This window comes from Pholcus phalangioides, unplaced genomic scaffold, assembly GCF_987345545.1.
Source record: "Pholcus phalangioides strain wild (caught in Gottingen) unplaced genomic scaffold, Ppha-v1.0 ptg000018l_1, whole genome shotgun sequence".
Classification (NCBI taxonomy): Eukaryota; Metazoa; Arthropoda; class Arachnida; order Araneae; family Pholcidae; genus Pholcus; species Pholcus phalangioides.
The window spans coordinates 14659537-14947894 of NW_028301611.1; the positions used below are offsets into that span (position 1 = coordinate 14659537).

The following is a 288358-nucleotide window of genomic DNA, read 5'->3' on the forward strand; positions in this document are numbered from 1 at the left end:
ATGCTTCGTCTATTTAACACAGCCATGTAGAGTAAATAATTTTTCAGCATAAAAATATAAGTTCATTTGTCTGTATATTGTCCCTATTGATAAATTACGTAAAATTGCGCAATGAAATTTTGAATGGGATAAAAAACCAAATACACACATTTGAGTGAGCTGTCATGAGAGGGAATAAAACAAAAAAGGAGGAAGAAACACTGACACCATCCAGTTGAGTTGCGAAAGCGCAGTGCACCTTGCTATGGTTCACACAGTTTCTAGTGATGACGCTAGTTAACCACCGGGTTTTCAGCAGAAGTGTCAACGCTTTATTTCCAAACCATCCATACTTCATAATCTTTCTCCTCGAAACATCAAAGGCCAAGGTCACACACATTTAACGACGTGTTTGTCCCTTTCTGTGTAAAGGGAAAAATAAATAAACCAGGGTCCGAGATTAGTTCGGTGATTGTGATGGATTAAATTATATTCACAGGTCGCTATATTGGATGAAGATAACATGGCGGAATTAGGTAAATATTTGAGACCGGTCGTACCGTTATTATAATGAAACAGTAATTTTAACGAGAGACAACTCTATTATGTTTGAAGTATTGCTGCTCCCTGGAGACCAAAAATTTAATCAATGCACAGATGTAGAAGTTGATTGTTTCAGGACCGTATGTTCGTAAGAGTTAACTTATTTAACCCTTTCAGACCCCAACATTCATTTTTTCGGAATCTTCAAAATGTTTTTGCATTTTTGATACGCAAATTTCATCAAAAACGTAAATGTTAGTAAATCTTTATTTTTAATTTTTTTTTTCAGATTTTCAATTTTTATTTTTTATGAAGAACTAATTCACTTCATTCAGTTTTTTTTTCCAGCTAAGATGATGCGTGGCATACTCATCTTCCCGTCCATTTTTTTCTAGAATTTTATTACAAATTTTTTGTGCAATAAATCACATTTTCCCCTGAAGCACTTTCCCTCAGGAGCCATTTAAAAAACCTGAAAATTCAACTTCAAGTGCTGCCTTCTGATGGATCACTGAAATTTTATATTCACCACATTCTGACTGAAAACTTACAAAATTCTTTTAGTTAGGGCTTAACTCCTTGATGTCAAAATAAAACATTCCACAGTGAGAAAAACAACCCACGCATTTGTGGTACCAGGGTCTGAAAGGGCTATAAATAGTTGAAATAAAGTTCAAAATACTCTAAATATGGTAAATAGAGCAAGCAAGTAGAGTACTAAAGAAAAAATTGAGCAAAAATTGTTAAAACTGCATTGAATAGGACATAAATATACAGAAAACAAGATTTTTCACGGAAAATTGAAGGGGGAAACAACATATATATATTTTTTTTTTCAGTAATCCGACTCTGGTTTCATGAGGTCAATACTTGACTTGACATAGACCCACGTTCTTTCTCACATACACGCATTCGATAATACATAACACAACACCAAGAAATAGGATGTAAAGAGATAGAAGAGAAAAAATCTTTCGAATACGAGTGTGTAGGACTCTCCGATAAAATTCATTCTAAGACTCTCTTCTTTCCTCTACGAAGCAAACTCGATCTGAAATTAAACTGAAAGATCCCTATAGGGAAAACAAGAGTCTATAGGGAAATAACCTCGAAAAAGAAAAACATGCTGCGCATACCAAATGGAATCCCAAAGTCCCTGCTGGTCCGTGACTTTTCGTTTTCTGAGGATACCTCCGAGTACACGATCTGACTCGGAAAATATCCTCATCCATCCTGAGGTGGCAAAATTACCCACGGTTAGTGGTTCTTTTTTTTTTGTATCTCTTCTATGTCTCTGTTTTTCCCCATCGCTATTTTTTATAGCTCTTCCTTCCAATATACAGGGTACCAAGGTGAGATATACCCGGCTGGGTAAAATATAGGTATAAATGACCGAGCAATCTGAAAACTTGGCATCTGATAGATGCTCCAAGGCAGCTGATGAAGGGAAGATTTGCTGAAGTAATGTTTACGGGGTGTGTGATTATTGCTTTTGCTGAGTGATTGAGTCATTAATGAACGTATACAATGGAGGATCATTTATTGTCATGAGAGTTGTAAGTAGTATTTATAATTCTTGAGGCGCACAATATCAACTAGTATACATTTCATCTGTCTTCAATTATGCATGTATAAAGCGTTCGTGTGAAGTGGGGTTTCCAAATTCCCGACATTATGGAACCTGGGGAAATTATATTTCCCGAGAATTCCGGAAATCACTTATTTACAGTGGGAAATCCGTTTATATGACTATAATTTATGATACTCTCTCATTTATACGACGTTTGTTTATCCTCAATTATTTTCTATACTTTTTTAATATTGAAATATTTCATTCATGCACCATATAACTTCAATTCGACTCGAATCCCAAATTTTGGCAGAAGAGTTATTTCACTCAATTGATGTACGTGGGAATTTTTTGAAATGTCACTTCACATATCGTGTGCATAAAACGGTACAATCAGATAAATACATTTAATACACCTTAGATTTTGGTTTATAACCCTTTACAATAAGTGACAAATTTATAATTATAACTAGCTCACCCGTCCCGCATTGCTGCGATCTCAGAAGAAAGGAAATACAAGGAAATGAAGGAAAGGAAAAAATTAAAAAAAACACTGTGCCAGAAACCTTTTTCGCGGGAGTGAACTCAACGACTTCCCAAAGTTTCGTGGCGATCGGATGAATGGTGTAGTAATGCATAAAGCAGCGTTTCTCAATCTTTCAGTATTTGCGACCCAATTTTCAATCATAATTTTCATCGCGCTTCCCCCCCCCCCCATGAAATTTTTGGAACTTTCATATGGAATATTACATTCAAATAATTTGCTGAAAATTACTTTTATCAACTTATTCTAAACGAAAATAAAACAATCTTTCCTCTGAGAAAGTCACGAAAATACTGAACAATATGGGATGTATTCTAATTATTAAATACATTGTGCAGTACTGATAAAGTCCTATTTGAAGTGTATTATATCAGTGTAAATGCGAATTTTATTTTTTATTATCTTATAATGCATTTTGTTTTGCTTTCCTTTCAGAGTAAAATAATCATTTTTTTAAATAATACATATTTCTTTCGATATGCAAGCGTCCCCCTTTCAGTACTATCGAGCCCCCCAGGGGGGCGCGCCCCACACGTTGAGAATCGCTGGCATAAAGGACAAACAGACATACTTTCGTATTTATATATATGGATAATAGCATAATTTTGCTATGATACAATTAATAGGTTTTTAGAAATCATGTTTGAAAGTCAAGTAAAATGTAAAAAATAACATTCGTCATAAACGCCTTTAAAATTTTCATTCACAGATTATATGATGTAAAAACGCAATTTTAAAGTGGACGTAACTTCGGTTTTAAGCGTCATATAAACAAAATATTGCCTAATGCCACTAAAAATAATAATAATGCCAAATAATGCCACAAAAAATCGAGGTTTTCATAAAAAGTGAAAAAGACAACGATACTTTTTTCCAAAATGATGTGTTAATCTTAGTCGGATACATAAATTGATATAAATAATTTTTATTAATTCCAAATGTTTTCCTAAGTTTGGTAGTTTAAAATTTCTTGGGAGAGAATTTTCTATAATTTTCCTACAGTTATCATATGTCATTCAAATGACATATTGAAACAACGCTATTAATTTGCAGTGCTTTCGTCACACTACACATAAGTTATACGGATACTAAATCCTTTTCAAAATAAATAACAGAGATATATTAAAACAAACGAACTCCATAGAGAGAGACATACTGTACTAAAAAAAAAAGTTTGCACCTAGGAGGAGTTTGAAACTCTCCGAACAGGAGAGTTAAATGACTCTCATGTAAAATATCCTTTTCGTGATATGGTGCCTTTACCTATTGCACACAAAAATTCACACTCAGCAAAGATAAAAAAAACGATAGATATCATGTCTTTTCTATAGATTCAATTCTATATATACTTGCCACTATACTCATATCTAGGCTGATAAAATGTTTACACACCCATTTGATAAAAATAATTATTGATATGTATTTTGCAGAAAATAACTAGAGAATTTTTCCAGATTTCTTTTTTTGAATATTAATTTCTAAATTTTTGTCTTGCATCATATTCACCCCTGAAATATTAGGTTCCTATTCAAAGGTGGTGACTTTTGTTTTGTCCACGCAATCATAGTTATGATAAAAAAAAGAAATTGACATTGTTGATTTTTGACCATTAAAGACCATTGGCTAACCTCCTTACAAAGTGGAACTTCCTCCAAAATACCCCCTCGAAGAAAACTGCACCCTCCTGTCTTTGCAAGCTTTGGGAGTTGTGGTGTTATTGCGTACAAATTATTAGCCCTTTTTTATAATAGAGTTTTCGGTATTTTGGAAGTAAAGGGTCATCCCACTTTAAAAAAATGTAAATGTCAACGATACCCGAATCCCTCTTTTTTTTCCTGAAGTGGGGTTGTTGTTTCGGATCCTTGTGATACTGTGCATTCTCATTCCTTTCTTTCTTTCAAACCGAGTACAACTCAGGTCTATCACCATCTATGGATGATTTACTACCTAGTGAGTTGTGAACAGTTACCGGAAGTGTAACTGAGTGTGTGTAACTAACAGTCTGAGTGGGTAGTGTTGTTTGATTTTCAGTGTCGCCATCTATATTTCAGAGGTGAAGTGAGTGATGTGTTATGAATGAATTACATTTATATTGTTTGTAGGTCTGTTGCGAGACTTTTTAAAGGGGAGATCGGCTCGTATTCGCGCCTTGAAGTTGGGAACTACAGAAAACCAACTTCAACCGACCACCATCGTGGGGTTCGAACCCGAGACCTCACGACACGAGTCCGTCACTATGACGACTCGACCACAACAGCGGCGCATTTTCATTGCGTAGGTCCACTGATCTTTGTCTTGATCAGTCTGGATTACCACTGTATAATTGGTTCTTAAATATCATTCATGCAGAATAATATACGTTAATGTCGAAACAAAATCAACAAAAAAAGGCATATACAGGGTGATTTCGTAATTCCTCTTGCCTCATTTTAATCGTGGACCGTTCATCCAAAAGGCATGCTACCAATTGGAAGAAGTATCCAAATAACCTGAAGACCTTAGATACGCCATTCACATTACAAGTTGTTGCAGCATATTTCATAACAACGGACAGCATATTAAATAAAAAAAATTAAGTTTTTATACGGGCACTTGTCCTCAAAAACTCAATTAGGATATTTTTAATTAAATCCTGTATCTTCTGAGAGGCCAACAAAAAAATCACCCCATGTTTCCGAGTGCAATAGTCGCTGAGAAATTGATTTGAATTCAAAAACCATAAAAAAGTTAGGAAAGAACAGCTTCAAAGAGAGATAGAAAAAAATTGAGTACGTTAGAGTTCATGCTGTTCTTTCCCAACGTTTTTCTCTGATTTTTGCATTAAAACAACTGAACAAATGTTGCACTTGTAAACGTGATTATAATTTTTTCTCGGCCTCAGAAGAGACGGAAAAACAACTTTCTATTTCAGTTTTTGAGGGCAGAGTGTCAGTATGAGAAGTTACTTTTTATACTTTAATAACTATACAACCCCTTACAACGTTAATATTATCTGAATTCTGCACTTTATTAGAATTTTTTTTTTTTTTTCTATTCGAGAGTATGCCTCTAAGATCAGCGGTTCTCCGGAAAACTGCGGCAAGAGGGATGACGGAATCACACTGTATAATTTTCTCAATTGTTCGATTGTTTATTTCAATGACCTAAATTGCTTCTATCAGACACATAATTCTATGTTAACTACGTATGACAAAATAACTTTCCCAACGAAATAGCCACGATAAAATCAGTTGCCATCATTAAATTTCCATTTTTACACCCTTCCTCCCAAGATAATTTTCGGCTCCTTATTATCACCACCTAGACACGCTGAACAGCATTTGTTTCATCTCAAGGACCATCAATAATTTATATATTATATAACACGGCCTAGTCGAATCTTCTTCGTAAAACTTCCCATAACATCAAGGGCCAAGAACTATATCTAGTCAGTAAAGAGAAAGTATTTTCGCCCAAAAACATTCTACGGAGTCCTATACTCCTCTCTCATCCCACTTTTCCTCTTTTTTATCATTCTTTATTTTATTTATTTTTATTTTTTCGAATCAGGAAAGGCTGCTATATTTTCTCCCCAGCGATAGGCAATCCAATTCCCTGTTGTATCAACGGACATGAATAATTAAGTACAGGGTAGTCCTTTCTCGTGAACTGAGAAGCAGTGGTGATTTTTATATGAACTTCTCTCACCGACGGTAAGTAGAAGTTGTCTTTTATTGTTGTTTAAGGGACACAAAGCCTTGTTTATGGTCCTTCCCGGATTCCCCCGTCTATTGTACAATGACGTCGGGAAAAGGAATGGCTTTAAAGTTGGGAACATTTCGAAATTTTTGCGGTACCGAAGTGAAGTTGGGTGAGGGCAAAAAAAAAAAAATTGCTATAAGAGAAGATGCTCTACTAAAACCTGCTTCGCGTTCAATAACCGAAGTGTTGAGGCAGCATATTAAATAGCTTGTATGGACGGGTTAAGAGATTATTTTTCCTGGTTTCCGGAAAAATTGCTTCCATGTTTAAATTTTCCGTAGCTAGAACCAACATTCAATATTTATGCTTCCTGCGCACGAGAGTAAAAACCAGAAAATTTCTTCTTTATTTTATCAGCGAAGTCTCTTTAATTTTTCATGATGCTAAGCTTAATGCCTATTTGAACATTATTTTTTTCCCCCTGGTTTTATAATATGGAAATATTTATTCACTTTCTTCGCTCTCAATATTTTTAGTAGTGACTTTATGCCTGTCACAAATAAAACTTACCTTGATTTTCTCCCACATACAGGGTGATTCTAAATCTATGGGGGAGAAACTATAAGAGGTGATGTAAGACTCCTGAACAAGCATTTTCCGTCATATAATGTTTGGTCGAATCGCTATAGCACAGGCGGTAGAGGGTCTATTAGAGAGTGCACAACAGCATTTCACCAAATGTGAATATAATATTTTTCTAACGGATTTGCTATAATGAGTACAATCAACCATTCGAACAGGGTACTGTAATGTGGTAAGCCTTCTCATGGTGCAACCTGGATAACGAAAATTCTATCATAAGTCATTGTACCGTTTGATCATTGTCTGCGATAGATTGCCGTTGGAGCAAAGGAGATACGCAGTGAGAGCTATAATGCTAATATCGAAACGATTCATAAAAGATTTGATAATGTAAATCGAAAGTTTTTTGACACAAATGTGCCATATTAACTCAGTTGTGGGTCTACAGAATGTCTCGGGTAAATTACCTCCATGTGATGTATACAATTTTATAAAATCAACACATGTTCGTTAGAAGAAAAATATGAAATAAAAGAATAAATCTATTCTTGAGCGTGTTCATATGGATCTTATGGGTCCTGCACTAATGAAGTCAAATGGGAGCAATTGATATTTTCTGTCCATTAATGATGGATTTTATTGCAAAGCTAATATTTAACAATAAGTGAAAAATCTAGTTTTTAACTGTTTTCAACATTATTTAACAACATCAAAAAGAAAGGCAGGTGCAAAATTGAAATGTGTACGTACCGATAATTGAATTTCGTAGCAGAGAATTCGAAAAAAATCTTAAGAGACAAAAGTATCACAAAATGAAAAGATTTAGCGTATACAGACGGGTATATGCGAAAACTTTAATACAACTTGTATGGATGGGATCCTTATTGCTTTCACTGCGTGTCTACGTTGCTCAAATGTCAATCCATCAGTTTGGCGCAGCATAACCTTGATGGCCATTGCACCGATAAAAAACAAACTTCAATCTGAAGGTTCATATGCACCCTCGAATGGTCGAACTTGAAAGCACATCCGTCTGAAAAATATAATATTTGTTTATGGTAAAGTGTTGTTGAATACTCTCTCTCACCTTTGTAACTGCGTTCCAACCGTACATTTTATGATGAAAAATGCTTGTTTCGGCGTTTTATATCACCTCTTAGTGTTTGTCACGTGAATTTAGCATTACCCTGTATTTGAGCGGATGTACTATATAATTTTGAAAAAGAGAAATGAACCTTTTTTAACTGCTCCAGTAACAAATTATTATTATTGAATTCAACCCCGGGCCTTTCAGAATAATATTCAGATTATATTGGTGTGGTTGTTCATCGCGATAAAAAGTAGTGATAATAATCATAAGTATCCTGCAAACTAGATGCTTCCAATTACGGGCGCATATTATAATAGAAAGCAATAATGATGGGTCGACAGTTTACGATGATGACAGGAATGTTATCCATCGATTTCTGGAATGTTCGAATTGGGATAGTTCATGCATTCTTGCAAAAGAATGCATACAACTTTGATCACTGTCGCCTGACTCGCAGTTGGCATTCCAGTTCATCCTATAGCTACGACGACACTGACAGTCCAGTTCCTGAACATCCATTTCACGGAACCAAACTTGTTTAGTACGGCATGATAAAGATCAAATCTTCCAGAAAATTCAAGAAAGGCACAATGATGAATGTGTAAGCGTTCTCCATCTTGGGTAAAAATAATCGAGTCTACGTTGTCTTCGATAAAATTCGGGAATTTATGAATTTTCCAAATATATCTTGATAATTGGCATAGGTGTACATTATTAATAAAGCCACAAAATCTGTAGTAGTTTCTCGTAAGAAAAAAATATATCGTGTTTTAGAGTGCTCATTCCGCTTGGCCGTTAGTACCTTGCTGGCCGTCCCAAAAGAACACCAAGTTCACTCAGGGAGACGAAATGTTTGGAGTCCAAACAGTTTTTCGTCTTCAAACTTTGGAGTAGCTACCAAAGGAGCGATGAAAAAGAGCACCTAAAAATAATATCATAACTACACCAAACACCTGAAGGATACGCTGAGGAACCTGTCACGAGTATGGACGACGAAGAGATTGTCGGATGGAAATAGATGAAAAGTTGGTGGAAAGCTCCACGCCGTGGACAAGAACGAGATGGACTTGAGGAAACTCGCTGGCCAAATCTACTGAAGAATTGGACCACCTCCATGGTCACGATCCGCGGCATCTCAGATTGATAAAATGGACTCTTCTGTTTCTCACCTTCGGTGCAGAACCAACAACGCTCATAGAACAAGGCCTCCGCACGAAGCTTGTGACGTCAATGAAGAAGGTAATTTCTCCTATAGTCATTGGATATACTGCTAAAAAAGTTAAAGATATCGCATGCGTCCTCTTTCATTATCCAATGACAGTAGGTGAAATGACGTGCTTGAGTGACGTGACGAGCTACTTGCGGAGGCCTTACTCTATATCTGGTGTCGGCAGAGCCCGGCCGTTCTATTCGATGAGTCATCTCACAACAAGAAATGAGTATCCCCTACACACACACAGAAGGATCCTTTCTGGAAAGAACACATCTCCACATCCAAGACTGGTATGTTTAACTTGAATCTAAAGAACCTTCTTAAACTAATTCAGTCGTGGTAATTGGCGTCATGTAACCGAAATTGTTAGTTGAAGAATATGACAGAATATAATGTTTCAAAAATTGTTTTCGTCCACCCACTCCTCTTCCTGAATGTTTTCTTTTTTTTTGAGAGTTTATTGTGTTTTTAAGTGTATTGCCTTTTCAGCTGTCCTAACCTATACGACCACGAGCCCCCTGATCCCTCAAGTGGAGGACTGAATCCTCCACAACAATTTTGTTATGAAATATTCAATCAACACCAAGGTCAACGGTGCGAGAATAAAATTTTAAAATTTAAATATACCAGAGTTCAGTATAATTAATGTAGATGTGTATTCGACTCTTATTGGAACCCATTTCAGAGATTGTTTGGTACTAACAAAATTCATTTTTTTTTATTTTCTTCGCGGAATTCATTTTCCTGCATGCATTCAAGGTCTAGATATAAAATGCATTTTTCTCTTCAATAAAATTAGCTACAGATGCCTTAGAAATGTGAAGGAAGGTTGTATTATGGGTATCTTGCACTTAATTTCGATATTGCTATTTACTGTCAGATTTATAGCTTTCGAAACCCTAATGTGGTTAATTATAATCTAATCGTTCTCTACCGTCTGTTTCCATTCTACATGGTACGAAATTTCAAGAAATGCCAACTTTTGATTGCAACTGGAGTTGGTTAAGTCTAAGAAACTAGATTTCTACTTCACCTGTTGATCCTACAAGGTCTCACCTAGCCCAAGAAAGTATCCTTACGACATCCTCGTGAGTAACATAGAAACACGGTCATTCTGCAGTGGAAACTTTCCTAACCGACACTCCCGTTAGCAGACACCACCACTGACGAATTAAATCGGCAAGACTCAAGTATTTTTCTACACATTAACGCACGCTCCTCGTCAGCAGATAAAAACTTTTGCGGATGAAAAAAAAAATTCATTTTAAAAATATTTTTGCGGAATTATTATTATTTTTTTTAATTTGGTATCTTTTTTTTTGGATGAATGCAATTTTTTTATTTGATTTTGCAAATGAATGCAAAACTTTTTTTTTTTTTGGAAATCAATGCAAAATTTTTTATCAAAATTTATTTTTGCCAATAAATGTGAAAATTGAAATTGAAGTTTTTGTTTTTTGTGAAATTTGGATATTTTTTTTTGTGCAAAATTTATTTATCTCTAGTCGTGACCCATGAACAGAGTTCATATTTTTCTAGAAATTGTCTATCGTGAAGCATTGGCCGTAACAGCTTATTTAATCGTTATTTTTTTTCAATGCAAGCACTTACAGATAACATTGATCGGAGACATATCAATGTGCGTGCATGCGTGCGTGCATGTGTGTGTGCGTGTGTGGTGGCTGTGTGTGTGTGTGTGTGGTGTGTGTGAGTTTGTGTAGGGTGAGTGAGTGTGTGTGTGTGCGGTGTGTGTGTGTGTGGTGCGTGTGAGTGCGTGTATGGTGGGTGAGCGGATGTGTGTGTGTAGTGGGTGGGTGAGCGTGTGTGTGTGTGTACCTCCACCACCTAGTCTCCACCGGAAATCGAACCCAATTTGCAATCCGGGTGATCGGGCTGTCCAGATACACCACAGAAGACATGACCATACGCTCTGTAGCCCGACGCACTGAAGTCGAGCCCGCTTTACTCCAACAAATGACCTTCAGGTGACGGCAGTAGCAAGATCCATATTATATTCTCTCAGCCCAATGTATAAAGAAAACACTTTTTTGTGGATATTAAGTCGAGGTGAGAAAACTCGAAATTAAAGTCTACAGTGAGAAAAAGATGTAGACTTTCCCTTCCGAGTTTTCATCTTGGCATAATATGCAGAAAAAAGGTCTTTCTTTCATACTTGTACTGAGAAAAAAAATCGGAAATATTCTAAATCTCACCAGATAAAGTTATATTCATATGTTTTGAATTTTCCCTGTGTAAAATTTAAGTAAAATTATTGCAGTCTTGTTTTTGTGAATGCATAGTTTCACACACGTTGTTGCAATGCGTCAGACGAGTTGGAAATAACTGAAATTACTCGCGAAAGGCTTCGGACAGTTATATACTCGTACACACTAACAGTGTGCGGGAATCGGCTTCGCGCGATCAGTCTCCAGCTGATTTTGAGCAAGAGGTCGTTTACTCAGTTTGGTCAGACATTTCGCAAAGCACTCAATCTACGGCCATCTAGATGAGCGAATGAGAGAGAGAAAGAGGGAGAGCGAGAGAATGAGAGTTTCAACTCTCCCTTCTCCTAATTCGTATCGTATTAGTCAAACTACTAAGCACCCAAAATGTTTAATTAGTTTATCTCTAAGAGGCAGCTAATGACGCGCGGATTAAATTGTTCCTAATTCTATCATAGTGCTACTAAAGGGGGGCTTTTGCCTCGCTCTCTCTCTCTCTCTCTCTCTTTCACGACCGACGTACTATTTGTGGCGATTATAGATTTCTGGATACCATTTACGTTTTCGGACTTAAGCGTATGAATACGAAAGCGACCGAATATGTGACACGTGTGAGATGTTTGTTATAGATGGATTACTGTATTTCGCCTGGTGCCGACCGGTTAGGTCCAACGATCATTATACGTATATTGATTCCGCTTATAATTTTGCTGTTACCATACTGAGCAAAAACGAAAATAAGAATATATGTCTATTAGTAAATTAATCTTATATAATGTAACAGTTTTTTTTGTTTGGAAACATCGGGGATTTCTTTTTCAGTTCTTTTGGCAAACTAACATCTTCAAATGTGTAATAAAATAGGGGTGGATAATCCGCTGCACTCGTGTCACAAGTGTTATGTCATGGTATAAAGATTGCCATGCGAGCCCTATTTAAAAAAAAATTAAAGAAATTCTATTCCATTTTTCAAAGAAATTCTATTCCATTTTTCAAAGAAATTCTATTCCATTTTTCAAAGAAATTCACTCCAATTTTCAAGCAAACCTTTTCTTATGAATGACGGCCTTGTAGGCTGCCAATCCTGTATAATAATAGGCATTCTTAAAATAATAGCTATATTATGACTTTCTATTGCGTTACTGATCGGTGTTTTCATCTTTGGACATAGTTTCTGTACGTCCCATATACAAATACAACGCCACAACAGACAAATTGCCCAACGAGGTGGCTGACTTAAGAACATCATGGATCCCCGAGCCGTTTTTTGGAGGCCCTACCTACTACTGCTACACCACCCCCCCCCCCCCGCGGAACCCCCAACGAATCGGTACATGCGGGGATGTGCGTGTGCGTGTAGTGAAACCTGACGTGAAGTTGTTTCTCTGTAATGCTTGTTATGTGTAGTGCTGCCATCTGCCACCAGTTTTTCTAAGTATGAGTGAAGTGTTATCATTGTATGATTTATCGTTGTAGGACTGTTGCTCTCTGTGGCGAGACTTTTTAACGGGGAGATCGGCTCGCATTTGCGCCTTGAAGTTGGGAACCACAGAAAACCAACTTCAGCCGACCACCACTGTGGGGTTATGAATACAAATATACAAATACAAATACAACGCCACAACAGGCAAAATGCCCAGCGAGGTGGCTGATAAAAAGATGCCCATAAAAATATGGTTGTCCTATGTTTCAAAAATACAGCAACCCAATTAAAAATGCAATTAACACAAATTACAAACAATATATACACATGATAAAATATTATACAATGCCCATAAAGAATACTTATGGTTGTCTTATTCTAAGAATGGATAGCTTCTCGATTTACCCCAACATGTTTATCGTATTTCTTTTTAAACGTGTCAATTGTGTTACAATTTACTACCTCCGGGGGTAAGCTATTCCATTTATTAACAACCCTATTGGAGAAAAATTCCCTGCGACACCATAACCTTGCATTGTCCCTCACCAATCGATACTGGTGTCCCCTTGTAAAAGCAGTCGATTGGCGGTGTACTAAAAGTTCATGGTCCATCCTATCCATCCCATTGAAAATTTTGAACACTTCGATCATATCTCCTCGACACCTGCGTTCATCCAATGTAAACATATTCAAAAAGTGAAGTCTTTCTTCATAACTCAAGCCCTGTGTGCCAATAAGGACACGCGTAGCTCTTCTCTGCACCCCTTCAACCAAGTCTATGTCCCTCTGTAGGTATGGTCTCCAAAACCTTACAGCATACTCCAGTCCAGGACGAACTAAGCCTCGAAAAAGCGGAAGAATGACTTTAGGAGAACGCGAAGAGACCTTTTTGAAAATGAGACCAAGCATTCTATTCGATTTTTTGACAACCGCTGAACAATGTTCAGAAAACTTAAGTCGCTCGTCAATGAGAATTCCCAAATCGGTGACTCTAGTTGCATCCGGGATAGTGACACCATTCAACTCGTAAGAGAACCGTGGGTTGTTCGAACCAAAATGAGCGACCATGCACTTATCTACGCTAAACGTCATGCTCCATTCATTTGCCCATGCTGCAATCTTGTTTAAGTTGGTCTGGAGCAACTCCCTATCGCTTTCATTCCCGATTACCCCCATTAGCTTCACATCATCTGCGAATTTGCTAGTAATTCCATCGATACCCTGATCGAGTTTATCGATAAAAAGTGAAAAAAGTATGGGGCCAAGGACACTTCCCTGAGGAACTCCACTTGTGACGTCTGTCCAACCAGAGAATTCCCCGTTCACCATAACTCGTTGCGACCTATCTCTTAACCACGATTCTATCCAATTCAGCAAGTTGCCCCCTATTCCAATCTCGTGTAAACGCTTCAAGAGTTTGCCATGTTGGACCCGATCGAATGCCTTCTGGAAATCAAGGTAAACAACGTCGACATTTTTGCTCTTACCCAAAGCCTTAGTCACGTAATCATAGAAGCAAAGGAGGTTAGTTACACATGACTTCCCCTTCCTGAACCCATGCTGATTATCAGACAATACATTATTCTCGTCTATCCACTTCACAAACTGCCTTTTGATGATAATTTCCAAAATTTTCGAGAGGGAGCTCGTCAAACTCACTGGACGATAATTAGACACCACTTCTCTACTACCCTTCTTAAATATCGGAACAACGTTAGCCAGTTTCCAATCTCTCGGGACGATACCCTCAGCAACACTACTCCTGTATATCTGTGCGACTGGCCCCAACAATTCATTAGCACCTTCCCTGAGAACCCTGGGATAGATATCATCTGGTCCTGGTGCTTTGCTTGCACATACATTTCTTAGAAGATTTAGGATCTCCACGTCTTCCACTTGAATATCGTTGAGCGTTTTATTACCCCATGCAACACCCGTATATCGAATATCATTATCTCCATTAAAAACCGACGCGAAAAAGTCATTGAAAGCACTACACATGCCTACATTGCTCTCTACTTTTGAGCCTCCTATCGAGAGGGGGCCAACTGTCCCCTTACATCCATTATTGACGTATCGAAAAAATGATTTCGGGTCAGAGCCAATGTTATCTGCCAACCTAGATTCAACTTGCTTTTTACTATCCCTTATCGCTTTCTTCAACAGTCTTCTTTTATCAGTAAACAATGATAGGTCACCTCGTCCACTTTTATACTCTCTGAATGCTCTTTTCTTTTCAAGATAAAGGTTCCGCACGCTATCCGTGAACCATAGAGGGTGTGATGTACAAACACGCTTTTTTCGAACAAAGGGTATGACGTCGTGCAAAACAGAGGACAGCTTCGTACTAAATTCTTCCCATTGACTTACCACCCCTACTGATTCCAACCGGTCTTTGAAAACTTCCGCTAACCTTCTTCGCAAAACATCAAAGTTAGTTCTCCGAAAACAAGGAACCAGTCTTTTGTTATCAACCTTACCCGAGGAAAAGTTACAGAGAAATCTGACGATACGATGATCACTGGAAGAAAACTCTTCCCCCACCGAAACATGTTCAACTAGATCCTCAGAACTAGTAAGAACTAAATCCAAAATAGCAGTACCCCTAGTGGCTTCTGATACATGCTGATACAAAAAATTTTCGAGCACCAACTTAAGAAAGTCTCTTTCATACTGATTTCCAGATGAAAGGTTCTCCCAATCAATACCCGGGTAATTGAAATCCCCTAGTATGAGAACCCTCTTTCGCTTACACATGTAGGAAATTTCATCGTGCATTTTGGCGATATAGTTTTGATCCCTATTCGGTGGATTGTAACAAACCCCAACAATAAGCTTATGACGTCTTTTGTTCTCAAGTTCAACCCATATGGTTTCAATATCACTTCTCTGCACGTTACACTCTCTAGCCTTCAAACAGGATTTCACGTATATCAACACTCCACCCCCTTTCCTATCAGATCTATTTCTCAAAAAAGTATCGTATCCGGAGCTGTGTAAGAAAGATTCATCCCCATCGCTTGCCCAAGATTCTGTAATGGCTATAAGATCCAAGTCCTCCACAACTATCATAGTTTCTAAAAAATCTTTCTTGTTACCCAAGCTCCTGGCATTTATTAACACACATTTTAATTTGCCCGGTGGTTTGTTGTCAATCGAGAAGCCATCCAAGTCAGAGGTGGGTAATTCCCCGTCAGTACTGTTGTGATTATCATTAACTAACCCGCATTCCCGACTACGTGGTCTGGGAGTAAAAAACCTGACCTAAGACTATCGTAAACCTCCCAGACCCCTCTCTTATTTAGATGGATCCCATCCGAACGAAGCCACCTATCGGTAAATGCGGGAAGCTCCAAGAACGTGACCCCAAGTGAGGAGCAAATGTCCTTCAGGCCTATATTGAATTGGTGGATCCTACTCCTATATCCCCTACTACCCCTTGGCAGCACTGGAATCACTGCCACATCTGAACCCCCCTCCCTAGCGGATAATAGTAAATCCCGGTATTCTGACAGAGACTCACTAATATTCGCTCCTACCTGATTTGTTCCCACCCACAGAATCACCCGCAAGGGCAACTTTCGGCGATGAAAAACGTCTCGAACGTTGCCAATCTTCCCCCCAGGAAGACAACAGCGCTCGAAACCCCGAAAATCCCTACACACTCGGTTCCCAAGTTCCCTAACCATAGAATCGCCGATGATTAAACCCCTATCACTATCCCCCTCTACCTCATCCACGACCACCCATTCGCCCTCTAAAATGTCGTTGTTCGTGGAGATTGCTTCTTCATCAACAGGTGGCTCGACGACCAGAGGGTCCGTTATAACCGGACTCTCTAGCACCCTAACTTTTTCCCGTAAAGCTTCGACCTCGTGTTCCAGCCTTTTTCTATCCAAGCACCCTTTACAATTGAAACTATCAGCTACTATACCCCTAGACCAGGGAAACCTCCCGTCGCAAGCTCTACACAACACTAGTCGAGGTCGAGGCATACTAACACTATTGCTAAAGCTAGATAATAATAATAATACTTAACAATACGAAAATGAGAAACGTTAACTGGAAATTAAAATAATGTAAAATACATTACTATGCAAAATATACGTAAGAGATTATACGAAAAAATTACGTAAAGTAGAATGCTCAGCACTAAATCACGAAGAATAAAATAAATATGTATATAAAGAATACAACCCCTCTAAAAAAAGTATTAAGCTACGAAGTACAATTTATACTTATTAGAATTAGCTAACTATCTCAAAACACTAACACTACAACAATAGGCCCAAATGGAAGGAAAACAACGTTATTGAGAGTACCCGGGAAAAAGTATACACTGTTTGCTAACACTAACGTCCAAAACCTACGAACTTATATCAAAGAAGCGAGCGAACCTGGCGAAAAAACAACGAAAATGAAATGCGAACGAGAAAAATAAATATAAGTCGATCGAAAATACACAACGAAAATTTTAAAAAAAATGAGAGCAATATAAAAAAAAAAAAACCACTTATCTCACAATCCAACGTGCGCTAAAAAAAAAGAAAATCACCGCAGAATATGACCCAACAATAAACAACACGCTAAGTAAAACTCACGAGAACGAAGAAAAACACAAAGAAAGACACAAAATGGCGCACTGGCGTGTCGGTGAGCGGAGCGCGATAATAGCACGTCCGTTCCCAACGACGGCGAAGACGATTATCGATGAACGAGATTCCGGATTGTCCATGTTCACATGCTAAACACGCATTGCACACTATAATAAAATTTCGTTGTATGTCAATGAATTCGTTTGTAAGAGAGTGGCTAAGCCCTCTTACAAAGTTTATTGGGGAAGGAGGGGCACTAGGAAGCCTGAGTCCTCAGGTTCCGGTGCCTATGCCCAACATAGTGTATATATGATGAACTTTTCTACCATATACATACATACCAATCTGCATAGACATAAACTATTTTATTACTCAAAAATAAAACCAATTTAGAACACAATATTTTAACAATGTCACTCTGGTGATGGTTCTAAAGCTCTTCCACGGAACCTTATATGGTTATATAATTATGATGACACGTATTTTAGGACATTCCCAAACTTTTTCCGTCAGTAAATTTTTTAACGAAATATCCCACCTATTTAACAATATTTTCACAATTTGCAATCTTTGTTAAAATCGCGGATGAAGAAAATTTCCCTCGTAGATGATAACTATGTATATAAGTATATGTATGTGTTATAATTTTTTTTTTCCAAACCGAGCACAACTCAGGTCTATCGCCATAGGCAATTTACTACCTAGTGAGTTGTGCCGGAAGTGCAAGTATGTGTACCTAACAGTCTGAGTGCATATCTAGTGGTGTGTATGAATTTTTCAGTGCTGCCGTCTATATCTCCGAAGTGAAGTGAGTGAAGTGTAATGACTGAATATTTGTACTGTTTGTAGGACTGTTGCTCTCTGTGGCGAGACTTTTTAACGGGGATATAAAACGGTGTTATAATTTTTTTTTTTTTTTTGGAGCCGAACACAACTCAGTTCTATCGCCATGGGTAATTTACTACCTAGTGAGTTGTGCCGGAAGTATAAGTATGAGTACCTAACAGTCTGAGTGCGTATTTAGCGTGTCGTGCATGATTTTTTAGTGCTGCCATCTATATCTCAGAAGTGAAGTGAGGGAAGTGTAATGACTGAATATTTGTACTGTTTGTAGGACTGTTGCTCTCTGTGGCGAGACTTTCTCACGGGGAGATCGGCTCGCATTTGCGCCTTGAAGTTGGGAACCACAGAGGTGTTATAAATTGCAATATGATAACTATGATCAAAAATTAAATATTCATCCTATCGTTCGACACTTTTTTGTGCGTAAATGTATTTCAACTCATGTGGCTTGCACTGGCCCATAACATTTCCCCATGGACAATATTTCAACAATTTCAAATGTGAATCGACTACACTTTCCTCTCAGTTGGCAGATATCAATTTGAGTTTTCCCAGGTTTTTTCTCGATGATGTATGGTGAACCCAGTTATTTTGCTGCCCCGTTAAGTTTACATCTTCGATTAACAGACTCAAAATGAAAAATCTTAAACTTCTTTTGATTTACAGATAAAGTGAAATGTAACATAAAGTTTTGTTTTTCGTTGGAAGATCTCCTGGTTGCGGGACTTTTCATTCCACGGAGAACACTGAAAAAGTCTCACGGAATCTGGTCAAATTCTGGCCCACGAGATGATTTTGTGCAACCCTCGAAAACAAAAAAATATTGTGTATTAAATTAAATTTGTTATCAGATTACTTGAGCTGCGGATTCCAACCACAGACTTCTTCATTGAAAAACATTCATTGCTTCTAGTTACGGAAACGATTTACTATTTATTCCGAGTAATGCCTGTAATACAAGTCCTTGAAATGAACGAAACGAAATGCAGGACGTCACAAAATATCTATTTAGAATAGCTATTTACACGAATTCACAAGCAGAGATTTGATTATGCAAGCTAAAACAGAGAGCCCCTTAAAACTGGATTCCAACTAACCACGAGTTTTCTCTCTCAACCCAACTACTAAACTTTTCAGTTTCGCCTTGGCGGCGCTTTTATGCAGCACAAGAAGAGTTCGAAAAATTTTTCCCTGCTATTCCCGCGAGATGTCATTCTTTCCTTTCTTTTCTACAAATTTGTCTTTGCGCTATGATGTCAAATCATCATCGGAGCCGTCACCAAACTTGCAACTTTCTCAACAATTTGGCGAGATTTACAAAGCTATGCGTTAGTTTTCGTTTTCACAAATATAATACAAGTCCACACAAGCAAAATGCCCGACGAGGTGGCTGCGAAAAGATTCTCGTACGAATCTGGATGTCATATATTTCGAAACTTCGGCAGCCCAATTAAAAATAATATTATAAAACTAAAGACTATATATACATGATAAAATACTATATGCAATGCCCATAAAAAGTAATGGTTGTCTTATTCTAAGTATGGATACCTTCTCGATTTACCCCAACAATTTTTCTTTTTAAGAAATACGATAAACGTCGTTTTAGGATTTACTACCACCAGCGGTAAGCTATACCATTTATTAACAACCCTATTGGAGAAATATTCTCTGGGACACCACAACCGAGAATTCTCCCTTATCAATCGATACTGGTGTCCCCGTGTCGAAACTGTCGATTGACGGCTAGCAATAAGTTGTGGTATATCCTATTCATCCCCTTGAACAATCTAAATACACTTCGATCATATCCCCTCCACCTTGACAGCTGAATTTTCCAATATAAACATATTCAAAAAAATTTAAGTCTTTCTTCGTAACTCAAGCCTCCTGTGCGAATAACGGCACGCGTAGCTCTTCTCTGTACCCCTACAGCCATGTTTTCTTTTCCCCTCTGAAGGTATGGTCTCCAAAACCTAACAACAACTCCACTGCAAGATGAGGAAAACCACGTAAAAGCGGAAGAATGGCTTTAGGAAAACGCGAAGCGACCTTTTTTAAATTGAAACTGAGCGTTCTACTTCATTTTTTCGCTGACGCTGAACAATGTTCAGAAATTCTAAGTTGCTTGTCAATGACGATTCCCTAATCGGTGACCCTAGTTGCATTCGAAATAGCACTCACTATTCAACCCATAAGAGAAACGTGGGTTGTTCGAACCAAAATGCGCAATCGTGCACCTGTCAACGCTGAACGTTATGCTCTATTCATTTTCCCATACTGCGATCCTGTTTAAGTTGGTCTGGAGCAACTTCCCTTCACTTTGGTTCGCATATACTCTCAGCCCAGACAATTCCAATCAGACAATTCCCTGTTCACCCAACCCGTTGTGATTTATCTTTTAACCACGATTCTATCCAATTCAGCAAGTTGCACCACAGTCCCAATTGCGTGCAAACGATGCAAGAGTTTACCATGTTGGATCCGATCGAATGCCTTCCAGAAATCAAGATAAACCACATAAACCACATCTACATTTTTGCCCTTAACCAAAACCTTAGTCACGTGATCATGGAAGTAAAGAAAGTTGGTTACAAGTGACTTCTCTTCCTGGACAATCATTATCCATAATGATTGTCCAACAATAAATTATTCTCGTCCATCCACTTCATCAATTGCCTTTTGATGATATTTTTCCAAAATTTTCTAGAAGGAGCACGTCAATCTCACTGCATGATAATAGACACAGCTTCTCTACTACCCCGTTTTTTAAGTATCGGAACCACATTAGCAAGTTTCCAATCCCTTGGGTCGGTACTCTTAGCAACACTACTCCAGTAAATCTGTGCGACTGGCCCAACAATTCATTAGCACATTCTCTGAGGACCCTGGGATAGGGATCATCTGGCACTGGTTCTCTGCTTGCACTTGCATTTTTTAGAATATTTAGAACCTCACATCTTTCTCCTGAATATCGTTGAGGATGTTATTACCCCATGCAATACCAGTATAAATTGAATATTTTTTTTTTCTCTTAAAAACTGGGACGAAAAAGTAAATGAAAGCACTACGCATTGCTTTCTACCCTAGGCCATCCTATGGAGAGGAGGCCGACTGTCTCCTTGCATCCATTATTAACGTACCTGAAAAAAGATTTTGGGTCAGAGCCAATATAGCCTGTCAACATTGATTCAACTTCCTTTTTGTAATTCGTTATTCGTTTCTTCACCGACCTTCTTTTATAAGTAAACAACGACAGGTCAACTCGTCCCCGTTTATAGTCTCGAAATGCTCTTTTACTTTCGAGATAAAGATTACACTAGCTACTCGTGAACCAGTGGGTGGAGGTTGAGATGTACAAATTCGCTTTTTACGAACAATGAGTATAGTGCCATGTAAAACAGAAGATAGTTTCTTACCAAATTCTCCCCATTGACTTACCACCCCGATTGACCCTAACCGGTCGTTGAAAATCCTCGCTATCCTTCCTCTCAAAACATCAAAGTTGGTTCTGCGAAAACAAGAACCATTCATTTCTTAGCAAATTTGTCCGAAGAAAAGTTACAGCAGAAACTAATGACTCGATGATCACTCAGAAATCTCGTCTCACAAAGAAACATGTTCAACAACATCGCCGGAAGTAGTGAGAACTAAATCCAAAATATAGCAGTACACCTAGTGGTTTCTGATACCTTCTGATAAATTATCTAAATTATTGATGACAAACTTGAGAAAGCCATTTTTATATTGCTCTCTATTCAATAGGTTCTCCCAAATTATAATTTTAATACCTGAATATTGCTACCCTTCGTTTACAGGTGCACGGGATTTCATCATGGATTTTGGTGAAGTACTTTATATACGTTGCTAATCCGAGGACAAACTCCTAGAAATAAGCTTATGGCGCTTTTTGTTTTAATTTAAGTTAAGTTTCAATTCACTCAGATGCGCGTTACACTCTCCATCCTTCAAACATGATTCCATGTATATCAACACCCCACCCCATTTCCTATTTCTAATTATTTCACCTATTTCTTAATAAAGGATCGTATCCTGAGATGTGTAAGAAAGATTCATCCCCATCGTTTGCCAAGAATTCTGTAATGACTACAAGATCTAGGCCCTCCACAGCTATCATGGTTTCAAAAAAGAATCTAAATACTTAAGCTCCTGTAATTGCATAAGATAGTGTCTATTTGAAGGCGAAAAATGACATAATAAATGATAAATAAAGACTATTTACATTTTTTTCTTTCCCACCATATACTGCATTTTCACACATAAATTGCTTGTGAAGTTTTTGTTACAGGCACCATTTTTTCAATCATCTTTTCTCTCTCTCAGCAAGTTTTCATCAATACGTACATTTAATTATTTAATTTTAGTTCTGTTGATCCAATGCCGTTAACTTTCCTAATCGAAACAAAAAATCAAAAGTATTGTGATCATTGTAATTAAATATAACTTTCATTTCAGTTTTGATACCTGATTTATTCAAGAAATTTTATTAATGGTGATCCTTCATAAGTTTTCAATACATAAACTAAACTGACGTTATGAAATGGCAATTGTTTCCTGCCTAATCGGATACCTCGCTTAATCAGTTAGTGCAGGCTGGAATCCTTCTTGTCCGTCTAAGTGGGGCAACTGTAGTCAGATTTCCCCCCCCCCACATCTTTTACTTGAAAGATTTATTTTTTCACGAATCCCTTCTTTACCCCTCGTCATGGTTCCCCATTCATATAATTTTCACCCGTTGCCCACCCCCCAAAATGTCCCCAAGACCACATGGGTGGGTCATATGACCCTAGTTTGAGAACCACTGCTCTAGCCTGCACACATGCGCACAGAAAGGAACAAAGAACAGAATACCATTGTTAAGAAAATGTTGCCATCATCAGACAAAATATTCTTAAAACGACGCTTTTCGTTAAAGGAGATTCGTAAGGGTACTTTAAAAGATGAGTACAAGGTCAATGATTTATGAAAGACATCTAATTCTATTTCCATTGATCAAGACTAAGATGTTCTTGCTATTTATTGTATGTCTTTTCTTTTTTGCTCCACATCATTATTTTATATTTATTTATTTTTTCGTTCCAGAACCACTTTCCAGTCACTTACCAATTAGAAGAGCAAAGAGCGGGAGGTATTGGCGAACCCACTTTCGACTGAGTGGCTTTTCTAGGAGGAGCATCCCTTTCCTTAAGACTTATAAAGCGTCGAAGATATATCTATTACACTGCTGCGTGGAGTACCGCCCACTTTTGACGTAAGATGAAAACAAATGGTCCCAAGAAGTGACAGTAGCTGTTATACAGTACATACAAATCTAATTACGGTACATACGTTCAACGTGAAAAGACATATGTTTCTACCATCATCTCTTCAGCCAAGTTTTGAGCGTGAGCACACGTTTTGGGAATGTTGCTTCTGTATCTTTCACTGCGTTTACGGTCCAAAAAAAGCGGTTACCTTTGCTGTAGAATTACTTCTCCTGCAAATAAACAATAAAAAATTGCCGATAATTTTGAAAGACGTGACAAGCAACGGTAGGATTCGCGTATTTCATGATAAGAAATAAAGGAAAAAAATGGTGTTCGCGTAAGCATCATATTGATTTAAGATGCATGTATGTGTTACCAGATAATAAGCTCGCGAGTTAAAATGATTCGAATCAGACTACAATGTCTAATGCCCGAATGACGTGGTGGTAAGATGTTCGTCTACCACCGTGAATGCTGCCGTCAGGTCCCAGATTTGGTCCCGGGATAAGAATATAGATAACAAGATTGAGACGACCGCCTTTAGATGGTACCTTCGTATCCAACTCACCTCGTTAACAGCAGTTATACTCCGGCCATATTGCGATATGGTCGGAGTTAGATAGACTATTCTATCATTTTCTTTTCATTTCTTCATACTATAAATTCACTTTGGTGGGGGAGAGGAGTCCACCAAAGATCTCAGCCTAGGGGCCCCTACTGGATGATGTGAGGAGCCATTGTTTTCCCACATATAATTTCGGCTGCGGAAAAAAAAAATAATTAAACCGCTGGTAAGCAGTGAAGTTGGTTGCAGTCTTACGTATGTATTTTATATTTCTCAGAATTTGGTGGCTACTGGTATTCGTAGTTTTATTCATTCCCCAACTGCAATATTTTCACAAATTTAAAAAGTGTTATACTTCAAACCTCATCAGTGAACTGACAAGTGTAAATGAACGCCTGAATAAGCGATCTCAAAAAATCGTATATAGTCAAACTACTTTTAAAATAACAAAACCCGGAATTAATCTTTGTCATAACAAGTTTTAGTGCAAGAACAATGAGTCGTTGCAAAATCAAGTCGGACAGGCTGAATATGTATTGTTTTATGAGGTTTCGGTAAAGAAAAGAAAATGTTAATTTTTTTCCTATAGTTGTCAAAATGACCACTATCTGTTATTCCAGGTAGTTCAAAATTCCCGTCGTTCTAGTGTTAAACAATTACTGGCCTTGTCTGGATGTGCCTTGATAAATTTCTCTAAGAAGAAGAAGAAAAGATGGTCGCAATAGAGAAGAGTACACCACTTTCGAACCGGATAAATAATTGCGTATAGGCAATTAACATTGCTCACAATGTTTCAATTTCAGACATTTGAGAGTCACTTAGTAGCTGTCCGATTAAGCTAAAATTTTGCACAGATCGTCTTTTTTAATCTGTATATCTTGATTAATAAGTGGGGAACGCAAGTTTTAAAATGTTGAAAAATAAGTTAATCTCTTACGGACATAGATTTTGTATTTAAATCCTATATAAGAATAAATCTTGTATAACAAATTTCGTCGTGCCAATGCGCGATCCGGTCTTAACTATAAATCTCTACAAATGCCATAACGTATGAAAAAAATTTAAATTTGTTCTCATTAATTTAGAAGGAACGCTTATTAGTAAGAAGATGCTATAGTATTACAATCCATACTCAGTACCCGAAACAATCTATAAATTCTCAACAACAAAACAAAAAACAGATATGAAAAGACGCAAAATAAATTGCATATCTTGCGAAAAATCATTCGGCAAACCCCATCACCAAACAAACAAAAAAATCTTTAAAAAACAATTCACTTGATGATTCATCGAGTACTTCGTGCATGTCAGTATCAAATATATTTCTTTCCGAGGGAAAATAATACTCATCGAGTGTTTGTCTATACTCTCAAAAACAATTTCGACGTACTATCTCATTAAAAAACAAGAGCGACTCTGATGTTGTGAAACTCGCAAAGCCCTTCGCGGTATAACGTAAGAATTACACGAGAGTATGGATACATACCGCGAAAGAGACGAACCAAACCGAAAATTTAATGAATTAGGTTCCTCCGAACTTTCCATGCTATCCACTCTCGTCCATCTCTCTCCTCACCGGCGTTGAAAGAATAAAAACCTAATCTTATATAAAAGACAAGATCACACAAAAAAGTTTGAATTCTAATTATGAACGAAGAGAGTTTAGAATTCATTTTTTTTGAATATATTTTTTTTAAATAATAAGCCAATGTTCTTGAAGCATCAAGGATGTAGGAAGTGAAAGTTTATTCTTTGTCTCACCGACGACGAGAGGAAAAAAAAATATCCTGTAAAAGAAAATATTTGAAAAAAAAAACACATTTTTTTTTTCTTTTTCAGAGCCGTTATATGTCAGATATTCTATCCCTTTTTATTTAACGGAAGAAATGGAAGTGGTTTGGTCACAGATATGTCAACAAGCCGTGTGTTATATTTGATGTCAGGATGGTTTTTGACAATCTAATCCAAGACTTTTCAATGCTCTACCTCCTATCATTTTGTATATACGTATTCATTCTTTTTTGCTGTATGTGTAGGTTCTGAATTTATTTTACACTTTTTGTGTTATGAAACTTTTTTTTGAGTTCGTTCCATTCTTATTTTTTAGCTTATTCTCGCTGTACGCATGAGATATTTGTCCGTTGTTTTGAGAAATGTTCTCTCATTGCGTGTTTGTATTTAAATATATTTGGGTATATCTTCTAGTTCTTTTCCGTGCTTCTCTCATGGGGTTATCTCTTCCGCCCACATTATAAGTTTAATTCAAGCCGTTTTAACCTTTAACAGGAGTTGTGGCAATTCTCCGCGTAACTGCCGTCGTGGTTCGATTAAATATCCAGCAAGTATTGGCGAATCCCAAAATTCAACAAAAATAGTTTTCTTGATAATGAAGGGCTGGACACACCCCGCGTTCCATCTCAAGGAGAACCCGAAGCGTAGTTTTCATGACTGCAGGGTTTTTTTGCATGACTTCATTCCTCGATTAGTTTAGTGACGAAACAATTTTTAAGTTTGGGCCGTCTCGGAGAAAACTTCATTTGATCATTTTTGTCGCAATACAGTGATTTTCTGCACACGACGAGGGCCAATTAGACCGGGACCTACAATTTATTACCGATTCCGAATGGCATCCTTTATTTATTATACTAACCGAGAGGTTGGTGCGTGAACACCTCGATGTGGGTCTCCCAGCGGTGGCAATCGTTTTTTGGGGCCCATGTCTACGTTTCTGTTGTACCACTGTGTCAGGAAAGTTTCTGACAAGGACGAATCGGGTATCGAACTCGCGTTTTTCTAAACATCCGTTGGTACTTCAGGCGATTACATTATCGACCCGGGTTACCCCAATCAAAGAAACTTCAATAAATAATTATATATATACAGTATGTTACGGTAAATATGATAAATATATTATCATGCATACTTATACCAATCATCTGTTAGTTTAATAAATACCCAAATAATTATCACTTTTCTGGTGATTGTGCATAATGCTGAAATGGTGAATGCAATAAACATGAAAAAATTCCAAATGAAGTCCAGTATGTGTGGTGTGAGATTATATATAACACACACGTGATTCCTTGTGAAAAACTAATAGTGCTTTCCGTTTTAGGATCAGACGAATATTTAATGAGCTACAGCGCTTTTAATTTTTGTGACATGTCATTTTTGTAGCAGTCAATTACACGGCAAACAAACAACGAAAGTAAAATTCTTCCTAAGCAGAGGGTTGAAGGCTTTTTGAAATTGAACTGAAATATTCAACCCCGTTAGAAGCCAAGATAAGTTTTTTTTTTTTTTTTTTTTTTTTTTTTTTCACGCCTGGCTCTTTTCCTGTTTCTGTAGGGTGATGTTCATCTTGCATTACGTGTTGCATTACGAGTTACATTCGCGCCACCGTATTGGCAAATTTAGCACCAGATTTGCAAAATCATAGACAAACGGGAGATCCATTGGGAAATATTTTTTTTCCCCAAAATCAACACTTTTTTGTCAAAAATGTTGTAATTTGTTCTCTTTCACTATCAAGTCAATATTTTTGAGGGAAGGTGCAGAAAGTGCATACAATTACTACATGATCGTCTTTTTATGATTTCGTTTTGATCAGATCACATGTTGGACAATAAAACAGGGCAATACTTTTCAAGTTATTTCAAAATTTCATAGAAACGATTGCGTGTGAAAATCTTCAATGAAAACCTAAAAATGTTAACTTGACGAAGGTGAGTGGTGGAAGCAGTAAAATAATGCCAACGATTAAATCAGAAACTTTTAATCAAATAAATTATTTTATGAATCTACATATTCAAAATAAATAATGATTTCTGTTTTTCTTTATTGGTTGTTCGTCGAGTCACATCTTCACACCCATGCACATGTTTCCAAAGGGGATTTTTAATTTTCAAGTGACTACAGTTGATTTTTATCACGTTGAAATGTTAATAAATTTGCGCATTACTTTTTTTCACAAAATAATGATTTTGACGACTCCAAAATTTATTGCTGCCTACATGATTCGCGCAGAACTTGGTTATTTTCTCAGATGAAGTTTTGATTCATTTATGCATTTGTAAGGGGGCTGTGTTGAGGGCCCCCTCTTAGCAGAGACGGACTTTTATATCCTTATTACGTTTTAATAATTTTGAGATGCTCTTATATTCCGTTTCTTAATTTTTTTTTTCGAAAAGCCATGTCCTCCCCACCTTAGCTTTCAATTTTCAAAATGAGGGTCATTTCTTAATTGTCTGTCCTTTAAAATGGTTTTGAGTATCGTTTCATAACATAAATAAGAGGTCGGTAAACTTTTTAACTGTAACATCTAAGGCAGGACCCCTAGATTGAGATCTTAGGACCCACAAGAAAGACTGCTCCGGGCTCTTCTACAGTAAATTAATTTCATGAAAAAAATTATAATTGTACCTGGCCTTATTAGCCCCATCCATGAGGAGAATCAGAGATGCAGGGCCCTCTTAAGAGCCATGGATCTCTTGGCTTTTCTAATTTTTCTAAGGACCTATATATATCTTGTGTTTTTTTACATAGCAGTTAAATTTACATGTATTTTTCTCGATAATTTCTATTATATCTCATTTTTCTGAGGCCCGTCTTTACTTGGGCCCCAGGGTTCAAAATTGATAGCGATATTTTATTCGTTTTAACGAGACAAAACAAATGATCACAGGAGTAGTGTAACTTTTATCAAAGAAAAAAACACTTCAATTTTTGAAAAAAAGGAGAAAACAGGCACATACACACACACGCGCGCACGCAGGAACAAACTGGTTTGCTTTTTCTCAATTTGGGTTTTGCGTTGTAATCCAGTTTAAAAGCTTAGCTGTACGTTTGGTGTACGTTCGGTGAATTTGACAGGGTTTGGAAGTGACATCATCAATTTTAAAGCATTATAACTCAATAATTACGGGTCAAATCATGAAATTGAAAAACACTACTCCACATTAATTTTTCACAAGGAATCGTGTGTGCTATTATTGAAGGGAATAAAAAGCGAAAATGGAACTTATGCAAGTGTGAAACAAAACATATGTAGTGGGTTGTCATATGGGCGAACTCCATGCATGGTTGGAAAAAGTAGGCATTTCTGCCTAATTGCGCTAAAAATGCCCTTATTTCCCCCGACTCCTACTTTCTCGAAAAAAAAGAACATATTGTTGAAAGAAATGGAATGAAAAACGTGAGGAAAAAATATATTTAAAAAGTGCAACATTTGAAAAAAAATATATAGAGTTCAGGTTCAAAGTAAAATGAAGCTTGAAAAATAAATTATAAGAAAATCAAAAATCTATGAAAAGCACAAAACAAAATTACAGAAAATTAAATAAAAAATTAAAAATTAATTAAAAAAGTACAAAGAATAGCCAAAATAGTCACCGGACATACTTTGAGAAAGGGGAAAATCCAAACAACAGTTGTGTTGTTTTGGATTTTTGTGGGGATTTCGTTGAAGAAGGCACCGGGTATGCTTTCGCCAGATGCAGCTTGGGAAAGATTGAGAAGTGCTGTGGTTAATCCGTGCTTATTATCACCTATGCGGAAGAATCTACATATTTCTGAAATGAAGAGTGCTTTTGAATATTTTAATGTTGATATATGAGTGTCAGTCGTAAGTGTCAGTAAGCAGTTAACAGAAAAGATGAAGTATTTGCTTTTGTCGTATACGCCGTTTATTGATAGTTTTATACATTTTTATATCCAAAGAGAAAGTTTATTTGGTCTTCTTTTGTGGTTTTCTTAACGGCAGATTTTGTGAAATACGCTGTTAAAATTGCTGTAGCTGAAAATGTTTCAATCATCAATGTAGCGGATGCCAATGAATTTGTATTGTTAAGAATTTTGTTCGAAGAAGTGAAGAAAAATGTTGGCAAGGGCAACTTAAGTATTAGGTCCCCATTGGTATTATTTTTTATCTGTTGGATGATGTGTATGCTATTGAAAAGAAAGTTTTTAAAAATGCAGAAGGCTTTTTCAGTGTGTGAACCTAAATTCAAGGGTTCCTTCTTATTTTTGGAAGAGACGAAAACATATGTCAATGAGCTTATTGTGGAGTATACTGGTGAAGAGATTTTCGAAGTCGTATGTGCAATATGGGATATGCTGTTGTCCTTGATGAAATGAAGGGCCTTTTGGTTGTTGTTAATTATAATGATGTCTTCTTCGATGAGTGAGTTTATATTGTTCAGTGCTTTGAAAAAGATTTTCCCTGCAGTATTATTGTAGCTCTCAGTCCCACATAATACAAATCTGAATTTTATTGGTTGTTTATGGAATTTGACTCCGTTAAAGAGATGCGGAAATGCAAGAGAGTTATGTTTTCTTAAGTGTTTTAAAAAAATAATTATTTTTTTTATTATTATCATGTTAGAGCTATTAACATTGATGATTGATACATTTCCAAGAACAGAAATTTTAACAGCGCCTTTCCCAACCTCTACCATTAAGAAAACCACAAAAGAAGATCAAATCAACTTCCTTCGGATATAAAAATAGGCAAAACTAACAATAAACGGGAAACAGGCACATACGACAAAATAAAATACTTCAACTTTTTTGGTAACTGTTTAAGCCACTGGCGCTCAAATATTAACATTAAGATATTCGGAAGCACTCTCATTTCACAAATATGTAGATTCTTCCACATAGGTGATAATAAGATGAATTATAACTACAGCACTTCTCGATCTTTCCAAAGCTGCATCTGGCAAAAACATACCCGGTGTCTTCTTCAACAAAATCCCCACAAAAATTCAAAACAACACAACTGTATTCCCTTTCTCCAGGTATGCCTGGTGATTATTTTGACTATTATTTGTACTTTTTTAATTTTATTTTTGATTTTCGTTAATTTTGTTTATATTTTTCACAGATTTTAGATTTTCTTATTACTTTTTTTTCAAGCTCCGTTTTACATTTAACCTGAAGCTCTGTATACAATTTTTTTCAAATGTTGCATTTGTTTAATATATTTTTTCCTCACTTTTTCCGTTCCACTTTTCTCGTCCAAAATGCTTTTTTTCAGAAAGTAGGAGTCGGGGGTAACAAGGGTTGGCAGTTTTCTTGCAATTAGGCATAGACACCCTTCAGAAACGCTTACTTTTTCGAACCATGCATGCGCCCTCCCCTCGTTGACCACCCACTGCATATTTTCTATTTGTCTTACATTTTTATCATTTTTCTACGGTAGTAGTTAATACAGGCTGAATAAATGAACTCCCAGAACTTTGCCACTGGACTTATCCAGTTGACGAGATCTCTTCCAGACCAGCTTCAGTTAATACAGGCTGTCGCACAAAGGACTGTCTGCTTTTAAAATGGCATTATTCGGAAACGCTGATAAATGAGAATAAAACAAGTGGTATGATTGTTTTGAAAGCCGTAAAAATCTGATAGAGAAGTTTCAAAATTGGTTACACATGTTTCCGAGCGACGGCACTGTACGCTGCAGCCGCACCACGGTGACCGGGAAATAGACTGTAAAATGTCCTTTGCAAGTAGTCGTTGCAATCATATCACGATCAATTCAAAATGTGCAGCACAGAGAGGCCGCAAACAAAGAATAAAATTTCCAGTCACTCTCTGTAGTGTCACAGTGGAAATGGACGCACATGCCTCGCAGATCAAATTTTTAAGCTCGCCCAGTGTTGGAAGATTGTTCCGGAATACAGTGTTATTTGATTTGCACCAGAGAAGACAGTCGCAGGAGGGGGGGTTGTAGTATCCATTGGACATGGAATAAAATCCATGCCTATTCCAATAAATGTGGGATAATTCAGTGCAATGACTCCATTGCCTCGAAGGGTTAGCCTCCATTGCTCTTCAAGAAAGGCATGAACAAGTGTTGTGTGGTGTGGTTGGGTCTCATCATGCATGAATCATGAAGTGTCTCGTCGATCCTACAACCAGGCGACAAATTGTTCCAAAACTGCAACGTACCGTTCAGTAGTAATCGTTTGTGCCATTTCTGTGAAACGAAAGTTCTACATTTTGAAACGATTGTGATGTGATTGCAGTGACTGTTGCAAAGGACAGTCTTTATGCTATACAAAGGTATAGCATAGTTTCTCAACCTTTTTTGTTCCATCACCCCGCCCCCTTCTTCAGAAATTTTTTTCTCCTATCGTCCTCCAAGTTAATCTAACCCATAGGATCCTATATTATACTCGTAGCTTCTACCGCCCCCCCCCTGAAACATTCCATCGCCCCACAAGGGGCGTTAACTCCCACGTTGGGAATCACTGGTTGATTGTCGCTGTACGCTGCAAGGGCCAGCTGTCGGCCGTGCGCCCGCATGCTCGTCTACCACCGTGAAGGCTGCTATCACGGTCCCGGGTTCGAATCCGAGGGAGGATATAGATGAGATATTTTCCCTAACGAACTTGATACGACCACCGATAGACAGCGCCTTCATTTCTAATCCATCTCATTAATGACACTAAATTGCAATATAGCGATATGGCCAGAGTCGGTGTTTGGTGAAGTAGCTGTCGGTCGCATTCGTAACTAATTTGGAAACTTCTGTATCCGATTTTTACTACTCCCACATCACAGACACACACCACTCGTGTGATTCTTCTATCGATCAATGTTTCCAAGTGATTTCATTTTAAAATCAATAAATATGTTGTAGGGTGCCCTGTGTATACAGTATATTATATTGCTCCCATCATTTAAAAATGAATTCGAAAAACCATGTATATATTTATTTTCAATTTTCATAAAAATAAATTCCAATCCTTTTTTAAACTCGGTTTTTCCAGCTAAATTGGTAAAATTGCTTTGTTGTAGTTTTTAATCAGTCATAAATATTGAATTTCTTCAATTTTTATATTACTAATTTTAATGTGATAGTTTTTGCGTGTAAAAACCATTGAAATCTAATGGGTTGAAATTTTCTGCGTATTGCATATGAGAGGATTTCAGCGGAATTCTCTTACTATACCTCGTTGGGCATTTTGCCTGTTGTGGCGTTGTATTTGTATTTGTAAATAATGACATAATTTTGAAGTAATTTTAATTTATTGATATATGATGTTAGGTGGATCACGATCCAATTAGGTTGAGTGATATATATTTCAAATTATTATCAGCAAATTATGATAAATACGAATTATCAGGAATATTTTTAAAATTTTTCTTACGTATATATGATATACATAAAGCTTAAGTAACTTTTTTCTTCATCTGTTCATCTCTTGTTTTTTATTCTCTAGTGCTATAAAAAGCTAAGTCTAGTTTGGAATTAAGCATGTCAGTACATATTTTCCGCTCCACGAACCTCCACTTCTGCTTTATTTGCTGAGCCGACGGAAATTTATTTAAAACCAAATTTAAAAAAAACCGCAAAAAAAACACACACACAAAGTTGCAAACGGGAAAAAATAAATAAATAAAACATACTACTAAACCAAGCAAATATATATAACAATAAAAAAATAAATACATACATATCCATTTTTTTAGGGAAAGGTTCACCTTAACAACCACTTACTTTGAATTATAAGAAGTGCATCGTAATCATAAAAGAGATAAGAAAATCATAACTTTGAGGATTTTATTTATGTATTTATATACATTTTTTTCGCCCAAATGATATAGATATTTCGTGATTTTTTAATTTGTAAATGCGGTCTCTAGTCTGTTTTTTTTCAAGCGATAGATTTGAAAAAAGTAGCATTTGTTTGTTCATTTGTTAGGATTTTTCTTTCGATTCTGAATAATCTACAAAATGATAAAATATAATAACCAGAACAATATTGTGAGAAAAAGGGAATTTTAAAACATTTCTCAGTTTTTATAGAAGTTATGGAAATTTTACTCTTTAATATAACTCGTGTATATTTCAGTGATTTTCATACCTGTTTAAATAAAAATTCAATATCTGCTATTTATCCGGAATAATGTATTACTTTTAACCTTCAGATGATTGCTGTTCGTGTTTGTTTAACGGTCAAAATATTAGAACTAGCCATGAAATTGTTGCAGGTCTTATCAAATGAGGGGATATGTTTTAGAATTAAATCGCTTATTTGAAAAAAAAAAAGCGCATGTCACGATCATGATGTCGATTTTTCATTTATGACTATCATTAATGCTCATTAAGGCATTGACGAACTTTGAACCATTCGGATTAGTAATTTTCCGTAGTCGTACCTCACAAAAATGACTTCAAAATATTTAATCAAATCGCAAATCAAATGCAAAAAGAATTCGTCAGTCGGTTGATTTGTTCATTTGAATACAAAAGAAAGAAAGTTATGAGTTATAGTGTTAATACTTTTATACAGAAAAACACTTCTCGTGATTTTCTCAGATTTCAGTCTTTGAGCTCATCCGTAAAGATCGAAAAGAAAAGAAAAAAAAAACTACTGCACCAAAGTTCTAAAACTTTGCAGAAATATTCGTTCGACAATTCTCAGTTTAATGAACCCCCCCCCCTCCCCGCTACAAATGTGGATATACAAATACGAATACAAATACAACGCCACAACAGGCAAAATGCCCAACGAGGTGGCTGAGAAAAATATTTCAAAAATAAAATACAGCAACCCAATTAAAAATGCAATTAACAAAAAATTGTAAACAATATATACACATGATAAAATATTATACAATGTCCATAAAGAATACTTATGGTTGTCTTATTCTAAGTATGGATAGCTTCTGTGATCATTCGTTAGAACATGCCAGATTTTAGCTTTAGGGGGGAAAAAAATCCCGCCTTAAAATGTAAAAAAATGGAACGATTAAATTTAGCAACCAATAATTTGTCCCGTTTCAACAAACCGTTCACCATACGTCCCGTTCGGTAAAAAGGCAACTCACCGTACTTGCAAATTAAATTTTTTTCGGAAAAAAGAGTTATTATCACTATCAGAAAACACGATTACAGATGCGACCTCATCAAGCGGCGGGGACTGTATTAGCCCTTTATCAATGTTGCTTCTAAGCAACGCATGTGATTCTTATATTTTCCAAATAAAGGAATCTCGTATTTAGAGCTCGTTTCTGCGTTGATGCTTCGGAGCAACTCCTAAACATAACATTCGATTTATTCATGAATTTACTCTAATTACCAGCAAAATTGCTTAAAGACACACGCGGTCTATTATTTCTTGACAAGCCAAGCAAAGACGATACTTAACCCTTGCATTCTGAAGGGAAATATCATGTGTTGAGGAAACATATTGCTGTGCATTATTCAATAATGATAGAAAAGTAAGTTGCAAGCAATAAATTACATTTTTGAACTGCTCAAATCTGTGTAAATTATAAAGATACAGTGTATTCCCCCAGTACCCCTCCTTTTTTTAATGTTAAAAATATTTTTTCTGTCATGTAATAGCATTCAGGGTACCTCATCTGCTCAATATAGCCCCTAAAACTTTTTCTCCTCTGGATATTTCAATGCTTGGAATTTAAAGGGTTAAAATAGTACTTCCAATATTATTCTTTTATACCAATTAAAAGGAAATGTATGAAAACTTGGAGCAAAAAAAAAAAAAAAGTACGGGCAGCAGAAAAAAAAAAGCAAATAAAAGGAGGAGCTTTTTGAAGACAAGAGTTCCTCTCAATCGCCAAAAGAGTTGCCACGTGGTTAAGTTGAGTTTCGGCGCATGCGAGCTGAGCTCAAGGGGCGCGCCGAGCATGAATTGCCGTCAAAGCCCGTCTCCTTTATAATCTCATCCTACCTTTTCAGCGCCGGTCGTGCATTCCGAAACCCACGCGTTTTCGAATTAAGACATCCCAGACATGTTCCTAGAAATATTTAGTCTTCATTACCGCCTATATCTAATGATATAAACCGAAAGTAAACAAAGTTGCATTTCCAATAAGAGAGAAGACCGTGCACAGAAATTCGAGTCTACTGTCACGTTTTTATATTTTCATTTGTATTGAAAAAAAAGACGATTTTAATGATAATGAACAGTAGATTCAAACACATGTTATTCGAACTTTTTCCGTCGATGGACACTGAAAGCATGGACAGCTGAATCAGTCGCTGGAGGAGTTGCAGAAATTGCTCAGACCATGGAAGACTGGTATATTCAAAAAACTTTCGCCCTAGTGACTGGATATCTGGTCTTGTCAACTCTCACTGGAGGTAATAATTTTTAGAGATTGATACTTCAGTATGTTATACATATAGAATTTTTATGAGACTATCAATATCGAAAAGTGACGAAAATATCGAAAAAAATAATGCAATTTGAACGTCGACCTTGTTCAATAGGAGTCGAGGGAGCAGTACAAATGATGAAACTGTAAAAAGAATTATATTGAGCTGCCGGGTTTTTAACAGAGAGAGAAATATATTATTTTTGCAACTATAAATTCTTCCAAAAAAGTTATTTAAATGTTTTATTTATTGAAAATATTTCGTGCAAATTTTCTTTTTCCGTCTATTAGTTTATGTTTCTCTCAGTCTATTTTAGTTTCAGTTTAGTTATTTTATATATTTTTCAGTCTACAAATTCAATTCCAGTGATTTTAATTTTGTACAGTAGTCACGTAAACACTAGAAGAGTCGGATTATAAGTTGTACCTAAAAGGACCGCTGGCAGTCATTTCGACTGCTGCTGCTTTTTTGTAGTGCAATATATTCAATCACACTAAATTTTTACAGTAAAACATAACAAGCATTATCATACATGGTTAATTTGTTAATTTTGAACTAATTTGTATTTTCTGAAGCATAAAATTTCTTTCCAACTATAAATATGAAAAATTAGAAGAGAACTGTGGATATATCTACCAAGAAAAAGAGCTAGATAAACATTGCATTTACATCACATCGTACATTTCTCCATTTTCATAATGTACGCATTTTTATATGTATATCACTGTCTTTTTATATTCACACTACTTACACGATATGGAGAACATATACTATTATGCAAATGTAAATTTGCACTATCGAGGAAAAACCAGGGCACTATTAAAATTTCATACTACAAATGAACTCATGGAGAATATACAATTAAAACATGCATATTTGTCTTTCTTTTTCGTCAGTATTATCTAGTCAGACCGGTCATTCCAGAATCACTACTTTCACTTTCAGGTAGATATAGCAGAAAATCATGATTTTCCTGGTCTGAGTTTGCATCCTAAGTCTCCTTAGACTCAGATTTACTGTCTGAAATAGCATTCAGTACTGATAGAATATCATTATTAATCTAATACACGCCTTCTAATAGCTATTTCTATGCAGTGTAAGGAACCCCTGTTTCCTTGAAAGATTTTAAAGTAGATGGTGGCATCACGAGTTATGAAATGTAAAAAAAAACTGAGCTGAGAAAAAACAGAAGTTCCCCCAGCTTGGATAACAGAGGCTATAGTTTTATAAAATATAGGGTTTCGATTGTGGATACATGGACTTCTGCTGTCTCTGGGGTATATACTTTTTTAGATTGCCCAATAACATGATGCTACAAATGTCATTATTTTCTTCATTTTTTTATTATCGGAATGTCACTCGTGAATATATGTTGTATTGTGTGTGCTATCGCGGAATGATAGGGAATAAACTTAAAAGCAAAAGAATACATCAAATGCACAACTCAAGGATGAAAAACATATACAATTCACACATAGCAGTGATAATGACTGTTCTTGTTGATAGGTATAAACGTCGATATCTCCCGAACACAACTTTCAATTTCTTCACATTTTCCTACGCAGAGATAAGTACAGAAAAAATAACAAGTCACCAAAAACGGAGTGTATTCGTCAAATACTAAGGAGATTATAGTTCTCAAAATCAAAAAACGGCAAAATGACTCTTCCAGTCGTTCTAGTATTAATCGTTTATAAATGATCAAGGGATTTAAAATTTCCTTAAATACAATTTAATACCATAATTTAATTACCACGGGTACAATACTATTTGAATCTGAATAAATTTTCATAAATCTACTATTGGAATGGATGATTTTCCATAAATCTACTACAGTTGAACGTCCCCCATAACGGTCACCTACGAACAACGGTAACCTTTGAACAGCGGACAGATTGGGAACAAGAACGCATCCCAATGAACAACCTACGAACAACGAGTATCGAATAACGGCAACTTATGGATATTAAAATGAAAGAAAAATTATGTTTTTTTTTACATAAAGTGACGTATACGATTTGTTTTAAAGGGGTTTTTCTTCCCTTGAGCCCTTCAAACACTATGGGTTCTTTCCTACGTCAGTGGCTTCCAAAATGTGATCCGCGGGCCCCGGAGGCTTCTCAAGTAGATGCTAACGGGTGTACTAGACGCAATTCAGAAACAACAAAGCAGAAATTATTGTTAGAATTTAGCTGGTAGCTATGCCATTCACCAGCGCGTCCTTGTTTTCCATGCTACTTTCATCAAGGTTGCCCGGGTAAGCAGTAATTGAAAATGCCACCCCTACTTAACGAAAAAAAATTATCTGATTGTATCGGAAGATTAATCTGATCTGATAAAATATACATGTCCCTGGATACAAGGATTACGGTGCAGTTCTACACATTTTTCTTCACGAAACTTTTGAATGAAATTACCAATAGAAAAAAATCATACCGTTCTTCAGGAAAAATTCACGCATCGCATTGCAAAATAAATGACATGAGCTACAAAAACAGCTTCTTCTAATTACTTACAGCATGACGCTGTTATGATTATACAAAAATTAAAAAAATATATGTTTTTTTTAGAAATACTGAACCCGTTAACAACGGTAACCTCCCAATAATGACTGCTTTTGCCCTCTCCAGTTAGTGGCCGTTGTTGGTAGGTTTCATTATATTTAAAGCAATGACTTTCATAAATCTACCATTTAAATCTCAATGAAATTACCACAAATCTTGAATATACAGGGAATAATATACACATTTTCAAATTTTTTTTTGTAAAAATTTGATAATTTTTTCACAAAAAATAAATCTGACACTTAATAAGTTATAAAACTCTATCAAGTCTAGAATCCGTGCACACTTAAAGCATAATTTATGATTTAATTGCATCTCGTAATCTGCCAATTTCCAAAGTCCTTCTCTCTCGGCAATCTCATTTCAATTTCACTGTCAAACGATAAGTTAAAGGAAATTCAATTCTCTCATAAAAAGCCTAAAAAAACATTATTGTCTATTGATACTTGAAGAAAAAAAAATAAAAATTGCATAGAACACATATAGAATTGCATCTGATAACCGTTTAGATATTTATCCCGATATGCGAATCTATTTCCACACATTCTTATATGTTTACAATAATTTATTTTTTGACGATCAATAAGTTGTTTTTTAGGATGTTAATAACGGAATAAAATAAAATGAAGAATTGTTCTTTGAAAACGAATGCATGGAAATTATACTTTTTTAATATAACTCTTGTGTATTTCAATGATAGCTGTTCAAATAAAAAGTCAATATAAAAAGGAGAACATTGTGAAATTACTTTCTGAAGCAATTAGAATTTTAATAACATAGAGCAGGGGTGGCCAACTTCTTTCTGTTCGCGCAACATGATAATTAGCTACAGCGTCGCGGGCCGCATCAGTGGTGCAACTTCGGTGTATGAGCCACGTCATTATTAATTTAATTAATTATTCAGTTATTGAATTTATTTCGTCACTAGAAATAAGAAGTTCATAAGCAGTTTGTTAATCAAGAAATCTGCTGTTGGAACCGATAGTTCAAATAATGATCACAAATTTAATTTTTTCACGATGCTTTGAACTTGTCGCGGGCCGAATAAAATTACTTCGCGGCCAGTGGGTTAGCTGTTGGCCACGCCTGACATACAGGGACGGATATAAAATTTAGAATAACTAAAATAATAAATTTGAAACCTTATAGCTGTAATATTATAAATATTGTATGCGTTGAGGATTTCTTAAAAGTACTGAAATATATTATTTTTTTAGAAAATAATATAAATTTTCAGTTATATATTGTGAAAGTGCATCAATTTAGGCAGACTGTGAGACATTATTGCGAGCCAAATCAAAAACTCCTATAGAAGCCCACGGCAATCATGTCATACTACGGTATCCAATTGTAAGATGTAGTATATACAGTCAATTCACGGTAAGTCGAACTCAGATAACTCGAATACCTGTTTAAAAAGCAATTCGATAGACATGTTGGGGTAAATCGAGAAGCTATCCATACTTAGAATAGAACAACCATAAATATATTTTATGGGCTTTGTATAATATTTTATCATTGTATATATAGTTTGTAGTCTTTATAATTGTATTTCGATTAAGTTACTGTGTTTTAGAAATATATGGCATCCCTATTTGTTCTGAGCATCTTTCTTTTCAGTCACCTCGTTGGATATTTTGCCTGTTGTGGCCTTGTTTTTGTATTTAAGTCGAAGTTTTCACTCATCTTCCGAAGTTTTCCGTACTTTAGTATACAATTTTTCCCCTTTAGTTCGAAGTTTTCGGGAATGAGAGAAATTTTAAAAATTGCATTTAGTAACACAATTTGGTATTTAGTAATATAACTTAGCATCAGCAATATAGCTTAGCATTAGCAATATAACTCAGCATTAGCAATATAGCTTAGCATTAGCAACATAACTCAGCATTAGCAATATAACTTAGCATTAGCAAGATAACTTGGCATTTAGAATATTGCACTACTAGCATTGTTTTTATACAAATACAAAGGCTCCCAAAAGATTTCCAAACAGACAAAATGCCCAACGAGGTGGCTGAAAAAATATTCCCATAAAAAATATTCTAATGAAAATATATGTCGATATTTATCTAAATTATATCAAAAGTACAGCAACCCAATAAGAGCAGTAAAAAAACCCAAATTCTGTGCAATTAAGTGCACATTGGCACTATACGTGAAACATTTAGTGACATAATTTAACTGATTCATTTGTCTGGTCGCAAAAAGTGAGCAACTTTCTTAAATGTCAACGATTGTCATGTATGCGTCCGTTTTCATAATATATTAATTTAATAGTAATAGTAATAGCTTTTCCAAAATACATACAAACGTCTAGTTTATTTCTACATATTCACTTATTCAATATTTAGATATATTATTAAATTAGAATAACTTATCTTTTCGAATTTCTTCATCTCCAGTAGTTTGAAATGTTTAATTAATGCAATATCCGTAAATATCACTATTTCCATAAATCTTCCTCCCCCCCCCCACACACACACACACACACACACTTAAATCGGAATTTCCCGATGAGTCGAACTAATGGTAACTCGAAGTTTTTTTGTCGGCCGTTGCATGTTCGACTTATTGAGATTTGACCGTATACAGATTTGTAAGAATTTAATGTGATAAGCAGTAGCGTGTTGGCGGATGGGTAACGTGTAAACGGACCCCAAATAAGTGTAGAATTTACTCCGAGAAATTTATTCTGATATATTCTTTTTTTTTATTCTGAACGCATTTCTTCCATTAAATATGAATTTTCAATAATTCTGAAATTATTTCTCTCACCAATTCTGGATACGTCTTTACGTCTTTCTTCTGTTACGTAAGTCTAAAACCACTAATGAAATTTTATGAAAATTCACAATTATGGAATGTTGTGAAAATTCACAATTATGGAATGTTGTGAAAATTCACAATTATGGAATGTTGTCAAAAAATTTGTAATTATGGAATTTTTCCTCCCACAAGAGGAGCCTGAAATTAATTATAAAAGTAATTATGAAATCAGTTGTGAAATTAATTATGAAATCATTTCTAAAATTACTTATGAAATTATTTCTAACAAGTAATTATAAAATTATTTTTGAAGGTAATCATGAATTTCATGCAAATAATTATGAAATTATTTCTCCCGTTAAGTCTGAATCTATTTCTAAAAGCAATTCAGAATTTATTTATTTCAATATAGCACACACTCTCTCTCTCTCTCTCTAAGATTTTTCTTTCAAATAAATCATGAAATCATTTCGTTCAATGGTTTTGGAATTATTTCTTTTCGCAATTATATCTGATATATTGTTGAAATAATTTTAGGATAGTTTCCACGAGAAAGTTATCAAATATTTACTGTATTTCTGAAATCATTTTTCCAATCAAGGTTTTTATTCTCAGTAATTCTGCTGTACCTTTTGGATGATGAATTTCCCTCCCGAAAGAGCACATGAAATTTGGAGTCCTCGAAAGTGATTAGGCCCCCGAGTCTTCCGAATTTGTTAGGACGGCTTTTTTTAATGTATAAAAAGCATATTAGAGTTATAAATACCGCAGCAGAGCTCTCAATGACCAACGAGCTTTAACGGAATTCAGTTTAATTCCACTTCCAATGTGAAATAATCCTTTTTTTTTTCAAAATGGTTGGTGGGCCAGGAGAAAAAGATGTTCCGGGGGCCACATTTGACCCTCGGAACTGGCAACAAGGATTTCCTGTGCTTTTTATGTTGTAAGCCTACTGGAAAACAATCGGCAGTATTGAATGTTTTATGATGTTTTGGAAACGTTATACGATATGTAATGAATTGAAATTTGGAAATAGGAGAAGAATTTCTGAAATATTTGATTAAAAGCATTTCTCTTTCTATGAATTGTGGAACATTGCACATCTACTGTCCCCAAATATTCATAATGATATTTTGCAATTTGAAGTTCATCGCGGAATTATTCCGGGAGTATGGAATTGAGTAGCAGATATTTCTCTCTCTGTTGCCAAGTAAGAGAGCCTTAGAGAAATTGCTTTGCCCATGGGCCTATGATGCCGTTGAGATGGCACTGGCCATGTGTTCAATCTTTGTTTTCAATGCGAAATACGATTATTTTTAATGCAATTTGAATCACTACAGGCTTGTTGTAGCACTGCATTCCTCACCAAAGTTTATTTATAAGGAATTGACGATTTGTCTGACTATTGGCAATACTTTAGCGAGAACCGGCAATGGCCAATATTTATGATTTCAATTTGCTGATGAAATATGATCACTCTTAGAAAAACTTCTCGCACATTATTTGATTCCATCTTAAAATATTTTTCACAGTTAAAAGGTCTGAAAACGTCGACTTTGGTTGTAATGACGCTTCGGTTATAACGACGAAATTTCGCGGAATCATTGACGTCGCTAAAATCGAGTATGCATTTCAAGTATTTATTATAATCGACTGTATTTATATCAAATACACTGATGTATGATTTATTTTATTTTCCTCGAGTGGCCGCGAAGCACTCGATAAATGCACACGGAGCCCCAAGGTCATCGCGGAAAACCGATTGAGAACCTCTGGATTATATTATGAGCTACTATTTCAAACTGAAACATTATTTTTTTGATTTAAACCAAGCACAACTCAGGTCTATCGCCTTGTACAATTTAATACCTAAGTGAGTTGTGAATTTAACACCTAAGAAGTATAAGCGTGGTACCTAATAGTCTGAGGGCACAGTCGTGTCTGATTTTTCAGTGTTGCCATCTATATTTCAGAAGTGAAGAGGGTCAACTTGAATATTGCACATTGAAAATAAATTATAACTTAAATGCAGCTGGTGCACTCCTGTACCCCCACGTGAGCATTTATGCGTCTACTCAGATCGCTCGTCCTTCTGGGTTAATCACAGAGATTTCAAATTTACATAACTGTAGAGCCCATTCGTAAAATTCTTGAAATTGACTAATATTGTCACCATTTATGTAAAATTGTTCGTATCCACAAAATATGGAAATAGTTGCGAAAACTTCAAACACTCATTTAAATTGACTCAACTAATTTCCGGAAAATCGTTGTCAAATCTCTAACTATAATATAGAGTTTGGTAAAAACATTAAAAAGTTACTATTATAATCTCAAACACTTCGTATACTTTCTAAATAACTGGTTTTAGCAGCATGAGTATTAAACGCTTCGTGTTCTCAAACTTAGTTTCGATAAATGACTACATTTCAATTAATTTCTTCGTTTTCCGTTATTTTGGAATGCGTTCAATATATATATACACACACGATAATATTGAACCAATGTTCTCATCAGACTAGATAACGTAGAAAAGTCTATAGTCATAGACGATCAAGACTCCGGTTTAACTATGATGAGCCAAATATTTATTGGTGCTCCGTGAAGACAGCGAGAAAACAAATCATTTTTCCAAGTATTTCTGAAATTTGCATTTATTCCAGGTTATGCTCAGAGTTATATTATTTTTCAATCAATGAAAGCAAATGTAATATTTGATACGATATGTAAGGGTATATATCTATATATACGATATACGGTATTTGTGAGCCAATCAGGAAGATTCTAGCCAAAATAAGGAGAAACGAAATAGGATGCCGTGTTTCAAAATGTGGCAAACTTGCTAGGTAGTCTGAATTATGTTTATGGCAAACAGTGCAAAGGCCGTCTATCTCTAGGCCCGTACGTTAAGATGCCCGTGCACTATATGTCATCTTTGAATGGCGAATGACTTGCAAAATTTCAAACGGACAATATATTTCTATGTTCGTTCCGCCATATTTTCAGCACCCCGAGTATAGTTGAATATTAGACTTACTTCACCAACTCCGGCCATACAGCATTTTACTGCCATTAATGAGTTGGTGCGATCTATAGATGTCGCCTCAAGCTCGTTAAGGATAACTTGTTGCCTATATTTTTTCCCGGGTTTGAACTTGGGACCATGACGACAATCTTCACGGTGGTAGACGAGAATCTCACCACTGTGCTACTATACAGACGTGAGATATCATTGTACTGGGGATTTCTGCTGCCTGCTGTCGGACAAAACCAGGCTCCGTTACAATTATTCAAATGAAATTGGTTGTAAGCTTTTAATTGGCTTGCAGCATAAAAATGAACTAAATGCGGTGCATTTATATTCTTTGTTTTTATGCCGTACGGAAATGTAGATTTCGTGATTCAAAATATCGGTTACTAGGTTTGTAAGTTTGTGACAAAATAATTTACGGTAAGCACTGCTGCAGCAAACAAAATTTTTCAACCGGTATTTCGGCGTATGATATTTACATCGGGAAGCAGCATGGAAATAACAGGCAAAATGGAACTTGGTTAATTCGAACATTAGAGAGCTCCCCTTGACTTTTCTAATTTATAGTGAAAATTTCTTATTTAATTTGAATTTTTTTCAAATGTCTTGGATAACTCGAAGTCGGAGGACACAAAAAATTTGATTTTTATGATGAGCAAAATTTAGTTTGGCAAAATTCTGTAATTTTTCAGACTTTGTTTCTCTCGACAAAGTTGTTATACAACAGATCTTCGAGATTAAAAATAAATAATTTTTGAAAATTCTGACGTAATTTCAGCCCACTATGGATGTCGTTTTCTCTCCCTCAGGGCAGTCACTCTCTCTCAGGAGGGGGGGGGGGCAAAGCACATGCACTCCATTTATGTATATATATTTATACCATTTTTAGTGTATTTTCAAAAGCCGGGGGGGGGGACGCGCCTGCCCTGACGGGCCTGGCCATTTTTACGATCTTGACTTCTGGTATGAACAGCCATGCTGAAATTTTGCCTGCTGGGCAACGTGGAAAGAAATGTTCAGCCAGTCTTGAAGATACACCCAGACTTTATGATAGACTTTTGATGAACAGAAAAACAAAAACACGGTACTTTGCGAACTCCAACCTTTGAATGCTAAAAGTACGCCAGAATTTAATTTCCTTTTTCATGTTAGATGTATTTTTTAGCAGTTCGACAGAAAAACAGCCGTTGTTGGTCAAAAACCGGCAAAAATCCGTGATCTAATTTCACAAAAAACCAATCCGCGCTGAATGATTTTATGATTTTAACAAAAATGCTTTAATATGACGAGCCAGATATTTCAAATAAGGAAAGTATCGGAAAGTACAAATTACAGTTACAGTTATCAATTAATAAAGTCAGAGGAACGGTTTCGTAACTGATGATCAAATTTCAATAATTTATAATCACTATCCTATGTGAATATTGATTCGTAAGTTGGAATTTGTAATTCATGGATGCAGGATATATTAATTAGGTAACTCGAATTTTGAATAATTCGAAACTTTTTCATTGACTTTGGGCATCGAATTAACCAAGTTCGTCTGTATATCGTATCATTCCATATTGCTCATTTTCATGCTGCATACCGGTGTAAAAAACTGTTAATTTTATTAGAAAAATTTATAACTAATAATTTGGTTCTGTTCGATTGGTGCCAGTGGGGGTTACATCGAAAGAACTTCCCTGATTCAAGCAATTTGTGTACATCAATATTGGAATTCATCCGATTTATTGCAATCTTGTGTCAGTGCATATATTTACTTGTCATTTTTCAAACCACTTCTTCAACTGAAAGATTGGCTTTTTAGAAAATGTCAAAATAATCGTATTAAACAGTATTGAGGCATCTGGAACTCTTACTTGCAGATATCACACTTGCAGAAATCATTGAATGTCCTATATATTTCGCTGAAAACTGAGATTGAGTTCTGAGGTCATTGTAGGACCAGACATCGCTATAATTGTAAAAAGAAACTTTAGATTTATTATTATTATTTTTTAATTAGTGTATGGTATGCATGAATCAAAATTCCAACGTGTCCGACGATATTCGTAATTCCCTCTGCGGGATTTCTTCGGAATAAACTGGCCATTAACTTTTTAGATAGTTTATACTTTTTATATATTTGACTGAAACAGCGGCATAAATGAATATATTTAATTTGCCAATGTCTCGATTAATTACTTTAGAAGAAATTCATCCCCCCCTCCCCCCCTCTGATTGTTTAATTATTTGAAATCGAGTTGGAAGTAAATTTGTATTTGTACAAAAAAATAGCATAAACTTTCACCTGACCTCTTGTTGATTAGGGACCGTATAAAGTATTTGATAAACTGCCAATTTTCATTTAACGGAGAGTGTAATTATCAAAACTTGATTTCATATCGTAACTTTTTATGTGTACGTTCAGCTGTTTTACCGTGGAATTTCTATTAACATCAACCACCCTTTGTCAGAAACACCCAGTAGACATTCCCTCCCCCTTGCAGATGCGCATACATTTGTGAGTAGCGTTGTAAGATAATTTTCTCTAATATGTGCCTAAATAAAACCTACATTAATAAATAAAATACTTTATTCCGTGGTTTTTAGGTCGTAAAAGTGCTAGATGAACAATAGCTCCCCACCATGAACTTCGCATCTAAAATATGCTCCCGACTAGGAAAGGTTGGTAACCACTGATGTACATAATCTATAGTTGTACATACAGGGTGGCAATAATTAAACTGACACTGTGCTCACATAATTTTGTAGCCTATTCGAGTGAACGTATTTCTTTGAAACATAGTATGCCGGTCGTATGGATCACAACAATAGTTCAATTTTTCACCACCAGATGGTTCGTGGTTCATCAATGTATCTACCAAGTTTCAACGATATTCGCCTACTAGAATGGGTGCTACATGGATCTGAGTTGCATTAGTTCAATAACACTACTCAGACCTATATGGAGTCTAAAAAAATTCAGAATTTCCACGAAGCGAGTATATGGCTCGGTGGAACTAGTAGTGTGGTATAAATCAATGGTGAACTAAGTCTCTGTGTTGGCAGACCGGGGGTTGTGAAGTATTTCAAACAATAGGAAGTTGTAGTATGTGTATATTACTCGGTTGCAGTTACATCGAAGTACGCAATTTACTTTTTAACATCATTATTATATTAAACGTACGACGAAACAAAAAACAAACAAAGGAAGTTAAATTAATTTCGATCACTCATAAATATCGGAAACCACGTCTGCGAACCAGAGGCTGTTAGGTTTGCACCAACCAAACCGCAGAACTTAGAACCATAAACAACTTATTGTTTTCAACATTAATTATATAAATAATCATTTACTTGGATCAAACACTAAAGAAAAGATGTAAAAACTATTTATTGATAAAAATAAAAACAGTACAGGGAAAATTATTTATTACATAGAAAAAATGAAACAAAATAAATAAAAGATTAATTTAGCTTCATCCTTCGATATAAAAAGTATATACACATATACACATATATATACACATATATATGTGTATATATATGTGTATATATATGAGTATATATATTGTATGTATATATTTATATTTATTTATTTATTTATTTATTTATCGGTGTCTTCATTATTATCCAAAAACAAAATTTCACTGCGTTTCTGTTTTTCGATTTATTCTGAATTTAATAATACCTATTGCTAGCGAATCACTCTTTTATTTGCATGCACGTAATCCAGAAAAGAAAAATATCCATTTCGGTGAAGCTCATAATCCTCTCATACGAGCGAACCGTGGTTAAAATTAGAAAACGTGAGGAAATTCCGACTGCTACGAATACATTTGAAGAGTAATTTTTCCCAAGAATGTTAAAACCAAATTGCTCAAATCAATATTTTTATTAGTTTCTATTTCAATGATTCTTTTTGAAAAATAACAAATTTATTCATCATTATGTTACATTTGAGTTTTTTTTTATTACTTCCCCATCAAAAACCAATATTAACTGAATCTGGGGTGCGAGGCCTGAATCAAGGATAGTATATGAACGAGGGATAGCGTAACTTAATTTTTTTTTTTATTGAATTTTCTCCTCTGTGAGCAATGCATTTCTTTTAAGTATATGTATACGGATTTTCAATTTTTTATCGGTTGTGAGTTATGCTTAAATCGTAATATTTAACCCTAAATAATCTCTGAAGCTATTTAAAGCTATTCCAATTGCTAGTATGAACATTGCTGACAATTATCTTTTTTAAGATAAAGTAAATTTATGCTAATAATTTTTCCTTCTTAAAAAATTAACAAAATTTTATGATTATTTTAAAATTTCCCCTTTAGATTGTTTTCTACAAATTTGCTAAGTTATTTCTTGTAACCATACAGTTTAATGTCTTAATAAAGAGTTTTTTTCCAGAATCTACCAGGATTTTATTTTTAAGCCTGGCCACGTAATGAATTTAATTGTTGGGTGGAAAAAACAAGACAATTCCATACTTTTTTTTAATTTAAAAAAAACATGTACAATTTTGAAAAAGTAAAATCCGATAGGGGAAGATATTATTGATGTTTTCCCAAATTTGATAAAATTTAAAAAATGGGAATTTTTTTAAGTATGTTTCGTCCATGCCCAAAATTCTGGAAAAATTGAGCTGTCTGGCTCCCTGCACCCACGTCTTTAGTTTCATTCGTCATCAAAATATTTCCTATGGAAATTGATGCATCATCGATTCAGCTTCTTGTACATTCTCAAAGTCTTGATGCCGTATGAAACTTCTATTTCCATACAAGTTTCAACTTCTGGAATCAAAAGGTAGGGAACTTAATGTACACCTCCCTCCATCCAAAAGTCTTCTCATTCATTGATCTGTATTTTTTGGTAGCAGCAGCTGAAGACTTTGTTTGAAGGTGGAGAAAGCTGATTATATGAAGAATCCGGAAATGTCCATCAAGCGTCATCGACACTTCGGTGATATCGTGATATCTGGTAATTGTGTCGGATCAGCACCTCCTAGAGATAGAAGGCCTCTGCACTGTTTGCCATAAACGTCATTCAGACTTCCTAGCAAGGTTGCCACATTTTGAAACACAACATCCTATTCTGTTTTGGCTTAGAATCTTCCTGATTGGCTCAGAAGTACCAGTATAGTGATTGCATGTGGGACATAGAAATCGCCAATTCTGAGCCCGATCATTTCTTTTCTTGACAACGATGATACTGGCAGAAGCAGCGATTTTTTCCCCCTTTATTATTCTGAGGGAAAATGGACTACTTACTGACGTCACAAGCAGACTACGGAGGCCTTCTATCTCTATGAGGTGCTAGTTGGATGCTTATCCCACCAAGAGATATAACAAAAACACCGATCAAATTGCAAACTAGCTGCAATCGGCTCTAAAATAGTAACGATGAGATCCATGGTTGAGGTCCAATCCAGATCTCTAAGACAAAAACTGATGGAAGGCTAAAATAAGCAGGTTAAACATTCGATAATAATCAAAGAATTTTTCGGAAAATATGACGCCAACATTAGTTTGATTAAGCCGTGTTGACATAACCCAGTCGAGTGCAAAGTTTTGCCTCATGAATTTGTGATTTGGGTCAGCTCATTTCAATCTGATACATGGAGATAGAAAAGATACACACACACACACACACACACACACACACACACACACACACACACACACACACACACACACACACACAGTTTATACTAGGAGCCTTGCAGTGAATTAACGCTGCCGCTATGGTGATCGAGTGGTCATAATGACGGACTCTCATCCAGGTTTGAACCCCACTGTCGCCATAGTGGTGTTAGGTTGAAGTTGGTGACTGCTTAGCCGATCTCCCCATTAATAAGTCTCGCTGCAGAGAGCAACAGGCCTACACAACGATACAGTTATTCAATCATTACACTTCACTCATAGTTAGAAAAATTGATGGCAGATGGAAGCACTACACGCAACACACAAACATTCCAACATGTACCAATTCGTTAGAAGTTCCGCAGAGGAATGTAAACGAGGTACATGTGTGATTCACTAGTAGTAGTGAAGTCGCGCGTGCTCTGAAAATATGTATTTTCTATTAGCTCGATGTTTCAAGAACATTTTGTTCTACCGCCTTCTTCATAAACCTTTTTATTCTCATCACCCCATCCCGAATCAAGTCCCCGTATGATCCAATATTTTATACATTATTTCTACAGCTCCCCTGGACCACTTAATCAACCCTTATCGCCATACGGTAATATTATCCACATTTTGAAACACTGTTATTGGCTGAATCTTTCATTTTACATGAAACAGTTCAAAAAATTTCAGAAAAAAAAAGTGGCGGAGGTACACCTGGAAAAAGATTACGAGTTGGGCATGGATTAGCTCAAGTGACAAAAATCCTGATAATAATTAGCGCTAAACTTCATCAGTGAATAGTCATGATGTGACTACTTTATGTTAGCGCGTGCATCGATATCAACAGAAATAATCGTAAGCCGAGGCCGAAAAATCACGAAAAAATTTTTTTCGTTACCCGAAAAATTCTTAAGCCAAGGTATCTATATACTGAAATTCAGGGTTTATGTTACAACACGAACATTTTCAGCAAAACGGGTTGACAAAAGAATCATATTTGCATGTTGCGAACATACGACTACAAACTATACGCACTTGACAAGGCACTCACATAAACCTAACTATATATTCCAAACCGAAAATGAAAGCATTAACAATTTACGCACCTTGTTTCACGAAAAAGAAACCCAGGTGGCGAGACATTTATTTTCGGGAAACACACCCAGAGTCAGAAGATATAGATCTCGGAGAAAATTGCTTGCTCTAAGCCCAGAGGATGATCATTTACCCGTTCGATACAATACAATACGCGAGATAATCGGAAGATAATTTTCCTATCACTTTTTTTTTTATTTCTTACTGTGAAAGTAAAATCAATCGATCATTTTTTCTTATACAAATGTTATATTTGTCATACAATTCTATATTTTACATCAAATAAATATTGTAGACTCCCCACGTACTCCAATGTATATGTGATATTTATATAAGAAAAATACTAATAAATATAGCAAATAAATTCAGAATTACAAGAATTAGGTAATCTTCAATTATTTTCGAGAATTATTTTTAAACTATGAGTATAATTTCAAAATAATTTTTTTTTTTAATTTATATGTGCGATTTTAACAAATAATAATATTTTGTTTTGATCTGTTGGCGCATGAAAGTAGTTGTTCCACACATTCAGCAATGATCACTAGGGGATAACTTTTAATTAAATATTCAAACCATGATTTTTTAAAAAAATCCTATGTTTTGAGTCTGTATTTAATTTTTGAAGGATTCTTATTAACTTAAAAACGAATTATAAAAACAGCAGACACCCTCGGGAATCGAATTCTATTTTTGAATCAAAATTGTATATTATATTTATAAACTTAGTAAATACATCTGGAATTTTTAAAATATTGCATAGTTCTGGATATCAATTACAGCATGATTATAAACCATCGAATCATACTGATTCGTATATGTATTAAACGGTAAATATACTAAATCCGGTTATCATACGCATAACAACCGGTTATTATGTATAATCCCAGAACGTTTGGGTAGTTTTGGTAAATTTCTGTATCGAAGTAAGCAGGGTCGTACTGCATGATATATATTATACGCGATAATTCATATATGCGTCGTATCATTATATTGGGGTACGATCGTAAAGTTTGTAATCATTATATCAGGCCCCGACTTTATTCATCACACATGCAAGACTCGTTTGGAATATTTATCACGATTATCAAATTCACAAGTTACACTAGGGTATTATGCATAATCACAAATAAATGCGATATAAATTCAAGTATTCATCAAATTTACCAACGACGCTTGTTTATTATGCATAATTGTCGGAAAAATTTATATTTTTTTTTTACTAATTATAAAATTTACCAACGACGATTGGGTATCATTCATATTCGCCGGTAAAAGTGAAAAATAATATATCAAACGTACCAATAGGATCGGTAAGTATGCATGATAACCGGTTTTTAAGAATAATAACCGATTTATTACCCCTCCATCGTAACATGTATACCTCTAGAAGTCTTCCCGACAGTTTCGAATCACCCTTCATAAAAGAAAATACGTACTCAGAATAAAAGTGTATTAATGCGATAAAACTTCCAGGGAACAATCCTGATATAAATTGAACGCATCGCGAAACACACAAGGAATTTTAAATTACAAACGACGTAGAAAAGCTTTCACCATCATTTAATTTAAATTCAATGAATATTTTAGATTTATATATGCGAATAATCCTTGTACACACATTTATTTATCTACTTTGGATCCTAATACATGGTTATAACACGAGGGAAACGGAACTATCCCTGAATATTTACTCAAGATTATAGATTAAAAATATACGAACCCGATTATAACAAGATAGGATATATATGTATATATTTTTAGAAAAACGGGGGAAAAAGCAATAAAATAAATCATACATGCATATTTTTTTGTTATTTAAAAATTTCATTTTCAGTCCATGAATCAACGGTAATAGAATCAGACGTATAGAAATAACAGTAGCAAGCTGCAGGAGGAGAATTTGCAGGACGATAAGAATAGGGGGAGCAAAAAAAAAAAAAGGCAATATTCTGGAAACATACAGGGATTCTTGAGTATTTTCTTTGTTTTCTTAAGGGGGGGAAAAAAAAAAACAACCAAGAGAGTCGAGCATAGATCATGTTCCTGAACTTTGGAAATAGCGTTGGCGAACCTCTTCACTATAAACAACCTGAAACAAACAATAATTAAAGTGATCTCTCTAGAGAGATGGCTCTCCGAAATTAGACACAGACTTACCTTTCTACGCTAAGTATATATATTATATAGAAAGGAAAGAAAAAAAAAATAATATAAGAAGAAAAGAAATACAATAGAAAAGATGGAGATAAGCTAAAAAGCCTAAAAATGAAATTAAAAGGGGAGGAAAAAGATAAGAAAATACAATAAAAACAAATGACATGCGTTACTTATAATAATTTTTTTTTCGGGGTGGGGGGTCTTTCTATGCTTTTGAGTTGAGTGTTGTTATTTATTTTGTCAGTTATTTTCTCTGTGTTTTCATCTACTCAAAAACAAAAACAAAAAAAAAACAAACTTTTCACTACGATTCCACCTCGTCCAAATTTTATACTGTTATTTTTTTGTATCTTTTCCTTGGGTACTCCTGGAAATATTTCATACAGAATATGCCTGGATACCTCACATTTGTTCTCGTGGATCCGGGTGAATTATTCAGTCCGGCTCTTCTTTTTTTTTTTTTTTTCTTATTTCAATTCTTCTCTCTCCTGGCAACGTTTCCAGATATTAACACGGAGTGTGCGCTGGAAGTGTTTTCCCGTGGATGAAAACAGAATAAATGGATGAAAAAAAAAAACTGTGGGGTTTTTTTTTGTATATTTATATAAAAATAGAAAAATATGAATAAATACTTTGTCCGGTATTAAGAGCTTGTGAATTGTGTTGTTTGATGTATTATGTATACCTGCATATATGTGGGAGTGGAATTTACATCTGGAGGTGAAGAATTATGTATTTGGTGGATATAGTATTTTTTTTTTTGAGTGGTTTATAGTGTTTTTGTTTTAGGAATTTTTATTGATCGTTGAGTACATGTCTTGGGGAGGGGGTCATTTCTTGAGTGGCGTCATTTAAGTTTTAAAAATATTTTATGTATCGCCTTGCGGTTGTATCTGTCTTGGCAGTTGAAGTCAAATATCGAAATGCCTAATGTGCAGTTTCTCTGTTTTTGGTTTCTGAATATATTTTGAAATTATTTATCAAACCATGATACTTGCATCGGAACAAGTTTGAACGTGCATCGTCATTTACTGCGATGAAAAATATTTTATCTATAGAAATTAAAAAAAAATAAAACAGCTCAAGTCGTATACATACAGCCACACACACACTTACGAGCAGGATCATAAGTCGAAACCACGGCAATGTGACACCAAGTTGTTGGGAAGTGGGTGGGTTGGAGTGGAGTGAAGGGTAGCATAGGTAGCCACTGGTTTCTAAGTCACTGGGGCCCTCAAGGATTTTTGTGAAGCATGCTCTGAATGATTCATGGATTTTCAAAGCAATGCACGTACACTACACATTAACAGCAAAAGAAGAACTGACATTAAAAGGATATCATATACGATCAGTTAATTGTTCATTATTAATCAATAACTGTATTGAGCTAGTAACTCCATGATGCTTTATTGATTCATTAAAAACGGGCTCTTATTGTTTGGAATAAATAAATTAATTAGTGTTCAAATAATTCATTATTTTCTTAATTAAATTACATGAATTTAATAGAATGCTAACTAGTTGACGATTGGTTTGGTTGTAATTAAATATATACATTACATTTCACACATTCGCTAGGATATCATATTAAATATTATTGCGAATTATTCGGATTATTGTTCTATGTACCAAGTTCGAATATTTGAATTATAGTGCAGCTATATTAGTAAGTGGAAGTTTTGGCAACGAGGGCTGCATGAAAAATTATTATTTTTTTCTATTTTCTTACGTATACCACCACTCGGAAAATTTAAGGCATTTGGAGAAAAAACATGTAATCGGAAGTGTGCATGTAAACTCAATGGTTGCAGCCATATTCACTTGTGCAAAAAGTTTCCGACACTCAATATATGTGTGTGTAGGCAAAATATCCCCTCCCCACACTTTAATACCGTTCTTTTCTCTTCCATTTTTGGAAGCAGTGGCGTAAACTCCGTGTTCACATGCGCTGAACACAACACTCATTTGCTACCGTAGATTTAATTGTCTTGACATTTACTGTCATTCTCTCATTTTGTCTGTAGAGTTCTGGGAAACCCTGTATACCTTTTGAGCTTACTTGAAATTGCAAATATATCATACAAAATATAATTGTACATGGAAACTTAGAAAAATGTAAATTTCAGTTTCAAATCATCCATTTGATGTTTATTTCTACCCGTTAACCAACAAAAATATCTCGCTCTTTGAGCAATTCGAGTAATATAATTATATTACAACACTATTCATACACAGAAAAAGTTCAGTGCTAAGATTCTACTGTATGTGAAACTGTACATTACAGCAACAGGGGTTTTAAATATTTGATGATCAACTCCCGATTCATCAGCCCAGGATATAAAGATACAGCTTCGATGCATTGATAATTGTATCTCGATCTTGAGAGTTAATGTTTGATCTCTATTTCATCATGTCTGAACGTTTGAAAAGATAATAGATCCGACTCTTCTATTAAAGAAAACCTTGATGTTTATCCATAGAGAAACTCGAACTTCTTCTATGAAAATTTTAACTTGGAAACTTCCAACCGCGTGTGAATAGAAACGTATTACTACGCTGAAAGTATACAAAACCCTACTCGTAATAATGACTCTACCTTTCCAGTATAGATTTTTGAAATCTTGACTCGGTAAAGACGAGATGAAACAATTTCGGCTTTGAATAAAAATAAATAAATACATAAAGAGAGAGCACTTCGTAGCGAATAATAGGGAATTTTCGACGCTATATATTTGCTTTCACACACTTGTTTCACCTTTAAAACTTCCCGCAAAAGCAAATTTTCCAGTGTTAAATTTAATTTCTTTGTTGGCAACAATCAGCGAAAGTGTCGGCGGTAATGAAATTTTCTTGGGAAAAGAAGGAGGAAAAATCGCTTAGACAGTCTCGAGCTTTAAAGCATTTTACAATAATTTCGATTTATTTCGGGATCTAAATTTCTACCTCTTCTCTCTCTATCTCGTCTCCTTCACATTCCACTTTGTAACATTCTCGCTGTATTGAATGGAGAGGGGCATCTCCCCCGCGGTGCGCTTGAAGGGTCCTGTCACAAACACTCACGGAGCAGGAAACGATGTTTATTCTGGTAATCCGATTCATTTTAGCATTTTAGTTAATCTACGTTGCTTTAACGGCGAAAGGAATTCAACTGATCGGAATGAGTTTGAATATATTTCTGGAATATCGATTTTATTTCTGCGGAATCGAATCACTTGTGTCTCGGTCCGTTTTATCGGGATTCGCGTACGCGACAGATACCAGAGTCGACTTAAAACATAAAGCTTTTACGTAATTAAGTTCGTCTGTGAGATTTATACGACCTTAATTGGAAATTGATAGGCTTTTATGGTCGGTTGTGGGGGGGGCTTAATATTGCATGAAATAGGAAGTGTTTACATATTCGTAGTAACTGGCGAGTTATCTGGGATAGAACTTTCACACACACACACACACATACAGTTTTATTTTACAACCTAAATGGGAATTCCTAGTGAATTAATGCTACTGTTTAAATGTAGAGTAAATTTGAAGAAATAAATGAAATGTGGAATAAACTATGATCTAACTATTCCATTTCACACAAGGTGCTTTCTAGTTTACGGTCTAGTTAACGTGCGAAGATTATTATATTTTCTTATTTAATCATTCCGATTTGGTTCAAAACATAATGAACTTAGCTCATGGAAGTACACCAAATACTCTCTCAGAACAAGTAGTTGAGAAAATACCAAAAAAAATACCAATTTTAATTACGAAACAAAATCGCGTTACTGCTTTCGTTTTACAAACGCGAGCCGATCTCTCATTTCAAAAGCATTTTTCCGCAGAAATCAGACCTTCAACACGATATACTTACATACTTACTTACCATAAAAACCCGGACATTTGCCATTTAAACTTTAAAAAATATGGAAGACAGTTGGAAGCTGTCAACCCACGTGCTTATGAGTGTTGTAGAAATGGGTAACAGAAATAACACGAAATAAGAAATCAACCTTCTAGCAACAAAACGATACGATAAACATCATACGATAGGGTCACGCATATATACACACATAATATGAATCTTACGTATTCATGTATTACTGTCACTTACATTACTGTCATTCATTACTTCTTTATTTTATTTTGAAAGAACAATATAGCCGATTGTATGTGACACGTTTTTTTTGTTTTTTTTTGTTGGTGAATGAAATATTTTTGAAAACATTTCTGAGAAACTGACTTGAGGGGGTAATGACACTCCTCAGAGAAATAATTACAATTCAGACCTAAATGAATATTTTCAGAACTACAAATCCAGAAGTTGAGTGTAATTCAGTTTACTAATACAAATACGAAGGTCATGGTAGACAAAATGCCCAACGGGGTGGCAGAAAAAAGATGACCATAAAATATGTGTGTCAAATGTGAACTGTATCGGAAATACAGCAATTAGCAGCATATACAGCAATGTACAGCATATTAGAGAAAAATTTTCTGTGACGTCACAAACTAGAATTGTCCTTTACCAATCCCTTTTGAAGGGTTGAAGAGGGGGGGGGGGTCACACTGCCCTTCCACATATTTTATAACACATTGGCCATATAATACTGCCAACATAGTCAGAATTGATTTTGTAAGGTCAAAATTCTTCAGATAGTCTCTTTGTGCATCTAGTATGGTATAATCCCAATTATATAGTGATACTTTTTTTACCTTCATTTTTATGTGTAGATATCGGTCAGGAGGTGTCTCGGCTTTTATTGTCGAATACTTGTGTTATTTTGTATTAATAAATATAATTTAATAAATAAATAAGTTAAATAAATGTAACAATAATTTGTTATTTTGTATTAATTATACAATGTTATTTTGTCCGATAAATTGTTTCTTCTGCGAAGTAAGTGTTGTAGAAATGACAAAAAGATGCTGATTCACTGAAGAGGAAATTTTTCAGAAGTTGGCAATGACTGTGAGACAAACCCAGAAAGAATGGTTCTGATGATGAGAATTCAGAGGGAAATGGAAACTACCCCAGGCAAGACATTTGGGAAGTATTGGTGATGAATGTATGAATCAGAATGCAATTATACCTCCAACAATGCCTCAGCTGATGCAAAATTATATGCTACAAGAAACAATTAACGAAAACCAAATTGAAGCCACCAAAGACAACCTAGACTACACCAAAACGTTCACTGATTTTCATAAATATCCGAGATTTCAAAAATATCCTGTTTATTGGTGGCGAAGAAACTGCTGCAGATGAAAGTGTGATAAATATCGTGGGACGTTCCTCGTCAATAGGATATCAAGAATTCCAAAATAGTTTACCAATTGCCTATACAGATACTGATTTCACGTCAATGAAATTATGTGAATTTCTGTCAAATATAAATCAAAAACTTGGTTCGAACCCTTCGGACCATCAGGTGTTTCCAACCGCGAAAAAAATATAGCATACACATTCGTTTATAATATTCATACCGAGAAGAGATGTAGCACTGAAATCCTATCAGAAATATAGTAAATGCAGATACCGCAGTCTCGAGTTTCCACCACACTCACGGTCATTAAGAACACACCACACGACAGAATCGTTTAATATTAATAATAATAAAATATACTAACAGGTCAATGGCTTTATGCGCTAATTTTTTCTGGTATGTCTATTCTGCCATAAAAATATTACACCATGCAGTAAAATACTAAAATGCTCAAAAAGAGCTTGATAAAGCAATGGGGTCATACAGACCCCCTTTCCGTCTTTCTAGGTAGTCCCTCAACCTGTCTTTCTAGTGTTAAAAATTGCAAATATTTCTGAATAAAACAAAAATTTATTAAATAATATAATTACATTATTCGCAAAATTTGGCATTATTTCAATAACTTTAGTAAAATATTTCTCTACATAAAAAAACCGTGATTTAACTATTTTTAAGATAATCCGTACGGAATACATTCATTTTTATATTACATTTATTTGATATATAAAATTACAGAGTATGATATCAATTGATACAAAAATAATAGTTTATATATTAATTTATTTTCTCTAATTACCGTTAGACTCCTATGTATCTTTGAAGGTGACTGGCTTATTTCGTAATTCGATAGTCCAATTATTTCGAAATATCCATGAAGGTTTACATAGTTTCTACGACATCAAAAACGTATATTTTACCCAGCCAACTATCAAAGCATGAAGAAACTCTGATGAAATGAAAGAACTAAATTTCTACATTGTTCTTACTAAAGCAGACCTGTATCCTCTCAAGCGTCTCAATAGGTTACCCCCAATGCTTCAAGAAAATCCTGGGAGAAAGAGCGCAAATTTGAGAGGAGAAAAAATTCGAAAGAGAAACATAATCGCCTTTTAAAGAAATAAAATTACAGTAGAATCCAGACTATCTCCGGCATAATGTGGCGGAAGGGTGGTCCGGATAACAGAGAAACCGGATTGGCCAGAGTGTGACAAATGCTTACGTCCTACCACCACCATACCATCAAACCAACAACAACATCATTTTAATACCAAAAACCGCTCCTATTCATATTTTGTGACCTCTTGGTACAGGTCAGTACTTTATAGATAAATGTATACATGGTGTAAATGTTTGTTATGTACTGTAGTGTATACGTTTTAAAAATTTATTACATAAAAAGGTATTCCAAGAATATAAATCTTATTACGAAAATTATGTAATCAGTTCTTATTTGTCATTTATTATGTCATTTTTTGCCTGTAAATAGTCATTATCTTGTGCAAAAATGAAAATCAGTGCATTCCAGTGTGTGTGTGTGTGTGTGTGTGTGTGTGTTATTCAGCTCTTTGGAAGAGTGGCCACCCCCATCGCCCCCCTCTGGATGCTTGCTGTGGCAAAAGGTTTAGCGTTACCAAGGCTGCACCATGAGAAAGCCTACCACATTACATACAATCCACTACACCCTAGAGTGGTTGATATCAGGTACCATATTACACACGTCGGAAATATATATATTTTTTTCTCTTAAGGAAGTGATGTAGTGAACTCATTAAAAAATCCTTTACCGGCTTTGCTATTTGAGATTTTGACCACACATTCTATGCCAAAAATGCTGATTTAGGTGTCTTAAAACATCAGTCAACGTTCTCACATCAATTAAGAATCACCCTGTATAACTATTAAAATAAAAATGTTAGCTACACACGTGTTTGATACAAATACAGCAAACCTTTCAAAAACATAAGATAGTTTTGGTTCTCCATCATGATAATATTCACGAGATTCGTAACGCAAAGTCCATACACACATGAGAAACCCGCTATTCTTAGTTCAATTCATAAAATTTCTTGTGACTTCATTCATATGCATGCCTTCCAATAGTACTGATATGTATATCTCCTATGGCGATATGTTTCTCTTTCTCCTTTTTGCTTCAGCGGATGTGAAAGACATGCATGTGTGGCATGCGAGGAGCTTCTGGAAACTTCTTTGCCCAGAAATCATCTCTCTCGGTGTAAAATATATGTTTCGTTTTCCTCTTTCAGAACGTGTACTCTCTTTTCTCCTTCGCTCAACTCTTTTTCAGAATCCTACGTTGCAACATGCCAATTGATTTGCATTTTAATGATATCGGTGAGGGATTTCGAAATTTGCAATCGAACGGGAAATACGGAAGGGTCTGACTAATGCAATTAAGGACACGTACAACTCCAAAACATACGTTGAGTATGAATCTAATGGGAAACACACACACCCAGAGAGGAGAATTTTACAATTTGTGAATTTATTGCTTTGAAAGGCACTTCTCGTAATCTGTTTGAAGTTCACCGAGGATTTTGTATTTTGTGCTCCATTTTTGCGTTCGATGAACTAGTTCGTGTTCGAAAGGAAATAAAACATTTTCTAATTCGGCATAATTAATGTCGTAATTTCAAAATTGTTTTGTATGCTACAAATGTTAGAGAGTACGAGATATCTCTTATTCATATCTTTATTCATTTTTGGCTGTTTCAAAATCTGTGTGCATTGTATTTATCATACAAATATCTATAATTCATTGTATTTTATGTACAATGCCCGTAATTTATATAGCACATTTGAAAATATATATTATTTATAATACAATTATATACGTCGCATCACTCCCCTGAAACATTTACATTTTGTCTTTTTTTATATTATGTTTATGTTTTGTTTTTAAAGTTATGTTTTTTTAAATATTTTAATTTTAATTTAATTTTTTTGTTTTGAATTATTTAATACATTCTTTTTTAATTTTTCAATTTAATTGTGTGGTTTATTTTTAAAATTTATTTTATTTTGCATAACTTTCTTTTTTTATATTATTTTCTAATTTTTTTTTATATTATTTTCTAATTTTTGTTAATTCATTTGCTTATTTTTAATTTCATGTTTCTTTTTCTTTCACTTATATTTTTGTTTTATTGTGTATATTATACACCGTATTTTTATAAATTTTAATTTTTAAAAATTTATTTTACTTTGTCCTTACTTTTTTTAGTTTCTGCAATTAGAAATAATTAAAATTCATATTCATATAATGCGCATTTTTTTTTAACTCAAGCTTTTAATCCGCGTAGGGCAATTTACTTTTCGTAGTCATTACCTTTGTATTTGTGAACTTTCTGGCTATGACGATTAACTTAAAATAGTTGTAAGTATATTTTTATTGTTTATATACGGAAATTATTTTTAAGTATATATATATAATATCTGTTGCTAAATTATGTTAAATAACTGATTCCTTCAGGCCTGCTGAAGGGTCTTCACAGTCCTCTAAGGTCACAAAAGGTTTGTATCGTTTGTGTGTGTGTATGCGTGTTCATTTGTGTATTATATGTTTCTATTAGAGTACACACATATGTTAGCATTTGTGTATTATATGATTATACTCTATTATAATATAATGAACAAATACAAACATATTATGTTTGTATCTGTTGAATAAAATAAAGCATTGTACTGAAATTCAATAAGAAGGAAGTGTTTGCACGTCACTGCCCTGTCGAATTCACTGAATCTATACCAAACGCATAACGTGGCGTTTTGAAGGGTGAATATTCCATTAACTCTAAGAGAAATCGAGGAGGCAGAATATTGTTTTTTTTCAGTGTGTGTGTGTGAATTATTTTGCGGTTGTTATGCCCTAAATAAAAATGTTTTTCCTTTGATCAAGTTGCACAATGTACATGCATATTTTATTTGTTTCATGCTTCAATTTAGAAGTTTTGGTAAATTTATGTGTTGCATCACGGCTTTTGAATGTAATTCTGCTGTACAAATAACTTGATTAAAACAAAAAAAAAATAAATGAAATCGATGATAGTTACAAATTGTCATGATAAAGTCTAATAAATACTGTTCAAAAACGGCGTCTTATCTATATTGTGATTATGCGTGACGCTTCACAATATGAACCTGCTGATTTTTTTGGGTCTTTCTTCGCCGTCGCTTGTTATGAATTATGAGATGACATTTTAGAACTAGATTTAATTTCAAATACAAAACTTGCGTGCTACGTACATGTGCGATTTGCCACCACGATGTTTAGAATTTAACTAACTGTTGTCATCTTACAAACAGTAACAATGAGAATAATTGATGAAAAGGAAGAAAACAAAAATAAAACGATCCCTGATCGCCATGTGTATGAAACAGTATACAAAACTTTATTTAGAAAAAACATACAGTACAGAGATAGCTTTTCTTTTGAAAAATTTAGGTAAAGAGCTAAGGAGGAGGGGTCACATTAGTTTTGGGAAAAATAAGTAACAAAAATCTTAGCATCTCAAAAGGGCGGCGAAATTAGTTGGGCCTAGGATAGCAAAAGCCTCTAGAAATTCCCTGATAAGAAGGTTTCGGAGCAACCACCCCCACATACAAATACACCCATGAATGCTCATCTGATATACCCTTGTAACTTCATCAGAAAAAAAATTATCAAGTTCTGCGCGATGACGGCTGAACTAAATTTCGAAGTTATCGAAAAAAAGTAAAAAGATAAAGTAATTTTTTTAACATTTCAGCAAGAAAAAAATAAATTTCAATAACAAGAAATTGGAAGATGTTTATTGCAACAAGCAGAATTCGGTATGAACATGTGACTCGTATTATCAATACAAAAAACACGGAAACACTAATTGTTTTTAAAATGTCAATTCATAACATAATTGGTTTGATTAAAAATTTCTGATTGAACCGTTGTTATTGTTTTACTGTTTCCACCAGTCATTTTCTTTTTTCCAGCTACCATTTTTATATTCTTCATTGAAGCTTTTTAAGCGTAACAGTTTCGATGAAATTTTAAAATAACTCAAAAAATATTGCCCTGCTTTACTTAACGCTGAAGGAAAACAAATTACCAATTTTTCGCAAAAAAAAGTGTTGATGTGGTTAACCAATTTTTAAAATAGATCTCATTTGTCTAAAACAATTACACATACGGTAATAAATTTGCCGATATAGTGAGCGAAGCTAACACATAATAACAAGGTCATAATACCGCACTACATAAAGCTAAATAGCGCCAATCATCAAATAAAGTAGGTCGAACTTAATTTCTAACGGGATCTATAATTTAAGTTCGTTTTCGAACAGCTGCAACCCTATGCTGGGGAACAAATCCATTTTCGGATTTGGGCATTTGTCGCGCAACTGACCATTACAAAATTGGTATGTCACAAAAATTCATAACGTTATAACTACTGAAATATTCGTCCGATCCTAAAACGGAGAACACTTCACTGTATTAGTTTTTTAAAAGGAATCACCTGTATAGTTATTGGTCGGTCGACAGTACCCAACCTGTATATTGCAATATTTCATTTTCAACACACTGTACTCAACGTTAGTTCTGCCGTACAACTTTTTAAAATGATATGTGACATGTGGTATGACAAAGAAAAGGATTCGATGTTCAATGAACTACTTCTCGAATGAAATATGTCGCAATATTTTATTTTCGCAGTGGAAGTAAGTATTTCGCAAGTAAATATATATATATATATATATAGTGCGGAATTTTCGAATTGGATATTCCAGACGCATATACTTTGATCTGCATATGTGATTTCGCTTAAAGGAAATGTACCTAAGCTCTCCACCACGCACAAGAAAATTCTCCAAAGAAATGAAAAAATAAATAAAATACTGCGGAAAATCTAGAAGAGCATTCCGGTAAATATGTTTTGTTGACGAAACTGATATTTTTGTGTACTTTATTTATTTGTTTATTTCTCGTGAGTTCAAATATTTTCACTCGGATATTTTTTTTTTTTTTATTAAAGAAAACCTAACAGGTTTTATCAAATTTTTTCACACGTTCCCTTATTCAAAAATATCACGATCACTCATATTTTTCTTTTACGGTCCGAATATGGATTGGAAATTTTACGAACGAAATAAATACGCCACATAATGCTTTCGAATGAGTAATATTTTTCTAATGTATTTTCAAAAGATTTATTACTTAAAAATACTCACAGGAATCTGCAGAGTGACAAAAAAATATCTGTCATTCGAAATAACGAATCCTATTATGTAGTGTTAAGAGCCTAGCTTCGAATGAAAACATGGTTTTCTTTTTGCGTTTCATAGGCCAGTGTTCTTCAGTTTTATAGTTCATTCTATTTTATTTTTACCATTGTGGACTGGTGGAGGAAGTCAAACCGTTTAACGGACCGGCAAGAAACAAATAAATGGGCGATTGAATTAGAGGATCAGCAAAATAAATAATTTGGGTAATATTTTGTGAACCATAAAAAATAAATTTCGCAAGTAGGTAAATAATTTGTTTCTTTTGAATTGATGGCCATGTGGTCAATTTTAAATATAATTATTATTTTTTCACTTGTTCGGGATTTTGAATAGCTCCGAAAGTCCCTTACGTACTTTCATTGATTATTTGATCATTTTTGTCGCACCACCGTCATTTAGTGAACACGAGGGCTAATTAGACGAACGACAGCTTTTTTTAAACTCACAAAGAGGTCCGTGCACTAACCCCTCGATGTGGGACTCCCTGCGGTAGAAATCATTTTCTGGGGTCATTTCGCCGTTTCCTTTGTATCCCTGCTTCAGTTTTCTGACAATGACGAACCGGGTATCGAACTCGTGACACCTATAAACATCCTTTGGTACTTCAGGCCAGTGTATTATCGTCCCGGGATGCCTTTACCAAAGAAACTTCAATAAATAATTATGTATATACAGTATGTTACGGTAAATGTGATAAATATAATATTATGCATAATTACCAATCATGTGTTAGGTCCTTTGGTATTCCAGGTGAGTATCTTATTGATCTGCAATACCGCGCCATATTCTCATTTTATTCTGAAATAATTATCTTCATTGAATTCTGTAATTATTTAATTCATTGAATTCTGTAATTATTTAATTCATTGAATTCTGAAATTATTTCCTTCATTGAATACTGGAATTATTCTCTCCATTAGAGTCAATTCTGAAATTATTTGCTTCATTTTAATGGGAAGTATAATCAGTTCACAGATTTTTCCCATTCCATTCGATCTACCAATCACTTGAGAAAATATTTTATTTATTCAAATCCGAGAGAAATTATTTTCTTATTTATTAATTACAATTTTTTAATAATTTCTATTATGATAAAAATAATTATATTTTAATTTATTTGTTTATTTTGAAAGAAATTTCATTAAGAAATCACATTAATTATAATTATTACATTATTTAATTCTGTAATTATTATTTCTTCATTTTATTCAAAACTATCATCAGTTTTGGATTTTTTTTTTCATATTATTCGAACTGCCAATCAGTTCCTAAATTATTTTACTTATTAAATTTCGAGATATATATAGATAATTTTCCTCATTTTATTCCCAAATTATTTTCTTTAATTGAATAAGAAAGTATCACACCATTTATTTATGGAATTATTCTCTTATCCTTTGAATCAGAAAATATTACTCCATTTAATTCCCAATTTATATTTATTTCAATTTAAAAAACATTTTATTATTTAATTCTGTAATTATATTTTTAAATTTATTCTGTATAATTATTTTTTTTCTTCATCTTCATATAACACTAAAACTATCATCAGTTTTGAAACTATGTTTTCATTAATTCTGTATTTTAAATAATTCTGACATTATTTTTCCTACTAATTGAAATTATTCCTTTATGGAATTCTGGATTTTTTCCCCTCATTCGATTCAGATAGAGATTTCTTCAATTAAATTAATTAATTTAGAACCTTTAATCAGTTCAGAAATCATTAGTTAGGTATGGACTTTAAGTAATCGTGAGATTATTTTTCTGATTAACTAATTATATTTTTTTTCTAGTATTCTCTCGTTTAATTTTGCTATTTTTAGCACTTGAATAGGCTTTGTAAACATACATGCATTTGTGGATACCGAATTCAATCAACATCCTTTCATGTCATTTTGTGTACTCCTCCTACCACACGCACAAAGAATGATTTCTAAATGCCAATTCGGGGGCGGGGGGGGGGGGGGTTTCCCAAAAAGTGTCCGTTCACCGGGCTTTTCCAACTCGCAATCCGTTTCGTATGAACCTGCGAATATATTGCGACGAATCACGTGCCATTCATTTTCAACTCAATGAAAATTTATTTTCATCACCATATTCACTCCCAATCGAAATATTTCCCATCGGAGTTTGGTATTTCAATGAATGACTAAGAAATTTTGAAATCAAAGTCTGCGGAATAATGCACCCCCCCCCCCCTTCCCAAGTTTGACTAAGTTCGTTTTTAACGGCTCGGGACGATTCTTATACTTTTTACGTTGTTTTATCGCAATATTAATTTATCAATAAATCACCACTAGAGTTAATTTTTATAGTGTTTCTGACACTATAAATGAACTCTAGTGGTGTCAGTGAAAAATCTGATCAGAAGCCCACCGAATTTCTTAAAATGCCTATTGAATGCAGCGACCTGCTGCATTTCTATCAGAGTACATTGAATAACGAATCACATTTCAACATGCCATTTATTTTCACTCAATAGAAATTGCTTTTGATCTCATCATATTCACTAACAATCGAAATATTTCCCATCAATTATCCCACCAATTATCCCTATTTCAAGGAATAACTTGCGTGCACACCGGCTAGAAGAGACAGCTTTAGACAAGCTTAGTAATTGATGTTAATGTTTATTTGTATAGCTCAACCACGGCCGACTAGACATTCATAATTGTTTAGTGGGCTATGGTGGCTCAACCCATGCCGGTTACTCGGACAAATCGAAACATTGTGCAGAACACATCAATTGAAACAAAAATGACTAAGTTTGTCTTAAGATGTCTTGTCTTGTGGTGTCTAACCGGTATGCCCCACCCCTTCGAGGGTTATGTTGACAGGGCTCGAACTCGGCTCCCCGGGGACGATTCTAATCTTCTTTTTGCTGTTGTTGTTTCTCACACCATAAATTTGTTGATCTCGAGGTGTGTTCTCCCGAGCCAACATATAAATAATGAGGACAGAGAAATAAATGCCTATAATTCTTTTGCTTCATTTCAAGACTTCCTTAGGACTAACGTAACTAGAGTGTGGATTACTTTTATTTAACTTACACTGTTTTAATGTTGTCATCGCCGAAGACATCGCCTAGATCAAATTTTCTCAACCTTTTTGAAAACAAGTACAACTTAAATATCTGAAACAAATTGACGGATCACTTGTGCCCCGTATTACAGGCCATACCTATAATTTTCGGTTTCCCGATTTTTATGCATTTGTCCCATTTTCTCAACGATACTCTTATTTCACTTTAAGTATCACTAAACTCGTGATACTTAATCAGATAATAATAGGCCTAGCCTTGATCAGGGCCCTGCTGCAGTATGGGACTGGGTTGTAAACAATGTGTAGGAATATGATTTAGGTTGAAGTATCTCACTAAAGATTGAGCTTTATTCGAAAATATGTTACCTTATTTCGTGAAAAAAAAAAAAAAATCTGCACAATTTCATAGCACATTATGATTTAATTTAAAATTCCAAGACGTTATGTAATAATAAAAAAAATAATGAAATTGCTTGCTCACTCCACCAACAGCTTGATAAAAGTTGTAATATGATAATAATAATGACGGAATTTCTTTTGGTGCTTCCAAACGATGCCGAACGGACGGGAAAAATCCGCGTCTGCCAAATTCTTTAACGATTCATCCCGTACACACAGCTATATTGTAATTACTTATTAGGGAAGAGTATAGGTGGACTTTATTGCACCCACACAGGAGCTGCTCCTTATATTTAAACTAAATTGCTCTTCGGTGAAGCCTCGGAAAAGAGATATAATAATATTCGTTTTAGCTGGTGGGAGGATGGGAATTCTACACCCACAGTAAGGGTGTTCGTCACGCAATTATGCAAATGACTCCGGGAGATCGGGCGGAAAAGGTGAGTGGGAAAGGCAATCTTCATTTTATTCAATCATTCCTTCCCGGATATAATAAAATCGATGTAATAGACGCTGGGAGAGGAGGAAAAGCCTTTTATGCCTGCTGCCTGCCTTATGTGAGGATCGCGACGGGAAGATATTACGCGGGATACACATCCTCGCGGTCGAAGGGCTTTAAAACATGCGATCACGTGGAAATGTTCCAGCGTCGAATATACGAAGATAATCACGAAATGTTTTCGTCCACGAATTTTGGGTGAACAGTTGTTTCAATACTGTAATTATTATTTAAATGCGTTTTCATTTAATTCACATGCATTCTTATGAAAGAGGATGAAATTCATGTCAACATTTTTTAATATTTTTGAGTGTATAAATTTGTTTAGCTCTTGTATTATTTTTTTTCCAGAAATATGAAACCAATTTTTCTCTCTTTATATACAGTAAAACCCGTCTTAACAGACATCCCTCAGATGCTGTCACCCCTATTTCATGGATAAATAATAATATTTCCTGGTACGTTAAATGTATACATTTCAAATTTCTGTTTAACGGTCACTTCTCTATTACGAACGAATTTTTTTTGTCCTGTTGGTGTCCGAGAAAGAGAAGTTTTACTCTAGTTTAATTATCCACTCAAATATGATTTAAAAAACTTTAACGATCTTTCTGGCAGACAGATTTCTATCACGGATCTTGTATCATCATCATTATCAATAACCATTTTCAATCCACTGCTGAATAAATGTCTCCTCTAAATTTTTCCATTCTGCTCTGTCTGATGTTTTAGCCATCCAGTTGATTCCCGCCACTGATCTCGTCAATCCATCTTCTGTGGGGACGCCTTCTCGGACGTTTAACACCACTGGGGTAGAAATATAGAATACTCGTGGTCCATCTGTTGTCCTGTCTTCCTTCTTGCAATATGTCCATGATGTCATATACCTTTGTGTTGTTCCTTATCGAAATAATTAGTTTTCTGTCTCTCCTTGTGATGCCTAGCATACATCTTTCCATGGTCCTTTGTGTTGTATGAAGACTCTGTATCGTCTTACTTGTGAGTGTCCATCTTTCAGCTCCATAAGTTGGTGCTGGTAACAAACATTGGTTAAAAATTTTCAGGTATAATGACATGTGGCTCTCCAGAATTACACAGTTTTTTACCAAAAGTGCTCTCCATCCAATCCTCATCCTTCTGTTTATTTCATTAATGATTCCGTTGTCCATGGTAATTTATTGTCCCATTATATATATAAATAATATAATACTATATAATAATATAATAATATAATAATATAATACTAATTACTTCGATAAGGAACCACACAAAGGTATATGACATCATGGACATATTGCAAGAAGGAAGACAGGACAACAGATGGACCACAAGTATTCTATATTTCCATATATATATATATATATATATATATACACACACACACACGGAATGAGAAGAAACAGGTGAAATAGCTTTTTAAATGACAAAAGCGCTAGCGCTGCTCAGTTGTTCCTTCTAAAAATTATATATACACTAAAGCTAATTTTTGAACAAAAAAAAACAAGATGGAATTTAGGTAAGAGTATAATAGAACGTATGCAGTGGGTCGTCATCAGGGGGAACCTCGTGCATGGTTCTAAAAAGTAGGGATTTTGAAGGGTGGACCTGAAGGGGTGCCTAATTGCAATAAAATTGCCAACCGATGTTCCCAGACTCCTGCCTTCTCAAAGACATGTTGGTTCGTCCAACACGTTTTTTTGCAAACCGTATCATTTCTAGAGTACAATCAAGTATATCCATCTTTCAAAGACGTTTATATTTCCGAACCATGCATAGGGGGTCCTCCCAACCCTGAGGACGATCCACTGCATAGATTCTATTTCAATCTTACATGATTCCCATCTTGTGTTTCTTTCTTGAAAAAAAAAATATATTTTGTGTATATACATTTTCTGAATGTATATTTTCGAATGAAAAAATGTGTGCAGTATTGCAGACTTCGGAAAGAAAAGTCACACTCCTGTGAGGGAAATTGAGTCACCAACCTATGACTGTCCAGGCGAGTGCTCTACCATTAAGGTAAAGAGAATAGACATTTTCTAACCGTACAACTATATGTTTCTTGTGCTTAACGGAACTGATTACATATTGCTTTGTCTGTTAGTATAGTGATCATTTGTTATTTATGCTCGTTCAGTCCAGAAACATATTTTTTTACGGTTAGAAAATGTCTGTTCTCTGAAGGCAATCGCCCGGACGTGAGAGATTGGTGGCATAATTCCGTACCGAAGAATGCAACTTTTCTTTCAGAAATCATCTTCACTTTGTATCAAGTCTACACTTCGTACAATTAGCGGAAATGCTAATTGTTCCGTTTAATAAATGCTGGATTTATTAATTTATTGGTGAATATGTTTCGACTAGGGAGCGAATATTAGGCTACCACTCAACTAGAGACATACGCAGGATCAACCTTTGCAGGGGGTACAAAAATTTTTCTTCCTGAGAATTTTTTTTATTTGTTTATTTATTTTTTTAATTAACAGAAATTGGTTAGTATAGCATATATACGGACGTGCTAATAATTCCAACTACTATAACATTGCGATTTCCAAAACGTTCATCGCATATCGGGCATTTCGGGTTCAACAAAAATATATCTTATTTAATAACCTAATACCTTTCCAGATAAAATAGGTTCTGTTCTTATTTACCGAGGGAAAACAAAATAAACATTTGATATAAAAACAAATGAAAGTATATCTTGGTTCAAATTGTATACAGATAAAAGTTACTGAAAAAGAAGATGAAGTATGAAGTAAGAGCTTTCTTTATTGAAATATGATGTACAAGGAAACATTTTCTGACGGAAAAAGAAAACTTTGAAACGCAAAACAAAATATTTACAAAAAAAAAAAGAAAATATTAACAAGAATGTGAACTATAGGATTTGTTATTTGATCCCTGCTTTTCCTTACATTGTGTGTGCTTGTTAACTAATTAGTCGAGTAACGATAGAGAAGGGCGGATTTTTCTTCGTGGACGTTTTACTAACAGCAAGAAAAATTTTCATCTAATGAGGATCAGATATTCCGCGTGTGTAATCAGATCCTGAACAAACATTGACTATTGGTCTTGCAGAGTTTAAAATAAATAATGAAAAAAATCTGCTCATTAATCATCACTTTTGTCTTTAATAAACCTTAAAACTGGAAAGTAAAAAGTCATACTTTAAAGTAAAAGTTGTTGTTTTTATTAATATTTCTTGTGATTCACATTTGTTCTCTTCCAGGTCCTCTAAAATTCTTTGAAGTTTTGTGGAAGATTTAATTCCCATACAGCATTTGCTGGTCTCGTAACTTAATCTTTTCTTATATTGATTTTTTTTTAACTAAGTATGAGGGAATCTAGTTCATTTTTCCCGGATAACGAATGTGTGCAACAGCTTCTTAATAGTTCCAAATATATTTATAAAAGTGAGTACGGAAATTATTTCTTCAGTGGCATTATTGTTACTGTATCTCTGGGAATGAGTCGCATTTCGTTCGCACTTTTTGAACATAATTTCAGAATTGGGATACTCGAAGAATACGAGTTTTTCACTAGACGCTCGTTACATTATAACCACCCTCATCGTTCCATCGAAAAACGACGTTATATCTGGTTGTCGTTATATCGAAAGGAAACATATGTGATAGTTGTCATATTAATGCCCGAGTGGCGCAGTGGTAAAGATGCTCGTCTTCCACTATGAAGGTTACCATCAAGGTCCATGGGTTCGAATCCGGGCATAGAACGTCAGAAGCAAGTTCTCTACCTACCGAACCTAGGGCGACCGCTGATGGATGGAGCCTTCATTTCCCACCCAACTCCACTGGTTGGGAATTTCTGTATGGCGATATATGACCGGAGTTGGTGTGCGGTGAAGTAGTTGTCATATTAAAGTATTTGAGACTTATCATATACCGGTCGTGGTAATAGACTGGTAGCTGTAACGAGGAGTCGTTATATCGAGCTTCGACTGTTGTGGTGAATAAATTCATTCATTTATTTTGAAAATGGGCAGTTGTATTTTATTTAAAAAAATTCACAAAAAAAGTATGGACTGATGGGCTAAATCAAGAAGTGATAGAAATCTAGTCAATAAAATTTCATCACGAAATATAGGTTTGTGTGTAAAGCAAGTGGTTAACCGCTAGACGGCGCTGTCAATGAAAGCATAATGCGCTGTTTTTGCTACATACCAGTAGTTCGTTTCAGGGATCAGGAATAAGCGGTCATGCTTTTCATGAAAGGTGCTGTGAAAACCCCCAAACACTTTACCAGACGTGTTTTCGAAAACACCTATACACTTTCGAGTGATTGCACCGTCTCTTGTGTGAAACGAGCTCTTTTGTCAGTAGCATGCGTTATTGGGATCTGAACATGGGATCCTCATAGTGAAAATCAATTGCACGAACACACATGTGAAGGTTTTTAAAAAAGTGTTGTCAAAAACCTATGATTACTTTGCTCGGTTTAGATGCCACACTTGACCCACTGTATATTTTTATACGCGTTTATACGTATATTTGTATATGTGTGGCACCTCAGTTTATTTGATTTATTTATTTACTAAAAAATGAAATTAATCTGATATACTAGTATGCAAATAAAATCCTACTGAGTAATATTGTAAAGATTTGGTGCAGTTATTTTTGTACGGTATAAAATATTAGAATTTGAAGAAAATAAACTTCTGAATTTGAATTTTCAAATTCATTGTTAGTATCATTGAGAAAATAAATATATTATCCCGTGTGTGTGTGCCACTTTCTTATAAATTTATGTATAGAGACCTCAGAACTTACTTTAAACTGAAATATGTTTGATATCGAGTTACCAGATTATTTAAAAATGTTGCATCCAGATGGCACACTTACCCCCGGTGAACCCTCTGGTTCTACCTCAGCGCGAAATTATTTCCCTCGTGCTACTCGCTCTTATTTTGCGTTGATGAATTTTAGTTGCATTTGGCATCATTATTTTTTATTTCAGCCACCTCGGTGGATTTGTTTGACTATTGTTACCATTGTACATGCATCTGCATTTGTATTTATTGTCGTAAACAGAAATATTTCAAATATAGTGAACAAGATAATTATATTATGCTTTGTGACGGAAATTTCATGTAATGAAAAGAAAAATTAAATCATTTTTATGTACACGGTGCGTAGCTAACTCCTGCCCCTGCAAATTACTAGTGAACCGTTCATCCTAGAGGCATACTTCCAAGTAGCAGGGGAAAAAATACAATTAACGTGTAGACGTTAGAATCATATTGCAAGGAATTATATGGATTATATAGTTATCAAAACAACGAAAAAAATAAATTTTAATACAGACACCCTGTCTCAAAATGACCAGTAAGAAAGTTGTGCCCTGCCTCTCCTGAATGTAGCCGAAAAATTTAATTTTTCCAAGTACAATATCCGCTAAGGTATCTGAATTCAAAAATCGGTGAAAATAAGGGAAGAACAACATAAAAACTAACGGCCAACGCTTCATTACCTTATCCTGTATGCTGTTATTTTTCCAACTTTTTTTCGACTGAAATCTATATATTATTTGGATAATCTTTCTAATCGGAAGTATTCCTCTAGGTCCTAGACTCTGTTCTAATTGGAAGTATTCCTCTAGGTCCAAGACTCCATTCAAATTGGAAGTATTCCTCTATGTCCTAGACTCTACTCTAATTGGAAGTATTCCTCTAGGTCATAGAGTCTAGGACGAAGGTTAGCCAGTAATTTTCGGTGTGAGGAGTTAGGTATGCATCCTGCATAACTCATCATTGCTTCTCTATCGAATCAAAAAAAAAAAAAAGTCTAAAAATACATCATTTCAAAACAAAATTTCATAGGTAATATTTGGCATCGTTCTAGTCGGAAAAAATTGAATTGTTTACATCCCTGTTTTTAAAGTTGTTTCACTACGCGAAAACTTATATTTCAGAAACAGTGCCATAGAATAAGTAAATAACTAAATTTATCCTCACACCACAGTACTAGACAGAGACCGTATACAACGGCGGAAAATAAGTTTTATTTTCGAAATCTATCCGAAACAATGAATGTTGTAAAATATGTCGCGCGGGTAAAGTGCTCAAATGAAATGATCTCAAGCATTATCTTAAATTCAATTGAAACAACTTGTGGACTAGCCACTGATGCAACTAATAGGATAAAAAATCTTTCTTTGACTCAAAAAATATGAAGAGAATGTCTTCAAGTACAATACAAATAGTTTTTGAAACGAAAGTATCGTATTCCTTGGAATTCACTTTTCTGTTATTGATCATTGGATCGCCATCGAATACGAAACTACATCATTAAAAAAAATGCTTAGATATTTTTTTCGCTATGTTTGCACATAAGTCTGTTTAAAGTTTTGATGAAATGAGATGCAGGGGAAGGGGGAAGAATTGTGGGAAAGAGAGGAAATAAAATTATCTGCATTCTACATAAAAGTTGAAAAGAAAAATGAAATTTTGAATCTGTTGCAAGAATTTTTTCAACATGTCAACAGAAATGAAAAATAAATAGGGAAAGAAAAAATGTTCATTCTCTATTAATAAATGGGGGAAGCCTTGGAGGAAAGACGTACTAAGTAGAAAAGTAATTAATGATATGTCACAAACAAAAACTCTCTTAGATCTGGATTTGACTTGTAGAAATTTTAGATATCAACGAAAGATATTATTTTTCCCCCTCTTATTCTGTTCTTCTTTTGGGAAAGATCATTGGAAAAAATAATATTAAGATTTTTACCATTGAAGCTGTATTCCTCTATGAATATGCATGAAAAGTGTTTCTTTTTTTAATTTTATATAATTGGTACACACAAAAATTTCGATTGCACATACCAGAAAAATAATTTTCATTTATGATCGAGAAAATAATAATACGTTTGATAATTGACACGATGTAGATATGTAGAAATGTAATCACTAAAGATAACCTTTCAAGAGAGAGCATTTAATATTCAGAGAAAACGTATTAAAACGTTCCCGCATTTTTACTAAAAACTTTCCTTTGAAAGAATGGTTGGGCCTGTTACCCCTTTATCTGATGATCCATTACATTACCATGGAATTTTTAACCACAGTGACTGTTCTTACATACATCGTTGGGTGTTGTTGTTTTAAAGTATAAGAGGCTGTAAAACTATTTTATGATTATTAGATGACAGCACAAGTTTTGAAGTATTAGCATTTTAAATATGTTAAATAGTATATTTCAGTTTGGTGTTTCACTCCCGTAAAAGTGTTTACCACATTATACTATTAAGTAATGCAATTAAATATTGTTTTTAAAAATGTTCTCTAACAAATGCATAAAACCCATTATTGCTTTCTTTGTGGTAAATAAATACGTATTATTATGTATTATTTAACGTATTTGAATTGTGTTACTTGATATTTTTGTTGTAAGCGTATCATTCTGACTAAAATTTTAAGTACTAGGTTAATTAACTCGCTGTGTATTGAATAATAGTACTTATTTTTCTTTTTTTAGGCCTTACTTAAAACAAAAATGACCCGCCAAGAAATGTACATAATATAATTATTTTATTTTTAATAGTGTGGTAGATAGAGGGTTAAGGGTAAAACGTTTATTTCCTACACTTTCACAGCCAGATTTTTGTTGATAGTAGGTTAATCTCACGTTTTTCCCAACTAATCGCGGACATTGTTTTGCGATTCATTCAGACAGGAAAAAGACATATTTGCTGTCAAACATAAACAGGTTTTCCTGTTTAAAAATATATTAAGATTGATTCTTGGTACACTCAGCGGAATCACTTCGAATGATGGAATACGACTGTACCAAACACAGAATGTTCATTAAATATTGAAGGATCAGACATTGGATTTATTAAATAACAAAAGCGACATGACAACAAGAAGATAAAATTATCAACCGATAATCAGATCAATATTAAGATCAGATTAATATATATTAATTAAATAAATCTTGGTGAGTCTATGGCTTATCATTTCCGTGCACCAACTCTATATGCCTTCTATGAGAAATTTCCTAATATGACATTGACTCAATTGTATTTTCTCAGAGCCAGTCGCAAGTCAGATAAATGCTACAAGAAAACTGTTTCAAATGTTCTAATGGTAAAACAATTAGCACTTTGAATGCGTTTTTATTCATCCACGCCACCGTTTTTCCAGAAAAAACTTTCGAACTCGCAAACGCGTCATGGACCGTTGATGTTTTGAAATGCAAACCAATATCTCTAATTACACTAGTATAATTGAATATTCAGGTCTCGAAAAAAGGAAATATGAGTCTTTCCATCAACGCCAAAACATAACGAATATCATGTTATGGAATTAATGTCAAACCTGAAATAATAAAATAAAAATGGTTTACTCTATTGGAAGTAAACCTATAAGAAATCAGTGCTTGCTATCCCCTACTATCCCCTAGATAAAATAACTGATTATCAGCCAATATATATTCACAAGCACATATTTAAAGTCCCTCACAAAAGTTCTAGTAGATGAATTCAAAAAATGAACACGACAATGAGGAAAATATGTTCTCACTGCTTCTAAAAAGACTTAACTTCTTATTCTGAAGTTATTTTTTTGTTTAGTTTCTTTATCTCTCCATTTATTACATCATAACCAGATTCAGCTTATGCAAATGTGCTGGAAAACAATTTGCATTCATAGCTTCTCATTGTTCCCCGCTCCAAACAAAGCAAACGAATTCGAAGGAAAAAAAAATCAAGTAAAACGTAAATATCATCAAAAAATTCAGAGAAATCCATTTAATTTTATTATAATAATAATAAGACCCACCAAAAGCCTTTAAACACTTCTCCAAGCGTACAGCTTTTAAAAGCCATAAGGTCTTCGTTGGAAATCATTGAGATAGTCCTTGAATCGAAGAACTACTTCGAGGATGTAGTGAATTGTTATTCCACAAAGCTTTTTATATGGTAATTCGAAACTATTTTCGATGTATGGTTTTTTTTTCCCATTCTGGAATTTGTTTGCATATTACACTAAAATTTTCCTACATTTTCTCAACCAAGATATTTTTTTTTTTTCACTCAGACATTCTTGATAAATTAAATACATTAATTATCACAAATTAATGAAAAAAAACAACTTTATAATTGAGTTTTAAAATTAGACAGCTTGTTTGTAGCTGAATAGAGGTTCCTGTTCATACCTTCCCGCAACGTGTTTTATTTCGGATAAATCTCTCATAGTTCTTATAATTCACTTTGAAAAGCTTTTCAATTATAGCGTATGAAATTGGCTTTTTTTCTTCGCTTCATCTCAAATTTATTTATATATTTTTTTTTATTATTTTTTAAACACTCATATTCGAAATTTTTAATTAGTTTACGGCCTTTGAGATTTTGAATACAAATGAAGAAGTTAAAAAAAAATATATATATATATATATATATATTCGCATTCGGGATCGAAATCTAATTCAATATACGAAATATTTTTCTTAGTGTATAATAGACGTGTTTACCATTGGCGTATATCAATGACTTTTTCCTCTCTCTCTCTCTCTCTCCAGATTTCCACGTGTATTGTGATTTTGTAAAAGATATTCAAAGTGTGGAGGAATATAATTAATTTTACAGTAGAGATATCGGTAATTGGGATAAAACATGCTGATGATAATAGCTTGAAGAAGATGGGTAGAAAAACAATATCTTTTGAAACTTGAACCTATTTCCTTCTCGCGTTTTAATTAAATTTTTAGTACATGAGTGAACAAAGCAAACTATGGCTGATTATGATAAATATTCATTACTCCTTGCATTCTCAAGATCAAAAACTTTCATGCATTTCCAGGACGAGGTCATTTTGACAGCATTAGATTTACATCCTTTATAGGTTAAAAAACAGCAAGTAATAAGCTAGTGTAATATTATTCACATTAGCAATATAATTAAATTTCTCTCTCGAATATTTATTATTTATTGAAATTACAAGTAAAACAGGTTTACTTGGTCAATAGGTTACAATAAAGGTTTATTAAGAACACAAATACAGTCGAGCCCAGTTGTAACACAATCGGATATTACGAAGTATCAGCTATGACGGTTTTTTTCTCCATCCCAGAAAACCTGCAATACCAAAAGAGTGTTAGAAATTAGCTACGAAATTTATGAATATCGGATATTACGAAGAATGATATTTATTTTTTTATAAGATCAAGTTCCATAAAATCAGAAGTTGCCTTTTAGAAACACAATCAGATTGTGAAGAATTAGCGTACTGTGATTTGGCTTTGTACAGCATTTTACCCTTGCAAACTAGATGCTGTATATTTTTAAGCACGTGTAGATGACAACCCTACTCAGCGATTGGCATCGAAAGAAGCCATTTCTGGTTTAAAAATGGTTTAGAAATGAACTCTTGAAGTTGATGTATAAGTTGATGTAAAACTTGTATTTTATTATGTCGTGGAAACTTAATTTTCAACATTATATTATCGGCAAATTATATTGCTATTTTCATATATACGCTCAAACTATACATATACCGATGTGCCAATCCGTTAGAATTCTCACAGGAGAACATGTACGATGTGGATGTACAATTAAGTAACCACACTATTATTTAGGAGAAGAGGACCGTGGGACGGGACCTTCAGCGACCACCAGGCAATTGCGTAATTTGCAATTATTTAAGAATCAATAATGCCGATAAGGTTAATGATGTAGGATACAGATGTCCTGAATTCATAGATTGCCCCCTCCTGCCTTTTATCCCTATCTCTATTTGAGAATGTTGGTAAGAAATTGAGATGTCTAGGAAAATATCCAGTTTCATTAAAAACGCTGAAATATGCAAAATCATAGAAATACTAGCTTTCATGAAAATAACCCTAAAGAACAGAAATACGGTGTTTATAGTTTGAGAAATCGAGTAGCTATACATATTTAGATAACGCAACAACATATTGCAACAACATATATCCCGATGAAAACAATCTGTTTTTCATCGGGAGTGTGATGCATATAGTGCGCCTTGAAATTCATGGGATAAGCTTTAATGGGTGATATGTTGTGAACAAGCATTTTTGCCCATAGAATGTGTGGTCGAATCACGATCTAAATTTTGCAGAGTGCACAACACTTCACCAAAAGCAAAAAAAATGTGGACGGATTTGCTACAACAAGTGCAATCAACCATTCGTGGATGCAGGGTATTGCAATGTGGTAGGCCTTCTCATGCTGCAACGTGGGTAATGCAAATTACACCACAACTCTTTGCACCGCTTGACCATAGTTTGACGTTGCATAAACTTCATGGTCCTTGCATCATTCAACACAAACAACAATCCCATTCGAAGGGATTGAATCTGACCTTAGACAGATTAACTCATGGCTAACAAAAAATAAATTACTTCCAAACGTAGAAAAAACAAAATTCATCTGTCTAAAAATTAGAGATATTAAACCAGAAACTCCAATATCACTAAGATTACACGTTTGTAAATACCCCTCCCAAATTTGTTCTTGCAGTCACATAGAAAGAGTAAGAGAATATAGTTATTCAGGTGTAGTTATACAAGACGACCTAAAATGGAATAGCCATTCTAACAATGTTTGTAATACGATAAGAAAACAAATTGCAGCTTTATATAGATTAAGAAACATTGTAAGTCCGGAACTCCTTAAAACAATTTTCTACGCCTGGATCCAATCAAGAGTAACTTACGCTATTACAGTGTGGGGAGGTGCCTATCACGACAATATTAAGAATTTAAATAACATCTATAATCGCATAAAACGTAAGGTAATGTTATTTAATAATCCAGATCTACTGAAATCAGAAATTTTAATACTTGATCTAAGACAAATTTATGTGTATAAAATGATAATTTTTATGACTAAAAACCATAATTTATTTCTTAAAACTAATAACGATAGAACCTCAAATAGATACAACTTCTTGTATATAACTCCAAAAACAAACAAATACCTTGTTCAAAAAAGTATAAATTACTTAGGACCAACTATTTGTAACGAATTCGGAAAAAAATTATCAGACCTTAGAATAAATAAACATCTCAAGAAAGAAATCTTCACATTCTCAAACTCTATAACGAATTTTGAAAGGTTTATTGAAAATATAAATAGGTAACCAAGGAAAAATTTGAAATATCTAGAAAAAAAAAATGAATGAAATGAAATAAATATAAATCAAGCGTGCCGTTTATTATATATAATATTTATTAAGCTCTAGGACGGACCAAACGGGTCCCTAAGAGCTGCATAGTGTATGTTTTGTTTTTTGTTCTGTTGTCTTTATTTTATTTTGTATATCTGTGTTCATGTATTTATGTGTGCTGTTTTAAAAAAAAAAAAAAAAAAGGTACATATGCCCCCTCGAATGCTTGATAGCACATTAGTGAAAAGTGCTGTTGTTCACTCAAAAAAAAAGCCATCATGTACGCCTTTGCTATAGCGATTCTACCGCACATTTTGTGATCATAAATATTTGTTTAGACGATAAACAAATTTTTTCCAGGAATTTAAAATCACCTTGTATTATTGATTGTGAAGTTTTTTGTGTGTGTGGGTGATATATGCTGTTATATTTGGTTGCTGTATTTTGTATTTCAGTTATGATTAGGCATCCATATTTTACAGACGCATTTTTTGAGCCACATCGCTAGATATCAGCACTGCAAAATCAGAGACACAACACTAGATACACATTCAGACTGTTAGTGTGTGGAAGTGTGGGTACACACGCACCCACACTTCCGGCACAACTCACTTTGCAGTAAATTGTCCATGACGATAGACCGGAGTTGTGCTCAGTTTGAAAGAGAGAAAACCACTTCGTTGGATATTTTGCCTGTTGTGGTATTCGTATTTGTACTATCTGAACAATGAAGACCTATTTACCGTAGTGAAACCTAGGTTTTTCATATTCCATCAAGAAAATTACTGGATTATTACTACAAGTCACAATTAATGGAAATTTATTTCACGAGAAAACGGGACATTTCTAAATTAGTAGGAATGACAAAAATGAAAGAAACTACGTGAAATATCAAAAGCTTCTAGATAGCTATCATGTACTTAAATATTGTATTATGCTGTTGAAGAATCCTAAGTTGAATATTTGATAGAAAAATTAGATCTTGAAAAGTCATAGAATAAATAAAATCTGAAAGAGCGAAGAAGAACAGCAGAAAGACTGCATTGAAAAAGAATAGAAAACGACGCAATAGTGAACTTAACATTTCGAAATATCTTGGGAACAAAAATCACTCCTCTTATATTTCATTCGGAATCGAAATCCAATCAAAAATATTATCATAATTACATTTTTTTTCACTTTTTTGCGATTATTTCTAGAATTTCAGTCCCCCCATCTCCATGGTTATTCTTGCTGTCTTTACTTCCGATTCCAATCTCCAAACCTACGCAAAGAAATAGAAGAAAACATAGTTCCTGTCTTCGGAGAGGTTACAAAAATACAGAGAAAAAACACACACAAGATGTACATTTATATATGTATGCAAAATTGATCTATCCATTAAAATGCAACAGTGAATGTCAAGTTTTGCCTTTTATACAGTCGTTGCTGGTATTCGCGGTCGCGGGAAGATTTTCGTTCTTTTTTTCCCTCCAATAGCGTAACATTTGGGAGAATGAAGAAAACAAATAATAATGATAAAAAAAGGAGAAATATTCGGAATTTCGCACAGAACGAATCCCACGTGGATTCTCGTCACGTTCATCTCCTTTGGAGATAACTTTAGCGAAAACATCCACATAAATCGGTTTTTATCTCGCCGTCTTATACGATGTTGTTCGGGGTAAGGGAAGAGAACAACACAATGTGAGAAACAGAAAAAAGAACCTGCAGTTGGCTTTTTCATTCCACATCTCTATCTCTGTTCTCTTTTATTTTTCATCTTTTCAGAAGATAAATAAAGGAAGAAATATGCCGGGACATATAGCAGGTAACAATAGAGATATATATGTGAGTTTTTTTTCCCTTCTATATACACAAATAATGGGCAAACCATCGATTTTTTTACCCCTATTCCTGCGAAATGCCTAATTCAAATAATTTATATGACTGTTGCAAAAATGTGAAATAATATAGTAAAACTTGTAGTTAATTCGAATTTTGGATAATGCGAATTTTACGAATTCTCCATGAGAGTTTCCTTTTAATTCAATGTTAAAACTTTTTTTAACGGTTTTTTTTCTCTAATTCTCCGGACAATTCGAAGTTGGAGGAAAAAAAAATGTATGTGTTTTGTATGAGCAAATTTCATTTCGAAAAATTCTAAACGAAACCAGGAGCATAGTATATTATCTGCTCATGCTTATTCTCCTCCTATCCGAATTTTAAGAATAGGTTCATAAGCATGACAATAAGAATAGGTTCATAAGCATGACAATAAGAATAGGTTCATAAGCATGACAATAAGAATAGGTTCATAAGCATGACAATAAGAATAGGTTCATAAGCATGACAATAAGAATAGGTTCATAAGCATGACAATAAGAATAGGTTCATAAGCATGACAATAAGAATAGGTTCATAAGCATGACAATAAGAATAGGTTCATAAGCATGACAATAAGAATAGGTTCATAAGCATGACAATAAGAATAGGTTCATAAGCATGACAATAAGAATTTCGTTAATTCTAAACGAAACCAGGAGCATAGTATATTATCTGCTCATGCTTATTCTCCTCCTATCCGAATTTTAAGAATAGGTTCATAAGCATGACAATAAGAATAGGTTCATAAGCATGACAATAAGAATAGGTTCATAAGCATGACAATAAGAATAGGTTCATAAGCATGACAATAAGAATAGGTTCATAAGCATGACAATAAGAATAGGTTCATAAGCATGACAATAAGAATAGGTTCATAAGCATGACAATAAGAATAGGTTCATAAGCATGACAATAAGAATAGGTTCATAAGCATGACAATAAGAATAATCCGAAAAAAGCTACCAAGGAATGATTCTTAAGCTCACTCCGTAACGTCACGTGACTCAGAAGAGGGAAAATGAAAATAAATCGCTTTCCATTCACGAAAAAGCAATTTTTCCCTTTACCGCTGACCAATCACAATTATGCTTACGATATATATATATTCCATGTCATCAGCATGTGTATTATTGATGAGGATATTCCAGAGCATTACAGTTAATTTACCGAAGTACTTTGAGCCGGATTTCAGTTCGTGAAAAACTGGCGAAATCACATTGAAATGGAAAAAAAAAAAAACTTATTGTTTTCTCCCATTGACTCTGGGTATTCTGATGGACTTGGTTGATTATTATTTTGCATTATGTATTTATATATACCCAGGGTGTTCTTTTAATGGACCGACAAACTCAGACGGTTGTTAGCAGACATCAAGAGGAACAAAAATTAAGATGGAACTTGGTGTCGCAAACCACGTTGAGAGGGTGAATATCACGAAAAATGCATGCAGGCTCTGAGTCCGAAAGAGACGAAAGGCGGATGTCAGTTGATCGCTGAATGTTCGTGGGTTCGCTCACCATATCTGACGTCACCATAAATCACTCCTTTATGCGACGCCTGTGAACACACCGGAGGATCTCATAGCGCAGATTGTCGTCGCATCGAAAGCATACCTGGTATCTTCGAGCGCGTTCGGGAATCTACGGCGTTGAATGACGTCAGCGGCCGCCACTTCTAACAACTCTTGTAATAAGTAATTTATGTATAAAGTAACTTTGTAAAGTAATTTATGTATAAAGTAACTTTGTAAAGTAATTTATGTATAAAGTAACTTTGTAAAGTAATTTATGTATAAAGTAACTTTGTAAAGTAATTTATGTATAAAGTAACTTTGTAAAGTAATTTATGTATAAAGTAACTTTGTAAAGTAATTTATGTATAAAGTAACTTTGTAAAGTAATTTATGTATAAAGTAACTTTGTAAAGTAATTTATGTATAAAGTAACTTTGTAAAGTAATTTATGTATAAAGTAACTTTGTAAAGTAATTTATGTATAAAGTAACTTTGTAAAGTAATTTATGTATAAAGTAACTTTGTAAAGTAATTTATGTATAAAGTAACTTTGTAAAGTAATTTATGTATAAAAATTAAGTACTTATTTATTAAGTAATTTATTTTTTATAGTTGTTATTTTAGTTTTTGTCGTTCCAGCGCGACGTCGAAATCTGCATGCGTTTTTCGCGATTTTCACACTCTCAACGTGGTTTGCGATATCATGTTCCACTGCTATTTTTTTCCTCTTGATGTCTACTAACAACCCTCTGAGTTCGTCGGATACTTAACAGAACCTGTATATAATATACTTTTAGGATAACAAAATCATATCTCGATATAACGATATTTGCGGACCATGAATAGAGTATCGTTGTAGAGGAATTATCGTTTTATCGAGAAGCAGCAGTTAGAGTATAAGTATTTTCAAACGAAACTTGGAAGAATATAGTTGTAGAGGGATTTATCGTTATATCGAGTACCGTTGTAGCGAAGTTTCAATGTATGTTACACCGGGAAATGAGTAAAATTCGAATTGAATCCAATAATTTTGTCCAAGATGGAAAAAAAATGCAGTTTTCTCTCGAGAAAAACACTAATTTAGTCATTTAATGAATTTTCAAGTCAAAGAAATAAATTTTCTAACTAAACCGAAACCATCTCGAGTAGAAAATGTCATCATCCGATGCTGAAGGACTGAGTCTTCCCCTATCAGTATCTTCCTCCGAATATTCGCAGAAAAAAAGAGGGGGGGGGGCGGAATGCCAATAGTACCAAAATTTCCCTTTTATCCCTATACTATCATAATCTGCGCGGATGCAGATCGGATTCCTGATAAGGATAAGTAGATAGTACTGCCCAGACTGCTTTTCTGGATCAATTTGATGAACAACAAATTTTTATATAAAGACAAAAGAAAAAAGCCCGTGTTCTTCTCTATCTTTTTTTTTTAGTACAGTAATGTCCATTTTTACATTGTTCAGCTGAAGTGATTGTCCAGCTGTGGAATATATGGCACTTAATACCGATTATTTTTCTTTTCAACCCATATATCAAGATGTGTCTTTCAAAGTCTGAATCGTTTTGTCGTCATTAAGAATGTGGGAAACATCGGAAAATTCAGATTGCAACATTTTGATAGAGTTATACTGCCTTGATAACATAAAAATGATTGGCGAAATTCGGGAAATAGTTTCGCAACCGCTGAAATAGAACTGTTTCTGCAAATCAAGCTTTCAACATGGTCAAGAAATTCTACAGTGATGTTGATTTCAGCAGAAGAGTCGAATGATGTAGCAGCTATATGATCCACCATTAGAATTATTAATTATTAAAATTTGGGAAAAATTGTAACTGATGATAAAAATTTTGTAATTGATAAGTATTATGCTATGTTAAGTAAAATTACTACTATGCAGATTGTAATAATTTTACAGATCCAGGATAGTCCTGCAAAAATTGAGGGGGATGGCATTTTCCTTAGTTTATGTGTTTTTTCAAGGATCTTGTCATGGAAAGGATCTTTCGGGGTCGGAGACTACTTTTCTTCTAGTGATCATCGGGTTATTAACTTTTTACGTAGGTTCTTCGCGGACAATCCGAACTATAAAAAACTGGTTCCTTCTTTTCAAAGAACCAATTTTCAAATTCTGCTTAGTATCATCATGTGTGGTATGTCAGTGGGAAGAATGCAGAACAGAAATATATTCTGTTTTGCATGATGTTCTACCCCATGTTCGTAAAAAACGTATTTGTTCATCGTGTCCCCTTTGGTATACGGATAACGTGGGCAATATGTTCAAAAGAAAAGGGTATTCAGTGACCTTTTATTGTTTACTGGAAAAGAAGATAATTGAACAAAGTGATAAGGGATAGCAAGAAGGAAATTTAATCAAATTTGGTAGATAACAATGACTCTGACGTAAAATTATTTTTCAGGGACGTCAATAATGAATGTAAGAGTGCAGTTGGCTCCACTCTCGATAGGAGTGCCCAGTGTAGAGCGCAATGTGTGGTGCTTTCAATGACTTTTTCACGTCAGGCTCTACTACCGAAGGTGATATCGAAAGTACCAGTACGTCACGGATCGACAAAGATCTCAACATAATTCATAAGGCAGATGTGGAAGTCCTAAAACTTGTCTAAAAAATGTATGTCCAATCAAAGCACCAGAATTAGTTAGTACTTCTTTCTAGGGTGCTTAGGGAATGTGCTTATCAATTCTTGGGACCAGTCGCACAGATTTACAAGAGTAGTGTTGCTGAGGGTATCGTCCCAAGAGATTGTAAGCTTGCTAATGTTGTTCCGATATTTCTAAAGGTTAGTAGAGAGGTTGTGTTCAGTTATCGTCCAGTGAGTTCAACAAGCTCCCTCTCGAAAATTTTGTAAATCATTATCAAAAGGGAATTGGTGAAATGGATAGAAGAAAATATTATGATATTGGAAAAGCAAGCATGGGAATTAAGGAATGGAAAGTCATGTGTAACCAACCTCCTTTGCTTCTATGGTCACGTGATTAAAGCTTTGGGGGGGGGGATATGAACATATATGAGCAGCTTAGGGTATCTTAACATTGCTCAGCAGTTGTTGAAAAGACGTACAGAACGCTCGGTTTTATTCTCACAGCAGGCCTCTTCTCGCGATTTCCTAGAGATACTTCCATTTTTACGGGGGTCTGGTTCGTCTTGGATTGGAGTATGCTGTTAGGATTGGTGACCATACTTACATAGCGACATTGGCTTCGTCGAAGGGGTGCTAAGAAGAGCGACGCGTGCTCCGAGGCGCGATTTTACGAACCACCAATTTACTAAGTCGCTCTTATCTTAACGAACTGATCTTCCCTCTCAAACAACATGTCATAGAACTAATGTTAAAATCTACTCTATTTTACGAAATCTCGTTTATATCAAATATCTATTTTACGAACTTCATTTCTGCTATTTTTTTCCAGTTATTTTATTCTTGCAGCCGATTTCGAGCTCATTGTAATCAAGAGTGAACTTCAATACTGACGTTCTATGTGTTTTAAGAGTAAATCAACAACATAAAAGCTGTTTTGTGAGCACTTGCCAGGAAGGAGGGTTTAGTCGTTATCGGAGGTGACCATGAATTGTAGATGCGTTGACAACGTTATTCACTCTTTGTGCATTATGATTGGTCAAACTGGTGGCTCCAGAATATGATACATTGGTTATTAGCAGGCAATTTATAATTGCCTAATTATCTATTTCAGCCAACTATTGTTCTGTTGTACATTTGTCTTCGCAACGCGACAAAAGTTTGTGCTTGGCAGTGGATGAAAAAGGAAAGAGATTGCATAAAATATTACTCCCACATCTTGTATTTACCAAATGTTGCAATGAAGCAAGCAAAAATGAGTGATTTCTATGGAAATCATCAATAAAGGTGAATGACTAAAGTCGTTCTTTATTTCCCCCCTTTTCTTTATCCCACCCATTTACGAACTAATTGTCAAGTCCTTACGGGTTCGTGAAAACGAGTGTGGACTATATAATCACTGATATAAATCATAGAGGAAACAGACAGATTCTATAAACTTAAAAATATTACGAGCTATCAAAATTTCAAAAAAAAAAAAACCAAGCAAATTAAGCTCACAAGAAAATTATCAATACCATGAATTTCCATTTAGGAATGAAAACAAAATTAATGTTTATGCATTAAGAAAAAAGTTCAATTTCAAGAGTTTTACCTAATTTATGAAATTCCTCGGTGAAAAAGAAACAGAGATGGTATTTTCTCACAAATGAGCATGATTCCAGACAGCCATTAGATTAATCCATTATATTTTTTTATTCTGATTCAATACTCTTGTTGGGTAAAATCTATAAAAATGAGCCGATGTTATCCTTCATGAAGTTTTCAATATTCTTTTTGTGTGAATGGAAAGCGGGCTAATGCGATAAAATATATAAATCAACCAGTAATTTTCAAAAAATTTCGTCCGTTTTATGATTTGAATTGAGTGGGAAATCTCATCAGATGTTTATGTGGGGAGGGGGGAAAAGGGAGTAAAGATGAAGAAGATGCAATCCATGAGAGAAGTGATAACCTTCCAAGTTCTGCACATTACCATCCTCTAACTACCACAACCCGAGAAACGAGGAGAACTCAATTTACATAAAAGAAATCCCACTTGTAATTCCCGCTCTGATATCTCCTTCACACGGAAAGTATGAAGTGTAAGAGCATCCTTTGAATAGCATTTCTTTTATTTACTTCTCTGGAAGAAAGAGGCTCAGTCTATTTCATTTCCGGAAGAAAAACACGTTTCGGAGAGAAATAGAGCAAGAAAAACTCGGATAGCCACTGAAACTAAACAATGAGCTTCAATGCATGAGATATCAGTTGTATCAAACTGATATAAACTAACATCCAATCTCATCGAATTGCTATACATCGTCTAGAACAAACCCCCGTCTTCTCCAATTAATAAGTCAAATGTCGATTATATTACGTGCAGATCTAAACTACGCGACATGAGGCTTAGATTCTTGATATATATACAAAACCATGAATAAACTATAGTCCAGTGATCGTTGAAGCTAAGGTCACACTTGATATATAACAGAAATAGCAGAAATACAGTTCCCTAAGAAGTTGGGAATGGCTACCTGATATGTACCGGAGTCTCATGGATTATTCCTACGGAGAAAATAATATCAGACCTAGAGCCATGTTTAAACATTCAAGTGACGAGAGCTGAGGTCCTTATTGGCCTTTGGATGCAGAAAACGAAGGATGAATGGAAGTGAATACGTGCAGGGTCGGTATTTCAAGGATTTCCAGGCATGCCATATTTATGAGGCTTGCTTGCACTCAAATCACTTATGTGGACCTGCATGTTTTCCAATTTTTTGCAATGGAATATTTATGTAATGCTCACTATTTTTTCTTGTTTCTCATAGAGAAAAGGAAACTAATATCTTAGAGTAATAATTTCACTGATTCGAAAAATAAGTGTAGTCGTTTGTCTATTGGAACTGTAGAAAAATATTGGAGTAATAAAATGGCAACCTCATTGAAGTGTACTCTTAACCTTTACAAAGGAAATCCAGAGATATCTTTGATACGTAAATCGCTCAAATATAAAGGCGGGCTATTAAAACGCTCTACTTTTGGTAACCCTGAACCCGTATACCTTTGTAAGGTTTTCTTCTCCTGATGACATGTTTTCTTCTTTCCCCGTCCTGCCAATCAACTGCAAGAGGTCGAAGTCAGCTTTTGCTCAAAGTCTGATCACGGAATGGGATAGAGGCGATATTTTCTCTTTCTACATTCGAGGCAGTATAGTATTATTGCGGACAACATAAATAACATACAACGTGCAGAAATATTTTTTTTCTCTTCCTCGTCTTTCTTATTATGATTATTCTCAGTTTCAGGGGAAATGCATTTATCGACTCGCAATTCTTCTTGAAAATAGGTGGGAATTTCTAGAATGTTCAGTTAGTAATTCCCACTCTGTGTGACAATTATGATGCGGATCAGAAAAAAAAATTATAAAGTACTTAAAGGGTTAAACTACTACTGTCTGATATTGATAAAGTGGAGGGAGTAATGATAGTTAAAGGTGGAACTATAGCGATTACAAAAAATAAGTCAGAATTTCGCGATTTTTATCAGAGATGACGAGTACAATATTAAGTAATATCTTGTAAACTCATTCAAAATTCGCAATACTATTTTTAGTATTTCTTTTTCTCTTATCATTACGATTCAAATTAAAAATAAATAAATAAAACTATAAGGCTCACATTTTCTCGCGTCGCTTACTTAATTCGCACATCCTATTGGCTAGGCATCATTCCTGGAGGCCTCTCGAATAATTCGACGTGGTTGTTTTCTACGAAGCTCGATTTATAAGAATCGGGCAAAAAAAAAATCATCTCTATTAGAAAAATTTAAGATCCTCGTTTCCAAAAGTGCAAATTAATTTCTTGAGAAATTGGATTGAATATTAATATATCTAAGACACACCACTTATCAATTTCCTTGCAGAACAACGAATTTTATTCTGGGTATAAAAGGACAGTTAGGCCATCTTTTTTGGCAGATTGGCAGAAAGGAATAACAATAATTCAAAATGTGAGCATAAAAATGTCTTCTGAGAAAATTGCAAGCATTTCAGAACTCTCTTGGACCTGTAGAGGCGTACAATAGAAGATTAGGGCGCACATACCGTGTTTTCAAAAAAAAAAAACTCCCTAACACCACCTTTTACGAGCACACACAGTGATTGGAGCATTTGATTTTAGGGGAATGGACGGTAAAATGTTGAAATGTTGTCCCTTTTTTATATTAGTACTCATATAAAGATAATATGTCATTCCAAACATTATAATAACAACATTTTCTTTTATATGAGAGATCTAAAGTCTTCAAAATCATATTTCATTAGTTTCAGACATGATCATTCATTGACGAACATTATTTGTCGTTCGATATCATGTAAAAATAAAAAATAAACGAAAAACGATGAACATGCAGATGTTGCTGATAAGAGATTTTATGGAATATTTATTTCTGAAACTTTCATTTTTTTTTTCAGAAAAGAAAGGGACATTGTATTTATTTATGTATTTTCGCGACTGAATGATTCAGTAAAATTCATCAGAATTCCTTCATCATAAAAAAAAGTAAATAAATAAATACAGGATAAGAAAAACCTATATTTACCTAGATGTCCAAAACTCCGGATTCTGGAGCGGTCTCCCGCATGAAAATTTGAACTCGCACTGAAAGCAAAACTATCGAATCTCTCTCTCTCTTATTTTATTTTTCTGGTACATTCTTTATTTTTTCAAAATATTTCCTGTTGTATTTCTCACACATGCACAAATTTATTTATATATATATATATATTTTTTTTTAGAGGATTCTCTTTTTAAAAACTTGGAGAAAAGCTAGGAAAGGGAAAAAAAGTTTCTTATCCAAAGAAAAAAATATCAACATCTCTTTCAAGCGCATGTTGGGAAGAATCTCATTTTCTCACATAATACACACCGAAATTGTTGCCCAGAATTTCTAACGCGCTCGTTGAAATGTGAACAATTCCTTATGATTTAAAAAAAGTATATATATATACATAATAAGAAAACACAGAGAGAGAGAGAGAGAGAGAGAGAGAGAGAGAGAAGGTGAACTCTGACGAATCCAGGCACTACATATCTACTCGAATAAAGTGCGAGTTTTTGGGAAATACAATGCGCTGTTATTTCTATCTCTTTCTCAGATATTCGGAATTTATATAGAATAAGTGATGTGTGAGATTTCAAACTATTCGGATAAGAAAGAAAGGTGAACGTATTTTTTTTTTACTATGCGTGTGTGTGTTATTCATTTTATTACTCTCTCTGATCAGTTTCCATTTCTTCTTTCTTTTATGAATGTAATTTTTTCTTCTTATGGTGTCCTGATCGCATTCCAAATTTTTATCTCGTTATTGCTTATTATATTAAAATTTTTAGAGTGCTTGGTAAAATGCTGATTTATATTGAATGGGTGGTATTCGTTTCGAATTTAGAATGATCATATATCATCATCATTAACAACAACCATTTTCCATTCTGCTCCCTCTGATGCTTCAGCTATCCAGTTGACTCCCGCCACTTTCCTGATCTCGTAAATCCATCTTCTGTGGGGACGCCTTCTCGGACGTTTAACACCACCAATATAGAATACTTGTGGTCCATCTTTTGTCCTGTCTTCTTGCAATATGTGTAGCCCATTTCCATTTATACACCTTTGTGTGGTTCTTTATCCAAGTGAATCGTTTTCTGTCCATCCTTGTGATGCCCAGCATACATCTTTCCACGCCCCTTTGTGTTTTGTGCAGCCTTTGTATCGTCTTGCTTGTCAGTGTCCATGTTTCAACTCCAGAAGTCAGTCCTGGAAACACACACATTGGTTAAAAACTTTTCTTTTCAGGCATAATGGCACATGACTCTTCAGAATTACACAGTTTTTGCCAAAAGTGCTCCATCCAATCCTGATCATTCTGTTTATTTCATTAATGATTCCGTATCATTCCTTTTAGTTTATCTGGATTACTGCTGATAACAACAATGTCGTCTGCAAAACGCAAATGGTTGAGAAATTCTCCATTTATTTTAATACCTTTCTTATCCCAATCCAGTTTTCTGAATATTTCTTCTACAACCGCGGTGAAGAGTTTTGGTGAGATAGTACCACCCTGTCTGACTCTTTTTCCCGAGTTTAATCATTGCTTTTCCTTTATCCAAACGAATCGTTGCAGCTGCTTTGTCATACATTTTCTTGATATTGATGTAAGTCTTCTCTACCCCAATTACATCTAGAGCTTTAACAACAGCATATGTGAAGACAGACAAAATCAAACGCTTTCTTAAAATCAATGAATGTCATACACAATGGTAATTCTTATTCCTTGTGTCTCTCTATGAGTTCTCTGATTGTTTGGGTGTGATCCATTGTACTGAATCCACTTCGAAATCCTGCTTGTTCTTTTGGTTGAGCTTCGTACAATTTGGATTCATGCCCATATGCCAGCACATTATTGAATGTTTTATAAATTACTGATAAGAGACTTATTGGTCGGTAATTCTAGATACCCTCTTTTTCATCTTTTTTTCTGTAATGAAGAACTTTCATTGCTTTATTTCGACGTTCAGCACATCCGATTGTGTGAGCCAATTTGTGAACAAAGCGGCTAGCATACAGGAAAATTCTTCTCCTGCTTCTTTAATAATGTCTATTGAAATTCCATCTTCACCTGGACATTTCCCTTTTTTTCATACATCTTATAGCCTTGTAAACTTCCTCTTCTAACACAGGTGCTACTTGTACAAATTCGGCTCCATTTTCTTTTCTTTCTGCTCCCTTTCCTTTGTTCCGATCCTGTTCTTCACGTTTGTATAGAGTACTATAAAATTCCTCAACAATACTAATGATTTCATTTCTATCTGTCGTGATGGTGACATCTTTCATTTTTTGTGCAAAAATTTCCTTTCTCCCAACACACAGTTTTCGTTTTGCTGATTTTAAGCTCCTATTATCTTCCAATGCTCTCTTTACAACATGACAATTAAACTTCTTGACATTTTCTGTAATACACTTTCGTACTGTCTTACAAAGTTCTGCATGTTCCACTTTTGATTTAGGGTCATTGTTTTTGATCTTTCGAAACTGATATTTGGAAAAAAAAATGATTTGTCTCCTCTGGGAATCGAGGAGACAATCACTTTGCATAGCGCACTTGCCCGGTATGGAAGGGCTCCGGGTCCGATTTCCAGAGGAGGCAATTCACTTCCGTTGCCAAATAGCAGTTTCGGCATAACATCCAGAAAATTCAATTTCTCATTAGTGTTATTAGTATAGTAGTGTGTGTATGGAACAACATAATTGGCTGAACGTGACCAGTTCCATTTCCCCGGAGGTCGTAGACGTGCCAGAGAAATATCTGAGTTACAAGAAGAAAATAAATTATTAGGGTATCCTATTGTAGGAAAGAAAATACCTCTATTTATATGTGCGCATTCAGATACAATTACAAAAAACATGCACGAAGTCAGACATGCACGACTAGAATCAGATGAAACAAGTTGTTTGGGACCCAAATTTTTGGGAAAAGGGTTCTTTCACAATATGCATTCAAATATAACATTAAAAACAACGTATACAAGTATGCACACATAAATAAAAGGGTAAGATACAAACTCAGAGGTGCTCTGGCGTAGGACCTAAAGGCCCTCCAGTTTCATTCAAATATAATTTCAAAAGCATGCACAACGTCAGGAATAAGTACAAAAATAATCAGGTTATGCAAGGAGTTTTGGGATCCTTATTGTAGTGTGGCCAGAGGACCCTTTGACTGTATGCATTCAAATTCGAGATTCAAATCCGCGTGTACAAGTATGCATATATAAACAAAAGTGCGAGACTGGCGAGGAAGGATCCCGAGTCATGTTCATTCAGAGACAACTTCAGAACTATATATACAGAGTTACTTTTATGTGCATCAAAGAAAAACGCGCAGAAATATTGGGTTATTTTGAAATTTTAGCATACTCAATAAATACCAAAATGGTCAAAATAATTTCTGGCAACCATGATCTCTATACTACAATATATAATACCTTCAAAAAGTATGTCCATTCCAATATGCTTATTCCTTTAAAATGAATTGTATTCATTCATATATACAGAGGTAACCCAGCAGAGTCCGATATTCCTGCTAATTTTATCCTAATCTGTATATTTTCAAATTCGAAAAAGTCTACTGCTACGATTTTCTTCCAGATGTAATCCGATGTGTGTATTAGGATTTATGCAATTAATTATGCATTCATTACAATAAGAACATGTTATCATTTTGCTTATTTGTTTCAAAAATTACAATAGCGCTTTTCTAAAATATATTGATACGAAACTTTTTTTCATTTTCTAATTTTAAATTAGGGTGATTAATTTTTAAAACAGAGTGGCTAATTTTAATGGTTAATTGAAACAAATTTTTCAGTAAAAATCTGCTTATGGAAAATGGATGCAATGTTCATATTATTCCATTAACCAGATGGCAGACATGCTATTTTTGAAACACCAGGAAAGGATTTAAAAGAGTAAAAAAAATAATTCCGCAATTTTAGAATTCCTTCACTACGCATTTCCATCATCTTGGTATTTTCTCTGGATGACATTATAATTAATACTCGTAAGTATGACAGTTTTAGCCTGTTTGTATCGTGAACTGATTTACTCAGTATAATTTTAGAGAATGGACAAAAATTTAAATGATTCTAAATATTTTTCAATTTAATATTTTTAATCGAATAGAAAGAGAAAATCAATCAGTGAGGAATGTTTTAGTATAAATAATTTTGAGACCTTGCAATGCATAAAGCACCTCTGAGTGGCTTGAAAGATTGTGTAAGTTTTCAGTTAGAAATATGGTGAATATGAACTTTGAGGGCTTTCACCAGAGGAGAATAATTAACCTTCTAAACGGTGAAGACTCATATATGAGTTCGAAGACAACTACCGTCATTTCGGCCTGAACTCATATATGAGTCCGAAGACAACTACCGTCATTTCGGCTCGAACTCATAAATGCGTTCGCCAGGAACCAGTTCCTTCCCCCATCTCATTGTACGGTTAGTGACAGGTACACAGTGTCGTCAAACTGCCCCTTCCTGCAACAATACAGTCCTCTCCTCCCCAAACTTATCAATGTTTGAAAAGAAGAATAGCTTATTGAGAAAAGAAGGATTACTTGGTTTGAAAAGGGCGCAAATACCCACGTTGTAGTTGAAAAAAAGAAAGAAAGAAAAGGAAAGTTTTTACCAGTAAATTAGAGATTGTTAATTGATCTGACAAAAATATTTATTATTCGTATCTATGATTATATATTCAAACCTATGAAATTTAACCACTGTTCTGAGGTTTATTCCGAATCCAATAATTCATTCATCATCCACGCAGAAAACTACAGTTAGTAGCTTGGTTAGGGCAGCGGTTCTCAACTGGTGCTCCGTATGCATTTTCCAGGGCTCTGCGACCGGTCGAGGAAAATGAAATGAATAAACAAACTATGATAAATCAATTAAAATGCAAGGCCCACGGGCTCGGTGAGTGAAAAAAAATTTAAAAACCGCTGGGTTACGGTGTGTTCGTGTATATTTTTTAACGAATGTTCTATATATCATTTGTTTTATGTACTATGATTCTTGGGCAATTTAATGTTCTACTGAAATTGTCACCAAATTATTGAAGCATCTCATGGAAAAAAAATCTCCAGCGTGGCTTCGTTAACCTCTTGAGCAGGACCGTCATTTGGGGGGGTCTGGGGGGGGGCGTTGCCCCTCCCGGCTTTTGAAAATACACTAAAAATGGTATATATATATATATATATATATACATACCATACATTGTATAATATACATAAATCACCGGTGCTCCCAACATACGGGGTCTTGGTACCTTGGTACATTGCACATGTGCCTTCATGGGGAAGTTAAAAGGTTTAATTTCCAGAGGCCCTTGATGGACCTCATTGTTTTCTTGCTGCTTTAAAACTGAAAAATTTCCGATAGCGGAAGCTGAAGATATTTCCAGTCCGGAATTCGGTCCGGAGTGATTGCGTGGGGCGCTGGATTTTATTCGTTGGTAAAATGAATACAAATGAATATTTTCCATGGCCCTCACAGGGGTATACCCGATAAGCTTCCGAGTCGGGGACCCCGTTTCATTTTGGGGGCCCAGGATGAATCTTATTATCTTCTGGGTCCGACGTATTTTGTTGGGGGCGATGGGTTTTATTCGTTGGTAAAATTAATAGAAATGAAAATTTGTCGTGGCACTCGCAGCTGTGGACGTCGGAAAAGCTTCGAGGTCGGTGACCAGGGCTGTCATTTCAACTTTTTCCAGGGGGGGGCAAAGGACATGTACTGAATATATATATATATATATAACCCCCCAATGACGAGCCTGTCGGGGGCCGATGTGGAAATTGATAGGTTTCATTTTGGGGGCCCTGGATGAATCTCATTGTTGTCTTTTGTTTAACATTGTGGAGCTTGCAACAGCTGAAGCTTGAGATAAATGTATTTTGTAAACGTATTTTGTTGGGAGCGATGGGTTTTATTCGTTGGTAAAATGAGTACAAATGAAAATATTTCATAGCACTCGCAGCGGGGGATGACCGACAAGCTTCCAGGTCGGGGGCCCCATGTGGAAATTGACAGGATTAATTTTGGGGGCCATGGATGAATATAATTATTTTCCGTGGAATTTTGCAACAGCGGAAGCCCGAGATGAATCCAGTCTGGGTCCCTCACTAAAATTCAGCGAATTGGAGTCTGGGGACCCTCGTGGAGAAGTTTTTCGGGGTTACTTGATGAATCACATTTGTTTTTTGTTGCTTTATTATCTTAAAATTCAGTAAGCTGATGCTTTCACGTGTCCCTTTCCATAGCACGCTGATGAAGTGGGACGACATAAACAAGATATGTTGGGAAGGGGGGGGGGAGGATTGGCCGCCAAAGCGGCAGGGGGGGGGCAGAGCCCCCCTAGTATTAAGATATTCTTATACAGGGTGCATGTCATTTTACTTGCGAACCAGTAAATCCAGACTCGTAAATACAGCAAAATAACAGGTGCTTGAGTTTTAAAAAAATCTCATCTCTGTTGTACTTTCAATTGTCTATTGTGTGCCAGTACAACAGCTGTTTTATCGGACTTCTTAAAACTGGCTATTCTTCTAGTACCCACAGTAGGTACAACAGATAAGTGTGCACAAAATGACCATGGTGCGACAAAAATAAATCCAAAATGAAAGAGAGAGAGAGAGAGAACTAGTGAACGCTTTTTCTCAGAAAAGGAACTTGTATCAAATAAATGCCGAGCCAAGTTGGCAAACCCCTTTTTTTTTTGTCAAAATGGTAGATGCAAAGATGAAATGTCCTGTTTTTTCTCCTTTGTGATGTTACTAATAGTTTTCTTTGTAAAGATTCGCGATCCCCAAAAAAAGTTGAGGAATGTAAACTTCCTGGAAAATGTGCAGAAATCTCTCTTGTGATAAGATTATCTGCCTTCGGCGGAGATAAACTTGGAAGTCTGGGGGGCGCGGTCAGTATTGCTGTGGGAGCAAGGTGATGATGATATCTATACACATATACATTAGACTAGTCGACTTAACTTTTGACGTTGCGGGGGGGGGGGGCGCAGTGCACCCCATGCCACCTCCCCGTATCTCCGCCCATGTGATCTGCTATTTTTTAAATTCGAATTCAGTCATTTCCTTGGATTCCATGCCATTTTTCACAAAAATAAAAAATACTAAACTATTACTCGATTCTCGAGTAAAATAACTTCCCCTCATTCAGTTTTTCGCTCGATATAATCAGATAACTCTATTTCTTTTTAAATAAAGTATTTCACCATTGACTATTGTTCATTTTGAGGCATATTTCTGGAAATTTTTAAATACATATTTTTGCACTATAAATGCGTTTTCTTTTTTTAGCATATTTTTCATTTCTGACTTATTTCTGAATTCCGAAATGGACGATTTTTTCTTTTTTTTTCCTGGGTGTATTTTCTCTAAGGGAAATTTCCGCACTTTAAATACATATATAAATAAATAAATAAATATATTTTAATTATACGTATATTTTTCAATACCCCTCCCCCCCCCCACATATTCTGAGCCTTTAGGGCAGGCATATTAACGCATTTTTAAGGCACATATTTTTATATTTTATGCATATTTCGGCATTATAATATGAGTGTTTTTGCTTCTTTTTTTGATTTGTTGGAACATTCCAATTCATTTTTTATCTCTTTCAAATGCATATATAATTTTTTTTTTCAATTTTGCGTGCATTTTTCATTTTTGATGCCATAATTCGGGATTATTCGACGATGGTTTCAATTTTTCGCATATATACATCCTTTCCAAAAAAATTAGAATACCCAGAAATTTACGAGTTTCCTTTTCTATCATGATCATATCATATGAGCTTTCGTATCTTGAGCATATCGGTGGCAAAAATTTTTCATAAAGTAGATTAAATGCGTCGTAAAATACCAAATTAATTTTTTCCTCTTTGTTTCAAAAAATTGGAACATTCCGAAAGCTGTTTGAGAAAATTAGAACATTTGGCTTAAAACCTATTACTGTATTACATGAATATTTTCATGCAAATTTACATCAACTCGATCGAATAAGTGTTTCATATCTTTCCTCATTATGTATGCAAACCTACAATCATTCAATGTTCGCAATACGGGTAGAAAAACGGGAAATTTCTGAAAAACGCATAATTACGCATGTATTTGCTAGGACTGTGTGGGGGGGGGGGGGGACGCGTGCTGATATCGTACGAATACATTGTATTTGTACTGTGGCCATCTTTGGTCTTGGCCATGGATTTTATGCATCAAGACATTCAATTTATGAGTGTCCGGCACAGACCCGAATCGGGCCTCAGCTATAAATCCCATCTTCGCTATCGGCTCTCCGATAGCGGTTTGTAATTGATCAGTTTTTATTAATTAATTTATTTTATCCTGAGTCCGCAATCTCTTGATAAGATTAGTATCAGGTACAATCATCAGATATCACGAAACCATCGAAATATCGATGAGGATTGATACACATTGGCGAATTCTTGATACTATCTGCGTTTTTCATCTTCAAACGAAGTCTTTAGTGGAAACAAAAAATAGAGGCCAATGGATTAGAAGACATCTCTGGATGGAGGTGTGAACGTTAGGCTCTCTACCTTTTGATTCCAGTTGAAGACGTATGGTATGGAGAAAGAAATTGCATTTTCTATCATGATTTTGACTCTTTCTAAGCTATTACTTAATTGCTGCAGCAAGTCACATAGGTGGAAAGATGAAAATGTAAATTACAACCATACCCTTAATTTGAGCTTTCCAACTTGAGCTCTTTATGAACTGCTCTCGTAAATTTCTAGGGTGTTCTAATTTTTTGAAAAAGATCGGGTATTTTTATTTCATGGTGTAATTCGACATTTTTAAAAATGCAGATTCAACTTTATTTTTAGTGCATGTTTCATCCGGGCTCTAGTTACAACTTTCTTTCACGTTTTGAATTCCAGAGACTTTATATACTTCGAGTATTTGTGTATTTAAACTTTTTCTCAGTATGTCACTGTGTGTTTTCATGTATTATTTTTTTTGTAAGATGATTTAATGCACCAAATTTATATATTTCAGAGAAAATTCTTTTATTATATTCCGATGCAAATGACTGTATATCTAATATGCGTATTCAATCTCACTAAACCTACGCTCATTTTTGAAATTAATTCCACGATCATAAGATATCATGGAAAAAAAGAAATGAATATTCAAAAAGAATGTGAGTAAAGCATTGAGAAGCAGTTTTATACCCGAAAGTTTTGATAAATTAATTATTTAATGATGTTCCAAGGTTGGGAAGTAGCTGTAGTTTTGCTCGAATAGATTTGTATCAACTAACAAATATCAGTTGTTACAATGCCTTGCCTCGAATAGTAGTAATTCCAACAACACTGATTTAATCAACGCACATTATTTACGAAAAAGCTTTTCGATTTTCAAAAATAATTCACATTTTAGGTGAACCTCAAAATCGCGAGAACATACTTCAACACTTGCAAATTTAAAAAATACAATTAAAATATTAAGGGGCATATATATAGAATGCTTCTCGAGATTCAGAATATTTATAGTGTTCAACTTGAAAATATTGGGACATTTTCAAATACCAAGTGGATGGATTAGTAATTTCTTTTTAGTACGCTGTGACATTTCGTTACTAAGTTAATTATATCAATATTTCACAAGCGAAAGCAAGTAAATTTTTTTGCCTGTTAAAGCTAATCTATATTGATAGAGTTATTTACCATAGAATGCTGAGCATCTATAAACACGCTACAATAATTTCGTTCAAAATTTTGAGTATATCCCGCCTTTATGTGTTTTTTATTTAGTTCGGAAAATAGAAAAACTTTGGAGAAAGAAAGGAGAAAGTACATTTCTGGGAAGAAAGGGTCAATCACCGGGCGTTACCAGCCTGTCACTTCGGTTCAGCCCCCTCTCGACGGCTTATCATACATGCCAATTACCCATTGTCACATACTGGGGGGAAAGCATTCTAGAATCACGTGACCCTGTGGTCATTTTGAAAAGATTTTGTGAAAATAAGTAGCTTTTTTTGAAGAGGTTTTGTGTTCGACCCTGAGCCGTCGATAGGGTTAAAGTTTAAATTTCAGGGGTTCTTTTAAGATGGCTTTCATGAGAAAGGCCGTCCGGGAGATGCATGATTTATTACATGGAATTTAGCAGTAAAATTCTGGAAAAAAATGTATGTGAAGATGAATATGCCCTACATCATCTTTGCTGAAAAAATGTGAACGTGGTAAATGGGAAAAAAACTTGGAAAAAAAACCAAGATTTTATGGCATTGATGTTTTTGTGTGACTCAGTCTTTCTGGAGATTTCATCTACATCTGCGGTGGACATCGTCTGCGGTAGATGTCAAAAATCCCCTGTAACTTTTGTTTTTTATAATATTCACAGTCTTTCTTTCTTGTCCTTATTTGAGTGTTCTTGTAGTGAGGTATTCTGAGAAGAAATTGAAAACTTTGATGACATTGAATTGTCATTCAGCGTCATTATCAATGTCGAATTTTTTTTTTTTTTTTCATTTGTTTCTGGACACTTGAAATGACCGGAAGGAATGCCAATGAAACGAAAGAAAAATACCAATGAACTACAGACTCTCAGCCCGGAACAATCATCTCAGAATGACACCCTCCTTCACTTCCATCGATCTACAGCATTTCTTAATCCTGGAGAGATCCTACATAAGAAGCTAAATGTTCAGTCAGAGAGATTAGTGTTTCATTCCATTTCTCTGCGTAAAAATACGTATTTCTGCACAACAACGCACGGTTCAAGATCACGGTAATTAAAACACCAGTACGTTAAAGTTAATCAAATCATAAATCTAAGGTGCGAGTGATGCTGAGAGAAAGCGCGAGGAAAATAGGTCCTTAGGTCCTCAACAACATTCTAAAAGAATACAACATGCTGGCTACATTAACATTTAAGGCGCAGTGTGGCTCGTTCCCAAGGGTGTCAGTCTGAGAAAATTACTGCCTGCCTTCGAGAACATTAACAAAGATGTTCTCCTTCACTGGAGGCAGAGAAAGAGAGAGAAATGCAATCTTAACGACCACGAGAAAAATTGTTTCTCTTACAATTCGAGAAAACTAACTGAAAACTACGTACATATATAGTGTCCCGAGAATCAAATGGAAGGCAAAAAGAAAAAAAAATAGACAAAAAGAAACAAAGTTTGTGTTTGTACCGAGATTGTTCTACAAATCCACGATATTAAATTCATATAACCAACTCAACAACATTCCCAACGAGGAGGCGTTGCAAACAAATGGGTATCGGGAATTACAACACTCTAGGGAACCATTTTAGGATAGAGTACGAGTTGTTATCTGCCACGAGTATTATAGGGCTACCTTTTCTTCTTCTTAGGTACCTGCGACGGAACAACAACAACCCCATACACCCCCGCAGTATTTTAAGGCAGACGTCTTACTCTTCTCCTCGCTCTTCTTTATTCTAAAGGTGCGTTATACACTGGTGAATCATCTGAGGCATGAGCTACTTTTCGAGTTTTCTTATTTTATATATAAAAAACCACCTATACCACAGTGTTGAATAATGATGTGAGACTGGCCTGGGCGTTTTTTTCGACTCATGATTTTCTTCATTCCTGCTGTTTCTAGTTATGAAAATACGTGTGGTATGATCTGGTGTAAGGATGGGAAGTTTACAAATATGTATCGTTCAATCCAATATTTTCCGCTTTAAGGGTGTCAGGACCCTTAAGTCAAATGTTCGAAAATTTCTGTAATAAATATTTAATTCTAATGCAGGATTTCGTGTTGATCTGTAAGTTCTTTTTTCCAAAATAAAACAAAGAGTAAATGTATGACAACGTTAGTGAATACAAGACAAAAACATTTTGAACGCATTCATATTGCGGTTTTAGAGCTCGTTCGTACGATCAAAATAAATAAATGAATAAACAACAACTACTGCACAACAAATTCTGAAATTTTGTAGAAATGTTTATTCGACATATGTCAGTAAGATCAATCTCAAAAGTGTATATCTGATTATCCATTAGAATTTTACGAATTTTTAACTCCTCGACAGTGACGCCCGAGTCCATTTCGGGTGACAGAAAACTTATATATTTATGATTTGATGGTTACATTTGCGACAACAAAAGTAGCCTTTTATTTTCCCCTGACGCCCGAATTGAGCTCGTTTATATATATTTTTATCATTATAATGCGTAACAACAAACAAAGGAAAATTATTTACATTTTTTGTTCATTTTTCTGAAATAAATCATCACACAGTGAATGGGGGTTAAAGTTTGGGAAAAAAAGCCAAATATTCCAAAATTCTAAAAACTCAATATTTTTTATTATTATTAATCAATTACTAAACTGGAGCTTCATTTGACTAATACATGTAGAATAAACAATTATGTGAAATTACAGAAATTTTGGTGCGGTTAGCTTTTTTTGTTTCAATCTTACATAGGTTCGAGCTCAGAAACTGCAATCTGTGCGAAATCGTTTTCAAGATGTTTTTTGAAGATTTTTACATTTGATTTAGAATCAAATTAAATATTTGTTAAAGATATATTTGAAAAATCGACGTCAGGGGTGTTGGCATCCTTTGAGCATGCAATGTTAGAAAATAGTTCAAAATGCAACATACCTCAAACGTAACTTGGCCAAGCATTTTTATTGTTCTGAATATAGAATCTATTTACTTATCTCTGCGCCAGTCCCTAAGAAATTATCATCAATCGATGAATTTCGTTAAATCTCTGAAATTCTCTGAAATCGATGAATTTCGTTATATCTCTGAAATTCTCTGAAATCGATGAATTTCGTTAAATCTCTGAAATTCTCTGAAATCGATGAATTTCGTTAAATCTCTGAAATTCTCTGAAATCGATGAATTTCGTTAAATCTCTGAAATTCTCTGAAATCGATGAATTTCGTTAAATCTCTGAAATCGATGAGATTCGTTAAATCTCTGAAATCGATGAGATTCGTTAAATCTCTGAAATCGATGAATTTCGTTAAATCTCTGAAGTCGATGAGTTTCGTTAAATCTCTGAAATCGATGAATTTCGTTAAATCTCTGAAATCGATGAGTTTTGGAATTTCTGTAAAGTGAAAACTGAACGGAACTGAAAATGTTGACATCTCATCTCAATATTGTGAAAAGTCTGTTTGTAGCTGGCTGAAATAGGAGCATGTAGCTGAGCTTTCGACGGCAGAAAGAAATTTTCATATTCTGGTATTTTTGATATTTACTCACAAAATATTGTATTATACAATTCATTAATTTTCTTATTCTCATCCTCCATCTAGATTCTTTACCTGTCCCACATCATCGAATTTTGTAAAATCACGTTTCATTACGCAACAATTCATGTATAAGAGTGCAAGCGTTTGATGCCGTACTCAGTGATATAATGTGTGAACACTCACTCACACACGCACACACAATCGCGGGTTATTACGCTTATAATTGTAAGTGACTCAATGCTGAATAACTGCAAAATTACTCACCATACTAGAAGTCCATGTTTTGATGATGATGGTAAACACCAGAGTAGTTATATAGGAACAGGTAAAATCAAACTGAATGTTCCCCCATCTTAAACCTATTACATCATCTAAGACCAGGGGTTCTCAACATTTTGTGCCACTAACCTGACAACCACGTGCCTATGTGCCTAAAAAATGCAGGCTATATAAGGTCCTCTTAACAGAATAACATTCAGTAAAAAATAATGTGAAAAAAACATCATAATAACGAACAAGAGATAACTGTGTTCCCATCCAAACTCACAGACTTCTTGTGACCTCTTCGATGGTCCCTGGTTAAGAAATCCTAATCTAGATTATGCTATTTTATTGATTATTAAGATTTTATTGTAATCTAGATTACAATAAAAGTTATTAATATTATGGTTTTATGGAACTATAAATATTAAGATAAATGTTAATGAGATGAAGTTTTTCTTTGATGAAAGGTTTTATTTAGTAATAATCTATACCAGGTTGTACTAAAGTGCACACGCGCGCACGCACACATTACACCCACACACATACGCACACCCACACACATACGCACACCCACACACACATACCCACACACGCACAATGATATTCCAGATTACAAATATATTTAAATGTCTCTCATCTTAATGTCTTCTAAGAACTATAAAAACTTGTTTTAATCTTCAATAATACATAATGGAAATGATTCCTGGATAAAAATAGAACAATCATACTGCTATTTTTTATAAAAATTCATTTGTTTCCTTACATATCTATATATACTTTCTTCTAAAAATTGAAAAACCAAATTTATATTATAACATACTTAGATTCGTTTTCCGAGTAAAAAAAAAAAATACTTGTGTCTATATATGAAGAGGAATAAATTTTCATTCATTATGGATACATAATCCATACCATTATGGATTGAATTTTTGAATGTATACGTCCACATTAGAAAAGTGCATGTAGGATGGGGGGGGGGTATAATCGAAATGTTCTCAATTTTCATCCGGATGGATAGGGTTGATCTCACATGGGTTATTACTACACTGTCAATCAACAGCTTTGACAAGAGGACACAAGTACCGTTTAATAAGGGTCAGTTTCAGGTTGTGGTGTGCCACAGGTAATTTTTACACTGACAGGGTTATTCATAAATGGAATAGCCTTCCTCTGGAGGTCGTGAATTCTCACACGACTCGTTTAAAAAGAAATATATTATAAATATGTTGGGATAAATTGAGTAGCTATCCATGCTTTGAATTAAGACAACCGTAATTTTTTTTATGAGCAGTGTATTATATATCATCATGATTATTGTTTTCATTTGATCTGTTTTTAGCATGTTTGATTGTTTTTGGTGTTGATTGTTCTTAATTTGTGTTGCTGTATTTGAGGACTTGGCATCTTTTATCAGCCTTCTCGCTGGGCTTTTCGCCTGTTGTGGCATTTGCATTTGTTTTGGAATAAATTTCAGATATTTTTATTCATACTTCACTTGTTATTTATACCCCGCTTTCCCGTAATGTTGACTGTCCCTCTTTTTTTATGTGTCCCGTTTAGAATGCCCCCTTTTATCATTTCAGTATTTTCAACGTTGCACTTCACTCATAATTAGAAAAATTCATGGTCGAGGTGCATGTGTGTTATAGTAGTAGTAGTAGTAGTATTTTCAACGAGGCTTGCTTGAATTTCTATTATTTACTGAAATTAAGAATTAAGAGCCTTTAAGGGCGCGGTAGCCCGGTCGATAAGATGCTCGCCTAAAGTACCAAAGGATGTTTAGAGGTGTCGCGAGTTCGATACCCAGTTCGTCCTTGTCAGAAAACTTTCCTGACACAGGGGTACAACAAAAAAAGGCGACTTGACCACAGCAAAAATTGCTACCGCAGGGAGCCCCCCATCGAGGTGTTAGCGCACCAACCTCTCGATGAGTATGAAAAACAAGCCTGCCGTTCGGAATCGGCAATAAATTGTAGGTCCCGGTCTAATTAGCCCTCGTGTGCAGAAAATGACCGTGGTGCGACAAAAATGATCAAATGGTCAAGAGCCTTTAATAACGTGCAAAATTTGTAATGATAATTATGACTCCAACTACCATAAGTAAGTTCATCTCAGATATTTGTCAAATGTACACCTTTTTTTTTCTTTCTTGGTGAATTGGATTTCATTTATATAGTGTCTTGCTCCCAATTTCCATTACTGGCGATTTTTTGGTGATTTCAGAGCTAGTCGGCAATTCAACAAACCTTCGATGATTGGTTTGGCAGCAGTAAAAACAGCTTCACTTGCCTTTGACATTTTGTTGGCTATAATTCGGCCACTTCACTTGTGTTTGATAATGTTTCTGGCGATAATTGGAAACTTTACTTACATACGACAAAAGTTTATGGCGACTGTAGGCAATCTCTTCTTACGATTGCGACTATCGGCATTTCAAGAATATGAATCAGTTGAAAATATTATTTTAATACGTAATCCATTTGATATATTGAAGAGGTTTCTTCGCGCGTTCATCACAGAAAATAATTCAAAAAAATATTTCGAATGATCGATGCTAACAAAACAATATTTGTATACATGCATAAATGCGGGAATACGCCGTCCCGAAATGAAGAAACGGTTCCGTGTATGATTTCTGAGCAAACATCAAGAAGCGGTCGAGGAAATTTACAAACTGCAATTATGTGAGGAAATTTACATAACCGAAGGAGAGGGTTCCTCACCCATTTAAGTCGCCCTGGCGCATACCCGAGACGAAAAGTAAAGATTAGAAAGGCTATTAACTTCTAAAGCCAAGTATAAGTAACTTTGACACGTTAAATTAAAATTCATTACTCCGGTATCCTAAATCTCAGTAAACTGCTGCAGGAAGTAACATTTCACGCTCCGAAATATAAAGGTGTCGGGCCGCAGCCACTCTTTTCGGAGAATGAGCCTCGTATTCATGACTGAGGATGATATAAGGTTAGTTCACTCCGAATAAAGAAATTTAATTGTGCGCTGTAAATAACTTTAAAATATTAACGCAAATTACAACTATAACGGCTTGGAATGAAAAAGGCTTCAGTACAAGATCCAGTGGAGTATAAATATAATGCATACATACACACGCACTCCAGAGACATTATTTGCGAATTGCGGCAAAAGGAGAAGAAAAAATGAAACTAAATTAACTTCCAACCTTTAAAAAAAAAGGAAGGATGAAGCGGATTCATATAAATTGCAATTAGCGTTTATTGCGATCAATGTTTTTGCATAATTTATGGTTCATTTGCCCTTTTCATGGTTAGAGCAGACATTAATTATTTTTTTCTTTACTTATATTTTATCTTTTGCTGTTGCTGTTGTTAATTTATCCCCGTAAAACCGAAATAAAATCTGTAGCAGATGCGCGAAATGCAGATTATTATCAATGCATTCGAAACTATTCCATCTTGTATTGTCTGAAGAAAAAAAAAATGCATATAGATTAACCCTTTTGCGGGCGAAAACGGACGAAATATTTCGACCAAACGCCAGTGGAATAAATTCCATCCAGTTCTATTTTCTAATCACCATCGTCAAGCTTTGTTGTATCCCTATGAACTAAAATTATTCTAACCCATCCCGTTTCTTGCATACTCCTGTTATTAACTTTTTTCCTCACTTTCAATTTATATTTCTATTATACGTGTAAGAGCGAAAGACATAGGGTAAGGGTGAACAATAATATTTTATCTAATTATTTCATTATACTGTTTTTCCTTCTATTTTTTTTCTTCTTTTTTCAACATTTTTTTAATAATTATACAATTCCTTGCAACATTAATGATATATATGAGTTGTACAGGTTATTTGGATGCTTTTTGTAACTGGAAGTATGACCCTAGGATCAACGATTCACCAGTAAAATACCATACGCCCTGTTACCTATGCACCTTGCATATAAATATTCAATAATTATAATATATGATACTATATAAGTATATTCCAAATAAATATAACAGCAATAATATAAGATATATGATGTAAATAAATATAATTTATCTATTCTTATATAACCGTGAAAAGTTAAAAGAGGTGAGATATTTGAATTTTCATCAGATAATCTTTGAAATGCTGGATATATGCTGCGATATCAGTTCTACTCAACAATACAAATGTATGATGTGAGTCTTAGGTACGTCATGCGTCAAAATTAAAATTTCTCCATTTTTTTCATCTTTCCGTCTCGAACCTAAGGCAACCAATAATAGATGGTGCCTTCAATCACTCCTCGATCGAAAGTAAATGAGTAGTAAATTATCCATAATATTCAATGGGCAATTTCGTGCTCGGTTTAGATAATATAGAAGAAGAAGTAAATAATTTTTTTTTATATTTTCTTAGCCCAAGTATAATCTATCCACTGCGTACAATCAAACTTCCTCGTCCTAACCACAACATGGCACGCCGCTATGTCTCAACGAAGATATATAAGCACTCAAGCTTAAGAAAATTCATGCTAAAATACAAGCCCACGTTTCTCTTCTGAAATCCGAAGAAATGAAGACACCTCTAACGCCTACCACACTTACATAACATAATGATGCAGATGAACACTTACATTCAAAACAGTCTTCATCATGCACACCTATTTAATTTTTAGAAACTCCTCGTGAGGAATGTTCACGAGGTGTATGCTTAAAACAATTGTACTGTACTCACTTTCAATTATTGGGAATCAAATGCACTATTGTAAGATAAGGAAACCTATAAAAATATCGTACCCCCCCTGGTGTTTTGTCGTCAATGGAGCACGATAACAAGAAGTTATCGTACTCACTAATGGTATTAATTACGGATAAAACGTCTGGATTTCTCAAATTAAGCATGCACTCTTTAATAAACATTGTGTATGGGGGACGCTCACTTGTTAATAAAACGTAGAAATGATGTAAACAGGAAGAAAAACTAGACAGGTGTCGGAATAGGCTCTTCCTTTTTTTCCCGTTTCCTTATTTGCCAGAACTTCCCTGTTGGGTTTCTTACTCTTAACCCGTGATATACGAAGACTGAACGGACGTAAATGAGGTTGCCGTGTTATGTATGGTGACCATATCTGTTCACCCATGCTCATAAATCAGGTTGCCTCACTGAAGTGAAACAATTCGCAGCTTCTTTTTTTCCCTTGTAGTCGGTGCGGCGTGTGATAATAATGCGAACTACAACATACTTCGTCTCTGAATAACATCAAATTGGTGCACTAATGGAAAAAGAAACCATGTCCATAAGCATATTAAAAATCTATTAATATTTGAAATTAAGTAATCTAGAGGTTACATTGAGGTGTGGATTTTGAAATTTAAATTGAAATGTTTTCCATAATAGAAGTACAATCTTACGAATGAAAAATACAATGGACTCTCGAGTATCCGGATCGCGATTATCTAGCATTCTCCGGAGTAGTTAGAAAATAATAAATAATGATAGTTCTCCGTGGTTCTAAGCTGCAAAAAAACCGTTTTGTTAAGGTGGCAACGCAAAATCGGCAATTAAAATCTCCCGCGCTGTGCTGGCCACACATCAAAACCGGACCGGTTTTTGCGCCGGTTAGAGCGTAATTGGAGGGACGCCGAAGAGGATTAAAAGAGAGAATGCCCTCATTCTACATCAAGGATTTAAAAAACTAAAATACTGTGAGTTTTACTCTTTAACTTTAGGCCTCACGTTTTAAAATTTTGACATTTGATTTCATTTTTCATTGAGAATGTACTTTTTTGAGGATTAAACTTGAGTTTTACATTAATTTTTCATTTATTTTAAAAGCATAAAGTACGGGTGCTGCAGTACTGCTTTACAGGTACTGCAAGTGTACCTGTTTTATGTTTGTTCCACTCAAGATAGACATAGAAGAATTTGTCCTAAAACATCTAAAATGTGCAAAATAGTGTTATTCTTGGACCTAAATTCTGTAATAATTTTTTAGAACGTACAGCAAAGTACATAACATTCATTAAGTACCTGCATTTAGAGTTCAGAAAGTATGAAGTACAGTGGTCAGGAAATATGAATAGGAGCGGATTTGGGTATTTTAAAAGGTGCGGGGGGGGTCAATTTTAAATGGTAGGGGGAAGGTAGGAAATGATCATTTATAGAACTCCTGCCAATCCGGCTTTTTAGTTATACGGTTTACCCTTCAGTCACATTGGGCCGGGTAGTCCAGGGTCTACTGTACTTCTTTAGTGTTTAATGCATATACACAGCCTCGCCAAAATAAAAATTCGCACATTTTTCAACATTGTTTGGCCACAAATTAAACATGGATTCGTCATGACATTAACCCTTTCAGACTGGAATTAAATTAACTGAATGTATTTTTGTTTTCATAAACTATAAAACAACTTTATACATAGAGCCTATATTAACACCATGCCAAAAAAAATTATGAACATAAAATTTTTAAAGATCTCTCTCTCTCTCTGAAAACAATGGAACTTTAACAGTAATGCAGTACACGGGGATAAATGGTGCTGAGCAGGGAACAAGATGGCAAAGAGGCAGTACAAAATTCAGAATATGACAGGCATGTTGCGTCAGAATCACACAATGCCAAAAAAACGAGTATGTATTTTTTGTAAAGATCAAACATGATACAAAACAGAGAGGAGATCATCATGCAGTACAAAAATTATTTGCTACACTCAATTACGTATGCGGCAGTACTGAATTATGTATGGAAAAAGAAAAGAGAGCATGTTGCAGGCAAGTACAATATATTCGCGAGTGAAATTTGGTGGTATTATTATTATACAAATGGAGGACGTGAAACTGTACACAAAAATTTGGAACAAAAGCAATAGCATATGCAGTGGCTCGAATACCCAACTTCCGGGAGTGAATGCGAGCCGATCTTTCTTTCAAAAACTCTCACCGCAGAGAGTAACAGGCTTAAAACCGTATGATCTGCACTCATAGTTAGAAAAATTCATGGCAGCTGCGCTACACATAAAAAGCATTGCACAGAAGTACACTTCACGTTAGATTTGCAACACGTACATGCCCATTCCAACATGCATAAATCCGTTAGAAGTTTTTCACAGAGGAATATGGACGAGGTGCATGCGTAGTTTAGAGTAGTAGTAGTAGTAGTTTGAATACAGAAGGAACATGTCACGGCATAGTACAAATATATTCGAGAGTGCAACTGGGTATTGTTATATTACGGGGGCGGCATGATGTGGTGCAGAAAAATATTTGTGGCAGAAATAGACACATGCAATAGTGCTAACACATAAGGGAGAATACATGTCAAGATGTTCCAGACTGTTTGAACATTTTTTTTGTCGCAGAAATATCGGACATCAGTCAATCTTATTGCCTAAGTTGTTTTGATACATCAAATACAGGAAAATAATGCTTTGCGAACACAGATTCTAAAATAACATAGAATTCTTACAGTTCCAAAAAATTTTCATTTATGGACATTTCTGATACAAAGCTAGTATATATTTGGAATACCGTTTTCTCAGCATAGTATTTCTCTTCTATAATTTAGTTGTGTTATTTCATTTGTAAACATGGGCTTTTGATATTTTGGAAATAGTAAAAGAATAAAAATTATCTGTAGAAAGCGTAAATAATTTTACTTTATCTTCTCTTGTAAATCTCTGAATCTTCTACCGGATTCTTGTCTAATCTTTTCTATTTTCGGACAATGTTGATAAATGGTGGAGCTTTGTGTGTGCGTGTGATTCTTTTTGATCATTTAAAAGGGAAGTTATTGAAAATAGTCTCATTTAAATTAGTTTTAATCGTTTATCTAAAACATAATAAAAAAAGAGTAATAACTATCATGTGAAACATTTGGGATAGATAGATAGATAGAACCGCTCACAACCCCGGACTGATGCAAAGCACCTTACTTCCGTTCCCTCAAAAGAGGCAGAGTTGTGTCGGAAAAGTAAGCAAAGATTTATAGTGGTGGCTTCCCTTGCCCCGTGCTCGCAAGTTTCGAATTACTCGCGTCGTTCTCCCCAGGAAGACAGCCATCAACCAATGCAACATACGAGCCATTTGACAAAAATGGGTGACTGAATCCAATGACTAGGGAGAAAAATTGCACGTGCGCCCAGTGGCACATAAGGGCCGGAGACCGCAGCCTGGGATTCCGAAAGAAATGTGGAAAAGACTTGTGGGCAAGAAAGAAGAGGAAGAAGCTGGCAAGTTGAAGTGGGAGAGCTTTGAGAATGATCAAAATACACAATACACAATGTATACAAATTACATATATACCGCGCCTCGACTGTGACGGGAAACGAAGAAACAAAGCCTCCGTCCACAGTGCTGAGCAGTTTTGCCTGACCTATTGCAGAATATGCAATATACACACACACACACAGAATTCACACAGAGCCTGCACTGCAACGGGAATAATCAAACAGAGCCTCCGTTGACAGTGCTGGGCATTCACATTTGAATTACATGCATATATTATTTACTTTACAAAAATTTCCCTTTTTTTTATACCATTGGGAATGCACAAAAACATTACTGTAAGAAGGTAGTATTGGGTACAAATATCACCATAAACTCATACAAATATATATTCAAGGTTACAAATTACTATCATACTAAAAAGTGCGGCGGGAACAATCAAATACAGCCCCTGTTCACAGTGCTGGGTGGCAGCGATCACATTTGAATTACCCACACATATTTACATAATATACGCTAATTACAAAATATAAATTCCCATTTTTATAATAATTGTTGATACACATAAGCATTACTATGTACGTCACATATTCACAACAAATGCCATAATGAGCTCCTACTAATATACAAGGTTACTAAACCACCATCATACTATGAAATTGTATATACAAAAACATTCATAAATTATACAGGGTGTATTACTCAAATGTTATGGTTTAGGAGCCCACCTTCACGGTGCTAGACGTATAGCTTTCCACCACGCCACTCGGGTCAAAGAGTTTTCCGTTTAGCCGGAACAGCAGAATCTACACACTGTTTACTCTTATTTTACCCCGCATGTAGAAACTGTTTACTTCTTTATGAATAACACTGTATATTTGTGTCATTTCTTGTATGAGGAGGTCAAAATAGCCTATCCTAAAAACAAAATCTTCTGAGCCATTCTCTGTATCATTCCATTTTTTCCTACTCCCTTTATGTCCTTCTCATACTTTCTTCTCCCTAAACATCACCTAGCATGGCCCAGTAAGACAACAGAAATAGTATATGTGTGTATATATATACGTATATAAAGAATATATGTGTTCGCTTTTTTGGTGGGTACCCCTACCTGATACCCGCGGACCAGACAAAAAAAAAAGGACTGGGAGCGTGTAGCATGATGGTCCATTGGGGGAAAAGAAACAGGGAATGGAAAAGAAACGCATCGTGAACCTTAGCGTGTGTATATACAGAGCATATATCCTTGCAGGCGGTATATATAGATACCCAGAGCTACAATAATTGCATTTGCCGCAAGTATGCCGTTCTTTGCCAAGGAATGAGCTCTACGGCAACGTATGAGGGGGCCTCGTGCGCGTGTGTTGGGAGCAGGTAAAAGTATTGACGGGTAGAGAGAGAGAGAGAGAGAGTACACAGTGAAAGAGAGGCAAAAATAGTTAATATTTCATACAGGCCCTTCCACTATAGTTTAGAGATGCACCCGAAGATTGTTATTCCCCTTACTCCCACTCCCTCTCTCTCCCTTCCTTACTCTCCTTCATTTTGCTTGATACTCCAGTGAGCGGCGGAGTAAGTGCTTAGATCTTAGTGCATCACTCTGGTGTCTCGTTCTTCTCAGGGTAGGAAAAAAAAAAGTACTACGCCACTGTATACCATCTACGGTCTGTCTTCATTTTTTCCCTCTCCCTGTGCCTTTTTTTCCCCCTTTCCTCTAAAATTCCTTGCAGGCACATTTTTACGATAGATTTTCCGTGATACATCGAATAGAATATTCAGCGAGCTTAAAAGCAACGTTCATAGTTCCCGATGAAAAATTACATGCTTCATTGCCGTAACGTAAAAGTATTTTGGAAATCGGATGCTATCTCATCTAGGCTCGACTTCTTCGCTTCTTTTTCTGCCCCTTACTCTTTTCCTCCCGTGAAGGTCTGAGGCTTGTTATTATTAATATTTTGTTCTTGTTTTTTTCTCCTTCAGTGCAATAAGCAAAGTGCCGACGGTTTAAGTTTTGTTGCATCTCCCCAATACTACACTCTCTTCATATTACTGAGAAATTCATTGCTCGATTTCTAAGAATAAAACCCCGGCTTGGCTTTCCTTTTTATTGCTGATATGAAGTAGACCTACATGTTTTTGTTTCCATTTTCTTTAAACTTACATTCATGCAATTTCAGCCTTTGAGAGCTTAGTTTAGAGTCATTTTTATTACGACGTAACTTACAATGCTCGGTTTAAGAGAACGCAATTTTTTAATAGGTTACATGTCGTCTATTTTGAAAAAACTAAACGGAAGACAAGTGTATCTCTCTCTCACTCTCTCGGCTGTTAGCGATATTCTTGACGTCACACTTTGCACAACTATGGCGAATGCGCCAGTCTGAGGTTTTCAGCAGCTCTATCCTTGGTGGATTGAGAAAAAATCAAATGTCTCCTTCAAGCTATGTTAAGTTCCATTGGCTCTTGCTCGATTAGATTTTTTTGGGATTTTGTAGGATGGCAATGCACTAGTTCGAATGACGACTCGTGTTCCTTTGCTCCAATTTTTCTCATTTTGGCACATACATTTCGACAATGCCATTAATGGACATACAACCATCTTGATACTCAGTGAATATATAACTATAATCATCAATTATGTGAAAAAATAGTCATCATACTTCATTACTTTTCCTAGTCCAGAACTACAGAAAGAATTCCAGATAGCAAATTTATCTTAATGCTTGCATTAAAATCTTAACACATATGCATCCACTCCCCGTAATACGAACAGGTTGGATTTGGACCTCGGATTTGAAAGTTGAAATGGCGATAAAAGCGGAACTAATCGCACACGTTAGTTCTTTAAAATTGCGCAGAGACACCTTGATAATAACTAGCAATCAAAACGACTGTTTCCAACGGGTATGCATTAACTTTAGAGCGACTGTGTTGGCTCAAGTGTAAAGCTTCCCCCCTGAAAGTTGGCGAAAGGGGGGTCCCCAGAAATGTATACAGGTTGTTTGTCAGCCTGGGGGTTTCATATAGCTGCGCATACTTGGTAAAAAAACTGTGAAATCGAGCGCTTACGCTAAAGAATTTATCGTAGATATCTTTGAGAGAGTACCCTTCTTGCATACGTTGCTGTACCTCTAGCAAGCTATTGATTTTTTCTGTGGTACGTAGATAGTACACAGGTGATACGCTAGTCTCTTTAAGCAATTAGAGACGTTGTCTTGCAACGTAGCACGCATCACTTCCATGTGACACCAGGATTCATATTCTTCAGTTGATTTAGCCTTCTTTTTTTCTATTGAAGATAACGTATCCTCGATAATGAAAGATACCAGACTCACCTTGCTCTACCTGGCGCATGAAACTCTCGCAATCAGTGAGCCAGACTACCGGGTGCTCCTGTGCGTAGGGTTGTTCAGAGTGAAGCACCAACGCTTTGATTGTGCGCCCATTTCCAGGCTTACGCGAATTGCGAGGAGTAGTATTACCCGAGCAATGTTCTTGTAGGCGACGTACGTCCCCAGGTGGTCCTAGAGTTTAGCTGAGGGGTGTATTGGACCCCTTAGATGTATGGGCGGAAACAGTCGTGATCGCTGTAAGGGAAAATAAATAGAGTAGCCCGGTTTGAAACGGAATTTTTCGGCAGCTTGTGTTGAAGAAATATGTTGTCGAAAAGTAGTTTTACTCTTGTAAATAATGAAATTTGTTTTGAAAAGCTCTGCTCAATCCAGACTTTACCTTTCGCCTAGTAGAATATTCAGCGAACTTAAAAAAGCAACGTTCATAGTTCCCGATAAAAAATTACTTGCTTCATATCCGTAAAGTAAATACATTTTGGAAATCATATGCTATCTCATCTAGGCTCTATTTCTTCGCTTCTTTCTGCTCTTTTTTTCTTTCGTAAACGTCTTAGGATTGTTATTATTAATATTTAGTTGTTTTTTCTTCTTATTCAGTGCAATAAGCAAAGTGCCGGCGGTTCAAGTTATGTTGCATTCCCCAATGCTACATTCTCTTGATATTGTGCTGAGAAATAAATGTTTTGCTGGATTTCTAAGAATAAAGCCCAACTTGGATTTCCTTTTTATTACTCATATTAAGTGTCTTTCATTTGTTTTGTTTTTTAAACTTACATTCATATAATTCTAGGTTTTTGGGTGTGAGTTTATTATCGACTAGAACAGAGACACAATTCTCAGGTTCCTAGTTGCCACGGCGAATAAAAAATTGTTATTGTCACCTAAAATTTTATTTGCGTGGTTACTAAATTGCAGGCTGAGAGAGGCACAAAATGTTTGGAATTTATAGCCCCACATCTGCCAACATGAAAAAGGGTAACTATTTCCTAAAAAGGTCAAAAGAGGCATTATTTTGGACTTTTTCCTTCAGGTGCAAAATTTTTTGTGCCTAAAGTTTTTTTCTGGTTCCTAGATTTTTATACGATTTGTCCAATCTTTCTTGAGAATCCTTTTCATTACGACGTAACTTACAGCACTCGGTTGAAGAAAATACAATTTTTTTAATGGATTACATGTCGTCCTTTTTCGAAAAAAAATATTTCATGAAATTTGGCCAGTACATATATGGTGTCGGAGGGAATTTTTCTCTCATAGGGTTGTTAATAAATGGAATGACTTACCCCCGGAGGTAGTAAATTGTAACACGATTGGCACGTTCAAAAAGAAATACGATAAACATTTTGGGGTAAATCGAGAAGTTATCCATAATTAGAATAAGACAACCATAATATATTCTTTATGGGCATCGTATCATGTGTATATATTGTTTATAATTTTTGTGATTGTGTTTTTAATTGGGTTGCTGTATTTTTGAATTATATGGATATTATAATATCAGGGATCGAGAGGAATTAAAAATACTCATAGAACACGATATAGCAAACCCCGTTTGGTCGGTGAAAATCGTAAAAATAGACGTCGAAAGGATAGGATAAGTGGCTGTCGGCACACCCGGTATCTTAGAGCGCATTACTCTGTCGCTGTTGGCTGTGCAATGACCTTCGTGGAAGCAATGTCGAACAACTTCCGTAATCGTTTCTCTGCGCCTACTTTCTGACAATCAACTGTGTTGCACAGGCTGTATTTCAATCATACTGTCAAAGAAATGGTCATTTTGCACTTATTTATTTTACTTTTTTGCACTTATTATTGTACTTCGTTTTGAGTGGATAAGATACGCGTCTGAAGTACGAGAACAAGTTTCCTAAGGCTATATGGATCAATCATCACTGTGCCGGTGTTGATGAAGACATAATTATGAAATTTAGTCAGTTTCATAAGGTTGACACAAACTAAGACGGAATTTCTGAAAATTCATCCCTGAAGGTGATCAAGAGGGGGTTCAATTGTGTTATATAGGGGAATCATCACTGAAAAATTTTCAGATACCAAATCCACATGGCTAGTATTCAAATGTAGCTAATATTTCAAATGAGCATACAAACAAATTCTCGTACTTACGTCCTGCGCGATTTACTCTGAATCCCTTTTTATGTCAGATGTGTACTTCACAAAACACTCTGGCCGTATCGCAATTTACTGCTATGAATGAGTTGGATTGGACATGAATGATTCAAGCTCGAAAATATAGAATATATTTTCCCCCCAGGTTTGAACCTCGACCATGACGGCGAGCTTGACAGTGATAGAAAATAATCTTATTACCACGCCACTCGGGTGCTAATGGCATAGTCTACATCACCGCACATCCACTCTGGTCACATATCACCATACGGCAATTTCCAATGGTGAGAGTTGAGTGGGAAATGAAGTGGAGTGGAGTTGGGTGGGAAATGAAGGTACCATCTATATCGCCCCATAGTCGGTAGGTAAAGAACTTATCACCACGGTGTTCTTTGCCCGAATTCGAACCCGTGGGTCTTGATGGTAACCTTCATAGTGAAAGACGAGCATCTTACCACTGCGTCACTCGGGCGTTTGACAGATGTCTGTCTCGTGGATCAAACTGGCATTCCCAAAATTTAAGTCAAGTAATAATACGCATTATAAATTCGGAAAAAAAAAATATTTCACGGGAGTTGGTTGCACCCGGAGCCCCCGAAAACTTCTATATGATAATGTTTGAAAACAGGCAACCCAAGTTCTTATGGGACGAGTTTTAGTGGAAAAAAACGCGTAATTCCAACACGCTACAAGGCGATTTCTTCGAAATTTTTAAAAGAGCTTCGATTGTAGTGCATTTAAAGGAGAGCCATCCTTCAACAAAAATTCCCAAAAACTTTTGAGATTTTCCGAACAAAAATTTATTATTATTATTTTATTTACTTATTATTCATTACCAGTCAGTTATTGAGGAGGATATAACCAGGGGCGTACGTGAAGAAGGGTTGTTCTGGGGGCCCGTGCCCAACCCCAACCCGACAAAAGCAATAAGAAAAAAAGTAATATTTCGGTGAAAAAATTGAAATATCGAAATGAAATACCGTTTAAAAATAGTATATAGACCAATTTCTGTTTCTTTTTTCCTTTAATTCCTTTTAAACGGTGGTAACTAAAATTTTCTCGGGAAGAACATTTTTGTAGCTCCTAAGCCTTTCGTGCTCTCTCCAACGGTTGACCCTGCGCACGCCCCTGGATATAACAGCTCTCAATGGCCTCATCATAATAATTGAACTTTTCTCTCTTTCTTTCTCTTATTTAAACGAGGTTCAAGTAACCTGATTGATGAATTTTTGTGTATTTCATGCTGCTAATAGAAATTTCTGTAACGAGTAGGTCAATTCATATTTGCACCTCAAAGATGAAATAACAAACTAATAAAATAAACATGGACAGAAAGTAAACGTGATCCGTGCATTCCGAAAACATCAGTGAGAGCTGAAGATATTCCAATAACTATAACTTCTTTGCGGGAGCTTCGTCTTTTCAGTATTCTGAACCATCCATGTACATATCACCAGATCCCGTGACTTAAGATAGTAATATCTTTGTACCCGCAAATAAAATAACATTCCATCTCTGAAAATAAGTCACTACGAGTATGCAATCTCAACATAAGAAGAAGAATTACTGCGATAGTATCTTCGAAGCATCCATGCGATCTTCAAATCATCTTCATGAAACTTTAATTTAACCAACAGAAACTTCTTCTTCGTATTCTCCAAACACACATGAATATATATATATAGTATATTATTTTTTTAAGGACTAAGACGTCTTCTAGAAAACAACTTTCTTATATTTGTATGGACCGGCATGCATATTCAGGTAGATTCCGGCTGTAAAATCTGTATTGAATCCCTCAACAAAATAGGAAAAAAAAAGGCTTGTGGAAGAGCAGGGTGAATGTAATAGATTCCCGTGTCTTAAAAGAGACTTAAATTACTTTGAGATGGAATTTTTGCATCAAAAGAAATGCAAAGTCATTATTTTATTAATGCATTTAGATTATCGTAGAAGCGGGACTGAGATGGAATCAACGAGATGAGGATGGGGAAAACATTAAAATTGCATTCTTTCCTTATTTTATGAAGATATCCGGTTATTCACAGGAAAAGAGACAGAGAGAAAAAAGTCTAACATGTTTCCAGTTGCGCAAACTATAGAACGTATACGTAGCCCGTACCTGTAAAAGATCCTTGCGTCTAATACTCGTGAGAAGGGCCGAGCGATGTTTAAGGTATTACAAAGTTTTAATTAGTTATGTGATATGCCATTAATAAATTATTCAGAATTTGCATCAGCCCCCTTCCTATTTCTACTTCCATGAAGGCACGAAATAGGCATTCAAGTAGGTAAGAAGGAGAACGAAGAGAGAGAGAAACAGCGAGGCCGCATTGGATGAGATTATGCTACAAGCCAGGTAAATAAATCCCACGTAATATAAGACCGTAGACAATCCGAAAACTTGACGAAACCTTTGTCAACGTAATATAACAAAGAATTACAGTATACATATATCTATCTGTATGTATAACGAACGTATATTCCCGAACGCTGTATTGTTTTGGGAGATCCGTGGTGAAACCTCAGAGGGGATCAAAGTTGATGAGAAATCTCAGAAGCAATCAAGAATTTTTCCCAGCGTTGCTTATAAACTTCATTCGCAGAGAGCTAACGATATTAATTTTGTGCACGGCACAGCAGACGTATAAATTATTTAAGGTATTCGAGTATAATGGGAATTAGCTGCGAAAAGAACGAGTGAGACAGGATTCGATTAGAGTCGAAATATTATGCGCAATATATTGCTCTTCTCTTTTCACGTGAAAATATTTTTTGCTTAATAATTGTAATCTTCTCTATTGTATGAATACGACGTATATATTTGTACGTGACGGGACTAATATTGTTATTTGTAGAAAACTAATTAGAATAATTTGTTTTTGAATGTAGTTGACGTGTGTGTGTGTTTTCACATGAAATTGAATTAGTTTCAATTCTTTTTATCAGTTTTGATTATATCTACTTGCTACACTGTTTGACAAATGCTAAGGAACAGTGTTATGTTTTGTCATATCTAATGACAGACATCCTTCACGGAAATGAAACTTGACACATCTTTAATGGACAACCTGAAGTATCTTTACAATACAATTTGATACGGATATCACCACATGATGAAAGAAAGATAATCAAATGAAAAAAAACAAAACAAACAAGATGCTCTTTACTGCAATTGTAAAAATTTACGAAAAGTGTTCTGCCAGAAATAAGGATAGACAGGAGTTCTTCAGAGTTATGAAGTGTGGCCCCCTCGGACACTAATGAACATTTGACATCTTTTGTGCATGCTGTCCACTAAATTAAAGTGAAGAGCTTGAGGGGTTTTTATCCCATTCGTCCTTCATGGTGATTTTGAATTACTGTATTGTTCGAGGAGGATTAAGAATTTGTGCAATACGTCGGCGTTCTAGGTGTGCTCTATGGGATTTAGGTAAAGTGAATATACAGGCCATGACATGCACTTAGAAGCTTCTCTTTCTAGTTTGTCATCAGTCCTAATCGAGCGGACATTATCACCCACGAACCGAAGTAACGTTTATGTTAAGTTCCGGTATGTGTCTTAATAATACGAATAAGTATGTGTCTTGTATCCAGAATCCCAATTACTTAAATGAAAAGATTCGAATATACCACGACAGATATCCTCTGAATTTCCTAACACATTAAAATCATTTTAAATTAAATTAGCTACACTATTTCAAATTCATCGTTAGCGGTACTGAAAAAGCAGTAATAAATGCGAAACATGTTTATCCCATGTTATAAGGAATGTGAAAAGATAATATGATGTGCAATGTGAATTAGTAAACATAAAAATGGTAAATGATAGAGCGATGACTATACGAAGTTTTTTAACAGCTGGCTGATGCGTATACATATATATATATATATATATTTGAATTTTACCTTAAATTCAACTCTTCCCTAGATACAATTTAATTTTAAATTAACTCAAGGGGAGGATGTGAAGAGGGGGGTCTATTATTCGTGTATCCCAGGTCAGGTCATTCCAAATAAAAGAAAACACCAAATTAACATTAAAAAAATAGAAATCATGTTCCTCAACAAATAAACATGACACAGTGTGCCAAGTTAGACATCGCATTTCTGTTATCACATAGATTTTTAATACAGAACTAATTATTCCGCAATCCTTAAGGAACCCCGGTAAGAAAGAAAAAGAAAATCAAACAAAATACTCAAGGTAGACGACCTGTGGTTGACGGAATGTCCGAGAGGCGACCGTAGATGACCCCCGTCCTGGGTCAAAGCAACTTTGTGAAGCGGAGACCAAATATAGACGACCCGTGGAGGATGTCAGCGCCACCACGCCATGATTGCGAGCCAACCAGATGATCAACTTTGGCGATCTGAGGTATCAGCGAGTCGAGACCGATCTGGCGTGGCCAGTCCCTGATTCTGGCCCATGGGCATAGGATTTATTTTGTTTTCTAAACGTGTAAAGGATCCATCGGGTTCGTTGGAAGTGAAGGTCTCTTTTGGCTTTGGAGTTGGAGCAATCACGCCGCCCCCAACCGTTCAGCTCACGTAACTACATTCTCGACAAACTAGATTGAACTTATAAAGATTTAACACGAAATAGCCTTAACTCGACCGTATAAATAATAACGGGGGGATTATATAAAATTGAAAAGAAATTTAAGTGCGCCCCCTTCGTCCGGCTCTCAAAGGGAGCTACACCGTCACGCGACTACATCTTACAAAAACCAGAATAACAAGAGCCGAGACCGAGTACAAAGAGGGGACGCTCAAAGTTTTAAAAATTAAGGGAAAAGAAAGAGTCGGTGTGGATTGGTCAGAAAGAAGTACGAATATCTGCATAGAAAAGTACAATGGCCTACGCGTGCAGGTCAAGCAGGACTCAGCGAAAAAAAAGAGACAGAGAGAAAGAGAAAAAAGGACAACCTAAGAGATGACGTTTATTATTATTACTATACGTGCAAGTTAAAACGTTCCAGAAACAGTATTTTGAAAATTAGAAACACTTATATTAATGAGTGGTATAAGTGGTCATAGTGTGGGGCACAGATGTTGACTGGGAAACTATAATGTGACGTGTAAATACTATAATAATAATTAACAAGACATCTCACATTCGTAAAAGTTTCCAACTTTAGCATTGACAAGCCCAGATATTTTTTTTTTTAAATCTATATCTCAATGGGAATATCTTCCTTAAATAAATAAAGTCAGTTGCACTGATCTTCAACAAGAGATTCGGCATCAACATTATTCAGTGGGAAACAAAATTTGGCATATTTCTCAAAGCGGTGTGTGATAGTACGAGAAATAATTTTCTTCAGATGATTTTTTTTTTTCATCATTGGACACTGATAAAGAAAAGATGTTGAATTTCTTTCTTTTTGACGTGAATACGCCTTCTAAAACCTCTGATGATACTGGGAGCATTCGCAAAAAGTTTCGTGACAAAATTCTTTAAACGCTCATATCTCGGAAAGTACGCAATACATGTCAAAAGTAATGGTATCGTCAAATTTACATTTCAAATCTGCATGTGATGATATCACTCCGGCTTTAATTACCCTTCCCGTCCTGAATCGTAACAAATTATCTTCCGCTTTATCTCAAGCAGTTCACCACGAAATTAGATGATACTGGTATCATTTGTTAGCTATTCCAAAGGAAAAAGCCTATGATAACAACGTAATTTCATTATTTCAGTACCTAACACGTGATTCAATCAACAAAAAAAAAACACATTCACGTCAAAACTATGCCACACGGCTCAACCAACAACATTTGTAATAGGCCTCCGCGAGAAGCTCGTGACGACACTGAAGAAGGTTATCTCACCTATAGCCATTCCATATAGCAATCTGACGCATGCACCGTATTCACCCTTTTTTTATAGCATATCCACTAGGGTAGTTGGGATGACCTTCTTCACTGACGTCACGAGCTTCACGCGGAGGCCTTCTCTATGCATGGTGTTGTTCTATTCCAATTTTTTTGTTTATGATCGCTATCATGGAAACCAAATCATGCAATACTAATTCTGTTAATTTAATTGCGTTGCTAAAATATTTTTAGAACGATTTTCCAGAACAAACTAAATGAATAACGCTCACACACACCGGTTTCATTTTGAATATACGATTGTTTCGCCCTGGAGATTTGATAACAGCTGCGAATTAGGAACGCAATGAATTGTGACAATGCTTGTCGTATCTTTTTCAAACGATCTGAAAAAAAATAATTAAATAAGAACAGCTTGCGAGTAATTGTGGGAGAGCAAATTAGGGAGTTATCAGGAGAAATCCCAATCCGCAATCTCCCCCTTTTTTTTTCTTTCTCGCTCTTCAGCCCATTCATTGCTTTTTAAACATTTTTCACCGTCATTATTAGGCAAAACCGGCTAATTGCCCTAATTAGGTCTTCCCTGAAAAAATAGCGAGCTGACTTTAATTCAGACATCACCGCCGGATTTTTGATTAACACAGGATGGTTTCGGATAATAGACTCGTACGTTGTTTACTTGTTTAATAAAATAATAGCAAGATAAATAAACGTGTCTGGATAAATGTTACACAACCTACAAAATGTCCTAAGTACAGCATGTGATTACGTCCAAAGTACATCATTATTCATTATAACTGAAGAAACTAGAATGAAAATGACTCAAAAACATTTCAATTGGGTCGGTTCTTCAAGAGGTATCTTCAAATATAGCATATGCAATGATAGGTTCATTGAACAGAAAACAATTATTCAGAATAAGTAGCAGAAACTCTTAATGTGCATTTAAGCATGTGAATTTTATTCTCTTTATTTTATGGATTCTTCCACTACAATGTCCTCTTGCAGTTACGTATTAAATTTAATTTACGGAAAATTTCAGTGTTTCCTCCTTCAAATATACGCAGGGATGATTTGGGATGGTTTCAATTTTTTTTATTTGTTACTCATTTGTTATGAATAAAAAAAGGAGTGCATAATTTTCCTCGATTTAGTTATTTTTAGGACTGTTCAGATTAATCGATTGTTCGTTGTTGATTTAAAAATTTGATTTCAACTTAACCGACTCTCTCAAACAGATTGAAACTCGATTGACTCGATTAATATTTTTCCTTAAAAGTTTGTGTGTGAATCGACTTCATTTATTTGATAAATCGTAGTATGTTTTAAATTATATTCAAACGTAAATTTCTATTCTTGTGACCATGTTAATATGGAAACGGATCATTTTATAAATACACAGTTGTCGTTAAAATGATATTGGCAAATACTGATTCATTAATTTGTTTTACTCAAAATTAGTATTTTTTTTTCCAGAACGTAATGGAAAGTATTCTCAATGCAACGTGGATCAACTTGTTTTTACCATTAGATAATATTTTATAAAAACAAACTGATGATTTATAAAGCATCCAATGATTTTTTCATAAAGAAAAAAATAAAATGCATGCAACATTCTGTTTATTTTATTCTATATTTTAAGCTCTGGCATGCGCATGGTAGTATATAATTAGAAAGTTTAACCTAAGAAATTGCTTACAGCAGGAGTGTTCTTAATTTTTTTTTCATATATTCTTGCCATTTGACAAGTAGGTGCACGGGATAAATTAAGAAGATTTCACAGCACGAATCAATACCATATACTTACCTGTATCGAGTTTGTTGCAAATGGTCTTCATTAGAAAACAAACGATAAAAATTTAATTAATCGATAAAGGGAAATTTCGATGAATCCGTTGATGAATGAAGAAGTATACTTGAGCGCCGTGTCACACATTTTTGTTTTTGAGAACGTGACTAGAAAAACTTAAACAACTCTACTGCATTAATCATGGTGGAACTACCAACTGCGATGCAGATCCTCTTTATAGTGCTCCTCATTATAGGTATGCCGTGCGGTGCCAGAATGGGATGAACAGACACAATACTAAAGCTCGATTCATCTGCAAGTTCTCTGATCATGATTCTGCTCCACCAGAGCTCTTACGTAGTCAATAACGGTCTTATTTCTGAATGTTGAGGGCCTACCAGAACGTGCTCCACTCTTCATTGAGGTGCGTCATCTTTGAAACTGTTGCACCACTCTTTCTTCTCGGTGTGCGGCGCCCATTATTTCTATAACAAAGATCTGTTGAACTGTTGAATCTTGCGGTTTGTTTCCACTCGTAAATCATCAAGCTTCACGCAAGCTTTAATGTAGGGCATTGTTCAAGTTTTTCTTCCTCATTCATCGATGGTCTGCTGGCGACTGGCAGCTTCTGCAGGCAGATAAACATCCCAGCATGAGCACTAGAACTGCCTACATACGTGCACTAAACCTCGCCCCCCCCCCCCCAGCATCATTGGTTTACGTACGAAAAATTATGGTCGGATAGTTGCGAATAAAACTCGTACTTTTTGCTGACCTAGACCAAGGAATATCGTTAACTGATAAGGGTTGCCTATTCGTAATAGTTACACATGCGGTTGGTCTAAATATGGACTAGTAAAAATTTTTTCTGCATGCCACATATCTTTATATTTTTATTGCACCTAAGAGTACTTTCTAAATCATATTTTATTAAACACAAAAAACCCTTTGACTGTGTGCTATTATTTTATTGTAAGTAAGTATTCCTTGTTATTTATCTATACATACATGGAATTCGTACAAGGCCATTTCAACAACACCGTGGGCTTTAGGAAACATGGGCTTCATAGGACACACCAGGAAAAAGAGTTACCATCAGGGCCTCTAAACTAGCTGAAAGTATGGTTAGAGAGAAAAATATGTGAATACTCTAACGACGTGCTGTTTTTCTGACGGATTTGCTTTTATTAACTCTACAAATGTAATGGGGTGGGCGTAACACATTTTTACAGCACATTTGAAAGACTGCGATTTTTAAAAGTTTTATAATTGATTTTTTTATAAATAAGCATGTAAAAAATCGTTTTTCCTTTATATCTTGTCCCTACATCAGGGTTTCCAACACGTAGTTTATCGCTGAACCCTTCATAAGTTATAACTCTCGAGAGTTCAGCGACAACAAGGGATATAACGATAACAATATCATGGGACAGCCGTATGTCCACGGAATCCTTGATGATGATGCTGTTCTGCGTAAGTCAAAAAATATTTGAATATTTATACTTGCCCTTCAACATTTTTCCCCCAGATCATCTTATTTCATTTCACTTGCACAGGGCTGTTTCCTTCTCTGCTCACAGAATTTTGATACCTCGAAATCTGCGGGAAATGACGAAAATAAAATGCTACCTTATGCAATAAAGGAAATTTTTCTACGCACACACAAATATCTCTGTGTACAGGGAAGCATTCCCAGTCACTTTCAGGCGCTAAACGTCCATACTTTGCAAACTTAAGATTTAACAAAATTAATATTAAACTTACAATAATATATATTTTTAATAATTTTTAGAAATTTTAACTATGGACTGCTACTACCATTGAAATAGTATCAAAAATGATTTGTGCACATAAAAGAAATAAAAATTAGAGTGTATGGTAGCTATCAAGTAAAAATAAAAATACTTCACAAACTGTGACAATGAGATAAAGTATGTCGTGGGTGGACGCGGCGGACAGTCAGTTATATGCAGTGACAAGCCGATGGGCGGAAATTGCAACACGGTGAAGAAAGTTGATAGTTATGCCAGTTTGTGGTGACAATTTATGATGTTGATACTGAGAGTAAAGAGTTGATGAAAATGCCAGTCCCGGATCGTCTCATTAATTCGCCGAGCATGAAGATGAGGCGATGGACATTTTTACAAGCGCCAGCTGTAGCACACACCGGTTAGCTATAGCACACACACACACACACACACACACACATAGAACGTTAGATAGAGGGAGGGATGGGTGGGGACCACCCAGGGATGAGGCGTAGTAATGAGGATCGTGCCACAATTCTAATGATGACTATAGAACCACCGGGAAACCAAGGAAGGCAATTGTATAAACATAGCCCTAAGTAGGATTGCTAGCTCGGCGTCTGATTGACAAAAACAAACTCGCATGGCCTTATGGCTGGGACGAGTAATTTATGAGTATGCACACATAATATGACTAATCACACTAAATGTGTATAATGCACACTCATTTTTCGTGGCTTTAAAGCCACTAAAACTCGATGTTGCAGAATAGATGGCGATGACATATTGAATTAGATTCTAATATCGTATTTTGAACATTAAAAAAACACTGTTTATCATATACACACACACATACAACTATGAAAAAAATTTACGGTTTTTCAAGACCCAAGAACGGGTCTTTAGTTTTCGAGATCACATCTTCAAGTGTGTATTTTTTGTCTATGTCAAGCAAGCCCCGAGCTTTCGTACCTTGGCGGTTTTAGTCGAGTTTACCTTCTCGCCAAGCTTAGTTACGTCATACCTTACGTCATAGCAGAAAGCCTCCGCGCAAAGCTTTGACGTCAATGAAGTCGTCCATTCCACCTGTAGCCATTGGATAAAGCAAGTCGACGTATGCCAAATCGTTACCATTTTTTGCAGTATATCCAATGACTACAGTTGAAATGGACGAATTCAGTGACGTCCCGAGCTTCGCACGGAGGCTTTCTGTAACAGAAGGTATTAGTTACGTGCGACCCGAGATATGCACAAGGTCGTTTCAAACTGGTGAAATCCGGTTAGTATCATTTCTCACAATCTTTTTTGACTTGGTTGGTCTACGGTTTTTCGCCTGCTGCTGGCATGGTTGACAAGTGCCTTGTCTGGTTCGATATTTTTTTCCCAATGTGCTGAATTTTGTAAAATACTGATCCACCTAAGGCTAAAAATAGGTCAGGTCTTTGTTGGCGGAAAAACTACATACACTTGGAAAATGATATATCTGATTATACTTGCGAGTGCGTGAAGTCTGATCCCACTTTGAAGAAGAGGGGGGAGGGAAAGACCAAAAATTGGAAAAAAAAATCATCTCATGGCATGATGCACTCTATATTTAGTTTCAATGTGTGGTTATGTTACCAATAATCGTGTAAGTAACTAAATTAAATTAGATAACCATTGGTGATCAATTTCTATTTCTGTTGACTAGTTTATTTTTCATCTGAGAAGAAAAATAAGTAAATAACGGGAGAGTTGTGATTAATTTACGTTTAATTCCAGTAACAGTCTTTCTTTAAAACTCTTTTTGCTAAAATACCAGCTTTTAGTACTATCGATAAGCAAATCAGATTGTGCATGTCACTTTACATCTAAGGACAGTCTGAAATTTCTTCCATAATAATTAGTTGAGGCTCCCTAGAGATAGACAGAGAGAAATCCCTAGTTGGAATTATAGGATGCTCCGTAAAGTGTCGGAGAGAGAGAAGAGAGAGAGAGAGATGGACGAGTACAAAGACCTCCGATCTTGGAATAGCTAGTGGTATACAAGTGTACTGTTGTCTGGATGGATTCGCCTTTAATTAATCCGATTATAGGTGGCGCAACTTGCGAATGACTGACAATGTTCTCAATCATTAGACTTGACAGCTCCGGCTCAAGGCTGTGGGATATTCTCATTAACTAAGCCTTCAAGTCTAACGTATCGTTTTAACTCTGCTTTATGGCGTGCCAGTTTAACACATTAAAGGACGGGGGAGCTAATTGACCACTAATGTTCCTACTAGAGGCATTTAATGTATCGCTTTTTAACATTGTTTACTGTGTCTTTTGGACATTCTGTGTAGACTCCTTTACAACTCCGAAGTATAACTCAATTATATTCCTTTCTTTCTAATGAGTACAGCGGGAATCGCAGAAATACACCCATTTTATCTTTTTATTCTAAAAACGCCACATATATTTATCATTATCAATACACGACTTGGTTAGAATGATGGATAATCACTTATGAGATGAACTAGAGTTAGAAGCTATGATTTTCAAACACAATTACATATGGATCATATAATATCGATATTTATGAGCATTCATTAGTAAAATCTAACCAAGAAAAACTTTGTTTTTTTTTATTAGACAAGAAAAGACAAAAGAAATCCAGACACGAGACAATAAAATATCTTCAAAGCACACCAGTTAACGACTTTGCGATTAAAGATGTAATATTGCGTCCAAACGTCAGTTGAAATAAATTTGGAAAAATCTCTCCTTGTTTTCTTTCTTGTCTTCTCATCATCGCAAAGGTTTGTTGCAAGCCTATGAAAAAAGGGATGGGCAATATCGCCCCATCGTCGGCGATGGAATGGTCCAAGGCGGTGATAGAGTCTACGGACTTAACATGGGGTCCTGTGGGCTCACTTGAGTTGGGGGAGGGGGGGTTGCGATGAAAGGACTGATGAAGGGGGCGTTGTAAAATGAAGTTTAGTAGGCTATGGTTTAGTAGTTGCTTAAAAGAACCAATGCCGAAAGGAGCACAAAATAAATGCCCTTATTTGAAAATTATAAGAAACACATGCGTTGCTTGAGAGCAACACTGCAAAAAAAGCATTAAAGGTAATACAGTGCCCGTCGCTTGTGGGAATCACAAGCGATTTCTTTAAAGAATCTTCAAAATTGAAATTTTTGAAGAACGTTGAAAAAGTTAGTGTTAGAGTAAAATTGAAACTTTATTCTCGGGACATCACTGAAACGTCAAATAATTTTATAATCTTATAAAAGACATTGTTGAAAATATAGTTCAAAAAAGTTTGTTTTTAAATTTAACTATTTTTCAAAAGTCATCGGAATCGTTAGTAGAGAATATTTTAAAATTATTTCCTGTAGTGTCATTCAAATACTATTTTTGGAGAATAAACCAGTAACTTTTTTTCGGGGAATCATTAAAAAAGTATATCTGGAGAATCATTGAACTTTATTTTTTCGAGAATTCAAGACTTTCCCAAATAAACATTTTGAAGCTGTTGTGACACCATCATTGGGAATATTTTATAATAAAAAGAAACATTTTGGTCAGGGGTGAGAGAATCATGGGAAGTCACACAGAATCATTGAAAAGATGTTTTGACAGTATCATTGAAAATATGTTTTGACATTTTCATTGAAAAGATGTTTTGACATTTTCATTGAAAAGATGTTTTGACAGAATCATTGAAAAGATGTTTTGACAGTATCATTGAAAAGATGTTTTGACAGGATCATTGAAAAGATGTTTTGACAGGATCATTGAAAAGATGTTTTGACAGGATCATTGAAAAGATGTTTTGACAGGATCATTGAAAAGATGTTTTGACAGGATCATTGAAAAGATGTTGTGGATAACCATTGGAAACATGTTTTAACATAATAATTGGGAGCATGTTGTGGATAATCATTGGAAACATGTTTTGACATAATAATTGGGAGCATGTTGTGGATAATCATTGGAAACATGTTTTGACATAATAATTGGGAGCATGTTGTGGATAATCATTGGAAACATGTTTTGACATAATAATTGGGAGCATGTTGTGGATAATCATTGGAAACATGTTTTGACATAATAATTGGGAACATGTTATGACATAATAATTGGGAACATGTTTTGACATAATAATTGTAAACATGTTTTCACACAATCATAGGTTAAATATGTTTTCACACAATCATAGGTTAAATATGTTTTCACACAATCATAGGTTAAACATGTTTTCACACAATCATAGGTTAAACATGTTTTCACACAATCATAGGTTAAACATGTTGTTAGGTAATCATTGGAAACATTAAGTGAGCTACTGAAAACATTCAGTGAGCTGTTGAAAACTTGTGAAAATCACTAGAAAATTATTGTGAGAGAATTACTGTAAGTCAGGCAGAGTTATTTGAAAGTTGATGTAACAGAATCATTGGAAACATGTTGTGAGAGAACCATTGGAAACATGCTGTGAGAGAACCATTGGAAGCATGTTGTGAGAGAACCATTGGAAACATGTTGTTAGAAAACCATTCGAAACATGCTGTGAGAGAACAATTGAAAACATGTGAGAGAAACCATTGGAAACGTGTTGTTAGTGAACCATTCGAAACATGTTGTTAGTAAACCATTCGAAACATGTTGTTAGTGAACCATTCGAAACATGTTGTTAGTAAACCATTCGAAACATGTTGTATTCGAAACATGTTGTTAGTAAACCATTCGAAACATGTTGTTAGTGAACCATTCGAAACATGTTGTGAGAGAACCATTGGAAAGATGTTGTGAGAGAACCATTAGAAACATGTGAGAGAACCATTAGAAACATGTGAGAGAACCATTAGAAACATGTGAGAGAACCATTAGAAACATGTGAGAGAACCATTAGAAACATGTGAGAGAACCATTAGAAACATGTGAGAGAACCATTAGAAACATGTGAAAGAATCATTGAGGACATATTGTGAGTGAATGATTAGAAGTCAGACAGAATAATTGGAAAGTTTTTGCAGAATCATTGATAAAATCAGAATATTTTGGAAGTGTTTTATACAATAACTTTTGAGGTTCATACAACGATGATTTCTACATCGCCAATTTTTTATCATCCCTAACTACGACTTTTTAAACAAGATTCTTATGATTCTTAAAGACCTTCCTAAAGGAATATTCTCTGAAACGGGTTTAGAATCAATTTTTGAAGATGACTTACGATAGAAAATCCTTGAAGACGACTTTTGAAAAGTTTTTTAGGTGTAACTTTTGAGTGTTTGTTTGCTGGCTTATCATTCAATAAACATTAATTGGAAAATATTGAAAAACTACTGAACAATTATAAAAAAAATATTATTCTAGAACTAATTGAATATGATTGAGCATTATAATATATGATGGTGATTCAGTGATGGTATATGATTCAATAATCATTATAACAGAGTATTACTTGAAAAACATTTTCGAAATTTTGTTTTCTCCTTTTTCATTTTCAATAAGTCACTTGCATTTAAATAGAAAATGAATATGCCTATCCACGAATAAAAAAACACTAAGCGCAGTAAAAACTGATGAAAGATGATTAATATAATATTTTGCCTAAAAATTTGTTTATCACTTGTTGTTCGATTTAAAAAAAATCCATGTCGTCTGTAGTAATTCAAACTCCACAAAATGGTATAAAATTATTATAATGAGGGAATTCTTCTAAGCGGATGGTTCGAGATGTACCAAATCAAAATCCATGCACCACGAAAGGAGTGTCCGCCGCGTCGTTATGGATCGTCGTTCGGATGGATGGAGCCGAGGAAATGCACCGTCTTTTCCACCCATTCCCGATCCCGATTCTCCCACCTTCTTCCGGATGCAATTACCTCGCTTTTAATAAACGGCTCGAGGAACGTCATAATTGATTCCATTAGAAGTCTTAAAGTTTGCTCGAATAACCGGTCGTAAAGTGCTTAAAACACCCGCAGAAACGTTTGTGTCATGAGAGGAAATACTTTAATATTCTGTACCGTTGTGGCAACAGTCCCCCGCGGAATAAATTGCTTCGTATGTTACGAATTTCAGACTGCATTATGAACTGGGAAATGCAATTTCGTGTTTTCTATAACGTTCTCTGTATGTGTGCGATATGCGTTCGTAAATTCCTCAGTTCGAATATATGTATTTGCTTTACGTTTTCTGATTGAAACTATTGGTTCGCTCGAAAATTCGGAAGTATAGGTTTCGTTTAGTTTTGCTTATTTTCGCATGAATGAGTTGAAAAAAAAATTTTTTTTTCCTATATAAATATCACAGTGAAAATAGAATATAGTACATATTTTGCTGATTATTTCTCCTTGAATTTCGGTGAATTACATTTACGATATTCCTCTTAATACTTCTTATAGTTGCAATATGATATACAAATACAAATACAAATACAACGCCACAACAGGCAAAATGCCCAACGAGGTGGCTGATAAAAAGATGCCCATAAAAATATGGTTGTCATATGTTTCAAAAATTTGCAACTATAAGAAGTATGATAGGTTGTGGATAGAATTATATTACAATCCAAAATTCTTATATGAGTGAATATTCTCTAAATTTCTGAAAAAAGGTGTATGATGTGGTAATATGACAATGAGGGTAATATATGGCAGATTTTAAGTATTTTTTTTCTTATTTTTATTTCGAACGGAATTCAAAATATGATGATGTGCAGACACAAGATCTATTTTTATTTTTAGCTTGGGCGATGTTTTGTGCCGATTCGGCTGGAAGTGTCATTCGGAAAATCATGCTATTTTTTCTTAAATTCATTTTTATTTATTCCCCTTCCCCTCTTATGTTAAATGTCTCGAAAAATGCAGTTCGTTAATTATAACATGTGCAGCTTTTTTAGTATTTTTACTTCTGTTTCCATTATAATTTTAAACTGCATGTTCAATCATCTCTGTCATGCAGTTTTCTTTAGAATGTTTGACAGGTTGGTTTTATTGCCAGAAATGATATATTCATTGCGGATGTTTTGGTGTAAATTTTTTTTTGTCATAAATTTCATATCACCAGGTATATAAATCCCCCTTCCCTAATTTCTTTTCACTAAGAAGGAAGGAAAAGGATTTGAGTGGATGAACCTTTTCTCCCCATTTCTTTAAAGAAATTCAATTTTTGATTCACTATTTTAATCCAGTTAAAGCTTAAGAAATTTACAATGTATTGTAATGAATTGTAATTAAATGTTTGCTTAGTTGAATAACTTTTTTTAAATGAATAAGTTCTCGAGAAAATATCTGTTAATCCGTAGAGATATGTACGTTCAGAAATTTATTGGTGGTGCCTTCACCTGTTGGGAATATGACCAAGAAACTTATTTGGGAAACAAAAACATTTTTTCCCCATATATTATTTTTTGATGTACCGTGTGAATTGTTATTATTTTTGTAACACCGCTTAAGAAGTATTTATTAACATTATCTGTTTTTTCAGAACCTATCATACAGACCTCAGCTAAAATCTTTGAAGCTTAGCTTGACCACATTGCCCTAGCTTACCTTAGTTTATTTATAATATTGGCGAATTTATGAGATGAGATATTTGGCAATAATTAGCGTAATTGTTTGGCTGATATTGATTATTATTGTCTTAAGAAAAAAATTATCACGGAAAAATCAAAACAATCTAATTATTCCAACCTCAATGTTCAAGTTCGTAAGATATTCTGCTATACTCAAAAATAGTAATACGGTTTATTTTCCAGTCTGATCGGAAAATATTGTAGCACATTTGTAGGACTGCCAGAAAAATTTATTGATGAAGCTGCTTTACCGCACACTTTTTTTAACTTCGATCATGTATCGCCATACGCCAATTTCCGACCAGTGGAGTAGGGTGGAAAATGAGGGCGCCATCTATAGGTGGTCGCGCTAGCCTCGGTAGGTGAAGAACTTGTTTCTGATGTTCTTCGCAAGATTCGATCCCATGGACCTCGACTGCAACCTTCTTAGTGGAAGAAAAGCATCTTAGGCGCCAATTGGGTGCCTATTTCTGTAATATATATTGTAAGTTCAAAATATTAGCGAGAGGGAACACAGACACCAGCAACATGAACATGTCATCAGCCGCAAGCAAATACCATAATCCTACAATAAGTTCGATGACATTTTGTTTTCTGTTTTTTGACTACTATAGTAAACAAAGGTACATGATTTACTTGAATATACTACTTGATTATACGATTATACTTGAGAAATGATTATTTGAAGTTCTTAGAATATTTGCAGATTTATTTCTTTGTAGACAACATCCTTCAATTGAGCGAAAGAAAAGTGAATTCAGGTGATTAAATAAGGAAAGGGAAGGTATGGGTGCTTCCGTAACGGAGGGGAGATAATAATGGGAAATATTGCAGTTGCGATAACCGCTATATTCGACCTATGATAGGCCAGATAGTTTTTGGACGAAAATGGTCATTGAAATAATCGTTCGGGAAATCGAGGCCTATCATTTTCTTGCATTCATCAGAATGTCTTGGTATATTCGATATTCGACATCCGATTTGTCTAACGGACTTATCTTGTTGCCGAAATCACTTCGAGATCAGCTTCGTTGCAGTCTGGAATACTGCAAAGCTTCGGTCGTGGGGACAGCGTGCTGGGCGCTATACTTACGATACTTACTCAACATGATAATCTAGGAATTAGTCATTATTACTTTAAAATATGAAAAAAAGATGTCGGTCCAGTTTTACACGAAACCAGCATGTCTTTTATACCATAAATATATTAGGGTCACGCACTGATACACACACTCACGTTCGTGAATGCCCCATTTGAAATAGAACAAATGAATATCAACGAGGTTTCGTGTACGTTTGAGATGATTTGAACACTCCTGGGTTTAGTTGTAATAATTCTACTCTGCAAGTGTAACTATTTAAAAATAACTGCTTCTCCCACGATGATTATTGTTTTTCTTCAAAACTCATCAACAATACATTTCAACATTATACACGGAAATTGGGGTTCACATATCGAACATAAATTTTGTAAACACACAAATAAATGAAAAAAAAGAGTAAATCACGTAATGTGAATTCTAAAGAAATAATTTCCAGATTCGAGTTACCATCAACTGGGGTGACTTTAAACAGTATTGAAAAAGAAAATATCTGCGTGACAATCTCGCGCAATAAAAGCAAAACTTCTAAATTTGACATGAGTAGATTCACCCCAATTAAATTCAATTTATCCAGGTATTTCTTTACAATCCAGGTAAAGACTGTGAAGAAATTTGAGTTTTGGTTTTGCACCATACCGGAAAATTTTCATTTTGGTCGGCTGTGTCACTCCAGGTTCCATAGGAAATTCGGGTCACTTTTTGCTTACATTCTAATTGACGTTTTGTATCAGAATACCCACTTAAAAGGTATGAATGAATGAAATCTTATAACGTAAATATGAATTGAAACTATTCAACATTTTAAAAAAAGGGTTTATTTGAAAAGATTTATTATGCTTTACTGCAAGCATGGGTAGCTCCAGGTTGGATTTATGATATCTCTATGGGAACCATTCAACCTGTAACTTTTATTATACATAAACTCATACGTTTCTCTCTTTATTCCGGAGTTTCATTCAACTCTTTTAATATGAGACTTTTTCTCGTATTATGATATTTTCTAAACATAATACGTGCTTGAGCTTTCAACAATGTGTAGTTGATTTCTGTGTTATTCTGTGTTCACTTGCAGTGAAACCATATAACTATTGACAACAGCTACTGAAGCAATCAGTAATTTCTTTCTCTTTCATTCTTTCCAAATTAATATTTGGATTATTATTTTTTTCCAAGAAAGCTTACATCCTCTTAATAACGAATAAATATTTAATACATATAATTTAGCCATTTTAACTGTAACGTGTACTTTCTAATTTCTGATTTGACAGGTATAAAAATTGGAGTCCCTCAAGGAAGTGCTCTTTGCTCCTACTTTTGCATTTTTTATCGATGAACTCGATAAGTGTATCTCGATCGGATTGTTAACAAATTCTCAGATGACGTGAAGCTAATGGGGATATTCGGGAATCCAGGTATTAGGGAGATGCTTCAGACGAACTTGGATATGCATGCAGTATGGGCTAATGGATGAAGCATGACCTTTAGTGTTGATAAAAGCATGATCCCTCATTTTGGTTCAAACAACCCACGTTCCATTCACGAGCTGAATGATATCACTCACCCGGATGCAACTAGGAACGCCGATTTGAGAATTCTAATTGACGAGCGACTCAGTTTTGCTGGACATTCTTCAGCAGTGGTGAAAAAATCGAATACAATGCTCGGTTTCATTCTTAAATGATCTCTTTGCGCTTCGAGGTATCTTTCCCTAGGCTTTCTTCTTGGAGGAAAGTTCCCTGAGGAAATTCAGGGAAGAGCAACGTGCGCTCTTGATCACGGGGGCTTAACCTATGAAGACAGAATTGATTTTTTGAAAATGTTTACACTACAAAAGCGTAGATGTCGGGAGGATATGATTAGGTGTTTAAAAGCTTCAATGGGATGAATTGGACGACCATGAGTTACATTAATACACCGTCAATTAACTGCTTCGACAAGGGGACACAGTATCATTTAGTAAGGAACAATTCCATGCAGTGGTTTCGTAGGTAGTTTTTCCCAATGAGATTAATATAAATTGAATAGCTTACCTCCGGGGATCGTGAATTCTAACAAAATTTATACATGCAATAAGAAGTACGATAGGCATGGTGGGATAAATCGAGAAGCTGTCCTACCTAGATAAGACAACCATAATCTCCTTTTATGAGCAGGATATCGTATATCATTAATTTTTTTCATATGTGCTTTTACATCGGTGTTGCTGTATTTTGGTTATATACGACATCCATATCTTTTATGGGCAGCCTTCTATTCTTTCAGCCATTTCGTTGCGCAATTTTTCTACTGCAGCCTTTGCGTCTGCATTCGCATTAATTGTAACCCGCTTTAAGAAAAAGTCATAATTAATTATGTCATGTTGTGCAATAAAATTTCATTTCATTGTTTCCCGGTGTTTTTTTTTTCTTATCATTATTATTTTATTGATGAGTGGGTGACCCATTAAAAGAAAAACTACTAAAATGGTATGCACAAACCATAATGCTAATACAAATATTTTATCTTCTTGTTTTAATCTCCGGGTTGAATAAACATTTTCAATTTCGATTTTAAAACCGCGGAAAATCACTAAAAAATTTTTTTTATAAAAATTTAACAAAAAACAAATAAATAAAAAAAACTCAGATAATATTGGCAAAATGAAGTTAAATCTGATTTTTTATACTTTTCAACCAAAATCATCCCACACTGAGTCTGAATCAATCGAAAAATAGAGCTTTACTCTAATTATCAATGGTAAGGCTTAATTTACAGTGTTTATTGAACTTTTCTTTTGTAAACGTGTCAGTAAGAACTACGAGTATATTACTCGGATCTTATGGGATTGTATGAAATGTGGTATGAAAAACAAATAGACACATGTCATCGCACCATCTCCTTGTTCAAATACCCTATAAATGGACGTGAAATTTTTCGTAGTGCTAAGGGGTAAAAAAACAAAGATATACCTAGGGATATACGAATGTTTTTCTGTAACGTTTTTTTTTATGTTTCAAAAAGAAATGTTTCTGATATTTCTAAAATAGGGAAAAGAATTGTTTGGCCAGCTCTTAAGGAATAGGGTCACTGTCAGATTAAAAGAGAACGGACAATAGGATTATCCGCTTTTCAAAAAAGTGTATTTTGATATCCTTTTCCCTGTTTCTTGGAACTTATGTTTCTTTTGCCTTCAGATAAAACTTTATTGAAGAAAAAGAAAAAGGATTTTATGTGTGTGTGTGTTTTTCTTTGCTGTGTGAAACACAGCTTTTGAAATACAGTCGAGCCCGCTTATAACGAAATCGGATGCTTCGAAGTATCGATGGTAACGAATTTTTTTTGACACAGTGCACCTGCAATATGAGAATAATATTGTTAAAAATGTCACTTGGAACGAATCATATGAATGTCAAATATAACGAAGTTTTCCGGCAAGAATAGTTTTTTTTCTTAATCCTGAAATTGCATGTTTTGTTTGTAATTGTTTTCTGGAATCAGAAATCCTCAGAAACAATTGGGAAGTACTATCATAGTACTAAGATTGATATGGTTTTCCTTTTCTCTCAGCCTAATATCACGGGTATGAAGGAAAGTCTTTTATTTTCTTCTCTTTTCAGAAATTGTTATTTTCTTCATGCATTGAAGGCTGAGAAAAAAATTCAAATCATCTCAAACTCGCTAATTCTGCCAACTGGAGTCTATTCGCTGATAAAAAATGTGGGAGGGGTTTTACTACTACTGCTTCTACTTCTATTACTTTGACGTTGGGGAAGTAAATAATCCGTTTGCACAATTATCTGCGGCCAAAATTCCTTTTCTCCACCGCATTTTGATTTTACGGTGATCAATGTGTAGTTCTAAGCAAAATTCATGTTTTTAGAATCATGTTAAAACATTTAGTGAATTTCTACACATGGCATGACCAGATCCGCCTCACATCACATCTTTTAGAAGTTACCGAAGCGTTGAGTAGTTGTTAGATACCAAATCTGCTGCCTCAAAAAATGAATATACCACGTTGTATGACAAAAATGACCAGGTTTTTTAACACTGCTATAAAGGTAAATACTTAGACATCAGCTACTGAAGATATAAAGAATCTCAAGAGCTTGGATTGGACAGATGAGTCTACTTTATAACGAATGTTGTCTGTCGGTCCTCAGTGCACGTTGTCGAGTAAAATCAGAATGTTTCTTTTCAGCATAAATAAATCATTCTATGTTGATCAATACTTTTCTGCATAAATATTCAGAAGGAAAAAAAATAAGCATAATTTACTCTTTTTTCTATCTGCTTCGTATTTTTTCTAAAAAAAATTAAGCTTTGGTAAAATTCCTCGTCTACGAGGAGGAAAAATAAGAATTACTGCAAAACTAAAAATATTAATTACAATTATCTCGCACGCTTTTTTGGAAGAAAATTATTTATTTTCCATCGGTAAATGTAGTTTTCGAGTAAATATTTGATGAGAGTGGAAAATTCCAGGACGTGTTATGCAATTACATGACGTGCTTCTTTTCAAACTTTTCGTTATTTTTTGGAGGAACTTGTACTACAAGAACATTTATATTTCAAGGGGAGAAAAAAATGTAATATCGGTTTTTTTTTTAGTTTCCTTTGCTTGACATAGACGATCAAAACGCACACATATTCCCTATCAAAGAATAACTAATTTCTACACAGTGAAGTCTCTTCCCAAAAGACACTTGTTGCTTCACCTTAAACAAAATTACTGTGATTTTTTTTCTTTACTAATTCTTTTCCTTGAGCTTTATGCGAAACATAATATCAATATCCCTTGTTGCAACGATCGATGCGTTCAAGTGTGTCCTCTTTTTAGATTAATTCAAAGAAATCTGAGATTTCGAAACAATTTGCTGAACGTTTTCGTTACGAATGCATTCATCACGCTTTTTGAAACATGCACGAATGTATTCGAATATTGTGAATATTTTTAAATCATAACTTTTTCATAGTATAATTTCTATTTTTTTTATGGACCATAAAATTGTTATAAAAACTGTTTTTACCTAGTGCTCATGAGGGGCATTCTGACGATGCTTCAGAAAATACTATACTGCTTTGAGCAAACTGCATAATAATACTGTAAATAAATAAAAAATAACAATTCACACAACGAATGTTTTTAGATACATTTGCAAACTATACTTTTAGAAACAATGTTTCAAAACAATGCTTCCGAAATCACTGTTTTTCATCATATCTGAACAATATTTTCAAATTTTGATTTAGAACCTACAACAATATTCCAGACAGTACTTTAGGAACACTTCTTTCAATCAACTTCGGTTTTAATATCTAAAAATATTGAATGTTATACTTAATATAACTGCAATCCATCAAAATGATGTCGAAATCAACAATGATTTCAAATGATTTTTATCTCTCAATGATAGTAAAATGATTTTTCTCTCTCAATGTTGATCAAATGATCTTTATTTCAACAGTTCAAGATGTTATCAAAACATTCTAAGCGTTTGACACGTGAATTTGCAATTGATTTCAGTGGAATAGTCTGTTTTGCCGGACCGTATTGCATTTACACCGCAAGTTAGATTTCACGAAGCTACGAAAGAGTACTGTAGCAGCAATGCAGCTATAGTAAGAGAGAAAAAGACAGGTGTTCATCTCGAGGAATTTACTCCCAATTAACTAATATTTATATTTATTTTTACGGAAAACTGTACCCCATGTAACGCGAATAGCGTTGTTTTCGTCGGACCCACCTATCAGTTAACTTCGGTTTTTACTGTCCTGTATTATCCGAATATCCTTACAAGATTGAATTACGATTGATAGAGCAGTTAAACGAGATATTTTTATAGCATGTGAACACTGCAAGAATCCACCACAAATCAGAATCGTATAGAATATTCCTCTGAACGAGATCGGTGAATTATTTACTAAAAGACATCAAGGATGACCTATAAATGAGTTTGAAAAATTATTAGATTGATAGTTGAAAGCTTTAGAGATAGATTATTGCAGAAAAAAGCAACATTTCGGGAATTGCATTCTGGAAAACTATGGGGAGAAGATAAAAAAACCACAAGCTAATAACGAATAGAGACTTTGAAGAAGTTATCCGATAAATACGGTATACTTCATAGAAGATTTCTCTTGGCATTTCACCTTCTATATATTGTTACCCATTCCCCCCTTCACCAGCAAACAATCCCATTAAATGCCAAGAAAAAAAAAACAAAATGACAATAAATTTCTTTCTTCCAATGTATCTAGCAATCACTGAATTGTACAGCAGCCCTTTTTGTTTCCCATTCTTCAATCTCCACACATGAAAGCTATGGATCCAAACAAAGAGTGAGTAAAATGGCCAGTTGAAGGGCAGCCGGATCGGGAACTTATCTGGAACCACGATTGTTTTATTTTCGGAAATTTGACAGTTTCCTCGATGATGTGATTGTTCTCTCAGACACGTCTATGTACTTGAATCAGTAACGTGAAACAAAAAGGGATGGTAGGAAGGATATAGAGTATATGTGTTCCTTGCTGTTCCTTTGATATAAGGTATAGCGTCTCCATCATGATCTTCTTCTAAACAAAAAAAAAACGAATGGCGTAGGGGATTTTCTCGCACAAGGAGTTTTAGTTGGTCGTGATGCCCCAAAAAGTGTACGTGACCGACGGGAACAGGAGTAACACATATCCTTCAAAGCAAAAAATAAATAAATAAAGCAATAGATTTTATCGGTGAGGCTTTTTACTTAATCGGGGACGAGATGTAAACTGCATTGGATTTTTTTCCCCTGCAGGTCGAGATTAAGATGTTTGCTTTTCTCCACCTTTATGAGTTTATCCGTATTTCTTCGGGATATATGTTTCTGGATATTATCTCAATATCACGTATAATATTGTTTTGCTTTGAGATAGAAATGTGCAGTTCTTATCGCGAACTATGATTGGTACGACGGTATACCGTTGACCATTGAAGTTTCATCTTAAATTGATAAATTGTTAATTTTATGTATATCCAAAGTATGAATAGGCATCAAAACGGGCAACCTCTCATGGATAATGGGCATCCTGAGAGAGAGAACCCGATAACAAGACACCAGAAGGCACGGATGATCCGGAAATTCCTATTCAGGCATCCGTGCATCAATATTTACTGGGTCAAAGCTCACGAGGGCTTTTGGGGGGGGGGGAGGCAATGAAAAAGCTGATCACTGTGCAAAAGAAGCCACAAGAGATGGAATCGTTACCAATGACATGACCTCCGCATCTGCTGCAAAATCCAGACTCTGGTGGGAGATGCTCCTCGACTGGCAAGCTAAGTGCGGTGTGATCCAGAAACCTCTGGCAGATCCACCCACATCACTCTGATGCACATCCTCGGATCAACAGCAACTGGCCTAGAGAGGTCATCATGCTTGTAACGGAGCATGACTCGTTCTCTCGTTCTAAGTCAACCTGAGAAGGTTTAAATCAATCCCCCAACAACCGCTGCTGCTGCGAAGAGATTTTAACTAAGCTTCATTGCAACACCGCATGCCAGCATATAAACGAATTTCAGTACCCAGCCCCATCAGGAGCTCTAGAGAACGAAACGAGCTCTGCAAAATATACCGAAACGATCGTACTCCATCCATAAACTTCTGAGATTAGTGAAATTTCTAGGAAGATAGCCCCGAGAAATCAAATGAGCGGATCTAGACGAGTGAAGGGAAAAATGACAACCCCTTCTTGCCGAGGGCACCAACTAGCACATGCTTTGCGTAATTGAGCATTGATTACTGTCAAAGGGGCCCTTATGTGCATCCCCTTCTTAGCCCCTCCTCTAAATATTTTCTACCATATTTTGTTTTCAAGTCAATTCGTCTGCACACCTCAAGAACATTCATGTCATTTCGCAAATGTTCTTGATTTTATGTATCATTATCTATGTATTTTATCCCTGTATATTTATGTTTGTAAATTGTGAGAGTAAATGAAATATTTCCCCACACGGCCACGCACCCCGGAGCAATGTGCTTTATTTGTGCAAGTGGCAGTTCCTGGCTGTGTTCGGTAAGTAAATAAGTGTGTGAATCGGCGAGTGTTCTTGACACAGCCGAATCCGCTTCTTACTTCTTGTAACAGTCCTGTAAAAAGGGATGATCCCTTTTTTTGTATATTGAAAATATAATTAGGAGAATTTGTGTAAAGAAATCTCAATTTTCATAAAAACTGTTGCATGTGCAAAAAGTGGAATCCACATGCAATAAATATGCGCAAAATTATTTAAGTGTATTTACTGTTTTTATTTTTTCAAGGTTGTAAAGTTAAAAATCCATTGTCACAATTGTACCACTTCATTTTTAAGAATAAAAATTCAAATCACCGAATTCCCTCCCTTCAGCCGGCATGACGAAAAACAAAAGAAGAGATCAGCACGTCGGGAATACCCGTTTTTTCCGACATGCCGGGAAATTCGAGTCACAGATTCAGGAAAATTCTTAAATAGGGAATTTTTATTTTAACATCCATTGTATTGGCTGCAGGCACATTGTGATCCTTATTAAACCTAGTTTTTTCCACCATACGGGAAACGGAGCAAACCACAACATTCAAAAAGCTGATTTATCCCGAGTTTTTCAGCATGCCGGCTGGCTAATGCTGGGAGACACGGTGTAAGTTGATGTCCGAATATGTCCGCTTCTATAAAGTTTGACCATCACTATTTTAAGGGATGAAACATTTCGTCTCTCTGGTATAATAGTCAGTGCACTCGCTCACCAGGTTTGCAAGAAGTTGTGGGTTCCACTTCTGGTACAGTCAACGAAATCTTGTTCCCAAGTTCAGCTCAGCATAATATCCTGAAATTCTATTTATTTGACGTATCATTGGGCCGAGCAAAAAATTGGACCGAGCATTACTCATCTCTACTGCCGCCTCCTGGAGACCATTGGCAGAAGTTAATTGAGGGAGAGACTGTAGTGCCCCTACTCAGACTATAAGTTACACTACTGTGCGCGTTTTGAGGGATGAAAGATCGTGGCCCTGTGATACAATAGTAACCAGTACAGTTGCCTGGTTTGCAAGAGGTCCTGGGTTCGGTTCCCTGTACTAACAGCGGAACTTTTTTCCAAAGTTCACTTCAGCATAATATAAAGAAAGGCTATTGATTTGATCTTCCATTACTAATTTCCTAAATATTTTTTTTTATTTTTCCATTTAAAATAGAAACGTTATTTGGATTACTTTTCCCCTTGTGTATAAACTCCATGCATGTCTTCTCGGTACATACCATAGTTTTGTCAAAGACATCTGTTGAAATAGATTTCCCACACAACGGAACATTCTTTCGAAGAAGTATACGTCTGACATTCGATACAAGAATAGACCCAAGTTCTTCCTTCCTTCGTATAATGCGAACGAACTTTCTACTTGTGTATGAGAAAGAGAGTGAGACTTTTGTGCTCGCAGAGTTTCTAGAGAGAAAAAAAATAGAGCGAAAAATCCTGGAACCCATTTTCAAGAAAAGAAATGTATCTCGGCCTCGGGATGTATATATCTATATGTCTACTCACAAATACCTCGGTATCCCGTGGAAGTATATTGTTAAAATACGGAAAACTTCACCCACGGGAAATCGCATTATTTTGTTTTGAAAATTGAAAATTCGGGAAAACTTCGCGCACTAGACGCACCGTTGCGATGTCTATATCACCACATGCACTATAGATCATTCCTTATGTGCAATAGTCATGCATATATCGAGAATTCTATAGTTTTATATAGTTATAGATATACTGTTCATACCTGAGAAAATATAATAACTATCACCATCAAACGCATCGAGATAAATTTATATCTTGCACACATGAGAGTAATGATGAAACCATACATTGAGCATCAATTCAGTGAGTATAGGATGGATCATGTGGATATTTTGGATATATTACCATCTGGGAACCAATAACAGTATATTTCTTGCCCTTCAAATTCTCTCAGAAATCGCCATTTGTCTCAGGCCGCCCTAACCACACGCGGAGCCAGCTGCGTCTTGATTATTTTGGGGCACCTAGTGTCAATTTTATATATTCTGTGGTAGAAGGGATATCGATATCCAAAAAGTCGTACTTTATTACCAAATATACAAGAATGCTGAAAAATACCCATGTGAAAAAATAAAATATATATATATATGTATATATATGAATGTAAATCAGCAGAAAAGGGTAATGATACTTGAACAATTCCATAATGTATCCCAGAAATTTCTTTTGCGCACGATTCTATTTTTCTGTGTGCATGGTACTCAAGACATAGATCTTAACTGCTCATCAACTGTAGAACTAAATTTTTTTTCGCTCAGCCGGAAGCATCATACTGTATGCGATAAAATAATGACTTCGCATACAGCAGGGTCCCTTGAATGGAATATATGCTGAAAATTTATAGTGTGAAGAAACAAAAAAAATAATAAGAATCGTCTCGTTCCCTAGACCGGAACCCCATTCATTGGTAAAATCGGGAAAAATGAAGTCCTTTCATCGTGCGACATTTTAGCAGATTGCAATGCAGTAAAAGCGGAAAGATCCATAGGAACACTAAATGGATTTAATACCGTACGACGAGACAAGCTTCTTCAAAAATGTGCCTTTGAATAATACAAAATTGTTTAAAGAAAAAATCAAAGACCTTGATAGAACATTTCTCCTCGCTATTTATAAATTTATCTCTCAATCAGTTTCAGCATGAGAAGACTATCTATTTCAGTATGTTTTGCAATCATATAAATGTGAAATCACTACAGCGATGAAAAAGAAGGCTACCGTCGTTTTCTATAAGGGGAACTTCATTTTAAAACCATACTAAAAAGCCTAGAACATTCATGCATTTAAGGTATCCGACTACGTTAAAAACGTCATTTTTGAAGAAAACATGGATTTTCATTTTTTTATTTTTTATAAAAGCCCTATTTGTTGTGATTCCAAAATGGTCCTTGTTTTGTTTATATGATGCTCAGAATCAAAGTTACGTTCACTTTAGTGTTGTGTTTTTACATACAACTAATACGCGAATAAAGACTTTAAACGTGTTTTACGAAGAATGCTATTTTTGACATTTTACTTGACTTTGTGACATGATTTGTAAAAATTGATGCATTACATCCTTACGAAATTTTAATGTGATAGTTCGCTATATATTGTTGAGGTTATGAACCAAAATCTGACGTCTATCACATATGTTTTTTGATTTGCAGTGTTTTATAGACAAAATGTAGGATGAAATTTCAAAAATTCCACACCTACTTAAACATATTTTGGTGTAACTTATGAACATATCATGCAATCCTTTAAATTTTGGTTCATAACCTGCAACATTACTAGCTAAATGCACTGTGAAAATCACAAAATATTTCATTAATAAAATGTTTTGCAATCGTGTTTCGAATACACATGAATTTTGCCTAAAATTTGACATAAAAACGACTATTTCATAGAAAATAAAATAGATAGACCGAAATTTGTCACTGTTTTGACCATTTCGAGACACTTTCTATCAAAAAATGTATTTAAAGTTCACTCCAGAACCATTTTAAAGAAAAGTGACAAGAAAGGTAGTCGGATATCTTAAGGAACTTAAGGGCCTCAAAACAATGTGAGGCGAATCATAGAATTAAAACAATTTCAGATAAACCGTTTGTTTGTCTAATCGCATGGCAAATTTGCTTTGCAGTCAAAATGACCGATTTCGTCGTTCTAGTGAAAATGTTTCAATCGAAGTTAAGGTAGAGTTTCAAAAGAAAAAATAAGAGTTCCAATTCAGTGACTATTACCCTCTTTCCAAGAACATGGATTAGTTACGGATGTATTTTCTGATTATTATCTAATAAATATGCATTCACATATCGATTTTATGATTGTAATGCATTTCTGTATTTTCTTTCAATAGTGTCCAGCGTTCCACCTGAACCAGAGTTCGCTGCTCCCATCAGCAGCCTCACGATCGTCGCTGGCAGTGATGCTGTACTGAAGTGCATTGTAAACAATCTTGGGAACTATAAGGTAGTGTGATGATAAAGATTTTTACACAAAATATTTATGTATAATAACCACTATACACCTCGTCATGCGGTTTTTTTGGCTAACGTTATAAATTTGACGTCTGAAACCTCCGTGCCGTGCGTGGGTGGGCCTACACATTAAGACGGCACTGGAACCTTCAGTCTGCTACAAGTGATGTTGTGGTTGTGTACAAAGTACTAAATAAAAATATGTTAAATTTCTCATCTTTCTGTGATTTCTCATTTATCAAAATTTAAAAATGTTCATTATTTTTCAGTCAGTTTTTGTGTTTTTGTCATCTTTAAATTTTCCGCTTTACCTGTAACGAATAAAACGATTTTACACAGACACGTATGAGAAACTGTGTTTCGGTAAATGATATAAATGGAATGCGCTGGAGTAGATGAAAAACTTCAATGAGCGGAATATCCTAGCGTCGCGAGATTTGAAAAATACATCTACATGGATTTCGAATTAATTTAAGGGGAAATATACATTGTGTGTCTATTTATACGTCATCCAAAAAAGTCACAGAACCAAAGAAATAAGCCTTTTAGGTCTGATAGTATGAAGGCTGGTTAGTCGCAAGCCGGATAGCCGAGACTCTACTGTAATTCAATTTATTCGGAAATTATAGACAGTAGTACGATGCGGTTTTCACAGAAATTAACAGTGAAGATTTAATAACGAAATGGAAAATGCGCTATTGCCGGAACATTTATGTCCATCCCCAATCGTATCAGTAGAGCGCCCGAGTGGCGGAAGGGTAAGGTGCTCTTCTTCCACTGTGAAGGTCACCGTCAAGGTCGACGAGGTTTGAATCCGGGCAAAGAACATCAGAAACAAGTTATTTACCTACCGAACATGGGGGCGACCCCCGACCGATGGCACCATCGTTTCCCACCGAACTCCCCTGGTTGGAAATTACCATATGGCGATATATGACCGGAGGTGGTGTGCGGTAAAGTAGTCGTATCAGTAGTTGCTAGTAGTAGTTTGAAGTAGTAATAGTTATATATACAATGGTGGATATGTTAGAGTGTGATGCTACACAAATGCAACTTGACTGACGAAGAAATATTATATTTTAGAGAAAAATTTAATTTTTACTGTTTTTTTGTTATCCTGTAATTTTTGTTATTTCTGTAAATCACGATGTGTGTTTTAATCTTAAAACACAGGGAGTGTGTTTAACGCTTACTTTTATAAATTTAAGCTACATTCATTACCACTTCCTGAATGCATTAATGCCACACCCCACTCCGACTTCTCATAATGGAGATTTATAAGCTTATATTATATTTATATAATGAAGGCCTATCAACGTTCTATGAATTTCACGCACATTTTATTGTCATCATCGGCGGAAATTTCTAAACAGAATTATATCTACGTTTTTTGTTTTTTTTTTTGCTTTAGAATTTTCCAAGTAAATCCCGGAATATTTTTGTAAACTGCTAAAATATCCTAATTTGATCAATGAAAATTTGCACAGTTTTGAAACGCATTATAGATCGCATTCCACGTTATTAGATTTTAATCATCAGAAAATTTCAGTTTTCCTGCCCAACTTTGATATGCTATATATACAACTACCGGCATGTACTTTAAATGCATTATACATCGAAGAACAACAGAGAATCGCTTAAAGAACAAATGATCGAAGACTCTTCGAGATATACTGCGGATTATGAATGAATTTCGCACTCTTCTACCTCATAACATGATTGAAGATGAATTAGCGTGAAATGTAGCCAAGGCTTGGCGTCCTCATATTGTGAATTATAAATCATGCAATTAAACAGTCGTTATATAGACAACGAGGAAGACATCACACTTCTAACTGCATCGATTTTATCTGATAAATGCGTATCGGTTCAGTCTCAGAGAAGAAGCTGACAGATCCTATATAATCCTAGTTTGAGACAATGCGCGTCTGCTTAATCATTCGATATATATATCAAAACTGACATTTTTACAGAACAGAAGATATCTGATTGGATATTGTAGCAGATTTCGTAATTTAATGTATTTTCAAATGTTTCTGTTATGCAAAGGTACCCCTAATTGAACTTGGCCTATTGATAGCACGCCGTAGCTCAAACGATTCATCTGATTGACATAAAACTAGTGTCTAGACTACTGGTTTCTCAAAGTGTGCATCGTGGCGAGTGGAAGTTATCGATTTGTACGACTATTTATGCTTTGAAGTGGTGATTTTATAGGTCAAAATATCTTCTAAACTAATCTGGGGAGCCCCAGGTGACAAAAGTTTGGGAACTACTGATCTGAGCAGTGCATCTGAACCTGGGACTATATGTATCTCCATGTTGCTGTCCTATTATATTCGAAGAAGGGCCACGGGTGGAAACCAAGTTTAAAGTGAGCCATGACAGGCTTCTAAGAGGGTCGCAAAGTGCTGTGTAAAAGAAATTCTGATGCAAAGAAATGAAGCTTCAAGTAAAAATATGGTGGAAAAAGCAGTATGACTATTTTTAGAACGAAGGAAACTTTGCGACTTGCATCAGTGGCGGGAGATAAGGATGAAAGCATGGGGCTATCTAGGCTATCTATGTCAGTAGTGTGCAAATTTTTTGAAGCGTGACCCAATTTTGGCCAAAATTTTTTTCGGCGACCCCTACATTAACTGACCATATCACCCGCGATCCCAACATTGGCTGACCGTATGTCCCGGTTTTCTGTGATATCCCAATTTTCTGACAGTAACTGTGCTGGCCCGAAAGCCCGTTTTGGAACGCTTGTTTTGATTTTAACTGGACGATATTGACTTTAGGCGATTAAACGATTTTGATTAGTTACTCTATGGAAAATTACTTCCATAGAGTAACCATTCAAACATCATTTCCCACGTTCTATTTTTTTTTTTTTGCAAGGAATTTCACATTTGGGATTCTGGCATGACGGAGCCGATTCATTATTGTACAAGTAAAATTTGATAAAATTGCATTGCATGATACGTGATAGTTAGCTCAGCTGAATAAAGACATTCTTTAGTTTTGACTGATTTTAAATTGGAAATTTTCATTTTGGGGAATCTGTCTCGACCGCCCCTTTTGTTCTCGACCCACGGTTTGCTCACCACTAATCTAGGTAATGTTGGCTACCTACTATTCTGCATGCGCATGGTCGCGGTTGAATGTGCGGTGATAGCATTGTTTCTGATTCGTTAAATTTCTAATAAGAATATTCCAGCAAGTCTCTTCGATAAAATAGCACAGGTGACACAAATTATTCAAATGCCAGGAAGCTAATTCTGTTGATTATGGTAGGCAGGTATATGCATTCCGGGATTTCTGTTTGCCCAATTAACAGGGATGATACTTGTTGAACGATTATAAAATTAACGATGAGACTCAGAGCAAAACCTCTATTTACGTTGGCAGTTATCCATTAGAGACTTATCTTTATCCGTTAAAGACATCGACGTAGTGCAATTAGTGGAGAGAGATTGTACAGTGTATCTCTTTTATATTATAGTGTATCTATTTTATATGACATAAAATGAATATAAAACTGTAGTATATTATCTGATATCCTCCCTTTTATATTTAATTGTTACAATAAGATCTATTCCACAATACATTATCTGCAGGTCACGTGGAAGAAAGTAGCCACGCAAGACTTACTTTCGATTCATACGCAAGTTATATCCCCTAACGAAAGGATACACGTATCGACACCAGATGAGCGTACTTGGTTCCTTCACCTGAGAGAAGTGGATTTGGACGACGATGGATATTACGCTTGCCAAATCAATACACAGCCGCTCAAAAGTCAAGCTGGATACCTAAGAGTCGTTGGTATAGTATTCAAAATTTATGTATACGTGAAATACATATTTTTAAAGTCTCTTTTTTAGTTATCTGAATTACCGTAAATGTTTACACCTGCGTGGAATCAATACTACGCATTCCGGCAAGATACCTTAATTCCAATGTAGTTGTCCGAAATTTGAATGGTTTGTTCACTACTGGACTTGACAAGACTCCTGATACTTAGATTGGAGATAAGATCTTCGAAATTGGCTTTTGGTCACTTATCCGCCCTCATATGAACGTATAACTGGAGTTACTAAAACTGAGCATCGTCCCCTTCATCAAATATTTTCTTTCTCATCGCCTGACACTTTTACTAACCAATAGAATCAGCCAATATTTTACATAATACAGTATCAACCGCCTCCCTGGATCATTCCATTGCCTCTCAGATAGCGATATTGCCCATTTTCAGAAACACTAGTACAAACTGTCGAAATTAGTTTCATTTAAAAACATTTGTCACTAAAATAAATGAATGCAATAAATAGTAAATAAATACTCAAATGGACAAAAAAAAAAATTTTCAACTAATTTTTTCCTCTCTTTTCACCTATTCTGTCACATTTTAAACTGTGACTCATGAGTATTGATGGATAACCATTTACCAGTAATCATTATAATCTCAGTTCATGATATTTGAATCTGTGATCTGTGGTCGTCGTGAGAGCAGTGTGAGATAACGCGTATGATTTCTCTCATTATTGTCCGAATCCGTGATCAACATCTCGTGCACTTCCCCCAATAAGAATATTTTTGTTTCGTCTCGAGCAAGATCAGCTAGCGAACGTAATCAATCTAAACGCATACAAAATATTCGCACGCCTATGAGACTTCTCCAGGTGAGAAACAATTTTCTAGCTTCACCGTCGAAGTTAGGGGGCAGGAATTTCTTTTTCGAAGAGTTAGTACATGGAAATTGTGGGAAGTTCCGCCGTTTTTGGAGTAGTGAGAGCTGGAAAATGAAAAAAAAAGAAAGAAAATAAAAAGAGAAACAAAGTTTAAGTTTAGCAAAAAAGTTAAACTAGGGCACCTGAGCCTTACTGAAGTCGTCATACATTCGCCTCACGTGTCAGGGGTAAACTAAATTCGCTAGCTTGCAAGAAGGCGGAGAGAGGAACAAATATGCTTGCCTCACTGAAAGTTGACCGTCTTACCACATACCAGTCTCGTGTGGATAACTCGTTCAAGTGCTTTCCCAACAGAGACACCAAATCTTTCTTTTCCTTTCTAACTCCGAAATCTCTTTACGACAAAATTTTTATAAAATGTTATACACAGATGATGCCGGACAAGAAAATAAACTTCCTTTTTTCTCATTCAAGGAGAAAATAAACAATGGAGCAGGATCAAAGACGCTGTTTATTTTTATGTTGTATATAGTTATAATTCTTGATACTGATATATACATTACTTTTAACAGTTTTCTCAAATTGTACGTTTTTTTAATATACTTTTTACATAACTATATGATCACGGGGGAAAAAATCATTGATGAAATGCAAATGTTACTGCATTTTGAGCGAATGAATGAATGAATGAACGCCAGAATTTTGCCACTGGACTTATCCCGTTGCCGAAATCTCTTCCAGTCCAGCTTCGTGGCAGAGTCTGAAACACTTTATTTTGCGAAAAAAAAAAAAACATACAAAATTTTTACAACATATTTTCCCCGGACAATTGGGTTGCATGTTGTTGCCTTTTGAGCGCTGATCTCATGTTTTAACACATTTCGTTCACGTAAACTAAAACTGTGAGAAGAACTACGCGTGCTCTTGTTGGCTCACGAAGCTTGAATTATAAAGAGAGACTTGATTTCTTGAACATGTTTATATTGGAGGAACGCAGGTGTCGAAGGGGTATTATCGAAGTGTCTCAAATTTTCGACGACATAGATGGGATGCATCATGAGTTGTGCTCTGTAGCCCATGTCGATAAGATACTCGCCTAAAGTACCAGGGGATGTTTAAAGGTGTCACGAGTTCGATATCCCGTTCATCTTTATCAGAAAGTTTCATGGCACATGGGTGCAACATAAACGGTGACATCACCACAAAAAATATTGCTACCACAGGGAGTTCCACAACGAGGGGTTAGCGCACCAATGTCTCGGTGAATATACAAAAATGCTGCCGTTCCGAATCGGCAATAAAGTGCGGAAAATGACCGTTGTGTGACAAAAATTATAAAATGCCCATGAGTTATTAATACAACGTCACACTGTCAATCAAGTAAAGGGGACACCAGTATCGTTTTGGAACAGAGTGCTCCAGGTTGTGGTGTCGCAGGGAGTTTTTCTCTCTTATATGGTTGTCAATAAAAGAAATGGCTTACCTATTCTGAAGTCGTGAATTTTTACACAATGGACACGTTGAAATAGGTATACGATAAACATATTAAAATGAATCGAGAAGCTAGTTATCCATACTTGGAATAAGAGGCAATCATAATCTTCTTTATGGGCAGTGCATTATATATTATTCATTATATATTTTTTAATGATATATGCTCTTATATCCGGGGTCGCTGTATTTTAGTTATGTTTGACATAGATATTTCAAATGCCATTTGTTTTCAGCCACATTGTCCTGTATTTTGTCTCACGTGCACTTCGTCTTTTTTTTTTTGCATATAAGTATGCCATCAGTAACAGCAGCCTTGACTTATTACCATGCCACACCTCAACTTAATTTACGTTCTGAGATCTCCTGAATAACAATTATACCTAGAATTAATATCAAGTTTTTTTTCAGCCTGAAACCCCTGAGATTGCACCAATAGGAATACTCACATCTCCGGTTAAGAATTACCGTCTAAAAAAAACCATCTTATTTCAGTGATGGATTGAATTATTCTGTGGGTGAATTGTGAGGTCTTTATTTTATTTGCCTTTACGTTGACAGTAAATTGTTCGCTGAATTCTGTTGAAATGTTGTAGAATCCTTAAAAATTAAACATTCAGATTCTTATGTCTACAGATGTTGATGAAATATACTCGTAGACATCCTCAAGACTACACGAAACTCGAAATCTCAACTCTATAAGCAGAATTTATGGCCCACAAAAGCATCGAATAAATTCTCCATTCAACGTTCCTGAATCCAATGAATGCTCAAGAGGTGTCTTCATTGATCTAAAAGCTGACATTCGTTCAAATATTTGTCTTGATGTTAACCCAAATTATCAAGCATTTAATTGGATTCAACTCGTGAGATAATCGCTGTTTCTTGGACCAATAAACAATAAGAGCATCGTTACTGTTTACGTGTTAGAGTGATCATCAATTCTCAGGATCAGTTCCAATTCTGTTTAATTTAAACTCAGTTTCTACGAAACAGTTTCTACGAAACCCAAACCCGAGATGTAAGCTGCAATTTTGAGAATGAGATGTGGCAAAATTATTTCTTCAACATTTTATTGTTAGAAGATATTTATCTTATAATTAATTATTTAATGAATAGAAAAATATACCTTTAATAAATGAATATATTAGGAATACATTTTTTTGAACGATAATTTATTTTTATGCTCTATTTTCTGATATACAATTCATTGAAAACACGAAAAGCATTCGTTATTGATTATGATATTCAATTATATTTAACGAATCTAATAAACGTGAAATTTATCAGAAAATATTTGATTTTTTTTTTAAAATTGTGAACCAAATCATTTGTTTTTATTTTAATCACAGAATTACAAACACATATTTTTTCACCGAAATGGGTGAACATTGAAAAACTTTGTTTGGAATAATTTTTTATGACTATTTTCTCTACATTCTCAATATATAAAAATGATTAAAAAAACAACAACATATTCTTCAAAATTGGAAACAATAATCTGTCGTTTACAAGTAAAAAAAAATGTTTTTGAACAAATAAAAAATTTACAAATTCTCCATTCCCATGATATTTGAAGCTAACACGTATTATTTTTCGGTGAAATAATTATTAGTTTTTTTACTTTTTATTTTTTTCTGCGTTTCTATATGTTTTATGGCTAATCATTTTCCTCTATATTAGGTTTTATTAATTAAAAAAATCTATTTCGGTGGGGGAAAAACAATTCTTTTTCCCTTTGTTTTTAGAATTCCGATGATTCCAAGAAAAAAGTAACGGTAAATAAAATACGGAAAAAAAGCAGGAACTTTCACATGAAAATAAAACCTATTTTTTCCTATTACTACTTATTCCATACACTTCGAATAAAAAATAAATATTTAAATTTCGAGAATTCCATTAGGATATCGATGTACTAAAGATGATCCGATTCCCCGATATTAATTAATTTTTTTTTTATACCTGTATCAGTTTTTTTCTGGGAATAATCATTCTTATAATATTTAAATTTATTTTGTTGTTTATATATTTTGCAATAATATTATTTTCTTTTTGTTTCTTTGCATTCGTGCTCTGGATTTATTTTCAGACACGCTTCACCGCGACTCTTAGCGTTTACGTTGTTAGGTATTTCATAGAATACGGCACTTTCGGTTATTGCGGGTAGAGAATTTATTATTTTATACTGAACGTGGGATTTCTCCGAAACTATTTTAACTGATACTTAATATTCAAACAGTGAAAAAATCAAATAGAACAAAGACTTTGTGAAAATGAAAATTCAATTATGTACGAATAATAACAGGTAGGATAACGTTATTTGAAAAACAAAGTTCAAACTCAAAAAATACAACAGGATATTGTCGAACGATTAAACAAAGAACAGAAATGTGTCCTTGTCAAATTATTCAAAACGTATTTAGGAACCGATGTCTTATCTACATCGTAATATTATGTTTGAGAAATGATTATATGAAGATGCTTCCAAACCCTAAATGTCCAGGTATATGTGGAATCAATAAGAATTCATTTAGGGAGTTCTGGTATTATGTAAGAACTGCTTATTTGTTAGTGTTACTTAATAATGGAAAAGGTTCAAACTTGGAAAAAAAAACACTCACACGCACGAATATAAGTTATAAATATTTGTGATTTATATACATTTTCAAAAAATAAGTCATTGGATAAAACAGATAAATGAAAGAAAAATTTATTGTAACAAAATTTTAAACAAAAATGCTGGAGGGTAATACGAATCAATTCGAAAAGATAGAATGTTATAGATAATTGGCAGTGGCTCTCGGACAGTGGCATCTGACTCCCTAGGAGAGCCACGGTAATGAACTAGGGTCATCGCGACAAAATTTCCAAACTAAAACGTTCTTAATAAGAAATGTATTTTCAACTTTCGTAAATAATAATATACCAAAATAAAAATATATCGACCCAAAATAATAGCTCATGTCTTGACACCACGCTTTAAAATATATTTAAGCCTATGTAACATATAAAAAAACTTAAAATCCTACGTCTGGTGATCGATACATATTTAGAGTAAATATGTAAAGAACCAGCTCAAGAAATTTATTTCATTAAGAAAAAGCAGTGCAGTCACTGTTTCATTTTGAGTGAAGTTGACTACGGCTGGAGGAAATGCGGGGACAGGGTGTCCCTGATGGAATTCTCATCAGAAAAGAGGCCGCATTTAACACTAGAGCAAAGTACTTTCAAACTACCTAGAACGGCGGATCGCGGTCATTTTTACAGACAGACAGAATTTAATTTTTCTCGTCGCTGCCCAGCCCAAAGGGGCTGCGTGGCGACTTACAGACTGCTCGTGCTATCTATGAAGGGGGTTATAGACAAGTTTGTGTAGATGTGAAGTGCTTGTAAGTTAATAGAAGAAAAAAAAAACATACCGTCCGATAATTGCTACCATCACAATAGTAAAATAAACAAAGATCAGCCAAACTTCATCAAAATGTTACTCTATGCAATAGTGCAATAGAGTTGATCGGTAAAATCAAAAGTAAAAAAATATATATATATATATATACACACACATCATGCAATAAATACAAGTATTATAATGAACACAAAAATGAAATCACTTATGTATAAACCACCAAAATGCTACATAATGCACTAATGAGAAAATAATAATAAAAAATAAATCTAACATACAAAAGAAGTAATAGAAAAACAAATGTGTTAGTCGAAATTATACAAATTGGTGCAGTACAAAATCAGTCATGTACATTTAACCACAATGCCACTCTATACAATAGAGTTGATCGGTAATTTCGATAGCAAATTAAAAGTACAAAAATATTATGATAGATAGACAAAGATTATACAGCTCAGTAGTTCAGACCCTAACGCACCGACCATGGCACGTGCAGCACGTTTTGAGACCTGAGAAATTTTAGTCTTTGTGGTGGGTTGTAATCGACCAGCTCTCTCAGGTGCACGCATTCTGAATTCCTCATCCTTTCAAAGTGATCCTCTGAGATTTGTTGGATGTAGCTGATGATGGTTGGAATCTTCAGGTGTTTTCTAATGTCAGCCCCTCTGATGTACTTTGGGGCGCGCACAAGATTTCTCAGTATTTTATTCTGTTGACTTTGCAGACGCTGCATGTTGGTTTTTGAAACATGAGCCCATACTGGGGCGGCGTAGGTCATGATAGGTCTAATGATTGATTTAAAGAATATGACTTTGTTTTTAAGAGTTAGTCTTGCACTTGGAAATGTAATGCGTGACATCATTCCCACGGTTTGGGTAGCCTTAGTTCTTACGTGATTTATTTGAGGAACGAAGGATAATGATTGGTTTAGAATACATCCCAAATATTTCACTTCCTTCACAGGTCTTATGGCTTCTCTGCCCAGGTAGATTGGTGCTCTAGTGAATTTGGTTCTTCTTGTTATCCAGATGAACTGACACTTGGCATGATTAAGCTCAACAGCATTATCCTCACACCAGTCTTCAACCTCCTCCAGAGTCTCCTGAAGATTTTCTCAGCATTTATCAGATTTTCTGTTATTGGTGATAATAATTGCATCATCCGCAAAGAGTCCCAGTATGCCCTTTTGGGGGGCAGGGAAGTCATTGATGTAGATGTTGAAGAGCTGAGGCCCAAGAGCTGATCCTTGAGGAACCGAGGCTCTTATTGGACGAACAGAAGAACAAGCATTTCCATTTTTTACTAGAAAATGCCTGTCTTTAAGATAGCTGTTGAAGAACAACACGTAGTGGTCAGGAAAACCGTATTCAACAAGCTTGGCCAACCGAGTTATGTGATTCGTGTTGCCAAACGCCTTGCTAATGTCCAAGCTCATTGCGCAGGTGAATTCCTTGTGGTTGAAGGCTTGTATTGTGAATTCTGCGACTCGATACAGCTATGTAACACAGGAGTGGTTTCTTCTGAATCCATGCTGCTCAGGACGAAGAAAATTAGAAGATTCGAGATAGTTATTGAATCGTATGAGAAGAAAACGTTCAAACAGTTTAGATATACTGCTCAGAAGGCTGATCGATCGGAAATTTTTGGCTATGAGAGGGTTAGAGCCAGATTTACGTATAGATTCGAATACTGCCAGTGGATCGCGATAATTTTTATCTCAATGAAAAAAAAAATAATATAAATTATTTTAAGAAGTCATTAACGAATAAGGCAAATACACGAAATATAAAAATAATAATACATTTCATCACTAATGGGTGTCGTCTTCAGAGCAAACAAATATTTAACCACTCATCAAGCTGAATGAGTTTCCCACTTGGGTTAAATACCAAATCTTAACTTGGTTGCTCAGCGGACAGGTACGTCTGTTCACTCCAAACGTCGCGGTTAGAATGAAGCTGAGGGCCTGTGTGTGACAGTAATGCTGTGTTCTGATTGGACGCTTGCGGAATGGTGCTACCCGATTGGTCAATTCGAAAATTCTTCGAATTCCCTCTCGAATTGAATTTAAGCCATGACATATTGCGATCGGTGTTGCAGATATATTATCGTTTACTGGTATATTTTTGAAGGCCCGAGTATATGTGAATTCGTAGAAATCTAAATCAACTGTGGACTTGGCTTTTGAAAAACTCTAGCTTCCTGAAATATAAATCTATGATCCTCTCTTGCCAACAGTGAGCACCGATATATGGCAGATCTTTTTCTCGAACAAAATACATTTCTCCCATTAGAAAAATATGGTCGAGACAGGAAAGAGTATACCTGTTTTGAACAGAATTATCAATTAAGGCTTTTGAGTTTGAGGGTCACCTAGGAGTAGTCCGTTTGAGCTACATTTTAGCATATATATATATATACATTTTTTTTTTGATTGGAACAAGATTATGGGGGTGTGCAGGCAGCAAAATGTGAACGTTCGGAAAATTATCTATAGCTAAAGGCCAACCCACTGATCATTGAGTCAATTTCACTTCTAGGTGGACTCTAGGTAAGCAAAAGGGTAGAGTAATTGCACGCGCTAATTTTTGATATTTTTATTCCAAAATTTGCATTGGGTGAAACTTTTTGTCAGGATAGTAATCACGTCATTTTTAGTGGATCTTTCGGGTGTTTTTCTTTACTTCGAAAGTCCTCAAGGAGCAAAATACGGAGTATATGAATGGTAATAAGACGTTAAATAGCTATAACAACTATTATTCGGAGTAAGGTATTTTTAGGATAACTGCTTTTCGAATTTTGCAAGCAAAAAAAAATTGTCATTGGAAAAAAAAATGTATTTTTTCTATTATTGAAATCTATTTCATTTTCATCTTTACAATAACTAGAAGCGGCGTTGTTGCCGATTAAGTAAAAATTTAATGATATAAATCCGGTGATGAATTCATTGAAAGCATTTTTGGAAGATTTGTGTTTTTGGCTTTTTAACTTCACTAAAAAATCTTGATTTTTCATGCACTTTTAAAAATAACTCGAAGAAAAATCCCCACAGTACTTTTAAGAGCTCTGGCTATGTCACAAACTAAAATCTAAGTGATATGCTTGGAACTTTCTGATATACAAGGTCTTGTATTGAAAATGTCTAGTATTTTTAACACAAAAATGTAATACTCCGACTTGTTGAATAAAAGTGTTGTTTCTAACATCACATTGTTATTACACTGAGTTCAGTCTTTGTCTTGTTCCGATAGATGGCGGCATTGCACGCGACCAGATCACTAAATGTCTAAATTCCTTCTCTCTTTCTTGAGTTTGAAAATTGGATTTGTTTTACGGTTTTACAAAGATTTCCTAATCACCCTAATATTTAGTTTCTTTTGGCTGTGTTTAAATGAAGATGTCTATAATATATAAACCCTCAGTTTGTTCTCTTTAAATGTCATGTCTATTTTTTTTTATGATTACCCGTAATTGAATTATTGAATTATTTGCTATGTTTCAGCGATTATCTAAAATCATCTGGACTAATCTGCGATTATACGAATATTTCAGTCCATTATAGAATTCATCTAGTTTAATATACAAATTATGTGTTTACAAACGTCTGTACTTGAATGTTGAAGAATGTTCTGTGATGTGTCTCTTTTTGCGTAATAATAAACTTTTGAGTTATTCCTATAATTCAGATCATATTTGAGCTAGAGAAATATTTACCCTTATAAATATTATTTTTTTATATACAAAACTAATGTAATTTGATTTTTTTGACTTTTTTTTGAATTGAAACAATACATCAACACAACAATTAAATTAATTGTAGGGGATTTTTCAATTACTTATGATGACCAATTATAGGGACTTTATTCTTTTTTCTGCTCTATTTTACTGGTTAAAATATTTTGTTTTACAAAGCTGAATAGTTTTTATGTTGGAATTGATTTCAAATTCCTTCAATTCGGTGAGATTATATAAATCACTGAACACGTGAAATTTCAGCACCTCTCGATAATCGACCCCGACAGCAAGGATCAACTCTCTCCAAATAAAAGTGCATTATTTTAGTAGTTTTAAAGTGTAGTTATGATTAGTAGTAGTGTAGACAATAATGATGTATTTTCCATTGAAATGCCACAAAAATATGCGTAGTAATTCAACATGTATGTGCAACTCCTTTTTGCTAAAAATTTGGTTATAAAAATAAGGAGATTTCATATGCATAGGTAGTTTTGTGAATATTAATATATTCCAGTAATATACTCACAATTCTTCTTTATTCACGATTAGAGTGATTTTAATGACGATAATGACCAAGCTGATGTAGCTAATTATGATGCATCAAATAAGAATGATAAGGAATTTATTAGTTTCTGTGATGAATAAAAAATATTTAAAAAAAAAAGAAAAAAAAACTTTCCAAAAAGTTTGAAGACATTTTTAAAATTTTAAATCCAAAAAATCCAGGAGGTTCCTTATACAAATAAAGACATCATCATAGAAGGGGCCAATGGGGCCAGGAGTTAAGCAGGGACAAAAAAAATTTAATACTTTCATTTTTTTTATTATTTATTTTAATAATTGCCAATTTTGATGAGTTGTTAAAAGATTTTTCAATAATTCTGAAATTTTCTTTGATTATGTACTGGTTAAGTTAATTGATTCTCAGATCAATATTAAGCTGAAATCACTTCCAATATTTCTTTATTTATGTATTTCTTTTATTCTGAAACTTTATTTCTCCTGTATCTTATGTGTCTTTAAATCGTTTCTTTCAACAATTATGCACTTTTTACGCATCCTTTTATTGATTGTAAAATATAATTTTTCAGAAATTACAAAATATTATTTTTCTAATTGTTATTTTCTAAATTGTTTTAAATAAGTTATTTTTTTCATAAATTCCGAAATTATTTGTTTAAAAATTTCTGGAATTGTTTCTTAATTTCTCCATTCAATTCTGAGTTTTCAGCAATTCATTCAGTAATTATTTCTTTCGGTCATTCTAGACTTATTTCTTTCGGTCATTCTAGACTTATTTCTTTCGGTCATTCTAGACTTATTTCTTTCGGTCATTCTATACTTATTTCTTTCGGTCATTCTAGACTTATTTCTTTCGGTCATTCTAGACTTATTTATTTCATTAATTCTAGAATTTATCGTTTCCCAATGTTTTCGAGCATTTCCAGGAAGTGATCGGTTGTTGTAGAGAGATTACAGCATAACAATAATCTACATTGCATAGAAGGATATGGACTTGGAAGTCTGGGGAGGAGGTCACTGTCATTATTCCTGGAGGGGGCACGATGATGATGTCAATATATATACATATGTACATTAGATGAGTCTACTCCACCTTTGACGCTGCCCACCACCCCCCCCCCCCGTATCTCCGCCCATGCTACATTGTACTCACTTGCCACAGAATTGACGCTATTGTTTGAATTCTTTCTGAATCTCCGTTGTTAGATCAGCCATCAGAAAACACGCTATAAAGTATTTATTCGTTTCGAAAAACTGTAATTTATTAATGATATCCATTCAGATGCATTGCCCCTGTAAGAACGTTTACTGTATTGCACTTTTGTGTCGTACAGAAAAAGTGTAAATACTAACATTTCTGTGGTGAAGTCGGATCCAATCTCCCCGTTAAAAAATTTTCGCCACAGAGAGCGACAGGCATACAAAGCTACAATCTTTCAATCATTACACTTACCTCATAGTTGGGAAAATTGATAGCAGATGGAAGAAGCACTACACACCGCAAGTATTGCACAGAAACAAGCTTCACGTCAGGTCCGCAACACATACACGCACATTTTCCCCCATGACCCCGGTCTTCGTCGACCACCTGCTAAAATCTCTTCATTGCGACGGAGCGGCGAGCCAGGATCTTGTTAGGAGGAGGTGATCAAGTGGTTCAAAACATAGGTGTACTTAGACGCTCTTTGAAGAATGAAAACAAGTTAACGTTGAATTCAAGACGATTTGAGTGAATATTAAAAAAAAAAAAAAATAGAAAACAATAACAACCACAACAACACATTTTAGAAGTTTCAAAATCTCTTTAAAAATATTGCTATTGTTGGATTTATCGTAGTAGAGAATATCGCTATATTGAGAGGTGTTCAACATTAGACTACAAGAAATTGGAAAAAAAGATTTGAAAAAAAAAACCTGTTGTAGAGATATATATAGTTATACCCATTATAGTAGTAGCGAGGTTCTACCGCATACACGGGACCATAGTGGATGAGTGAATAATATTTGTCAAACTTCAATATTTTAAGCATCCATAGTATAAAATCATAAAAGAATTTGTGTGCAGAAAATGTTTAGGATTGCTATTAATGCATTGTAATCGCAATTTATTTTTCTTTCTTGAATCTTAGAACCACCAGAGTTCGTTACCAATATGATAAACAGGAATATAACAGTGAAAGAAAATCAAAATGTTACGCTTTCATGCAAAGCTACGGGAAGTCCCACTCCTGTGATTGAATGGAGGAGAGAAGATGGCCAGCCGTTTCAGATCAATGGCGAGAAAGGTCAGTTTGCTATCAATGATAGATATTTTTCTTTTTCAATTAAAAAAAATATTATAATTGAAAAAAATTAATTAAACTGTTATATATTTATGTAATTAAACTATTATATTCATTTAGTTAATCTAACGCATTGTTTACATGACGTGTTCTTATCCGCCAAAAGATGGCAGCACTAGAATGCAAGGAGGAACTAATCAGAGACCAGTTGTTGGTGCTGCCATCTACTAGCCGCCATCACAATATCTTCACTTCGAAACCGTAATATAGATGGCGACACAACACACTTCCACCAATTGGATCAGATATATATTATACAATCATAATTGTATTTGTATTCTTGTATTTTTTTTTTTTTTTTGACTCATATATGATACAATTTTGATAAATAAATGCTTAAGTTTTTAACGGTCCGAAACACAATATATAGATGGTAAAATAATCGCATTTATGTAAATGTTGTTATTAACAAATTACATCCAGTTCTGATATTAACGATTTAGACATATTGACATTTATTTTTCATTGTTATTATTAGTATCCAGAAAAAAAAAATTATGCATTGGCTACTTACATTATTAATAAGTTTATTGAATTATTCAACTTCTGTATAAGCATTGATATTTAGACCGTACTAAGTTTGTAGAAATCAAATACTCATTTTGATTCTCGAATTAGTTTAATGGAATAATGCATAAGACCATAATATTTTTCATCTGGGCATTATATTATATATTATCATGTCATCATATATCCTTCAGTTTTTGTGATTGCATTTTTAGGGGGGGAGGGTTGCTGCATTTTAGAAGTATATGACATCCATATTGGTAATGTACACTTTTGCACCTAGTTGGACATTTCGCCTGTTGTTGCCTTGAATTTGGTATTTTTTAAAGATATTTTGTGAAACTTAAATGTTAAATTAGTGTAATCTCCTCTCGAAAACCGGGTGGCTTAGTCAATTAAGGAAAATATCCATTCATAAAGAATTATGAGACGAAAGTTCATAGAAATTATTATATACATATTACTGCACCGTCGGCCCTCGGCATTCGCAGAGGTCGCACGTACGTATATTCGTGGTCTTTTTCCCAGTTTCTTTTAGAAAACACTGTTGAGAAACAAAAGAAAAGTTGTACGTGTTAAATAAACGTTTAAAAAAGTCCTTCTTAAAAGTTTATTTCTTCTTCTTCTGAAAGTATTGAAACAAGACTGTTGTTTAAATGTTTCTAAAACTAAAAAAAAAATCGCAATTAAAATTCGAAATATTGACAAAGGTTAGTTTCGTTGCTGTGGTTTCGCATTATTACGGAATCAATGTTAAAGAGTCTACAAGCAAGTATATCAAGAAATAAGAGTTTTATATTCAATCAACCGTTGCTGTAGCTGCACCTGCTACTACTATACCTGGATGCACATGTTTCTCATGTAGAAAGCGCTGCTGTTCTATGGGTGCGATAAAAAAAAAAGTATGCAAGTTATGCATTGCATAACTTGCATACCATAGCCGTCATTATTTATCCGCAAATCTCGAGAATAAGAAGACAAGTTCATTATGAGCAACATAACAAAGGCTTGTTACGTTGGTTGAAAATGGATATGAAAATGGATTGTTTCTGCGAAATGGACACATTTGTGGTGCGTTTCCACATGTAGAACAATTGGTAAAGAAAGCCTTCAAGGAAACATTTATTTTCTAGATATTCTGCTGAGGTGAATTGCCGCAGGGACACTGGGGATTCAATGGGTGTAGATGGTAGCATGCTTGCCCGGTATGCAAGAGGGCCTGGGTTCATGTCTCGGCGGAGACAAGGTGGCTTCTCTTTCCGAATTCACCTTAGCATAATTTCCAAAAAATAAATGTTTCCTTGATATCTTGGGCTGAGAAAAAACCATTCATCTCTCTCTAAAGAAAGCCTTGTTACTAGCTTTTGGGATTAATCATTCGAACACGATCACATATAAACACGAGAATAACCTTCTCCTAGTTTGTGGGTACCTGAACTAACGTTCTCCCTATTGATTACACAACAGAGCCACTCTAGTTATCTCCAAATGTTTGGCGGATCCTTCAGGTGATCTGGAAATGTGTCCGTCCTCCTCAAGTGCTCTAGAAATATGTTGCGGACCATTTATGTGCTCTGGAACTTCAACGCACATCCTTCGAGTGATCCGTAAATAAGCAGTGGATAACTTAAATCATCTTGGAATGTGCCGCAGATAACCTGAGTGATGTAGAACTGCACTGCGAGCCGCGTAAGTGCTCTAAAACTGTTCCGCATATCCTTTAAGAGATCTATGAATGTACCACGGACCGCTTAAAGGTTCTGGAATTGTGCCGCGGATCGCTCAAGTGATTTGTAATTGTGCTGTGGGTTGTTTAAGTGATCTGTGAATGTGGCAGAGACCGTTTAAATGCTCTGGCATTGTGCCACGGATCACTTAAGCGATCTGTAAATGGGCCACTTAGTTCATTTTTACAAAATTAAGGTTGGGGCGGAAGGCCACTTCCCATAACCTGAGGGCCACATTTGGCCCGCTGGATTTAGCATATATGGCTTAGGGTGGGTCACAATGTTTTTTTTTTAAAGAAATTTTGAGTTCTTGGGCTTCAAATAGCATCAAAATTAACTGAAAGTGATTATAATAGCATACAGTATAAATACATTTTTTCAGGAATTTTTAATTTTTGTGAAATATTTCTTACATTAAAAAAACATGTGATCATCTGGAGGGATAGGGGTGCTCATATCCCCCCCCTCCCCACAGCTTCCGCGTTCGTCTTTGATCCCGATATGCGTTAGGGGGTAGGAGACAAAGCAGACGAAATTTCGTTGATGGGGGGGGGGGGTCAAACATAGTTAAACAATCTGCATGGACGGCCTTCGTAACCAATGGGAGAATTAATTTCGTAATTTCTCACAGAAACTATTTCACACTCAATAAAACAATAAATCACAAATAAGCTTTTCAAGTGATTTCAGATAAAAATTAATATCAAAATTAATTAATTTTAGCAGTAATTCTTTAAAACATTTTCAGAATTAATGAAAAAAGAATTATTTCAGATCTGATCAAAACTTATTATTTATAAAAGAAATAAATTCAGAATAAATAAAGGTTATTTCGTTTGTCCTCGTTTATTGCAGGACCCCCATAGGCCCTCCTCTATTAAAATGACACTAAATTGCATAAGTTGGTGGCCTTTCGTTTTCGCAAGAAGATCCATTCTGGCCCGCAGTGTCTGAAACGCTGAACGCTCTTTTCAAGTATAACCCCGCACTGCCTTTACACTTGAATCTGTTCGAATACAGAGAAAGACAAGTTTAAAAAAAATCATGAGACTACAAAAATTTCAATTTCCAAATGCATGAAGAACGTGATTTTCGATTCATTAAAATTCATCGTTGAGGATTGGAATAATTTGTATACTATTCTAATAAATTTGAGATATTCAAGCTCGATAATTAACATATCCCATCACACACACCCCACACACAAGCACATAAAAATAATTAGAAAATTAACCGTCAGAAAACATTCTGGGAACAATATATGAAAGAGGAAATCGTTCAGCAATTGTTGGTGAAAAATTGAAATATTTCGTCCTTGATTTAAATATGTATCAATATACATTTGGTTTCATTTTTTTTTAAAGTAAGGAGAAGGGTTTTATCCGACCATATTCACAGAGGAAAATTCCATTTACGTCAACATATATAAAATAACTATATCCGAGACCTACCGCTACTGTCCCTTGCCCGAAACCCTCACGCGAGTGATAACATGGTAGCAAATCCGAGGGATTTTCGGGAAAGATAGGATTCTCTCTCTCTCTCCCTCTTTCTAACCTCTTGCCTGTATAAGGAGTGAAAAAAAAATATATATATGAGGATGAGAAAAATGAAAAAGAAAAGTTAAAAAAAATGTTATAAGCTACAAAAAAAAAATTGTTAAAGGAAATCCGTTTTTCCTCTGACCAACGCATCCCTTTACTTCGCCATCAGTATTTTGCTTTAGTTACTTGACAGCATGATCCGTCTCGCATTAAGTTTAAAAAACTTTTTTTTTTCTTTCAGATTTTTCTTTTTTTTTTCATTTTCTGCTTCTTATTTAACTTATTTATTTTTACTTCTAAGTTAGTTTTATTTTTTTTTCGTCTATTTTTTTCTTTCTTCTCTTTTATCCTCATCCTTTTCTTGTCCACGCCTTTCATTTCGTCGCTCAGTCATTCTCTTTGAAAATACGCCATTTTTTTTTTTTTTGCTTTCTCTTTCCTCATTCTTACCGAAGGAAAAAAAAGGATACAGAGAGTAAGAAATAGAAAGTGGAAGTCCCCCCCTGAAGAAAAGAAAATGTGTAAAAGTAAGATGTGTCCTTTCGAGATAATGCCTTCAAAACACACTGAAATAGTGACGGAAGAAAAATAAAATATATCAAAGAATAGCGATATTTTTAGTTCGAGGAAGAGAAGAAGAGAAAAAATATCCTCCGCATCCGCCCGAGTAGTTTTTAATGTGACATTAAAAAGAAGAGCAAGAAATGAGAAGGAAAGAAACAAAAGCAGTTTGAATTTCAACAGCCCCTTTTTAGCTCTGCTTTTTCTTGCTGTGTCGAGATTATAGTGTAAACGTTAGAAGTTAATGGCATCGCTCCAGATTCTCATGACTTCAGGATTCATCTTTCATTAGAGTGAAAAACAAACAGAAATCATTGCGATTGGAAGCATTAAACAACAAAATTCAGAATATAGATGCATAGCTATTGTTTTTTCTGCATTTATGATTTCTATTTGATGTGCTGGTAAAGTATATGCGAATATCAACAGTTTATAAAAGTAGATGACGGCTTATCAGATTTCGTGTGTTCTGTGGTAAAATATACAAGCTATTCTGCAAGTCCTATATAATTCCGCCTTCATCCCATCAAACCTTCGTCGTAGAAGTATGGTTTGAATTTCAAGAATGCTGAAAATGTGTTCAGAAATACCCCTGTACCAGTTTTGAGTGTGTCAGAAAAAATTTAAAATTTAATCTAAATTTTTTAAAACATCTAAATTTTCTTTCGGTCCTCAGCCCTACCTTCCAACTTCCAATCAGAAATTTGTTGCTCTGTCTCTTCTGAGACCAACGAAATAAATTTCATTTTTATAATTGCAGTAGTCGCTGAGATAACTGCAGTAGTCGTCAGAGTCATAATATGTAGTTTGACACATTAAAAAATGTATAAGAGAATATGTGCGACTTTAAGACCATACATACACTCAGAATACACGTTCTGGCATGTACTGTTACGTTAGAAATTCCACAGAGGAACACTTGTCGAATGCATGTACAGTAGTGGTATTTTTTTCCTCGTGTGAATTAATTGTTGTATTAATTTATTTGCAGTGCGGTTGTACAAGAACGATGAACTGGCAATCACGAGTGTGACCAGGCAACATATGGCGGCTTATCTGTGCGTTGCTTCGAATGAAGTTCCTCCGGCAATTAGCAGGAGAATTTACTTGGACGTTTCATGTATGTACAACTATTTCATATTCCTGGAAAATTATTATACTATTATACACACTCAGCCGTCAAAAAATTAGGAACACACCACTAATTTCGCGTGGAATCTCCTCTTTCTTTGATGACAGGAGATATTATTCTAGGCATGGACTCTACAAGTTGTTGAAACCGTTGAGGAGGAATGATGGCCCATGCTAATGAAATGGCAGCTCTTCATTCCCGCAGATTAGAAAAAGGTGGTGTTTTGGAGCTTTTAACTAACCTTTCAACCTCGTCCCACAAATGTTCAATTGGGTTGATATCGGGTGACTGAGTAGGGCTATTGAAGAAATTGATCTATGAATGAATGTTCCTCAGGCCAATCTGAGATGATTCCAACTTCGTGGGAGGGTACATTGTCCTACTGCAAATAGTCATTCTCATTAAACATTATGGTCATAAACGGGTGCACGTGGTCTGTCTGTAAGGATGTGGAGGTAGGCACTGGTATTGATGGATATTTCAAATGGAAATAAGGGACCAAGACTACACAACGAAAATGCTCCCCAGACCACGATTTCCTCGTCACTCGGTTGAACAGTTGTCACGTGGCATACCGGATCCATGGCTTTGTGCTGCTTGCGCCACAAACGGATCCTGCCATGAACGTCATGGAGAAAAACCTTGACTCATCAGACCAGACAACCTTCTGTGTGACACATTCATCAAGTGTCAAATTTCTGTGTGTTCTAGCCTACAAAAGACGTTTTCTTCGATTTTGCAACGAAATCAAAGGGACTCTTGCCGGTCGCTAGCCATTAAAACCGACTCATTTTAAGATCCGTCTTTTAGAGCGTACGTATATGCTCTGCGATGATCCTTAGTTGCATTGCACTGCAATTTGTTCCGTTGTAGCAACAAAGTCTGTTGCTTGTACGCGCACATTGTGTGTCAATCGCTTGACACGTCTTCGTTCACAAGTGATTTCCGCCATTGATATTTTTCGCTTTCCGCTGGAAGGTTTATATACAGGATGATTATTAAAAAAAACTATCCCGACATATGGGCCCCTAACTATCATACCATTCACAGAAACTGAATGAAATTTTGGCATAAGGTATTTTGAGGTATGCGCTCAAGAATGATATGGAAAACAACAGTGTCACTCTAACAGTTACGGTTACAGTGAGAAAATTTCGAAAATATCAAATGGCAACACCATGTTTTTTGTATTGGAATGTGATCTCCATCGTGAAAAACCCTAAATAGCGTTCGAACGGCAACTGTAGCATGAAAATCACCGGCGGTAGATAGGCTGAAAGTGAGGACAACCAATAAGGACAGAGAAGCAGCATAAAATAAAGCATTTTATTGTGTTTCACAAATTTTCCACATGACATTGTGGAGGACTAATGAGGCTGGGATCTCAGCCGAAGAAACGGTGCGACGAATGAAACGAACATTAATGCTCTGGTGCACGGCAAAGCCCTTTTTACTTTTTCCTTGCCTAGCTCCGGGGATTTTCGTGCTACAGGTGCCATTCCAACGCTATTTAGGATTTTTCACAATGGAGATCACATTCCAATACAAAAAACTTGGTGTTGCCATTTGATATTTTCGAAATCTTCTCACTGTAACCGTAACTGTTAGAGTGACACTGTTGTTTTCCATATCATTCTTGAGCGCATACATCAAAATACCTTATGCCTTACTCACCTTATACCTTATTCATTCAGTTTCTGTGAATGGTATGATAGTTAGGGGCGCATATATATATATATATATATATATCTTAGGTGCCATTGTTTGAAGGCCCGATAATATTCTGTTGTATGAGAAAGCCAAGAAGGTTAGCGGCTTAAGACATACTGGATTCGTCCCTTCTGGCGTCCACAATCATGCTGCGTTCAAATTCACTCAAATCTGTTTTCCCTCACGAACAGGCAAATTGAAGCGTTAACTGGTGCTTCTGACGAGGAGAAAACTTTCTATCAGCAAATGCGGTTTATTACGTCAGCGCAAGTGCTGCTTGGAGGAGTCTCGAAGTTTGAGTGAGGGTAGTGCTCTGAATTTTTTGATCACTGAGTGTATGTTATACATATATTTGCACGGGTTGTTTCGCGAAAAATACCCAAGAAATATAATGAGAAACATTAATGGATTCTAAAACTAGAGTAAAATATGAAATAAAGATAATATATTTTTCCTTTGTAATACAAGATATTAATATAAATCCTTGATAATATCTTTCAATTTCCATCCTTTTGATGGAAATTAAGCTGCGATAATTTCACTCGCATGAAATGATAAAGGGATTTATAAGAATGAAAATTGTTTAATGGTTTTTCTTTATAAAAGTACCAAAATTTATAATTCTATGGTGGAAAATAATTCCGTGAATCTGAATAGAAGAATAATTGAATCATCGATGATTTAAATTCTTGTTTTCTCACCATTGCTTGGGACCATCCCATATATACCTGTTCGTACATTTTAATTCCACTATGTGAATTTAACAAATACAACGACAACAAAAGAATCAAGAATTTGAAACATAGTTATCTCGACATTTTTTTTACAAAATTTTACGACATAAACGTTTGGTATAATAAAGAGAGAGGCGCAAACTTTAATAGTTAAGAGCTCTATCAATTGGCATTCCCAGATACAGCATGCATAGCTGGCACCAAAATTTACTGGTGAACCGTTGATTAAAGAGGCATTCTTCCAATTAGAAAGAAAACATCCAAATAACGTGTGGACTTCAAATACGTCGTTCATATTGCAAGGGGAAGTATAGTTTTTTAAATAAGAAATATATATATATATGGCACACTATGCTGAAGAACCTAAAAAGAACGTCGTTGTCCTAATTCTTTTGAGATCAACAAAAGAAATTCCACGTTTCTAAGTGCGATATTCGCTGTGGTATTTGAATTCGAAAACAAAGACACAAAAAAAAAAACCAGTATAAATGAGTGAGGGAAGCATTTTTCGTTTGTTTTTCAACAATTTTATCCTCTGTTTGAACGGAAAAATATCTAAGCAAACATTGCACTAAGAAATGCAAGATTTTTTTTGTTGGATTCAGGGAAGACAGGGGAAAAAACTTCATAATTTTGAGCACAGGCGCCCGTATAAAAAAATAATTTATTCTATTTTAATAAATATAGGTAATCTGATAATCAGTATTATACATATTAATTGTAACTAATTAAAGAAATCCACCCAAAAACAGGATTAGTCAACGGACTATTTTCTTGTTATATATTGTTCGTATGCTTCATATATTGTTGTATCCCTCATTTTAGCGGATTCTAACTCATATATTTCAGTTAATATTAATATTACACTTGGGAACGGACTTCAAATTCTCTCAAAATAAAAAGACAAGGCACCCGCGTTTAAAATTGAATTTTTTTATTTCGATACATGTACTGCTCCAGTGAAGAAAATGGTATATTTAAAATGGGCATGTCAGTTGGATATTTGTTTGTGACTGCATGTTCGTTCATGTAAACCAACTGTTTACGTCTCATTTGAGCTTAAATGGACTTAAGTTTCCAACCTGTATAAAAATGTATGCATTGATATTTTATGTTAATCCTCTATGGTTCAGCCCCATAAAACCTAGCATGCATTTTTTTTGAAAGCGGATGTAAATTGATGTTAGCATATTTTTCATTTAAAAAAATAAAAACGAAAATTTAATTCATTAGAGTGGATTTTTTTTTTAATTTTCTGTAATGGCTAACTTAAGGACATTTTTTTCTGTTTTTTGTGCAATCTATAAACAAAGAAAATGTAGATCAACAAAGTTGGATAACTGGATACATTTTTATTACCGACATTGAAACGGATAAACGAATTCAATCGTACAGTACTTAAATTCAAACAAATAATACACCAACACACACACACACATACTACAAACGCTCAAGGGACTGTAAAGCATCCAGTCCAGCATGCCAAAAGGAAATTGTTATTGAATATTTTTAGCGACAACGTAATTATATTTATCAGATATGCTTGACTATTTTGGTTTATATATTTTCGAAAAAAAAAGTTACTTTATTACTATACTCAATAGAATATATAAACTTTCTTTTTTATAATTAATTTACTCTGTGTAAGATTGTTTTTATATCTGCTTACAATAAATTCATAAAATTGGATCTCATTTCCGATTCCCTCAACCAAGAGTGGTTTTACAAATCTCAGAACACTAGAAATTTCAGCAACTCTCAAAAAATTACACAGTAAAGGAGTCAAATCTTTCTAAATAAAAAAAAAATATTGCAACTTTGCTATATATCCGCACTTGTTACTGCAATGATACTGGAAGATGTACTTTATGAAATACCAAAAAAAAAAAAAAAAAAGAGAAAATAAATTGGTATAATGACTTTTTTTTACCATGTAGATTCTAGAATGTACGGGACCCCCCCACAGAGAGTAAAGACAAATGATAATACAAGCTTCATTGACAATTGTATTCAGTTTATTTTTGTAATTAGATATACAATAAAACAACAAATCTGTATAATGCAATTAATTTCGCGAAAGAATACAACTTTCTTTATCGTTGTTTTAAAATATGTATGAAATCAATCAATTTTGTCATCAGATTCTTCACATGAGTTAATACTGTTAGTAGTGGGGCTCGGATTTTTATGATCTAAAAAACTTGAAAATATGGAAACATTCATAACCTAAAAGACGTGAAAACATTACCTTAAAATTTTCTCATTATTTTCTCTGTTCATTTCAGTTATTGATCATTAAGTTTTTACTCATTTATTTATTTATTTTTTTAATACGTGATTCTCACCCATTCCCAAGGGATCGACATGATCCGTCCAGGGAATTTATTAGTATTAACTAAAAAATTAAGAAAAATTAATTAATTACCTTTTTAATTGGAATTCTCTCACCAAATCAAAGTGAAAATCATGGCTACCTTATGCACAAAAACGTTCTTAAATCGCACTGAACTTCATAAGATACGGTTTCAAATATTTAAAAAAAAAGAAGCAATTGCATAGTTTCTGGAAATAATTTTTTGATAACAAACTACTGTGCACTTTTTTTTCAGTCTGGAAAAAATTACCAGTGTATTTAAACAAAGCTTGTCATAAAGCGGATGTCGATTTTCTGCAATCTCGATGATCGTTTCTCAATATGAATTGCCATTTTGCTGCATATTAAAACGATTTTAACTTGAAAGACATGGGCAAATTTAACAAAATGCGATATAGTGTCACCGCAGTCCTTTTCTTAAACCGAGCTTAACTCCGGTTACCACCATTGGGTAATTTATCCCGTTGCGACCACCCCCCCCCCCCCAGAGGAAAGTGAGTTGTGCTGAAAGTGTATGCATGCGTCTATACTTGATTGATGCGAATATCTAATTGTCTGCGCTCGTATCTAGTGTTGTGCATGAAGTTGCCATCTGTATTTTAAATTGTCAGTAAATTGCAATGTTTGAATATTTGTGAAGTTGAAGGGAAGGACAGAACTTGGGGAGGGCAGGTTGATAATTTGATCGCGCCACGATAATTTTCTACACAAGAGGACTACTTAGATCGGGACTTTCATATTTATAATTTGATTCTGAACTGCAGAGTTTTTTATACTCACCGAGAGGTTGGTGCGCTATTCCTTCGATGTAGAAATGCCTGTGGTAGCAATCTTCTTCTGTGGTCATATCGTCGTTTGGAGAGGGTGGGGGCAAAGTCTAGTGTTCCGGGCGCTGGACCAGGAAAGCCGAAACGTTTGCTTATTGTTGATTAAAAATGGGTACTTGCCCCGGATGACAGTGGTTGAAGGATCTGTTGCGAGACTTTTCCGATGGCGTAATAGATTCACATCTGATCCCTGAAGCTGGAGCATCACAGAAAACTAACTTCAGCCACCTACCGGTGGGATTCGGACCCAGGTTCACGTAATTCGAATCCCTCACGATGTCCACATGCAAGGGCTACCATTGGTGTTGAAAATATTCTCCCCAAAGTCATAGAAAAAATTCCGTAACTTTTTACTCTGAACGCTCAATATTAGGGAGCACCAGAATCATAGGAAGAGACAAAGAGTGGGGGGGGGGGAAAACTATCAAAAAATAAGGGAGTTGTATTTTTAGGAATAAAGAAAAAAGGCTTTTACTCCAAACATAATGAAAAACACAAAACATTGCTAACGAGCACTAGAGTTTTACAATCACCGGCAGCGGAGGCAAAACTAAGAAGTCTGCCCTCCCCCATCCGACAAAATTCTACGTGTTTAGGAATAACTAAATTGCATTGAACTAGAATATTATGAGTGTCCGAATGCATAAAATGCTTTTTGCACGTTAAAAGTTCCCCTTCAGAAACATAGACAAGTGGATCCTCAAGAACAAAGAAGTGGCTATTGGGCGTGCAGAAAAAAAGGTTTTTTTTTCCAAAAAGACAAGAAACGAAAGACGAATTCAAACATTGGCAGTGCATACATACCTTTGAAAAATACATACAGATTAAAATTTTCGGTTATAAAATAACAAAAGAATATATTGCTTGAAAATTCCTAAAATATGACCCGATAGCTTGAAAATGCTCAAAATATGACTTGTAAAAAAATATAGCATGTTATAGAAATCCAAACAATAGTTATAAAAATTCACAGTTCTGTGGTTTGGTCAGAACAGGGTATCTCCAAAAAATGGATTTTTGATCTGAAAGTAAGTCTTACTAACTATAACTAATTAGAAGTGATATAAATGCACAAATACTAGCGAACGGCTATAAACAACAAGCTGATGTATGATATTTTCATTTGTATTTGTTTTTTTTTTTTTATTATTATTTTTAAATGACAATGAAAATACTTATATCTCAGAAATGTGATTTTTGAGTTATCATGTTCTGACCAAACACCACAGAATTGTCTTTTAGTTGATCATGCTCTCGTGTCGAACACCTAAATGCAATTATATAAAATCGTATGCCGGTTTTTCCGTAATGGACCATCTGAACACAGAATTGAATTTAAATACATGGAAGATTCTACATCTGTGTTTTTTTAGTTGTCGGTAATTAAATAATTCATGAAAAGAAAATGAATTGATTTCGAATCTCTCATACACTAAGAAAATCTAGAAAAACAAACACGTTTTTCTCCCACTGATTTTAAACGTGTTATTTCTTTTAGGGTCTCGTTCTTAATCTTGGAGTTTTACGTCTGCATAAGATACCTAAAACACTTTTTTTTGTCTCTTTCTTGATACTATTTTCTCATCCAATGTGGGAAGGACTGGCAGAATTAATTCCACCACTTAATTAAATTTTCACAGAATAAACTTTTTCTCTTTTGGTTTTTTTTTATTTCTGGGACCAAACTAGAAAATTGCACTTCGCATACGACTTGCGTAGGATTAGATTCTACGGACTCGAGCCAGTATGTTAATTAAAACAGATCTCACTAAAACAAACAAACATTATAATAAAAACAAATTTTATTCCACTAATGAAAATGCCTCCAAAAAGATCAGCTTTTTATAGCGTAATTCGTTCAGAAGAGTGGAATCACAAATATAAATTACCGAATACTCTCATACTCGAAGTAATCAACATTCTTATTCATGATAATAAAAATAATGTGCTTCTGACTTCATTTATTTCATTTTCCTTTAGAGATAAAACCGAATTTATAGAAAAAATGTATAATTGAACAAAATATATATATTATGAATCTATAAATTAAATGAACGTCAGATCGAATTCAAATATGGGAGAAAACACTCAAATAATAATTGTTTCAACCAATTTAAGCATGTATGTATTTGTATAGAAAGAGACATATATATATCTTTCCCCTTTTTCCTTTTTTTAGCGTAAAAATATCTAAATAAAGTCTATATGCCAATTAAAATAACACAAAAATTTTTATTTATTATATGTACAATGATTGTTTGGAAATATTAGTAGATTTTGATATGAAAATTATCAACATTGCTATTTATTGTTGACATATTTTGTTTTGTGTTATTTATTCTCACAAACGTGTCTTCGCGTTCTCCTAAAGTGATCCTTCCTCGGCTTAGTTCGTCCGGGATTGGAGCATGTCGTCACGTTTTGGAGACCACACTTAAAGAGGGACGTTGACTTGGTCGAGGGGGGGGGGGGGGTGCGGAGAAGAGCCACGCGTGCTCTTGATGACACACGGGCTTAAGCTATAAAGAGAGACTCAATTGTTTCAAAATGCTTACATTGGGAGACCGCAGGTGTCTGGGGAAGGGGATATCATTGAAGTTTTATAAATTTTCAACGGGATGGATATAATGGATCATGAGTTAATTGTACATCGTGAATCAACTGCTTCAATAGGAGGCGCCAGTATCGATTCGTAAAGTACAATTCAAGGTTGTGGTGCAGCATTGAGTTTTTATCTGATAGGGTTGTGAATAAAGGGAATAGCTTACCTCGGGGGATCGTGAACTTTTACACAATTGGCATGTTTAAAAAAACATTACGATAAGCATATCCGGACAAATAGAGACGTTATCCATACTTAGATGAGAAAACCACACACGCACACACACACCATAGTTATTGGTTTTTTTTGCTCTTATTGGGTTGCTGTATTTTTGATATAATCTAGATATATATTCCGCAACCATATTTTCATGGGCATCGTTTTCCAGCCACCTCGTTGGGCACTTTGTCTGTTGTGGCATTTGTGTATTTGTATATCTATTTTTTTTTCTTTTTCCTTGATAATTTGTGCGGACTTCATCTCATCAACATTTTGTGGTAGAGACATGGTTCAAATTGGAAACCAAATGCGCAAAATCTGTTCAGGAATCATTCTGTACCAGTTTTGAGACTAAAAATACAATATGTCATAAAATACAAATATATCTGAATTGTTGTACGTTCCCCCTGGTCATCAACATGAAATAGAAGTTGTTGCACTGTCTCTCCTTAAGCCAGCAAAAAATCTTATTTCTATCATATTTATTATCTATCATATTTCTAAGTGCAATATTTGAATTTAAAAATCGTAGAATATTTGAATAGTTAGGGAAAGGGACATTTCTCGTTATAGTTTATGCAATTCTATCCTAACTTTTCCTAGACATTTACTTTCAAATATCTCAGCTAATATTGCACTTGGGAACAGGAAATTATTTCTGGCCTCAAAAGAGATAGAACAACAACTTTTTAATTGGATGTAAGTTGACAAGAGGAGCATATAGAAATCCAGATTTTTTTTCTACATACAGTATTATTGCTTTCGAAATTGGTTGGCAGAGAGTTAGTTTATTCCTGAACAGATTTTGAGAATTTTTTTAAATTAGAACCATACCTCTACCACTAACACTTGATGAGATAAAGACCTATGTATAACTTACAGGACACCCTGTATATACCGTTTCAGTCAATGCTTCATCTATTAACACTGGTGCATATCTGTGTATAAAAATTAGTTTGGTTTTTTTACACAGTGTAGAGGTGAATAGAACTCACAAGAAAACTAAGAAATATGGATGACTATCAATAACGTTCATTGATTAGACGTTTCTGAACAGTGATGCACTCAACTAACGTAATTCACCAGTCTTACTGTTTTTAATGATTCTGGGGGTGGGGGTATCTGAGCTTATTTGTCCAATAATTTATTACAATGGTCTGCAACTGACTAAGTTTCTCTCATTTCGTACCTAAGCATAATCTGAACAGTATTTAATTGATATACCCTCGCTCTGGATACCATGCATTTTGTTCATCATGTCTTTGATAAAAGAAAAAAGCTAAATTGAATAAATGCAGTACTCACCCTTTTCAATTCGGAAGTTCTACGACTATGTATACAGTCATACATTGACTGAAAACTTAGAAAACGTATATTAAAAAACGTAATATAGTAAATTAGACTACATGTGTTTATTCAAACGAAAAAAAAAGAAGCTATTTTTATATATGAACATATTTTTTATTATACGTTATATGATTTATGGGTACATATTTTACTTAATTTTAATTTAAGCTAAAGTGTAATAATATTTTCTAATTTCATGAGAAATAAACAGCTGAGAAGCAGTCCCGTATTAAGAGCAAGAATACAAAAATTTGGTTCACATAAAAAAAGTGAAGTCAATACACCCAACTTGTATGCGTTAAAATTACATCATCTGCAAAGTAAAAGTAAATATATAATTATTTCTGAGTACAAAAGAATAATGGTTTAAACATTATTAGTTTAATATGTTTAAACTGCACTTTAGGCAAGGATTCATTATCGGGCATCTTGGTGGAAAAATCAATACAGGGAAAGACAATGGAATGTTCCTCGAATAAGACAGCAAACCCAATGGGAATTTTCTTCACTATAGCAATGTAGATAATATCTATAAATATTTGCTTATGGTAATATGAAACTAATGCAGTGCAAAAAAAAAAAGTTTAAAATTCACAGCAATACATAATTTAAAATCACTCAAGTTTTCTTGTCTATTACGGTAAAGCAAGAAAAAATAAATAAAACCGAGTTTCTGTAAGCGAATAAACTAATTATAATACCGATATTAAGTTAAATGCATTGCATTTATGCATTTTTCTAAGCAAAATTAATTTATATTTTAGAGTGGAAATTTTATGAAAGCATCTAAAATATAGGTCTTACATGCAGTTTGTGATTATGTACTTTAACTTGTTTTTCATCAGTACTTAGCTAGGAATTCAAATAAAGATATTCAGTGATATTATTTAATTTGAATACAGTAATTAAATTTCCTTATACATGTATATTCGACTTGGTGAATAGAAAATGTATTTAATTTATATCGTAATGCTAATATTTTTATATTAATATTGTTATCATTTTTATTAGCATTATATATATATATATTTTTAATTTTGGACTTGACTGAATTATCCTCAAAAAATTTATGATTTTGCTTTACTTTTAAGGAGTGTGTAGGTGTCAGAAAAGAAATACATTTTAAACATTAATCGATTCTTTTAAGAAATGTCATTTATAAAATTAATTATATATTATGTGTGTGTGTGTGTTTATTCATTTTTTCTTAATCATTCTATGCGTTAATATATTTCCAAATGATTGATAATCATGAGATCTTGAGTTTTCTTCAATGCTGATGAGTGAGTTTGATCTCGACGACTGCAAAGGTTTGAGACCCATGTTCTTGTGCGACCGAAGACAATAGAACATTCACTTTTCACAAAGAGAATATTGAGGGAAGATAAATAATTTATCAGGTTATAAATCTACAACTAATAATTATTTGTAGATTTATAATCTCACAAATGATTTCACTTCCCTCAATATTCTCTTAGCGGGAAGCAGAAGTATAACTTTTTGAGACAAATTTCATAAGAAACGTTTCACAGAACTCGAAAAATATTATGGCATTAATCTTTTTTAAGAGCGCATCAACGATAAGAATTATTCTGACTTTGAACTGCATTTTTGAGTCATTATGAAAGTAATGAAACGAATACATCAAGTCTATAATATTATTAATCTATTTGTTATTATAATAATTTTTGAATATAAAAATTGATTTCTGTAGACAAGCAATAGCTAAGTGCAGAACATGAATCATGTAATGCAAAATTAGATAACAAAGCTAAATTTGGAAGGCATTCGTGTTTTAATGGAATTATTTCCCAAAGACAAACTATTACCGTTTGATGGGGTGACTAGGGTACGTGATTTTATTTTTTATTATAGATAGATGTATCACTGTGATACAAATAAGTGGGCGATTTTGGTTCCAGCCGTGATAATCAGCTTCTATGATTAAAAATTATGTCTAAATCCCTCATTATTTCCCTATCTTTTCCCCCGTACCTGCATTTATCAAAACATTTGCGCATTTATATATTTTTTATTTGTTCCGAATTATTTCCAGTGGTGAGATGAAAATATACTCTTCGATAAGCGATATATCAAGATTGAGTAGTATACGACTTTCAATTCATTTTTCCCTATTATAATAATTAGGAAAAAACTATCCTTACATAAACAAAAAACTAAAAACTTATCTTTCTCTTTCTCTCTCTAGTGAAGCAACTTTTAGTAAAAAATGTAATTGATAATTGAAGTAATGCAAAAACTGTCAAAATATGTACTCAAGTCATCCCATTTGAAGATACTTTATTATTTTGTATAATTGGAGAAATGTGTGTGTCGGTAAGAGATTTATTTCGATACTTGAATCTAGATAAAGTTTAGTTGTAGCATGGTGGAATCTTAAATGCTTCCGGAACAGAATTTTTGAAGTGTTCTCTTCAAAAATCTTGTTTGTTGTCCAGAGTTTAATCTCATTTCCACACAACGCCTATTTCATGGAAATTTTTTTTCATTTCTGCCATTGATCGTACAGGAAAATTTTGTAAGTATTCTGGGAGGAATCATCACACTGTTGATATTTATTTGTGAATACTGGTTTTAGTTCCATCTGCTGAAAGGAACACCTGTGTGTGCATAATTTTTTGATGCCCAATAAAAATTCATTGGATATGTGGATTTATAAACGGTAATGATCTTTGTCAAGAGAAAGTAGGACATGGTCTTATAAACCAGCCAAAAGTTGAAAGTACGTATCGCAATGTCGTCAAAAATACTGTATGTGAAATGCACGGAACCATGTCATATCGGCGTAGATAATTTTGTTACGAACATGATTAATCCATCAGTATGGGTTCCAACAGACCGCATCCTTTATAAAACGTCGTTCCCTTACGTGAGTTTCTTAACCCTCTCAGTAGCATTGACAAATATCTGGCGTTTTTTTAAAAAAAAATCGTATTTTAGTGATGAGAAGCTCAGATATTTTATAAAGTCCATTTATTTGTCAATGAAACACTTTTGCCTATACGATTTAGTTTGCACCTGCTAGAAACCGGAAGAAAGTTTATTTCATAAAAAAACGATAGACAATTTAAAATGGGTTTATAGAATTCTACACTGTCAAGTAAAGGGTTCTTTCATTAGATATGTCTAACATCGTTATCTTCCTGTTACAGCGAGAGCATGCGTGATTTTGTTCACGAATTCCTTTTGGATAAGAATACAGAATTTATGCCTAGCAATGTACGGCGAGTCACATAACGAACACAATTTTTAACGCATTTCGACTACTTTAACGAACGATAATTCGCATTACGAACAAAAATGTTGCTGTTTGTTTCATTTAGTTTCATGTTATCCCAACTGAAACTGAGATGGATGGTTTGTCACTTATAGAATAGTGGGAATGAAATCATGGAATAGTGATGATATTTTTCCCCACAGTCTTCGGTCAGCGTGCCTCACTTAAAAAAAAAAAAAAAAAAAAAAAAACTCGTGCGAGCATGCCTGTTTACAATACGAAACTAGATGTAGCATTGTAACTTCGCGTATATGCACTAGAAGGTGTTTCTTTTTTTAATTCTGCTTGGATAAAACTGCAGACTGATTACATTATTGAACTTCAAAAGGACAAGCTCGTGAACAGAAGACGCCATTTCTTGGAGAGATTGTGTCATTGTAGAAGATCGTGGGAATGAAGGGAAATGAGAGGGTTGCATTAAACAATTAGTGTAAGAACATGGTCAGTAGTTACCGTAGATAAACTGACGAATCTTCATTGCATGCAACAGCAATAGCTTATAGTAGACAGTATCTCGTCTGGGAAATAGAGAAGTGAGAGATCCCTCCATTCAAATGAGATTACAGAGATGTGTGGAATGTGGGAATCTCTGAAAAATTTTGTGCAAGAAGCATCCAAATAAATATGTAGCTGTATGCGTGCAATGCATCTCGTTTACACGAGATTCGAATTGGGGGCAACTTGCTGAATCGGATAGAATTGTGGTTAAGAGATAGGTCGCAACGAGTTATGGTGAACGGGGAATTCTCTGGTTGGATAGAGGTCACAAGTGGAGTTGCTCAAGGAAGTGTCCTTGGCCCCATACTTTTTTCACTTTTTATCGATAAACTCGATCAGGGTACCGATGGGATTACTAGCAAATTCGCAGATGATGTGAAGCTAATGGGGGTAATCGGGAATGAAAGCGATAGGGAGTTGCTCCAGACCAACTTAAACTGGATTGCAGTATGGGCAAATGAATGGAGCATGACGTTTAGCGTTGATAAGTGCATGGTCGCTCATTTTGGTTCGAAGAACCCACGGTTCTCTTACGAGTTGAATGGTGTCACTATCCCGGATGCAACTAGGGTCACCGATTTGGGAATTCTCATTGACGAGCGACTTAGGTTTTCTGAACATTGTTCAGCGGTGGTCAAAAAATCGAATAGAATGCTTGGTCTCATTTTCAAAAAGGTCTCTTCGCATTCTCCTAAAGTCATTCTTCCGCTTTTTCGAGGATTACTTCGTCCTGGACTGGAGTATGCTGTAAGGTTTTGGAGACCATACCTACAGAGGGACATAGAATTGGTTGAAGGGGTGCAGAGAAGAGCTACGCGTGTCCTTGTTGGCACACGGGGCTTGAGTTATGAAGAGAGACTTCATTTTCTGAATATGTTTACATTGGATGAACGCAGGTGTCGAGAAGATATGATCGAAGTGTTCAAAATTTTCAATGGGATGGATAGGATGGACCATGAACATTTAGTACACCGCCAATCGACCGCTTTTACAAGGGGACACCAGTATCGATTGGTGAGGGACAATGCAAGGTTATGGTGTCGTAGGGAATTTTTCTCTAATAGGGTTGTTAATAAATGGAATAGCTTACCCCCGGAGGTAGTAAATTGTAACACAATTGACACGTTTAAAAAGAAATACGATAAACATGTTGGGGTAAATCGAGAAGCTATCCATTCTTAGAATAAGACAACCATAAGTATTCTTTATGGGCATTGTATAATATTTTATCATGTGTATATATTGTTTATAATATGTGTTAATTGCATTTTTAATTGGGTTGCTGTTTGTTTTAAATATATGACATCCATATTTTTATGGGCATCTTTTTATCAGCCACCTCGTTGGGCATTTTGCCTGTTGTGGCGTTGTATTTGTATTTGTATAATGAATCTGTCAAATGGCAATGCAGTTTCCTATTCCTGAAAAATGCTAAAAAGGAGGCAAAAGCAAGTATCATTTGATAGGTTCTTTTTCAAAAGAACCTATCAAATGATACTTGCTTTTGCAAGTATTTTTCAAAAAAACCTATGAGAAGCATAATGATAGTCAGTCCGTAAATGACAGTCGTCCTCTCTCTCTTGTCGTTCAGAGTAAATTAATTTGTAAAAGAGTTAGCGTCATGTAGGGGCGGGGGCGTTTGAAAGTACACTAAAAATGGTATATATATATATACATACATTGAGTACATATGCTTTGCCCCCCCCCTGAAGTTGAAATGACTGCCCTGTGTTATCGTATTGCATTTTAATTTTGGCGTTATTGTAGTATTTTACTATACTATTATTATTTTGTGTGTGTGCATTATTTATTAATTATTATTGCGTTGTATCATTGATTCAATTTCGCTTTTATCAGTCATTTTTATGTGAATTAATAATTGTGGATCGAATTTTATCGGACTTTCCATTATATCCTATAGGGAAATTTTATTCGATATACGAGCTATTCGGATGACGAGCAATTTAACGGAATGAATTACTCTACTCGTTAAGATCAACTGTATGTATCTCGAAGATTTTTAATAAGAACCATGATCTTCATGGAGACGAAATGTAGTGAAAAAAAGCAACTCTGGCAATTTCTTGCAAAAATATAGATCAAGAAATTCTCGCAGCCGAGAATAATAATTTAGTGACCATGTATCTTCCTGGGCAGAGCAGGAACAAATGAGCTAAGAACAGTATTAAACGAAGAAATTTCTGTCGACAAAAACTATTTTACTGCATTTTAATGAAGTTTAATAATATCCAAATGGAAGTCGGGGTCTGATACATCTCACGCGCATCCTCGCTTTAAATTGATAATCGTTCAAAATGAAAGTTGCATCCATTTTTGACTTCAACTGTCAGTCTCGAATACGTTGACATGCTATTCAGCAAGAAATGACAGAGCAGGAGAATCGAATTTAGACAGCTCTATTTTGTTTCTACCTCTATGTTCTGGGACGTGTAATACTTCAGTATCACTTTGTGATACGGCAGATAAAAATTTATTGGAAATATTCGTCCAGACACAGAGTAAGAAGTGGGGGGAACAGAGCAACAAAAAGACGAATCGATGTATAAATCCATCTGTAAAGATCGAAGAAAAAAAAAGATATCGCAAGAAAGATAACATCTTGATCTTTCGAGATTTCAGTAACACGCTTTGTGAGTGATACTCATCAAAAGGTCGTTTACGGAGGAATTACAGGAGAAACTCAATCAAGAAGCATTACCGTTTGTTTTCCAGATAAAATAAAATACAAAGAGAATTCGAAGAAAATGCCGATTCCTCCTATTGGTGGAGAACGTTCGATATACCGTGTTCCTATATCGGTGTGCAAAGACAGGTGGGAAAACAAATGCGTTTTTCATGTGATGTTGAGATAAGGAATTGGACATTATCTCGCTCAGTATTAGTGATGTAAGACAACAGGTGGCGAATAACATCCATTTCTTTCTTACTTATATAAGAGTACACACACACACACATACAAGACAAAGAAAAATAAGTACGTGTATAGTACTGTATTTCAAAGAATAATATCATATGGAAGGTTAAGAATTTTCCTTTTCCTCTGGATTATCTACAATGCGTGACTGATTTGATCCTGGAAATATGAAACTCACGAATTACAACCGATTGTGCTGCATTTCATTTTATTTCGTCTGAGTCTTGAATTGATTACATGTTTCTGAATATTTTTACGATGATAGAGTTATTATATATATATATATATATATATATATATATCACCATGTTACGAATATTTTTACATTGATTCATTTTCATGCCTGTGATTGACACGGCAATCGTAAGACTCGTGACAAACGTGAGATTAGTAACATTCATTAATGGTTTGTGAAGGAATACTTGCACATAAAGTGAATATAGAACGTACAGAGAGGTTATGCTGTAAATAATGGTAAATAAATAGGACAGACCAATACCAGACTTGCGTTTTAATAAATTGTATTGCACTACTGCATCTTTGCTAAATGTGCAATCACGTAGCTTGTGGCACTAACATAGAAAATCATAGCCTATCCAGCTTTTCTATGTTCAGATAAATGTTCAACAAATCGCATTATATATGAATTGACTATTTTTATTCAATGCAGGTACGTTGACGAAATATGTTCTAATACGTATGCAAACACTAGGCCACAACAAGCAAAATGTCCAATGAGGTGGGTGAAAAAAGATGTCTGTAAAAAATACGGATGTCAAATATAACCAAAATGAAGCAACCCAATATAGAAGCAAATAAGTATCACGAAAGAAAAACTAATAATTAAAACTATTTAATACGCTGCCCATAAAAAGACTATGTTTGTCTTATCTAAGTATTAATAGCCTCTCGAAATATCCAACTGTGTCTATCGTACTTCTTTTTAAACGTGCCAACTGTGTTAGAAGTTTACGACCTCCGGAGGAAAGCTATTCTATTTATTAACACCCTATTAGAGGAAAAATTACCAGCGACACCACAACTTGGAATTGCCCCTTACTAAGCGACACTGGTGCTCCATTGACGAAGCGAAAGATTGGCGGTGGATAAAGAAATCCTGGTCCATCCCATCCATTCTGTGGAAACCTTTGAACACTTCGATCATATCCCCCATCACCTGCGTTCCTCTAATGTAAACATATTCAATAAATCCGGTTTTTTATTTATGGTTCAAGACTTATGTCCCGACTTGAGTACGCGTAGCTCTCCTCTGCACACTTTCAACCAAGTTTTTGTCCTTTTAAAAGTATGGTCTCCAAAATTTTACAGCATACTCCAGTCCAGGACGAACTTAGCCTCAGAAAAGGTGGAGAATGACTTTAAGAGAACTCGAAGAGGCCTTTATAAAAATGAAAAAGAGCATTCTATTCGATTTTTTGACCAAGGCTGAACAATGTTCAGAATATCTAAAATAAGAATTTGAAAATCGGTTATTCAAGATGCATCCGGGAATGTCATACCATTAAACTCGTAAATCAAACGCGGGTTGTTCAAACCAAAATCACGGTCATGCACTTATTAACACTAAAGGTCATGCTCCATTCATTTGCCCATGCTGCAATCATATTTTGTCTGAAGCATCTTCATATCACTCAAATTCCCGTCTACCCGCATTAGCTTCACGTCACCTGTGAATTTGCTAAATATACCTTTATCTAGTTTATTGATTAAAGGACTACACTCTTGGCACATGTCAAATCAGAAAATATCCCTTCACCATAACAAGTTATGACCTATCTCTCAACATCGATTCTACCTAATTCAACAAAATACCCCCAATCCTAATCCAATCGGATGTAAACGCTTCCAGAGATTACCAGGGGTACTTTCTGTATCATTATTCTTTTTTGAATGGCTTAAGCCAGGAATTCTCAAACATGTTTCCACCCGCTGTACCTTTTTCCGTAATCATCGCTTATCCGTGGCTCCTTAGAGCTATGTGGAGAAAGATTTTTTCAAAAAACGTTTGCCAGGGGTACCGAGACACATTGAGAACCCTTGGCTTAAGCATTTCAAAACTTACGTAAATCACAGATGATAACGTTTTTCTAGCGTTCTTCATGACAAAGCGAATATTTCACCTAGAACAATCCAAACACAGAGACATAGACTAGTAATGTAATATAGACAAATGATAAAAAGTAATCTGCTTTGTTTGCTATTAGTTGAAGAAACAAACAAAAAATTGATTCCATGTGTGAAAGGAACGTTTCTATACTTGCTTCTGTCCTGAGTGCGCTGCAGTGTAAAAAAATATATAAGTACTGTATTCCCACGGTACATTAGGTAAAACGAAGTTTTAATATTATTTTGATATTAATAATGAGTTTTGATACTATTAAGTTTATATTGATTAAAACAATTATATTTATTAGCCACATTTTCCTACAACTAAATAGGAATTTCTTGAAGTAATTTTGTTTTTTATAAGAGTGGAAATTTACTAAAAAATTAATTTTCCAACACTTGCTACGTATCAATATAAGTGATATTTTTCTATGTATAAAGCAACTTTACCATTATCCCATCCATTCGAAAAATTGAAATCGCCATAAGGCTTCTATGTCTTGAATCAGCCACATTTTGCACAAGATTCAAAATTTACTTCTGTTCACAAAGAAAAAAATAATAATAACTGTTTCTCAAAAAAACAGAAAGTAGGTAATTTTACCCAATTGCTTTTTTTTTTCCAATTCTGGGAATCCTGTTTGTCTTTTATGACCATTTTTCTGTTTGTTTTGACAAATCCTACACTTTTGTTCGTTGTATTCTCAAGTAAAACTTAGATGAGCCACTATTTTCATTCAACAGAATTTCAATAAACATTCAATTTGATCTCAATAGTATCCACGTCCCTATTTGGACTGATTACACTATGCAGCAAGAAAAAAGAAATGATTTTTTTTTGTACTTGGGTAAAAATTGTTAATTCTGTGTTTGCTTGGACTGTATAATATTGTAATATACATCATTATTATTTTCCTAAGACTGTTTTTTTTTGGTGAGGGGATCGATATTTGTGATTTCCCACATTGGTTGATTTGAAAACTGGTATCTTGCAATTGGCAGAAGAAACAGAATTAGCTTTTCACACTGATAAAGCATTATTAAAACTGCAAATAAGTTTCAGAATGTGAGTGAATTATAGTGCGACATAGATAGTATTAATCTAGACGTTTAACAAAAAATAAGACTTGATTTAAAGTAAAATTTTATATTAAAAAAATAATGGGATTTTTCCTCCATTCATCTCCACGTTATATTGCTACCAAAAGTAATTGCCGATCTGACGGTTCGGGATGCTCTTTGTATTCCACATTCTTTACTGATGACACACATCGCGTCTCGTTCTAGACTCATCTCGAAAAATTCAAACAGAGCATCGGTGTTTACCCGAAGGAGCACTTTCACCAAATAATTCTCGACTTGGAGCATCTATATAAGGGGACAACACATCGAAAATATCATTAGAACTACTTTTGGGAGCTAAAACGTGAAGATGAAGTGTATATGGGAATGGAGATGGAAAGAGTCCCATTATATTTAAATGTAAAATTTTATTTCAACTCAAATTTTAATTTCTGTCAAACGCTTAGATACGCAACTTATATTTAAAAAATTATTTACATTTTTTAAAGTTGTTATCTTATTATCAGGTAAATTTTTTTTGGAATTTGGATATTCTTATAATGAACCTTCCGCTGCCTTCGTTCAGCCAATGCTTTCCAAGTAACTTCGTCCACATCAAGTTATATTGAGAATATTAGCTACAAAAAGACACGCTGAATTTCAAATTAATAATAAAATAGGATTATTAAACATATTCCAGAGGAAAATCACCCTCGAATGAAAAGGGGCAGGCTCTGAAAAAAAATGATTCGATTTCTCCGGCATGTCTCAAAATGCGGTACTTTTCTCTTAGATTTTCTGAAAACAAATCGATGGTCCTTCCTAAAAGAAGCCAGTGGTTAATAATTTAGAGAGAAACTATGATTCTTTGATTGAACCCATAAAACAAATTTTCATGTACACATTTTTTTACCCTTGTAAATTGTTAACTCTTCATTACAAGAGTCAATAAGGAAGTTCACATATTTTCCTATTCCTTGATCTATCCAAGTAATCATATTATATAACATCCATTCATTTTAACCGAACACATCTCCGGTCCATCGCCATAGGCAATTTACTACCGATTGAGTTGCGCCGGAAGTTTGAGTGTGCCACCTATTAATCCTCTGGATTCCTCGGATCTCTTCGAACCCGAAACACCTGGACGTGGACACACAATAACGATTATATGCAAAGTATACATTACACATAGCTCACACATCTGCCTCGCGACATTTTGCCGGTCCTAGCCTAGGCTTCAAAGTTTTGCCGCCTCTCGAACGGGTTCGTAATTGGCGCGGTTTTCACACGAAGTTGCCTATACGGTGCATCTTTTCTCCCAGCCTCCAGTAACGTCCTTGAAGTGTAGGCAGTGCACCCTTCGGTGGTAGGATCCCAAATGAAATCCAGAGCCCATGTTGCCGGCCGGTCCTGAGATCCGCCAATGGGTGTTTGGGAGGGAATTCCCCGGCGCACCAAGCTTTGCGCCGGGGTCAGGTTATCCAAATAACATTCTTATAAAAATGAACTTCATGCTAATAACGTTACGTCATATAACAACTACGACATCACCTATGAAAATTAGACAGCAAACAAAAACAAATAAACCGTCCGAGAGTCTTGTTTCCAAAGAGTATCGATGTCACGTGTTTACGTAACATGCAATATACATAAACAATCTCGAGACAGCATCGTGAAACTTTTATTAACAATCTTCCGTGACATGGATCTACCATCTTTCAAACAGAAGACGAATTAATAATTTAAAGAGAAAAGACCTTCAAAAATGAAGCGGAATTCTCCCATTCATCCTCAAAGGAAATCGACTAGAAATCTGCATATTTCACGAGTCATTTACTCTCTTCTCAGAGAGGATGATGGTAGAAAATAGAAACTCGATCTAATGCTTATAAAATATCAATAGCCCCTGCTGATACACACACGCGCGCACTTTCTTGGGAGAGGAACAAGGAAAAATAGTAACAATCTTAGATTCTGGAGAAATGGTGCTTCGCCGGGAAGAAAGAGGCACCAAAAACACGAGGGAAGGCAGAGAACCTCCAACATGAGAGCCATTGGCTTTCCTCAAGATTGGGCAAAGTGCTCCGAGGGAAATTATAAATCTATTAACGGCATTGAGGGGTAGCAGCTGGCATTTACCAGAACTTCGAGTGGGAACTGAGCTAAGGAACGGGAGAAATGAGTATTTTCCTCTCTTTCCGTCTCTCATTTTTTCTCCTCTTTTTCTCCTTTATTTTCCTCTTTTTCATTTTTCACACGTCTTCAGATTATTATTGTTATTCTTCTTTTTCAACTTTTTCACACCGATGATTGAATACAACAATTTCCACTTAAATTTTTTTTTCCAGAGAAGCTATGAACTTATAAAGTTGATCTTAAATTATACAATGCTATTTATTTTACTGTAATGTTTGTTTTCTAATTTCATCAAATCTCTCTGAATTATATTTGGCTGGATTATTCGAGATTTATTACTGTGGAAATATTTTTAATTTTTTTTTTTAAAATTTATGAATTTATTATTTTGCTGAGTAAAATTATATTGAAAGCAAAAGTTACGGCAAAAGACTCCTAACTGGTTTTTTGCTGCTCATTAGATTATCTCGATCTAGCAGTAAATATCACGTGATATGTGATATAAAAATCCATTGCAATGCATGTTAATAAAAACATAAAACAATTGCTCTCAAATGCTACGTGCAAAATTAATATGGTTAGATTGAGATTCACGGCTTATAATAATAATTATAATTGTATAAGCAAAAGCCAAATAATATCAGTTTGTTTTCTAAAAAACAGAGCTTTCAATATTTTATTGTTTTTGTTTTCAACAATGTGTAATTATCAAAGATTCGTCGGATGCAGGACTTGAGGGAATTTAAAATTTATTTGAAAATATTTCTATCAAGCGACATTGGTTTCTGATATTTTGCAAATAAGGACATTACGTATTTTGAGCTCATTTAGGCATTCATTCTTCTGAGAAATTCCTAAACATTTGATTTTCACTTGTAAGCTGTTCATGCAATTTATATAATTGCCAGCAGAGTGGCACAGAGGTAAAAAATGTCTGCTATTTCTTTACAAGCCAAACAAACAAGGTTTTTGACACTTGCATTTTTGAAAAAAAAAATCGTGTGGAGGTGACATTATTGTGCATTCTTCAAAATTTTCAGAAAAGTAAGTTTCCAAACAATAGCTGAAATTTTTGTAATTTTCAAATTTATGTAAGTCATATAAATGCAGTGTGATCCCTGAAGTGCAACTTCCCATATTTTCTTTAAATATTGACAATATTTTTTTGTCATGTAATAACATTCGCAATCAGGTTACCTCATTTGCTTTATACAGGGTGATTATAAAAAAACTATCCCGACATATGGGCCCCTAACTATCATACCATTCACAGAAACTGAATGAAACTTTGGCATAAGGTATTTTGATGTATTCGCTCAAGAATGATATGGAAAACAACAGTGTCACTCTAACAGTTACAGTGAGAAAATTTCGAAAATATCAAATAGCAACACCAAGTTTTTTCTATTGGGATGTGATCTCCATTGTGAAAAACCCTAAATAGCGTTCGAACGGAAACTGTAGCATGAAAAGCACCGGCGGTAGATAGGCTAAAAGTGAGGACAACCAATAAGGACAGAGAAGCAGCAAAAAATAAAGCATTTTATTGTGTTTCACAAAATTACCACATGACCTTTTGGAGGACCAATCAGGCTGGGATCTCAACCGAAGAAACTGTGTGACGAATTAAACGAACATTAATGCTCTGGTGCACAGCAAAGTCCTTTTTACTTTTTCCTTGAGTAGCTCCGGTGATTTTCGTGCTGCAGGTGCCATTCGAACGCTATTTAGTGTTTTTCAGTATGGAGATCGCATTCCAATACAAAAAACTTGGTGTTGCCATTTGATATTTTCGAAATTTTCTCACTGTAACCGTAACTGTTAGAGTGACACTGTTGTTTTCCATATCATTCTTGAGCGCATACCTCAAAATATACCGCCAAAATTTCATTCAGTTTCTGTGAATGGTATGATAGTTAGGGGCCCATATGTCGGGATAGTTTTTTTTATAATCACCCCGTATATATAACCCTCAAATAGTTTTCTCATCTGGATATTTCAATGCTTGTCAATCAAAAGGGTGAAAGTGCACTTTATTATGGATTTATTTTGCCAAACAGTCGGAAATTTATCAAGTCCACTTTGTAGGAAATACTTGGTTGAGAAATTTTCTTGCTCCAAATTGTTCAATTTACTATCTACAAACACGGTTCTTTCTGGTTCATCCAACATCAGATCGTATCAAAATTGATTCGTTTCCTTGATGCCACGTACAGATGATAAAGTTGTTTAAAATAAGTACATTTGGAAAGATGTCAACATGGTTTTCCTCTTAAATGAATTCCTGATTATAGTTTATCGATTCCATCCTCGTGCGCCAACAGTTATTGTAAATTATATTTCTTCACGCCGTCAACGTCTGTCACAATTTTGTTTTCAGTTTCTGCCTCAAAACTTGACGATTCGTTATTGCAGATAATCTCTCTTTTTTGTATTAATTTATTTTTTGTTTCCGTACACTGCAAGCTAGGGATGGAAAACTGTGTGTATTGTGGTTATGAACAATTGAAAGAAAGATTAACAATTCTAGAAAGTCACAGTAAGGTGAATTTTTTGTCACTTTGGAATAATTTAAAGTGAATTCCACATCCGAATAATCGGTCAGTTCCACAGGAAAAGATATTTTCTTGAATAGCGCAAAATTTTCACAAAGCATAAGGAGTGAATACGTGGGGGGAGGGGGGTGTCTCTATCATAACCTACCGCGTGGTAAGTGGAACTGCGGGCCTTGACCACATTTATTCAGCAGCTGTGTTAATTTTGCTATTTCCCTAAAGTAATTAAATATGCGTTACTTTTCATAATGTCTGAATAGGAAACGCATTGAAATTTGATAAGCCTTACGCACGTTTTAATGTGCTTTTCGGATTTTTCGGAAGTTTGTCTCATAATCACGTACTTATCTATAAGAAGAGAGACCATAATGGATATAAATCATTCGAAGATGAAATAACGAAGTGATTAATACGACGATGAAGAAAGTGAAGAAGGCGACGATGAAGCAAGAGATGAAATCGACGATGAAGTAAGTGATGAAATCGACGGTGAAGTAAGTGATGAAGTAACTTTCGGTATCTGTCACACACACCCGGGCTTTTAAGGTGACCGTTGATAAAAACAGTTCAAAAAAAGAAAATTTTAGATTAGTTCAATTATGTTTATTGTGTGTGAATAAAATCAAAACAATTATTCTTCCCATATAACGATGGCAAAATCGACATATCCGAAGGCCATGTCACTCTCCACTAAAATCTTCAAATGACCAGCATCAAGTGACAACATCTTCGGATAAGTCGCCATTCGGTGGCAGTTGTGTGCCTAAGCTAGACCTGATTGCCCATGTGCAGTCTCGTTCTTTAGAGCTTTTAGAAGAGAGGTGCTTTGCCTTTGTAGCGTAGTGGTCTAGCACGATCATCCGGTAGGGGAAAGCACATGGGTTCGATTACCCTCAAAGGCACTTGAATTGAGCAGTTTCCTGAATTGGATTGAGTGAGCTGTTGAAACCTTCGTTTGAGTGAAATAAACTTTTGGTTCTTATAGACCCCCACGTGAGTCCTAGAGTCCTAATTTCGACTCTCTCGTGCTCTCGAAATGAAATCCGCTGCGTTTTAATTATTTCGATTGTAAAACAACAGGTCTTAGCTTATCAGGACTAGTTGCGCAAGCTTAATGTATTTGGAAACAAGCAGAATTGTCAAAAATATAAAAATTTTCATACATGACGATGCCGTCTCAGTCTTATATCGATTGGAATATGAAAATAAACCAATGAATATTTCAACCCGTCCATATACACATTTTGGGAACCAATAACTAACTCTTCATCAATCGTATTCGAATTGTGTACCGATTTCTACATAGATTTGAGCGATCACACCACGATCAATCAAATTTATATTTGCATATATATTCCACAATAAATGCAATCGTACTTCAGAATCAGTTTGTATATTTCTGCAGTACCAAACCATATGCATATCGAAAGGAACGTGCTCGATTAGGATACGTTAGCATTACCCCTGTGCAGAGTTCCGTCTCTCCGTATAAATCCCATCGCCTTTCCGAATTCCGGCATGTGTTTCCAGATGATGGCATGGTCCGAGGGTACAACCATGCGCTCTTGCTCTAAATCCCCGCGACACTCAAATTAATAGCCCGGCAGGTGCGTAAGACCGCAATTTATCAATTACATTGGAGCTTAAACGATCGCCCATTAATTTTAAATGGGCATTTAGGTCGACGGGGGAGGAGGATGGAAAGTAGGGCTATTCCAAGTCAACACTAATGTTACCTGTTAGTAGTTAAAGGTGGAGTGGTAGGAGAGATGTTAAATGCGGCTTTTCTCGGATGTGGGTTTTCGAGTGTTCACGTGTGTGTGTGTTGTGTACGAGGGGTGAAATCAGGAGTTTACATAGAGAAATGCATTAATGCCGCTTGTGCTTCTCTGCTGAATTATTGAAAGCTTTTCATCAATAACTTTGCGTCAAAGCGGATTATGCTCCGGGCCAGTTATCCGTTTCGCTTTAGATGGAGTGTTAATGAGGGTAGCCGCTTTAAAACAAGGCTTTTAATGGCTGGAAATTGATATCTTTGTTGAATAAGAGCGAGCGTAATTTTCTTCGCATGCCTTGTTCAAATTGATTCGTGTGTTGTTTTCCCCGCTCCTTGTCATCAGTGATTTCGGGTGTGACAAGAGTTTCCCACTCAGAGCTCCGACGAGTTTAAACTATTATGCATATACAGGCAGATTTTTGAACAAAAGCCTCAATCTTTCCGCTGATATTGTTCCATTAAGGAATCGTGCATATTGAAATCCGATATTAGACGATGACTTTTCAAAGACACAGCGTTTCACGTACTACAATTAAATCTAAACTTTCCGAAATCGTAATCTTTAATGTTCAATCTTTATAATGTGAATAATTCATGATTGAAATTTTACTTTGGACCATTGCTTGTGATTCACATACATGATATAATACGTTTGTCCTAATTTGCTTCAATAATTATAATTCAATAATTAATAAAGTTTTGAATGTTTTAGTTAATGGAAAGAAGGAGCTAACCTATATATATATATATATATATATATATATATACATACAATATACAAATACATGACACAACAAGCCCAATGGGGATGGCTGAGAAATAGATGCCCATAATAAATATGGATGTCATATATTTCGAAAACGCTGCAACCCGCAATTAAAAATGCAAAATTTAATCTATAAATTTTTAGTTTACGCTAAAAATTCCAATTAATATAATTTTGTAATGACTTTGTTGTGCATAGATTCACACAGATATTAGGCCGGGCCGAATACCGGAAAACAGCCGAATATCGTCCCATTTCGACTGCGAAACGCCTCTTTATTCTCTCTAAGGAACTATTCTTAAACTAAATTTTCAAAGAAACGTTATCGAGAGGCGTCATAGAGTGTAAGTAAATGACAAAAAAATTAACTAGTCGTCCATAATTAAAAGACCCTATTTTAAAGTACTGCAGACGAAACCACATTCATCAGAAAAGTGTGATATGTTGTGGAGGACTTCATGACGAGATAGGAATTTGTTTCAAGAAGGAAAATAATTAGTTGCACATGTCACCACCAGAGGGCGTCCCACCTTGTATGCCTGTAGTAAACATGTAAATTTATGTGATGCCAGCAGCAGCTGCTATAAAACCTAGAAAAATTCGCGGAGATCTTGTTTCTCAATGTTTTTGCTTTTGTTTCGAATACATTGGAAAGTTAAGCTTTCCAATTAAGGGGGAAGGCAGTGATGGCAATGGAAATATGAAATATAAAATAAATCATTTAACTATAATGATAACCCTAATGCAGGTTCAGATCAGGAAATACTTTTTAATACATATTATTTTAAAAAAGAACAATTTCTAATCAACATAAATTTCATTTCTACATAATTTCGCTTGTACGAGGGTTGGAAAGACAGGGCGCCCATAGTTAGATGGACAACGGAGAGGCAGAAAGGTTGAACGATACATATGTTAGCTTCTACTCACGTACCTAGGACAAGCTTAGACGGACATCTCAAGTCGACGATTCCTTCTTCCTCGTGGCAGCGAGAGTCGATGTTTCTTATGGATATCAAGTTGATTCTTTCAGCATTACCATCACCTGGATACAAAAGTTCCAGGAAACCGTGGCGCGTCACCCCCATCCAGATGCATCGGAAAAGGAGAAGGACTCCTCGTTGGAGTGAACAACCACATTCATAGAACGGAATGATTCCTATTGGACTCTTATATTATTTTTTTAGATAAATCAATCTCTTTGTTTTCTTAGAATAATTTCATGATTCAAACATTATGGTAGAGGGCCAGCGGACACAGGCTCAGACACGACCGCTCTCTACAACGACGAAAACCAGAAGACCGGATACTCGTGGTTTTTTCCTTGTTATTGCTTGTTCCTCGAGAACAGGTTTTCCGCTGGTTTGGCGACGGCACGCGGTTTTGCTGGCGGGAAAGGTGCGTGACTTCACAACACTACAAAAACATACCCTAATCCGTTGCATCAGCCGGCACGCTGGGAAACAGCCAGAGAGACCAGCATGCATTTGAGTCACTAACTGTGGAAAATTCTGAAATATATTAAAACAGTCATTGAATTGGCTAAGTGTATATTTTGTGACCCTTAATAACCTCTTTTTCGCGGCATACCGGAACGGACAAGATACCAACATTGCTCGTCTACTACCGTCTACTGTCGTCACGGTCCCAAGTTCAATCCCGAGGGAGAATATAAATATATTTTTTCCCTAACGAGCTTGAGGCGACCACCAATAGACAGCGCCTTCATTTCCAACCCATCTCATTATGGCAATAAATTGTAATATAGCGATAACGCCAGAGTTGGTGTTTGGTGAAATAGATACGAACATTCGGAAAGCTGGTATCCCTCGAGTTTTATGACATGTCGGCTGATGCGGGGGAATAAGGTATTGTATCTAATTAGCTTCCAGTTATTAGATGTTTTGACAATTTGTCAAAAGTTAATTAAACCGACCGAGTGCATATTAAACTTTGCATCCAAAGATGCTCATTCGATTTACTAGGTTCCAATGTCTATTTTGCTGACATTATCAAAGTACAGGGTATTTTTTTAACTTATTGCGAATTTACCTATTTGAAGTTATTCAGAATTTTCTTTTCGTTTAAATGCATTTTTCCACTCTCTTAGATCCTTCTGTTAAATTATAAATTGGGCGTTAATGTCAGGAATTGCTATAAAATATTTCATTCCTTTGCTGTGCCGTTGCCTTCGAGTATATATTCCGTCTGCTCTCCCTGTTGCAGTCAAAATAGTCTCAAAGGTACCAGAAAATTTATTCTTGATTGCATTTTGAAAAACACGTGAAAACATTCATTTGGTCTCTGGAAAGTGAATCGTTTTCTTTACAAAAAGCGTATTTCTGACTAAAATGGAACGCGTGTTCCAACAGCATTATGGATACCATGATTCGTTTTCAAAGCTATCAAAGGAAGGATGAAGCTGGAGCGCATAGGTTGAATGTCGAATCCAATACATTAGAGATGGGGTTAATTGGACACCCCGTCCACGCTGGCGAGTTATAGAAGGGAACTTCGGTTTGGGGAAAGTAGTGCACAAGTGGTGCTATTATAAATGAAATAGAAACTGTTTCCGCAACTTCTACCTGACGAATGAGATAAAATTTCCAATCATTGCATATACCGGTGCGTATTACACTGGTCTTAACAAGAGAGAGAGAGAGAGATTAACTATTCTAGTCGGAGACAATAACGTGAAAAAAGAATCGTGGTGATGATTTACTCAATAGTATATCCAGTTTTGCTCTCCTTTTAATAATGGCAATCGGCTGAAATGACGTTTAGTGACATTTTAACACATTTGGTTTTCACTTTATGATAAAAAATAATCAATCAATTCTTTACTAAGTATATAATGAAAACCTAATTTTCGGCGAAATAGTTCGTGCTTGATTAGATAGGGAAATTTCAGAAGCCATTGGCATAACGATATTTCATGAAATATTCATCATAGATACTCTGATATTTTCAAAGTTTTATAAATATATGTTTCTTGTTTTTTCGCTTAGTTCCACCTCTTATATGGATACAAAACCAACTGGTAGGAGCACCAGCTGGTACAGATATAACGCTGGAATGCCACACTGAAGCACACCCGCCCTCTGACAATTACTGGACGAGGGCGAACGAGCCAATTCTATCCAAGAGTGAGCGATACAAGATCTATCTCAGCCGGAACTCTTACAAAGTCCATATGAGGTTGACTATCAAAAAACTGCATCCTGAAGACTATGGGTCCTACAAATGCGTGGCAAAAAATCCACTTGGTGAAACGGAAGGTTCTATCACACTATACAGTATGTATACCCATATATATATGTATGCAACAAAAAGCTCACAAATGCAAATACAGTGAAACATTGACATAACGGTACTCTGCGGACCAGAAAAATATCGTTGTAGGGAGGTTAACGTTATATCGAGGGCTAAACTTATCCCAGTCATCACCAAATTTATGCCGCTGTTTGCATCTTTTCTGAAATAGCGTTGTGAGTACTACTATGAAATGCATTTAGTAGTAATAATTAAATACCTTTATAGTGTAATAGGCCGGAGCCCACAGAGCAAAAAAAGCTATTACAAAGGAGGAACGCTTGGTTAGACAAACACAGACGAACACTTAGATGCATAATGTAATATAAATGCAATAAGAAAATTAAAGAAAACATGCAAAACAAAAACCAAAAATTCAGAATATGAATACGAGATGAACCATTGATGTTTCGCATTTCGTGGCAAGTTTTAGCGTGGTTGTATTTCAGTTAAGATTACATTAAAGAAGAACTGAAACAATGACAGTTCTATGTATCTCTTAAAATATTGGATAAATCACACACAACGATAATCACTGACAGCCATAAACTGTGAGACGTTGGCCAACAAAATCACTGCAGTTTGCAATGACGTGTACGAAATCAATTTCCCCACGATAATCACACCATTGACATCGGTTAGAAAAACGATTTAGGCCCCCTAATAAAATTACAATGAGCTTGTAGTAAAAATCTCGAAGTCTTGTGAAAAATTGTTCCGGATAGTTTTTCACAAGACTTCGAGATTGCAAAACAAGAAGCGCTTCGACGGACTGACACAGAATTATTTACAGAACAGCAATTTACACGTATTTACAACCTAACCAGAGAGCTAACAACTTTCTCGCAAAGTTGAATCACAACTGACTTTCATCCAGTCTTTCTCTAGTCGAGACTCTTCTCGCAACAACTGCCTATTATTTGGTTCACGGTACCTTTGCCCCCGATATTTCGCCTCCGACATTTCGTCCCCGACATCTCGCCCCTGGCACGTTTCGTCCCCAGTACATTTGGTCCCCGGAAATTTCGCCCCTGACATCTCACCCCGGTACATTTAGCCCCCGGACATTTCACACCGGGAATTTCGTCCTGACCTTTCGCCTGCCCTGATCATATGAGTGACCCAGTGAGTGACCATATGAGTGACTCAGTGAGTGACCATATGAGTGACTCAGTGAGTGACCATATCAGTGACCCAGTGAGTGACCATATGAGTTACCCCGTGAGTGACCATTTGAGTGGCCATATGAGTGACTCAGTAAGTAATCAAGTAAATCGGAAATTTATCTGATATTTCGCCAGCCCTTATCGTACGCGTGACTGTATGAGTGAACATATGAATGATGGTACAAGTGACCAAGTGAGTGACCACATCAGTGATCAAGTGAGTTGGACATTTACTCGTGACATTTTGCTTCCCCTGATCGCATGAGTGACCAAGTGAATGAATACATGAGTGATCGAGTGAATTGAAAATTTATCCCCGGACATTTCACCTGCTCTGACCATATGAGTGACCCAGTGAGTGATCATATGAATTACTCAGTGAGTAATCAAGTGAATCGGAAATTGACCCCCTTCATTTTGCCTACCTTGACCGTACGCGTGACCGTATGAGTGAATATATGAATGATAGTGTGAGTGACCACACCGGTATGAGTCGTAAATTTGGGAAAAATGTTTTATGCTTAAACTGAAAATTCCAAATTCTTAGAATCCATTAAAGTGTGAGTCACTTGGTCTTTCAGTGCTACGTAACCACCTATAAAAAGGGAGGGGATGAGGAGGATCATCTTTGCAGACACTCCACCCTCGCACTTTGCCAATCACTCAATCGCTCACTCTGTCAATCACTCAATCGCTCACTTTGTCAATCACTCAATCGCTCACTGGGTCAATCATACGGTCATTCACTTTATCAATCTTTCGGTCACTCATGCAGTCACTCACTTGGTCACACATTCACTTATGCGTTCCATCACTCAGTAACTCCCTTGGTCCCTCACACGGTCAGTCCCTTGATCACTCACACGGTCAGTCCCTTGATCACTCACATGAACACTCGTACCGTCACTCACCTGGTCACATATACAGTCACTCACTTGAACACTCGCACCGTCACTCACCTGGTCACATATACAGTCACTCACTTGGTCACTCATGCAGTTAACCACTCGGTCACTCATGCGGTCAGTCACTCGGTCACTCACTCATAAGGTTAATCACTCAGTCTCTCCCTTGATCACTCATATGCTCAATCACTCAGTCACTCGCAAATTTATTCAAGCATTCACTCTATCTTTCATTCCGTCAGCCACTCGGTCACTCATACGCTCAATCATTCACTAGGAAACTTACAAAAGTATTTAATTAGCCACTCACTTGGTCACTCATTCGGTCAGTCACTTATTCACTCAAACGTTCCATCGCTCAATTCCTCCCTTTGTCACTAACACGGTCAATCCCACTATCACTCACTTGATCACTCATACAGTTAATCACTTGGTCGTTCATGCGGTCATTCACTTGGTCACTCATACGTCCATTTGGTCAGTCACTCGGTCACTCATACGGTTAATTACTCAGTCTCTCCTTTGGTCACTCATATGCTCAATCACTCAGTCTCTCCTTTGGTCACTCATATGCTCAATCACTCAGTCACTCACTTGGAAACTTACACAAGATTTAATCGGTCACTCACTCTTGGGCACTCATTCACTCAAACGTTTCATCACTCAGTAACTCCCTTTATCACTGACACGGTCAATCCCTCAATCACTCACTTGATCACTCATACAGTTAATCACTTGGTCGCTCATGCAGTCATTCACTTGGTCACTCATACGTCCATTCGGTCAGTCACTCGGTCAGTCATACGGTTAATTACTCAGTCTCTCCTTTGGTCACTCATATGCTCAATTACTCAGTCACTCACTTGGAAAATTGCATAAGATTAAATCGGTCACTCACTCTTGGTCACTCATTCACTCAAACGTTTCATCGCTCGGTAACTCCCTTGGTCACTCACACAGTCAATCCCTCGATCACTCACTTGATCGCTCATACAGTTAATCACTTGGTCGCTCATGAGGTCATTCATTTGGTCACTCATACGGCCATTCGGTCAGTCACGTGGTCACTCATACGGTCATTCACTCATAAAGTCAATTGCACACTAGTTGATACGGTCACTCACGTGGTGAGTCATTCTGCAACTCGATTAGTCATTTGTACGGTCACTAACGCACTCCTACAGTCCATTTCACACTCACTTGGTCACTCATACGGTCACTCGATCACTCACACGGTCACTCACACAGTCAATCACTCATACGGTCACTCATACGTTCAGGGCAAGTGAAATGTCAGGTGTGAATTTTTCGGGGCCAAACGCGGCAGGGGCGAAATGTCAGGGGCGAAATTTCCGGGGGTCAAATGCAACGGGGACGAAACGTTCCAGGGGCAAGATGTCGGGGACAAACTGTCGGGGGCGAAAGTTCCGGATCCCCTATTATTTAAAGGTCTGTCGAAACTTCGAGAAAAGAAGCATTCTACAAAATTGTACTTTACAGTTTCCAAGTTGGCGGCGCCACCGTACGGGGGTGTTGAACCACTCTCTGGAGGGGCGGGACATTCTGGAATGTCCCCACCAGTTCTCCGCCAATAGCAGGTATTTCCGCCAAACGGAAACCGGTATCAACCGATTTCTATATTTCTTAGAGCCATCGAACAAATCACGCCATCTATCGTCTATAGATCGTAACAATATTTATTGTGAGGTTGTATATGATGTTTTTATGTCGTTCATAGATACAGAAGCACCATATTGATATAAAATGTATTTCCTGCCTATAATTAAAGTTTTTCATGAAAGTGGGAAATGTATATCCCAGTGGTTCGATCGTTGCCGGTACTTAGTTAGCTGGATATCGTCATTCTTTGGAGTTCGCACTGAAATTTTCCTAATAGAAAAACCAATGACTTATTTAAAAGTTATGTAACCTGTTTCATCGTAAATAAATGTATTATTTGGTATTAAAAATTACAATTACAAATTACATTTACGGGTTCCGTTCGATTTCTGCAAATGAATTGATATTTTGCAGCAAAAAACGCCTTGGGTACGTATCGTTACATGGAGTTTGTAAGAAGAGAAAATAATACTGATAGATGACTAGCGATCGAAAATAAATTGTGTCTTTCAGATGTAGGATCACATATACCATTTTTTATTGATAAATACAGGCACTGTGCATTCTGCAGCACAAAGGCCAAAGAAAAAAGGAGCAATATTATATGTAAGAAATGTGTAGCTTTATCTAAAGTTTGTTTTGCTTCTTTTCGAAGTTTTCCAATCTCATTTTCACTAATTATTATTTGTGCATTTTATTTTTCTTCTTTTTTATGCCAAATAATAAGATAATTTCATTTGATTTAAGGTAATGTCTCCTTGATTTTAAGTAAAATTATGTTTCATTGACTTGATTTTTCCTTATAGATACAAAGCCGAAAATTATTACCCCATCGCTCACTCGATGTAGCATGTTGCGCTAAACGGGCGGTGGGATAATAATTTGCCACCCCCATAATTTTCATAATATCAATGATATTCATAAAATTTTGACAGTAGCATGACCTTACATACCTACTGATATAGAACAAAGTAAAAAAAGGATTAAAATTTGTGCCTTGATTTTTTTGCCCTATAAAGGGTTAACAATTTCGAAAAGTAGATTGTGCAAAACATCGATGTCATTAATCATCCTTTGAAAAAAAAAAATTGTTAACAATCCAAAAATATATTCAAAGTGAAAAGATGGAAGTCAAAATTAAAACCGTTGTGGTGGTTTAAAAATCTTCGTTTTCAAAAAATATCGTTATAAAGGGGTTTATCGTAGTAAAATGCATCGTTGTATCGAGAGGTATCGTTTAACATTAGTCTATAGCCAATTCTTGAAAAGATTTGTAAAAAAATATCGTTGTAGAGCAGTGGTTCTCAACATTTTTTGACTGGCGGAACCCTTTTAACTAAAAAATTCTACGGCGGAGCCCCGTAGGACAATTTTTTAATTATTCATCAAAGTTACTGATTTGTTTTTACAATTTAAAAATACTTATAATTATTCTTTTTTTTATTTTACTGTTTTTTTTTTATATTTTCCTCGAGTGGCCGCGGAGCCCATGGAAAGTGGAGGAGCACCAGTTGAGAACAGCTGTTGTAGAAGGATCGTTATATCGACAATCGTTTTATAACGTTTTACTGTAAATGCAACTTGAAATAATGATTTATCCACTGTATGGAACTAATAAGATCAAAACGATCACTAAGATTTGCAAAAAACATTTATTACGTTTTTTTTCCCCTTGTTTAGAAATACCTTCATTTTCAGGTGCGATCTAATCATAATAACAGACATTTGCTTTAAAACTAGCATTCAACCAATTACCTTACATAAGCATCCTGATATGTGCTACTGTACATAACTTTTAAGCTCAACCAAGGTAAAGTAAATCTTCCTCCTAAAAGTTTGACAATTGCAAATGTATGTATGTTGTTTGTTGAAACATAAACATGGATTTATACGAATTGATCAAGTGAAGTAAATTTGATCGCCAAAGCACACATTGGTATGAGGGTTTTCACTGTTCCTCTAATAATGCGATAAAACTTGTATATTTTGCCGGCTTTTCATAGGATATTGATACAGAAGTAATATTCTGACCGCAGCGTAGTTATACAGGTTTGTGTTCCTACACACTCACGATGGAAATTCTATATTTAATTTACTAATGATATCACAAATACTGTCAATATACAGGGTGTTCACTATCGGCCACCCAGTAAACACACACGTGATTCCTTTTGAAAAATATGATATGGAAAAGGGTTTTTTTATTACCCATAATTAATGAGTCATAATGCTTTAAAAATTGATGACGTAACTTCAAAAACCTGCCAAATTCAACAAACGGTATACATTCTTGATGTTTTTGGAACTAATAGCAATGGCGTAATCCGAAGAAAAATTGAGAAAAGCAAACCAGTTTTCTTTTCCTCTTTTGTGTGTTTGTTACTTTTCAAATTAAAAGTAAGGCGGTTATTACGATTTTTCATATTAAAATCGATCTTATATCAGTTCTATATTACATTAAAAAAAAACGACTTCCCCAAAAGTTCTGAAATATTGAGATGAGATTTTTTCTTCCCTGCTTCCAATTCAGAAGTTTTGGAAGATTTACATATTGCATCACAGCTTTCGATTGTAATTCTGCAACACCATTAATGTCATTAACACAATAAATTTCTTGAATGTAGTCGATCATAATTACAAACTATTACGATTAAGTCTAACCATTACAGTTTAAAATATTTACGGCATCTCAGTTATGTCATGTGAGTGTGTATGTGAGTGTGTATGAAACAATATTCAAAATCATATTTAGAAAAACAAGCTGTAAAGAGATGAATTTAATTTTGAAAATTGAGAGCTAAGTGGGTAGAGCATGATTGTTTGGGAATAAAAATTAAGAAACGAAGCATAAGAGCATATTAAAGAAGCAGCAGAATTAGTTTGCTCGTGACGGTGAGAGAGCCTTGAATCCGTCTCTGCTAAGAGTTGCCCGGAGTAACAGCCCTGTCATAAATACGCCACAGAATGAAACTTCATCTGAAAAAATTACCAATGACTGCGCCAATCATTCAGGCTGAAATAAATTTTGAAGTCGTGTCAAAATCTTTCTTATAAAACGATGAAGTAAATTTATTAACATTTCAGCGCAATAAAAGCGATTGCAGTCACAAGAAAATTAAAAATCTTCGTTGCTAAATATATAAATCGATATGAAAATGTTGATTTTGAGAAAAAAAAACTTCAAATAGATATCTCTTTTGGTTAACATTTAAAAATGTGGTGATAAATTTGCAATATGGAGGGTGGGATTATTACGCAATAACAAGGTTATAACATTACTCTTCACGAAGAGGAAAAGCGCCGATCGTTGAAAGAAGACAATTGAACTTGGCATTTGACGGGATTAAATATTTCAGTTCATTTTCAAAGAAACCTGCAAACGTCTGCTGATGGTTCTGAACCTTTTGCACTGAATTTTACTTTCGTTGGTTGTTTGGCGCATACCTGACCGTTACAAAAGTGACCCGACATAAAAATTCAAAACGTTATAACGCATTAAATATTTGTCAGAACCTTACAACGGAAAATACTTTTCTGTATTAGTTTTTCACAAGGAATCACGTGTGTACACTTATTGGCCGGTCGATATTTACTGTCTTGTAGGAATAAGAGGTACGTGTTGGCAAGTTCAACTTCCTAAAATCATGAAAAATGAGGAATTAATTATATATTTAGGTTATGCCACACAGAGGTTAGTCTACCACCTTCGAGAGATTGCTAAGATTTTCCTTTTCATGGAAGAGGAACTAGTATTTTATAATTATTACTAGATTACATTACTGAGAAAACTTAAAAATGAACTAAAAATGAAGAAATATCTTTTATGTATATGTTGGTAAAATGTGATAAATTCGGCTATTATGTATAATCACGGGTTATTATGCAGTGTGTTTCAAAAAGAATCACCCGATTTGAAATGCATATGTTACGAAAATGAATATATATATATATATATATATATATATATAAAAGAAAAAGATATATATATATATATATATATATATATCTTTTTCTTTTTTTTTTAAATATATGACATCCATATTTAATATGGACATCTTATTCTCAGCCACACTCTCTGGACATTTTGTCTGTTGTGGTAAAATATTAAACATAGATACTTAAGATTAACTTTATATTGCAAGGCAAATCATAAAGTTTTCATACAAACCAAATTAAAGGTGCTCAATTTGTCCACTTTGGGATGCACGGTATATGTCTATACGGTAGGCAAATTCATCCCAAACTGTCAATTGCCAACGGCCATACCATGCTGAAAGCACCGGTTCTCGTTCGATCACCGAATTTAAGCAGCATCGGGCGTGGTTAGTACTTGAGAGGGTGACCACCTGGGAGCTGTTGGCATCACTTTTTGTCGTTGCATCGAGTTGGCTGTCGAAACTTGCGGGCAAGGGGAGCCACCACTATAAATGTTTGCTAACTTTTCCGACACAACTCTGCCTCTTTCTAGGAAACGGAAGTAAGATGCTTTGCATCAGTCCGGGGTTGTGAGCGGTTCTATCATCCCAAACTTTTGCGAGCATGTTTGCATGCACTGTTGCTGTTACGCGTATCTTCAATTCGGCTAATGTAGCTGGAAGGGGAGGCACATAAACGTAGTATTTTATAGACACCCAAAAGAAGAAATCACATACTGTGAGGTCGGGTGATCTTAGAGGCCAGTGATGTTTAACTGCATCGTTAGGTCCCATACGGCCGATGCATCGTTTAGAGTTTAGGAATGCGATTGTTCAAAAATTCTCGAACGTACAAGATCCAGTGTGATGCTGCCCTGTCCTGCTAGAAAATTAAGTCATCCGAATCGGTTTCCAACTATGGGAAAAGCCAATCTTGACATAGACCGAAGTGGCGGCCGAAGCAAGAGCGTTAGCGCTACGTGGTCGGCATCTGCGTGAAACTCGAGATTTCCCTCTTCCCATCTATACCTTATTGGATAAAAAATGATTAAAATCTGATAGTTATGATTTTTTTAATCGGATGTTCTTTTTGAAACACCCTGTATATAACCGCCAGTTATTACAGCATCAGGATTTGAACCCCACGTGCACCACATAGGTGGTCTCTCTCGAGACCAACCGTGTCCCCCACTGTATCCCCTTAGGGGATATAAGCTGGTTCGTCTCCTGAGCCAACGACGTCCAAGAGCCAAGACCGGCAAACCACCGACAGACCAGACACGACCCAGGCTCTGTCCTGTTCTTTTACGCCTTTTACCCGTGTGGGTTGAGTTCCGGCAAACCACCCGCACTAATCCAGACCGACGCAAACTAACCAGCAGCAACGGACTCCTCCAAGAATTTTCCCCGCGCACCCACACTTTCCCCTTTAGTTTTACTTCCCCAGTACATAAAATGACGTTAGATACACAGATATGGGGGAACGCGGGCAGGTGCACAGACGCACATCGCCTGCAGACCACTAATGGGGCCCACGAAAAACTAGTTATACAAGCGAAGTTAATATATATATATACGAACATATAGACAGCGTGTCAGAGGACACAGATAGGGTCAGCTGAGCTTGGTTTCTGTGGTTCCCAACGTTCTCTTCGATCTCCTCGTTAAAAAGTCTCGCCACAGTAAGAAACAGGCCTACAACGGCATAAATTATGAGTCGTTGCACTTCACTTATAGTTTGAAATGCAGATAGCAGCATTATAACAAGGATTATACTGAGGCAAACTTCATGTCGGGTTGACAACACGTGCACGCACAGCTTCCATCCTGGCCCAGGTGTTCTTTGACCATCTTGCTTATGTCATCTTCCTTATTAATACAGAGCGGCGGGTCATGATCTGGGTAGGACTAGTAGGTCATCATGCATAATTACCGACCATTTCGGTAAAAACAAATTTTCCAAATCTATCCCATTTATATTTTTTGGTAAAATTTTACGATTTTTTTACCGGTGATTATGATCTTAAAACTTGAACCAGAAGTGGCCAGTAAAGTAATCATTTATTATAGCGGTTTATGATAAGGCAAAATTTACTTTAACACTAGAACGACCGGAGCAGTCATTTTGACGGTTTTCGATTTTGAAAACGCTACAATATCGACAGTATTTCACGTACACACTACATTTTTTTGTGAATTTTTATTATTACTGTGCTTATCTCTGTGTACATGAATTTGAAGACATTGCCAGCAGTTTTATCAGCGCTGAACTATATTTTGCATAATAAATTTGAGGCTGAAGATCTTACGATGCAAGCTTCTAACAACGAAAATCACGATTTTCTGCTTTTATATCTACCCGGAACAGAAATTAGTTATTCCAGAAGTGACTCTGGTCTGAATCAGATAATACTGATGAAAACGAAAGACAAAGAGATGTTCATTTTTTTTAAATTTTTTATTTAATAATTTTTTTTAAATTATTAAATTTTGTATTTTAATTGTATATTCTTCATGAGTTAATTTATAGTGTAAGACATTTTAGTAGCGACCTAGTTTTTCCTCGATTGTCGATTGTATTTAAAAATGTTGATTTGAAAAAAAAAGTAATACGTAAAATAATTTATACGTTTTCATCTTTATAATTTTTATTTTATTTAATTCCCATGGTGTCCAAAATAAGTGAAGTATGTCCGCCGTTAACGGGGAAAACTGATATATAAGTGACATTTCCGCATGATTTCTTCCCCCAACTTCAATCGGGAATTACGCAAGAGTGTTGAATGTGGGAAAGTTGATAAAACTTACCGAGACGAATGGTAGTTACGCGTTGATTATGCTCTCCTAAACTGATCCTTCAACTTTTCGGAAGCCAATTTTGTTCTGGCCTGGAGTATGCCGTAAAGTTTCGGAGACCATACTTACAAATAAACATATACTTCCCCCTTTTGAGGGGGTGCAGAGAAGAGCTACGCACACAAGCTTTGGGCTGTGGAAAAAATACATGATTTCTTGAATATGTTTCCATTGGGATATCATCGAAGTGTTTACAATTTTCAACATTCTGTATAGAAAGGGCCTTGAGTTATTAATACACTGTCAATCAATTGCTTCGACGCGGGGCATCAGTACTGTTTAATAAGGTACAACTCCAAGTGATTTCTGATAACTGATTTATCTCATTTACCGTAAAATATATTATGGGTATTAAAGTGTATTTATTTGATATTTTAGAATTGAAAATTCCTGTGCCTGTAGAAACGGAACGGACTTACACGGATTTCTTTCCGACAAGAGCTCCGAAGAGAACAAGTATGTCCAAATGTGTTTTTATTTTATTTTCACATATATTTCACGATATATACATTCATATCTCAGCAACCATCATTTCCACTTTAAAATAGGAGAGATGGATGGCAGCACCATTAGAACACGAAACACACATAATAGCAACATAATGAACATGATTGGGCCACCACGTACTATGTGTGACCGCGAATATAGAATACTCGGTAAAGATGCTCGCTGAGTGAACAAGGAATGTTCGGATTCATTCTCAAACTTTTTCAACTTCGCCGAAGTTCAGTTTGTTTTGGCGTGGAGTATGCCGTATGGTAACGGAGACCATATCTACAGAGAAAAATAGAGTTGGTTGAAAAGGGGGGGGGGGTGAAGAGAAGAGCTACGTGGACTCTTGTTCGCACACAAGGAAGAAAGACTCGATTTCTTGAATATGTTTGCATTGGAAGATCACACGTGTCGGGAGGATATGATTGAAGTGTTTAAAATTTCAACGGTGTGGATAATATGCCCCAATTACGTCAATCAACTGCTTCTACATGAAGACACCACTATCGTTTAATAAGGGACAGCTCAGAGTTGTGGTGTCGCAGGGAGTTTTACTGTGATAGGCCAATAAATGGAATATTCCTCCGAGATTGGTGAGCTCTAACTCAATTGACACTTTTAAAAATAAGTATGCTAAACAGAGTGGGATAAATCGAGAAGCTATCCATATTTATAAAAGACGACCATAATATTTTTATTGGCAATGCATTATATAGTATTGATTCTGTTTTATCTTTCGTGATAGATGCTTTTATATGAGGTTTTTTTTTTTTTTTTTTTTTCAAACCGAGCACAACTCAGGTCTATCGCCATAGGCAATTTTCTACCTAGCGAGTTGTGCCGGAAGTGTAATTGTGTGCACCTAACAGTCTGAGTGCGTATCTAGTGTTGTGTATGATTTTTCAGTGCTGCCATCTATATCTCATAAGTGAAGTGAGTGATGTGTCGTGACTGAATATTTGTACTGTTTGTAGGTCTGTTGCTCTCTGTGGCGAGACTTTTTGATGGGGAGATCGGCTCGCATTTGCGCCTCGAAGTTGGGAACCACAGAAAACCAACTTCAGCCGACCACCACTGTGGCGACGGTGGGGCTCGAACCCGGGTCCCCGCGATGCGAGTCCGTCACTATGACCACTCGACCACCACAGCGGCTTTTATATGAGGTTGCTGTATTTTAGTTATGTTTGTGGCATTCGTATTTTTTATGGACATCTTCTTTCAGCCACCTCGTTGGTCAGTTTGCCTGTTGTGGCTTTTGTATTTGTACAAATTCATTTGAGAAGTTTTGACGAGGTGCATTACGAGATGCGGTTAAGTAGTAGCAGTTTCACATAGAATTCTTGGGTGGAGTGAATTGGTATTTCCACTCTCGTGTACTTTCGTCTTTCAACATTTCTTATAATGTTCTCCTTAAAGAATCCTGGAATTAAGCTCTCCACACCTAGTCATCAAATCCTTTGATTCTTGGTAAATGGAATTGATTCTGCTTCCATACCAGGTATAAGTACCAACTTTTAGTGTTAAAACTGTTTGGAGTTGAAGGAACTTCTAACCCTGAATAATCTTTATTCGGGGGGGGGGGGAGGTAATTTAAGGGGAAACCTGAGGGGAATAATAAAACCTGTGATTTCAGGAATGATGAAAAATTTGTGTAAATTGAAAATGCTGTAGTCAATCTCGCAAAGTGGGCTATTGTTCACCTCAAGGGTGTTGTGAAAATAAGGGTTTGATATAAAGCACTGGAGAAATAATTCTAGTGATCATTTATAAAAAAGTAACCACAGACAAAAAAGCAACCACAGACAAAAAAGCAGCACCACCTGGAGAAATATGTGAAAGAACCTAGTGCGGAACCTAGAAAGGTGTTTCAAACTAGCTTCTAGGTTCCGCACATCCCGGCACGCGTGATAGGAGGGATAATTAATTTTGTTCGGAAATTCTTTTGAAAATTATAATGATGTAAGTTGGCTTGAAGCACAAGCGCTCTATGAAAAAAATTTCATCAAAAATATATAAGATATCCAAGGAACCACGATCTTCTGGGACCCGGTATAAAGTTGGAACTAACAGTATTTGCATATTTTTATCTCGAAAATTGCAATTACCATACGTAAATATGTTGGGCATCTATACACATGAGGTCTCCGGGCCATTCGCGGATGGGATCCGTGTGTCGAACCTTGTTCTATGAGCAGTTCTGATGGGCTTTGAACGTGGTCAAACCTTTTCCTATCATAATTATATTTCCTATCCTTTACTATCATATCCCTTTCCCAACCACCTGTCATGAGTTCTCCTATCCATTCGATTTCAACCATAGAATAAAGATATAATAGACAGCGCACGCTATTCATAAAACTTATCGAACGTGAAGAAAAGATAAGCAGTACTGTCGGGGAAAAAACAGGCTCTGCGCTATCACATTTGGCTCGTTTTCGCAGAACCTGGTGATTTCGTGTTAATGCTAGGATGTTGCTGTAACGAAATTTGACTCGATCAAGGTGATGAACTTTCCTTCATTTTTTCAATGAATTTCATTCATTCTTTTGTAAAATATTTAGGGAATATCGGATTTGAAAAAAAAAACAAAAACAATTCCATGATATAAACAATTATTGAAAAACATTTTTTTTTATTTTCCACAAGGGATAATTCCTAATAATTTAAGACTTTTGAGATTTTAAATCTTATTATATATCCTATCTCTCTTATATATATATATAAATAATTATATTTGTTGTGGCATAATTAATATTATATTTAATTTATTATGAGTGAGTATATAATTATAATGCATCATATTATGTTATGTAATGTAACACATTCACATTCATACCATATTCAGTCATGAAATATTCAAATAATAAGCAAAAGTTTAATTTCCAACATTCCTGAAAAGCTTTTATAACCTTGGCACACAAAAATTTAAACACTTACATAATATTTCAGGAATAAAATATATTTTTCAAGAAAATAGCAAAACCTCATCGTTAGTACTTTTCTAAATTATAATAAATGAAATTTCGTGTAGAGTATATATGTAATAATTTGGAGTATGTAAATGAGGAATTTATACATGTTACATGTTACATGTGTAACCTCTTCGCTCCAGAAGTATACATATATGAATCTTTATTTTAGGCATTAAGTAGTTTTTAGAATGATTCTTTCTTCAAGTTAACATCTGAGGTACACATAATGGCTTCAGGTCTTAACTCAGATGGTCCTAATAAATATATTGACTGGAAATTAATTAATCAATTAATTAATTGATTTTCTTGTTTGAGGGCAATTTCACATACAACAAACACAAATTAATCAATAAAACATTTATTTTCTGTAATAGTTTTATCTCTGGCGTGAAGAGAGATAAAAATACAATTTTTAGAGGTAGTCATACATTTTCATGCAAAACTGTCATTGTCTAGAGGGTGAGTTTCCATTACATTCTATTTAAATAAAATATTTGCCATAAATTCCTCATTCTGAAAAGCATATTATCTTCAAGTTGAGCGAAACTCGAATAAACTCACTAGCTCGCCAAATCTCGCGGAGACGTATATTTCAGTCAAAAGTTAATAAAACTCATTACTTCGATCATTTATTACCAAAAATTATATTAAAACATTTAATAATGACTCATGACATTTGAATTTTACCAAAACTTGGAACTTTAATTGAATTAAATACAAAATGAAATCGTTAAAAACTGAGACTACGTCAGAAATCCATTGAATCATCAATTTAATATTCCAATTTTTAATTTATAAGAAGGGGAATAAGCAAAAAAATATTCCTTTGTGTGAAAGGGTACTGGTCCCTCTTTCCTAAACCGTTCAGAACATCTGAAAGCTGCGCAAGTGTTGACCATTCTAATCAAAAATAAGACGGCACGTGCAGATCGTCATACGAATAGTCATAAAGAAAGCATTGACAGCGAGATTTCCTGACCAGCCTTTTGACCGGAGTCACGTGACTCAGATCTTTTCTTCACATTGTAACCCCTCGGGCTCTCTCTATATTATTTTAACTCTGTGATTTCAACCCGTACCCCTGCCCCTTCTTCTTCCCTACAACATCTCATAACCACAATGGGCCATCTGAACCAGGTTAAAAGCCGCACCGCTAGTTTATACTGTATAGCAAATAATCATGAGATACATACTATATGTAAATAATGCATATCGACATTGCATTACCAGTATACATGGTGGGCAAAAAAGTCCGTAGAAACTTTAAAAATGTATAAAAACCTAAAAAATAACCGACATGAAAAACGGTTTACACGGTTATCATCGCTAGGTAACGGGGAATTTTTCAAGACAGGAAAAAACCTAAAAACAGCCGATAGGTGGAACTGGTACGAGCGACTTCGGTGGAATGAGGACTTGCGCTCCTAATCCACAATCAGTTCACCGTTGTAAACCGTGTATGTAGATCTGCTGTGCTCTGACGTTGCTGGATTTGTGACTCGCCAGCAATGTGTTATCCCCTGTGGTGGTGGTGGTCATGTTTAACACATAATGCTGTAATAAACGATTTGGAAGCATTCTGTTCGTTATTTGCGTATCTTTTCTTTGACTTGTGTATGCCAGCGTCACCTATCGGTTGTTTTTAGTTATATTTTTCTCTGTCTTAAAAAAAAAACCCGTGTCCCAGCGATGCTAACCCTGAAAACCGGGGTTTTAAGTTATTTTTCACGTTTTTATGGATTTTTAAATTTGCTACGGACTTTTCGCCCACCCTGTGCATTGGAAAATGTGTATTGGGTTCCAGGTGAGGACAGATAATCGATTTTTTTAAAATTATACTACAACCAACAATCATAAAATGACTAATTAATAGGAGAATAAATGGAAGCTGGAATAATTACTTGAGATCTTTGTAAATATGTACACACTATTTCGTATGATTAAAACTGTGAAACCATCTAATACGGTAACGAGACAATTTATTAGGATTATTATTAATTATAAACTAAAATATATTCTGCGGTTTAAAATTAATGTTTTTATCAGTAGCTAAAAATTAATTAATTTACATTTTGTATATTTTTGTTTTATATAAAGGGAGCTTCTATTTTCCCCGTTTTATATGCATATCGGTGTTTTTGCAAATATAATTCAGTTAAAAATTAATTATTAAAAGGATGTGGAAATAGTATATTATAATAAATAACGATTAGGTATGTAAATATTTAATTTGAAAAACGGCAAATTTTTCATGAAATTAATTAATATTATTTTCTATTGATTACCTACTTGTGTTCAATATTTCATAAAGGAATATATTTTATTATTAACTTCTGTACTTTTTTGTTTTATTTTAAGGTATTCGAATACGTTTAAAATGGTAATTTGGAAGAAAATATCGATTTTATGAATTTATTTTTGTATGAAAGTCCCATTTTCTGTGATCCCTAAACCGGCCATGTTTTGTTTGTTTGACGCGAATTGACGTTCACTGTAGCGTTGCGTTTTTACGTAGGCCAACGAGTAAATAAAAACCTCTAATGAGTTTTACAAAAAATTCAATTTGTGACATTTCACTCATGTTCCACACTGTGGAACATGTATCTGAAAATATATCGATTTTTTTAATAAATAAAATTTCAACATGACATTTCGCCTAATATTGAACGGCTTTGTATAAAAATCTTATGCACATGTATATATAATGTATATTTGTCAAATTGCGATGCTTTATATACATGTTAAATGCGATTTCAAAAAAAAAAATATCACACGTACATCAACAAATCTTGTTGATGTGCTACGCCTACAATTCTTCAAATTTTGGGTTGTAAATTGTGTTATTACTAGTTACATTTACTGTGGAAAAAAACCATTGCATTAATATTTTTTTTAATCGTGGTTTCGATTATTTGCTTAGAATTTTACATAAAAATGGGGCGTCTTCATAAAAACTGACAAAGTTAGTTCAAAATTTATATGATTGTGTTCACCGTTTTGAAACATTTTCTATCAAAAAATACTTATTCAAGTCCGGTACCATTTTATATAAAACGAGCAGGAAAGCTAGTCGGATACCTTAAATATATTGGAAATTATAAATTTGAGCATTAAAGATGAGCGTTTCGCTCGTACCATTTTAGTGCTTTTAATATTTCTACTTATGTCACATTACAACAATCACACCACTATCATTTCAAGAACCTATTAGATCATCGGTGTATGCACCAGAAAAGCAGGGAATCTGTTGTCATATGTATGAAGATCTAATGAAGTCATTTCATCCGGCGTTTTACTACTGGGTCAATAATCACACAAAATTTCACATTAACAGTGATAAAATACACAAGGTTTCATTGATAGAAGATAAAACAAAATTTTCACGCAAAGTAAAAAAAATAAAAAAGTCAGTTTCCTCGTTGTTGTAATTAGTGTTTGTACATGATGGTTATAAAAAAAACTGATACTACTCCGACGTATGAGGGTCGATGAGGGCATTTCGACGAAACTTGTTATGTACGATATATGGATCATAGGGAAAAGAAGGAATCAATGAAAAGTTCAATTTTTATCCACCAGGTGAAAACAACAGTATTTATTACATAAGTTATCTTTTTCTCATGGTCTAAATACCAAGTTCCAATGAAATACGTCTATCACAGCAGGCGATACATGGCTCGGAGTAGTGACAGTATAATTAGACTACACTACTCAGTTTAATTAGACTACACCACTGAGTTTAATTAGACTACACTACTCAGTTTAATTAGACTACACTACTCAGTTTAATTAGACTACACTACTCAGTTTAATTAGACTACACTACTCAGTTTAATTAGACTACACTACTCAGTTTAATTAGACTACACTACTCAGTTTAATTAGACTACACTACTCAGTTTAATTATGCTGACACTAATCCGACCTATGTAGCACCTGTGTGGTATAACTTGGTATCTACGTTATTTAGGCCATAGTGAGATAAAAAAGCGGCACTTTTAGACCTGGTGATAAAAAATGTAACTAATTTTTTTTAAAGCAATGGATAAAATTTTGATTTAGAGAATGAAAAGTGCAAGTTTTAAAGTTTTGAATCAATTACCTTAATTTTTCTAACATGTATCTCTCGATATTTGTTTAAAAGATGGACCTCTGTTATTTTCTTAAATTTGTTTTTATTATGGACCTCTGTTATTTTCTTAAATTTGTTTTCATTATGGTCTTCATGTCATCTTAATGAATAGATTCATTATGACATTATTTTATATTTCTTTACCACTGTCCACATTCGTAAGTCCACAAATTTTTTTTTGTATAGGTAAACAAGCTTATGAACCTCGTTTAGACATCATGAAAAATGCTAATACAATGTTTGGAATTCTAAAATAAACGAACAATAATGCTATAGAGATATGAATCTTCCACACATTTTACCAGACAATAAACTAAGATTTCAGCACTCCAGCTTCCGTATGTGGAGGTGTTGTTTATCACATAACCACATGCATTTTCTTATTTCCAGATGAGTGTCCCTTTATTGCATCTACCATTGGCAGGTATTAATTAACTCATCTGAGATCCGGTTGCCAACGAAAAGACATAAGTAACGTGTAACTGGTAACGAAACAATTTATTCTCACTTAGAGCCAAAATTAATTTCAGATTTTGTCGACTGTAGTTTTTGTAACGTTTTAATGTAGGCTACATGTTAGATTCTGGTAAATATCAGGTATATATAACCGCGAAATAAAGAACAAGATGAATATAAACTGTGAATAAGTTAGCCAGGAATTAACGGAGAGATGAAAGAAAAAAAAAACATTTTGCAAATTTCATATCTGAACCAAACTTCGAATTACCCAAATAATTGAGGAGAAGACCGAATTAAACAATTAATTGCAACGTTAACTTGAATTAAAGAAATTCAAGACTAAATTACCAAGTTTCGAATTATCCAGAACTTCGAATCGACCAAGTTAGAATTAGCCAAGTTCTCGTGTATTTCAATTCATATTCCCCTGGTTTTAATGTATTTTGTGTCATTATGGACCATATTATTACTGGACCTACAATTTTAGAGAAAACCGGAACCAATTATGCTTAAATACGTGTGTTCATCACACCGGATTACATAAGTAATTATTATTTCTGTTTCAGACCCAGAAACTCTATCAAAATCTATTGCCCAGTATTATTGTTATTTTTATATGTATTGAAACGTAATACAGTTTTGTGTTACTCTTCAAAAATGCAATTGTCATATATGTATATTTTAAGGTGAGACCACCACGGATATAAGATTCATAACAACGGATATGTCTTGGCGAGAAATATCATACATACCGGGGAAACAACAAAAATACGGAGACGGAAGGAATTTCGATGAATGTAAGAATTAATTACAATTTTCGTTGAATACATTTCAGAGTTTTAAATCAAATAAATAAAAAAAATAACATTCATAACATTCAAGATTATATTATATTTTATGTTCGCGCGTGTGCATTTATAAATGTATGTATAGAAACCTTATATCAAACAATGATTTATGTATTTGCTTTTTTTTTTTCTGAAACATATATTTTTACATAATTTATGTATTATTTGATAGTAAATAATATTTTTAATTACCATAATATTATTTTAACGAGTATAAGGAATCCCCTTTTTGCTAATACTTTGGTCTCGAAAATAGGAAGAGGGGGTTCCTATGCGTGTGGGTAGTATTATAGATATTAACAAATTACTCAATTCTCCGACACTGATATATATATATCTTTGATGATTTTTTTTTTTCCTTCTGAATTTTAAACCCATAAAATCAGGGGGTTCTTTATACATGATAAAATACTGTAATTTATTTTTATCAAAATGCATCACCTTAATTGTTTTTACCAACTTTTATTTGGACTGATTTCTTATTTTTGATTAATTTTTAACTTGTGTGTAATTTTTTGTGTGTTCTTTAATTTGTAACTAATGTGTTTTGTTTTTTGTTTTGTTTTCCAGTGACTCTTGTATTAGAGAGTTTTAATGATAGATTATAATTTTTAGCTATTTTTGAGTTGTTGTTATTTTGGAATGTTTTTGATTTATTCTTATTCTGGAATGATTAGTTGGTTGATTCTTGTTTTCAAGCCATTTTTGATTTATTTTTAATTGGAAATTTCTTATTTTTGATGGTTCTATTTTTGGAATGATTTTTATTTATTTGTTTTTTTGAAGCAGTTTTCGAGTATTTTTTTCGTTTCGGTAGAAGAATCAATGAAAATCGTTTTGGGATAAGAATCAATGAAAATCGTTTTGGGATAAGAATCAATCAAACTAATTTCGCAATAAGAATCAAACTCACTTCGCAATAAGAATCAATTTCATTCCTGAATAAGAATAATATGAAAAACCATTTCGGACTATTCCATTATTCTTCCAAAACGATTTTCACAGTTTCTTTGATGATTTTGAAACCGTTTTTGATTGATTTTTGAAACCATTTTTGATTGATTCTTGAAACCATTTTTGATTGATTTTTTAAACCATTTTTGATTGATTTTTAAATCGTTTCTGATTAATTTTTGAAACCATTTTTGATTGATTTTTAAAATCGTTTCTGATTAATTTTTGAAACCATTTTTGATTGATTTTTAAAATCGTTTCTGATTGATTCTTCTTTGAAAATCATTTTGCATTGATTCTTCTTTGAAAATCATTTTGCATTGATTCTTCTTTGAAAATCATTTTGCATTGATTCTTCTTTGAAAATCATTTTGCATTGATTCTTCTTTGAAAATCATTTTGCATTGATTCTTCTTTGAAAATCATTTTGCATTGATTCTTCTTTGAAAATCATTTTGCATTGATTCTTCTTTGAAAATCATTTTGCATTGATTCTTCTTTGAAAATCATTTTGCATTGATTCTTCTTTGAAAATCATTTTGCATTGATTCTTCTTTGAAAATCATTTTGCATTGATTCTTCTTTGAAAATCATTTTGCATTGATTCTTCTTTGAAAATCATTTTGCATTGATTCTTATCAGAAATCATATTTGATTCATTTTTTACACATTTTTTATTGATTCTTATTTTGAAATCATTTTTTATTGATTCTTATTTTGAAATCATTTTTTATTGATTTTTTATGACATTTTAATCATTTTTCATTGATTTTTATGACATTTTAATCATTTTTCATTGATTTTTATGACATTTTAATCATTTTTCATTGATTTTTATGACATTTTAATCATTGATTGATTGATTTTTATTTTGAGAAATAATTTTAGATTAATTTTTAATTTGAAAAGATTTTTATATAACTCTTGTTCTCAAAGGATTTTTGAGTGATTTCGTTTTTTATCAGACTGTCTTTTAATGGCAAACCACCAAAGAAAATGCATTGCGTGTGTCATATTCACGATTATTTAAAAATAACCTCTAAATGGTATTTCAGGTATACGATTCTGAGAAAACAACTCCAAATTACACCATTAGTAATTAATTCCATTAACAAAAAATATTCATCAACCTGAAAACTAATATCCATCTAAATGATTTCAGTTCGGAAGAATTTTTCCCAAATACAAAATAATAAAAAAAAATAGCTTTTATTATTTCCCATCAGAAGAAGAATTTCCAAATATTATTGAAATAATGGGCGTCAGGATGAAAAATTATTCAGGGATATAAATAAAAACGAAAGTGGAGATTCTCTATATTAAAACTCCTATCGAGAAACTTCTCAAGCAAAATATTCAGAGCCGTTAAAATTCTCTTTTTTTTATATATATATTTATTCTTTACTTGAAAAAAAAAAAAAAAGCTCGCAAAAATTTTCATTCCAGCTAAACTATGTTTTAACGGCTGACTTCACAGAAAGGTTCAGAATTGAAGTTATTAAGTGGAATAGCCTATGACCTATTTTGATACGCAATGGGGTATGTGAGAGGAGAAAGTTCATGTGTGTGTGGCTTGAATAGAATAAATTCCTCTCTTATAGATAGGGTAGCTCCAGGGCGCCGTGAAGGATGTCATTTGCAGACATTGTGGCTATTATCGTAGATTATTAATTACTCTGTTTTTTTTGTTTGTTTTTTTTTTGCTCCTACCGGGTGAATTTAATTTTTTTTATTCCTTATTTTATTACTTAGGAGGAATATATAAGAAAAGTAAAATTTGTCATCATCTGGAAGTTCCCGTAGATCGTTATAAATGAGTAATTTATTCCATTTCCATCGACAATTTCATCAGAATGCTTGAGAGTTTTTTATTGGCGAAATATCTGAAAGCTTGTGTCAAACAATAGAAGTTGTGATTATTTTTATCTTGAAGAGAGAGATGTTTGAGCAATGCGTTTGATAGCAATTCAGATGCGATTAGAAGTTTTTATAGAACTTTATAAATGTGTAATCTATTACATTTACATCGGTAATAACGGTGGGATATTTTTCTTTCAATACTGAGAGAACCGTGTTTTTATTTTCAATTTTCAATTGATTTTTATTAAAAACATAAGTAAAATATGTTTGTGTATTAATAATAGAATATATATATTTTTTAAATCTTTATCATGGAAAGATGTTTTAATACTAACGGATATATAATTGAGGATTTTAGAATCAACATTAACTATTTTGAAACAACTTATACTCATTTCAAGTTATTATTTTTTTGAAAGTAGGTGATATGTTTTCTGAAATCCATTAATGGATTTTTGTTGTTAAATTCGTTTTGAAATTCTATAAATAATTCTGGATTTTTTTGTCTTTGATTGCAAAGCACATATGGCTTATCAATGAAACCCAGCTGTGTTTGAGAGAAATAATATGATATTATCGGATGTCAACTTCGTGGAAATACTTGGCAGTGGGCATTGCATATATTTATTTTGGAATACTTTATTACTGGATGAGTTTCTGTCTTCTTTTCAAAAAAACATAAAAAAGGAGGAAGTAAAATTTGTCACCATCTAAAAGTTTATGTAGATCTTTATAAATCTGTCATTTATTTCATTTCTGTCGATAACCAATGACAGAATTTTCGCTTCAATATTCATATATTTTGTATTATCTTTTATTTAAGAAAATTAAAATATTTAGTTTTCCTTAAACGATATAAATTTTGATGAGTTTTATGCATGAAACAATGTTTCCATACACTTAATGTAACAGTCCAGGTGATTAGGAAAATATTTAAAATTAAATAATTCGCAAACCAATGAATCGAAATGAATTATGAAGACGGACCGGATTTATTGTCGGAAAATATTGTGAGATTAGATAATTTTTTGACTAACAGATGGAGCTTCAGTTGGCCTAACTATGCAGTATAAGGTGTAGTATACCAGATTAACTCTTGGCTTACAATTATTCAATGTACTGTCAGTCATTTAGCAACACAGATGCCAGAAGAAGAACCACGCTGTTCACAGCATGAAGCAATATTTCGGTTAGTATAGCATACACATGTTGCCGGATATCACCTTTCGATTTTGCTAATTATATTGGTTGATCACCGTGGAACATTGACTTGAAATATCCCTACAGTCAAAAGTCACATCGGGACATCTGGCTCGACATGCGCGAGGAAAGAATCGACTGAAGACAGGATCCTCTCTAAATGTTGAGCATTGCAATAGTTTCCGTAGAGTAGCAAAGTATTGCTACTTTGTTGTTTCATACCGTTCATATCGCTCATCATGAAAACTGTTTTTACAACAGTCCCTTTGGCTTCCTCGAAGAAATATGGGTCGATTAATAAATTAGTGGTGATATCTGCAACCCGACGGCGCCATTTGTCAGTCAAAAACGACCTAAACTCGAGTTATTTTCGTATTTTTCGTCAATAAAATTTGCTTCATAGCCACCCTTTTTGTTCGAGCATCATTGGTTTGCGAATTATTGAATTTTAATGTCTTTCCTGACTTTTGGATCACCCGGTATTTTCAACATGTGACTTCATGTAACATGTTTACAAATTTCAACGTTTCTTTAACAGATGTTCCTGAAGTAATCAACAAAGCTCAAAAATCGTGTGTTAACGACGGCGTGCAGCTATGGATTTCGGTCATAGTTACCGTAAGGACAGCTGTGGAGTTATGCAACCGGTAAATCTGGCAATCGGTCCCAATGATGGCAAGCTCTGATCAAATTGTAATGAAGAATTAGAACTTTCTGCCAGATACGTTACTTAGTTCCCGATGCATATTGAAGAACATTGAAGTCATGTGATAAACATAGAAGTGTGTTCCGAGAATCAACTATATCACTCAACATGACGGACACGTGTTTGAATATATGCTTAACACGATCATGTATGATATGTAATAACACATGTGCGCATGTATATACATATATATATATATAAATATAAAATTCTATGTTCAAAATGCGTCCGTTGAGAGACATTATGAAAATCAGCATGGATAATTTTTTTGCCAAACAATTCTTGTGCGAAGATATAAAGTCGCAGGAATACGATGTGCCACAGCTCATGTAACAAATATAATAAATTAATTAAAAAGGTCCGACTCATAATTGAGAGCACGTGTCAATTATTATCATTCAGATATTTCTAATAAACAATATTACACGTCGGTAATAGAGCGTAAAATATACAGAACATAATAAAGTAAAAATTCTTGAGAATAGTTCTCGGTACACTATAGTAGGTGAAACTTCTAGATTCGGTTTTCAAAGCATTTTCAGTCCATGGGGCCTGATATGCGCTATTTCTTGGGCTCGCGCGCCAAAAAAAATTTATACAGTCAATGCTCGTTGTAACGAACCCCACTTGTACCGCCAAAACGGATGTTATATCGGGTGGTCGTTATATGGAATCCAAAACATATAGGTTAGTAGTTATATGGAAGAATTAGGGACTTAAATTAACTTATCGATCGTTTTAATGGAACGGTCGCTATAACGTGGGGTCGTTATAACGAAGGTCGACTGTATAGGGGTGACCATAAACCCAGCATTTTACAATACATACCCGTAATTTTGGCCACCCAAAGCTTTTCAAAAAATGTTCAGCTTTTTCAATGGTGCTTGCTTGGAATTTCATTATTTACTGAAATCGGGAAATAGTATTATTTTAATGACTCATAGGTTATATTATGATAGCTATGACATCATGATTAATCATGTTAATATAACTATATTCGCGCCACATATTTACCAACCATATAGTACGATACACCAAAGTTTATTTGGTGATTTACATTTCAATCCAATGCGACTTGCAGCGGCGCTTCTACTTCTCATCATTGGATGTTGTTTCATCATTTTTAGCAATATGTGGCCACTTTACTTGCTTTTGGGAAATTTTTCGGATATGAATGTAACTTGACTTGTCTTTCACAATTATATTTGGCTGTAATTGACAACTTTACGAGCCTTTGACAAACTATTTTTAGCTATAATTAAAATTTTTTCACTTGCCTTCAACAATTTTTTTGCTATAATTGGGAATTTGACTTACTGTTGTTAATGTTTTTGGCTGTAATATATATGTTGTCCCCTATGGATCCCGATTTACCGTATTTTTAACGAAGAGATGTTCTGCCTAGGTGTAGTTGTATTGATGTACTCATCTCTCGCGCTTCTTTGCAGTATCTATAAAAAAAAGTATTTTCCCCAGATTTTTTGCCCGAGAAACTGTAGTTGTTTCTCTTACTTGCTCTCTTTCTTTATCTCTGTTGTAAATGTATACAGCAATTTATGTTGTTTCAAAATGATGTCGCTCCCAGATTTCTGGTCGTGGGATTTTTAATCTCACTCTTGGCCTCTATTGGCTTTCAAAATATTAATATTTGCTTATTAATTGTTTTTTGAGTGACCCATAATAATTCAGCCGTATATTTTTATCTTTCTAATTTTGTGCATATTGAAATGTGTAGAGCTAGCGTTGATTTTTTTTTCAATCCAAGTATCTCAGCGGATGAACTTGGAAACATGGAAATATTTTTTGGTCTCAGGAAAGACGGGGTATAAAATACTTTTTGATTCGAAATTACAGGGTACGTGGAAGTGGGGGTAGAAAACTTAAAATTCTGCAACTTTATTACTATTTTTATTTGAAGGGCATTTTAGATGATGGGCGACAACAGTTGAAACATTTTTGTAATAGAAAAAGGGTCTCTAAAACCAACGGTTCAGGAAATAGCCATTGGATAACGATAAGAGTGCACACCCTGTATATGCAAGTTTTAGAAAGCTTGGAAATCATCTTATATCTAAACTGCATTGATTTGCGAATTTAGTCATTTCGGAAAGTATTGTATAGTTATAGTGTGCACTAGATGCATATAGAGGGTGATTATAATTAAAGTACAAGTACTCTCAGGTAGTTTTTCTAAAAAAACGACTCGTCCGAACACAGCCAAATTTTCAAGATATGTTAATGAGACCACGTGAGAGGGAGTTATGCAGTAAATACATAAATAGATAAATACATAACTTAATAAGTAAATAAATATGCATAATGCATGCATGCATGTATACATACTTATATACATATATATGAAACTATTGAGACTGAAACTATTATACTGGAACTATTGAAACCTATGCAGCGTTAGTTCTGGAGGACGTATACAATGGAAACTTGGTATCCATGCCATATGTGGACCATAGGAGAAAGGAGAATCACAAAAATAAGCGCTACTTTTTCCCTCGTTGATCAAAAATTGAAATATATTTTTTATTGTTTAACTCTGTCTCCCTCATGGTCTCATTAAAATATTCCTAAAATTTGGCTGTGTTCGGATGTAGTTTTTGAAGAAAAAATATTCAGAGTACTCAATATTCTGTACTTTAATTATAATCACCCTGTATATACAGACTCACTCAGAGAATCCGGAAAGTACAAAATTTGTACAGAATTATTTTAATATGAAAATCCAAATAAAATTCGCAAAAATATAAGCAAAAAATACAGAAATTCGGCAAATGTCAATTAGTAACATTTTCACCTCTCTTCATGGTAATAAAAATACAAATACAAATACAAATACAAATACAACGCCACAACAGGCAAAATGCCCAACGAGGTGGCTGATAAAAAGATGCCCATAAAAATATGGATGTCATATGTTTCAAAAATACAGCAACCCCATTAAAAATGCAATTAACACAAATTATAAACAATATATACACATGATAAAATATTATACAATGCCCATAAAGAATACTTATGGTTGTCTTATTCTAAGAATGGATAGCTTCTCGATTTACCCCAACATGTTTATCGTATTTCTTTTTAAACGTGTCAATTGTGTTACAATTTACTACCTCCGGGGGTAAGCTATTCCATTTATTAACAACCCTATTAGAGAAAAATTCCCTGCGACACCATAACCTTGCGTTGTCCCTCACCAATCGATACTGGTGTCCCCTTGTAAAAGCAGTTGATTGGCGGTGTACTAAAAGTTCATGGTCCATCCTATCCATCCCATTGAAAATTTTGAACACTTCGATCATATCTCCTCGACACCTGCGTTCATCCAATGTAAACATATTCAAAAAATGAAGTCTCTCTTCATAACTCAAGCCCTGTGTGCCAATAAGGACACGCGTAGCTCTTCTCTGCACCCCTTCAATCAAGTCTATGTCCCTCTGTAGGTATGGTCACCAAAACCTTACCGCATACTCCAGTCCAGGACGAACTAAGCCTCGAAAAAGCGGAAGAATGACTTTAGGAGAACGCGAAGAGACCTTTTTGAAAATGAGACCAAGCATTCTATTCGCTTTTTTGACAACCGCTGAACAATGTTCAGAAAACTTAAGTCGCTCGTCAATGAGAATTCCCAAATCGGTGACTCTAGTTGCATCCGGGATAGTGACACCATTCAACTCGTAAGAGAACCGTGGGTTGTTCGAACCAAAATGAGCGACCATGCACTTATCTACGCTAAACGTCATGCTCCATTCATTTGCCCATGCTGCAATCTTGTTTAAGTTGGTCTGGAGCAACTCCCTATCGCTTTCATTCCCGATTACCCCCATTAGCTTCACATCATCTGCGAATTTGCTAGTAATTCCATCGATACCCTGATCGAGTTTGTCGATAAAAAGTGAAAAAAGTATGGGGCCAAGGACACTTCCCTGAGGAACTCCACTTGTGACGTCTGTCCAACCAGAGAATTCCCCGTTCACCATAACTCGTTGCGACCTATCTCTTAACCACGATTCTATCCAATTCAGCAAGTTGCCCCCTATTCCAATCTCGTGTAAACGCTTCAAGAGTTTGCCATGTTGTACCCGATCGAATGCCTTCTGGAAATCAAGGTAAACAACGTCGACATTTTTGCTCTTACCCAAAGCCTTAGTCACGTAATCATAGAAGCAAAGGAGGTTAGTTACACATGACTTCCCCTTCCTGAACCCATGCTGATTATCCGACAATACATTATTCTCGTCTATCCACTTCACAAACTGCCTTTTGATGATAATTTCCAAAATTTTCGAGAGGGAGCTCGTCAAACTCACTGGACGATAATTAGACACCACTTCTCTACTACCCTTCTTAAATATCGGAACAACGTTAGCCAGTTTCCAATCTCTCGGGACGATACCCTCAGCAACACTACTCCTGTATATCTGTGCGACTGGCCCCAACAATTCATTAGCACCTTCCCTGAGAACCCTGGGATAGATATCATCTGGTCCTGGTGCTTTGCTTGCACATACATTTCTTAGAAGATTTAGGACCTCCACGTCATCTACTTGAATATCGTTGAGGGTTTTATTACCCCATGCAACACCCGTATATCGAATATCATTATCACCATTAAAAACCGACGCGAAAAAGTCATTGAAAGCACTACACATGCCTACATTGCTCTCTACCTTAGAGCCTCCTATCGAGAGGGGACCAACTGCCCCCTTACATCCATTATTGACGTATCGAAAAAATGATTTTGGGTCAGAGCCAATGTTATCTGCCAACCTAAATTCAACTTCCTTTTTACTATCCCTTATCGCTTTCTTCAACAGTCTTCTTTTATCAGTAAACAATGATAGGTCTCCACGTCCACATTTATACTCTCTGAATGCTCTTTTCTTTTCAAGATAAAGGTTCCGCACGCTATCCGTGAACCATAGAGGGTGTGATGTACAAACACGCTTTTTTCGAACAAAGGGTATGACGTCGTGCAAAACAGAGGACAGCTTCGTACTAAATTCTTCCCATTGACTTACCAAATACTATGTGACATTTGTGACTGAAAGTTTGTTAACATATTGTTCAGAGAATGTAAATGAATTAAAGTGACAAAAAACATGTATAAGAAACCAATGCATATCACTATACTGTAGCAGGAAGTCCCCCAACGAGGGGTTAGTGCATCAATCCCTTTGTGACATCATCTTCCTCTGCATCTTACACACGCGTTTATAGTGCTACAGGCATAATTTTAACACCACACATTCATGTGTCTTCACAAATCATTAAGTAATGCATACAATTGATTGTTGCCATTTAGACGTTTCAAAATTTCATTGTTATAATCGTAACCACGAGAGCTACGGGTTTTTTTTTCCCTCTTCATTCCCGAGCGCATACTTTTGAACAGCTGTACCACGAATGTTCGTATCCGCTGATTCTTTCCATCGGTGAAGTTAATTTACGACGTCCCAGTATATGTCATTCAAATAGTTTATTTTCTACAAGTTATTTCCGGTTTGATGGAACTTTCCGTTACCTGAGATGTCTGTTTCGAGGAAAACTAAAGCTAATTTAGAAGATAGTCAAATCTTCAAGTTATCAGAGACTCCATATATACATATACATTAAAATTCATATATGTGGAGCCTCCATATTACTTAGAGAAACAATCTGAACTTTTAGACGGAAAGACGGGAAAAGAAACAATTTGATATTTCACAAACAAGTTGGAACAAAAATTTCCGTCACCGCAAACGAAAGAAAAACAGAACTGGACTTATATTCCCTTGGAATATGGCCCCGGATCGAGAATGAATGAGAAATACATAAAACATGCCATTCCAATTTGTCTTTGAAGTGCATTATCTTGGATTATTCCGAGATCTTTCTCTCTTTTTTCCCCCGATTTTTTTCTCTTTGCTTTTCTCTCTGGTTTCTTTCTAACTTTCCTTATCTGTTTTTCTTTTTTCGCATATTTCTGTAGTGGAGAGAATCCTTGATTAAAGTTCCCGTTAGTAATCAAGGTTGGGATTTTGAATGCATAAATATTTATGCTTCCTTTGAATAAGATACGAAAGAGAGCTCACCTCCCCATTTTCCCCTCGTCCCTCCGAGAATCCTATAATTACGCGACCTGGATCATGATACATTTCATCTATTAAGCAATGCCGATAAATATTTAAATTTATAATGTAACTGAGAAGAGCAAAAATGAAATTTATTTTTAATGTATGTACCGAACAAGAATTTATGATTACTGGTTGAAGAATCAAACAAAAGAAATAAAAATGTTCTATTTTTTTTTCCATACACATGCGAAAAGTCTTTTTGTTTCTAATTTATGCATATATTGTTTTATTATTATTAACATTTTTGAATATTATCTATTCGGGATATTGTTTCATGTTACACACCGTAAATACTATGCTGTTTATCTTTCCTCTTTCATCATAATCTATCGTGAATACGTTTGTTGAATATGAAAGTTTTATGAGCTCTTCAAATTAATTTCTCGTCTTCATATTGGAATTCCAATTTCTTCCTAAAACTAACGGATTGACAGTAAATCAAATAGAATAGTATCTACATGAAATGTTTTGAAAACATTGACACACGAATATATAGTATATATATATTATGCATAGATAATTCAATTTAATTATCTCTACATGGGAGAGAACTTCATTTGTATTTAGTATTTTGTATTATCATTAGTGTGTCTTTGTTATTCGCATTTCTAATTAATGTTTGTGGTTATTCGATCTCGATAACGAATGAGTTATCGAATGCAGATGAGTCTTTCTCTTTTTAATTATGAGATTATACCACAAGTATGAATTTATTGTATTTCTTCTATTTATCTACGTTTTTTTTCATTACAATCGATACCATATCACATTATTATTCACTCATTGTGATGTTCGGATGCAAGATTTAATTATTCCATGGAATAATTATATGGAAAGTTGAATATGAGTTTATCATCGATGGAACTGAAATTAGCAGTAAGACCCGGTGTTGTATGTCATACGGGTAGAAAAGCATCTTTTACATGTGTGCTAAATTTTTAGCCTTTTTTAACGACAAATTGAAAATATTTTGATCGGTAATTTTTATTATTTCCATTCCCTGCATTGTTGTTTAGCTTTAAAAAGTACAATCTACATTGGCTATGATAGCCATTTGAATGTAAAAAGTTTTTACGGTATCTTATCTAATGTATATAATTTTCATCTTACTTATATTTTATTTCGTCTATTATTAATTGCATTTGGTTTAATATTCGAAAAGTGATCAAGCATACATTTCAAAATTTATGTGGTAGAGAACGTTTTAGTGGGGAATAATGTAAAAAAAAACAAAATGCTACACTGTGATTGAGTCAAGTAACAACATTTTACTTTCACTTCAAATCAAGTTGGGACCAATTGGGAATTTATTAACAGCTCTTGGTAAAGGTCGGTGTTTTAATCATTTAAAATAAAATATTTACCAAATTTAGTGAAGCAAGGCTGAAAGGAAACATATTTCTTGGAAACAAAATCAGATCCAACTTTCAATACCGAGCTGGAAAATCGTGAATTAGTTGCTTTCTTGGCAATAGAAAGTACGATAACTATGTTTCGATAGTTGTTTGTTGGATAACAACAAAAACATGGGACCTAAGATGTCATTGAAAATTAACTTTTACTCTGTTTTTTTTCGAAAAATGTATGTGTTTTTAGTAATGAAGAACGTGAACACTTTTACCAAGGCATTCTCACTATGGAGCATCGTTATCAGAGACATAGGAACCCTTCAATGATAAGATATTACTACTCATTTTTAATCAGGGAGATTGATGATGCACTTCACAAGAGGAAAAACAGTCTCGTCTCATTTTCCAAACCAAATGTAGTAGTTACTTTTGAAAATATGTTATTTATTTGAGTGCTTTTGCAGAAAAATTAACTGAAAGACATCAGTAAAGCAAGAACTTTTTTTTTTATTTTATTCAAAGCCAGTCAATATTAGTCAGTATTGTATTTTTGTGATACTTATGCATCTCAGAACTGTGACGGGATAGAGAAAACTGATTTTTCTACTGAATTCTGCACCCCGAAATTAGGTAAACGCAGCCGTTTTCCAAGCAGATACAGATTAAAAAAAAGTTTTATTTTGTTGGGTAGTGCTATTAACAAAAGCCTCAAAACAACACAGAAGCATTGCAAAAGTCATTGTTGAATTTTCATGGTATTATTCCCAGGAACAGAAAAATCATAGATGTCAGTAGTGCTAAAAAATTTAACTTACGTGAATTAAGAGGAAGGTTCAGAACTCTCGTTCCTTCTTTAAAAAAAATTATTTTTGAATCACTTATGTGAAAAAAACACTAATTAAGTGAATGGAAGATTTTTTTCTTTAAAGCAACCTAAAAATATTTCCAAAAGAAGAATATCGTTTCAAAAGGGTTTTTAAATAATGTTTTTAAAATATTTTTCAGCTTTAATAAGAGTGCCTTTTAATAATTTACTTCATAAAATTTACTAACGCAAATATATAAAGCTTGGAATATCCGATATTTTAATACAAAGTGAAACAAAAATATGGTTGGGTGGAAGGAGGGGGGGGGGGGTAAATGCATGCAAGTTTACTAAAAAGCACATTTTAAAATTTTTCAATTTTCAAATAATATGAAATTTTCTGCGTCTGGCTGTGTCAAGTGTTTATTCTTCCTGAAGTAGAAATATTTTAAAGATATTTTATAGTATATAAACTGCTGGCAGACATTATATACGTTAATGCTTCCCACTAAAATGTTTTTCTTCTCAGAAGTAAATTTTTTGTGAGATAAGAAACATTTTTTTCGAACACTACTTGTACAAATGTCTTGAAATTTTCTGTGTCAACACTAAGGTTTTACATACTATAATGAGATGATTTATTATTAAAATTATTTGGGAAAAAAATATTACACGAAATAGAGGAAAAGTTTTTGGACAAAGTTGAAAAACTGTGTAAATTTTTGGAGGACGGGATTTTTTTGGAGAAAGTTGCATGTTGTTAAAGTTAAAATTCAAGAAAAAATTACCAACAATCAAAATTCTAAAAGCTCTCATTAAATAGTGTTAAATTTTACATAGAATTTAAGAACAAGATTTGAGTCCCTACATAAAGTTAGAATAGAAAAATTTTAAACATTCCTTACTGGAAAGGGATTTTTCCCATATAATAAGCATGGAAAACCAAGATCGTACATCAAACCCCTTGAATATTATCACTTACCCTACCTTAATAAATGCAGAGTAGTTCCCATTTGAACTGGAATGAGCATTTGAGAAAACTTTAATCCATCTAATAAACTGATAAAATAAAAATATTTTAGAAATATCACTGTCATACTCGACTCAATGAAGTTTTATTTCCTTATCATTATATTTATTGGTGTCCTTAAATTTATTCCGGAGAAAAAAAAATAAATTCTTGGTAAATAAGCGCCAGATTTATTACGTCGATCAAGAGGAGAGAAATTTCTCTCGCGATATTTATGTATTTATATCTTGGTTTCGAAGATGAGAAGGCTATTCAATACAAGCTTCTACTAGTGGTTTTGTTTTCTCTCCATCTCCAGGGAAATTCCAAAAGTTATTGAAGAGAAGTTTTATGGCACACTAAAAACTGGTATGGGTGTCATAGCTATAAACAGTAAGTAATTCCATGAATTCAGACATGAATGAATGAGTGGAAGCTTCTGAGGAAAAAAAATGTAATAAAGGAAAAAGTATTTTGACACAAGGTAATTCAATCTCCTGCGGATAACTTATGCATAATACTTTCTATAAGGATATAGTGATGCTTTAGATTCAGGTTATCATCTCTCTGAGAGTTTACTATCACCTGACTGGTATGATGATAATGGATGTATGACTAGGTACATATTTGAAAATGTCTCATAATCTATTAAAATAATTCTTCGAATTTCACCCAGAATATTGTTTTTTAATCCAATGTTAATGTAAATGTATTTTATTTATAGATAAATTTTTAGATGTATACAGCCAAGTTCAAATGATAAATTTTACAATCTATGGTCCTGTAAATATATATATTTCTGAATGTACATGGTCAAAAAACCCTTTATACTAATTTATTTTCACAATTGTTTTGGTTATTTTATAAAACATAATCTTTTAGTCATTTAGTACAAAGTGTAGCTTGTAAATACAATATTTTTATCCAGAAAAAGTTGTATGCCTGCTAGTGTCAGTTTCGCCTCTGAATTTTTAAGTGTTCAAAGATTTATAAAATTTATTAATGACGTATATAATATTCATTCAATTTATGCTGCGCAAAATTTATGTGTTATAAATTACAATAAAATCAAGGAAAACTGAATATTTTACCCTCATTTAAACAATTTGGTGAAAACCCAATCCAATTAGTTAAATTGACGTGCTGGTGTTATGTTTCAATTAAAAATATGCTAATTGCAACCATGTTTTTTTATTTCAAATAGACACACAATCAAACAAAAATACAAAATACACAGTGAACTTCAAAACACAAAAAAGTGCAGCATAGACAAAAAACAACTGAGAGAAAAAAATTAGGCACACACTTTGTGACGTGCACGGATTTTGTATTCCTTCCATCAGGTCCGGATGAGACATATAACTTGCAGTTGTTACAATACAATAGCGTTGGTTACTACGGTATTTTACATGGTTAATATAGTATTGCGCTCGTTAATATCTTAGCTGAATAATATTCAGGCGGAAATAGTGAGAGATCACAGTATGCATGTGTATGTGTTTTTTGTTTTTTTGTATATAACAGTATTACATCTGCATAATTTAAGTTTTTCAATTTTCATCAGTAACGTTTTAAGTTTTTACACCTGTATTTTGTAAAAAAATAATTATATTCGTTTTTATGGGGAATGAACCATAGAGGTTTAAGAGAAATTCAAAAACCATAATTTGAAAAAAAAAATATTTTCACCAAGAATGATATCGTTAGAAATTTTTCTTGTGTGAATAAACCATGATTTCTAATTTCCAAAAAAATTTACATAATATTCGTGTAATTATAAGGTGTAGTAGAATGAACTTGTAAAATATTTCTATTTTACTAGAAAATAATATTTTATGTCTTGGTACCTGTATATCATGATCCTTCGTTGAGACAGTGAGTGCCGTTCAGTTCACACGAACTCAAAGGAAAGGTTGAGGGATTCGTTGTATTTGTAGTCTAGTACGTTCCCACAGAAAGCGAAAGGACGTGGGTTTGATTACCCACAAAAGCAGGTGAATTTTTTCTCTTTCCAAAATATATAATAATGTATCGATAGAGGAGAGTGACATCATCCTCGTATCTATTACTGGTCGCAAGATATCTAAGCATGGGAACGCGCACTCCTTTTCACTCAACCCTAACAAAATTTTATTTTCTTTAAAACTGTGTGCATTGCGAAACCACCATCTCTGAAAGTGGGGACGTTCTCCGATTCCAGAGGCTTCACAGGGAGTAGAGAAAGGTAATAAACTGTCTTTGTGCTCAACACAAAGGGCAAAATGGTGACAAGCGTTTTCAAGGGAAATTAAAGCGTACGTCATTTCCGTTCCTCCCTTCTACTCTCTCACATGGATCTGCAAATTCCCTACTCTGCCTAAAGAAGTTTCACTTCAAAAATATAACGCATTTGTTGTAGAGGGAGCCTTTTTAATTATCTAAAAACTTGAACGTTTGAGTCTACTTTTATTCATAGAATCATTTGAAGGACTTGTGTGTGATGAAAAGAGTGGAATGAAAGCAGAATTATACACCTCCCTTCTCCTTCCCAGCAAGTAATACCATAATTTAATCTAGATCTTACGAACGCAAAATAAAGAAAGTAGCTTTACAATTACTGTAGTTCCAATTACTGTATTTATATTAGCTGTAATATTGACTACTCCATATTGAAAAAAAAAAAAAAAAAAAAAAAACAACAAGATATCACCATAATACACAAAAACCAAATAAAATAAAAAAAAACAGAACAAAAAATAATGGTTAAATCAACGTACATAAAAAGACGAAAACCCGGTTAAAAATGTTCTGAAGCCACAGCCATTATTTTGTCATTGTAGAAGCAAACTTTAAAACTATGAGACTTCATTCGGTAATAAATTGTTTCTGAGATACTGTGACTTTCTGTTGCATTCATTCTTCGGAAAGTTTCGAAATCGCATAGGTGATGGGATCTGGGATCCATCGGCTTCTTCAGGTTGGGGTAATAAATTGTTCATAATCATGGTCGGGAGTCGTGCTCGGTTTGAGAAAAAAAAACGGTATGAGAACATCGTGTTGAAACTGAGAAAAACTTATGAAGCCATTAGTGAGATGTACGGAAATTGACATCGATGAACAGACATTTAGAATTAAATATGTTTCAAAAGATATCGATAGCTTTTACTTTCTTGGTACAACAATGAAGTCAGTACTCTGGCAGTAACTAATGTCGCATGCGCTACCAAAAATATGTGTCAAGTAAAAATTATAAGTTTTGAATAACGCCAAATTTAATGCCGTCAAAACACGGGCTAGATAACAAGGGCTGTCTCAAGAAGCGCTGGAGTTGGTACCAGCTGACGTCATCCGTAGAGTCATGCCCCTGCAGAACAGAGTGCACCCGCTGTGGGTAGTTTGTACTATTTTACTGGGGTTTTTTTTCAAATTGTCTTTTCAATTTTTGTCATTAGTATTTGTATATTTATTGGCTTGCTTTGTTCAATCATTTAAGCATTTAAAATAATAAATATGACATTTGCTTATTTATATGGTGACTTCCACAAATAATACTTTCCTCGGATCTATTTCAGTTGAATCAAATACATTATTTGACATCCATTAGGTTAATTGAAAGAAAACTCCAGATAGATAGTTTCAAAATTAACTTTTTAAACTTTCTGGACTTTTAATTATGCTTTTGTTTTCCGAGGGGGTTTTGTTTTCCGTTTGGGTCCGAGTTTCTAAATAAATTGATTCAGAATTATAAATTTCGTATGTAAAGATCAAGACAAGCACCAGCAAATTCCAAAAGCTTCCCACGCCCTGTGGAAAACAAATATATAAAAATTCTCACTATGCAACGTTTGAAGTTGTTATTATTATTATTATATTGAATGCTCATACCAAAATATATATAAATCAACGACTATTGCTTGGATTTAATACATTTTTTCAGATTAAAAAAAAAGTTTATAAAATATTAGATGCTCATACCTGAGACTATAAAACAATACCATGAACGAGAAATCTCTCTCAATCCTATACTGATGTTTATATAAAAATTATCAGGGCCGCGACGTCACACAGCACCTCAGAAACCATGCCCACTGAGTTAAAGTGGCATCAAAGACATGAAACAGCCACTATTATAGCGCTGCGTCAGAACAAAGAGACGGAAAAAATATATATGCAACAAGGAATCAAAATGTCTGATCATTTAAATAACTAAATAAATAATAGAAGTAAAATAATAATAATATATAAAAAAATAAAATCATATGACAGATATGATATTAAATTTCGGTCAAATAATTATTACAAGCCAACATTTAAAAGTTCCAAATCGCACAATATTAGAAGTTCCAATAAAAATAATTTAACAATATTCCTAGAATAATAATAAGAATGATACGTGGATTATAAATCGAAAAAGTAATATATGCCATTTCTCTTCCTAGCCATTCACATATTCGAATTTTAAATCATTTCCGCTGTTCTGAAAGCTTATTAGCGTATTGGCAATACCCTATTGGGAAAATAGATGTTCATTAGGAAAGTAGTAATATTTTTATTTTTAAAAAAAACGCATTTATCATTCTTAGAGAACTTATGCGCATTTCACTTTTGATAATGACGGAAGGACGGGATTCACGGTCTCTAAGTTGAGAATATAATATTAGGTAGTAGTCTTCGGAAAGTTCATTTTTTACATGCAATTTTCCCCCCATACCATTCTTTCTTTCAAAAGGGAATCGAAATCACCCTACTTTGGAAAATCAATATCATTACTGACTTCCTATGACATCTATAATCAGAGTCACATGGATTTTTCAAGAAGGCGTTTCAATGATGTGGTGTGGAAATATTGAAGAAAAAAAAAATGTTTGGGCAGGAGGACGGAAAAAAGGGAAAGTAGGATCATAATTATATTGATGAACTCACAATGCAATAATTGATCTCATTTCATCCGCTTACAACAACTGGGTTTTAAAGGATTGTGGTGCTTGTCAGACAATGATCAAGTCATCAAGTAATAAGTTTGTGATGATATATTGAACTAACGTTGTATATAGTGGTTAGTCTAGTAGACCGGAGAAAGCACGAATATCCAGTCATCAATATCAGCTGTTCTATATTCATCTGTTTTTTGCAACCACCACATAATTTATATTTCTATTGGAATAAAATAAATATACAGTAAATATTCAGGAAAATAGGCCTGCAGCTTCTAGAATGGATGATCTGAACGCGCAGATTCTTGATAAAATAAATGGTATGATGATACATAACTATCATTTTTCTACTTCAGTTTTTTTTCTAAGGATAGTAAAAAGTCACGAACAATGGTATTGAGAAGCAGAAAAGGAGTAGGTTTATCAAAAACTCGATATAGACATACATGCTATTCTGATGATTTGCAAGACATATATAGGATACAATTTCACAATACTTCGGATTGAATATAAAGAAGTATGACTGAATGGCGGGGAATGAAAAAGATAAGATTACTGTGCATATACATTTCAAGCCAGTATAACTTCCGAAAAATTGTCTATCCATATATTCATCAGTCTCAAAATTTTATATTCAAATATTCTCAAAATATTTCGTCTTATAAAAAAAAATTAAAAAATTCGGGGAAAAATTAAAAATTATGAAAAACCGTCTCTTAAGAAAATTCGGTTAACAATTCTTAGAATATTACTACTATTTTATATATAACAAAAATAAATTTTTCTTAAACTATCGAGTGAATAATAGATCATATATAGCCCACGCCGCCTAATGTGATCACATCTGCACTCGAAGTTGCTGCTAACAATAACCGAATGAAAGTTATAACAGAGAACGTCCTGTTTGCAACTATGGTAACCTTACAACCCGTTTATTCGAACGGGGCGTTTGTTGATCCGGGTATTGGTAAAGGAAGACACCTGCCCCCCCCCCACATAATTGGTGCAAAAAGGTTCAATCATTCCATTACTTTCATTATTGTACTCTAAAACGAGTTTTTTCACTTTGATAAAAATTCTGTGTTTTTGTTATTCAGCCATTGTCAAAAATTGTCTAAATGTATATCATAAATAAGTTCTATTATTATTGTTTTAAAATGCACAATACATTTCATAATTCCCATGAGAAAAAGAAATTTGAATATCTCGGGAAAAGAAATTTGAAGGTGGTCAGTTGAAAGAAACTAATTAAAAACTCAAGGATTGGGCGGCGAATTTGTCGTCGTAGGGATGCCACTGTAAAATCACAGCAAATACTACGAACTGAATACAATATTAATTAAGTATGGAGATGTTGGTCAACAAGGAAGTTGGGTCATCCCTACCTAGTCGTGCAGCATGATAACGATAACTTACACTTACGGGAGAAAAAAAAACTCTCGTGTGTGCGCTTAAAATTGCTTAAAAACAGCTTCAGAATGAAGAAAAAAATGTGGACATTCCGGTTTTTCAACGAAGGTGGAATCTTTACTAGTGTCACGATCTATAGACGATAGATGGTGCGATCTATTCGATGGCTCTCAGAAATATCCAAATCTGTTAACACCGGTTTCGGCTTAGCGGAAATGTGTGTGATTGGTGGAGAACTGGTGGAGGGTTGGACAGAAGCTTCAGAAAGGTTAGGCCCATCCAGACAGTGGCGCCACTAACCTGGTACTATGAAATAGAAATTTGTGAAATATTCTTTTTCTCGAAGCTTTGACCAGACCTATACAATAGTAGGGAGAATGAGAATGTCAGATTCCGGAGAGAGACAGACTCGATCAAAAGTCTGTTGTGATTTAACTTTGCGAGAAAGTTGTTAGCTCTCTGATTAGCTTGTAAATACGTGTATAAATTACTGTTCTGTAAATAAATCTGTGTTTGTCCGTCTAACCACCACTTGCACTCTCGAAAAGTCTTGAGAAAAATTATCCTGAACACTAGAATAAGGAATGAAGGTAATTTGCATAGTTTATGAATTGCATTATAATGAATGTGACTCAATATTTTTATCTCAAATTCGTTCTTTTGTTATCTCAGTTGTTCTTTTCCCCATAAAATGTATTATAGTAGACTTACTGTGAGCGCTATATTTCTCGCCAATGGTTACTTATGAGTTGAGCCTAGCTCATATGCATGTTTGCATATGCAATTGCATATTCGGGCCTTTTAACAGGGCCGTAGCGTACTTTCTCGGGGCTAACGGGGCAGACATTTTCTTCGGGTCCCTTAAAAAGGGAAAAAGTATGCAAAATAAGTGTACGTTTTTTATGAGGCTTCCATTTGGCTCGGGGCTACGGATATTCATAGAGATGTTTGTAATACTGTATTTTCCAAATATCAACCGTTTTTTAATATGTGTGTGACCGGAATTACACTATAAAGTTTGATAAAAGAGCTTTTACAAAACTTGAAAAAAAAAACCACTAATAAAACTTGTTACATTCGCTCGAATATAACCGATACGCTTCTTGATGGGTTTAAGTTTTATAAGATAACTTTTTCAAAAGTTGTATAGTGTAATCCCGGCTTTACTGGTATTCCACTATTGAGCAGTTACAACAAACTAGAAAATTAAAAATGCTTAAATAAAAAATATTTAGAAGTTATTTGTGTATGTGTGTGTGCATATGCAGTATATAAATATGTGGAAATATTTTTTGTAAATGAATATGTACTAAAAGAAATAAAAATGTGCATTTCAAAAACATATCTGCTATTTTTTCTATGACAATTTTTTAATGCATATTTTCGCATTTTTGGTGCGCACATTTCTGATATTTCTTATTCTAATAAACGGCACACATATACTTTATTAGGAAACACTTTTATATCCAAGCATACAAGGGAAAACATTAGGATTTCCTTGTATTTAGTACCACAAATGAGATTTTTGAAAAGTGCTAGTTTAATATGCTAGTAATTAGTGTGACACTGTTACCATACGTGGTTCCAACGTACATGATAATCAAAATTTTACGAACATCTCTAACACTAATGTGAGAATTAAGATGAGAACAGAGCTGTGTGAGCATAAGTAAATGTAAACACCCAGTAATGAAAAGAAAAAAAAGGCGACAATTTCTAATTATAAGCGGAACAAGTCCATTTTCTATTCTATAAAAAACATGGGTCGGTTTTTTTTCTACGTATATTTTCATGTTTTAGCTTCCGTGTTTCTTTGGAGAAATTTTGACAGTGGAAAATGCAATGGCTAAATGTATTATGAGATCCTAACTTCAAGGGGAAGAGAACAAAAAAAACAGCTGTTTCGGTACGTATCATTTTTTCCCCCTGTATCCCTCTAGTGTATTTTAACATTTTCTTTTTCTCCAAAAAAAAAATATATATAAGTACGGAAAAGCCTAGGTTTTTATGTATTTTTCCCACGAATTGTAATGATTAGGAAGAGTAAACTCTCGAGAATTCTTACTTTTCTAAACCTCTTCCTCAGAAGGTTCCTACTGTTCTTCTAAATGATCATTTATATTTCTTTTTGTACCACCTTCTTTTTCGGAGGTATTTTTTCATGAAACCATTCTTCCTTATATATATATATATAGTAATTTTATTTATTCTTTCCCTCTTTTTTCTGTCTTTTTTTCTCCCACCTTACATAGTTTATGTGTTGTGTGAGAAATATTTCTCACTTTGTCAGCCTGTCGGCTGGGCAAAATTATTTTATTTTCCCCCAACACGTCATATTCTTTATATATATATATATATATATATATATATATATTATATATCTTTTCTTATCTTGTAGGTCAGGAAAAGAAAAATTAGCGGGGATTTTTCTTTCTTTTCCAGTTTTTATTTCCTATCCAGTTGTTAGAGGGCGCGCGAAATACATGGAAAAGGAGTGGCTTCAAATGACTGCCATTAAGCTTAACGATCTCGTCAGATGTGCGAAGAAATAAGGGGAAAAAAGTGCAAGAAAGAAAGAAAACCTTGGCACAAATCGCATTCATCACATCATTTCACTTTGTTGGCATGTATTTTTTTTTTATCCCCCTTTTCCTCTTTTTCCTATCTTTATTATTATTTTAACTTTCCGTGTATAAAATATATTTACATGTGAGTTCTGAATGTTTATAACAACGCGATGAGTCTACAGCTCGAATAGGATGTTGCCCATGGGTTTAGTGTTAAATTTTTGAAGAGTTTGTGATAATAATTCCCGTCATTATACCGCGTGATTTTGAGATACATGCTTATAGAACGTTAGGATACATATTGATAATGTCCGTTGCTTCTTGATACTGATGTATTAAAACGAGAAAAGCGCTGCCCGGTTATTGTCATATGCAAATCAGTTTCCATGTATCAAGGTATTGGTTATCTTGAACGGGCTTTGAAATCTCTATCCATGATCTTAGGCCATTTGAATTCTATTACTTTGCTGTGTAGAGGTGATGAGGTGTCATATTGCATACCGCGATGGAAACGGAAATCCAATTACTGCTCCTCCTTGAGTCCGAATGGTTGGTTAGCATACCGACCTCAATTGAACAATTCTCTCCGAAATCTTGCTCCTTACCGGATCGTACGACATGAGGGTATAACCGACACCATCTATAGTAGAAGGCCTCCGCGCGAAGCTCATGACGTCACTGAAGAAGGTCATCTCACCTAATTAATAACATCTCAGCAATAAATTACAGATCTCGGTCCAACCAGCTGCATGTGCCGAAAAACGTTGTGGCGCGATCAACTCATGAAATGAAAATGCACCGTCCAACATGTAGAAGTACTGTTGTTATTACTTTAAATTCTTACATTCATGTCTGAAAACCAAGTAAATAGTGTAAAACAGCAACACTAAGATATATACCGTATTTCCTCGCGTATAGGACGAGGTTTTATTCAATTTCCACTACTTTAAAATGTAGGCCGTACTATGTTGTATTTGTATATGCGCGAGTGAAAGATTCAAAGCGTTAACACATTTATTTCTAGCCACCTATAGCTTCGCTGCCATTATAGCTTACTGCTGGGCCAGTCTTTAGACGTGGTCCATTTCTTGCACATATGCATCAACAATCCATTTGAGGTCATTCAAGTATTACGTTAGCATCGAGAGGGGAAGGTGTCTCGGGTATTTGCTGACTTTTGATGACAAGGGGGGGAGGGGTTTGAATGTTGCTTACGTCATCAACCACCCCTTTTTGAAGATATGAAATATTATAAGCTGCTGCCGGGGGGGGGGGGAGAGGGTCAGTCTTTTGCTGAGTTTTGCTGACAAGGGGGGGAAGGGGGTCAAAAATGGCTGAAAATCTGCTTACGTAATACGTGAATGTCCCCTTTGAAGATGGCATGAGGAAACTGTACACAAACCAACTTACTTCTTCTTCTAAATCATACATGCACCTCTTTTAAACTGTCCTCTGTTCAATTTCTAACGAATTGGTCACATGTAGTTGTTGTATACGTGTTGCACAGGTGTATGCATATGAGCGGCCGTGAAGTATTTATTCAGTCGGAGTTGTACGAATTTTCTTGTTGTGTTGGTGCTGCCATATATGTTGTATAGTTTGAAGTGAAGATTGTGAATGCTTGAGTTTTCATGTTATGTAAGCACCATATGGTGGATGATCCGCCTGCTGTCTGCGGAGAGACTTTTTTAAACCGGAGACCGTCTCGCTCCCTCCTTGAAATTGGAACATGAAATTTGAAGAAAACAGAAACTTCAGCTGAGACCACTACTATGCCGCTAATAGGATTCGAACCTCTATCTCACGATGGGAGGCTTACTGACGAAGATCATGAAATAACACTTCATGAAATGACATCAAAACGTGATAACGCTTCCAAATTTGCAACGTTGGTGTCAGTTACTAGAGTTGACAGAGAAGTAGTATTGTATTTCAAATGTCATCTGAATAAATTAATGAATTGGACGCCAGAACTTCATCACTGGGCTTACCCCGTTGCCGAGGTCTCTTCCAGCCCAGCTTCGTGGTGGAGTCGAATGCCCTGTACGGATGTGAGGGCGATGCTTTGTCGTAGTGGCGGTTTAAAGGAAGAAACTTCGGAGGGATGAAGTCCGAGCAGATGAAAGATGACAGCGTTGAGAAAACACAGTCGTTTGACTTAACACGTGCATTTTATGTTGTTATAAGAGAATAAACGAAATAAGAAAATACATTAAGAAGTCTAGTTTCCTTTATTTCAATCTCTGAAATCATACATCGTCTTATACAAGAGTAAATGCGGTTATATTAGGTAACGAAAACATTCTACTACAAAAATAAATAAATCTCCATAGAATTGTATGAGCTTTCCTGTCTTCCGTCGTTGTATATCCGGGATCATTTCTATGAAATGTATCGTCTGAAGCGGTGATACCTCATTAGCTAATCCTCACATAAAGTGGAAAACATTTGAAATTCCTCTCAAAATTATGTAAGATTCCCAATGTTTTTCGTCAGATTTTATTTCCGGAACATTGTAATTTGAAGAAAAGTATAGTTAGAAAGAGAGAAATAGGCTATTTCTCATTCTAAAGCAAATCAACGCTTGCTCTCCAAAAGTATTACTCTTTTGTTTTAACTATTCTCTTTGATGCTTTTACGTGGAAATGTTGGAGAAAGCGCGAAAGGTAACCGATGAGCGAGAAGTGCTTTCTCACACTCTCGCTTTCTCCTATACCGAGTACCAGAGGAAATTAGCTTATTGTATCCTTATGCGAAATGCGCTTTAAAGCATTCTCTCACCATCACCTCTCTTTAGCTAATGTGTTTCCTTTCTCTCTCTCTCTCTCGCGCTCTTCCTCTCTCTCGATTCCTGGTAGGAACAACGTGTTGCACGGATGTTCTTGATAGTTTAATTCCCTTAATTTTGCTTTGGAAACAAGCCCTGGCTCGTGCACTCAAAATCTATCTCTCTTTTAAGAGGAGATTTCCTCCTTTTTAGATACATCTCTTGAATTCCAAGCTTATAAATCATGATTCGAAGTTTATTTCTTTTTGTACAACGTAATTTATTTTAATCTCGGCAAATTGGTGATTTTAGTAAAATGTATAAATAAATGATTAATTTGAATGAGCAGACTTAAAAATCGTGCTTTTATGTGTCGACTTAACTAAAACTATAGAAGTTTCCCTTTCATCTATATCGCCACTATTGTAAAATTGCATGATACAGCCATAAAATACATAAGGTACTATTTTAAAAAATACGTTCCATTAGAACTAGGATTTTCTGTCATGAAATATTGTTATCCAGACGCGCAGTGTTTGGTAACCACCGATAGATGGCACTTTCATCCACATTCTCAGTTAGGAGTAAATTGCCGAAGGACGATATGACAAGCATTGGTTTGTTGTAAAGTAGCAACTTGAAATATTATCGTATAGAATTTTTCATGGCGTGCCCTCAACCACCATATGAAAAAATATTTATATGTTTGTATTTTTAAAATTCAAAGTGCGCAATATTCATTGAATTCAAAATCTCCGAAAGTAATGTAAGTTGCTCCACGGCAATCGAGTGGCATTCCGCCCCTACTCAGAGAATCCAATTAAGCAAAACTGTGAAGGGTTATAGGGATGTCAGACATCAGGTGTGCATATGGGAATCATTAAAGACGCGGAGAAGGGTACGTGTGTGCATTGCTTTGTTATGAATGTTAATTCTGTTATTGCTTCGTTATGAATGCTAATTATGTTACTGCCTCGTTAAGAATGTTAATTCTGTTATTGCTACGTTATGAATCTTGATTGCTGTTATTGCTTTGATATTTGCTTATGTTCGTGAATTGATGAGGGCACCGTTTCATAAAACTTCCAGGAGCTCAAATGACCTTAAGCCTTAGGGTTTCACCACCTATGTTCCTCCCGTCATCTCAGTTGGAGCAGTCAAGAAAATTGTACGTTTGAAACAAAATACTCAATTTACTAGCAGAAAGAACGTGAGGTGTGGTCGTTGCAATTTGTGGTCGCTTTTGATTTCAATTTGTTGCCACTTCTTGTTGTTGGAACCACTTTGTCACTCATCATGTAATTGTAAAATGAGCCGAAATAACATGGAAAACAAGGGTTTTGCCGTATAAAATACGGGTCATACAGTCACTGTCAGTTTATTGTGAGCAGATATTGTGCTCTTTAGTGACTAGTTTCTAAATCTCTTAAACTGTTACTGAAAAAAAAAATTCTATTTTTTTTTATTTTTTTTATAATTTATTACTTATGAGTTTTTTTTCCCCTTCTTCGTGTCTATTGTAACATATTTCTGTAACTCCCATTGATGCAATCTGATGTTTTGATATTTTTCTGTACCCCACTAATGTTCATCTTCCCATTTTGGTGTTTGATTGGAATGTAAGGGCCCAGGCCTATAATGATAATGAACTATATCCTATATTGTTATACGCACGCACGCACGCACGCACGCACACACACACACACACACACATTCGAAATTATGTTTCGGAAATTGCTTGATCCATGTCTGACTGAGTGCTTGGGATAGTTTATTATTATCCATCTTCATGGTCAAGCGATTTCGTCAGCTACATTGGTGAACAGTTTTCCGGTTATTTAGGCATGCTACGGTTTTAAAAGGTTATCGGATCTAATATAGGATTTGATGACATCATGCTATACAGTTTGTCTCAGAAATTATGTTGTCAAAATTAGAGTGTGAAAGTAAGCGTCGAGAATACTACAACTACTACTTCCGAGGATGATGCCACTCTCCGCTATCCACACAAAGGTTTCTAACAGCTGGCTGATGCGAAGGTATATTTTGGAAAGAGTGAAAATGTGGGTTCGGGCAGTCGTATCCACGTTATTTCACTTTCCGGGTGAAAGCCCTATACCACTAGACTACAGAGGCAACGAATACCTCAATCTTTCTTTGGAGCTCGTGTGCACTGAACGGCACCGTACATGGACGGTCAGATCTAACTCGGGCATAAGTTCACAATTGCTGATAATGCCACCAGATGGCTACTTATCCGAGGATGATGCCACGCTCTGCTGTTCATATAAAGGTTTTAATCAGCTGGCTGATGCGAAGATATTTTGGATATCCATCTTTTTTTATAGGTTTCAAGCTTAACCCGATGTTATTGAATTTGAGGTAGAATTTTTGTAACTTGTTTAATTTATTTTCATAAACTACTTTGGAACACGCACTTGTATGGTGGTGTCCATTATTTTATTTTATCTTTCTATTTCATTACTAATGCTTTTTTCGTGTGTGTCGTGTCTGGTGATATTCAGTATCGATTTTTGTGTTTTTTTTTCAAATTTACTTTTCTTTCTCATGTATTTTGGACTTCCAAAGCTTGTTTTTGCAAAAATGTCGGGGAACGGATGGTTGTGTTTGGCCATTCTATGTTTTGCCATCATCAGAAACATTTGTGCTTGTCTGGAAAAATGTCGGGGGTTCCCCCTTGAGATTGACCTTATCATTGTTCTTTATATTCTCTTTTTTTTCTTATCTTTATTTGTATATATATATATATATATATATATATATATATATACGTATATATGCATAATACAAAACAATTCTGAAGTTTTGCAAAAAAGTTTATTCGTAGGCAGAAATTGTTATGCCATGGCTGAAATTGACAACGGTTGATAGAACCTGGGAGGTGCACTATATGAAATGAAATGCCATCAATTTTCCGAATAATGAGTGAAGTGTAATGATCGAATACCTATACCGTTGTACGCATGTCGCTTTCTGTGGCGAGATTTCTCAAATTACTGCAGTCTGGCAAAACGAAAATGGAGAGATAACTTTAAGACTGCTATAAATGAATAGGAGGAATGATTTGCAGACCTTGGCAAAAATATAAATCAGAAAAATAATTGGAGAACCGGCAATAAAATACATAAACATGAAGAAGAATTTGTAGCCCCGAAAAAAAGTAGGTAAATAAGGGAATTAATTTTGAGTGACATAAATAAAGAAGAAATTCCCGTGCTGGCGAAGAAAATTCATAAATGGAAATAGTTTGAGGACTTTCAAAACAAATACGTAAACAGGAGAAAATTATTTGCAGACCGGCAAAACAATATAAGTAATTCGCTGACCTGCTAAAAGGTAAGCAGGTCTGCGAAAGGTTTTGATATATATATACCTCAAAACAAATCATAACAAAGCATAACAAAATTGTACAGAACGATTGCAAATAAAATAATACTATTGAAAAATAAGAGCCCTAGCCCTGATATTGGCTTTGGTAATTTTGTTTCATATTTTGACAATTTCAAATAATCAAATATAACGGTGAATATTACACTTAAAAACGTGGGATTTCCTTTTTGGTCTTGGGAGAGACAGGGCAACAACATATTTATAGGGTTTGTGAGAACAGGGTGTCCACGTACAAAGTTATTTCTCATTTTATTTTAATAACTTCGCAGCATGTATTACGTATCTGAGTTCTACACGATATTTGTATACATTTTCTAATGGAAGTATGCCTCTAGGATCAAGGGTTTGTCAGTGGGAGGTGGGGATTATAATAAGGTGGCAAGGAGGATTAAGTGATAACCCCCCCCCCCCCCCAGACAAGACTCTGGTAAACGAATGTTCGTTATTAAAGTTTCACGATGACAGAAGGTTTCATGAAAGCAGTGATATTTGAAACATGGATGGTGGCATTAAATTCTCATGACCGATACATTCAATGTTGTTATATCCGAGTTTGCTAACTCGGATGAATGAACTTTGTTTGAACTTTGAATGGACTTTGTTTGCATGCAGAGAAGGTTAAAAAAAACACCACACCTTTCTCAAAACGAATTAAATTCAAAATGCAATCGGCACTTTTCATAACGACCATTACATTATAATGTCCGGTACATGTAATGTCCAAAGTCCTATAAAAATTCATATTATCAAATTTTACCATATATTTTTTATACAAATTTTATCAATATTTCTTTTAAAATGTAAGTACCCACAAAAACCATTCGATCCAATGCAACTCCAGAACTCATCTCTGACCTGCCACTTTCTCGCAAAGAAATGCACAAAATACATGCATTCGGTGCTAAAGAACTGTCTTTAACTTTGACCTTTGATATTGGCGAAATTCAACAACTACATACGTGGGTGCATGTAATTAATTATAACACAATTACATTTCGATATTAATTTATAAACTGGTTATTTTCCACTGCTGTGTGCACTGCATTATAATAAATTTATTATTTATTTAATTTTGCCAAATATCAGTACTTTGAAGGTGGTGTCACGTCCCCTGAAGTTGATTTTTCAGAAACGTATTTACAAAATATTTCATTTAATTTTAAAACAAGTGCAAAATCGTGTGAAGTGGTTAATTTGTTCTGTCAAAATAAAAGAAAGAGGTAATGAGTTATGGTTTAAAAGTATTTAAAAAAACATTTTTTAAACGTAATTTTCTCATATTGCCGCTTCTGATATCATCCGTAAGATTTAGAAGAAAAAAACAAAAGAAACACTGCACATCAAACATTCTGAAATTTTGCAGAAATGTTTATTCGTAGGCAAAAATTTAACCTAAAAATGGAAAAAGAACCTAAGCGGTGCACGGTATCAAATGACGGTATCTGCCATAAATGTTCTGAACTATGAGTGAAGTGGTATAATAATACTTATACCGTTGAATGCATGTTGCTTTCTGTGCCGAGACTTCTCAGATTATTGCACACCGGCAAAATGAAACTGGAAAGACAATTTTGAGACTGTTATAAATGAATAGGAGGGATAATTTGCAGACCTTGGCAAAAATATAAATCAGAGAAATAATTGGAGGACCGGCAATAAAATACATAAACATGAAGAAAAATTTGTAGCCCCGCAAAAAAGTAGGTAAATAAGGGAAATAATTTGGTGTGAGACATAAATAAAGAAGAAAGAAGAAATTCCCGGGGCCGGCGTGAAAAATGCATACACAAATAATTTGACGACTTTCAAAAAGAAAACACGTAAACATGAGAAATTATTTGCGGACCGGCAACAATAGAAGTAATTCACTGACCTGCTAAAAGGTAAGACAAGAATAAAAACCAGTAAAAAGACTTATTTTTCTATTAAATCTAAAATTATCTAGCGGCCACATGAAATGGAAATAATACTTCATGGACCATCTCCGGTCCGTGTACAATCGATTGAAAAAAGTCTTACTTTCTTTCTCACTATTTTTTTGTTGTTGACTTATGTTCATTATTATCTTTCAAAAATTCCGATATCAATTGTAAAATGAAGATTTTTCAGGAATTTGAGTAATTCTGGTTAAGCATTGGGGGAAATAAAATGGAATATCCTGTGAGAAAGGATGTTAATTGATCAGTCATTTGCGAACCGTTATTCAGAGAGAGAGAGAGAGAGAGAGAGAGATGGAAATATATATTTATAAACCACTGATTAAACGAAAATTGTATTCCGAGCTTGAGCCACGAATTGCAGCACTTCGTTGCTCTCCAAGGTGGTTCCCATTAATCATATCCGGGCCCCTTGCACTCGATGTTGGGGAAGAGTGAGGCGCACGAAAGGGTGTAATTCTACCCGTTATTAAATAGTGATTAATTAACGCCCAGCCAATTTCCATCCTTGTAATTTGAATCTAATGTGTTCTCTGCCTAATACTCTCGCTCTCTCTCTCTCTCTGTCTCGCTCGCTCGCTCCGGTTCATTGTTCTATCTTTTCATACAATGCTGCACTTTCTAATTAGAATTCCGAACTCTAATTGGCTGTAGCATCGGTAGCAGCGTGTAAATACCGCTGTCCGAAGCCACAAAATATGTATCCGCTTCGCGTATTTTCCCACGGTACATATTTATAAATACCAATCGCTGTTAACCTCAACTAGTGAAATGTGCGTACTAATTGGATTGATATTAAATCGATACGAGCGGAAATAAAAATTTTCATAGAGATAATTAAATTCATTGAAATAAACAAATTTAATCTGTCTCTCTCTCTATCTATCTATCTATCTATCTATCTATCTATCTATATACATATATATATATATATATGGTCTAACATAAAACGCAAACTCTCTAGCGTGTTTCGAAACGGCCGTTCCGCAAACGTTAAAACGGCATTCCTGCTGAAATTTATCGGGAGACAAGAACACCAGGCGTGCAAATGTAACCTGGGGAAAAAGAATAAACCGTATGCAAATATGCAAATCTGCATCACAGTGAATAAAAGGCGTGGACACCAGCTCTGTGATGTTGTTCCAGCGTGCAACCGTTCTAACAGTTGTAACGTACGGGATAATGGCGTACTTTAGTAATAAAGAGTATTAATGACAATTATCGTACAATCACTGCCAGAACGGATGCATACGGTTTCTTCTTCTTCCCTAGGTTACATTTTCATGCATGTTGTTCTTTTTCTTCCGATAAATTTAAACAGGAATGTCGTTTTAACGTTTGCAGCGCGTTTGCGTTTCATGTTAGACCATGCATTCTCTGATGACAATTGATTGCATTAGTGTGTGCTATCATCTCTTAAAGTTTTCCCCCATCTTTTCTGAATAATCTTGTATCATCACCTACATGGAAGTCATTTGTGGTCATTGTTTTCACAAGCCAGACTGATGAAAATCGCATCACATAGGAGTAGCGACTAATAGTGACTTTTAGAAGTTTCTGCAAATCTGTGCTCTCTAGCTTTGGAAATGGTTCCAACTTGAGCAAACGAATTTTTTTTCTGAATAAGAGTTTTGAAATTATACTTAAATAAGTGTACTGGCTCGCATTCCAATGGAAATATTGTTTTACGATATATCTCTAGAGAGTGGCGACGGAAATAGAAGCTGATGGTGTCGTCTGATTTTCGGTGTCGATCGTAGTTGATCGCCAGTCCATTCGGTCAATACCTAATAATTGTGGTATAAAGAACGTATCTCCGCCGGAATTGAGACCGTGTCTATGGCACAGCCTAGCCCAAATTTTTTCAAGTATATGAACTTGGACTTCGTAAAGTGAACTCAACCAAGACATGTCACTGAAGAGTGATAATTACGTAAAGGCTATCATCATTATTCGTTATGGAAGGTTTTCATAAGTTTATGAATTAAAATCTAGAGTCTAGTGCTCAATACATGATATTTTTAATGGAATTTCAAAAAATCCACTCTTATTTCGGTAGATTTGGGTACAAATTATGAGCATACTGTTTTAGCTACTCAAGCCTTATATTATTAAATGACATAAAATAATATGATCAGATTATAACAAATAATTAGCATTTTATTCAATTAACTTCGGAGCGAAATTGTACGTGACCGACGGTTACACAAACAACAAGAAAACTCTTAAACATTATACAGGTACATGAGCATATCGGACAGAAACCTTAGCGCGTGAGATGACTGTAAATCCGTATAGGGCACGCGCGTCACAACAGCAATGTCGAGGAATATCGCGTCGCAACACCATACACAATCCTCCAAATTTTGGTTAACGTAACCCGCATCATCACCAGCTGAATAAGCTGAGAATTATAACAATTGCTTCATCCATATAATTCTTAGTAATCGCGTTTCGAATATTGTCTAAATTTTGCTTAAAATTTGAGATAAAAATGACTTTCCCATAGAAAATGGCATTGTTTTTCAGTCCAAACTTTTTATCATTATTTTCAACCTTTTTAGACATTTGTTATCAAAAAATGTTATCAAAGTTCACTCCAGTACAATCTTATAGAAAAGTACTAAGACAGGTAGCCAGATACGCCAACGTAATGTATAAAGTTGGATGCGTTGTAACGCATTCTGACAGTCATATTACGTTTGAAAAAATATATCACAGTATTTCTCTTGTTTTCCGGAACATTCCAATTACATTCTGAAACAAAGTAGACAGTATGCTAAAACTTATATACGATCTTGAAGGCTATCATTTTTACGCCCAGACAATGAATCTAGTTTTAAACTGCAATAAGTGACAGAACACTATGATTGTACAATCGAATTTCCAGATTCCTCTTTCCCAGGAAATCTTAGGTCTACAGAAATGTTTCACGCAGTCTACAGATGAAAAAAAATAAAAGTGAAACAAATTCCTAAGACTGAAAGTGAGTTGCCAGGAAAAATTAAACAGTGTTCCAGAGTGACACCTCCTTCCTTTCCCAAATTCTTTTTACCTTCGGCTGCAGTCACCGTGAATTGGTGGGAAATGGGGGAATACGTTGGTAGAGGGGGCGTGGCGTGCAGATTCGTTTTTGATAAAAGCATTCGGCATCCACGGACTGTTACTAGCACATCGTTCTTGAACCTCGTCGTAAAAGTGCAAAAGTGAAACAATCTCCCCGCACTTTCCCATCCCGACGCTAAAAGCGTGTTGTGAGTAATGGTGGGTGGAGCCCGGAATGAAGGGAATCCACTCGGAATCGTTCAGAAGGTCGATTCAAGTAAGGAGAACAAAATTTCTACGTGAATTGTGTGGAATTACCGAGTTGTCTAGGCTACCATTGGAAATTCTTCTACTGTTTGAAGTAACGCTGTGTGTGTTTGTTCGATGCCTTGTTTCACTCGTTCAACGAAATACACAGAATGATTACAGTATCTCAACACCGCCCTTTCGCTCTCGTTGTCTAACAAACACAGACCTTGCTATTGAAATTCTTTCAGCAATTAACAGTAGTAATTGCTTCTGACAAAAGCCAGATGCATGTTTCCTTTCTATTTATATCTGTTTATTATTTGGTTCTGTATAAGAATTGATAATATATTATAAAGCTCGATGTTATACAAAGGGTCATTCTGTCATGACGTCCAAATTTCGGTTTCAGCATTTTGTATATGCTTTATATATAATGAGTGGTTTTCGTACATATATTTTTTACTACTTTTTTTTCTTTCAAATCTAGAAGTAGCAATACCACCGTACTGAAAGGGAAAAAAATAATGCCTGAATGTGTGTTTGGGAACCCAGGTAATATTGCTGATCGATGTCTAGGCCCGGATGATGTTGCCCTAAAAATGGCTTTAAAATTGTCGTAAAAACTGAAGAAAAATTTGTATCAAAATATAAAACTCACTTGGGAAAAGAACGGATTATGTTCGAAATCCGAAATAAAACGTTTTGACAAATCATCAGAATCATGTGTAATGTTTTCGCTCAACGTTCAGGTTTCATGAAAAAAAATTTTATGCCCCCCGATGATGGGGCCGACAGGGTTCTGGCCAAATCCTTCTGCAATGGAAAGCTGCAATACAAATATAGCCCATACATGTGTGTGGAGGTATATGCGAAACTCCGTACCCCTCCTAGATAAAACAGTTTTTTCCTCTCGATATAGCAACATAGTCAGCTCTTAAAAATAAATAAAGCTTCTTTCATCTTATACATCTACAACTACTCCAAATAATGGATCTTTACAACATGAATTTGACTTACATTAAAGGTTACTAGCAATCACTCAGAGTTAATCAGCTGATTAATTATTTCTTGGTAAGTCTCGTCTCTAATTCAGCAGAATGCGAGGAATCCGATTCCCGTTGGCCGTAACGATGAGTGTACGATGAATGTTACTTTTAATACGTAAAAATTGTTGTAGGATAATTATTCATAGTTACGATAAAATATCATTTCCATTACTCTTGGAATCGCTAAAAATTTGATTTTTTCTCCTATCCCGATTCATAATGTACAGGAAGATAAGGATAACTCTACGTCGTTTTCACTCATGTTATAACGGGCTTTCAGATTATTTATTTCTGTGTGAGGGAGAACGGACAACTCGACTCGTTCAAGTCAACTTAACTCTCAAGTTGAGGTTACTCGAGTTCGATTTGAAGATCCCCGTGTGAGGAGGCCTTAAGTTTAACTAACGATCGATTACTTCAGATCCGATTTTGTTCGTCAGGAAATTCGGTTCAAACACGGAGAGGTACTAGTGGATATTAGAGTCCACCACCATGACACTCGACCATGACAGCGGCCAAACTTTGGACCGTAGTCCATACAATTACATAGCTAGGTGAGTATCCTAACTACCATACATCAGATCAGTCTATAACCGTTGATCACTGTACCAAGAGGTCATCAGTTGACGTTTTGGCTCACGCATGTCATGCCAGAGCTGATAGATTTGTGAGCCTGGGGGACATGTTGTTTATATTTAATTTCTTTCTTATCAAATGTACTGCAAACAACCACGACAAGTTATTTTAAATACATGATTAGTATTGGATTGTATTGACCAGAGCAGCCCTCAGGGAGGGGGGGGGTATGCGACAGGTGCGGCCAACCAGGCCCTTCAGTTCCTTTTCTTTGTTTCCATTAACATCATACTAGTAAATGCCTTCTTTTACTGCTTACTTTAGAATTTTCAGTTCTTTTTTTGCCTGCCAATTTTGACCATTCAGATGCATTTTTGCCTGTCTATTTTGATCACTTTTATGCCTTTTGCATGCTTTTTTTTTACTATTTTCAGTGCCTAAACATTCGGGCTCTAGTAATAAGACAACTGTAACTGTACTTTGGCCTAAATCCCATGTTAAAAAAAAAAAAAAAGTCAGTAAGAACCATGCTTTTACAGAGATAGCTAATTGTACTCTATTTTTGAAAAAATGAAAATAAAAATGCGTGAAAAAATCCCTATTTCTTAAAGTGGCACATACCTATCGTAAAGTAAGTTTTTAAACCGGTTTGGAAAAATAAAATCTTGAATTTCGATTGATTTTATTTTCAGATCAAAGACAGAAAAATGGAAGAATAGATATAAATTATATAAAATTGAATATATATCTGCTGATGCCTTTTATCTCACCAGAAGAAAGAACATCGAAACTATCTACTTCAGCTTTATCTTCGTTTTGTTGTCTAGCCATAGCTCTCACCATGCTACTAATTCGACGTGATGCACCACTGTCACTGAAGAAAATCACATTTCCGAGCAGCCAAATAAGAACAAATGTCTTTCTTCCAGAAACAGAAACTTTTACGGTAGTAATACGCATTCCAATGAGAGAAAGAGAGAAATACTGTCGAGCAAAAAACCGATGGTGTATCTTTTATCTTCAGTAATATTCTCTATAAAGAGAATAACTAAAATATAACGTTCTTCGATGCTTTAGAAAAATATAAAATCTCAAAATTTCGTATCAACCTCCATTTAGTGCTAAACAAGAAAAATTCATTTAAACCATCTAAAAGATTAGTCTATGTGTAGGAAGTTGATACAGTTCGATCTGTTATGATGTTAATAACTACAGTTGTTTCTAGAGGCCGCTGTGCGGTCGCACCGTGCTGAATTCTCATCGGGGGGTGTTTCAGGTCAAACTCCCGTTGGTGGCACAGTGGTGGCCAGCTAAAGTTGGTTTTCTGCAGTTTTTCCACTTTGAGGGGTCAATGCAAACAGGTCTCTTAGAAGAAAGAAGTCAGACACATCTGTAATGTGTCGATACTTATTTATAACAGGAATATTCAAACATTTAACATATTGACTTGAAAAAGCGGCATAATATTGACAGCACCAACAAGAACACGAAAACAAGCACAACTCCGATTATATATATATATAAAACGTTAGGACCACGCATAGGCCGATACGAGAGGGGGGGGGGCGACGGTAGAAGCAAACACTCTCGTAACAAAAGACAAAATGTACTATTGTCATAAGTAAGGGTGGAGATGGGAAATATGAACCCCCGTTCACTACTACCTCCTCCCCTCCGTTTGATGGGCCTGCATCCGCTTATGGGTCCACGAATACACAAACACAAACATAACACTTTTGGACTATATCGATCTGTTTGCAATTCCGGAGAGGAATGTGTACGAGATGTATACACGTTAAGAAGTAGTTATTCCTGAAAGCGATATATTGTTTGGACATGGAAATGTATAAAAAAATAATTTCAATAATTTTAGCTTAATTTTTTTAAACATTTAGAACTCTTCAAATTTAAACAGATATCATACACTTTAAACACTTATTTAGCTCGACGCATCATAGTAATTCGTATTAGGAAATCCGAGACTATGGAATGCATAAGGTTAAGAACCGCTATTCTAAACGGACAAAAAGTCGGAAAAAATCATCTGTAATGTGTCGATACGTATGTTAAGAGTTTTGAACTTTTCTTTAGGATTTTCGTTGGATTGATCGTTTTTCAACTTGGTCAATGCAAAGATTGACATATAGCGCATGGGAAAGTATTTCGATATTTTTACAGCTGCGGACCGGTGAAAACAGTTGAACAATTTCATGGACCGGCGGAAATTGGAGAAACGATTCGCCAACCGGAAAGGAATGAATGAAAGAAGTAATTTTCGAACCTGGGGGAAAATGAATGAATGGTTGAATTTTAACAGGAATCTTTTCAATATTAAGATCATAGAAGAGAGAGAGAGAACATTCTTTTTTATATTAAAAAAAAAACTCTTAAATAACATGCAATAATAACATAGGTGTGTTATTTTGCAGGAGTTCCAGTACACACTAATACTATATAAAATATAAATTTCATTTTTTTTCTATGGTCTCTCTTTTACCTATAATTAAAATGGAAGGGAGTTTCGTCATTCATTTCCCGATTCAAGTAGGAAACCTCCTACGCTGAGATAATCAATTTAAAAAATCACGATCCTCGTCGTTTTCAGCACCCGTGCTTTGGGAAGTAAAATTTTCACTTTTTGACATTTATTTTTCTTCCTGTTTGACAGTCAAATGGCTAGCCTTCACCGATTGAATGAATGTCTACAAACAATAACAAATTCTCTACGCAGATCAAACGGACCTCTTGGAAACATGTGAGAATCACTAATAATATCATTATAGAAAAGTTGAAAAAAACTGTCTACGAAACAAATTTAAAATCAAAATAGTTTGTTTCTTTCAGAAATAAACGAATTTTAAATCCCTATTTAAATATAATAAGTGTTCACAGTTTAGTCATGCGAAAATAGATAAATGAAACACGAAGTGGGTTTTTAATCCCGAAATATACAAATATTGTTACGGTAGCTTATTCAAAACAAAATAATAAATTTCGGAAAATTACTTTTTTTCCTAGAACTTTCTCGTTGCTAATATTCTAAAGAGATATACTCTATTTTCTAATTCATCTTTATTCAAAAGTAAAAAGAAACCAATGACACACATAAGATGTACATTAGTGAAAAAAATAATTCATAAAGTATTATACATAATAATAATGTCTACGATGAAAAAAAAATTGCATTAGATTTTTAGGTTTTTACTATTCAGAAGGTAAAAAATTAATTATTTAGTATAAAAAACAATCACTTTCTCGGAAAATTTTCCTTCAGTCTTATCATGAATATGCATACATAACACTTCAGAATAAGGTAGAAAAATATCTAGCAAGTATACACTCTTTTCACCTTTTTATAAATTTCTTAAGATCAAACCACACAAGTCAGCTCTTAAAAAGTCTTTAATGGCTTCGTAAGCAAAACAAACAAAAAAAAACAAATTAATTAATAGCCTTTGTTCTCGTAGGAGAAAATCAATAAGGTTTTCAAGTTCTCGACCAGAGAAAAAAAATTATGAACATATTTTTTAATTGATTATAATGTAGGAAAAGAAAATAACGATAATAATAATTATCATTTTTATCATACATAATAATAAAATAATAAGAGGTACAGAGAGAACAAGAGCTCCTTCGAGCCATATGCTGAATTTATGCTTACGTCAGTGTGCCGGTAACTTTACGGCAGTGGCGTAGACACACAGAGAGAAATAGACGCATGTGAGAGGAGGAAAAATACCATCTGTAGTTGACAGGAAAAGGGGGGGAGGAGAAGGGCTAAAACGTATCACGAGATAAATTAAGCAATGTGCTATCAATCATTTCCCATCTGAGAGAAAATTGGTGTGGGAATGTAGGAAACGGCGAAAGGCGGGGGGGTTAAACCCTTTATTTTTAGTTAGCCTCGCGACTAAATTACACAGCATTGGATCTCTGACAATTAAGCCGATAGATTGGAAGAGCTAGGGCTAATGAGCAGAAGCAGCAGCAAACCGTTCCGTCGCAGTCAAGGGAGTTCTGTTGTCCTGAACAAAAGTTACGAAGAAGCAACTGCCGTTAGGCATCAAAATCCTTAAGTGGTTCACTGTGACGTCATCTGTATGTGTGTCTGAGAGTTTTGGGATCGCGCTTAAAAATGTATAAGTTGAAAGGTAAATAGCAGTGCCGAATATTATAGATAGATCCACAAACTGACAGAGCACTGTAGGAACCGAGGAACATCTTCTATTTGCTCTGTATCTTGAACGGATGGCGAATATATGGTGATTTATTGTTGCAGTGGCGCATAATGATTTCCAACATGAAAACGTCCACGAATTCCCATGATGATGTCATTTTGCCCCTAATTGTTAAAAAAAAAAAAAATTACAATAAAATGAAGTGCCGGAGCAGTTTTAATCAATGCATTTCCCTCATAGTTCGAAAAATAGATGGCAGCACTATATAACAAATATTACACAGAACAAACTTCACGTCAAGTTCATAACACGAAATAATAACCTATAAAAATCTATATTGCTGCACACAAACGTAATTCTTCCATTTTTATGTGGTATTACACAATTTGAGTGAGTTCAATTATTGCGTAGTGAAATTTTAATTTTATAATATGCCGTGACAGCCCGCGACACTATCAGTATGAGATATTTGAAGCGAGGTGCTCAGATTTCACTACTATACTTCACCAAATACCAACTGCGGCAATATAGCTATATTGCAATTTACTGTCATTAATGAGTTGGGTTGGAAACGAAGGCACCATCCATTAGTGCTCCCCTCAAGCTCGTTGGATCTTACCAGCATGGCACTCGGGCTACATTTCACAACTGAACACTTTAGCGGTTTATAATGTTATTACACCCTGTTTTGGTAGATTTGGAACATTAGTTTTGAGAAGGGTTTTATTGAAACCGGAATGCGCGCGCGCGTGTGTGTGTGCTTTGCGTAGTTTTCAGTGTATCGCAAGAATATCGCAAACACTATTCATCGTAGTTTTGGAAGATGTGTTATTCGAGATTACACCTGTAGCTTAATCATAACTAAAATTAATGTTGGAATTATCATCTATTTCACAAATATATTATGAAAATTTATCACCTCAATCCTATCATAAATTTTTTTCGCCCTCATACACAATTCCGATTAATATCAACAGGTAAAATCATCACAGAATCAAGTCCAATTTTAGCAATCATATTTCTAGTTGATTCAATCCATACTTGTCCTTCAGTATCCAATACCCTAAAATTTTTCATAGGGAGCTAATATAACATAGAGTCAGTAAATAATATCGACACATCTGCCCAATTTTTATTCTTTTTTTAATACTGTTTTTTGTTCCTTTTTTTTTGTAGGTGAACGCGTGAAGTACATAGAAAAGGAGTGGTAGCAAATGGCAGTCATTAAGCTGAGTGATCACGTCATTTAGTATTTTATTTTGGTTTGCGAATGTCGTTGATGACAGTCATTTTTTTTTAATTTTGGAAGAGACGCAAAATAACACTCGGGACATAAATAACATCTATGCCACATAATTACTCAGTTATCATGAATTGAATTCAGTAATGGAGTTATAAATATTTGAATTCATACATTTATATTTTTTTTAATGTCAGAAGACAACTTCATCAACATTGGGAATATTTACTTGTGCTCTGTCATATGTGTCATTTCAGAAGTAACAACACGTTTTTCGTAATATTTTGCTTTCTTATTTCTAATTTTAACCTAAATTATTATGGTTTTGATTGAATTGACATTATGTTACGGTATGTCAATCAGGGCTTTCTTTGGAAACACCTCTTTGACAAACATTCCACTGCTGCTCTCTGAGAGGAAATTCGGTTGTATTCGAGAAATATCCACGCCCCAGATCAGAATGCGAAATGATTAGTTGTGAACTATTTTGTTTTTATAATATAAAATGGTGTTTAAAAAAAATAGATTGTGTTTGTCTCTATGTTTCGAGTAAAAACAATACGGCAATTCGTGATGGATCTTCATCATTTTCTGTGTATCCGTGGCTAAAACAAAACCGTAAAATGAAAAATGAAGCCAATCAGCCATAAATGCTAATAACAATAAAAAATGGCATCCCTCTCTCTCCCTTAGGACCTTTCTTTCTTTCCCACCGAGCACAACTCCGGCCTATCTCTTTGGTCAATTTACTACAAAGCAAGAACGATTTGCGCTTGAAATTTAGAGGGAAATGTCATATGTGTGGAGGCGATATATTGCTGTGCATTCTTCAACAATGATAGAAAAGTAAGTTGCAAACAATAAACGACAATTTTAATCAATTCGAAATCTACCCCTGTGTGAATCATATAAATACTTCCATTGTATGCACAATCACATTTTTTTTAAATACTGACAATATACTTTTTCTTTGCCATGTGATAACATTCAGAGTACCTCGTTTACTTAATATAATCCATCAAACTTTTTCTCCTCTGGACATTTCAATCCTTGTCAATTAAAGGGTTGAAGGAAAATTGTCCATTGTAAATAAAACACGAAAAATTTGTGAAGAAGAGGCTGGCAATGTTAGAATATCTGGTATAACAACTTCAACGAGATTTCTTCAAATCGTAACATTTTGTGCTATTCCATATGAAAAAGAAAAGGTTCGGTGCAGAAATTTCTGGAAAGTTTTAATTATGTTTTCATCGGGGGCACTTGTTAGTAAACGCTACTTATTTATGATAATTCATTACATTTTATAAGCATGGAAGTTGGGAAATTTGAATTCAAATTCCTCGTTGGCCAATTGCTAATTTTTTTCAGTGCATTCGACTAACACACATATCTCCGAAACATGCATTCCTACCTAACATTTCTACCAAATTTTAGCAATTTTGTTTCGATCGTCTTGTTCTTCATTCTTACGCATGAATGAAGTGTAAATTGAAATGGAAACCGTATGATATCTCGTCGGTTTTATTCATCAACTAGCTATAATACCCGGCGCTGCCCGGGTTTTCTTCAATGAGGCTTTTTTGGATCACGTGATATCTCCCTCTCTTTCTCTTGAGGGACATACAAACCGCGTCCAAGTTAACCAATATGGCGACCTGCGCGATTCATGAAATAAACAAATCTAGATTTACACAGAAACGTAGAAATGAATATATATTTTTCTTTTTTTAAGGGGCGCTAGGTATTTCGATCCCCCCCCCCCCCGAACTTCGAATTATCCATCTGTCTGTTCCAGCTTCCAAAAATCCTTAGTTAAAGCTGTGGAATTTTTTCGATGCACTTTTCACGGGCTCATAACTAATTTTAAAATATCCTAACCCACATGAATTTATGCAAATAAATATCAAAAGAGACAATATGGAGACATTCATTTTCATACTTGAGAAGATATAAATGAAATCAATGATATACAATACAAACAATACAAATACAACGCCACAACAGGCAAATTGCCCAACGAGGTGGCTGACTTAAGAACATCATGGATCCCCGAGCCCCTACCTACCTACTACTGCTACACCACACATGCACCCCCCCCCCCGCGGAACCCCCCAACGAATCGGTACATGCGGGAATGTGCGTGTACGTGTAGTGCAACCTGACGTAAAGTTTGTTTCTGTGTAATGCTTGTTATGTGTAGTGCTGCACATTGCTAGTAGTGCTGGCTATTGTAGTGCTGGGATATTGCTCGAATATCCAACTCAAAAGTATAGGTTTGGCTAATTACTTCATATTTAATCTCCTGGGCTTCGTATATCTCTAAGCGAACTGAATATTTCAAAAATCGAGGATTCAATACAATTTTTAAAATTATTGATGGGGCGGAAAATCCCACTAATTTCCGCATTTCTACAGTAAAATCGACAATTTTAGCACTGATTTCTGTGAGGATCACCCTTTTCCTGACTCTCAAAGCGATGCCGATGATGATTATGGCGTCTATTCAAAAAGCCTCATTACTGAGAGTATATTGAAAACGTGGCAAACCATTATAAAGGCATAAACTATCAGACATATACTAACAGGATTAAAGAAGTGACAAACCGTTGTAAAGGCATATACACGTCTGAAGCGCATTGCTAGGGAACCACGGTAACCAAAGTAAACGTTCGGAAAGTGATTGTTGAGGCCCAAAAACCATTGTTGTAGGACAGTTTTTTGCCCGTTTGGGGCATTTGCCCTGGGCTGACGAAATTTTAAAGTAGCCTATCGTTCAAGTCGGGTCCCATTTGGTATATATGCAAAATTTGGCGACGATCGATCTAAAATTGTAGATTTGTATAGAGAACATACGCACACGCACACGCACACACACACAGAAAATCAATTTTATATATATAGAAGATAGATAGATAAAATTTGAGATGGGAGTAAATATTATTCTCATATTTCAAATACAACGAAATATAAATTATCTTTTTTTCACGAGAAGATTATTTTATAATTACGTTATTGTTGATACGAGATAAAAGTATCGTTAGTGTTGTTCATGACGTAAAAAAACTAACTCTGCGGTCAATAAATGATAAAATGGCAGTTGGTTGGCTTGGCCGTTGCGCGATCATGTGCGCATCACGTTGGACTCTCAACGTGAGAATCCAGGTTCAAACCCTGTTGGTGGCACATTGTTGGTCATTTGATGTTCGTTTGCTGCGGTTTTCCAACTTCAAAGCGTGAAGGCGAGCCGGTTCACCATTTAAGGAGGTCTTTAGAAAAATAAAACGGGCAGTCTTTCAACATAGTACTTATCAACCCAAGCATTCGCCACTTTCATTTCAAAATAAAGAACACACAAGGCGTCACGTGGAATACACGGGACGTACTTGAGGCTCGGTGATCGTCCTTTGTGCTTCGGTTACCTAGGATGATGGCATTCCACTCATGGCTGCAGTCAGTTAGATAAGCGAAACTAATTATCACTAAACTAATTCAAACCATCTTAAGACTCCTTCACATTAATCAGTAATAATAAACGGTGTTACGGTCGATGTGTTGTGTGTGCGGACGCTTAAAAAAATGGAAATTCTATGTTTTTCTTCCGATACAAAACATCACTTGGATTACATGCAAAACCGACACCCGTTAGTGCTGAAAGTTAAAATTGAACTCCTTCAGCGAGTTTCTTCTCCCAATGATCTTAATTATCTTCACGAATCTCCGAGACTTCTATACCCCATTTAAACAGCTCACGTCTTACAACAGTCAAATATCTCTTGTTGTAAACATATGGAAGAACCAACTATTTAAATTTGCACTCTATCTGTCAGTGCGTGTGTGTGGATCAGTTTGAGTAGATGGAAATTCGATTCGATGTTTATGCATGTTTTCGTCCATAATAAGACATCTGCATCAAAAGATGCACACATATATATACGCGTTTAACAATTAATTTTCTCAAACATAAATACGTATATTCCGTAGCCATCAACCAAAGCTACTGGTTTCAATAAATTTGGACGTTTTATTTGTTTAATGTTGCAGCATTCCAGATTCATTTCACTAAAACCGATTCACGGAAGAATACGATGATTTCGGTGATTTCGGAATGTTAAATATCGTGAACAGAGTTCGAAAGATTCTAGAGTTTACTCAAGTTTCTATTTGCTTTCAGATATATTGAAGGGAATTCTGAGACCTATCTCGCATATATACGATGATCACGACTGTATGTTATACCAACTGAGCTATATTAGTAGTCTCTCTTGTATGTCATTGGAGCACTATTTCGTTGGAGCAATAAGGGTACCACTTTCGGATGGCAGAATCTTTCGATTCTCTTCGTTCCTCCTGAATTTCTAAATAAGAACTTTATATAGGACCTACGTACACAGACTGAGAGGTCAAATTATTGTAAAATTGTTGTTCGTAGTACTATCCCTGCAACCGTTGACATTAGAGAAGTATATGTCGAATTAAAAACAATTATAATTTACGCGTTTTCTTGAAATGCTCCAATTTTTTGAGGGGCCAGATACATATGAAAATTAAGAAATTATCATAATTTACATCGTATCTATGTGCTAAAACTTCTAGTTGGAAAATTTTAGGCCCCGTTCCGAAAAGAGTGATTTGTAAAAAAATCCATTCTTTGAAATGCAATATTCGATTTTTGGAATTTCAGCATTTATAGTCAATAGTTAGGGTGTGGGTTCACAAATTTCACATGTGAATGTTAAACTAGAAATGTGAAAATTCTGTAAAAATTTGTATTTTCAATTGCTAAAAATAAAATAGTTCCATGTTCCAACAGCCACCTCGTTGGGCATTTTGCCTGTTGTGGCGTTGTATTTGTATTTGTATTTTGTATTTTTCCAAACAACAAAAATTGTTTTCAAGAAACAAACTTATGACCACTTTTTCATCGTAAAACTCCTGTTGTACAATTTCTACTGGCTATTATCGGAGTAACAATCAGACAATAGTACTTTGACAAGAATGCATTTCAAAGTAGAGGAAAAAGCTCGTCCTAAAGTTACCCGTAACGCGAAATAACAGTTAACAACAGAATTATGTATCGCTCTAATTTTTTCCCATACACACTATAAATCCTGTATAATCGAACATCTTAAGCAAGTTGAGGTTTATAGCTATATTTTCTTCCAGAAATCATGTTGTTGGCAATTACAGTACTGATACTATATTTCAAATCATTTAATGCTTGTCCTGATGTTACCCACCCTATTTTGTTAAAAAGTTCATCAAAACAATTACTAATATAAGTTTGATAAAATATAAGTGCATTGAATCAATAATGATCAAATAAATCGATCAGTTCATCAAATGTTATAAACATCAAAAGTTATTAATCGCAAAGCACAAAACGGTATTTAAAAAAAAATCAGAACATGACATTTACTTAAGACATAAAATTTTATTAATATTAGAGTAAAAATTTCCATTTTATTAACTCCAAGGAATTCAAAATTAAATAATATAAACCGGATACCCAAGAAGGATCTAAAATAATTCTAGAAGTTCTTTTCTCTTCGTCCCGGGAAGAGACCCGGGGAAAAAAAAAAGGAGACTACAGCAACTAATTTTCCAAAAGCCCCAAAATACTCTTTACTGCGTTTAATGCCCGCTAAAGTTGCCCCAAGAGTGTCTTAATATTGCTTCTCGAAATATATTTTTTGCTCTTCTTTATTTCTTGGAAGGTTTCTTTCCTTCTTCTTTCCTACGACGTGAATGCTAATGATTTTGCTCGAAGGAAGTTAAACTCTAGAGGTTTCTGACCGTTAAAAAGTTTCTGTCTTGAAGTTCACGTTGATGATCGTTTCTATTTCTTTCATCTATATATTTTTCCCCACGAATACTTTTTCCCTCCATGTTAAAAACCCCACTGTTCTATACGTTCACCGTTGCTATTAAAAGTCCGCGAGGAGAATCTAACAGAAGCCCGAGGTTCGAAAACTTCTTTCGTATTTTTCCTGATGAGTTTCAAGACGAATTCACGATCAAAGCAATTCCTTTTAGTATTATTTTCAAACTTGAATCAAACTTCAACGTCGGATGAAGAGAAGAGTGCATTTTAATATGTTTATTCGTTATGTATATTTTACGTTAAATGTGATAAATCGGTTATTGTACATGATAGCCGGTTTATTATATGCAGACTTACCAACCGCCTTGGCGAGTTTGATAAATTTATCACTTTCACCGACGAATGGGCATGACATACTACCCTAGCATCGTTGGCAAATTAAATAAATACTAAAAAAAATATCACTTTTACCAGATATTATGCATAATTAATGTCGTTGAGAACTTTGATAAATAAATGAAATGTATCGCCTTTATCTGAGATTATGAATAATACCCCTAGTGTAATTGGAGAATTTGACAAATATGAAAAAAAATCCAAACGAGTCTAGTATGTGAGATGGATATAGTCGGACGACGATGTAGTGATAACATATTTTACGATCGTACCCCGATATAATGATACATTTACGGAATATCATGTATATTGCAGTGAAATGTCTATATAGCAAATTTCTCCAAGATAAAATATGGTTCTAGACGGATTATTGTTGCATCGATAGACAGCACACACAACAGGTTAAGGTTAGTATATAGACTGGTGTTTCCCAATGTGTGGCCAATGCCACACATGGGGACAATGTGATTTGATTTGGCGATATATGATCGTAGTTGGTGTGCAGTAAAGTAGCTTGACTATTTTGCATAATCACCGGTAAAAGAGGTATTATCACCTCTAAATTTGGTAAATTCAGAGAAATTCACCAAAGCCGTTTGAGAACTATGCATTCTCTGTTTAAAGGTGATAATATCCCGGGGAATTTATCAAACACACCAAAATGCTCGGCGATTATGCATAATAATCGGATTTTTCACATTTACCGTAACACACACACACACATTATATGCTTATTTATATCGCTGTCCGCCGCTTATCAAAATCGCTTTTATACAGACGATTTTGATTTTATCAAGTGGCAAATTTTTATAATCAACGGATCAAAAACTTGATCAAACGTGCTATAAAGTAAAAATGTAAAGTACTCACGCGCACACACTATACAGATAAACTACACTATAAAGACAATAAATAGCTTATTATTTAATAATCGAACTACCACATGCAGTGTGTAGTTTTTATACAAAAGATTTTTTAAACAATTATGTTGTATACAAAGGTTTTTATACAAAAAATCAACTTAACTTATGGATGTATCCTCCCTATCCTGAAGCCGGACCCCTAGGCACGATCGCCTTAAGAGCATCGTGGACCCTCAGGTAAAGTGATCTTTCTAGGGCCTTCTACGTGTTTACTTTCGAAAATTTTAACCGGATTTTATTTTCGCCCCCCCCCCCGTCTGAAAGAGCGCCTTCACCGAGGCCCTCGGGCCGTGCCTGGGTGGGTTCGTGCGTTAAGACAGCACTGCCCTGCGCTCAGGAACCCCTTTTAAAGTGAAATGACACGGAAAAAAAATGATAAGAATCACATAAGGGACCCCATGTCGTGTCAGCTCCACCCTTTTAGGGGCTATGCTTCTGGTTTCTTTACAAAAATTTCATAACATTACCGATTGAACACTAATCCATATTCTGGGGTGTAAAAATTTCCATGAAAGTTCATTAGATTCATCGAAGCTATAGTACTAGAAAAAATTGTCGGATTGGCCGTGAGACCTAGAATTGGCAGCTAAGTGGAGCTAAAAATTGACTGTAAAAGTTAAATCTGACACCGCTCCATCAAGGAAAATTATAGCTATTGTTTATACATTTTTGTATACGAATTCGTATCACATGTATCCATAGAGTGATGCGTAATTTAACTGTTTTTAATCGAATGTTATGTGAATATCACAGTATAGCAGAGTTTGATCCGATGATATTGTTTTAATTTTTATTGACGGAAAACTTATTTCCTCAATTTCATGGACCTTTTACGCTCAGTAAGGCTTATCGTCAACTTACAAAAGACCTATTCATACCTTTGGCTTTATTGTTGCGGTGGGAGGAATCCTATCAATGAAAATCCGGCACCCTACTGTTGACAACTGGGAAAAAGCATCGTCTTACCTCAAGAGGCCCTGCCGTTTTTCAAACGATTTTGGTAAAATCGTGTGCCCGATTCAGAAGATTTTCTTTCAATATGCGTATCTGTCGAAGGGGGTTAAATAGGGTGCCGGCCTCAACCTCATTAACCGTTAGTCGTAGAGGTTTGATTTCAATTTTAAAAACAAAAATACTCAAAATGTGCTCAAGAATCACTTTGTACACAGTTCTCAGCGAAAATATAGTGCGTGGTAAAATAAAACAAAATCTTTTTTTTTTTACCACGGTCCCCTGTCATCTAACCTCCCAAGCTGTTTTCGTGCCTCACCTGAAGCCATCTGGGGGCTAAAAAAATCCACGTTTCTAAGCGCAATATTGGCTTTTGAATCCAAAAAACGAAATAAAGTTGGTTATCTCTTTTGATTTTATGGTTTCTGATTTACCGATGTTTTTCTTCGGCGTATGCAGTCTTTCCTTCACTATAATAAATTGCCCATTATAGCGGTAGGCCACGGTTGTACTCGCTGTGCAAGTAGAAAACCCCTTATTTTCTAGTTCACGGTTTCTTTTGTCTCTATTAAAATCGTTCGTGTACTTTTGTGTGTGTGTTAAAATTTGGAAATATCTGAAAACGAAGTTCAAGTGCTAAAAATTAAACCAGATAATTCACAAGTTTGAATTTCCTTTCAAGTTTCACTGTTTCTTAGCAGATGAAATGTATTTCAAAAAATGTTTTATGATTGTTTAAAAACGGTGACTTGATTTTACTGAACGGAAACTTTATAATGTAATTGTTTGCACTCGATTTCATTTCAGAAATTCGATTTCATAATGTGGCTGATTTTATTGACCAGTGATTTTAATAGCGATGGGCACTGTAAAAGTCAAAATATGGAAAGAACGTGTCAGCAAGATTCATCACAATTCTGAGAATATCAATATATTAAGGGCCACACATAAACTAAAGGCCTATTTAGTTTAAGTGTTTTAGCAGTTAACTAAATTTTAAGTTGTTAAGTTCCGAAAAAAGTGTCCACACGTTTGAGTGATTTAGTAAATGCTGATTGGTTAATACGAGACCACACCCCCTAGCGCATGTGCATCTTGCCTACTTAATCGATAAAATAGATCGGACGCTATTCTACTTAACCTGTAAATCACTAAATCACTTAATCGATTACCAACTAAATCCGCGTAAACGACACTTATCGTTTAAAATCGTCACATTTTAAATAATTTGTCGACTTAAAATTTAGTGAACTACTTAATCACTTAATGCGTGTAAACGTGTCTTCGGAGCGAACATTCCGACACGTACCATTTTTTAGAAATTCCATAGAGTAATATGTACCAGATGCATGTGGGATTAAGTAGTGATATATAGTGGAGTTTAATTAAATTATATCTCAATAAGCTTCAGATGCATGTGTAACTGTAGAAAATGTTAATATTCGTACAAAATGTTTTGTTTTTAAATTTTTACATTTTATCCAACTTTTGGCATCGAATATTTGTAAATAAAACAATCCCCCCCCCCACATTTCGTATCACAAGCATCAATTCACAACTTCAGCAGAATACATTTAATAAATTGACAAATTTTTGGATGTATACATTGGTGCTTTGTTTTATAATAATTTGACGCAATTATTTCTTTTCCAGGAAAACGCATACTTTTCTTCTGAAAAATTCGGTACTTTCACATAAAATAATTAATATTTCATTAGTAAACTGGCATCTGTTAATAACCTTAATCCGTGAGAACTCTTTCCTGGCCTTTAGAGGCCAGGAAATTTGTAATAATTAATGAAGGAATTTTTGTAATAAACTAATCTCGTTCCAAGTGAAATGTAGTATACCTAAGGTAACTGAGTCAAGTGTCGAAGCAATTTCGCTACTTCCTCCAGGGTAAAAGTACAATGATTTGAGAACTAAAAGTGATAAACGTAGAAGTTGCCAAAAAAAGAAATTGAAAAATTGTAACAAAAAATTTTATCCCGCAATGATGTTCAAACTAGCGAACGCTTTTCATCCTTTTCTGAGCATTTTAAGGGTTACCAGGTACTTTCATGTTTATCATAAAACATTGCTCATTTGCCACTTTAACGTGGAAAAACGGTGTTTCAATTTTTTCGCACTTATATTGCTAACCACTTTTAACCACCATTGTATGATGGCGTTTATTTATTATTTTCCAAAAGTAAGGTTATCGCCAAATTGATAATTTCTAATTACTCTCTAAAAGTTTCAGCCCCTTCACACCCCCAGAATTGTTTTCAATCGCCAAACATCTACGACATCGCAGAAATTGGTGTTTAATCATAAATCTCAATTTTACAGATTTTCTACCTTCTGATTCGGAATCATGCTAAAATCATGAAATGAAGCCCTTTATTTACATGCAGAGTGTTAACCGTTTGTGCTTTTTTGAATACGTGTGAACATATTCTCATCAACGGGGTCTACCCTATAGTTTTTAACTCTCCTAAAGTCCGCATCCTACGAGAAAATGAGCCATTATACTGGAGAAGAGCGACTTACTCTTTCTCACTCGTAGGTGCCTAAAATTACGGACATCTCATGTAAGGAAGGCAATAAGTTAATTCTCTCCTTACATGCATACTGAATTCTTAAGTAGAATCGTGGAACGGTGACTGAGAAACTCAGCTTTCATGCGACGAAACTGCAACTCCTGCTCTATGAAACTTCAAAGAGAATTCCTGACACACACACATACACATGCACAGAAATAGCAAAATCTTGGAACGTGTTCCTTATGGAGAGATTCTCTTCACTCATAACACACATATAGTATATAGTGAGTGAAGAGAGTCTTTCCATAAAAAAAAAAACAAGTTCTAAGTATTTGCTCTATATGATTTCAGACTTTGAAATGTGCTTTTTAATATTATATCTTCACCGAATTTTGAACATTTGTTTCTCTGAGGGTCAATTCATGAAGGGTAACTATACATTCATAAAAAATCACACAGGATCGTAATAATTATAAAAATTCATTGAATACTATCAATTCCTAAGCCAATTTCCTTGTTGTAATCAATGTTTCTAAAAACGTAGACAACCACGAAAACTGCTTCATTTGTTTTTGTTTTTCTATGGTGCTCTTAAACATTGCACAAACCTTCCAATTGATTTATAAAATGAAGTATTTGAGATTTTTCGAGCTTAAACAGCCCTATTTTTTCCTAACATATCTGTAGCCTCTGCAGATGTTGGAATAGGAACCGCCTCCGTTGCTTCCTTTCATTTTTTTTCATGAGCGACATGCGGCTATACATTCTATACTTCTTTACCAATGTCCGTATTGTATTGACCTCTTTAGACGTGCAGAAAATCGTTACCAAACCATATTTAATAAATAAAGGAACACTATAGCTAGAGAGACCTAAAACTCCAACATATTTCAATAGACAAGTTTCTGGGATTTCAGCCCTTTAGCTTTTAAAGGTTACCACACACGAGCACAAACTTTCATATTTCCTGAGTAGTAGAATTTGCATTTGTATCTTCATTTCTTAATTAGACGCAAAAAAAAAATCATATTTGGTTATTTGTAACTTGGCATACCTGAAATTTCCAGTGATTATTCAAAACATTGAGGAAAATTTGAATTTAAAGTAATAATTTGAAGTAATTTCAACATTTCAAAATTAAAGGGAATAGGAAACTCAAAGTTATCCAACAATTCAAATTAACCCAGTTCGGATTGGCCAAATTCGCCTGCATTGCAGACCATTACATAAGTAAGTTTCTCTCGTTGTGTGTTTTTATCCCGTTGTCTCGTACAAGGAGAAAATTATTTTGGGGTGAAAAAATATTTTAAAAAAATTTAATGCATTAACCCGGCAGAATCAATGTTAAAATTCAGAATCTGAGACGTATTTGTGATGAATAGGACATCAGTTTTTTTTTTTTAATGATACTATCTAAGTCCAAGGAATTCCGTTCTTGGCTCTTCGATCTAAACTACGAGTCAGTGTCTTGGTCCCTAAATATTACTTGATCACGTACTTTGCAAATGGATGATTTTTCCTTCCGCTCTATTTTTGCAACCCACACATTTCACACCAAAAAAAATGGTTGTCTTATCCAAATATAGATTTATGTATAGCTTTTCGATTCATCCCAGTGTGATTACGGTATTTTTTTAAACGTGTCAACTGACTTAGAATTCATGACCCCTATAAGAGAAAAATTCCCTGTGACACCACAACTTAAACTTCTCCCTTACAAAACAATACTGGCGTCCCCTTGTCAAAGCAATAAGTAGGCAGTGTATTATTAATAATCCATGGCACATCCTATCTATCCCGTTGAAAATTTTAAAAGCTTCGATCATCCCCCCCCCCCCCGACACCTTCGTTCTTCCGAAGTAAACAGTACAAAAATCAAGTCTGTCTTCCTAGCTTAAGCCCCGTGTGCTATCAAGAGCGCGCGTGGCTCTTCTTTGTACGGGAATATATGTGCCCAGAGCCTTACGGCCATACTCCAATCGAAGACCCACCTCCTAAGGCTAGGAAAATCTGGAGAATAACTTTAGAAGAACGCGAAGAGAACTTTTTTTTAAAATGAACATTCTATTCGATGGATCAACGCTAAGCAATGTTTAGAAAACATAAGTCACTCGTCAATGAGTATCTCAAATCGGTGACGCTAGTTGCGTGTGGTGTAACACAATACCGTTCAACTCGTAGGTGGAATGCGAATTGTTTTTTTTTGTTTTTTTTCAGTTGAACAAAAATGAGCGACCATGTACTTGTCAACACGAAAGGTCATGCTGTATTCATTTGCCCATGCTGCAATCATATCCAAGTTCGTCTATAGCCGCTTCCTATCTCTGACTCCCGACCACCCTCCTAAGCTTCCCGTCATCTGCGTCTACTCCACGAGAGATAATCACATTGTATTGTAATTCCCAATCTATTTGCATGTGAATGACTCGTTAAGGATATACACACACGTTGTTTTCCAGGAATTCCACTGAATATCGAGGAAAGAGGTTAGAAAGATAGGGAAAGGAAATTTCTATGTGTGTTTGTTGTTCGGATGAATTGATTAATAGTTTTATGTGGTTTGAAGCTGAAGCCACAAATCAAGGTTCTCCTCCGGAGAGCGGTAAAAATCTTCTTCTTCAATCGCGAAAGTAATTGATATAGGATTCACGATTGTGGTTTTGTAAAAGACGGAAAATTGTAATTTTTCGTCTCTCTACCGCTCCTTCCTCCTTTCACTCTATCTCTCTCTCCAATTGTTTGATACCAAGTGTTAGACACATACATGTAAAGATAAATCTAGTTATAATCAAGCCTCGGCGCGGAAAAATTGCATTTCACTCCGAAAAGCTAATTTTAACCACCTCCTTCCTCCCGAACGCGTTTCGTTCCTGGTTTTGTTTCAAGTCAAAGATACGTTTCGCTAGTTTAATTGCAAAGCTGTTGGATTGTGACGCGCGTGTGTGTGTGAGCTTCGATATCGCAGATTCTTGATTTGGAGAGGAGGTAAAAGAACAAGAGAAAATGCGAGAGTTATCTTTTGCTATCTTAACATTTTTGCTTGTACCCTTCCGATCACATCTGTCGATCTTCGCGCATCGCTATTCCAATTGAATGCGATACAAAATTCCATAAGCTTCTTTCTGAATTCTGGAAATTAATTTGCATAGTTTTGCTTGCGTGAGAGAGAAAGAGGGAAGGAGGAACAGAGAGAGGAAATGAATTTAATCTTGTTCCCTGACGATATTCGGATTTTTCGCTGCCGTATCGGGATATATGACAAAAATAACTTTTCCCTTGTCATCGCGTCGGTATCAGGAAGCGATAAACATTTTTGTGTCCAGTTTTCAGAATGTTTGGAATGTGAGAAAAATTTTCGTATACTTCTATAAAGTCATTGCTTATCATTAGTGGTTCATTAAAAGTTAATGAGTGTCATACACACAGCAGCATTTATTGGATGACACTTCCTCGATCACGTTGGTTTATAATGATTTTATTATGTCAAATTTTGTGTGGTTGTTTGGAAGTCCCTTTGACTGAGAGCTTGTGTATACGTTATCCGCTCTCTCAAACTTCGAATTATGTTAATCATATCGACGGCCCAGTTCAAAAAGCAGCAATTCAGAAAAGTTTTGCACCTCTAAGAACGGTGGTATAGCAACAACTCCCAATTCTGTTTATACGTCCGTGCAATTAGATTTGAGTTGATTCCTGTTCAGTCCCATGCAAAGTGAATCGTAAGATGCAGACATTAGAGTTGGTAGTATGCATAAATGGTAGATATGCGTAAATTGACGATTTACCACATTTACCAATATGAAATGAGGATTATAAATAATTACCGGTAATTGTGGTAAAAAAATGTGTGCAAGATTTGTGAGTCTTTTAGTCGGCGAAGTAAAACTAAGTAGTCGCTAATTATGCATAACAACCGGTGATTTTTCATTATCACTGGATTTATCACATTTACAGTAACATGCCGTAAACTGGGATATCTATAGGGAAAGTATTGCACAATTCTGAGTATGGGTATACGTTCTGTAATTGTTAAAAGCATGATTTTTGGGAAAAATATAGCTACAACCTATAACTAACCTTCACTGATTATTCAAGAAAATATTCATAAAATAATTAGGGAGGTGCATACTTCTTTTCTACTGTGAAAATCATTAGTTCGCTTATCTGATTGTGAACATTGGGAATTTTCTTACATGTGTGCATCGTTCTGACGTGTTATAACGGGTTGTTTGTTAGATTCTGGTTCCATTCATCGAGTCTGACATCATCAGGCTTTCAGGCTTTCCGAGACAGTCCGATCGTTGGGAAAGAGCGCAAAACAATCCTAAGATGATCTCTCCGAGCAGTCAGCGATCATGTCTGTTGTCTGATTATTAGTATTACCCAATACTAGCATGTAGAGACTGTACAGGAGGTGTTTTGCAATGCAAAAAGAGTTAGTTATTTTTGTAGTTTGTTCAGTGTAGATGCACTTTCTCCATTTTAGTTTTTCTCCCAGTAAAATTTAGTTCTTTCAAAGTTCAAGAAGAACTTGAAATTTTATTTTTATATAGCTCTCAGTATTATAATTATTAAGTTTAAAAAGTGAAATGAATCTGAAACAAAACATAGTAATATCCAGTCAAGTTTCAAGCCATTTTTTTTCTGAAATACATGTGACGGGAAGGGCCGTTTTTCTTGGTGTTTTTCTGGGAATTTGCAACGTAATGCTAGATTAAATTCTGCATCCATGTTGAGTTCTGATCATAATCCAGTGTTTTTTTGAATTTCAGTTACTTATTCCCAAAGGAACCACTCATCGTAAAATTACAAATTCGGAAGATTTCAAAATTTTCTTATAAAATGATGAAAGTATTACAATGCAGAAACCCAATGAAGAACACAATGAAGAATTGAAACTGGAATATCTATTATCACTCAAAATTTTCATGGTGAAATTCAAAATGTACCTCAAAAATTTCCAATTAAATACAACCGATTTGAACTCTAAAGAACTGAAAGATTAAATTAAAAAATAAAGAGCTTGGCAGAGACATTGAAATAGATATCATAAAGTTGGATTAAATAGACTTGGAAATGAAATAAAAATTGAAACATCTGAATTTGCCAATCAAAGGTTTATAAACTTTATTCAAGAAGTAAATGTTCCAGATGGCTCACTATTTAAAGCATCGAATATTTTTAAACCTAAAAAAATAGCAACAATACAATATTACAAGGAAACAATGGTCCAGTTTTTAATGGTGATGAAATAACAGAGGTTTTTGCAAACTCTTTTTAACGTCAATTTTCATCCAATAATAATCAATATTTAATAACCAAAAACCAAATTTTACAACTATTAAAACATTTCCAACATTGAGTAGATAATGGTTTAATTTATTTTCCTCAAACAGAACCTACCAACATTGAGGAAGTTTAGGAAATAATTAAAGATTTAAAGATTAAAAAGCTCCTGGTGCTGATGAAATTTCTAACTCTGCAATTAAAACAATTATTTTTATACCTAACAGACCGATCTCTGTTTTAAGTAATATTAGTAAAATCTTTCAAAAACTCGTTATTAAAAGATTTGATTCTTTTCTAACTTTTAACAAAATCATCAGACCAGAGCAACATTTGTTTTCGTAATAATCACTCCTATGCAACTCAACTCATAAAGTTCTTTGGAATTTATAACTACTGCTTTCAAAAATAAAGAATATGTTAGTGCAATTTTTCTTGATATCTCTAAAACTTTTGACAAAACTGATTATAACACTTTGTTAATTAAAATGATTGAAATTGATATTCCATCCAATTTTATGGAAACTAACTTACTGGAAGAACTTTCAGTGTAGGAATACAAAATGATGTATCAAGTCCAAAACATATTACTGCTTTAGTTCCCCAGGGATCATGCCTGGGCTCAATCTTATATTCCTTGTACATAAATGATTTTCCTAAAGCAGATAATGTAATTTTTAGCCTATATGCTGATGATGCTGCTATACTTACCAGTCACAGTGATAAATTCCATGCAATAGATAACTTGCAAGAAACACTTGATGAGGATTTGTGTTATGATTCAGCAGTACAATTAAATTACCAAAAATATAATTTTACTTGGTTCACTAAAAGAATAGGAATTCCTCGACGTTTCTTTAGAATTGGTAACGAGGTTCTTAGACCTGAATATCATATTAAATACTTGGAAGTTATTCTGGACAAATCACTCAATTTCAATGCACACACAGATTATGTAATAGCAAAAGCTAAAAGAGTTTTAGGAATGCTTTATCACGTTTCCCCAAGCTAAACTTTCATTAAAAACCAAAATCATTCTATACAAAACAATAGTTAGACCCACAATAACTTATGCTTCAGCAGCTCGGGCTTTTTCTGCTAAGGGCTGTATTCACCGACATGGATTAAACCTGTAGTTACAATTTTTGGATAGGAGATCAACATAGATTGGTTAAAACCTTTAATCCGTGTCGATCTCTTATCAAAAAATTGTGACTTTAATAGCTTAAACCATGTCGATATAAGGAGAACATAGACAAGTTACAAAGATTTCAAAATAAGACTCTTAGAAGATTTGTTCATGCTCCATACTTCATTAGAAACAAAAATATTAGAAAAGATCTAAAAATTACAATCAGGTTGGAGCATATCAAGGAACTTGCTTTGACACAGTTTGGAGCTCTGGAAAATTGAAGAGAGAATTGTAATATAGATAATTGTTAATTCGTGAGAATATCCTTTATTATTTATGTTACAATTTTTAACATATTCTTTTTCCTGTTAATTATACTATGTTTATTTGTAACTACTACCTTTCTTTCTTGTATTTTTTTCTCACCATATACCTGAAAATAATAATAAATAATCATTGTACTGTATTTTGTAAACCTATTCATTGTAACAACCAGTATGGAACATTCGTCTCCTTGGTTGCCAATAATATCATATAACATATATTCACACAAATTATTAAATATATTTGAAATCGAAAATATTGAAATTTAGAATTTGAACATTTGAGGGAGATTGCAGATTATGATTCACTAATCAGAACAACACACAGTGCGCCAAAACATATATTACATATAAATCGGTTTTCCTCCATTACAGAGAAGTACTCAATTTTCTCAATTTAGTTTATTCAACCATCTTTTGCATACTTAATCGCATTACTTATATTTAATCGCATTACTCATATTTAATCGCATTACTATTATATATTAATAATTTAAAAAAAATCCCCTCTGAATCATGAGAACTGCTTCGAACTGCTCACTAATAAAATTGATTGGTTATTTTTAATGGAAAAATAAAGAAATAAAATATTGATGTTGCTTCTTTAATTAATGTCTCAAATATAAAGGAATGGCTTTTTAATCTCAGGCGAAGAATGCAGAGAACTAAAATGTCTTTCTATTGTGACCCACAAATTGGACTTCCCTTTCTACGTACACTTCACTTACATGCATCCCACGTCTCACATACATTAAAAACATATTTTCTCTCTTCATAGGGTCCAAAGGGCCACTTCTTAACCAGCGTGATGGTTCAGCCAGGAACCGGCAAAAGCTTACATTCTGGTCTGGTCCGCTGTTTCAGAAAGACAAACCAGGATGTGTTACCCCCATAGCTTTCTCCGGCAATTTTTGAATGGTTTAATGTTTTAAAACATGTTACAATATTTTATGGTAGTTATGGTAGAACAGAGTTAAAGCAGAAAGAATTAGTGGATGAGAAACCATTGATTTATTAATTAATACAGGGTGGACAAAAAGTCCGTAGAAACTTTAAAAATTCATAAAAACCGGAAAAATAACCGAAATAAAAAACGATTTGCAGGGTTAGCATCGCTAAAGTTCACGGGGATTTTTGCAGACAGGAAAAAAATAACTCAAAAAACAGCCGATAAGTGGCGCCGACGTACACAAGTTAAAGAAAAGGTACGCAATTAACGAACAGAATGCCTCAAAATTGTTTATTACTCTCCGACGGGATAACACATTGCAGGTGAGTCACAAATCCAGCAAAGGCAGATTGCAGCAGGACCACATACACGGTTTACAACGATGAACTGCTTGTAGATTAGGAGTGCAAGTTCTTAAAACCTTTCTTTTCTTTCTTTCAAACCGAGCACAGCTGAGGTCTATCACCATCTATGTGCGATTTACTACCTAGTGAGCAGTGGCAGAAGTGTAACTTTCTTGTGTTTGATTTTTCAGTGCTGCCATCTATATTCCAGAAGTTAAGTGAGTGATGTATTTATGATTAAATTACATTTGTACTGTTTGTAGCTCTGTTGCTCTCTGTGGCGAGACTTTTTAAAGGGGATATCGGCTTGCATTCGATTTCTTATAACCGTCTCATTTGCTTATTTCCACCGAAGTCGCTCGTACCAATGCCACCTTTCGGCTGTTTTTTTTCGGTATTAAAAAATTCCCGGGGCCTAGCGATGCTAACCACGAAAACCGTTTTATTATTATTATATATTTTTTTTTATTTTAGTTATGTTTTTATTAAATTTTAAAGTTTTTGCAAATTTAGTTTTTATCAATTTTTAAAGTTTCTACAAACTTTTTGCCCATCCTGTAAATATTTTTATTATTATTTAGTTAGTTCTATGTGCCAACGGTCACTCTCGATGTGCGTCATTCTAAGGGAAACTAAATGCTGGGGAATCTGTATTTTCTATGTCCCCGATAGGATTTCAGTGTAGCATCGCCACTAGGTTTTGCAGAGGAACAACGAGTGTGATCTCGCTCAATTTTTTTCGCAGTTGGAAGCACCTGACGGTGATCTTTCCGACGGATTTCAAACTAAGCTTGTTGATCGCGATTTGAAAAAATTCACATATTCTCAGTGATGTACAGTTTTCATTCTCCTCTGAATTCTCATCATTAATGAAACTGCTTCTGGGTTTTTCTTACAAAATATTTATTAACTTCTGAAAAGTTTTCTCTTCGGCGAATCTGCACGTTTTTGCCATTTTTAAAGCAATCATAAGCATGTGCATATTTTCACTTTCCAGAAAAAACAATTTATCGGAGAAAATGACAAAAATACTTTACAACAAAATCTTAAACACCTGCTTATCAACAACTATAGATAACAATGAAGATTTAAAAAAAAATTATCAGGAACAAGGATTACGCCATATTATATGCACAAAGATACTATCAGAAGAATTTATTAAACAATGAATGTGTTGTGAAATGTATGGGAGGGTGAGTGTGACGCACCCCCCCCCCCCCCCCTGTCTTTCTAGGTATATCCGTTCGCATCTCCATTGCTAAGACACATAATGAAAAAAAAATTGGTATACAACAAAAACATGATGATACAGGAGAAGTCAAGAAATTTTCAAGCTTTTGGCTCATTTTTACTTGAGATAGGCGAGTTAAAAGGGCGCGCGCGCGCATGCTCATACAGACCATGTTCATCTTTATAGTGTTAAACCTATTTCTTCATGTGGATTAGAAACAAATCATCTTCACTTTTTTGAGTCCAATGATGTTTTTTATCAAATTCATAGTATGGTATTTGAGTTTGTCCTCATCGTTGTTTGGTCACTTCTATAGTATTTTCCTCCAGCATAGAATTAACTTCGGATTCAAATGTCAGAACAACCGAAAGAATGTCACAACAAACGAAAAGAAATTACTGAAATTTCTACAGCTATGTCCTAACGTTATCCCATCAAATGCCACATACTCCATTTTTTTTACGTAAAAAACATTACCTAACAACATAAATAGTTCAAACAGTAAAAATATAATTATAAAACTATGTTGCAAAAATCGAAAGGTAAAAGTGGCAAACGATGTAAGAGCCAAAAATAAAATGTTGGAAAATCTCGAAAAACTGTTATTGCAGCCCGTTGGGACATTCACATTTGCGACCTCCCTACACTGTCTTTTAAATCACTTAGCTTAGAAGATTACAAGGCACTTTTCAAATTGACAACATTGTAAATCATTGCTCACTTAGCACTTGCTAGTTTTACGTGAAAAACAGTGTTTGTGTGATTATTATCATTATTATTTTTATTTATTTTATCTCTTTTTTTTTTTGCGGAAAAAAAAATTGAACTTTACGGTATTTACCATTTCCACCTTAATTTTTTACTCATTTGTATACACTTGACTTCCGATTTTGACTAATCAAAGTTTTAAGAAGTTTCAAAAAGTTATGATACTCACTACAAAGAAGAAACAAGGCACATCACAAACAGAAAAATGAAGTTGTGAACAATTCTAGACCATAAAGCTGACGATAGCATGAAAGCTCAGCCCATTACACAATTTAAAATATGAAAATAATGCTTGTCTTAAAGTAACCCCGACTGCCTTGAAGTTACCCCAGTTTACGATGCATACTTTTATCCTCAAAGTCGGATTTAAATAACAAAATAGATGAGAATTTCAAACAGAAATGTTCAAAGTACGGGGATATAAACGGCGACGCAAAATCTCGTCGACAGTGATGACGGCGGATCAGTCAGTCGGTAAAAACAAAAGGAAAAATAAAATAAAAAACGCAAATAAACCCCTTTTTTACCATTAGTGCATTACATCAGTGAAACGCATTTTCAGATCTGATTCCCGTTCCAAAAAAAAAACCCCAAAACCCAAACCAAGTAAGTTCGTACAGTAAGAAAATGTATGTGCACGAGCGAGCGTACAGGGGCTTCCTGTATGTGTGTGTGTATGTAAGAGCCTAATCCGAAATCCATTAGGACAACTTGAATACCCGGAAGCAAAGTCAAGCTCCGGGTGAAATCCCTTTTTCCTCTCGGAGTAGGTTCTCTGGGATTAGAAAGAAATCCCTCTTGAGGGAGGGGGGGGGGGATAACGGGATTGTGACTCTCATTCCTTATATACGACCCCCGCCCCCCTCCGCAGAACGAGATCCTGGGGAAGAGACTCAGTAGGTAGGAGAAGACTGAAAATACTCCGGAGAAAGAGAGGGGTCAGAAAAGCGGAGAAGAAGACAACCTGACACGGAATAAGAGTAGCGTCTATTCGAATTATCGATTTGGAGTCTACACACCCGTGTTATTACTTACCAAAGGAGAAATTCGGGATGAGGGACACAATTCTCAAGGAATCCGACCGAGGCCTCGTCCTCCACGCATTGCCAAACCTCATTCTCTCCTTTTCCCCTGGAGTTCTCTGTTTCTCGGGTTTTAGGTATTGTCTCTTGGGATGATGATGAGTTCGGGAGTTTTGGGTAGTACTGGCGACGTGCCACAGCTTCGGAATGACTGCATTTCTTCCATTTTTTCCCTTTGTTCTCTTACATTAGAATTTTCTGGACCAATGAATGTATATGGTAAATATAAGGTCACGTGGTTGTGTTCATATCTAACAGGAAATCATAGGGGAAACCGGGGCTAGTTGGCATAGTTTTTAGTTTTTTCCCCTTTTTTCTTGTAATACTTATATTGAACATTGAAGAGCTAGACAGAGACCATGTTCCACATTTTAGAGAGATATCGAGAAGGTTCCGAAGGATGAGGAATGTAATCGAAAATTTTAGTGTTATTTTTTCTAAATATGTATCAGAAATATTTGAATTACTACAATAAATATTGAATAAGTATGCCGGCCACATGTCGCACATACGAGGTATTGGTGAGCTCTGGAATCCTTGATTAGTCTTCACATAGTCCGTCTTTACAGCGTGCGTAGGAGTAGGCTACTCATTGCTCCGTGTTTTCGATTGCGTCATAGCTCATCCACGTTCAGACGTCGAAAACAAAGCATCTAAGTAATCGTCCTAGAGTGTCTTGTCTGACTTCCTCGGCTAAGCATTACTATTTTTGTCGTGTAGCCGCCATCATTCCCTTGGAGAGGCAATAATATATCAATTTGTTCTATGCTATATTGTATAAGATGTAATTAGAATCACAATCACTTTAAATAAAAATTCCATAATGGAATTAGCGTATGTACGACTCAAATTAGCATGTCCGACATTTGTTTTTCATGCTCTCTGACTTGATGACTCTACTAATGTGAGTTCACCTTCCTCGTCATTGATCTAACTTCCTACGCTAGCTTCATAGTGTGAATACTGTGCAGATTTAATTTTAAGAACGTAATTATGTTGACCAGACATTGTGAATGGAGGAGGGGGGGGGGCTGTGAAGACTCCTGTTTTTCCAAACGTCTTTATTTTGCACTTGTATCTTACCAAAATTAAGTTTTGTTGTTTCTGGGCACTCGGTGGCATACCGTATAATAAAGTTCCGCCTTCCCCGCAGAAAATTTGCTATAGTACTTACAGCAAATATAACCAATGCTGTGGAAAGCGGTACTTATTTGCTGAAAACTAATGGTAAAAATATCACTTAAAATTGTATGCTCAATTTGTGAAAAATTAGTTGCAAAATTAGTTATTTCCAACTATGTCAACCTACCCCAGACATGGAACTAGTTGGCACCACCCCTGGATTAAGTTGACATTGCATGGTGGTTAAAAAGCAGATGAGGAATAAACGTTACTTAGTTTTTACAAAATTTCTATTTCAATACAAAAATACGGAAAAAAAATCAATGCATATTAAGCATACAATATTACAATATTTTGAAGTCAAAAACGATTAAAAAAATGTGCAAAAAACCAAAAAGACAAGAAAGTCATCATTCACAGCTTCATAGCCGCCAAGAAACAATGTCGATCACTTAAACAGTGCGAAAAAACAATTTTCGCACTGTTTTACTGCGGTTATTCCAGATTGGTAAGTTGGAATATAGCACGTGTTCTATAGCCAACATGCCTCTCAGCTGGGATATCCTTTCCCCATAGCTTGGATAACAATTCCCCTCATCTGGGATATCCTTTTCTCTCAGTTGGGATACCAACTTGCCCCAACGTGACACTTTAGACAAGAGGGCAGTCTCAATGTTCCGCAAAAGTTTTCTGAAGCATTCCAGCAGATAAAATAAATCACTATTGATCACTACACCCATCACAAGTGCTGAAAACGCCTCAACATATTCACGAGCTTCACAGATCGAAAGAAAATTCTTCAAATACCCTGGCAGAAAATCAGGAATCAGTGATCATTGCGGTAGGAAAAAAAAATTGTATTGTAACGTATTCCTTATGCCAACTAGCCCCGGTCTCCACTACCTTTAGATAGCAGTCTGAAGCTCGAAAATAGGATAACGTTAACTTTTCTTTTGTTCCGCTATACATTTTTGAAGTTTTTCCGCATCACCGACGGTTGTATCCATTAAATTATGAATTTAATGAAATAAGAGAAGTCCAAGTTTTCGGATGTCATTCATAGATAGAAATCATTGATAATTCATAAAGAATACGCCCAAGTTTCTGACACTTTGTCATTGGGAATTTGCAGAAGTTGATATGTTCCGATGGTTTTCGGTTTCTTTCCTTTTCTTCGTAAAAATCAATTAATTTCAAACTTCCATTACTTTCATCGACTTTCTCCTTTCTTGAGATAGACCTGTGAGAAATTTGACATTTTAAATATCTATCTTGCACTGCATGCCCGAAAACAAAAATTGTGATATATTGCACTGTACTAGTTTTCTTAGAATGCAAACCTCAGAAGACATAGCTACGTCTGTAATATTTGATCCTGGTGACACTACAGGATGGTCCAGAATGTTTGCACAGTGGATACTTCAGCTTAACCGTTGCTTTAGCAACATATTTCAAATTGCAAAAACAAAGTTCAAATAACGTGCAGTTACTGATAAAATATCATATTATTTCTGAGGGGTCGTATAAATAAAATAAATTAACGTTTTTCTAAATTCCCCGTGGGAAAAATTCCCAATATCGAAATGTATATAAAATTCATGCGCTCCAAAACATTTATTCAATTATCGTGAACAGTGACGACACAATCAGAGACAGGCTCTATATCCACGCTGACCAAGGATTCCACTTGGGTTGGATACCAAATATTAAATCTCGGTTGCTCAGCGGAGAAAGAAGTCTGCTAAAGTCAAGCACCAGTCTGAGCAACTTCAGATGAGTTGAGATTTGACATCCAACATAGTCAGCACGATGTTATATTATATTTATCCTCCGAAGACGGAACATAGCGTGTGGAAATGCATTAAGAATTTCGTTTTTTTCGGTGTTTTTGCTTTTTTTTTCGTTGTTCTTGTTTTGTGATTTAAATCATCAAATCATGAATTATCAGGCAAAGAATTATTTTATCTTTCAAGATGTGAATATTTGCTCCATCTTTGTGATTTATAAACGGCCTACCATATCCTTCAATGCTGTGCTCTCTTTATACAGTTTCTACTAATTTCAAACTTTTCATGGAAAGCCATCACGCGGAGATTATCAGACTGCTCTTTTTATAAAAAAAAGAGATTTGACAGGTAAAACACATCCACAAAGGTCTGCACTACTAAACCATAAAGAAGTTCGTCTATATTCCTTTGCGAAAGGAATATTAACACGAATTAATACATGTTGAAATGTGCGTGTGCGAAATTGCGTACCTAAGGTGAAGCATGCTTCTGTGTAATGTTTGTTATAGTGCTGCTACCTGCCACCTTTTTTTCGAACTACGAATGATGTGTAATATGTGATTGAAGGTTTTATATACCGTTCATAGCCTGCAAGACTTGCACTTTGTATTCATGTTATGCCGCTAGTAAATAAATAGCCGAAATATAACCGTATTCCAGAGATGTGATGGACATTTTCCGCCATGATTTTCCCTTGAGCATAGCTTTATCTTTACGAAATATCCACAGATTTCGTATTTTATATGTATATGTACACTCACAGTCATACTGATCTTCCTATGACCAAGATGCAGGGATACCTACCTCTATTTTATCGGATACCAGAGAATATCCGTTGAGTAAACGCATAGACGTAAACTAACAGACCCTCATCTGTTCCCTGATACAGCTCCCTGAATACATAGAGCAAGATGGAATAGCAAGTAAATGTGCTAAGCTAATCTCCAGATTTCCTGCCATTGCACCTCCCATGCGACCGAGAAAGGAAAATAAAAAGGAAACGGAAAGGAAAAAGAAACACAGTCATCTTATGATCAATCCGCTTTTCTGGGAAATCTATTTGAAAAGCCGATTACGCATTAGCCTTATATGCGTGCGGCCATTCCTGGCTCTCTTCATTGATCTTTGATCTCTTTCAATAAAAACTAGACATAGAACCAGGGACGTATAGAATAAAAAGAATGGAAAGAAGGATGCTTATATAGTTTCCGAATGAGATTTTGAAATCTATTACTTTTTTTAGAAAAAATACTGCGTAATATAAAGTGAAATGTTTCTGAAATGCACGTAAAAATAAATTATAAATCTAGCTATCGTACAGCAAAAATGAAAATGTACTTTTTTTTTAGACTTTACTTTCCTTTAGCATAATATATACTTTATTCTAGCTCTAATTGTTTTCTTGGATATCAATATTGTATCCGATTATCCACTTTGTAGTCCACGACAGTGCCCCCATTCTCTAGTTTATATTTGTATATACACATACAGTCAACTCTCGGTTTAAGACTGTCTCGGTTTGCGAAACATTCGGTTGACGAACATCAAAATATGATTCGGTTTACGAATATTCGTTTACGTACACGCAAAACGACTTGAATTGCGCAGGAAACATATTCCATAAGCATAAGATTACGATTTTTTACGTATTCCACATAACGGGGTTAAAGAATTATATTTCATCGGATTGAAATTCCCGCTACCAAATACGGCTCCTCTTATAAAGCCCATTGATCAGCAAGTAGTTTCAAATTTCACGAAGATTTGGAGAAGGGACTTTTCGAAGATGTTTTGCAATAATATCTGAAATGGAACTAACAATTTCAGTAACTTCTATAAACATTATTTCATCTCTCCTACATTGTATAGTTCATATTTGCAAAACTTGTAAGCAAGTGTTTTAGAGAAAACTATCTGATTTGGCTTGGAGTTTATTTTGCGGCTACATAATGCGGAGATTTTAACGGTTTTGGTACTGAGATTATACATGGCGCATATTCATGAAACCAGGCTTTGCCCTGACATAAAATTTTCATTTATTTTGCATTTCATTGAAATGCAAATCATAGAATTGAATAGAATAGAACTAGAAATCTTCAGTCCCAGGAACGAATTAATTTATTTCACATTGATTCCTATGTGAAAACCTATTCCGGTTTGCTGAAAAATGTGGCTTGCAAACGGACTTCATGAGCGAATTAAATTCGTAAACTGAGATTT

General features: G+C 34.9%; 1 protein-coding gene and 1 pseudogene across 1 annotated transcript; both read left to right on the top strand.

Moving 5' to 3' along the window:
* Positions 1–35832: 35832 nt before the first annotated feature.
* LOC149071763 (limbic system-associated membrane protein-like) lies at positions 35833–225236 on the top strand. The gene is made up of 9 exons (XM_089247815.1): positions 35833–36235; positions 148733–148845; positions 152459–152666; positions 164816–164971; positions 170359–170487; positions 200478–200765; positions 211621–211698; positions 219984–220094; positions 224698–225236. The coding sequence occupies exons 1-9, from the start codon at positions 36163–36165 to the stop codon at positions 224808–224810; spliced, it is 1269 nt and encodes a 422-aa protein (XP_089103941.1). The 5' UTR covers positions 35833–36162; the 3' UTR covers positions 224811–225236.
* Positions 208725–208846, top strand: LOC149071764 (5S ribosomal RNA; annotated as a pseudogene).
* Positions 225237–288358: the final 63122 nt, after the last annotated feature.

Excerpts from the sequence above, each read along its gene's own strand:
- LOC149071763 (XM_089247815.1), top strand. The coding sequence starts at position 36,163 with ATGGAAGACTGGTATATTCAAAAAACTTTCGCCCTAGTGACTGGATAT. Across the intron at positions 164,972-170,358 it reads TCAGATCAATGGCGAGAAAG|TGCGGTTGTACAAGAACGAT; the intron begins GTCAGTTTGCTA and ends ATTTATTTGCAG. Across the intron at positions 211,699-219,983 it reads AAGAGCTCCGAAGAGAACAA|GTGAGACCACCACGGATATA; the intron begins GTATGTCCAAAT and ends GTATATTTTAAG.